Source organism: Pyrus communis, chromosome 10 (assembly GCF_041283825.1).
Source record: "Pyrus communis isolate YQ-2024b chromosome 10, ASM4128382v1, whole genome shotgun sequence".
Taxonomy (NCBI): domain Eukaryota; kingdom Viridiplantae; phylum Streptophyta; class Magnoliopsida; order Rosales; family Rosaceae; genus Pyrus; species Pyrus communis.
The window spans coordinates 28,241,387-28,494,442 of NC_142574.1; the positions used below are offsets into that span (position 1 = coordinate 28,241,387).

The 253,056-nt window shown below is 35.7% G+C and overlaps 22 protein-coding genes, 2 long non-coding RNA genes and 10 pseudogenes across 37 annotated transcripts; 18 read left to right on the plus strand and 16 right to left on the minus strand.

Moving 5' to 3' along the window:
* Positions 1-416: 416 nt before the first annotated feature.
* LOC137729749 (ornithine aminotransferase, mitochondrial) lies at positions 417-4,781 on the minus strand. The gene is made up of 10 exons (XM_068468768.2): positions 4,513-4,781; positions 3,892-4,000; positions 3,237-3,467; positions 2,727-2,886; positions 2,490-2,545; positions 2,167-2,319; positions 1,878-1,975; positions 1,502-1,582; positions 1,174-1,407; positions 417-718 (listed from the first exon to the last, which is right to left on the minus strand). The coding sequence occupies exons 1-10, from the start codon at positions 4,662-4,664 to the stop codon at positions 556-558; spliced, it is 1,437 nt and encodes a 478-aa protein (XP_068324869.2). The 5' UTR covers positions 4,665-4,781; the 3' UTR covers positions 417-555.
* On the minus strand, positions 3,886-12,104 carry LOC137729859 (KH domain-containing protein At4g18375). Of its 4 annotated transcripts, none has more exons than XM_088677741.1 (9): positions 11,847-12,104; positions 10,948-11,563; positions 10,042-10,533; positions 9,302-9,538; positions 8,950-9,216; positions 8,799-8,860; positions 8,616-8,712; positions 8,308-8,468; positions 3,886-4,000 (listed from the first exon to the last, which is right to left on the minus strand). In XM_088677741.1, exons 2-8 carry the CDS (start codon positions 11,536-11,538, stop codon positions 8,337-8,339), a joined length of 1,878 nt encoding a protein of 625 aa, XP_088533867.1. In that variant the 5' UTR covers positions 11,539-11,563; positions 11,847-12,104; the 3' UTR covers positions 3,886-4,000; positions 8,308-8,336. The 4 variants fall into 4 exon arrangements, with proteins under 4 accessions (XP_088533867.1, XP_088533866.1, XP_068325008.1 ...); XM_088677740.1 differs by lacking the exon at positions 3,886-4,000 and adding an exon at positions 6,565-6,661; XM_068468907.2 differs by lacking the exon at positions 3,886-4,000 and adding an exon at positions 7,894-8,216.
* Positions 12,105-13,115: 1,011 nt separating this feature from the next.
* LOC137729840 (uncharacterized) lies at positions 13,116-13,719 on the plus strand. Its single transcript, XM_068468884.2, has one exon. The coding sequence runs from the start codon at positions 13,241-13,243 to the stop codon at positions 13,568-13,570; it is 330 nt and encodes a 109-aa protein (XP_068324985.2). The 5' UTR covers positions 13,116-13,240; the 3' UTR covers positions 13,571-13,719.
* Positions 13,720-13,952: 233 nt separating this feature from the next.
* On the minus strand, positions 13,953-18,266 carry LOC148693831 (uncharacterized). Of its 2 annotated transcripts, XR_015951809.1 has the most exons (3): positions 18,144-18,264; positions 14,324-15,865; positions 13,953-14,185 (listed from the first exon to the last, which is right to left on the minus strand). It is a non-coding gene; the product is annotated as an uncharacterized LOC148693831 (long non-coding RNA). The 2 variants fall into 2 exon arrangements; XR_015951808.1 differs by having other exon boundaries at positions 13,953-15,865; positions 18,144-18,266.
* Positions 18,267-20,818: 2,552 nt separating this feature from the next.
* On the minus strand, positions 20,819-21,786 carry LOC137728502 (uncharacterized). The gene has a single exon (XM_068467272.2). It carries the CDS (start codon positions 21,724-21,726, stop codon positions 20,971-20,973), a length of 756 nt encoding a protein of 251 aa, XP_068323373.2. The 5' UTR covers positions 21,727-21,786; the 3' UTR covers positions 20,819-20,970.
* An 8,020-nt stretch (positions 21,787-29,806) lies between these two features.
* On the plus strand, positions 29,807-31,422 carry LOC148693832 (uncharacterized; annotated as a pseudogene).
* Positions 31,423-34,335: 2,913 nt separating this feature from the next.
* On the plus strand, positions 34,336-38,103 carry LOC137729589 (glycolate oxidase 1). Of its 2 annotated transcripts, none has more exons than XM_068468567.2 (12): positions 34,336-34,605; positions 35,375-35,580; positions 35,776-35,900; positions 36,049-36,095; positions 36,201-36,278; positions 36,486-36,610; positions 36,719-36,785; positions 36,881-36,943; positions 37,026-37,095; positions 37,207-37,307; positions 37,499-37,603; positions 37,796-38,103. In XM_068468567.2, exons 2-12 carry the CDS (start codon positions 35,441-35,443, stop codon positions 37,979-37,981), a joined length of 1,107 nt encoding a protein of 368 aa, XP_068324668.2. In that variant the 5' UTR covers positions 34,336-34,605; positions 35,375-35,440; the 3' UTR covers positions 37,982-38,103. The 2 variants fall into 2 exon arrangements, with proteins under 2 accessions (XP_068324668.2, XP_068324667.2); XM_068468566.2 differs by having other exon boundaries at positions 34,373-34,605; positions 35,407-35,580.
* Positions 38,104-40,919: 2,816 nt separating this feature from the next.
* On the minus strand, positions 40,920-42,040 carry LOC137729590 (protein TIFY 5A). Its single transcript, XM_068468568.2, has 2 exons — positions 41,750-42,040; positions 40,920-41,324 (listed from the first exon to the last, which is right to left on the minus strand). The coding sequence occupies exons 1-2, from the start codon at positions 41,930-41,932 to the stop codon at positions 41,115-41,117; spliced, it is 393 nt and encodes a 130-aa protein (XP_068324669.2). The 5' UTR covers positions 41,933-42,040; the 3' UTR covers positions 40,920-41,114.
* A 5,798-nt stretch (positions 42,041-47,838) lies between these two features.
* LOC148693833 (protein TIFY 5A pseudogene) lies at positions 47,839-49,143 on the minus strand (annotated as a pseudogene).
* Positions 49,144-50,962: 1,819 nt separating this feature from the next.
* Positions 50,963-52,027, minus strand: LOC137729756 (protein TIFY 5A). The gene is made up of 2 exons (XM_068468776.2): positions 51,785-52,027; positions 50,963-51,390 (listed from the first exon to the last, which is right to left on the minus strand). Exons 1-2 carry the CDS (start codon positions 51,917-51,919, stop codon positions 51,181-51,183), a joined length of 345 nt encoding a protein of 114 aa, XP_068324877.1. The 5' UTR covers positions 51,920-52,027; the 3' UTR covers positions 50,963-51,180.
* Positions 52,028-65,924: 13,897 nt separating this feature from the next.
* On the minus strand, positions 65,925-68,821 carry LOC148693834 (uncharacterized; annotated as a pseudogene).
* A 1,233-nt stretch (positions 68,822-70,054) lies between these two features.
* Positions 70,055-72,713, plus strand: LOC137728503 (pyruvate dehydrogenase E1 component subunit beta-3, chloroplastic-like; annotated as a pseudogene).
* A 19,883-nt stretch (positions 72,714-92,596) lies between these two features.
* On the minus strand, positions 92,597-94,936 carry LOC137729092 (9-cis-epoxycarotenoid dioxygenase NCED2, chloroplastic pseudogene; annotated as a pseudogene). The gene has a single exon (XR_015952764.1). The product of XR_015952764.1 is annotated as a 9-cis-epoxycarotenoid dioxygenase NCED2, chloroplastic pseudogene (transcript).
* Positions 94,937-109,478: 14,542 nt separating this feature from the next.
* LOC137730062 (uncharacterized) lies at positions 109,479-111,947 on the plus strand. 2 transcript variants are annotated; one of them, XM_068469129.2, is made up of 2 exons: positions 109,479-109,640; positions 110,351-111,947. In XM_068469129.2, exon 2 carries the CDS (start codon positions 110,355-110,357, stop codon positions 111,771-111,773), a length of 1,419 nt encoding a protein of 472 aa, XP_068325230.2. In that variant the 5' UTR covers positions 109,479-109,640; positions 110,351-110,354; the 3' UTR covers positions 111,774-111,947. The 2 variants fall into 2 exon arrangements, with proteins under 2 accessions (XP_068325230.2, XP_068325232.2); XM_068469131.2 differs by having other exon boundaries at positions 109,509-109,640; positions 110,336-111,947.
* Positions 111,948-112,096: 149 nt separating this feature from the next.
* On the plus strand, positions 112,097-115,109 carry LOC148693835 (uncharacterized). Its single transcript, XM_088678279.1, has 3 exons — positions 112,097-112,323; positions 113,648-114,874; positions 114,909-115,109. Exons 1-2 carry the CDS (start codon positions 112,270-112,272, stop codon positions 114,821-114,823), a joined length of 1,230 nt encoding a protein of 409 aa, XP_088534405.1. The 5' UTR covers positions 112,097-112,269; the 3' UTR covers positions 114,824-114,874; positions 114,909-115,109.
* Positions 115,110-116,053: 944 nt separating this feature from the next.
* LOC148693836 (uncharacterized) lies at positions 116,054-117,451 on the plus strand. Its single transcript, XM_088678119.1, has 4 exons — positions 116,054-116,218; positions 116,323-116,366; positions 116,451-116,521; positions 116,650-117,451. The coding sequence occupies exons 1-4, from the start codon at positions 116,054-116,056 to the stop codon at positions 116,862-116,864; spliced, it is 495 nt and encodes a 164-aa protein (XP_088534245.1). The 3' UTR covers positions 116,865-117,451.
* A 1,218-nt stretch (positions 117,452-118,669) lies between these two features.
* On the plus strand, positions 118,670-120,761 carry LOC137729227 (F-box/kelch-repeat protein At1g30090-like). Its single transcript, XM_068468089.2, has one exon. The coding sequence runs from the start codon at positions 119,385-119,387 to the stop codon at positions 120,600-120,602; it is 1,218 nt and encodes a 405-aa protein (XP_068324190.2). The 5' UTR covers positions 118,670-119,384; the 3' UTR covers positions 120,603-120,761.
* Positions 120,762-122,571: 1,810 nt separating this feature from the next.
* On the plus strand, positions 122,572-123,136 carry LOC148693837 (uncharacterized). The gene has a single exon (XM_088678434.1). The coding sequence runs from the start codon at positions 122,677-122,679 to the stop codon at positions 122,962-122,964; it is 288 nt and encodes a 95-aa protein (XP_088534560.1). The 5' UTR covers positions 122,572-122,676; the 3' UTR covers positions 122,965-123,136.
* Positions 123,137-123,589: 453 nt separating this feature from the next.
* On the minus strand, positions 123,590-131,622 carry LOC137729130 (cullin-4). Its single transcript, XM_068467971.2, has 17 exons — positions 131,068-131,622; positions 129,880-129,995; positions 129,448-129,794; positions 128,617-128,797; positions 128,304-128,426; positions 127,921-128,208; positions 127,445-127,570; positions 127,175-127,276; positions 127,032-127,085; positions 125,724-125,830; positions 125,353-125,413; positions 125,131-125,262; positions 124,875-125,012; positions 124,676-124,756; positions 124,358-124,438; positions 124,169-124,249; positions 123,590-124,028 (listed from the first exon to the last, which is right to left on the minus strand). Exons 1-17 carry the CDS (start codon positions 131,429-131,431, stop codon positions 123,915-123,917), a joined length of 2,496 nt encoding a protein of 831 aa, XP_068324072.2. The 5' UTR covers positions 131,432-131,622; the 3' UTR covers positions 123,590-123,914.
* A 10,235-nt stretch (positions 131,623-141,857) lies between these two features.
* LOC137730142 (glucan endo-1,3-beta-glucosidase 11) lies at positions 141,858-144,442 on the plus strand. Its single transcript, XM_068469208.2, has 3 exons — positions 141,858-142,448; positions 142,553-143,625; positions 144,070-144,442. Exons 1-3 carry the CDS (start codon positions 142,382-142,384, stop codon positions 144,157-144,159), a joined length of 1,230 nt encoding a protein of 409 aa, XP_068325309.2. The 5' UTR covers positions 141,858-142,381; the 3' UTR covers positions 144,160-144,442.
* Positions 144,443-153,774: 9,332 nt separating this feature from the next.
* Positions 153,775-154,796, plus strand: LOC137728505 (uncharacterized). Its single transcript, XM_088677326.1, has 3 exons — positions 153,775-153,892; positions 154,056-154,243; positions 154,718-154,796. Exons 1-3 carry the CDS (start codon positions 153,815-153,817, stop codon positions 154,776-154,778), a joined length of 327 nt encoding a protein of 108 aa, XP_088533452.1. The 5' UTR covers positions 153,775-153,814; the 3' UTR covers positions 154,779-154,796.
* Positions 154,797-156,805: 2,009 nt separating this feature from the next.
* LOC137727488 (uncharacterized) lies at positions 156,806-157,734 on the plus strand (annotated as a pseudogene). The gene is made up of 4 exons (XR_015952498.1): positions 156,806-157,065; positions 157,138-157,377; positions 157,469-157,528; positions 157,623-157,734. The product of XR_015952498.1 is annotated as an uncharacterized LOC137727488 (transcript).
* A 353-nt stretch (positions 157,735-158,087) lies between these two features.
* Positions 158,088-162,204, minus strand: LOC137729229 (uncharacterized). 2 transcript variants are annotated; one of them, XM_068468092.2, is made up of 11 exons: positions 162,009-162,204; positions 161,443-161,622; positions 161,284-161,342; positions 161,143-161,208; positions 160,896-161,003; positions 160,368-160,434; positions 159,931-160,015; positions 159,599-159,759; positions 159,270-159,371; positions 158,607-158,829; positions 158,088-158,479 (listed from the first exon to the last, which is right to left on the minus strand). In XM_068468092.2, exons 1-11 carry the CDS (start codon positions 162,045-162,047, stop codon positions 158,346-158,348), a joined length of 1,224 nt encoding a protein of 407 aa, XP_068324193.1. In that variant the 5' UTR covers positions 162,048-162,204; the 3' UTR covers positions 158,088-158,345. The 2 variants fall into 2 exon arrangements, with proteins under 2 accessions (XP_068324193.1, XP_068324194.1); XM_068468093.2 differs by having other exon boundaries at positions 161,443-161,595; positions 162,009-162,201.
* A 5,237-nt stretch (positions 162,205-167,441) lies between these two features.
* On the plus strand, positions 167,442-169,486 carry LOC148693838 (uncharacterized; annotated as a pseudogene).
* Positions 169,487-174,293: 4,807 nt separating this feature from the next.
* Positions 174,294-177,366, plus strand: LOC137740870 (uncharacterized). 3 transcript variants are annotated; one of them, XR_015951856.1, is made up of 4 exons: positions 174,294-174,977; positions 175,065-175,140; positions 175,763-176,244; positions 177,040-177,366. It is a non-coding gene; the product is annotated as an uncharacterized LOC137740870 (long non-coding RNA). The 3 variants fall into 3 exon arrangements; XR_015951857.1 differs by having other exon boundaries at positions 174,296-174,977; positions 176,167-177,366; XR_015951855.1 differs by having other exon boundaries at positions 174,302-174,977; positions 175,763-177,366.
* A 2,708-nt stretch (positions 177,367-180,074) lies between these two features.
* Positions 180,075-181,939, minus strand: LOC137727329 (gibberellin 2-beta-dioxygenase-like). The gene is made up of 3 exons (XM_068466195.2): positions 181,475-181,939; positions 180,924-181,272; positions 180,075-180,570 (listed from the first exon to the last, which is right to left on the minus strand). The coding sequence occupies exons 1-3, from the start codon at positions 181,879-181,881 to the stop codon at positions 180,298-180,300; spliced, it is 1,029 nt and encodes a 342-aa protein (XP_068322296.2). The 5' UTR covers positions 181,882-181,939; the 3' UTR covers positions 180,075-180,297.
* Positions 181,940-200,735: 18,796 nt separating this feature from the next.
* Positions 200,736-203,263, minus strand: LOC148693839 (uncharacterized; annotated as a pseudogene).
* Positions 203,172-204,561, plus strand: LOC137728506 (uncharacterized). Its single transcript, XM_068467275.2, has 4 exons — positions 203,172-203,646; positions 203,760-203,906; positions 204,004-204,081; positions 204,177-204,561. The coding sequence occupies exons 1-4, from the start codon at positions 203,341-203,343 to the stop codon at positions 204,393-204,395; spliced, it is 750 nt and encodes a 249-aa protein (XP_068323376.2). The 5' UTR covers positions 203,172-203,340; the 3' UTR covers positions 204,396-204,561.
* A 3,261-nt stretch (positions 204,562-207,822) lies between these two features.
* Positions 207,823-211,188, plus strand: LOC137727435 (alkaline ceramidase TOD1-like). Of its 2 annotated transcripts, none has more exons than XM_068466296.2 (4): positions 207,823-208,111; positions 208,212-208,415; positions 208,515-209,075; positions 210,603-211,188. In XM_068466296.2, the coding sequence occupies exons 1-4, from the start codon at positions 207,865-207,867 to the stop codon at positions 210,962-210,964; spliced, it is 1,374 nt and encodes a 457-aa protein (XP_068322397.2). In that variant the 5' UTR covers positions 207,823-207,864; the 3' UTR covers positions 210,965-211,188. The 2 variants fall into 2 exon arrangements, with proteins under 2 accessions (XP_068322397.2, XP_088533521.1); XM_088677395.1 differs by having other exon boundaries at positions 208,004-208,111; positions 208,232-208,415.
* Positions 211,189-214,030: 2,842 nt separating this feature from the next.
* On the plus strand, positions 214,031-216,002 carry LOC137727797 (uncharacterized; annotated as a pseudogene).
* Positions 216,003-216,398: 396 nt separating this feature from the next.
* LOC137727254 (nuclear intron maturase 1, mitochondrial pseudogene) lies at positions 216,399-219,874 on the minus strand (annotated as a pseudogene).
* Positions 219,875-224,509: 4,635 nt separating this feature from the next.
* LOC137729015 (mannosyl-oligosaccharide 1,2-alpha-mannosidase MNS3-like) lies at positions 224,510-228,954 on the plus strand. Its single transcript, XM_068467833.2, has 6 exons — positions 224,510-224,933; positions 225,267-226,216; positions 226,752-227,007; positions 227,590-227,787; positions 227,935-228,083; positions 228,201-228,954. The coding sequence occupies exons 1-6, from the start codon at positions 224,853-224,855 to the stop codon at positions 228,457-228,459; spliced, it is 1,893 nt and encodes a 630-aa protein (XP_068323934.2). The 5' UTR covers positions 224,510-224,852; the 3' UTR covers positions 228,460-228,954.
* LOC137729016 (potassium channel KAT1) lies at positions 228,696-233,850 on the minus strand. Of its 2 annotated transcripts, XM_068467834.2 has the most exons (11): positions 233,191-233,850; positions 232,871-233,086; positions 232,613-232,768; positions 232,453-232,510; positions 232,031-232,348; positions 231,129-231,368; positions 230,544-230,642; positions 230,415-230,447; positions 230,013-230,198; positions 229,231-229,915; positions 228,696-229,053 (listed from the first exon to the last, which is right to left on the minus strand). In XM_068467834.2, exons 1-11 carry the CDS (start codon positions 233,367-233,369, stop codon positions 228,908-228,910), a joined length of 2,316 nt encoding a protein of 771 aa, XP_068323935.2. In that variant the 5' UTR covers positions 233,370-233,850; the 3' UTR covers positions 228,696-228,907. The 2 variants fall into 2 exon arrangements, with proteins under 2 accessions (XP_068323935.2, XP_088533803.1); XM_088677677.1 differs by having other exon boundaries at positions 232,613-233,086; positions 233,191-233,513.
* A 13,819-nt stretch (positions 233,851-247,669) lies between these two features.
* LOC137729347 (prefoldin subunit 6) lies at positions 247,670-250,392 on the minus strand. The gene is made up of 5 exons (XM_068468274.2): positions 250,233-250,392; positions 250,064-250,134; positions 249,726-249,850; positions 248,562-248,622; positions 247,670-247,959 (listed from the first exon to the last, which is right to left on the minus strand). Exons 1-5 carry the CDS (start codon positions 250,309-250,311, stop codon positions 247,903-247,905), a joined length of 393 nt encoding a protein of 130 aa, XP_068324375.1. The 5' UTR covers positions 250,312-250,392; the 3' UTR covers positions 247,670-247,902.
* Positions 250,393-253,056: the final 2,664 nt, after the last annotated feature.

The following is a 253,056-nucleotide window of genomic DNA, read 5'->3' on the forward strand; positions in this document are numbered from 1 at the left end:
ACATAGAAGTTTTCCTCGATCGAGGGGGAGGATTTGCCACACCAGTCCAGAACAGAGTACGTTCCCCTGAAAAGGAGAAGACAAATTTCATCACGGAAGCTGGGTTAAACTTTGAGCAAAGACAAACTTCACAAGGAAATTCCAGCTAATGCTCTTCCAAACAAAAAGTTTGACAATAACTAGTAAGCACAATACCGATACCAACAAAGCTATGTTCATGTCTGCTTCAAAGTACAAAACCAGAAAATTACAGGGAAAAACATCACACTCTAGGAAATGTCCACAGAATAATACGACGCTGAAAGCACGTCGAAAATCTACTATTTCTTATAAGATTCTGTTATTTCTCCCCATCCAAACAGTCATATAACTGTCATGATACCGTGAAAAACTAGGGCCGTAGAAAATAAAACGTAGACCTATGATGTTTCTTTTATATCGAAGTTACATATCATCCACGTGAGGTTAGGTATTTGGACAAATAATACTTTATTGAGAAAGTATATAGTTTGAGAAGGACAAAGATAAATTTTCAGGATTCACAGAACATATGATTCAGTGATCGTTGTGCGTAGAATCATACAAGTTTCGCCCACAACGGTCGCATATGTTAGAAGCAGTCGAAGATGTGTTCTCGGGTTTTTCCTTCTGCATCTTTGGTAGATCATGTTCCAGAACATCTGAAAGTGCTTTTGATCCTTCTTGGACTTCCTCCAAACTGAAAACAGCGCATCGAAGTTATATGATTAGAACATAGAAAATATCCTGAAACCTTTTATTTTAACTGCAGGTAAACATGCTGTCATTTCTGTGGCACAGGAGAGATCTTATACAACATATTGGCTTGTAACATAGAACGTACTAGTCTACCTGATTGAATTGAATCCACGACCACACTTGCCAATGCTAAAACTGTTACAGTAGCGTAGCCTTTAAACTCTATGTAACGAATGACCGGACTTATCTCTTAAACATGCTACTTTGCTTACTCGTTTAAGTATATGCATGTCTGTGTTCATCATGCCTCATCCATAAAAAAAATTACCCTCTCATTAAATCCCTTTTTCCTGATCATAGTGCAGGAAAAAGGTACCACCGGAACATAGTTATGCTTATCAAGTATTTAATTTCAATGAGATTAAAACATGATTGATCATCAACACCTGTATTTACCTTATCGAGAGTGGAGGAGTCAATCGGATAATAGTATCGTGTGTTGGCTTGGCAAGAACTCCTCTCTCCTTCAACTTTAGGCAGATATCGTAAGCAGAAACAGGGGATAAATTCTTGCTATTGAGCTCCACAGCGTTGAACAAACCTCTTCCTCGAACCTCCTTTATGTAGTTTGGGAATTGCTGCTGAATCTTGACTAGCTGATTCCTAAGCTCTTGTCCCATTTCAGCTGATCTATAGGTAGTTGAAAGTCAAGAAACATAATTTCTCCAATGATTTTATAATGAGGCCGTAAAGCGAGGATAGTGAAAGGGTTTGTATTTGATACCTTTCAGCAAGTCTCTCATGTCTGATTACATCTAGTGAGGCAACAGCAACTGCACTAGCCAACGGATTACCCCCAAAGGTGCTGCAGATGACCCCAAATTAATAGTAAGGTTAGCCCTATTATATAAGCCCGAAACCAAGGCAAGCAAGTGAGAGAAAGAATGACAAAATATTAGTAGTTACGGAAACCATTAAACAACTCTCGGAAAATGGCAATCATGTTTCTAAGGCATGGTCATGCAAATTACTCATGAGTCAATCTTATCTGAAAAAGCTACTAAGAATTGTATAAGAACTTTTCCGGTACGAAACATGAATATGGCGACGAGAACACTCAAAGTACTAGAAGAGATCATAGATGGAAGCAGCCAGCAAACCTTCCATGCTCTCCCGGTCGGATACAAAGCATTACGTCTTTGTCTGCAAGCACCGCACTTACAGGTATCACTCCACCACCCAATGCTTTTCCTAGTATCTCAATAAAACCCATAAAGTCTTGGTTAAGCATCCGGTATAATTATAAACAAAACTGCACAGTCTGCACCGCACGAATCATGAAGACAAAACAGCTTCCATATTTTAAGAACAGATTGTCAAAGTTTTAGATTAAGAAGAAACATGGTTCAGAGCTAGGCGAACTTCTTCCCAATACTTAAAGAAACTCACCACTACATCCGGGCGAACTTGTTCCCAATCAACAGCAAGCATTTTTCCTGACCGTGCTAAACCAGATTGTATTTCATCAGCAATCATTAAAACATTATATTTCGAGCATAGATCTCTAACAGTTTTCAAATAACCATCTGGAGGAATTATAACCTGTGATCACAACATACAATTTTTCTCAAAAGAACTGATTGAAGATGGAATTTATTGTTTAAATTTTAGAACACGTGCTAGAATCCTACATTCAACAACTGTATACATGTCGGTCACATTTCTATTGAAGAGTTTAATCAATCAAATATTGAATTGCGAAAAACACATACCCCAGCCTCTCCTTGAATGGGTTCAAAGAGAAATCCAGCTGTGCGGTCTCCATTCTCTGCACTCCATAACAAAAAAAATTTGTCAGTTCAATTTTAATACACAAATCTGGTAAATAAATATTAAAAATGTGCAAGCTATATGATGGTTTAAATGGATGTGATCTTTTAAGTTGATGGGTGGAGTACATATCGAACAAGCTCTACACATTCTTAAACAGACAAAAACTGTTATCAAACCTTTAAAAACTTTTTCAAGGCCAATTGCATCACCAAAATCAACTTTAAGATGTCCAGGCAACAAGGGTCCAAAGCCACGGGTTGCTTCATTGTCACAGCTCATGGAGATGACTGCCAAAGTACGACCATGGAAGCAGCCACAACACGAGACAATAATAGCCTGTGTATGGCTTAGTTGAGTTAGGGACATAACTGAAACAATAACCTTGCCCTTGTCCTACTAATGTTCAAGTCGCCGAACTAGAATGGCACAATTCTAAATGAAACGATTTGACAAGTGTTGGAGAATAATAGGTACATACAAATCAGGCTTCTAAGTCAGAATATCTGTGTTCTAACTTGTTTTGAGGTGTGATCTAATTCCCTAGATTACGTGGTTCTATACACATAAATCATGCATACATATTCAGGTGAGTGCAACAATCAGAAGTACCCCAAGAAAAGGCAAACTAAAACTAATAAGATTAAGTAAAAATAGTAAAATACAAGATACATCTCATTGAATTCTACCTCATCTTTTGGAATTTTTTTCTTCTCATGACCCCATTTCCTTGTCACCTTTAAAGCTGTTTCCACAGCTTCAGCACCAGTGTTCATAGGCAGCACCATGTCATAGCCAAACATGCTTGTTAGATACTCGGCAAATCTTGGAAATCTATCATTATAGAAAGCCCGAGAACTAAGGGTGAGCCTTTCTGCCTGTTCTTGTAATGCCTTGATGATTTTTGGATGGCAATGTCCCTACAGCAGGAAATTCCATTAAATAATGAGAAAAAAATGTTATTCACTATAAATATTCTTCAAGAATTGGTGTTTCTTATGTGAACAAGCTTCTTCACTTGCTTCAAATTTACTCGGATTTAAAGAAACAAGCCAGTGCCACATTAATAATTGATTAAAAAGGAGAACATAATGCATGAAAAAGGAACATCATTGTAGTGGATTTTCCATTTTGTAATTCGAATGGAAAATAAAATTCATGTCATCTGGTGCAGAAAGCAGATAAGGCAGTTTCAATTATAGGCTAGTTACAAATATGTATGCATATTGTATGTGCAAGCGTGTGTGCACGTTCGTGAGGGCGTGCACATTGTATGTGCAAGCGTGTGTGCACGTTCGTGCTGGCGTGCACGAGTGCTGTAACGTATTGACTTACATTTTATACCTGATTAACAGCAGAGTAAGCTGAAAGAAAGTCCAGATATCTGTTTCCCTCTGGATCCTGTATACATGATCCTTTTGCTTGAGAAAACACAATGGGAATTGGGTGGTAACTGAAAAGGAGGAGGAGACTTCAGCATTGTAGTTATTCAAACCGATCAAAAAAGGAGGAGACTTTACAATTGTAATCAATTATTTAACACAGTTAGCTTTTCCGGAGGCTCGTTACAGGCGAAATGCACAGCCAAACACACAGAATTAGTTGAAATTGAATGTGCAGACAATCCCAGTATTCCTCATTTTATACAGTTCATCCATGATTATCACAATTAAAAGTCACACCAGAAAGAAAAAAATGGAAAGTGGGCTCGGATCAATCAACGCAGGCTCAGAAAGTGCAGGAGATCCGAAGAATTTAATCACACTAAACTCGAAACAATAAGAAATTATATACAAAACCCAATTTATATAATTAGAACTGCATTCATAACCCACAGATAAGGAATTAGATGGAAACAAGCAGAGAACCCAGACGGCAGAACATGAAGAAGAATGGAAAAAGCAGCAGAAATGAGAAATTTTGGATGAGACATGAAGATTTTAGAGAGAGAGAGAGAGAGATGACTTGTGGGCGCTGTATTGATATTCAGAGTTGATGAGCTCCTGCGAAGATGAAGGGGAGCTGGCTTGAGGGATAGCAGCGAAGCTCCTCCTAATCACTCTCTTCTTCAAGCTTGATGTGCTCAGAGCACGCTGCAAACATCTCCTGCTCGCCATTGATGGATGACGACGATGATGTTCTTCTCGTCACTCGTTATTTGTTAGCTGCCATAAAAATATCAACTTTCCAAATTGTTTCGGATAAAATTATGGAAGAATGGGAGAACATGTTCACTCGCTTTCTTTTTTTGGGCGTTTTGACATCTTCGATCCGAAAACAGTACTACTCACGTCACATGTTATCGTATCTAATTAAAATGTAAGAGAGAGGATATTTTTAGAATAAAACTAATGAAAATAGTTTTAAGTTTTTTAGTTTTAACGAAAAAAAATAAAATAAAATATAGAGTGAATAGTGCAGAAAGTTTTTCGTTAAAGTTTCTTATTATTAGATCACATGTCGATGATTGAATTTAAAAAAAAAAAAATCAATTGATGACAGTCCACTCTTTTAAAAGTGTGAAGATTCACAAAGGCATTTTACTTATTTGAAGAATAATCAACCGTCATATTATGTGGTTTACAAAATATAATTCAAGTAGATCATCTTTTTAACATTACTCTATATCTAATTTACATTTCGCTCGTTTTGTTGCTTCTATTCTATTAGATAAGTTAGGACTTCCATGGTAGCTTGAAAAAAGTGAGATACCATTGAACTTATATGGCAGTCACACTTGTACATTGAATTGGAACTTTTGAGTGTGATATCATGAGTTCAATATATTAAACCCATGAAATACTTATACCAACTTTTGTATAGCATAACTCAAGTTATTGAACGCACATTGTAGTCGTATTGTACCCTATAAGTATCAAACTCAGTTTGTTTGATTCTTACATATAAATATCACACTCACTCAAACTTATTGCGAGAGACTTATAGTACAAATCAGATGCCAATTTATCTCTTAGGATTGAAATTTACTTAATCGGTAATTTATCATATGTCTTGAATTTGGACAAAATTATAAGTTAATTTCCATTAAATACGTTTAAATTTCAAACTTTGAATAGTAAAATAAATTAAATCACTCATCTGAAAGCAATTATCCAACACCACAAATTTTTAAGATCACTTAAGTGAATAATCAATTCTTTTTCTATTTATTGTTTAGCATTAAACTGAAATTATTTGAAATCTTTGACATGTCATATGAAAATTGATTGGGTTATTTTGATAAGTCATCTAATCATAGGGATTAGTGAGTGGACAGAATAAGTTGAGTACACGTATGAACCCATTGGATAAACGAGCCATCGACCATGCCCCCTTGAATGATGAAATTCTTCTGTGTGACAAAAATACTGCCCGTTACACTTGGTGTTATAATACAAGTGATTGAAGTTTGTTTTCAAATATCTAACCACATGTATTATCACAGTTGATGTACCAAACCAAGTTATTGACACATTGAAAAATCTCTCATTTGAGTGGGATGCAAGTATTGGTCTCAAACTCCATAAGAAAACCATCTAATATGACAGCCACAACACAAATCATATGTTTTAATTTTCCACTCATTTTTCAAGATTTTTTTTCCTAATTTCACCCCCTTTTTGTCATCATAATTTTCCAAATTTCTCTACGCTTTTGATTCCTGAGAGTCAATTGAGTAAATTATTATTAGCACTCCAAAATGTCATCTACACTCCCAAGGGCAAAAAAATGAAGAAAACAAGAGCGGGTGCATGTGCCTTTTCTTCTAGTGTCAATAACAACTCTCCATCTGTATCGTATCATGTAAGTTTTTCGTATAAACTAGCTGCAAAACGAACAAAGCTTCAACTCCACACATAAATTCACAAGCAACAAGCAAACCTCAAACAAAATCTTCATTTACAGACAAATGTAAGTTATACTCAGTGTACATTTGACAACCCCCCTTCCCAAGCTATCAAACCGATCCTCCGCCACCTTCCGGTGGCTTCAATCTCAATCTCGAAGCATCGCATATCAATTTCAGTACACAAGCAACCAATAGCCTGTAAAATGCGGCCACAGCTACGGTATACCACTGATTCAACACAAGCCCCCAGCACCGGTGAAATACCTACTTGAAATATACTTAAAGTTCAAAGAGACAAAAGTAGAATGTGTTCGATAATAAGTATTCGGAAGGGAGTGGCTTGATAAAAATCTAGAGTAGAAACGGAGCTGAAGTAACTAGAGCCTGAAAAGGATCGGGTCGTTAGTACGCACCTAAGAGCTTTTTGATGAGATCAGTATTCAGCAAACACCTACATGAATGTTCCATTGTAATCTATAGGAAGGAAGTCACCTAAATGCTACATTTCTGTGTACCATATCTTCGTCTATATGAAACTAGAAGCTTATGCATTGTAAACGACTGAAGCTAAACCACTACAACAACAATTAGGACATATCAAAATGGCATGGTGGTAATGAGAGCATGCGACTAGAACCACAATGAATAACTAGAACCAGAAGATGATAACTCAATCTGCACCAGAACCAGAAGATGGTATCTCAATAAGCGAGTAGTTTGATCCATGAGGGGATAATATTGGTAAAGAGTCTGCTTACAAGTCTAATATGATCAATGAAGATACCGAAGATTATCTGTTATCGGTGTTTCCTAATACTGAATACCTAGCTTAGTTGAATTTGAGAAAAGAGAGTAAGCGGTGCTAAAAGCACAGTAGCTCACTCATGGATTAGATTAAAACGGGAATTCCAAAATCCTATAGCTGTTCGAAACCATTGCCATCAAGAGGATACAATGAATTCTAAGTGTCAAAAAGAGAGCATGAATTCTAAGTGTCAAAAAGAGAGCCCCATAGTTGTGAATCTTAACTTTTATCCAACGATATCATGAAACTAAACAAGGGTATTAAGGAGTCCCAGGAGGTCAATTTACAAAATGCCTCCCTGAGAGTTTTTTGTGTGGGGCACACGGATTAATATTAGAGAAATGTTGTGAGATTTAGTTTAACTATGGTGGAGGATGGAACCAAAAACGAGCCAAAAGATCAATTAGTATTTAATATATACAGTGATTTCAAAATTTTGATTCTTCGGTGACGTTTCAGATAACCTAGATGAAGACAGAAGATAGAGAATAAAGAAGCAAAAAGATTCCCTGTGGTTTATCTAATTGCAGAAAGTGATTCCTCTCCGTCTGCAAAGTGCATTTCAGTTAAGGAGAACAGCACAAAGAAGAGATCATTACGAATAGCATTTCACTCACACAACTGATTTAGAAGATGCTTCAAGCAAGAAGCTGAGAGCAAGAGTTCAATGACCAGAGAAATAACAAGCATATACTATAAGATTGAAAATTATGGTCATTACTGAATAATCTTCTGGCCAGAACATCAATTTATAAAATATAGAGTGTGACAATACCGAAAATTAGATGAATTCCATACTAGTAAAGATCAGACTAGATGAAGCGACGCGACAGGAAAGAAAGGAATTAATATTGCAGATAAAGAATAGATTCGGCGACAAAGATGGGGCCTACATGCCTAAAGCATAAACCCTGCAGCGAATCCTTTTGGCAGTCTCAATACCAGCTTTAGTGGGAAAATCAGGAAGAGTCGAGTTGAATAAGCCTAGAGAAGAAGCCTTTCCCAGAATCAAACCTAAAGAACTAGGAGAGGAAACATGAGGGAGAGATGTCCAAGATTCTTTGTTGTAAGCACCAGACATATATTAGCTTAAAGGACTATTCACCTTTAAACAGCAAAAATCAGCCTGGAAAGTTAGGGGGCCATTATAAATGCCTGAATCAAGTTCTCTGCCGTGCGCTTCTGTTCAGGTGTGCCAGATATATGTGCAACACGATCACCCCGGGAAGATTTGGACTCAGAGATCTCTACCATTGCTCCCGATATCTGGAAAATACACAAATATGAATGATAATGACATTCAAACACACAAAGCCTACATGATTAGGCAGAAGCTAGCTAGATTTTTCGTGTTGACATCTCTACACAATAACCAACCAGTAGATACAGATCCAAAAGGAAAGGTCATCCCACCTTCCGGATATTGGCTATATTTGCCCCGCCTTTGCCCATCACTTTACCCAATGCATTCGCTGGAACTAGCATCTCAAGTGTTGAAGGGGGTGGCAACCTGCATAATGTTATTGAAAAACAATTTGAGGATGAATAGAAACTGAACTAGACAAGCTTCAAAACAAGGTAGAAGAAACTACATACGCTGACCCTCCATATAGCTTGGATGAATACGAAGACATGGATCCATAGCCATTTTCTCCCATCTCAAAGAAAAGAAAACATATATCAAGTACTAGCAGAGGTTTATTTATGAGTTTATTCAGCTACAAATAACTTAGTTAAATGGACATACCGACACAGATCCATATCCATAGAGGCTACCAGAAGAAAGCAGGCCCAAGCCACTTCCACTTTCAGCCCTCTGATCATAACGCATCGAAGAAACTGGGGGGACAGAAGGCAGGACAGATGGCATTGAGAGAGCAGGGCCACCCGAGTACATGGATTCAGCACCACCAGAGGTGTTAAGACCATCATCTCTATCTTTCAAGACATCGTCTCTGAGTCTTAGAACAATCTGAATAAGCGCATCCCTCAAACTACTGGGATCTCCTGCCACCTATATTAGGAAAAAAGAATTGATAAAGAGGTGATCAACAAGAAAAAATTGAATCGCAAAGGTTGAAGATTTATGTAGAACCAACCTCAACAAGTTCATTAGCATCAGCACCCCTAGGCTTATCAGCTTTTGAAATACGGATGTCAGCTTTTGTTCTTTTTCGGATTTCATTTATAATCGAACCACTTTTTCCAATAATACAACCAATAAATTTAGATGGAACAAGAAGCCGAATTGAAACAGAGTCATCATCTTCATCATTTATCTTCTCTTGCAGCAAAAGAACAGCTTCCACTGCCATGGATTTTAGATCATCAGGTGACTGCCAAAAAAGAAACCCAACATGATCAACATGTCCAAGAAGATGAATGCCAAGCACTGTTGTGAGCCCCATAGAAAAATACCAGTTCAGATTATTCACAATTTAATCACCCAACACAATGTTGACATTTAACTTTTAAAAGTTGAGGAATGTATTATAATGAGTCTTTCTCACAATGAAATCTATATTTTTGACAGTCTAACGGTTAATAAACATGAGCTCATGCTCAGAGAAAGATCCTGGAATTGTTGACGTCTGCACAAAACCAGCAACAACAGCAAAAATTTGATAGAATATTCCAGGTTATTTTGCCCTGCAAAATACTATGCAGACGCATAACAAAACAAAAATAGAAATACTTAACCCTTAGTGTAAAATGCATTTATACCGAGCTCTTCCCAAATTTTGTTCTTTATAAATCTACCAAAACATAAAGAATAAGAATACCATCGCAGTCATACTTCCATTGCAGTAATAATAATAGTAAATTATCATGGTCATACCTCTGTTGCAGTAACACTGATTATACACTCATCACGGTCCTTGGTATCATCAACCTCTATACGAGCACCACTCACCTGCCTTATGCTTTTAATGGTGCCCCCACCCTTGCCAATTACACGACCAATCTTGTCAAAGGGACACAATACTCGCACAATTAACTCCTCAGATCGAGAGGCAACACCGAAACCAGAAACTAAAGGAAGGGCAGATGAATACATGGGCCATGTGTTCCCTTTATCCGTGTAACCCTGAAGATCCTGTAAAGATGTAGCACCTATGATTGGAGGTACAGCTCTAGAAGAGACAATAGGATCTCCACTTTGATATAGTCCACCTGATTGATAAATAGGGACATCTGATGGGATAATTATACTTGGCAGGGCCTCTGGTACCGATGTCTCAAGAGAAATCTCTTCCTTAGGAGCAAACTTGTACATAATTGCAGAAACTGCAAACAATGCTTTTTTAACTGCTTCTGATTCTCCATTTATCTGTTTGCAAAGGGAAATGAACTCTTACAGAAAAATATTACTGGATAAGAAGTTAACTAAACAGAAAAGTGAAACATCTGGAGCAAAATTTGCAAGTGTGTAAACATATTACATTTTATGCACAAAGAAGGTCCATTTAGCACACCAGTTGAGGAACTTCATATTAAAATTTTCTAACACGGTGTAGAAAAGACTATTCACTCCGACTATTGCATGCTACTATGAGAGTGTAGTATACCCAAAATAATTCATAAACACAAGAAATATGAAAACAATTCTAAACCAAGGCAAGGCAGCAAATATGAACTAAAGAGCTACTGTACTGACTGGGCGTCTTTGAAAACAAGAATTAAAATGCCTAATTGCACAAGCAAAACATTGAGGAATTATTCTTATTTAATAACAAATACTAACCATAAGAAAATTGTCAAAGTCCATAGCGCAAGAATGCGTTGGATCAGTGGCATCTTTTGCAACAATCTTAATGTTGGTCCTCGTCTTGCTTCTCAGTTTCTTTATAGTCGACCCCGCCTTGCCAATAATATTTGCAGACTGGCTAGAAGGAACAAGAATTTGGCAGTCTTCCCTACTATCCCTCCGTCTCTTATCCGAATCCCCAACACTAGCCAATGCATTCGAAATTGCAGAATGAACTCTAAGAAGAGCATCCTGGGCAGCACACAAAGGCTCCATATCATTGAACTCATCATCAACCTCAACCTCTTCCTTATCCTTAACATAGCTATAAATAGTTATTACCCTCTCTTTCGCACCCGGAAATGGGTCCACAACCTTGATTTTCGCTCTAGTATCTTGGCGAATCGAGTTGATGACTTTCCCACTCTTGCCAATAACACTCCCAATAACCCCATCAGGGCATAGAATCCTATAAACCACCAAATCATCACTACCCTTTTCGTCTCGGTCATTGAATCGTCTCTTTTGGTTCTTGTTTCCCCCATCATGGTCTCTCTGCGACCGATACCGCTTACCCGTCTCCCCCATTGTTCCTCTGGATTGGTTTTTCCTCCTAAACCACACCAAAATAATAATAAAAATTCAAAAACTGGGCACTCACCTAAATTACAACTGAAAATCAATAAGCAGATAAAAGAAAGAACAAAATTTGATTGAAATTATATTGGATTGCCTTCCCTTTGACAATCTTTGTACCAAAAGAAACAGAAAAAAAAATTGGGTTTTCTTCGATTGACAAAGTAGGGTTTATTTGCAGCGGAAAGGAATAAACTTTGCAGAAAATCAGAGAATCAAAGCTTCTGATCGAATGGGTAAAACCTTCGTCGAAAACTCACCTGTTGAAATACGGGGAGCTTTAGAAACTATCGGAAGCGGTCGTCGAGTTCCTTGGTTTGCAGTCTGATATGTGACGTAGGAAGGAACAGTTAGTTCGTCATCTTTTTATTATTATAATTGCTGCTTTCTGGATCCAATTGGGCCCAAACCCAGGATAAAAATAGGCAGAACAGTTAAGCCCATTGGATCTTTGGATTCCCCATTAAGTTGCTCATAATTTTGAATAATTTTCAAGGAAGGAGGGACTCGAGAGCGATGGAAATATCGAAAAAATTAGAGACAGATATGAAAAGAGAAGTGAAGTGAAGTTTAAATTAGTGGTTGACACTCTCTAAAGTTTCATTTTAAATTTTCATCATTTCCTCAAAAGTTACTGCTATCGATATTTCCACAAACTTCCACATTGATATTTCGATATTTCCACCAAAATTGTTATTTTAAACACCGCTCAAGAAAGAGATGGTAGGACAAGGAAGATGAAGTTGTTTGAAACGGATTGTCGGGTAAAAAAAAAATTCGTGTAAGAGTGATTAATAAAAATAGAACGATTGACTAAATCTAACGACCATAATAAAATGAATCCTCACAGGTCCTTAAAATGAGGACCTTAGGTGAGCATCACTCTTAAAAGGAGAAATTTTTTTGGATACTTTATATTCATCAAATTTTTGGGTGCACTTTTGCTTACTACTATTGAGTGGTAGTAACACTCACTACCTATTTATCAACGTTAAATAAGTTTAAATTTAAGATTTGTGTTTATCTATTATACAGATCTCAAAATTTAAAATTTATCAGCAATAAATTGAGAGTGGTGAGCAAAAATATTCTCTTAAACTTTGTATCAACTAAAACTACTAAACTAACTAAATTAAATGGAACAAAAGTAACCGAATAAAAGCCGATCAAAAAAGTACAAGCCCATATTCCACGTAACACGTCTTGAGTTTAATTCACGGTGTTGGTGAATCACACAATAGTGGTTAAGGAGAGACGGAAATGCTTATGTCAGTCTTTCCGGCCTTTTTAAAGGTGGATTGTCATGACGAAGCCATCAACTGATCCGTTTTGAAAAAAAATTATGTATATATTTCTTCGTTGACAAAGTTAAATTACACTCGCTGTGGTTATGTTGATTTTTGTAACCGACGGTGTATGAAACGTTCTTTTAAAGTTAAAACTAACTTGGTTTGATAACAAATTTGAGGACGAAAATGGACCAATCACTATAATTCAAGGGGCAAATTTAAAATTGCCTCAAACTTTTTTGAGGTTTTATTTTATATTGCATTTGCCCCAAATATCCTTTTTTTCAACTATCATCTTTCTCCTTCTTTTCCCCAGCAGCAGTGGCCGATTCGAATCCGATCTTTCTAAACCCGGAACCCCGAACATGGAACAAGAAGCGGCGGAAACGCTGATTCAGGCGGCGATCTCAGATGGGTCGGAGCCGGCGGCCGTGAACCGCGCCAGGAAGCTTCTGTTCCGGCGAATGCTAGTTGGGATAAGGGACGGCCGGTTTTTCCTGGGGACCTTTCACTGCATCGACAAACAAGGCAACATCATTCTTCAGGATGCGGTGGAGTATCGGAGCACCCGGCGGTCCTCGCCGTCTCCGATGGAGCAGCGCTGCCTCGGTCTCATTCTAATCCCTTGTTCTTGCCGTGCTTCTTGTCACGTTGGTTGCTCTGTTGAAGAACAGTTGTCTCTGCTTTCGTTCTAGAACCATAACAATTTATAAAATAGTGTTTTGTATTGGGATATTTTGCATTCATTGTTTTGACAAGATGATATTCGAAACTACTCTTATTCGAATCTGCAGGGAAGTGTTCGGTTCTATGAATGATGGAAACTGTTTTGTATTCATGTCAATTTGCTTAGAACTTGCATTGTGTGTGTGTGGCTACCCATGAATGAATTCGATTTTCTTTCGAAGATCGATGTTTTCGTTCATCGAAGAGTTTCTTGAACAGATTTGGCACGAAGCTTTCTTTTCACATTTGAGATATCTGATGTGCTAAAGTCTTGTGATTTATCACATGTTCTGTGAAATGTTATGCACATTGTTTCTCATAGACATCTGAATATGATGAATACGTACAACGTCAAAATCTGCCGCGGTATGGTGTTTCATATACAATACGATATGGTACATTTGCGATATGAAGAGAGAGTATACAAGCATTCAAAAGTCTTAACTAAGAACAAGTTCCCGCTTTCGGGCAATGCCACTTTGATTCTAGTTCTCTTCCTAGTTTGATTCTAGTTCTCTTAACGTTGCGAGTGAAAGTTGCCGTGTTAACACCATACAAATCAATCAACGGCCCTCCTGAATTCCCTGCAAAAATTCCACCATAGAAGGCTGTGAACCTGGAATTTACATGTGCAAAACACTAAAAGAGCAAAAGCAACCGAAAATAAAACGGAAACATAAGCTGTCAATGATCATCTATCGTCCATGAACGAAAATAAACACCTTAAGAGCAGCTAGATCGTAGGTTGGATCTACACCAACAACCTTTCCTTCACTGTGAAAACCATTGCCTCTTGCGTCCGCAAGGTAAACCTATCAAGAAGGGCACCAAAGAAACTTTGAAACTCAAACGAAATGACTTGAACTCCGAAATAAACCATTCAATAACATTCAGAACAAGAACGTATGTATAGGACAATGCTTTTAGATCTAATAAAAGGGCAAAACCTTACAACGCTGTAATCCGCTTTGATCTGCAGCCAATTTAGCTGTAACATGGTAATTTGTGACCCGGAGGCACAACGGATTAACTGAGTTTAGGAACACGGTAATGATCTGGGAGAAGATGCAAACCAATAGACATCTCAAACTTACTGTTTACAACAAAATCTGTCTTTACGGCATCGAAATTAAGGCACAGCTGCAGATGTATATAAAAACTGCTACGTCATTGGTGCAATAATCTTAGCAAAACTAAGCCTATACAAGTTTGTAGATTGTGTTTTCTTCCTGAGTACAACTGATGGAGAGGTTTCCTGCAAAAACACTTTACAAATGGTGAAGAATGTGAAAAAAGAAACCATATGTTTGAAATCACCAGTTCATTGAGATGAGGTTACTAAGTTCTCTGAAAATCTTACAACGACAAAATAACAATTCATCGAGGTAACTTTAATAACATATGCACCTAGAAACATAACATAGAGTTTGGTTTACACGGAAGCGGTTTTGAGAAGCAATGACTATAAACCATAAGAGTTTGATTTGTTTGGGAGCAACTCTAAGAAGGAACGGGTTCCCGAAACCATCTGAATTTTATGCACAGGTGGTTCATCAGTGTGAATTTCTAGTTTATCTGGAACTTGATTGTTCTACATTTTGAATAAAGTCTTCTGAGCACAAAACTCATACACAAACAACCACAAGACCCGCCCCAAGCAAATCCCAGAGATCCGGGCAACAAATTCGTAAGGCTTTTGAACTGATTTCAGATACTTAGCCATCAAACACTCCCAATTAATCACATCAGAAGCCACATGGGTCACAAAAAATTAAGGTTGAATGATTGTATTGTTAAAAAGGTGCATTCGAGGTGTAAAAAGTTAGGAATTTTGAGCCGCAGATTGATCAAAAAATTATTAGAAAAGTTTTCCAGTGACCCAGCTCCAGTTTCTGCATAATATCAACAATTCCCTTGAAAAAAGCTGCTCTCACCATCCAAGTTCTTATCTTTTCTCAACTAACCACATAATCAACCAAATGGGTAAGATCAAATTAGCAAAATTAACATAATCTATCTCAATTCTAAGACCTACATTCAATTCAATAGAAAAAAAGTCACACAAAAAATAAAAAATTGTGAATTTAGGGAGAGTGAGAGAGAGTGTAAGACCTGGAAGAGATTGACGGCGCGGTCTTCGTCTTGCAGAAGCTCATCATCTTGTTGCAGAGCAAGTGCAAGGCGAGATGAAGGTGTGGGGAAATGGGGTCATAGAAATGGAGCAAGGAAGCCGCACAAGGCTTGGGGCAAGCACTATGGATCTTCTGTTGGATAGTGGCCAAATTAGGCTAGGAAACAAAACAAAATTGATGAGGGAATATCATGATGAGGATTATGTTTCCTTGTTTTGTGACTTAATTTGCTCCTTGTTTTGTGGCTTTTTCAAAGCCATAATAATTTGGCTAGGATGAAGAAAAGCATAAAAAGAGACGGTGAGAGCATTTGGTAAAACAAGGGGGCACGGGTGAGAAAAAATCTAGAGAGTTAGAGTGAAAAATCTCTTGTGAAAGAACTCTTGGGGTAGAGTGAGGCTCTTGGGAAAATTCTGTGAGAGGGTGTACAAGGGATATGGGATTGGGTTATGTCGATTTAACTCATGTGTAACTTGTACTGTTTTTCTCATAGTGAAGAGCAATATCTCTCCGAGGACGTAGGCAGGTTTTTGCCGAACCTCGTAAATTTCTCGGTGTCTTTATTTCTTGTATTTTAAACTATTCAACTGTGAGTTTGTATGTTGGTGAAGATAATCAGCCAAGGCACAACAATTGGTATCAGAGCTTTGTTGGAAGCTTTGGTTCATTGAAGGTTCAGATTTATTATTCACCATGATGACTACAAACATGTCGTTTTCAGTTGAGAAGTTTAATGGGAATGACAGTTTTACTCTCTGGCAGATGAGAGTAAAGGATGTCTTGACTCAACAAGGCTTGGTTAGAGCTTTGAAGGGAAAAGATGGGAAGCCTAAAGAAATGACAGATGACCAGTGGGAGGAGCTGGAGTCGCGTTGTGTTAGCACGATTCGACACTGCATAGCTGATAACATTATCAACAATGTTATGGATGAAGATTCTGCGCCTGCACTGTGGGAGAAGTTGGAAAAACTCTATATTGCTAAGAGTTTGACCAACAAGTTACATCTGAAGAGGAAGCTGTACAAGCTAAAGATGGATGAAGGCGGGAATCTCATGGACCACATGAATGTGTTCAATGGATACTTGGATCAATTGAGGAAAGTTGATGTTAAGGTTGAGGAAGAAGATAAAGCCCTCTTACTTCTTACCTCACTTCCAGATTCGTATGAGAATCTTGTGACAACCTTATTGCATGGAAAAGATACAGTAAGTTTGGAGCAGGTGCAGGCTTCTTTGGTGTCTTATGATACACAAAAGAGGAAGACCATTGTTGATGGTGGGCATGAGACTGCTTTAGCTGTTCAAGGTTGGAATCATGGAAGAAAATTGGGAGGAGGATTTGAGAGAGACAACAAGTTCAAATCAAGCTCCAAAGGCAAGGGACCACAATGCTATGACTGCAAAGAATTTGGGCATAAAAAGATAAATTGTCCTTTGAGAAAAAGAAAGGATAATCTTGGTCCAGGTAGCAGCAATTTTGTGGCGGAAGACTTCGAGTATGCCCTCTAGGTACTCGAAGCAACACATCTCCTGGTGATGTATAGTCTCAAGTGTTGCAGGGGTTTTGCAGCATGTGGAGCTATGGGATTCACAGGTGATGAGATGGTCCTGAAGAATGAGAAGTGTGAGGAATGTTTGTCTGGCTCGACGGGTGTTGCTGGAAATGGGTGCACTGACAAGTTTTCAAGTTGCAGACAATGAAGAGGAGGAAAACCTGCTGGAGGAGATGAGGATGTGTCGAGATCCTGTCTGAAGCTAAATGTTTTTTTTTTTTGCTTGCAGCAGTTGCACATGCATTAGCAGTGACTGAATCGGAACAGGACCAACGAGGTTGATTCAGAGTGTGCATGCTAGTACGTAAGGCCAATGGACTTTGGTACAATTTGGCCAAGGTGGAGATTGTTGGATAGTGGCCAAATTAGGCTAGGAAACAAAACAAAATTGATGAGGGAACATCATGATGAGGATTATGTTTCCTTGTTTTGTGGCTTATTTTGTGGCTTAATTTGCTCCTTGTTTTGTGGCTTTTTCAAAGCCATAATAATTTGGCTAAGATGAAGAAAAGCATAAAAAGAGATGGTGAAAGCATTTGGCAAAACAAGGGGGCACGGATGAGAAAAAATCTAGAGAGCTAGAGTGAAAAATCTCTTGTGAAAGAACTCTTGGGGTAGAGTGAGGTTCTTGGGAAAATTCTGTGAGAGGGTGTACAAGGGATATGGGATTGGGTTATGTCGATTTAACTCATGTGTAACTTGTACTGTTTTTCTCATAGTGAAGAGCAATATCTCTCCGAGGACGTAGGCAGGTTTTTGCCGAACCTCGTAAATTTCTCGGTGTCTTTATTTATTGTATTTTAAACTATTCAACTGTGAGTTTGTATGTTGGTGAAGATAATCAGCCAAGGCACAACATCTTCTCCTTGTGAGAATTTTGTTCTTCTGTGAATTGTGTGAAGGGTTTGAGGAAGAAGAAGAATGACGGTTGACCGTTCTTCTTTTTCTTTCCCGGGAATTTAACTGAATTTTGAGATTTATTTACCCATAAAATGGAACTTGAATCTGCTTTTGTTTTTCAATGGGCTTTTGTACCATATCCCTTAAACCAAATTTCAATCTACTCAATTTGGGCCTACTCTTGAATAGTTTTTATTTTTTATTTTTTTTGGGTAATTAAAGTTTGAGTGTTATTCAATTAGAATTTTGAAGAATTTTAACGAACTTATGAAATTTAGTCTTGTTCTCCTAAGGTTCTCATCTTCAAGATTTTTGATAACCAAGTGCATATTAACTACAAAATTATATTAGTTTAGATACAAAGTCTTAAAATATTTGACAACTTAATAAAGCAAAACAAGAAAATGGGTTTTCTAATAGTTTATGGATTTTAAGTTGGTTTTGCTTTATTAAGTTGTCAAATATTTTAAGCTTTTGAATCTAAACTAATATAATTTTGTGGCTAATATACATTTGGTCATCATAAGTCCTAAAAATAAGAACCTTAGGAGAACAAGACTGTTTATAAATTTATGGATTTAAATGGAGTTTAATTGGTTTCTAGAGATTTTATGTAAAATTTGGAGTGAATTCCCTCAAATTCTCAGAGGGAGAAGTAGAATTTGTGAATGCTTAAAATACACTATGAAATCTCTCCAATTCTCTCGAATTTCTCAAATTTCTCAAATTTTTAAAATGAATTTGGGTCTTATGGTTTCTCTCTAATACTAATATTTTTAGTAATTAAGTTAAAAAAAAGGTCCAAAAGTGGTGTGCTAAAGTGCATATAAGATTGGGCACTACGTGTTGATTGCTTCCATGGTTGAGTCTATTTTTTTCGCCACACTTTTTGATTTGTGGCTACCTTCACTAGTCCAAATAATTAACTTGAAAATTACAGAAGCTGAAGTGTACATCTAAAAACTTGAACAATATTAAGGTTGTAACTAAAGCTAAATAAAAATTACAACAAGAAAGGGATTCGACTATGAAAAGGAGTACTCCTGAACCAAATGGAGATGGGGACTGACATTTTTGGAGTAATGCAATCTGTCTTTTCTTCTCTTCCGACGTTCGTGCATGGTCGGAAAGATGAGATCTGATTTGCTTTGATGCTTTATGTCATTGTTAAGCTTTGATTGATGCTTTAGTCATTGTCTAGCGACAAACTGATTAGTTAATGATCTTATATATCATGGCAAAACTTCATGAAACGTAAGACTAATCATATCAATTATGAGTTTTTATCGTTTCATGGGTGGTCATGTGTGATGAGATAGATAAAAGTAAAAAGGTACGAAACAATAGATATGATCTTTTTCCCACTATATATACATAGAGCAGATTCTCTCTTATAATTACAAACAAGAGATTTACTGAACTGGCAGATGACGATTTACTGCAGTGACGAAAAGCAATCGTGCTTATGCATCCTAGTGTGGGTTCATTCCTCATCGATTCTCCTCCCCTCTAACAACTAACTATTTAACCAACTAACACCGTAACTCTATTAAAAAAAAATTTATGGAGGACAATGAAATATAAGGATATACAATATGGATGGTGCTATCCACACGCTCATTTTTACCTTTCACACACTCCTTGTTAATTTTTATCCATTGATCATCTTCAATTAATTGAATTTGACGGCCGAAAATTGAGAGATATGTGGAAGAGAAAAAAAAAAGTGTGTGAATAGCATCACCCTAAAAAATATGTAGTATTACAACATATTTCACTATCGGACTTGTAAAATTTCAACTACACAATTCCTCGTCTTCGTAGAATATGCCCCTGAAATTGGTAACAAAGTTGCAAATGAGATACCAATTAAGCAAGTAGCAATACAGGAAGAATCATCTTTGTGGATTGCAAAAAGTTGCAATCATTTGTAGAAGATGGCCAGTTAATTAGCACCTTGTGAAAGCAACAACTCACACGTCCACGTTCATCCACCCTAATAAAATAGATTCAGCTTCTCCGTCGTTATCAACCAAACAAAAAAAACGTTGGTTAGATCTGTTTCTTGGTTTACTCTCTCGAGTTAATTAGCTATGGCCTCCGTCTCTCCCTCCCATTTATGTATCTATTTTTCGAGTGAACTAACCCACCCTAACTTTCTCAGCATTACAAGAAACAATTTTTAATTTTGAAGATAGACACAAGAAAGAATTCAACAACCCTACATCTTATATGGTACGTACAAATAGAGGTGGCAATCAACCTATCGGTTTGTTAACATTTAGTTTGAATTCACCTCATATCATCATTAGCACCACCAATTTCACCCTTATATTATGGTGATACCAAATTAAGTGGGTCTTATCGGATACACATTTAACAACTCAATGTGTTGATTTGTCACCTCTACATATGTACATATATACGTACCCTTCTGGTTTCTTGCTTATGAAGCATTAAAGAAGTGGTCAGATGTTTCTAAAGTGCATTAAAATGACAATATAAGTATGGGACAAATATACTAAGAAGGAATTCAAGGAAAAAGGAAAATTCTTAATTATGAATAGCTAGATACACATTGGTACAACATATATATATATATATATATATATATATATATATATATTCATACTAAACTAAAAGTCCAAAGCATTGACATATTATTGACAGATGAACGAAAAAGAAAAAAAAAGTTGAAGAAAGAAGGCATCAAAATTATGGAAGATCTCTACTTAACTTTCTTTGATATATATATATATATGTATGGAACTATAATTTCTAGATTTAAGGGAAGGTTGTAGCTGTTGATTGAAGCCTAATTTGTCTGTTAAACCTCCGAATAAACTCTTCGGCTCTTTTGTTTAGTTCTTCGTTAGACATGGTCGAAAATTCATTGTCTTCATCAGCAGTTGGTTTGTGCTTCTGATAAGTCGTCTCTGACCTCCTTGGAGTGTTCTTCCTCTCATTGATGATCACTCCTCTTTTCGCTTTCTCAGACTTACTTCGCCGATAAGTTTTTTCCCGAACATTTTCCCTTCCAGTGCTACAACTTTTATTCTGATCATTATCGCCCTTCGACACGTGGACTACCCTCTTTTCTTGGACGATTTCTGTATTTTGAGGTACAAGGAGTATTTCTTCATTCTTTGTTTTCCTATTGTTTCCCGCCTCTAATTGCTTGGGACTGCTTTTGGCAATTTGAGGGTATTGGGAAACAAATGAGGAAGCACTACGAGCTGCTTGGCTATTCATCATGTACTCTTGGTAAAAATGGTCTTGTTGGTCTTTGCAGGCCGAAGAGAATGCGCCACAGTCGACGGCAATAATGACGATGAGGGTGTTGGATATGGCAAACCAGAACTTGGAGTTGCGGAAGACAGTTGAGAGGGAGATGTTGAAGATATAGAAGATGCAAATGTAAATTAGTATAGAGAAGAAAAAAGCCAAGATGGATATCCCTTTAGCTTTGTGAGGATAATATTCTCTGGATTTGTAGGGTTTCTCTAAACCTTGCACTAGATTTTGTTGAAGTTTGGCCATCTTATGTGGGAAAGAGAAGTAGCAGCAGTGCTTGAGATGCTTGTGGGTCGAAATGTGGGTTTTATATTTGGTTGGTAAAAGAAGTTCCAAATGAAGGGGTTTTAATACTGTGAGATTAGGGCACTGCCGGATATTTGATCAATAATTAAGACACTTCAATTGTTAGAGATGTCACCTTGGCTTTTTTAGTGATTTACCAGGTATGCCCCTAGGTTCCAAATTGGGCTTGGCGTAGGAGTATTGGCTGCTTCCATCAATAGCCAAAATAATGGAAAATTTTGCATTTTTATGTACAATTTTTTTTTTGCCGGATAAAAGTGAAAATAACAATTGGATTTGTATTTGTATAACCATTTGGATAAGTGAACCTTTAATTGAGAAGATTGGAACTTGCTACCTAAAAGAACTCTGCTAAATATGGCCCCGTCTACAAGCTGCCACTTGTGCTTTTTTAACACCACAAAAGCCAATCACATAAAGGAATTAAAGTCAAATAGAAAAATCCATGTCAGAAAATGACGTGACGCGTGGCGTTTGATGGCTAAAGATCGATCGTCTTGTATATATGTACAGATATTACAGATTGTGACGTGCATGCATGCATGGCCCGTAGTTCTGTGGATGGCCATGTTGGAAGGTAAGTATTACCATTACAGCAGCGAACCTTTCTAGGTTACGTGGTTTCTTGTGCTTATGAGCAATTGATTAGAAATAGCTCTCTCTCTCTCTCTCTCTCTCTCTCTCTCTCTCTCTCTCTCTCTCTCTCTCTCTCTCTCTCTCTCTCTCTCTCTCTCTCTCTCTCTCTCTCTCTCTCTCTCTCTCTATATATATATATATATGTGTGTGTGTGTGCGTGTTTTTTTTTTAAACTCTACAAGTGTTTCTCTCTCTGTATATGTGTTTTTTAAACTCTACCAGTGTTTCCATTCACGGTAGTTGGATATCGAAACAAAAAACCTGAAGTTTCGGTTACTCATCTTTTACACAAGTTTACAATTTTTTCTTGGCTGTGGGTCAATCCTTGACACCTCAGCTTTTTAATAAATCATGGTTTGAAGACTCATAACCAAATTGTTAAAACTCAAATGCACATAACTATATTGTTAAAACTTAATTATGAGTTTTGAGACTAATTAGGAACCTAATCAAATTGTTAAATTTCAGATGAGTTTTGAGTCTAATTAGGAACCTAATCAAATTGTTAAATTTCAGATGAGTTTTGAGTCTAATGTTTTATTCTCCAATACAAAGATTCAAATCTTAAACTCAAAATGAGTCTTAAGATTTAAGTCTTTCTATCAGAGAACAAAACCAAAAATACATAATCCACCTTTTCGAAATCCAAATATTCTCATAGGTCTAGATTATGTTTTGAACTTATCTAGAAGTCTAATCATGATTAATCATAGAATCATAATGACAATATAGAGTGTATCCCGTGATCAACCTATTGGGAGACATTGGATAACTCGCGTTTCACATTTGACTCATATTTTATTTAGAAATGTATAAAATTGGAAGCTATCATATATACTTTTTTTTATAACAAACAAAAGTATCTATACTAAAGAGGTGGGCGAATGGGTTTTATAATAACTAGCAATAATGTGATTCAAATTTATTTTTAGCGAGAAACGAAGACCTCTTACTTACCGATAAAGAGTAATACTACTAAACCGTATTACCAAGTGAAAGCTATCATATAACTTTATATCTACTAGATTTCATGTGGTGCCTATAAAAATATAATTCCTAAATTAATAAAACTGTAATATTGGATCATTTTATAAAAATAATAAACCGTAACTTTGCTTATCTAGCTTGCTTTCACTTTTCTGGCCACAAAATTTTGGGTGGTGTCTTTGTGACTTGCTTTATTTTAATTAAAAGCCGGGGAACAATCACTCATGGAGATCCTGGCATGTCATTTGCTGATTGGTTACTTCAATATCTCTCTGTTTCACAATCGAATCATGGAAGATATTATTTGCCAAATAGTCATATTTTATGTTTGTAATTAGATTTTGTTGTAACCAAAGGGACACTCCAAGAACACAAAAACAAAAACGAGTTTGGTTTTATTTGGCTAAACTATACACTACTTTCATCTGATTAGAAAATAAATATTTATATACTGCTTCGATCACGGAACGAAGGCAATGATTTAGGGCGGATGCACCTTCTAGAGGTTGATGACTCGTCCTAACTCAATCTTAATCAGTCAATTTATGGTGCTTGCTGATGTTCTCTATCATCGATGAACGATACGAGGAACTCATGATTGTGTTGACATGGACACAGAAAAATTGCTTTAAGTTTCATAATTTTTTCGTCTTAAATTTTGCTTAAAATTGTAAGAAATAAAGGTGTTAAATTGCTACAAAAAATAAACAGAAATTAAATATGTGAATATTTACACAATAGAACAAAAATAGAAACCCTCAAATTGAGCCGAGGCAAGTGGTGAAGCTAGAAATTTACAACGATGGGGTCATAAAACATAAGCTTCCAAAAACTGATCATACTTTTACTTATAATTGCCAATTTATAATTTATTCTGCAAAAAATTCATTCCAAATCAATCAATCAATACAAAAACCCTAAAAATCCCAATGAGCTCAAGGTGAGAAAAATACTAATATGATTGATTCAGAGATACAACCAAGTGAGATGAAAGGTGCCTGACCGAACTTTAACACCAGAGAAACTTTAATTTAGGAGATATGAAGTCTGAGTGGAGAAGGGGTTTGCGTGTTTGAGAAATAGCATGCTAAACTTTTTTATCTTTTTTTTTTATTTTTTTAAGTGAAACAGGATACAAAACAGTTTTGGTTTATGTCAATCTAAAGAATATTGATTAAAGGTCTCCTTATTTCATTTGTCTAGCTAGTATAAGGGTCAAACGAAATTTCAAAGGGGGATTTTATATGCTATTAGGTTCTACAACCAACTCCCCCACATTGGCTCCGCCACTAGAGGCAAGCCTTAGATGTTCTGATCTTAAGACAATTTTCTCCCCACATTGATGCTTATTGTTTGATGACGCTTGTCTCTCAGGCTACCACTACCTCCTTGTAAAGGAAGCACTGCGATTCACAAGGCTCCTTCGAACCTGAATCTGCAGAACTCTTTCAACGAATTATTCTATAATTGTTTATGCCTAAATGATATCTAGTATGTAGAATGCAGTGAATGAATTGAGTGAAAAATCAGGAGTATTCCTGTATTTATAGCACTGAGCCTCTTCAGAAAGAGAGTGTCACAACTCGAAGACTCAACCAATGCATGATTTCGATGAAAGAATTCAATTGATAACTCTTCACATCAATTTGAAAGGGGACGACATTCTTTGGAAAGGAATAGGCATTCCCTTGATATCAGACCCCAAAACAAATTTCTAACGAATATTTAAATCTCTACTAATTAATAAAACACTCATTGTCAACCAAAATCTTATGAAATTACCTGTTTAACCCTATAATTAAAACATAACATGAATAAGAAATATGGGGCAAAAATGTAATTTCACACAATCAAATTTTGCTGTTTTTTTTAAACCTCGTCTACATGTAATCATAACATATATCTAATAAAAAAAATTAAAAATTGAATTAAAAAAAAAGCTTCCCACTCTCACATTCTCTATTACTCTCTTCCTCTCTCCTTCTATTTCAAAAACAAAAATAAAAAAATTTCTCACATATTTTTTGTATGCCTATATGTTAGTAAATAATTAAGAAAATCATATTGGGCTGACTGTAATAAATCCAATGGGCTCCGTATTGGGCTATGTAATTAACCCCACACAAAATATTAATTTTTATTCAATTAAAGAATTTAATGTTAGTGTTAGGATAATAGTAGAGAGGACAAGTTTTTAAACCAAATTGTAAACTAAATGATGTATCATCAGAAACAAGCACGTTAATCAACACTTAAGTAATAATTCAATCATCAACATCCACATCATCTAATTTACAAAATTTAGTCTTCTTAACATTACTTTTTAACATCCAAATAAAAAGAGATAAGACCAAATACACAATTACGCATGGCTTTGAATCTTTGTTTTCTGTCTCTAATTAAGACCAAATAAACCAGTATACATGGCATTGAATCTCTGTTTTTTTTTTTGTCTCTAATCCGCCGTTAACATCTCCTCCTCCTTGGTCAATCTTCGTTATAACCCACCTGCATGAGGTACTTGTCTTCAAGCAGCATTTATAGCATTTTCAAGTTCACATCCACACACCCGGCAATGCTTAGCTTTCCCGTTTCCAGAGAAGCCAAAAATAATGGAATATATGTATAGCTGGTGCTATACATATCCACACACCTATGTTTACTTTCTACACACCCATTCAATTTCAGTTGTTGGGTTGAATGAATTGAAGAAAATCAAAAGACAAAACTTAACAGGGTGTGTGTGGGAGGTAAAAAGAGGTGTGTGGATAGCACCACTTTTTGTACATGCGCGCACACACATCTTCTAGGTTTAACATGCCTAATTAAAATGGGTATCAGTATCGGCCTATTTAGTTGACATAGACACTGGAAGTTTATAATGTCATCAAAATGACTCGTTATTAGGAAAGATTCTTGTGCCAAGGCGCCGAACAAAATATATGGGGTGACTATTTTGCGTGTGCAAACAGACGGCCGTGGTTTCCAAAGAGCAGACCTAAAATTTTCTCCATAACTAAACAATTATCGTTATTGCATTCATATCTCCTTTTATATCTCTCGCATGGTCGCTAAATGTAAGAGGTAGAGATCAAGAAATAAATAAATTAATCACTGATGATACGATAGAATACCACCGAAGTTGAGCTAATTCAGTTGAAAAACAAAGAAATAATATCGATGGTGTGATAGTCGTGCAAAGTGTGACAATCACTTGCCTCGTAATAATTTGGATAATTTCCTAATAGCATCTCTATTTTTTTGAGACATTGATAGTCCGAAAGATTGATGTAAATACAGAGGAATCTTAGTTTAAGTGTCTTATTCAGCAAACATACCCACAAATCTTGGTTTTAATATCTACTATGTCTAACTAGAATCTTTTCCTAAAACAACAACACTTGTACAACACACACAAATCCATGGGATGCCTTGCTGTCTCGCGATAGTTTTGGTGAGGTTTTGGTGCTTGGTATGTCACGTTGTCTATGAGATATTTCAATCTTGAAATTTTTTGTTGTAGTGGTGTGATTTGTGTGATGGCCATATAGGAGTTTAAAATTATTTGTAATTTGTGCTTATTATCTTCAGATCAAAAAATTGATCACTGAAGCATATGTACCCATTTAGCATCTTTGTAAATGGTTGATTACGGTAATGAAATTTTATCCTTTTTTTCAAAAAAAAAAAAAAAAAAAACGGAATTGAGTGCCGTATTGGAAGGTTCCACAACATTTATGGTCCTTTCGGAACTTGAATGTTATATTCCAAACTTCACCGGTATATGATATGTAAAATATGGATTACCTAGATTCGTTCCAATAAGCAGTCTTGACATTGCCCGTCTTTCAAATACAACCACCATGGTTGCATTTAAAAGACCGGCAATACCAACACCATCACATAACTGCACTCCACATAAATAAATTTTCAGGCTTAGCAAAGTGGAATATAAAAAGCAATCGCAAAGTTGCTTCAATCGCTCACATCTCTTCTCATCTGATTAAGGCCCCCATAGCAATCTTTGTAAATGGTTGATTACGGTAATGAAATTTTATCCTTTTTTTCAAAAAAAAAAAAAAAAAAAAAAACGGAATTGAGTGCCGTATTGGAAGGTTCCACAACATTTATGGTCCTTTCGGAACTTGAATGTTATATTCCAAACTTCACCGGTATATGATATGTAAAATATGGATTACCTAGATTCGTTCCAATAAGCAGTCTTGACATTGCCCGTCTTTCAAATACAACCACCATGGTTGCATTTAAAAGACCGGCAATACCAACACCATCACATAACTGCACTCCACATAAATAAATTTTCAGGCTTAGCAAAGTGGAATATAAAAAGCAATCGCAAAGTTGCTTCAATCGCTCACATCTCTTCTCATCTGATTAAGGCCCCCATAGCAATCCACTCGAATGAATCCTTTACTCTTTGATGGCAGAGCTGCAGAAAATGAATGCAATTGTCTGCAGTGATAGTTAATTAAGGGGACTGACTCAGAATATCAAAAAACTATGCAGTAACCTCACCTCAATCCTAATTCTATTCCCATCAATCACAGCCAAATGCAATGGAAGCAAAATAAGTTGGAATGTACCAGTGAGGTGCCCTTGTAGCCACCACTTGCAAGGTCTCCATTCTACCATCCTCCCAACACTCCATATATCCAATTTGCTCCTGCATTCACAAAGTCAATCAGAAACTCATACTTTTCACAGTTTTTCGTCCCACAGTAACCGCAAATCCACACTTCAAACTAATCCTGACTCACATCGTAATTCTCATTTCTCAGATTTTAACAGCAACCCAACTCAGACACCATCAAAAACACCAAACCCCAGAAGAAGAAAAAATCACCCGTTAATCACTCTCTCATCGTAATTCTTTCCCATCTATATAATATGAAAACCCTTCAAGATCTAAACTTTCCTGCTACTTCTTTACCAATAAAACCAGTCGAAAAATTAAAGATAAGAAAAGTAAAAGAATGGTAAGAATAAGTAGTTGCAGAAGAGCTAACGAGCACATACTTGGGTGAATTGAGAAAGAGAGGGGTTCTGTAGAAATGGGGAAGTGGGGGCCGATAAGAGGAGGGTGGCGAGGACGAGAGAGAGAAAGAGTGAGGACTCCTGCAATGAAGATTGGCTTTGAGGATGCAAATTCCGTCTTCTCTTTCTTGGACAAAATTGCACCTACAAAACAAATCATACCTTTGGTCAATGCCAAAAAGCCTCAAAACAAATCACACATTTGGTCAAGGCCAAAAAGCCTCACGAACCCACGATGAATTGGGGGGCTTTGGCCGAAGAACCTCCGATACCAAAGTTAGAATTTTGAGGGAAGAGTGTTTGGAGAATTTTGTTGAGTTTTACAAGAAACTTGGAAGTAGTTTTTTGAGAGAATGGAGAGCTATTTATAGGGATATGGCCGGCCTTATTAGGAGAATAGGGAGCGGCCATTTGTGGTATTTTTTTTGGTGTAATTTGTAGTTAATTAGCAATTAATAGATTAATTAGGTAATAAATCCATTAATTGACTAATTAACATAATTTAAAAGAAATGTTTTGGGGGTTATGGAATAATTACCTTGTGGAGAATATAGGATGAAGGTGGATGAAATAGTTTTGAATTTGTTACCTATTTTGGGCACTTTTGACTTGGTTGAGGGATGATTGCCCGCTGCTCGCGCGTAGGAATTCCGATATGCCTCAAGGGTATTTTTGGCCTTTTCTATCCAAAAATCCACGTGTCGCCTTGTGATTATTTTTGGCTCCACAGGCTTCACTGAAATCGCCACCATCTTATTTCTCAGCTCTGCCGATTCGATTTGGATCTCTTTAATGGCACTCAGCAATACAAGCGGAGAAAAAGAAGAAGCTGGGTTTGGGTTCAGATGGGTTTGCTGGGATTGGGTTGGCCATAGTTAGGTTGCTGGGTTTGTGGTGGAAAAGGGGGCTGCTACAGGAGTGAGGGAGGGTAGAAGAGAGGGAGGCTACGGGAGAGAGAGAGGGGGTAGACAGTGGAATTAATGAAAAAGAATAGGGGTATTGTTCAAAAAAATTATAATTTTGTGTTCCATAAGCTGGAACAAGTCATTCCAAGGAGAAAATGGAACGAAAAAATGGATTTGGATCCTCTTATGAGCTTAGGAGACTGAGGCTCATGAGCAAAGCACATGCGCCGTTAGATTTTGATCTAACGACCCATGTGCTTTGCTCATGAGGCTCAGCCTCCTAAGCTCAGAAGATGATCCAAATCTTGAAAAAATGACTAAAATTCGTTGCACAGTACAACTCGTCTTAGACAATTTGGAGCAGCAAACGTGGGACGGTGTTTTCCGTCTTATCCCATGTACCAAACGGTACCTTTTGCTCTCCACTGAACCCTTTCATGGCTTATTTGCGTATTTTCTTTCTTGGGTTTCTTGTTTTGGGAGGTGGGTTGATTTCAGGGCAGCAAAACTCAAATGGGATGATAGAAAGGGATGAGCATTTTGGACTTTATGAAGTTTTGGGTGCCCTTCTGGGGGACCCCAGCTGGGCCCAGGAGCATTCACAGCCTTGTGATGACCTATGAGACTCCATGGCCGGGTGTTCAATGTGAGATTGGTGATGAAAATCCTCCAATTTTTCATGTCACAAAGATTCACATTGACCCTGATACTCTCACCCTCTTTTCAAATCCTCTGCTTCCTTTTCAAGTTCCCTCCTCAAATTACCTTACTTGAAAAATTGGTAACCACACCAATTGCTCTCTCTCCATCACTATTTGGTGCATTGTCTTCCTTGGAAACCCTAGCCCTTGTTTCCAATCTAGCTCTCCCAAGAGAAATCCCCCCAAACTTGTCAAAAAATAAAAATTTAAGGGTCCTCAGCCTCTCGCATAACAACCTACAAGGAAAATTCCCTAGGGAAATTGGTGGGTTAGTGAGACTAGAGCAGCTTGACCTAAGTTACAACAACCCAAGTGGTGACATACCACAAGCAATTGGAGGGTTGGGGAGTTTGACAATCTTGGATTTGAGCTAGAATGTTCTAGAAGGTCAGGTGCCTAGCTCTGTATGGCAACTTCAGCTCCTCCAAAAGATTGATTTGAGCTCTAATAGGCTCAAAAGAATGATCCTTCGAGATTTAGGGCAGCTAAAGTGGTTGGTGTTGTTTGATCTAAGTCAAAACTTGATCAATGGGTCAATCCCAGACTCCCTTTCAGGTTTGGAGATTTTAGAGTGTTGGGTAGTTGAGAAAAACCCAATAAATTCAGAAATTCCTCAGTTTGTAGGGAATCTCAAATCTCTTAGGGTTTGTTTGGCACTCTACTTGAATCCAACTTTTTAAACTCAAAAACAATTTTCAAGTTTTAGATTTTAAAAACTTGTTTGTTAGAACTATTTTAAAAAACTGAACTCAAGACTAACTCAAAAATATAATTTATTCTCCAAAACATAAAAAGTGAGGTTTTAGATTTTTTTTTTTTAATTAAACTTACTCATTTCTTTTCTCTACCTCCTCCCCTCTCACTCCAAATCTATTAAACTTACTCATTTCTTTTCTCTACCTCCTCCCCTCTCACTCCAAATATATCTCTCTTTTTTTCTTTCTCTCTCCTTTTTTTTAAAACGTTTTTCGTCTCTCCTCTAATCCGCTCTCTTCGTTCTCTCGGTTTTTTTTCTCACTCATTTTCCTCTCTATCTCATCTGAACCAATCTCTTCTTCTTTCTCTTTTCTTCAATCATCTCTTAATTTCTTTCCTCCTCTTTTCTCTTTCTCCCTCTCATGCGACCTCCTCATTTTAGATCTCTTTGTCTAGTTTAAATCGCAAACCAATCAAGTTTTTTAGTCTTAAAGAAAATTGTTTTCAAGAAATGTTCTTAAGAAATATTTTGAGAAACGATAAAAATTTTCAAATAGGATACCAAACAGGCCCGTAACTTTTCAGGATGTGAGTTGATTAGCAAATTACCTAACTCCTTATTTTCCTCGAAAAATCTCAGTGCTCTCTCTCTCTAGATAACAACAGACTCGACAAATCTGATAAGTACCCCTCTTTGCTTGAATGCAAGTGGAGCAACAAATGACACGGCCTTGGCTGGTGAAGAAGAAGAACCAAATGTGTCTGAGAGAATGAAGCCATTTGGTCAATACCCTGTTGAGAATAATAGTTATGGTTTTCTGTGTGTGTCAAATGAAAAGATGAAATTTTTGGTTTTGTTGTATTTTTCCTGTGCCTCTTGTTGTAATGAACACTTATTTTTTAGTTAAATTTTAGGCCAGTTCGATGAACTTGTTTTCATTTGAATTAGCTTTAGCTCATTCATGGGTTCATGAGTCCACTTTGATCTTCCTGGAAAATTGAAGCCATAGGAAACAAGCCAAAGTTCGCATATGTGGGTTAGACTAGTAGAATGTCTGCTTCGGTTTTTTGTCCCCATAAATTAGTGTAATTTAAAATATAATATTGCATTTGAAGAAAAACTAACAAGTTGTTTAGAGCAACTCCACTTCTAAAAAATGAGATGGCCCAAAATCCATTTAATCCACCCAAATGAATAGTAATTGACCTCAAAAAACAGTAATTTGCCAAATACATCTCTACTCCTAAAAAATGAGATGACCCAAAGTCTAGTCCATTCGTATTAAAATATTATTAATTTTTTTATAAAATAATTTTATTTTTAACTTTCAGATAAGATTTTTAGCCAATCTTGTCACGCCACGTGTCATTATCCGAAAGTACTATTTTTGTGGATAGATTTCTGATCAGATTTTGAACCAATCCCGCCGCGGAATTTTAACCAATCTTGTCACGCCACGTGTCATTATCCGAGAATACTATTTTTGTGGATAGATTTCTGATAAGATTTTGAACCAATCCCGTTGCAGATTTTTAACCAATCTTGTCACGTCACGTGTCATTATCCAAAAGTACTATTTCCGATAAGATTTTGAACCAATCTCGTCACGCCACGTGTCACTATCTGTTTGGAATCCTTTAGAATAGATTTTGATAAGATTTCAACCAATCATGTAGTGTCATGTGGTGTAAGGTGGAAAATGATGGTTAGGTATTTATAGAACAATAATAATATATTTTTATTTTATTTTTCTGTATTTTTAAACAATTTTTAATAATTTTTATTAAGTTAATTAATTTGGACCGTTGGATTTGAAAAAGATTGAAATCCAGCTGCTCAAAATTGGACAAGTGGCCAACGGTAAGAATTCTTACATTTTTTTAAATGTTTTTTGGTTGAAAATCCTGAACCGTTGATCTAGGAATCAAACAACCCAGATGTTGCCATGTCACTAGCCGTTGGGTTTGAAATTCAAATTTTTTTTACTATTGGAAATCCAACGATTCAGAAAACATGTCGTTGGAAATCCAACGACCGAGGACGCACCATGTGGCCCATGTCCCGCACCCCTTTAGTGTGCTTACTGCGGCGGGGTCCACCGTCTGTTTGCTATCGAGAAAGCACACTCACGCGCTTGACACAAAAAAAAAAAACATCAGGCCTTTGCTTAGTCCATTTTGGGCCAGCCTACAAACTGGGGTGGACTTTGAGCTGGCCTATTTTCAGGGGTGGAAGGGTTTTTTTTGGTGCCAACCTATTTTTTTAGGTTTTAGACCAGCATTTTAGAGAGGGTTGAAGTTGCTCTTATAGAGAGATGAAAAAAAAAAAAAAAAAAGCCTTCTAAACTCAAGTTCAAAATTTGTCTCACCTAGTCTATATATTTTGCAGGCTTTTGCTGGCAAGATCAAGCATTGAAGAGATGCCTTGAACATTTATAAAATTATGACTTTTACACCAAATACTTGTTATGCAGTTGGGACTGAATCTTATAAGCAATTAAGCATAGAAGAAGAGGAGCAAAGGTGTAGGAATTGCGGTTGCAAGGAAGTTGGGCTGGGCACTTGATAGCATGGTAGAAGAGAAAGGCTTCCCTTTTCTTTTTATAATTTTTTATTGAACATCCAAATTCAAATGCTTGAAAGTTGAAACTGTCCAAAAGCTGCATGTACCCCGTTCCTTATGCAGCTCCTTGTGTCTCTTACATGCATCACATAAATTAACAAGAACAAGGGAAAGCAGCAACAACAACAAATTTTTATCCTACTAAGTGCGATCAGTTATATGAATCTTTAAACGTAAATTATACAACTACGCTCAGTTTTGCGTCAATCTCAAAGTATTTTTGTTTCATTTTTCCACCTGCACCTGGTGTGGGCCTACAAAAGAAAAAGACAATTAGTGGTGATTAAGATGATCATTAATAAAATGATTGTAAAATCCAATTTTGATAGTAATGCTGCACAATCATCACCTCATTAGTAATACTTTCTTTTAATTAGGGTTAATATTTATTAAAATGTTCTATATACATGGGTTGCCGAATGTTTGATTCCACATCTGTTTCTACCCAAATCTTTATTTATAAAAAATAAAAAAATGAAAAAATTTGCACATGTAATTGTGTGGTTCTGTTCTGTTTGCTGGAAATGTCCTATAAGACAACATCATACGATCTCCCAAGGGGTGAACTGCATACCGTGAATAAGTCCCAAATTTCTCTACCCCTTAATTTTGTGAAGTGAAATTCTTATTAGTTACTAATCACACTGTGGCACCAAAAATTCACTCATATTATCTTATGATCAAAGTTTATACCAACAAAAAAATAATAATAGACTACACGACGTGATTTGCTTAAAATGCAATTTTTTTAGCACAACTCGGTCAAAAATAGAGAATGTAATAATCCTCCGTCAAAAACTTAACAAAATAAGTTACACATGTATAAATAGCTCTATTACTAATGACAGTGATATTTTTAAATTCTAATTATTATTTTTTCTAAATATTATTAACCCATAAGATTATTATTTTGCCATAAATGGGATGAGCATGGAGGAGTGAGAGTGATGCTCACATTACCATGAAAACAGATTGGTTTTACCATTGCTCTCACCTTGAAAACCCAAACCCACTCCCCATTCTTATCTGATGCTTACGTCTTTTGTCTTCACCCCTTCTTTATTATTTTCTCCAATCCCTCCAATCACTCTCTTTCTTTTTTTGCAAAAAAATTGTATATCAGTGTCCACGTGGGAATTTGAGTGTTCATTTTCCTCTCCTTTTCTCTTCAGCCACCATTTTCTGCAGTTCCTCTCTGTTTCTACAATCCCACAAGGTGTGTTCTTTTGCTTCACAGTTCATCCAGTTTCATTTTATTTTATTTTTTGCATCTGGGATTGCACTCTTTGATGATTTTGTTTAGATTATTTGATTGAATTTCGACTTGGGTTTTGATTGTTTTGATTAAAATCATGTATGATGTATTACAAATGAAATCTTTTCTTACTGTTGTATCGAAATCAATGTTTTTCTGAAGTGACATAGTAGAGTTCGAGACATGAGTGCAACAAAGTTCGATTATTTAAATCCGATACTGGTGTTTGGATTGTTGGGTTATTGTTAGATTTGTTCAAAGCTTAATCCTGATTTTTTTATTAGTGAGTCTAATCAGAAGTTTAATTAACATAAAAAGCCCCATCAGTCTAGGATGGATCACCAGTCATAGCTTATGAGTTCGATCGTTCATAGCCCCCCTCTGTTATTGTAAATGCTTGGGATACCGTCACCTTAGCTTTCCGGTTGCAAGTAAGTTCTTCGCCAATCTAAGATGGCCCAAGAATGTATTGAAGTTGGCGATCACATCCCCTGAAGTTAAAATCTTGAAAGTCGGAAAATTGGAAGCCAATGGTCTCATGGTTGTACTATCCAAGAGTTCATATCTCAAGGCCTAATTAGGCAGTGGGGTTTTTCTCATTCCCCTTTACTAGGTTGCTTCTGTTGGTTCATAGTTTCTATTACTATGCACCTAAAAATTAGGATAGCTTTTTCGGTGAATTGTTTGATTATCTGAATTCGAAAGAATCTGACATAACGTAATATTCAAGTGATTTTCGTTCACTACTCAAATTTCTTTCAGAATAGCGTGGGGATAGCATAAACAAATTGCAGAGATGGTGGAGATAACCAATGTTTCTGAGTATGAAGCCATTGCTAAGGAGAAATTGCCAAAGATGATTTATGACTACTATGCATCTGGTGCAGAGGACCAGTGGACTCTCAAGGAGAATGAACGCGCATTTTCGCGGATTTTGTAAGCTCTTCTCTTGCTTTTGGACTATCATGTCAAAAGTAGTTTTTCTTTTTTTGTTTTTTGGGGTTTGGTTCTCATTCCCTTGTAAAAAAAATCAATTGAAGTTCTTATAGATGTAAGCAAAATAGACTTCTGTGTTTTGATTTTGGGCATAGATTTTTGTGTTTTGATTTTAATTTTTTTTTTATGGACCAGGTTTCGACCTCGTATCCTTATAGATGTAAGCAAGATAGACTTGAGAACAACTGTTTTGGGCTTCAACATTTCGATGCCGATCATGATTGCTCCAACAGCCATGCAGAAGATGGCTCACCCTGAAGGTATAAGCTCCTTCTATAAGTTGCATTAAGAAATTTAAGTTAACTTAACAGCAGTTGGAATGAAAAAACGCTCTTTGAAGTGTTATCTTTGCAAAGTTTTTCCTATAAAGCAGGGATAGCTAAATTTGATTTGGTAATTCTCAATCAGGTGAGTATGCAACGGCAAGAGCAGCATCCGCAGCCGACACAATTATGGTTTGACTTCTCATCATTGATTTAAATGCATGGCTTGTTCAACTTATATATCAATGATTTGAATGTGTGGCTTATTCATCTTATATATGCAATTTTGGTTGTTAGACACTGTCGTCTTGGGCTACTTCCAGTGTTGAAGAGGTTGCGTCAACAGGACCTGGCGTTCGCTTTCTCCAACTCTATGCAAGTTTTGAATTTTCCCTTTTGTATTTGCTAAATTCACTCTTTTAACATACTGTCTTAAGATCTTTGACCTCCATTTAAGTGGCCTTTGCCGTAATTTGCATTATTAAAGCTAATAAGGGCCTAATACAAGTAGATACTTTCAAGGTTCTCGTTTGTCATGCGTTGTAAACCTAATAGTCAATGATTTCTTTGGTTCTTGTTTAGGTGCACAAAGACAGAAATGTTGTTGCACAGCTTGTAAAAAGAGCTGAGAGGGCCGGTTTCAAGGCAATAGCTCTCACTGTGGACACTCCGAGGCTTGGGCGCAGGGAGGCAGATATCAAGAACAGGTGAGCATTGATTCAAAATGGTATTTATAAAACTAAGAAAGATAGTTACGAGAAACATTTTATGTTGTTTTATTATGCAATAAAATCTCACTTTAAGGTCTTCAACAGATTTGTTTTGCCACCAAACTTAACATTGAAGAACTTTGAGGATTTGGATCTCGGAAAGATGGATAAGGTGGATGACTGACCTATACAACTTTCAGTATCAGACAATAAGTAACTTCATATTAATAGAGACATTTCTTGACCGTTTTGGTGATGAAATTTCAGACCAATGATTCTGGACTAGCATCTTATGTTGCTGGACAAATCGACCGGTCTCTCAGCTGGAAGGTAATGGTTGCTTCAATACATGATAGTTGAAACATTTAATGTGCAGTAAGATTTCAAACGATCTTCTTGGCCACATACGCAGGATATACAATGGCTTCAGACAATCACCAAATTACCAATTCTTGTTAAGGGTGTAATTACTGCGGAGGATGGTAAGCAACCATATCCCTGACTCCACATTCCAAAAGAAAGCCAAGTCCCCTGCTTGGTCTATTATTGATAGTTTACAACAAATTCAATGATGCGTGTGCTGAAAAATGTAGCACGACTAGCTGTACAATATGGAGCTGCAGGAATTATCGTCTCCAACCACGGAGCTCGCCAACTCGATTATGTCCCTGCAACTATTATGGCACTGGAAGAGGTACATTTGCTTCATATTTTCTGCTTTTATCGATTTTAAATGCTTCCGAGGTTCTGAAGTTGTTGAGTATTCTCTTCAACAGTTCATATTCTTGAAACTTTAGTCATTCTAAATTCCAAGTCACTTTCTTTGGTGTATAGAACTGTAAATCGTAATATTCTAAATCATGGTAATGTTGTAATGGCTTATAGGTCGTCAAAGCCGCACAAGGCCAAATTCCTGTGTTTTTGGATGGTGGAGTAAGGCGAGGAACGGATGTTTTTAAAGCTCTGGCCCTTGGCGCATCGGGTGTATTTGTGAGTAGAGCTTATGTTACTTGACACATACAGCAGAAGCAAGATACTGCAGCTATGATTCATTCCTGCCTCTAATATCTGTTATATTAAAACAACAAATTTGAAGCAATGCCTTAATTGCCACAGAACCGTATAATTAATTAATTAGCCTACGAGTTCTAATTTGATACTTAAAACCTCAATTTTGCTCAGATTGGTAGACCGGTGGTGTTCTCGTTAGCAGCAGATGGTGAGGCTGGTGTAAGGAAAGTTCTTCAAATGCTTCGTGACGAGTTTGAGCTAACCATGGCGTTGAGTGGTTGCCGTTCACTGAAGGAGATCACGCGGAACCACATTGTAACTGAATGGGATCGTCCTCGCATTGCACCGAGATTATAAGACGATCACATTTATCTTTTGTGCAATCATTGAACTGTCAATTTTTTTTCTGTCTTGAACTAAATATATTTGAGAACTCAACTTCTGTATTGGGAATAAAATGGCAGTCAATATTGGTTTAAGTTTTGTTTCTGCACCAAACGGTACTTTCTTTCTTGGACTACTACCAGACCAGACCGAAAGCAATGGTTGGCAAAGACCATGTGTTTGATTTTTTAAACTATTAGTTTATCCTCTACTTTCTGGGATTAACTTATGGGTGATGTTATCCACACTTACTTTTTTTACCTTTTACATAGCTGACTAGAAGTTGAGATAAGGAGAAATAGATGAATAACATTAGGAGAGAAAATTTTTAAACTGTATAGAAAACTGATTGTCTTTCTGAAGTTGACTGAAAGTTGAGATGAGAGAGAAATGGATGAATAATAGTATAAGAGAAGGGAAGTGTTATTGGTAGTCCAAAAATCTTATTCTACACTCCTCACAAGTGTATTTTTCTTTCCAAATATAGAAAGTGTGGAGTGTAGAATGAGATTTTTAGAATGCCAATAACAATTCTTTAAGAGAAAATCTTTAAACTGTACAGAAAACTAACTGAGCATGTCTTCTGAAAATTGAGACAAAATTCTTAAACTGAAATTAACATAAATTGTGTAGAAAGTAAATAGAGGTGTGCACCCTAACTTATAAGCAACCGACATGTCAAGGTGATCGTATACCAACTCAATCGTAGATTCATAGTTCTTCATGTGTTCTGTTCTCTTCTTCTACAGGGTTTAAAATGCATCGGTTTGAAATACCCGCGCATTACATACTCCCTTTTTTCCTGAGCAGAGCCAAAATATTGGACCACAAATTTTTTGAAGTTGTTTGAGAGGCGGAGAGAATCCAAATTCCAAGGGGGTGATAAGCATGAGAGGGCTGATCCAGTTCCAAATAAGTCATGTCATGTCACCTCAATTATCCTCACAGCCGTTAATTAAGCGTAAAAATGAAGATTAGTAAAAACATTTAAAACGTTTTTGTCTCTTCAATATTACAGGCAAGACGGAAAAGCAAAAGCTTGATTCGCATAGAAAGTTTGTAACGTTGAAATGAAGGCATGATAAGAAGCTGCAACACTTAACCTTCTTTAATATTTATTTTATCTTTTCCAGTTAGACATTTTAAATCGTTTTAATTATGGTTACTGTTTTTAACATTTTTTATAACATTTTTGTTACCTCACAGTTTTAACATTAATTGCTGTCCAACAATAAAATATTCAGTAAAAAACATAGATGACAAAGAACTTCATTTTTACAGAATTTCATATTTAGAAAGTCTCCTTATACTTCTCATAAAACTATTTCCATCTCTCTTTGCAAAAAAAGAGATACACAACCAATCGGGAATATGTATGAATCCCTTGTATGAATGCTAGTGGTAGCAAGCAAGCTAATCCCCATGCCTTGTAACTTTACAAAACCTTCCAGGAAATTACCATGCAATTTCGTGTGAAAGATACTCGTTTCCATCTTTTCTTTAGCTCCAATACCATTTGACAATATTTTTTTTCATCTAGCTTATATATACTGAGACATTTGTCAATGGTGGGCTGAAATTGGCATGACCTTGTTCAAGATTATAGCTCAAATTACAATTACGTATATGCAACCTCTGTCTTTTATTTGATTTAAAAAAATATCATTTGAATAAGGTATTTTACAGTGATTTAGGTTAGTGTGAAACCTATAGATAGTAATCAAGTATCTTGAGTTTGATTTCTATAACACTATTGTTACACTAGTGTGAGTTCAATATATGTGTATCACTAGGGATGGCAACGGTTCGGCTTGGAGACGTAAAATGCTATATCCAACCCATAACCACAAAAATTAACTATTTTCATAATCGCAAATTATCCATCGGGGATTATCCATAATCATACCCAGGGGTAACAAATTCCCCATCGGTTAACGGTTATATCCATCTTCGTCAATACCAAAAATATATTCATTCAATTGATGCATTATAATATAATATATATTAATTTCGTCATTATAATATAATAGATACATCGATGATGTTGGCTAATCTTTGATCTCTCTCATAAGCACCATTGAATTCTCATTGGTTTTGATTCAAAACTTGTGAACTTTCCCACAAATGCAACTTTTGGTATCAAGGTAAGGGGTGAGGTGAATATACATAATTATTATATATAAATTATATTATATATAATATATAATATTCCGGTCGGATTTGAGGACGGATACGAATCAGGGATCCCTATAACCATATCTGAAACCATAATTGAATAATATTTTCGGTTTTTCCCCATATCTGAAATATAACCAAATTTTCATCCCCAAATCCGTTCCATTCGGTGGTTATCCACGGTTATCGGGTTTGATGGTTTGAATTGCCTTCCCTATACCACACTCATGAGTTTGATATATTGAACTCATGAGTCTAATATATTGAACTAATGAGTTCAATAAATTGGTATCACACTCAAATTTTATAGTTCACTGTAGAAGTGTGATTCCTATATGAGTTTAATATATTGATATCATACTTTTTTTGTTTTCTGACCTACTGTGGAAGGCCTAAGTATTGTTGTACTAGAAGAAGAACAAGAAGAAAGCATTGGCATAAAAACATCTAACAAAATAAAATATAATGTATATTGCATAGTTACACTGATACTTTCGTCAAATTTTTGTTATATAAAAACATCTTAAATATTCTTGTTTTCTTAGTTGGTTAATTATCATCCAATGAAATTAGTGAACCATGTCGAAATTGGTATATTGTTTGAATTTTTGCAATTTTTTAAAACATATTGTATTCTAATGGTTTATTTGTGGAAAAAATGAAAATTATTAGCCATAATGGATGTAATCTTCTCAGTCATATCATCTCCCACCCACATCAACAAAAGAACAACAAATGAAAAATGTTTTGCCATAATCCGATTAACACCATCTAACATTAAAGATCTAAAATCAACCCAAACAATGTATATATGATGTCTCCCACACGATGATTAGAAGTGCTTAGAATTAACTAATTTACAGAAAGCTCTCTTCGATCAGTCGATCTCCATCTAATTTACGTAAATAATAAACTTGACGTGCCTTAGTTCCTAGTGATGGTATGGAGATGTTGCTTGATTCCGATGCTTTCTCTTCTGCAAAAAGCTTTGGAGTGATCTCTTCAGAGACGTGCCAGCAACTGGGCTACCCAGCGGAGACATAAAATTTGGTGAAGGTGGTTCTGATGATCCATTTGGAGTAAATGGACTCTTTACCCTCTCTTCCATTTCTTTGTTTGCAAGAAAAATGATGGATCTGGCCTGCAAAGTACCAACAAATTTTATTAATTATTGGTTTAATTTAATAAGTTATTAGAGGATAACTATTTATTGATATGATTAATATCTGAATAATACTTGTACTTCTACTTCCCCCTTGGGAAGATGAGCTCATTCATCAATTAGTGACTCAAATGTATTAAAATAATCGACCGTATAGATATCAAATAATATATTTATGATGAATCGATCGCTTAATTAAAACGGTTGGATGATTAAGCTATTTTTAATTGGAATGATATATTTTTTTTAGAAGTGATCTACAAATGAAGATTAATAAATTGACGGTTCCAATCGTTGATTTTATTCAATCAAGATATGTTATTTGCAAATGGAAAATATTTGTGACTTAATATCTATTTGGCTTGGTAGATCATCTTAAACTTTAAAGGAAGAACGTGACGTACCTGAAGCTCTGTAACATCACGAACGCACATCATTCTGTTGTAAAAAATTGTCATCTGCTGCTGCTGCTGCTGCTGTTGTTCGTGCTGTTCTTGTTGCTGGGTTTCATTAGGGTTAGGGAAGCTGGAATCAGCAGAAGGATGATGAAGCTGAAGCTGAAGCTCCAGATTGCAGTTTCTCCTCATGGTAATTTAGGGTTTGGAATCAAGGTTACTACCAAACCAAGAGACTGAAGGATGATGATGAAGATTGAAGAGAGAACAAATGAAGATCGATGTGGAGTGGGTTTTAGATCGATGTGGAGTGACTTTATATATAAAACTATCATATTCATGCGGACTGAGAAGGGCCCCACATAAACTTGACTAGAACCCTTCATACACGAAACGCACGCACTTTACACCAATATACTGTTTAGCGGCGAAAAAGCTGCTCTTTTCATTTAATCACGTGTATCATGATTTTTAAACTTGGTTTTTCCTTTAGGTTTCGTCATTTAATTCTATTTGTTTATACAGTAATATTATGTGGGCCTATTTTTGGTGGACTCTATCATTGTGACGGGTATATATTGGGAAACTTATCAATAATTGTGTTAATTTTGTGAATACAACTGCAATTTCTCTAACTTATGAATTTGACTTTCATGGTATGTATCACTTAGTGGACTGAAAAATTAACAGTTAGATTTTGCATAGAAAGAATTAATGCATTTTTCTCCAAGTTAAATATTACATAAAACTAGCTAGTATCAGTGTAGCAAGGCCCCCTAATTTTTTTTTTTGAACAAAAGATAAGGAGAGGGAGGTGGACTTAGCTTCACAACGGACTAGCAACGTGATTTAAATTCTCCTTTGCCTTTGGCGAGAATCAAACATTTGACTTCTCACTTATAAATGAAGAATAATATCACTGTAGTACTAAGTGGGAACCCCTAATTTATATCTAACAAAAATAACTAATTAATGCACTGCTACGATATTTTAATCTTTAGGTTTGGTTTTCACAAATGTTATATTTTATATTTTCAATCCAAATCATTCGATTTTCATAAAATTGCTGCATACTATTAAAGAAAATTTGACTCTCGTCGGATTCTTTTTGTGAGGATCATGGAGATCTTTCAATCACATTCGTTCATCGTATATCGTGCGGTAAAAAATTAGTGTAAATTTTTTTTATTTAAAATTGAATATAAACAATACATGACAAAAACTGATCACATAATTTACGATGAACGAATGTAATTGAAATTTTTTCCAAATTCTCACGAAATAAGAGGATCCAGCGAGATTCTCTCTTATGAATTTCCACCGCTTTCATATTCACTCACGTGTTCTTTCAATAGGTACCATTTTCCACATTGTCAACATCAACTTGCCTTCCCCGCCATATCTCTTTTCATTTAGTTAGTATTTTTCAACGCATGTTGCAAGTAAACAACAAGGATTACCGATCGGGCCAATAGATAGGAAAAAGACAATGATGTAAAATACTGGAATTGGGACTTTGAATTTGGATCTATGCCTGGCTGCTTGTCGGCTTGATTACGCTTATGGAATAATTTCAGTTTATTACTTTAAAATTTTTTGGATTTCAACATTTATTACATGAAGTTTTTTTCATTCCAGAATGATACATAAAGTTATAATTTTAGAACAATTTCATACATCCGTTAAGCTTGCTGATAAATTTACCGTTAACTAATGATATGACATATGTGGACAATGACTAGACGTCACGTAAATATTAAAAATAATAATAATAAAATAATAAAAACTAAAAAATTTATAAAAAAAAAAAAAAAAAAAACTTTGTCTTCCTCCTCCCTCTTCCCCCGCACCTTCCTACTCCCACTCCATTTCCCAAAACCCCACTTCCCTCTGTAAAATCCCCAAAACCCTGTCTAAATCTAAACCCACCTCCAGATCTGTCCTATGCACCCTCACCCTCCCTCTTCCCTGCACCTTCTTACTTCTACTTCATTTCCCAAAGCCGCACTTCCCTATGTAAAATCCTCCAAAACCATGTCCAAACCAAAACCCACATCCAGATTCGTCTGCTTCACCCTCAAACTCCTACTCCATTTCCCAACCCCATCAAATCCTCAGAACCCCAAAACCCCGCCGCAGGCAAAACTGAAGACGGAAAAGCAGCACCGTCAGGAGCGATTCCGGCTTCGACATTAGGAGGAGCAGTGGCAAAGAATGGAAGAGCGAGAACGGGAGGATACGGCGTCGTTGATGGGTCTGCGTGTTAGATCTGGACCTCCGATAGATGCCTCAAAACGTAACTTTTCAGATCCAATGGTGGTGGGTCTAGGTGTTCGATTTGGACCTCCGATTGACGACTCGGAACAGACTCAGTACCAAGTCAGCGTTGTGGGTTCGAACTGGAGCTTCATGGGAGCAGAAATGGCGGAATCTAGGGACAAACCACATAATTTTTTGAGGTAACAGGCTGTAAAAAGTTGTGGGTCGGCGAAATTCGAGACCTGAGAGCATCCTAATGGGGACTTTGGACCACATTTCTAGCCTTTCATCTCTAATGACTCGAAAAATGAGGCTAGATTCATCATCGGGCTAGCAATTTTCTTTCTAGTATAAAATCATATTACATCTAATCTCAAAAAACAGTGAATCCACAAAAAAATGTAGCAACTCATGTAAAAAAAATTATACCACTCTCCATTCATTTGCGAAAACTTTTATTTTATTATTATTTTAATTCTTTTTTCTTACTTATTTTTCTTACAATTTCGTTAATTAATGATTTTTTTTAAATTCCATAAGAATGAAAATTTCAAATTAATTTAAAGTTCATAGGCATTGATGGGTGAAAATTTCAAATATTTTTTTTTTCAAAATTGTATGATACTAATTTACCAATTGATGCTAGGTAAATTGTTATGTTATATGTGAAAATCAAATTATTTTAGAGGGCGAAGTAGAGGTTTGCTTATTTCAACGAATGAGATTGAGATAAGGGAATCTAATCCAACGAACGATTCATAAGTGATGAAATCTAACTTTGTCACAATTTGAAATTTTTAGGTTGAAGGGTTCATAAAAAAATTTAAGATAGCACGTCCAAAAACCAACTTAAGAAAAACAAAAACACAAAAAAAAAAAAAATCATTAGTTAATTAAATTACTACATAAATAAATATATATAGAGTCTCATATAGAACCGGAAAGATATAGCTCCCCATTGGAAGAGATTATTTAATAAAGCTCCAAAAAATTTTCGAAACTCTAAAATGGACTATATCCATCACTTTTTCAACCCCATATAGAGCTCCTCACTAGGAATACTCTGAGTTACTTATGTTTGAGCTAAAAATTGGGATTCTTTTTCTCATTATTTCTTTGTAACATGTATTTCCTGCTAGGCTACTATAATAATTTATGAAGTCCTACTTTAAAAAAGTTCATTATTTAAAATCATTTTTTTTTGCCACAGTAAATTGTGCATGATATAATATTTTTTAAGTGTTATATATTGCATTATTTTTCTAACCAAATTTAAAGTAAAGTTGATTACTGGAGTACTTCTTAACTTTATAAAAAAAAATTGTGCATTATAATTTTTTTGGGTAATATAGTTGTAAATGCAACTTGCAAATAAAGGTAAGCTTAGCTAGAGACCCACGAAAGAAGTGGATGTTTCACAAGTAAATTAATTAGTATTGCGAAAAATATTCTAACTATTTATAAGTCATTGTAAAGTTTAATATGTTACTATGTGGTGGGACTTTAATATGTAACTATTGGTCTTATCACTTAAAAAGACAATCAGGATTAAACAATATTACCTCAAAAATAGAATTTAAGAAGCTACCAGAAGTCAAAAATAGAATTTAAGAAGCAACCAGAAGTCAACTTAAATTATGACATCTAGAAGATGTCAAATTTTTTTCGTTTAAATCATGTTGTCTTTTCACCATGCCATGTACTACTGTACGGATGAGGATTCTCTACTCTCCTAATCTCTCTATCTTTTTATATCCTTTTATTTGAACGGTCACGTTTAAGCCACGTCAACATCTTATTTTGATTTTTTTTTATAAAGATAATAAGACAAAAAGTAATGTGTGAGACGAGGGGATGAAAGGGGATGAGAATAAGAGGGTAGATAATCTTCATTCCTACTGTACTAGAGAGTATTAAAGGTTCCACATCATTAGTTAGACAATTAGATAAATAGTTGTACAAGTTAGTAATATAGTTAGCAAATTTGTTAGTATTTGGTTAGAGTTGTTAAGTTTTTTATTTTATAAAAACAGAATGTGTAATCATCATTGTTTTAAGTTAATATACAAGTCTCATATTTCTCTCTCTAAATTCTTTATAGTTCATTTTTCTCAGTTACTCTTTCTTCTCCATTTTCTCTTCGATTCTCAAATATTTCAATGTAGTTAACAGAGAGAATATATGAATAGTGTTTCCATTTGTATATTTTATGGTGTTTATCTATATGTATAAAAAAAAACATTTTAATTATGTTTGTTTTTGTTAACCCTAAAAACTACTTAGCCTATGTAGTGTACAGATTGAATAACTAATAAGCTAACTACGTTATTTGATTGAATGGGGCGTGCCAACTCCTTGGTTGAGCTCGGCCGGGGAGTGAAATGTATGTTAATGTGGTGTTGGTCGCGCTGATGACTTCTAAATCTTGCGACTGCGGCTGAGGAAGGAACACGTCTCGGCCTTTGGGTTATAGAGCCTGAAGACAAGGCTGCTAGTTCTGTGAAGTTCACGAATCGTCGGGGCCGAGTTCAGCGATTGTAATTATATTTGTGAGAATATAAGTGCGCCGAATTGGTACTAGACTGTTAGGACATAAGTACTCGAAAGAGATGTGTGTCTTAATTGTAAATATGGTTCGACTGTCTGAATGCCGAACTCTGTCGCCTTTCAATGTGCCAAATGATAAGTAACCTAGTGAAATCTCACTTCGCCAAGAAGGCTAATGAGATGACCTTTTCCAACAAGGACTCAGGAAATCCTTGTTGACCGAGACTTGGATAGATAACCAGTCGGTCTTGAAGCGGTGCTGTTTATCCAAACTGAAAGTGCTCATCGGTCGGCTGATTCTATGGCTCTAGTGCTGTTTATCCAAATTGAAGATATGTTGTTGGGAAAAAGGGTAAAATAAAAATCTCAAGATGTTCGAGAGGTCTCGCCTAGAGCAAAAGTTTGCGCATGGCAGATTTGTGTGTTGATTTGGAAGAAGGCTTGAATAACGCACTCCCCTCTCTATTTATAGTAGGAATTCCTTATGGCAGAAGTTGAGTTCCATTCAAACTTCAATTCCTTGATCAAATTCGAAGAGGCTTCAGCTAATCCTGGTCTATATAGGATTATGAATCTGGCTTTATTATCACCTAGATTCAACCCTTGATTCTTGGTATCTCCCCTTATTCGAAGTATAACTGATCTCTGAGGATTCCTTATTACACTAAGATTCGACTGTCTCTCTTATCTGGATGAAACTATTTCCTGATCGGACTTGGCTGAATTCTATTGGGCCAGGCTCTTATTGGGAATATTCTAAGATTCCTAACATCCCATACATGAGCTCGGCCCAAAAATGTTATTTGGGTCCAAACAGATTTTTTTTTTTTCACTCTAGCATTGCTAATTTGCTATCATTAAAAATATACATTGTTGTGAATAATGCTCGTTTTTTTATTGGTCACTGAATGAATTTTTTTTTCCTTCAACAAACGATAGCATTACTGAGTTTAACAGTTAGTTGTTATGGGAAGGAGAATCAGGAAGAATCAAATCCGCACCATGATGCATAGACATAATTATTTTCCACTACTGCGGTAAAGCATCATCTGTAATGGAAATTATTGAATCACGTGACCAAAACAAGCCATGAAGAATTCTGAAGTTCTTATATTTTTTTAATTCTAATAGGTAATTTATTTGTGTAATTTCCAGGATGGATATAATATTATTCATTAATGATAGAATATATAAGAAATAAGCATAGTCAGTCTTATCATCTCCCTCATCTACAAAAGAACAAAAATAAAAAATAACAAAAAATAAAAAAATGAAGTCACGTCGTAATCCGATATCAAAAGAACACTATGTGATAACAAAGATCTAACATCAACTATACAATATTGTATATATGATGTCTCCCACACAATAATTTGAAGCGCTTAGAATTAACTAATATACAAAAAGCTCTCTTTGATAAATCGATCTCCCTCTAACTGAAAACGAAAAATACCAACCATAAATAATAAATTCAAGTGCCTTAATCCCTAGTGATGGTACGGAGATGTTGCTTGAGTCCGACGCTTTCTCTTCTGCAAAAACCTTTGGAGTGATCTCTTCATTGACATACTGGCAACGGGGCTACACAGAGGAGACATCACAGTTGGTGAAGGTGGTTCTGATGATCCACTTGGAGTAAATGGACTCTTCACCCTTTCTTCCATTTCTTTGTTTGCAAGAAAAATGATGGATCTGGCCTGCAAAATCCCAGCAAATCAAATTATTAATTTATTAGTGGATAATTATTCTATTAATATGATTAATAGTTATTGGGGTTGGCAGATTATCTTAAACAATGGAATTATACTCTAAAATGCTTGGAAGTAACAGATGGTAGGAAAACCAAAGTTTCACGGCATAAACAGCTTTGATAACAACATGGTACCACACACAATTCAAAAACACTTCTTTCATCATAAAGACAATAGAGCCATTGTCATTAAAAAAAACAATAGCACAACTGATCACAAAGTTTCTCTTTTATCCCAAACAAGTGATTAGCAGATTGGAAAGAATCGTAATATACCTAGCCAACATATATACCACACATATCTGTCACATTGATAACTCATTTTTACAGCCCACACATGGAGCTTTCCCTGGAAAACATTGGGTCATTGTGCCCATAATCTAACAATTTCACGGATCAGTGTGCCTATTCATACATTCCTCAACATTCTCAATTTCACCGGTATTATACTACTTCTCATCTACTTTCCCAATTTGAACATCCATATCAAGATGCTTTAGAAATTGGTAATGAGTAAAATAAGAGGCATGCACATTAAAAACACAATCTTGAAAAATCATTGCAATCACTTTAAACTCACCAAAGTTGTAGCAAAGAAATTAAAATCATTGGAATCAAACCATGGAGCACTTTTGCTTCACTTCTTTCACATAATCGAAATGGAAAGAAAAAAAACATTTTAAGTAAGCTTGAAATAGTGCTTAAATGCCAAATCAAGTAAAAATGAAAAATGAAAATATTTTTATAGCTAGAACTCCCCTACCTCAACACAATTTCTTGATATTCAACTCCCATGGTGTTCGTCGACTTGTTCAGCAGTCACCTTGTCCTTCTCTTCCTTATCCATCAGTAAGAAAAGTCATCACACACTGCTCATACAAAATACCAAACAACATACCCTAATTCAAGGTTAATTGGGGACTTTAAACAAACACCTGGTGCTCATCTCTAAAACTATAACATGCAATATGATACTTTCATGTTTCCCACTCCCACCCAAACTAATTCATGGGATATGAAACCAACTAACAATTAGATCCCAAAAATAAGAAATAGATATCTCTAATGAAGACAAAGGAAAAAACCTCACTTGTCCTAATCTTACAAGCAAAATAACAGGATATTAACTTCTTCTTTGAGAAATTTGGCAGCCAAAAGAACTAAAAAGGCCTCTCACTCTCGGCTGGAGAGGAGAGCACCCATAAAGAGAGTTTGTAGAACATCATTTCCCCCTTTTTGTCCTTGCCTAGTAACGTAAGTACCCCCCCCTCTTTTTTCTTTTTTCTCTTTTCGATGGGTACACCTCTAAATTTTGAGAATACCAAATCATCTATCCAAACTGACAAACAATGGCACAATCCTTAATAAAATAATTTTATTACTTGGAAAACTAGACGAAATGAAAGTTCTGTTATATATATTATTTTTTTCTTCCAAAGGTTGGTCTCAAAGTAAAAGACCATTTAATGGACCAAAAGCCACTTAATTCAAACCTCAAATAAGACAAATAAATTTTTCTAACAAAGGACACAAGTAATCTACTCTTAATCACCACTTAATATTTTTGGGATATTACATAACCAATCTGTCTTGAAGTAGCGCTGTTTATCCAAACTGAAAGTGCTCCTCAATCGACTGATTCTATGACTCCAATGTTGTTTATCCAAACTGAAGATGTTGCCGATTGCCAACACAGTGTTGTTTATCCAAATTGAAGATATGTTGGCAGGAAAAAGGGTAAAATAAAAATCTCAAGATGTTTGATAGGTCTCACGTAGAGCAAAAGTTTGCGAATGACAGAATTTGGAGGGGGCTTGAATGACGCACTCTCCTCTCTATTTATAGTAGGAATTCCTTGTGGCAGAATTAGAGTTCCATTCAGACTTCAATTCCTTGATCAAATCCGAAGAGGCTTCGGCCAATCCTGCTCTATGTAGGACTATGAATCTGACTTTATTATCACCTAGATTCAACCCTTGATTCTTGGTATCTCCCCTTATTTGAAGCATAACTGATCTTTGATGATTCCTTATTACACTAAGACTTGACCGTCTCTCTTATTCGGATGAAACTATTTCCTGATAGGACTCGGCTGAATTCTATTGGGCCAGGCTTTTATTGAGAATATTCTAAGATTCCTAATGTCCCAAACATTGGGCTGAGGTAGGTTATGAGCTCGGTCCATAATGTTATTCAGGTCCAAACAATTTTTTTTTTTTCATTTTTTTTTTCACTCTAGCATTGCTAATTTGTTATCATTAAAAATATACATTGTTGTGAATAATGCTAGTTTTTTTATTGGTCACTGAATGAAAATTTTTTTTTTTCAACAAACGATAGCATTACTGAGTTTAACAGTTAGTTATTAGGGAAAGGAGAATCGGGAAGAATCAAATCCGCACCATGATGCATAGACACAATTGTTTTTCACTACTGCAGTAAAACATCATCTGTAATGAAGATTATTGAATCATGTGACCAAAACAAGCCATGAAGAATTCTGAAGTTCTTATATTTTTTTAATTCTAATAGGTAATTTATTTGTGTAATTTCCAGTATGGATATAATATTATTCATTAATGATAGAAAATATAAGAAATAAGCATAGTCAGTCTTATCATCTACCTCATCTACAAAAGAACAAAAAATAAAAAATACATAAAAAATAAAAAAATGAAGTCATGTCGTAATCCGATATCAAAAGAACACTATGTGACAACTAAGATCCAACATCAACCACACAATATTGTACATATGATGTCTCCCACACGATCACTTGAAACGCTTAGAATTAACTAATTTACAAAAAGCTCTCTTCGATAAATCGATCTCCCTCTAACTGAAAAATGCCAATCATAAATAATAAATTCAAGTGCCTTAATTCCTAGTGATGGTACGGAGATGTTGCTTGAGTCCGATGCTTTCTCTTCTGCAAAAACCTTTGGAGTGATCTCTTCATAGACATACCGGCAACGGGGCTACACAGCGGAGACATCACAGTTGGTGAAGGTGGTTCTGATGATCCACTTGGAGTAAATGGACTCTTCACCCTTTCTTCCATTTCTTTGTTTGCAAGAAAAATGATGGATCTGGCCTGCAAAATCCCAGCAAATCAATTTATTAATTTATTAGTGGATAATTATTCCATTAATATGATTAATAGTTATTGGGGTTGGCAGATCATCTTAAACATTAAAAGAAGGAGAATGTGAGACAATTCGAATGTTAAATATATTTGGAAATGGAGAGTCAACACTGGCATGAGCCATAGCACAGCCAAAGCTCATTACAGCATTTTTATCTCCGAATTCTAACCTACTTTGCTCTATCTATATTTTATTAACGATATACTCCTAGATTTTCATGAACAACAGTTGTTGAATAACATTGAAACTTAACCGAAGAAATCTAAATGCACGAAACTAGATCGTCTCGCGTTTTTAGGTTACAAATTAAGAAACAAAGAATTAAACAAACTCATGACATACCTGAAGCTCTGTAACATCACCAACGCACGCTACTCCGTTGTAAAATATGGTCATCTGCTGCTGCTGTTCTTGTTGCTGGGTTTCATTAGCACCTGGAAAGCATAACTGAAGCTCCAAATTGCAGTTCCTCCTCATGTTGATTTAGGGTTTAGATTCAAAATTACCAAAAAACCAAGATTCTGAAGAAGGATGAAGATCAAGATTTAAGAGAATTGAAGATGAATTGTGAGTTATGGAAAAGGTTATGAAATATATGGCTTTATATATACAATAAAAAAAAGGCATATAAAAAGGGGCCTACAAAACTACTTCACTAAACACGTAACAAATATTAAGACCAATATAATATGCGTATTTTAAACGTGCTTTGATAAGTTTAACGTGCCTTTTCCTTTTATTTATTTATTTTCCGTGTGCGGTTTTTGGTTTTCTGAAATTTACAGCGCTTTCTTATTCACGCACGTGCTCGGAGTCGGCACCACCTTTCTCCATCAGGGGCAACAACTTGCCACTCTTTTTTTAATTTGTATTATTTTAAACATTTTGTGCAAAATTGCAAAGAAGATGGGGCCAATGTAAAGAAAATAAAAGCTGTAATTCATTCCGAAGTAGGATTGGCGATTGGGAATTTGAATTTGGTTTTCTGTGAATAAAACAGGGGTAGATGAATTGAACATGCATGGTGCTATGGTTATCCACCTATTTTGGAGGTCGAGAAGACTCATATAGGCATTTCAGCCTCCCATTACCACAAATATGGTTTCAAACCTAAGATCTTCAGTTTTTAGTTTGAAGGAGACATCACAATCTGCCCTTTACCAGCTTTAATAAATTGGGTTTAATTTTCCAGTTGTTTCTTTAATTCTTTGTAACCTAGCTAATAACTTATGATCTCATGCAAGTGGCTGTTTACCACAATAGTGGAAAGGTGTTAAGCCCTTACATGATGATGTAGGTTTAAACTCTGTTAGTAGCTAATGTAACACCTAATCTAACAAAACTTATAATTTGACCAAACAATAATAATAATAATAATTAACGACCTCATACTTTAATACTAGAAAATTCATTAATCAAAACCATAAGCGACAATTAAATATAAAATTACAACTAGACGTCTTAAGATATTTGCCCTTCTTCCTTTTAATTAACAAAATAATTTAAAATTAGACGAGTATCTGTGGGGCTGATAAGCCTCGTATCGTAGGTAAAGCCTTTGCTTCTCAGCATATATATTTCTTTTTTGGAGTCTATTAAAAACATTGCAATTCTTTTCATTGCTGAATTTTAAAGTAAAACTGTTGCTTAATTTGGGACATTTTTGGAAGAATACAATTTTTATTCAACACTAGGGTGTTCCTAATGGACTTGGTTAGTAAGATACGGACCTTCTTTCAACAGTGTTGTAAAAAGACCATTAGACTAATGGCTAGTAGGGCTGGACGTGGTGCAGTACGGTTCGGTTGGACTAATAATAACAATATCGAAATTCTTTATCGGTTCGGTTTCGTGGTTTTAAGTTTTGGTATCATGCTAATTCTATAACGTTCGGTTGTGGTATGGTTTTAGTATCGAACGGTGCCAAATTTTTAGCCTATTTAAAATCATTTTAAAGCATACATGTGAATTTTCAAACTAAAATACTTTTATAATTTTTTTCGATCTCCAAAATCATGAACTTCCGTAACGAAGCTACCAACTGATCTCTCTTTATAAAAAGAGAGAGAAGGAAATCACTAGGCTAACTAGAGGAGATGAGAGGGAGAGCAGCAAAGCAATGACACCTACTAGTTCTAATATGTTTAACTTTTATGAGGGATAATTATGTTGTTGCTATGCACAAAGTTTCAAATGATTAACTCAAAGCTTTGTCTGGCACGGTCCTTTCGGTATTCGGGTTCAAATGTAGTATTCCAAATTATCATTATTTTTATACAAATCAAATTATTGTTTTAAAAGTGAACGATAAACCTAAACTCATGTCTAAGAGGACTGGCACGTATAATAGAATAGTGAATAATTATAATGCACGATTAATGCATATACATCATTCCAACAAACAATTAGTAATATATTTATATTATAGGGTTCATAATGTATTGAATTCATTATCTTTTTGTACCTTAATCTATAAATCTTCTTTCTTTTGTAATATTAACCTATAATCTTTTAAGTGACATATGTCATCATGTGATATAATTGACTTGGTAACATGTAACATCATTTGGTGCATTGGATTGCTAGTATAGTTCGAAGTCTATGAAGTAGTTAGTTAGTAGTATGTTTGTATAAATAGCTTATGAGCTATCTATTGTAACTAAGAATCATTCAATCAATATAGAAAAGCAAGTTCATTTTTCTTTATTTTCCTCTTCAATTCTCTCTCTCTTTCTAGTTCTTCATCTTTCTCAATTCTTCAGCATTCTTTGATTTTTCACAATGTAGTTAATATGTTATCATAGCAGGTTATTCCACATGTGAAGCCAACGGTCACAATGTGGTCCATGTCACTCAATATTGTTATTCACTTGATATGCTTGAAAATTCGCCACAATTGAGAGGGCGTGTTGGGAGTATGAATCTCACATCGAGGAAAAAAGAGATCTTGCATGTGGTTGTAACTAATTAGGCTACTTCCCATATTGCGAGTTGATTTTATGGTGGAATCTCAATTTTCTTCATTATATCAAAGCATGTTGTCTCACGTGTGAAGTGCAACAACCACATTTGATCTACGTAATTGGATTACTCTCACATTGCCAATTAGTTTTATGGTAGAATCTCAACTTTCTTTATGGTATCATTGGAGGTTATCCCACATGTAAAATCTAACGACCGCACATGATCCATGTCACCCTTTGTCAACTTGTTAGACTTAAAAATTTACCACCCGTGGGCAATGACGAAATCATAAATTTTTTTTCGAATGGGCTAATATTTTTACTGCATAAATTAACTTCTATAAGGAGACTAATGAATGATCAAACGAGATGTTATTGTTGTCCAATTAATGAGAAAAACAACTATGAAGCAATTTAAAAAGAAAAAGAATAACGGTATTGAACCAACTTACGGAAAAAAAAAAATATAACATTGAACTCATTTGGATCAAGGAAATTTGTTGTATGATCAATGGCATTGAGCTTTTCAATGTGAATATGGGTGGGCTAGAGGTGGCTAAACTGGAAAAAAAAAAATGAAAAATTACATGAGGTAAAATGAATTAGAGCATAAAATTCCCCTAGGTTGGAGCCCAATGTAGCTCTCTACCTAGCTCCGTCGTTACCCATGAGAGAGCATGCTGAGAGTATGAATACCATATTGGAGAAATAAGGAGCCTTAAGTGTGCATAAAAGTAATTTGACTAGTCCGCATTTACCAATTAGTTTTACAATAGCACCTCAACTTTCTTCAATATGTAATAGAATTGTATATCCCTTGACCATAACAATGACTGGTGGCCACGCTTGACATAAAGTGGTGGTGTCTCCAAATCTCTTATATGCAAAATCAAGCTCGTGATTCTAAATAGCGGCACGTTTTTCCTTCATTTTTATTTATTTATTTATTTATTAACAAACGATATTATCTACACTAAAAGGAAAAGGTGGGTTTAGCCTCACAATGGGTTATTAATGATTTGGTTCAAATTCGCCTTTGGCGAGAATCGAACTTTAGACTTCTCACTTACGAGAGAAGAGGAATATCACTGTACCGTAATTTAAGTGGCTCCTTTTCTTGAATACTATATTTTTTATTTGTTAGTTTTAATGTTTTTTTTTTTTGAGATTTTCTAATATGCTATAGTGCAGCTATACACCGTTGGTTTTATCGTTAGATTTTTTTTATTAATTAACAATTCAATTATTAAAATTTAATAATTAAAATCTTATCACATAAAATACATAAGAGTTTATTAAAATAAAACTAATGAAAAAGGGTTTGAAAACTTTGAGTTTTAACGATAAGGACAAAATAAAAGGTAAAGTAAATAGTAACATGATTGACTTTTTAATGTAAAAATATGATTTTTCGTTAAAATAAATAATACCTGAATTTTTTTTGTTAAAGTACCATATTTTTTTTTTTTTATCAATTGTAACTGCAAGATGCGAAAAAGTTAATATAAGTCAAAAGATAAAAATATAAAAAAAATAAAAAAATTATACTCGTAATTATTTTGTTGTGGAAGTAGTTGTTGTGGGAAAAGGATCCTCACCGAATCTTTTTTCTAGGGATTCGGAGGATCACGTGATCATATCCATTCATCGTACAATTAGTTTTTGTTATATACTATTTATATTTAATTTGAAATGATTTCTGACCGTATTATTTATGATAAACGAACATGATCATGGGATCCCTTGGATCCCCAGGAACAAGAGGATCTGTCTATTGTTGTGTTTAGTGAAATGTCATGAACATTGGAAAAGGGAGGATCTTTTTCCTATCCTTTTCCTAGGGATCATGTGATATGGATCGTCCATCGTATATCGTGAGGTTAGAAATCATTTTAAATTTTAAAATTAAATATAAATAGTACCTAATGAAAATTAACAGCACGATGTACAATGAACGATTCAGATCACGAAATCTCTAGAGTCCCTAAGAGAAGGATTCCACGAGAATCCTTATCCGTGAACATTATCCACTTCTGGTCCAGCAATCGAAAAAGCAGTACTACTACTGCTGTAACCGATTATTTGTAACAAATTTTGACACAAGCCAAAAGAATTTGACAACTAAAATGAGGAACATATATATCATGTGTTTCGCATTATGTATGCCACCACCCCGACATCATTATCAATAATTCAACATTGTAACATTGCAGGGAAATTTCATTTTTCTCGAAAGTACGATTTGACATTACATTCTCACAAGAGTCATCATATTGTGAAGGATGGTTTTGCTTTGGTGATCTCTTGTATTTATAATTCGCGTAGCCTTAATTATTCTTTCTATGATCTTGTTTTGAAGTACAGAAATTTGATTATAGAGAATTAGAATTATAATTTGTAGTATGTTCGTAGAGAACGTAATTTTGCAGTTGACGGTTTAACCAAATTGAGTTTAATAATGAGATAAATTTTCAAGAGCTTGCGAAATCTCCTTCCTGTATAGTTCAAGCTCTTTCAAATGATAGCTCCGGAATTACTAGAACTAGACTAGTTCCTTAGTGTTTCTTTTTTCTTCTTCTTTCATGTTCCCAGAAGAAAAGAATCACCACATTAAAAATTGGAAGACAATTTCCAGAAAAAGAAAATTTGCATCTCTAAGCATCAGTTTTGGTAAACCAAGTTATTGTGAAAGGTTTTTAGCATGAAGGGAGCAAATAATGGCCCACTTGGGATAGATGCTCTCACTTAAGTAATTTATTGTCAAGGTGCAGATTACAGATATATATATGCACTTGTAATATTTGAAGAAAGTATAAGTATCAAATATATTAAATATTATGTAAGCAAAAGTGCACTTGTTCCGCATTCAAACAGAAAACTCTTATGTATTATTTTTTTTTTTCTTCACTTAGCCTCTTTCCATTGCTACACTGAAACTTTTGTAAATTGAAATTGTGATATAGCATCATTTGAAATCATCTCCATTGTCATACTGGGTATAAGTCATACCATAATAAGACTTTGTTAGTTGTTTTTCCGGTTGCTTCTATTAGAAGAAATTTCTAGCTAGCAGTGTCCCTGATTTTTAGCGAGCAACATCTATGTCTGTGTATAGCCTGAGAAAAATATAATTTCAACTTCTTATTTTCATGCACGCGATCAAACACCTCAATGAATCAGGTTGTGCTGAGCCGGAGACGGCACTACACATTTCTGCATGAAAAAGTGTGGAAAATATTCATTCAACAATTTTGCATGAATTAAATGGTAGAGAAGATAATATTTTGCGGGCTTCAATTTGCGTGGTTATACATGGTCTGCACTTTTGAAAAACTTTAACCTATGCAGGGACCGATTCAAGATCTTAAAATGGTATAGGTTAAAGCTTACCTTAGATTTTAAAATGGTGGTGTTAGTTCTCTTTTATCCTTTCACTTAAAATAAAAAGGCACTAGAAAAAAGAAAGGCATAGACGGTACTTCACAACAAAAACTATTTCTAGAATAGTTAATAGGCACGGTTTAATACGATAACTAAACTTTTGAGGGATCATTCTTTAAGGTTCCACAAAAGATTTTGGGCTAACACCTCGAGATTATGTGTTGAGGAAGGAGGAAATAGCTGAATAAGTTACATCGATGAAGGTTGTGTGAAGGAAGAAGAAGAAGAATAGTCTAAGTATTATTGGTATAGTGTAACAACTCTTGGTATAGTCTAGCTCTTTTCTAAAATGTTATTCAAATATTGCCACGGTAATATGGTTTTTGGAATTGCACGGTCGTAAAAAGGAACAGTAACCTCAGTTGCTTTCATACTTTTATTTACAAAATATTCGTTTTCGCATTATCCAAAAAATGGCAAAGCTTTAGTTATAATTTGGGTTGGCGGGGGTGCAGGTTTTCTAGAAATTCAGTTGTCGACAGATTTTTCAATGTGACAGGCATACTAGGTGGTACATCACGTGTTATTATATAAATTGTAGGATATATGTGTTAAAATATTAATAACTTAAAAAATAAAAATATTTATCACTTACATAAAAATACAAAATATACCACCTATTTTTCCATCACAATAAAAAATTTCTCCCAACCACGACGGTTCACGTTTTTGTCCACCTAAGAAAAATGCAACTTCAACTTGTTATTTTCATACACGTGATCAATGCCTCGACGAAGCACCGAAAATTGTGGGTTGGGTTCTGTAGACAGAATTTGTGCCAGCCTATAATCTTTCAAAACGTGGCCACTAACGATAACACCCTTTAACTTCATCTTCAATTAAACTAGTGAAAATAAAAAACCTAAAAATAATTAATAAACATAATGCCAAGTGACCCTTTACTACAGTAGTAGAGAGCAGTTTTGCTTTTGCATCACACCTTGAGTTTGAATCCGTTGGCTCTCTAATTAACATCTAATTTAACAAATTTATCGTTTAATAAAAAAAAATGCTAAATAAAGAGTCCAAACTCATGACAGCATCATATTCGTCTTTACAGGTCATCGGCGTGACATCATTGTATTTGTCATTACACATCAAGTTGTTACAAATCGGATTTCCCATGAAATGTTTTTTTTTTTTAAATTTATTAATTTTATTTAACATTCTTCATACTTGAAACAGTGGCAGAGCCAGGATTTCGGGTTAGGAAGGGCCTCTCACAAATATTAAAACAAAAATTAAATTGATAGTAGTTACAAAACTGTTAACCAAAACATCATAGTATATATATGAAAAGTAACTAAAATTCAAAATAACAGAGCATTGATAATATTACATATTCCCAATAATTAAAATAATTGTCCTCGACAAGTTTTCATATTTTGAAATCGTTGCATAGTGTATATATGCTAATTTTACAAACTAAAACAAATTAGGCAATAGTTAAGAGAAATTTCAAGACATCAATTTAATCATAATTTATAAACAAAAATTTGTAAGAGGAATTGAGAGTAAAATACAAACTTTGGGTTGTTGACCAATTAACTAAACTTTAATGTCTTTTCTTTGATGGAATGATGGAATTCTTTAAACTGCAAAAAAAAAAAAAAAAAAAAAATTATTTGTTAAATTAATTTACAATTGTAGATGACAACATATATGAATTAGCAAATTGCAAAAAAATTGAAAATGACAACTTTAGAGATTCGAAGTTCATACCTTTGAGGATCATGGACATGGAAGACTGATCGAAAAACAATCACATATATCAACCCTAACCTAGATTGATAGACTGCAGTCGGCTAGAAACTTGGAAAATAATAAAATACTAATTTTTAGTATTGGGAAAGGGAATAGAAGTGTTGGAAGGGATCATGATCCTTTCTTAAGCAAATGGTGAGGATCCTCCTGACTAGGCACATCGGGCCGTTCAAATTTTATTCAACGACTACAAACAAGGAGTCCATCTGAAATATATAATAATTGGAGTCGTTGAATAAAATTTGAACTGCCCAATGGGCCTAGTCAAGAGGATTCTCATCATTTTCTTAGGAAAGGATCCTGATCCTGTTGGAAGTTGGAATAGGTAGGCTTTAGGGTTAGACTAGAGTACATAAATATCCTTAAAATATTTAAAGAGGGCGGGATCTTTTGCCTAGGAAATTGGAATTGTTTAAGTGAAAAAGTCATGGAAAAGTGATAAAAAAAAAAAAGTAGTACTAATTTTTTTTATAAACAAAAGCAGGGTGGGTCTAGGACTACTGTGATTCTATGGTCCCTCCACCCTTGCTTGAAGACTCAAATAACGTACTTAAATGTTAGTACAAAATATATTATATTGAATTAATATACATAAATGTTAGTATCGAAATGTATTTATTGAAATGTATATATTGAATTAATGTACCTAAATATGTGTACCTAAATGGATATACTAAAATATATGAAATGAATTAATGTATCTAAATGTTTACAACAAAATATATTATGATGAACGAAATGAAAATTATAAGTATAAATGAAATATAATTAATACATTAAAATTAGGAAGAAAAAGAGAAATAATTAAAACATCAAACTATAATTAATAAATGAGGTGATTAATGTATAAAGAGACTAAAATTAGATTTTGATCTTACTTATGGTTTTAGTTTAAAAGTCATATTTGCCAAGAATTAGAATGAAGTTTCCTATATAAAAAATTACAATTACTTTTTGGTACATCAATTTAATTTAATGGTTCGTTGGATGTGTAGGCACATGCGAAAGGATATGATTAAACGAGGATACACAAGCTCAAGTAGGAGTGGCAGTAATTGAAGATAAGATGAGAGAAAATCGGTTAAGATGGTTTGAACACGTGTACTGAAGGTTTACAGATGTTCTGGTTAGAAGATGCAACTATGAGACGAAAGCTCAAAACAAAAAAGGTAGAGGAAGATCTAGGAAGACTTTGAACAATTATAAGAAAATATATGGAGTAATTCAAACTAACGGAAAACTTGGCGCAAAACAGAGCGCAATAGAGTTCTATAATTCATATAGTTGGACCCCTTAATGGTATAAAGTTTTGTTGCTGTTTAATTTAATGAATGACCTATTGCTTAATCTTTAATTAGGAATCTTGGAAAAGCTCGTTAATTTGTTTGTATAGAAGATTAGAACGAGGAGAACGTGTATGGAACTGTTTATAGTCACATTATTCCATTATGCTCTTCAACTTTAATCTAACATGCTTTTTGAGCGTGATTATTGTGGGATCAAGACGTTTGGCCAAATGCCCCAAAAATACTGATGCGCGGTTATCGACTTCATCTTATCTCCAAGAGAGACGTAATAATAGCAGGACTAATAATATTATCATGAATCAACCATATATTATTCACATGATAAACGTTAAATACGTAATAATTTATTAGTATTTAGTGATTGACAAAAGAGAATATTAATAACGACAGATTAATAAAGTAGTGCTTATATTAATTGTAATTTTCTTTGACTTTCATATCTTTTTTATTTTTTATTTTTTTACATGAACTTTGTACAGAAGAAATGTCACATCCCGGTCTCGGCTCCGTCGTAGCATGATATTGTACGCTTTGAGCCCCGGTCATGCTCTCACGGTTTTATTTCTGGGAACTCACACAAGAACTTCTCAGTGGGTCACCCATCCTGGGAATGCTCTTACCTGAACTCGCTTAATTTTGGAGTTCCGATGGAACCCGAAGCCAATGAGTTCTCAAAATGCCTCATGATATATGGAGGTGGGCATGTATATAAAAGGCACATCACCCCTTCTATGTTGGTCGATGTGAGATGTTACAAGAAATAGGCAACATTAACTCTTCGTCAATAATTGTGTGTTAGGTACCAACCCTCCACCAAAGGAGAAAGGATCGTTGCACTTAGAAACCCTGCGCTCATCACTTCTCTATTAGATTTTATTAATAATACGAAAAAAAAAAAGAAAAGTAGAACAAGCGGAATGACTAGGATAATATTTGCTGAAAACAATTGACGAACACGATATATTTTGGTTCATGAATTTTTCAACTTCAGTCACTTAAAAATTATTTGACTTTGATATCTTCATTAGCGAGCTAAGTCTCTAGTTCTTATTTTACTTCTATTATTTCTTCATTTATGTGTTAAGTAAGTCTCTAGTTTTTAAGTGCTAATTAGCACCTTGCACGAAGAAAATAATTTATTAGTAAAAAGCATCTCACCTCAAAAAGCAGAGGCTCCGAATACAATACTTTTTTCCATTAACAATTGATAGACAATTCAAGCACAGAAAAAACCGATAGATATATATTGGGCTGTATTATTCACATATGCTATTTTATTTTTTACACACTTCTTGATAATTTTTGTCATTTGATATTCTTCAATTCATCCGATCCGACAATCGAAAATAAAAAAAGTATGTGAGAAGTAAAATGGAGTGTGTGGATATCACATCCCTATATATATTTTTAAGTTTCCTTAAATAATTATAAGTGCAAACAATGATCATTTTAAGCCAAACTACAAGCTTAATAAAGCAAATAAAAACATGTTTTGAGTGATAACATTTAAATACGTAAAGGGTTTTACTTTTTACCCAAAACAACCAATATTCTTGGCTTTTACTTTTGGATGCACCAACATTCTAGTGGGGACTCTTAAACTAAATATTAAACATAAATGAACATTATAAATAAATAAATAAATATTAAACATAAATGAACATTATAAATAAAAGATGAAGGGTGGGATCATCGTGGCGCTATGAAATTCTTAATTCACGTGTTATTATATAGGCAAATGTGTAAATTTAGGGTTTGTTTGAAAGTGTTTTAAACGACTAAAAACGATTTTGATGAAAATGTTTTTGTAATCCTTAGTAAAAAGTTATGAAAGTGAATTTTAGAAAAACATTTGAAGTACTTCATGAACGAAGCACATAATTTATGCTTTTTTCATGAAGTACTTCGAATGCTTTTGGAACCTAAAAATATTTTCTCTTAATACATTTTCAATCATTTTAAAAGCACTTTCAAAAGAGTTCTTATATTTTATAAAATATTAATGAATAGATACATGTGTTATAATATTAATAAACTTGTAGCACAATATAGCCGTGTGGTAGTGTTTGGACTCAAATTTACACCATCGGTCCGTGCAATCAAGGCCGTTTATTGAGCATAGCTCTCAACCGTCAGATGGAAAAGTGAAGATAATTTTGTTATTATTAAAGGATAATTTTATGGTTTTTATCATCATCATTATTATCTTTTAATGGGTTTCGTCTTGATATTTTCTTACTCAACAAGATAAATGGGATGCAAACAATATCTCCAACTTCGAGACTCCTGCGGCAAAGTATTTAATCAGATGGTTTTGAAGTAGTAAGAACATCTCCAGTGATGGGCTCTATATGGGGCTCGAAAAGTGGTGGATATAGCCCATTTTAGAGCTCTGAGGAATCTTTCGGGCTTTATAAAAGAATCTCTCCCAATGTGGGGTTATATCTTTCGGGCTCTATATGGGGTTATATATATTTATTCATGTTGTAATTTGATTAAGCGATGATTTTTTTTTTTTTTTTTGTGTTAGCTTTTCTTAAGTTGATTTTTGGACATGCTATCTTAAATTTTTTTTGTGAACCCTTCAAGCTAAAAAGTTCAAATTGTGACAAAGTTATATTTCATCACTTATGAATCGTTCGTTGGATTAGATTCCCTTATCTCAATCTCATCCGTTGAAAGAAACAAACCTCCACTTCGCCCTTTGAAATAATTTGATTTTCACGTATAACACAACAATTTATCTAGCACCAACTGATAAATTAGTATCATACAATTTTGAAAAAAATTATTTGAAAATTTTAGTCGTCAATGCCTGTCACATCCCCGCCTGGGACGGATCACTTCCCGGGCCCGCTCCACCACCATAGCACGATATTTTCCTCTTTGGGCCCCGACCACACCCTCATGATTTTGTTTTTGGGAACTCACACGAGAACCTCCCGATGGGGCACCCATCCTGGGAATGCTCTCACGCGCTACTCGCTTAACTTCGAGTTCCAATGGAACCCGAAGCTAGTGAGCTCCCAAAATGCCTCGTGCTAGGTAGATATGAGAATATACATATAAGGATCACTCCCCTGGGCGATGTGGGATGTCACAATGCCCATGAACGTAAAATCAATTTGAAATTTTAATTCTTATGGAATTTAAAACAATCATTAATTAGCCAAATTGCAAGAAAAATAAGTAAGGAAAAAGAATTTAATAAAAGAAAAGTATAAGTGTAATTGCAAGTGGAGGGAGAGTGATAGAATTTTGCTCACATGAGTTGCTATTTTTTTGTGGGACCCACTGTTTTTTGGGGCTAGATGTAACCCGATTTTATGTTACCCAAGAAAGGAAGTTGCTAACCCCAGTGATGGATCTAACCCCATTTTCTGGCTCATTGGGGATGAGATTTCTTTCTTAGGCTAGAAATATGGTAGTCTCATGGAGGATAAAGCCTCCATTGGGGATGATGAAGAGTGTCGTCTGAAGGGAATATTATATTCGTTTACTTTTCTATCTGGTTAAACAACAATTTTCATCTGTCAAATAAGAGAACAAGGGGATATGGATGAGATTGAATAGGTGTTTGACTAATGTCGTGCAAGAGTTGGATTACAGTGACATATTGCAATTCACATTGCATGCGTGGAGAAATTTTTAGGTGTACCCGGTACACCAAAAAAAATTCGTGTACCCTCACTCATAAATGGTGGACCTTCACTTTTTGTACCCTCAATAAATAAATAAAATCAAAACATTATGAGTGAGGGTACACGGATTTTTTTTGGTGTACCCGGTACACCTAAAAATTTCTCGCATGCGTGGTTGCACCTGTACAGATGTCATGGAAAAAGAAAGCTTTATAGTTGCATTGGGAGTCTTAATGGGATAAAGCAAGGCATTGATGGGAGTTCTAATTATGATGTGATAAGCCTAGAAGCCTAGATAGGTTTTTGCTTTGTTTGAAAAGCAGGATAGGCTTCTAACACCGATCAACTTTTGTTCTGTGAGTTTGAGTTACAACTGGACTTTACAATATGAATACTGTAAGATGTGCTGTAATATAAAATCTCTTTTTAATTCAACACACAAACTGCGTAAATTCTCGTTCTACGTGAAAACTCTCAACAAGCTTAAGATTTTTATTTTATTTTCTCACCGACACATCTTCAGTTTGGATAAACAGCACTGTGAAGGCAACCGGTGACATCTTCAGTTTGGATAAACAACACTGTTGCTGTAGAATCAGCCGACTGCGGAGAACCTTCAGTTTGGATAAACAGCACTGCGTCGAGGCCGACTGGTTATCTATCCAAGTCTCGGTCAAGAAGGATTTTCAAGTCCTTATTGGCAGAGGTCATTTCATTAGCCTTGTCGGCGAAGTAAGGTGTTACAGATTACTATATTCGGCACATTAAAAGCTGAATTTGATATTGAACTTCGCAAAACTAGCAGCCTTGTCTTCAGGCTCTAGAACCCAAAGGCCGAGATGTGTTCCTTCCTCGGCAGTAATTGCAAGATTAAGAAGTCAGCAGTGCGCTCAACGCAACATCAACACGTTTTACTCCCCGGCTGAGCTCAGCTGACGAGTTGGCACGCCCCGCACACAACCAAATGACGTAATTAGTTTATTGATTACTCGACCTATGTGCCATGTAAGCTTGATAGTTTTTAGGGTCAACATGTAGATATATTAATTTTTTTTTTTTAATTGGTGAATACTATTTGGCTCCTTTGCACAAGTTATTCCTTGTTACATGTCAACCATAGTCTCGCAATTTCAACAAAAAAAAAAAAAAAAAAAGCAAACTCGATAAAAATACAAAATGTTAAACTCTTAAGTTTATGTACACATATTAAACTGTAATTTGTATAGAAAGACAAATGACTCCGTCCATACAAGCAACCAAACATTTTCCTCACGAGAATAAACTCGTTTCCTCAAATATTTCTTTCACTTGTTTGCTGCTTTGAAAAATTAAGACCCTTGGTTTCCAAGGCATTTTAGGCTGCCCATCAAAAAATATGAAACTACAGACTGATTAAGAGTCATAGTACATGGCATATGAAGTGTGAGTATGAGGCAGCTCATGTTCAGGAGCGAGCTGAACTTATGTGGATGCGTAGGCAGATACAGAAGCACCAAACTTCTTTGCCACACTTTGGGAGTCAAGACCAAGGCCACTTAGCGTCTCTCCATGTACAAAAACGAGCCTCACTTTTCCCGTTAGCTATACATCCTTGACGACTTCCTTTGGGTTGCAGATGCGGTTTATCCAAATCCAACAGCCTGACAGCATTGAAGTTTTTGATCACGTACCAAAACTTCTAATTTCCATTCAATTAATTAATTTGATATAATAAAAATAATATTAAATTTTCCAACAAAATCTTGACTGAGTTCCTAAGTTTTAGCGACCGCATTTAGCAACCGAGCAAGACCAAATAAAGCAGTTAACAAACTATACTTACATGCCAATATATCCACACTGCAACTTTATGCGGCATCCACCAGAAAAACAGTGCGTGATCAGACGCCAAAGATGAGGATACTCTTTTGGCTTTTAGGGTAGCTGTGAGATAATTGCCAAGGTTTGGGTGTTGAACTGAGATTGAAACAAATAGATCATCTGCGGGAGCATTTGCTCTGATACTCCAATTCCCCAACATATCCGGCAAATTAATGTCATAAGCGGTTTCTCAAAAGCGCGAAAATCTTCTTGCTTAATAGATTTTGGAAATCTTCTTGCTCACTAGATTTGGGATTAAGTTAATATCTGCATAGTGAACAAAGCCTAAAAACAATATAAAAAAAAAATGCATGACTTATCAGTAAAACTCAGTTAAAATGGTTGATCACAACAGTTGACAATTCAATTGACCACAGAGTTTTCAGAAACACTTTCTTCCGATTGATGAGAATGGAACGAGTGAAATTCCTACACATTGCCCTAGTACCAACAAGATAACATCTATCAGAAGCCAGGAATTACAACCCCGTTTGTGAGGAATTCCAAAAACCGTTCCCAGCTTCCTTTATATCCAGCTTCAAAATGCACAACGCGCTTTTTGCGCATTTTCCCTCTCCAGTCAGAACATGGAAGGATCCTATTTCAATGCACCCTTCATCCATTGTGTATCTAATCTTCCGAATCAGTACACTGCCATTTCAATCAATCAACGCTACTACTAACGAATGACATAACATTATAACAAGAGCCATGGATAAATTCATCCATTTCAAAACAGAATCAGTTCAAAAATACCAAGAAGTGTCAAACATCAGTAAGGCACATCAAATTACTACAAAAAAACAGTAACATACCATGAAAGGGCTGACATGTAATGGTTTTGCCACTAAGTCAGAATTCGGGTTGAACACAAATGTCACTCTTTCTCCTCATGGTGTGTTGTTGCCTAAATTCAGATACACATCATCATTCAACAGGATCAACATCGAATAAATAAATATACACGCATATCGAACTGTGATTCACAGGTAAGTCTTCAATATCTAATTAAACATAATCGAGCGGCAAAGTAAAAAAGCAAACCTCAGCAATGCACTTTTTCAAAAGCCGGTCACCAACATCATAGCAGTAGTACAAGCTCAGTGGGTTCTGTTCATATCCCACACTTCGCGGAATTGTTAAAGGAGGAGGATTCTCTCCCCTCATAATCTCTTTCCCGTTCTCTCTCCTTCTATTTGAACAGTTACGATTTAGTCACATCAACATATTATATTGATTTTTTTTATAAAAACAATAAGACAAAAAACAAAATGTGAGAAGAGGGGACAAAATCCTCCTTTATTGTCTAAAGCAAACTAATTGTTCACCACACACCAAATTAATCAACTAACACATTAATTTCTAACAGTTTAATTAACCAAAACCCAATGATAGTTAAGCTAATAATTACGTTCAGCCGTCAGTGCCGGCAATGCAGCAAACTTCCTCGGCGGATAGGTGGTTGGGGAGAGGCTGCGGGGTGTGGTCCAGGTCAATGAGCGCGTAGCGGACGACATAGCGAAAAGAGTGGTGAACGGGACGGAGGCTGTAACATCCCACGTTGTCCAGAAGAGTGGATCCTGTAAGCCTTATATGTATATTCTCATCCTTACCTAGCACAAGGCCTTTTGGGAGCTCATTGGCTTCGGGTTCCATCAGAACTCTGAAGTTAAGCGAGTAGTGCGCCATAGCACGATATTGTCCGCTTTGGGCCCCGACCACGCCCTCACGATTTTGTTTCTGGGAACTCACACGAGAACTTCCCAGTGGGTCACCCATCATGGGATTGCTCTCGCACGCAACTCGCTTAACCTCAGAGTTCCGAAGGAACCCGAAGCTAGTAAGCTTCCAAAAGGCCTCGTGCTAGGTAGGGATGAGAATATAGATATAAGGCTTACAAGATCCACTTTCTTGGGCGATGTGGGATGTTACAATCCACCCTCCTTAGGGGCCCGACGTCCTCGTCGACACAAATCCGACCAGGGATTGGTTCATATACCAAATTGTCACATCCCGGCCCGAGATGTGGTGAGGGCCTGGGTCGAGTTGTGACAGAGGCGCTCGTGCCAGACAGTACTTTCGTAGAGGAAGGTGGAAGAGGAAGAGGAAGAAACGGCGCGTGAAGAGAAGCGCCAAATGAGGTTGTCGAAAAGGAGGAGGAGGGAAAGAGTAGAGAGATTTTTTAGTGTGACCGGCACACGAGATGATACACCCCGTAGCACTATACAAATGGTGAGATTTATGTGTTAAAAAAATTAATAACTTAAAAAATAAAATTTCCCACCACTTACATAAAAACACGTGATGTACTATCCGTATTCCCGTCACAATGAAAAATTTCTCGAGAGAGAGGGAAGTGAGCAAGGTGGAGAGGTTTGAGCATAACAGATAGAATAGCTCCATTGTTCACGCGCCCTTTTCCTCTGTTTTTCTTTTATTTCAATTTTAGGGGATTGGTTGGTCTGAAAAAAAAAATTTTATTTTTTAAATTTTTTTTTAGACGAAGGTGATGAGACATATTAACGACCGCATACCCTCTAAACCCCAAAAAGGACAAGGGCAAGTGGTGGGCCAAATATTGCTAGTTCAAAACTCAAGCATCTCAAGTATGACATTGAACTAGCAAGCAAGGTTGATGTTAACGTGATGTCAGTTATGTTCTCATATTTTTCTTTTTCTTTTTGTATTTGACATGTGTATTGCATGCGCAAATGAGAGTGGGAGCCAAGAAATTTCAGGGTAGTAAACTAAGATTAACCTTTTTTTTTTTTTTTCCTCTTGTTGTGTTTGACATGTGAGGTACCAAATTGAGACGAAAAAAACTTGATGTATCAAATGTTGAAAACCAAGAAATTTTATAACAGTAAACTGAGATTAACCCTTTTTTTTTTTTTTTTTTTTGTTCTTGTTGTGTTTGACAAGTGTATTGCAGGCGCAAATGAGAGTGGGAGCCGACAAGAGTTGTAGCAATTGGCCCTGCTACAACATCTGCAATAGAGCATTTCAACGACTCTCCGACGTGACGAATTCTCAACTATGGATTTCCAACGACCTAATAATCACACATTAAAGTGAATTGAATTGGGTGACTGGTTCTACTTTACTTATTGAATTTTCGGTTTAGTGAATCTTGTAAATTTCTACATGTTATTAATGGCCCTGGACTTCCGCTGATTTTATCATGGACAATGTACATTAATAAATACTTAGAGTTATGATTATTGAGAAATGAGAAAAAAAATCAAGAACTGAAATTGAGAATATGAAAACAAATTACAAAGCTTACATATCTCTAGAAAATTCAACGGTTTTATTTGTCAATAGATTTTTTCAAAATGAGACTCTCCATGACTTTTTGTCAACTTACAATTTATCGTTAATTCTTTATCGTGTCAACATTAATTTCATGAAATAATTCTAAATAGCTAAATAAAACCAAATAAACTTGAGTCGTTCAAATCGAAAAGCCCACTACTGAAACGGCGGCGGGCCGGCCCATTTATAACCAAATAAACTTTTGAGCCGTCCGATTCCATCAAGCAACGTATCGCGTGAGCAGCACGTGACATGAACGAGCCATTTGTTCGGTTGCTTAACCAACAGGCAACCGCGAAACGCAAGAGTCTCTCACAGTTAAATCGCCACACCCATTTCTCAATCCCTCCTTCATATAAGCTTCCTCTCTCGCTCCCATTGCACTTCACTGGCTCCAATTTCCCCAATCGAATTGGGATTTCTCGGAATTCAGTGTTGAATTTCGAGAACCAAATTGAGAAATTTCCCGATGGCCACCGTCTCTCAGTGCTTCGGAGCCGCCGCTGCTCTGTCGGTCTCCTCCTCCAATTCCGGGAAGCTCCACCTACGTTCTCGCAGATCCCTCCCGGGTCCGGTACCCCTCTTTTTTGCCCTTCCGTCTCCGGCGCCGTTATTTTTTTTAAATTTTGCCAATTTTTGTTTTTCTTTTTATGTGATTCAGGGAGGAAGGCGAGCTTGTTTGTTGTCAGGTCTGATGCCGGGGTCAGGTCGGGTTCGTATTCGAGAGCTCGCCTGGCTGATCAGCTGATTACCAATGCTGTTGCAGTTAATTAATCATCTTCTTTTCCCTTATAGCTTTTGGATGCAATTCAATGTCAAGTGAAATTAATTTGGTGTGGATATGTAGACCGCTACGAGTATAGCTTACACCTTGGCTGACTACTAATTCTAATGCAGTTTCTGGAATTTTTTTAGTGAAATTGACGATTTTTTTTTTATTAAGTTTGTTTTCCGTACGTGCTCCTTCAAATTTTCTAGAGAATAATTGAAGCGATTGTGAAAACAGTGTGTAAAGCAAGATGAGAATTGCATCTCTATCGTGTGTAGGCAAGGAATTTTGAAATTTTCTTTCGAAACTTGACGTGCATCCTGTGAACTCGAGTTGCTTGATGTGCAAGGAAGCGTTTTTTAAATTTGGAGACTGTCTAATAGTGACTTTTAAATTAGATAAATGGAATGTTACAAGTCGTACTGGATGTTTCCTTTTACGTTAACTTATCTTTTGAAATCATCAAATGTATTAATTTTACTTTCTCTTCCACCCTCTCTACTGCATGTGGTCTTATGCATTACCCCGGTGCATCTTATGAAACCGCAATTGTAGTTTCATTGTATTGATTTGTTGGTTATTTGGTTCATCTGTTACTCGTTGAGGAGGGAATTAACAACATAAACACATTCTTTCCCTTAGGCATGAACTTCTGCTTTTTGAAGCCTTGCGAGAAGGATTGGAAGAAGAAATGGCTAGGGATCCCACTGTTTGTGTAATGGGTGAAGATGTCGGCCACTATGGAGGATCGTACAAGGTGACCAAGGGCCTGGCTGATAAGTATGGGGATCTCAGGATTCCTGATACTCCTATTGTGGATGCAAATTTTTTCATCCTTGATTTTGGACAAAATTGCACCTACAAAACAAATAACACCTTAGGTCAAGGCCAAAAGCCTCACGCGCCCACGATGAATGGGGTGGGGAGCTTTGGCCGAAGAACCTCTAATGCCAAAGTTAGAATTTTGAGGGAAAAGTGTTCGGAAAATTTAGAGAATTTAGCAAGAGAATTGTAATTGAGTTTTGGAGATAATGTGAGGTTTTATATAGGGGTGTGGCCGGCCCCCTTGGGAGAGGACGAACCCACCACATGGATGAATTTGTGGGTTAGGTTCATGATTTATGTTTAATTAGCTAACTAATTGAATAATTAATCAATTAATTGGCTAATTAATATAATAAAAAAAGGAATGATATAGGAGTTACCTTGTGGAGAAGATATGATGAGGGACGGATGAAATAGGTTATAAATAAATACCTATTTGGGCATTTTTGACTTGATTGAGGGATGATTGTCCACTACTCGAGCGCAGGAATTCCGGTGTGCCTCGAGGGTAGTTTTGTCATTTTCACCTAAAAATTCACGTGTCGCCTCTTGATTATTTTTGGCTCCACACCTATTGTTGAGAATGCCCTTACGGGTTTGGGTGTTGGAGCTGCCATGACTGGTCTCAGACCACTTATTGAGGGTATGAACATGGGATTTCTCCTTCTAGCTTTTTAACCATATCTCCAACAACTGTGGCATGCTCCACTACACTTCTGGTGGTCAGTTTAAAATCCCAGTAGTTTATCCGTGGCCCGGGTGGAGTGGGAAGCCAACTTGCGGCTGAGCACTCGCAACGTCTTGAGTCCTATTTTCAATCTATTCCCGGGATCCAAATGGTTGCATGCTCGACCCCTTACAATGCTAAAGGCTTGACGAAAGCTGCCATTCGAAGTGATTCTGTTTGAGCATGTGTTGCTATACAATCTCAAGGATAGAATTCCAGATGAAGAGTATGTGTGCAATCTCGAGGAAGCCGAGATGGTCAGGCCCGGGGACCATGTGTCTATTTTGACATATTCTCGGATGAGGTACCATGTAATGCAGGCTGCCAAAACTTTGGTGAACAAGGGTTACGATCCCGAAGTGATTGATATTAGGTCGTTGAAGTCCTTTGATCTTCACACCATCGGGAACTCAGTGAAGAAAACACACCGCGTGCTGATTGTGGAGGAGTGCATGCGGACGGGTGGAATTGGTGCTAGTTTGACAGCCGCGATCACTGAGAACATCCATGATTATTTAGATGCCCCTATTATATGCTTGTCTTCGCAGGATGTGCCCACTCCATATGCTGCAACATTGGAGGAAGTGACTGTTGTTCAACCTGCCCAGATTGTGAAGGCGGTTGAGCAGCTCTGCCAGTGGGTAATTGCAGCAGCATGAAGTTACCCCTCTTTTTGAGCAGCTTTTCTAGCAATCTCCAGTTAGTTTCAGACTTTGTTAGCAGTTTTGTGTTGTCCGAATTTGAAACTGTTCAAAGTGGTACAAGCTTGGTTTTTTATTAATCATAATCGCATGTATAAGATCGCATTTAACCTGTAGGAAGCTTCGAACTAAGGATTAGCAATTGAAATTTACCCATGTAAGAGATGGGTCAATTGCTAAATTGAGTGTGGGGTTCCAATCTTTTATTTATTTTTTTTTTCTTTTCTTTTTTTTGACAAGCGATATTATTAGATTAAATTATTAAATGTTAAGGTGAGAAGGATTAGTGGGAATCAAACTCGCATCAAAATGCAACTCTGGTGAGTGTTTCATTGCTCCTCTGAAATTAGGAACATTCTACCCCAAACATTTTCACTACACAAGCAAATTCAAGTAGTTTAGTTTCAGTACCGGACATTAATGTTGTAGTTAGATGATTTGAGAAAAAATGAAGGAAAAATTACATGAACATTTTCACCCTTGTTTCCTCATGGTATGTTCTGTTGGGGACATTTTGGATTTGTTTGGAATTTGCTTCTATGGAAAACATTTTCATCATTAGCCCTTCTATTATAAGTATGTTCAAAATTTTACCAAAATTTCAAACACTTGAAAGTGTTTCCTGAAAAAGTAACATTCAGAAACTCCTAGAAGCACTTTTTAATTTTTCTACTCAACTAAACATTCTTTCTCCTTGAGGCTACGATTTTGAAGCAACTTGGGACTAGGCCCGACTCCTTGAGTTTTTGAAGAACTTGATCAGCTTTCTAATTATTTGGATGACCGTATGTTAGATGGGCCAAGCAACAGGCCTACTGTGGCTTGCTTTGTTCAATTTGACTTGCCCATTAGGCCAGCTGAATCCTCAAGTGATCAAAGAAGAGGTATTTGTCAATTTTTTTTTTTTGCAAAGAGTTGCTTATTTTTCTCATGAACTTTGATTTTATTCAGTTGCTCACTTGTACTTTTATAATTAGTCAACTTTTCAATGATGTTATTGTTTTTTCTTCTTCTCTTCTGCTAGTTGACTTCGTACAATTTTTTATTGACAATTTCAAAATGTAATGTGAGAGGGGAAAGTGACTATTTATAAAAGCTTAGAGGGTAGTCGAGTAAAATTAAAGTTTAAGAGGAAAATTGACAACTCTATACAAATTTGGGAGACAAATTGACAAATAGATCAATCAAAGAATGGACAATTCCTCATTCTCGAATTCAATATTAACAATTAACAGTTGAACATATCACATCCAAATATAAATGATCAAAAACTTAGTTTTAACCATAAGAAATACACAAAGTTTTTGAGCGATCATGTTTTTGCAATGCATGTACGTGAATTTGTTTCCTAATTAACATTTCAAATTGACAATTGGGGATCATGTTTTTGCAATGCATGTACGTGAATTTGTTTCCTAATTAACATTTCAAATTGACAATTGGGGATTCTGCTTCTCATGTGGATGTTCATACCCAAAATCAGGGAAATGAATCCTTCAGCAAAATTGTTGTGAATTAATTGTAATTGTATTATAATTTATAAATCCGCAACAAGATCCACCCATGTGAAATGGTTGAAACAAAATCAAACTCGCCTACATTTGTAGTAGAACAATGCCATATTGTACTGCCCTTACCAATAGGGTTACATTAATGGTATTGGTAGCTATTCAATTTGTTTGTTTCTATATTCCAGTTGTCTCAACTAATCTCAACATACTCATATAAAATTGAGAAGAAGAAAAATTATAAAATCTTCGTATGTGAAGATAAAATAGTTATTAGTTTAATTTCCAAACTAATGAAAATCAACTTAAAAATCGTCACTAGCACTAAAATTTAGTGATTTATTCTCCATTTGTAAGTGAGAGACCTCGAGTTCCCCTTATTTGGATAACAAGTTTGATACATAAGATTATTCTTCATTTGTTATTGACATGCCAAAATAATATTCATGCATTCCTTCATTTTTTTTTTTTAAATTATGAAAATTGAAAGATAATTATATTAGCTAGAGTGCTAATAACAATTTCCCAGAACTTAATATATAGTGATAATATATTGGTCGAACCGGGTATGCCCTCAAAGGCAAAGAAGAGTGGAGAGTGCTTGTTTTTCAAACTGAACAATTGACAAACATTTCAGCCCTACTAATATATGATGATTTTGATCCTTATAAAAGCATGCTTAAACATGTTCTTGTGGAACTTGTCACACATGAACATGGGTATGCTGTGTTATCTGCTAACATAAATCCGAGGCCTAGCCACTAGTGTGATTAATCTTTGGATATTAGTTTCCTGCATACCTAGGCAAATCAAGGAAACAAAGGAGCAAAGACCATTAAGTTGAACCATATGCATGCATGAACATATCAGTATACATATATATACACGGTGGGTACAGGGCATGCAATTAGTTGAGCTCAAATTTTTTTCTTTTGTTTTCGAGTACACAATATGGTTGTTCTTTTAGACATGGGCGGCGCGGCCAAAATTTTCATTTAATTACAACTATGTGGAGGAGGAATCGAAGTTGGAATGTGGGGTGAGATGGCATTAGATTTTTTGATATGATATGCTCGTTCTGCCAAATTATTGGCATTAATCAGTATATATTATCATAATTATTGGATATGATTTGTTCGTTCAACTGGCATGGCTTTTGGCATTTTTCCAGTCGTTCATCTCTTAGTAAAACTGTATACGTGTTTCGTTTTCTGCCTTAATTCTGGGATCTGCTTATACATATGCTAGGTTAGAGAACCATATAGTTTTCAGACATCATGCATGCTTTCCACCTTGCAAATGTCCTGCAACCTGCATTATTTTTAGTTCTTTCACTTTGCACTGCTGCCCTTAATAATCAACATAAGCGTACCAATTAGTTTTAACAATAATTGAAACTTGATGATGTGATTTGAACTGAATATACAAGTGAAAATTAATATTCTATTTTCTTTATTAAACCATTATCATTCATACGACCTTACTGATCATAATTTTTTTCAACATAATAAAGACCGTGCGCCACTAGAACAACACACTAATACTTTATCGTCGCATTAGGGGTATATACGAATACGAGGACTTGCAGATAGTCATTTAGTGAATGCTGGATAGATGTGGCTCTACGTGGATGAGTACATGTAGTGCATTACACAGTAAGGCAATGTCACATTGTGGATCTGGGGAACCAATTGGAGCTTGACACCTTAATCCTCCACGAAAAGGACCCTAAATATCCATCGTTGTCCCTCTTTCTGCATGTCGTCTCGCATTATTCTCTTGTAGTTGATATAGTGGTCCCGCAGAAAGCAATCGGGATATAAGTGGTGTCACTGACTGGCCGGAAAGCAATGTGATCCATTTTTCTTTTTTAGTCTCGATTAAATTTTCCTTGGGATTGGACATGGTATTGGATAAACGAGTGGCCCTGGTATGAGACAATTGATATTTATGCTTGTGGATGTGAGAGAAATTGGGACATCAAAATTGGTAATTTGGTAAAATTTCCGGAATATGATTGACGTCCTGCATAACATATATAGCAACTGACTAAGCTTTTTACTGTTTGTTTTCTGGCTCTATTCTGGGTACCACGATGAATGATCATAGGAATGTATTTCAAAAAATATAGTACGAAGTACATCTGTACATGATCATTTTTAACTTGTTCAACATGTCACCCTAAAAAACTATTCATGTAGCCTTGGCTAATAAACACGTCGCCTGATTAGAGTAATGCTAAGTAGACTGAACTTGTACACTAAATTTGCAAACTAAATGATGTGTCACTAATAGAAAATAACCACGTTAACCAACACTTGAGAAATAATCTCATAATCAACTTCCATGTTATTTAGTTTACAAAATTTGGTCTACAAATTTAGTCTCTCTAGCATTACCTATAAGATAGGCAATTGTCAATGTTAGAACATGCATGTTCGAGTGCTTATGCCTATCCTGGCAACAGAGAACCCACCGGTGCACAAGATCTGTTAATTCCTCAGATCATGGTGATGACGGTGCAGGTAAAGTATATATATAACACAAGTTCACGTCGTCATATGCCCATTGAACCCTTTCGAGAAAAAAAAACCCCCCCCTCTTATGCGCTTGAAGGGGCAAACTAGCTATGATTATCATGTTTGCTTGGCTCTCCAAGGTATTAGGAGTCCTCTGAGATTGTTTATATATTTCACTGTCTATATTTATTAGTCCTGTTTTTTTCCTTTTTGTGTGCGTGTCTATATATTCAGACACATGCACAAGTCCGGATGTGTATATAAAGCTTGTGGAAATCCGCATTGCTAGGGTCTACGCTCACTTTTCTAACAAAACATGCATATTTTCTCATATTTGTAACTAATGAAAATGGTGGTGGTGGTGACCATGATTGAAACATTCACCCTAGCTCATGTTTCGAATCGAACAGACTTTCATACTAAATTAAACTATATACCATTAATATATATGCCCTTTCGATGTACTATGGAGCTAAAGTCAAAGTCATCAACGACGTAGATTATATATGACTGTAAAATTTGATTTGACGCATGATTGTTTAAATTTCTTAATTTGTGGGACATTAAATGCATAAATGTATGAGTTAAATCTCTTAAATGATATTAAGGATCTCGATCAAAATATTTAAACAAACAAAATTTCAGTCAAATAATTAGGTTAATTAAAGACCAGAACCAAAATGACCCTAAATTTAAAGACAAATGAGAATGAGATCTTGATAATCAGGTGACAAAGAGAACCAGCTATATATGAAGCATATATATATCTTCAATCTCAATGTATTTAGTCCATTGGTTTGGAGAATAATAGAGGTGAAATGTGTAAATGCAAATATGAATCCACTTGTGGAGAAAACATTCAGCCATGTGTATTTTAACTAAGTCGAAGACGGCTACTGCATGGCCATCCTTTCCAGGTTTCCAGCGTGAGACATAGCAGATTGATCATCACTATGAAAGAAATATATAATGTTGAGTTTTACGTACACATCATTATTTCATCATCAACATATTTGGTATCGGTTCTCTCTTGTAGACCAAATTTCTTCACTAAATAATAATATATAAGATCAAACCAGAAGGTCCAGGAAAATGAAACCCTATGTTACCAAAACCACGGGTTGCAAATTAAAAATGGATAAAAACTAAAAATAAAAATATATGATAAAAAAAATTAGTATGGAATATAGATATATGTAACATTTCTAACACTAAATGAATATATTTAGAAATAAAAAAATAATTTATTATTGCAATAATTAATGACGTTTATTAATACCTAAGGACCTTGATTAAAAATTGAAAATGAATAAGATTTTAAACAATGAAGTAGCAAAAAGAGGGATAAGAACCTAATTTATTTAATGTGCAGGTTTGAGATTAAATATCAAGAACACATCAATTTATTTTCCACCATTTATATATATATATATATATATATATATATATATATATATATATATATATATATATATATATATATATATGTAATCTAATAATGAGTGAGCACACATTTTTCGATGACCTAGCGACTATATAAATCTATACACTCATGACATGAACATTGCTGCAGCTTAGGTGGAAGCAGGTGCGAGTTGAATTAGTTGTATTGTATTGGTCATACAAAATAAATTGTTGTTGCGGACCTGTGGTGGTGAGCGATCGATGGATGATGATGGTGACAATGCTGCTCGCACGTATGCAATTAATCATGCAATATATATGATGCAACTGGATCTTGTGATCTCATCAGAGGCTTAAGTTTGTGGAGGCTAGGAGCCCTATGATAAAAAAAATCAAAGCTGAATACATACTACGTTTCATCATTCATGCCATCTTGGAAAGGAAGCCAATCAAGTTGAATTCTGAGACGTTTTTGTTTTCTGATTGAATGGGAAGTTGGGATAAAAATCAAAGCTGAATGCATACTACGTTTCATGAAATCTTGGAAAGGAACCCAATCAAGTTGAATTCTGAGACGTTTTTGTTTTCTGATTGAATGGGAAGTTGGGATGTGAATCGAATCCTATGGCCTAGACCCAGCCAGACTTGGCTAGGAAAACAAAAGGGAAGATAAACATTTATATGACCGCCGTTTCAATCGATGCTTATATGTAATGTGTATGTACAGCTAGCTAGTGATCATTACACAAGTTTTCTAGTGTATGAGTGTAATTACATTAATATTTGACAGACCACAAGACGGGCACACTTTGTTTAGACTTTTTGGTTTTATAATCGTTTGTTTTTTTTATCAATGGTCACTACCTGAAAAGGATATGAGAGGGTCCATGGAATTAAGGTTTCTTTTCAATCTTTACTTTTGCTTATCCTTTGAAACACATCAGAAAAGTTGGATAATGGAGGTGACGAAGTAGAGAGTAGTGTCCATTTCCCCACTTCTCTCGATCAGGTCCGGTCCCCTGCTCCAGTTATCTTTAAAACGGTAGTACACGATGCTACATGCAACAAAACACTTTATTAAGATTTCAAGTAGAGCCGATATACCAAACGTGAACAACATACATGTATATGTATTGTATCAGATAATCAAAACAATTTCTCAACCAATTCAAATTTGAAGTTTAAATTGACAACGCTACCCGTATTACCGTAACCTCAAAATTTAAATCGACAATGTCTATATAATATTAGTGAAATAATAAACACACACAGAGTTTTTAGCCTTTCATTGTCATGTTTAATAACTATTATTTTTATTTAATTTATTCAATCCGTCAAGAAGAGATGTTTGTGAGAAGCTAATAGAAGTAAACATCACACACAGTGATCACATAGTTGTCATACATAGTCCACACAAACCTTCATACAACTCACGACTAATTTGCTGCTCGTGTTTCTACGTACTCGCTCCCACTTGAATCCTTGATCTTTTGATCTCTCTGTCTACAATTTCTGACGTACATGGGAAAGCAGGGACGTGTACGCCGCAGCTACACACATATACTTGAGAGTTGTGAGTTGAGAGAGAGATAGAGAGATTCCGAGATTTTCGTCCTTTGTCAGGACCAAGCAACACCTGCCTACCAATGGCGGCCATTGTCGGACTCAGACGCGACCACAAGCTTACTGTCTTCTTCTTTATTGATATTTATTTTACTTATTTTTCTGTGAACTTTTTCGAATTTCTTCTTCTTTCTATACTTTTATTTGTTTTCTAAGTTTGACCCATTTTTATTCGTCTTGAGGACTCCTTTTCCTTGGATGTTTGCTCAGTGGTTTTCGGCTTCTAGTCTTTGTTTCACGTGGGTTTCACATGTTCTGCATGTGTGTACAGAGGGAAGAAAACGCTACGAATTTGGTCATATTTCCTTAAATGTAATTTGCGTTGTCGTTTCTATCTTTTCTTATCGGAATTTTATTTGTATTTTCTGTCCGGATGTGGGCCATGTGGCATCAATTTGAAGAATTATTCCGATGTAATATAACAAATTAAAACTTCGTGATCCGTATTAAAAATTAACGAAACTTAAAAAGTGCAAAATATGGCTGATAGCACTATATTCTAATTAAATTATAAACTTCTTTTTAATTAATGAGTTATGAGATTCGAACTTAAAATTTATTTCAGCATTAAAAATACAATTAAGTACCACTATATCAGTAACTAATATGTTACAAACCCTAGTTTTATCACTTCCCTTCACTTTGTTATCAAATTTGAGTTTTGTTACCAAACAAAACAACTTTGATTCCACCTTTCACCTTTTTAAAAGGAAAATATTTTTGTTTTATCTCTTGACTAATTATCTTTAAACTTGTGAGATAATAATTCAGACGTTATCTCTGAACTATAGGAAAATGTCCAAGTAAATGCTAAAATATCTCCATTTGCAAAGTTCCATTTTGAAGAGTATACAATATAAAAAGAAAAGGGAAATCCCCAACGTAATTGCATTTTTTGTGTTCGTTCCTAGTTGTATATATTAAGTAATTTAAGTTCGCTTCCTATTGTTGGAAATGGCACACATATCCACTCCACCATTACAGTTCACCAGTAAAATCACACCGCAAGCAGCTAGCTAGGGTTTTGCAGAGGGTAGTGCAGATGATAAAAGACAGACAAATCATCTTTAAGTTTCAAGTTAGCAAGCTAGCTAGCTTCCATAAGACTACTAGCTAAAGCTTGCAAAAGGATTACACTGCCAGCTGAATTTTTCGTGTCAATAATATTATATGATATAAGTAAGTTCATTTCACTTGGTCTGGTATCATTTGCATGACGTTGCAATATCAACATTGAGTAAATTATAGCAATGATCTTTTAATTTTAACTCAATTCGAGTAATGGTCACTCAACTAAAAATTCATTATCATTGGTCTCTCAACTCATCAAAACGTGCAGTTATAGTCTTTCGAATAAAAATCCATTATCATTGGTCCCTCAACTTTAATCCAACCGGAGAAATGGTTCCTCAACTTTAACCCAATTGGAGCAATGATCTCTCAACTTTAACCCAATTGTAGCAATGGTCCTTCCAACATAACTCATTTTGACAAAATTCTGACGAAGTTGATGAAAATGATCATAGCTACACGTTTTGATGAGTTGAGGGACCCCAATTGTATCAATGGTTATTCCAACATAACTTATTTTGACAAAATTCTAACGAAGTTGATGAAAATGATCATAGCTACACATTATGATGGGTTGAGGGACCAATGGTAATAGATTTTTAGTTGAAAGACTATTGCCCCAATTTGATTAAAGTTGAGGGATCATAACTTATCATGTAAGCTGCTATGCGCAACTAAGGATTCCCAGACAGCCAACATGTGTCTAGCTAACGTGAATCCGGTCATCTTTTTAACGGTTCATGCATAGGACAACAAACAAAGCTAATTTACTGCATGATTAAGATTTTGACATTAGCATGATATCTTGTAGTTTTGCATTTGGGTATATTCACAGCCCATAAATTTGTTCCCAGCTGGTGTAGATTATTATTGCATCAATTACTTTCCCTTGATATACAATCTTCAGACCCTCGCAAAATGAAAGTTTTTGTTGACTTGGGATCACCCTTTATAAACGTTGGTTAATATTTTAATCAACTCATAATACAGATAGTGGGATTGTATTAGAATCAAAGTAGCTAATACATATCTGCCAAGCTTAATTAAGCAGAGGGGTCAATATATGACAAATTTTCCTTTATGTTTAACCATAGCTTTTTGATTTTGCTCCTTGGCCATACATAGCTTTATAGAGAACACAAATTTCTAATTAGAAAACAAAAAATGAATAAATAATAAGAAGAAAAGGAGGAAGAACAATTATATAGTTAATACCACAGCCCCACATCAAAATACAGAAACAAAACATCTTCGATATAAAACGGCCCTAGAGCTGTAGACTACAGAACATAACAATTTAATTATTGCTAGCTAACCCCCGCTGCTCTCATGTCGCCGATCTTTCTTTCTTTCAAGAGTGAGTATGATAAAGTGGCTCGTGTTTTTTATGTGGGGATTATAATCGTCTGCTGCGGTCGGTCAAGATTTCTTCATTAGGTGACAAGTCTTCTCTCTGCAACATCCACTATCTCCATATATATTGCTCTATACTGTAGTATTTTCAGTTAATTGTTAGCATATATAGTGCACAATATATCCCAACATGTTTCACTAGTTGTTCGTGAATACACACCAGAAATCGGAGTAATGCTTTCTTACTTGTTAACACACTTGTTCGAATTTTGCAAGGTCAACCAAATCGATGATTCAATATAACAGTTTAATATAACTGAACGGATTTTGATAAAGAGAATATTAAACAATAACTTTAAAACACAAATAAATTAGAATCCATCAGAAAATATGGGAAAATCTTAAACTTAATGAATTTAAAAAAATATATATGAAGGATAACAAGCTCTAGCACCCTAAAGGTTGTTTATATTCGACAAATAAAACGTTTGTTTATATAATGCCTCTTAGCCCTAGGTTTTAGTTCAAATAAGAAACGAATTAGAGAAAATATATATTATAATATTCCTTAAATTGATTTGGCCTAAGAAAAACCTTATATCACAACAAAGTAGTGAGTTGCACTTGCATATGTGACGATGTCACTTCCAAATAGTGGAGAATTTGCCCATGTGAAACGTTGAAACCTAAATCTACAAAAATTGAACTTCATTGCCTGATTTGATCCTTTCAATTTGATCTTCGATCCACCCGCTATCCGTTCTAATCTACCTTAGTGAAGAAAACATTTCTTTACAACTCAAGTTTAACATAAAACTTAACTTGATTGCCAAAATTCTCATTGTAATTCAAATAAATAATATATAGTAGTGAACATAAATGTGATGAATAATGAAAAATTTCCATATATATTTGGCACTCTAACCCTAGCTAGCCATTGTCTATTGCATTCCCTAACATTACGATATTCACCTCCCCCGCCACCCACTTATAGTATTTGGACGTGGGTGCGCGGATCCTGGTTCATAATTTTGGTTTCCTCAAAAAGTACTATTTAATTTATAAGTGTATATCTTCATCCATTGCTAATAATTAACAGTTCGTTTTCAATCAATTAGAAGAAGAAGAAGCAACCATGCATACATACATACATATATACATACATAGAAAAGTAAACGATGACCTTTCTTAGTCCATTTCCAACTGATATAGTTGGAAGCAAAGCCTGGACCCTTTGGACAAACCTCTCTACGATAAAGTTAGGTGGGACTTTTTGTTTCCCCACCCCTCTTTGCTGTAACTGTCATTGCCCATAAACATCATTTTGCAAAGTTATGGCCACCATTGGTTCGGCGGCAAAATAAGAATAAAATGTTTTAATTTTTTAACAAAAATTGTACACATATATGCAGATTTATTGTATTGAAACTAATTAGGGAATTAGAGCCGCATGTGGGGTTTCACTATCATCATCACTACTCCTCATATGGTAAACAACATATGTGGTAATACAGAAACTATATATTCAATGCGTACCCGTGGGGTGGTCATCATCTTTATAATATAACAATACTACGGATTTTTTTTTTACTTGGTCATGTGACATGTTAGATGGTTTGTTAAATGTATCGTTCTTATATATCGTGTATGTATGCACAGATAAAAGTGTTTAGGGTTTGAATTGTATGTTTATTCTTCTCTCTATGAGGTAAATATATAGTTGTACAATATCTCACGTAACAAGAAATAAGAATCCCAATTATACAAGGAATAGATTATAGGATTACATTCCTAAACTAAATAGTTGACTCACGCCAACACTCCCCCTCAAGTTGGTGCATAGATATCTCCTAAGCCCAACTTGTCAAGTGAGTCTTGAAACACCCTTGCTGAAACTGCATGAGTTAACACATCTGCTAATTGTTCTTTTGACCTCACGTATGGAATATCAATCAGTTTGACATCTAACTTCTCTTTGATGAAGTGTCTATCTACCTCCACATGCTTTGTACGATCATGCTGAACGAGATTATTGGCTATTTATCTCGCAGCTTAATTGTCGCAGTATAATAGCATAGCTCCCTAAGGTTTGAACCCAATCTCAGTGAGAAGAATCCTGAGCCATAACAATTCACAAATTCCATGTGCCATCCCTTTGTACTCTGCCTCGGCCGTGGATCTAGCCACTACATTTTGCTTCTTGCTTCTCCAAGTTACTAGATTTCCTGCTACGAATGTGAAGTAGCCTGATGTGGAGCGATGATCAGTAATGTTTCCTGCCCAATTAGCATTAGTATACCCCTTTACCTCCATATGTCCATTCTTCCTAAAGATCAGTCATTTACCAGGTGCACCTTTCGGATAACTCAGTATACGCATCACTGCTGCCATGTGATCCTTACTTGGAGCATGCATGAACTAACTTACAACACTAATTGCATATGCAATATCCAAACGTGTAAGTGATAGGTAAATCAACCATTCTACTAATCTCTGATATCTTTCTTTATTTGTAGGAACTTGATCCTGGTATATCGCCAAGTGATGATTTTGCACAATGGGAGTTTCAACTGGTATACAAGCCAACATTCCAATTTCAGAGAGAAGATCAAGAACATACTTCCGCTAAGACAAGTAAATACCATCATGAGAACGAGCAACTTCAATACCCAAGAAGTATTTCAAGCCTCCTAGATCTTTCATCTCAAATTCTAATGAAAAATACCCCTGCAGCCTTTTTATCTTTTCTGTGTCATCACCAGTAACTACCATATCATCCACATAGATAATTAACAAAGTAACTTTACCTCCCATGCGTTTGATGAATAGGGTGTGGTCGGCATTTCCCTGTCTATAGCCGTACTTTTTCATTGCTTCAGTGAACCTTCCAAACCATGCTCTGGGTGATTGTTTGAGTTCGTAGTAAGCCTTTCGGAGTCTACATACTTTCCCTGCTTTATTCGGTGTTTTATATCATGGTGGAAGATCCATGTACACTTCTTTTTCTAGATCTTCATGTAAGAAAGCATTCTTCACATCGAACTATTTCAAAGGCCAGTCTAGGTTACTCAAATAATATTCATTTTTGCGACTGGAGCAAATGTTTCTTAATAGTCAACTCCAAATGTCTGTGTGTACCTTTTAGCTACCAATCTTGCCTTGTATCTGTCAATGGATCCATCCGCCTTGTGTTTTATGGTGAACACCCATTTACATCCCATTGGTTTCTTCCCTTATGGTAGTGACATTACATTCCACGTTCCGTTTCGTTGTAAGGCTTCCATTTCTACTCTCATGGCTTCTACCCAACGGGGGTCTCACAAAGCCTCTTCCACTTTTGTTGGAATTTTATTCCTAGCCATTTGATTCACCATGGCTTGGTACTTGGGTAATAGTCGATGAGTGGACACATATTATGCAATTGCATATCTCACTTTTCCTTCCGGAGAAAACCTGTTAAATGGTTTCCCATGGTTTTGCCTAGGAGGTAAAATATAGGAATTTTCAACAATATCTAGAGTATGAGAACGTACCTCTTGGATATCTGCGGGGACATGAGCGTGTACTAGTGGAGGAGAATGAGGGTAATTTCCTATTTGCACAATCTCGGTATCACTTGCGAACCCAATTTACTCCGTTGATTCTTGTGAAGATGCACATAAGCCACACATCCAAATATGCGAGGTGATAATTGAAGAGAAGATGGTAGAGTGACATAATCCGTCAAGACTTCCATGGGAGTTTGAAAGTTGTGAACTTGAGAGGGCATTCGATTAAGAAGATAAACGGAATACGTAACTGCATCTGCCCAATAGGCATGAGGAACATGAACCCCAATTAGAAGAGCCCGTGTAGTTTCCAAGATATGTCTGTTCTTACGTTTTGCCATACCACTTTGTTAAGGAGTTTGTGGACAAGTAATCTCATGAAATATGCCATGCTCTGCGAAAAATTTGTGATAGTTCAGAATTAAGATATTCTCCATCATTATCGGATCTCAGGACTTTGATAGGAAGAGAAAATTGATTTCCAATCATCCGATAAAATTGTTGGAAATTTTTCCCAACGTCACTCTTCTGTTTCATGGTATAGAGCCAAGTCATTTTGGTGCAATCATCTACAAAGGTAACAAACCATCGAATACTGTGGCGCGTCGCTATTGGTGAGGGACCCCATACATCGGAATGAATTAACTCAAAGGGCACTGATCTTTTATTAAGACTCAAGTGGTAAGAAGTACGGTGACTTTTTGCAAGAATGCAATCTTGACACTGAAAATCAGAGTCTGAAACGCCATTAAAAAAAGACGGAAGTAATTTTCTTAAATAACCAAAAAATGCATGTCCTAGTTAACGATGCCATAACCAGATTCTCTTAACCTTGTTGTTGTGACCACTGCTCACTTGGTTGACTCGGCCCGATACCACATCATCCACATAATATAACCCTCTCCTTTTAGTACCACGCCCAATGATCGCCCGTGTTTGGATATCCTGTAGCAGGCAAAAAATGCGAAACATGAGTACAACACAATCTAATTGTTTTGTAACTTGACCAATAGAAAGTGAATGATTCGATAGTGAAGGAACAAGAAGAGTGTTATGTAGAGATAAAGAGGGAGTAAGGGCGATGGAACCCGCTCCTGTAACTGGAGCAATTTCACCATTTGTCGTGATAACATTCTCCTTGGGTGGCACAGTTAAGTGGTGAAACAAGGATTCATCATTTGTCATATGGTCTGTAGCCCTAGAGTCAATTATCCAGCCAGAATCACGGTTAGCGGATGTTGTGAATGCAGTGCCAATTTTACTTGGATCATCAGATTGTTCTTGGGACGAAATCAAATTCAATAATAAAAGCTATTGGCCCATATTGTCTGGGTCCAAACTGTTTTCCAGAGGGTTGTCCCCGGATGGGCTCAGCATGCCCACATGGTTATTCCTGTACGCAACGAATTGCTGCTCGGTTGGACTCACAACGAATTTTCTGCTTCTGTCCATGCTTGATTAATGCACTGTTGGACATTGGGCTCCAAGCTCTGCAAGCCCAGCCCGCTGGAGGTCACTGACGCAAGGAATCATGCGTTGGTGCTTGTTGGCCATGGAAGCAATGGTCTATTTGTGATTTAGATTTTTAGGTTTTTTTTTTCTATTCCTGTAGATGGTTCTCTTGCTTCTAGACCACGCTAGGATTTTTCTGGGTTTTCAGGGATCAGTAACTAGGGTAAAAGGTTAGGGGAAAGAGATAGGCCGAAACCTGCTCTGGTACCAAGATAAAAGTGTTTAGGGTTTGAATTGTATGTTTATTCTTCTCTCTATGAGGTAAATATATAGTTGTACAATATCCCACATAACAGGAAATAAGAATCCCAATTATATAAGGAATAAATTATAGGATTACATTCCTAAACTAAATGGTTGACTTACGCCAACAGCTAAAGATAGTACACGTTATGCGTTACTTTATCAAAGAAGAAGATACATTATTATGGAATGAATATAACATTCATACGGTACCGCTAACATAATTTTCTTGTAAATTGAATCATTATGTATCCATATTAGTTATATCATGGCTCATTTGAAAGTGTTACTCTATAAAGCGCTTTTATTCACCATCGTTTTTATTTGTAGCACTTTTTAGTACAACTTTTACAAATTCATCTTTTATTTGATTTTTAAACTTTTTTTTGTATGACGTAGGTCGCTAGAATGCTTTCATGAAACCCATGTAGTATAAAAGCAATATGAAATTCAAGAAATCGAGAATCTTGACTAGTATAGGACAATTAGCCAAGTATTTAAAGTATTTTAAAATATGACAGATCTATCTTGTTTTCATACCTGATACTTTCAAATTAGAAAGTGAAAAAATGTGCGTATATTGACCAAACATTTACGAGGTGTTCGTGATACATTATTTTTAACTACATTCTTGATTCTTCAATGCAACAATGTTCAATGTTATTAAGTAAAACCGTAAGGTTATGTTTAGTTAAGAAGTCAATATTAGAAAAGTTGTTCAGGAAACATGACGATATTTTTGGATTTTTTTAGTACAAAATGATATTTGACACTAATTTATATATTTAAAAAATATGAGAAAATTTATACCTGAAACACAGTGTGATGAGTTTCTTGGATCCTAAATTCGTCACTCTCTTACTAAAGATAAGGCGTCAATTATGTTGGCTTTGACCGTGGTTAATTGGTCATGGCACATGGCATATAAGAGCAAGTCTACCCCTCCCTTTCAAGAGGCAACCCAAACAAGTTAAGCTAAGTAAAAAGAAGGAGGTTCGATTGCTCACTTTGGCCAGAATTGCCAAACTCAGCGCCTGAAGGAGTGTGACGTCAGAATAACTGGAAAATTGCATCCACAGTCTCCAATCTTTTCGAGTATTATTACTATAGCTAATTGAATTCCAAACTTATAGATTTACGCTATTACTATGAATTTTCCTTTTGACAAGGGACATACTCATACTATTGTGTACAAGTAAATCAATCCATTGATGGATATATTACAATGTTTGTATAAATTATGTTCTTTTTCCCTTGAGGTAATCGAGCCTTTTAATTAGACCTGGCATTCGTGTCGTGTTTCTCGTGTTCGTGTTGTTTCGTGCCATACCCAATAGCTTCATGGGTCGTGTTGTGTAATACCCGTTAAAGTAAACGGGTAATATGACCCGACCCGAAATCAACCCGTTAATATTATCAGGTAATATGACCTAACCCATTACTCGTTAAGAAAAATATATTTTAAATCAATAAAACTAAAAATGAAAAACATAATTTGACCAAAAAAAATGTAAAACATAATGCTAAATTAGTATATACATACTAAATTTCGGAGTTAAGCCCTTCATGAAAGTTGTAAAGCTTTTCATTACGAGTGGTTACATTTTTCACACTTCTACAATAATTATTATTAATTTTACACTCAAATAAAAAATACTGTTCATGAGATTCGGAGGGTTTTAAAAATCTAAACGACCATGTAACCATCGTCTAAGCGTTGAGGATGCAATTATGAACGTTTATTATGCTTTCACATCTTTCAGACTTATACATTAATGATTATGAATTTAGTTTATTTTGAACTCCCTTAAAAATACTATTCATGAAAGTTTGTATGGTTTTAAAAATTCAAACGATCATATACCCATCCTCAAAGCGTAGATGATGCGACTATGAGCGTTTGCATATTTTTTTTCATATTTTTTGCACATGAAAATTAATTATTATAAATTTGTTTAATGCGTTTGGTATTTTTCAATTACTTGATATTTTTATTTTTAATGTGTTTTATGATTTTTAATCTCAATCTTTGCCTATAATATACTATAAAAATAAATAAATAAATAAAACTTAAATTTTAAAATTTATATAGAATAATAATTAATAAAAAAATATATACATATTCATTATATCTATTGTATTTTATAGTAAGTTTTTTTTAGTAGTTTAAAAAATTAAAATCAGCAAAATAACTTTTTTCTTATCATGGCAAAATAGGTTACCTGTGTGTTACTCTCATGTAAACCTGTTAAAGACCCGTTATTAACAGGTTATTATCGTGTGACCCGATAATGACCCGATTAGTTATCGTGTTGACCTAAAACCCGTTATTTTTGTGTTGTTTAGTATCATGTTAACCGATCGTGTAAGAAATTGTCAGGTCTACTTTTAATTCTTGTTAGCGTTGACAAACTAATGAACCATTCTTCGTGGGCGCAAATAAAGCATGCATGTCGCTTTACCTAGTTTGTACCGAAATTTACTTCAGCTCCTTATACCATCTTTAACCCTTGGGTTAAAATCTAAAATTTTTAGCCCAGAAAATTTAGGTTCTAAAAATTTTTGGTTTTAGCCCAGAAACAGCTTTTCTGCTCCAACCCTTCTTGTAACATCCCACATCGACCAACGGAGAGGGGTTGATGTGCCTTATATGTACATGCCCACATCCATATAGCACGAGGCCTTTTGGGGACTCACTGGCTTCGAGTTCCATCAGAACTCTGAAGTTAAGCGAGTTCGGTGAGAGCATTCCCTGGATAGGTGACCCATTGGGAAGTTCTCGTGTGAGTTCCCAGAAACAAAACCGTGAGGGCATGGTCGAGACCCAAGGCTGAAAATATCGTGCTACCGCAGAGTCGAGCCCGAGATGTGACAAAATGGTATCATAGCCATTCTGCCATTCGGTACGGATGTGGCGGCGAAGACGCCAGGTTCCCCTTAATTGGGGTGGATTGTAACATCCTACATCGACCAACGAAGAGGGGGTGATGTGCCTTATATGTACATGCCCACCTTCATATAGCATGATGCCTTTTGGAGACTCACTGGCTTCGGGTTCTTTCGGAACTCCGAAGTTAAGTGAGTTCGGGCGAGAGCATTCCTAGGAGGGGTGACCCACTGGGAAGTTCTTGTGTCAGTTCCCAGAAACAAAACCGTGAGGGTGTGGCTGAGGCCCAAAACGGACAATATCATGCTACGGGGAATTGAGGCTGGGATCTGTTAGAATGGTATCAAAGCCACTTTGCCTTGTGGTGCGAGTGTGCCAACGAGGACGTTGAGCCGTTAAGGGGGTGGATTGTAACATCTTATATCGACCAACGGATAGGGGGTGATGTGCCTTATATGTACATGCCCACTTCCATATAGCACGAGGCATTTTGGGAACTCATTGGCTTCGGATTCCATCGAAACTCCGAAGTTAAGCGAGTTCGGGCGAGAGCATTCCCAGGATGGGTGACCCACTGGGAAGTTCTCGTGTGAGTTCCTAGAAACAAAGCCGTGAAGGCATGGCAGAGGCCCAAAGTGGACAATATCGTGATATGACGGAACCAGGACTTGGATGTGACACTTCTGAACTAAATTTTTTAGCCTGAGATTATTAAAGAATAAATTTAGGCTAATTTTTTCTTTTAAAGTAATTTTTTTAAAAACAAAATTATGTACACTATCATAATTAATTTTATCAACAGTTTAACCTAAAAATATTTAAATTCTAATAAATATTGAAAAATCACTAAATTTGGGTGAATTTTGAATGAAATAATTTTTTTAATTATTTTTGCCATTGGATTTAAATTTGAGCCATTAGATCTTTTTTTTACTGTTAGATTTAATTATATTCGATCTTAGCCGTTGAATGCAATAAATCTTGGGAGACATACCCATGTGGGTGGGGTCCCGCTGGTGGTGCCCACACCATTTTCTGGGCTAAATCCTGAGGGGAATTTGGTTTGGTTTTTGTTTGGTTTTTAGCTTTTAGCCCACACATTTAGCATGGGTTGGGTTGGGGGGGGGGGAATAAAACCTAAAAAATAGTATTTAGCCCAGGATTAGGTTTGGTCTCAGAGATCTTTTACTGAAAAAAGAGTGTTCGGGAGAACTAGAGAAGTTGTTCATCTTCATAGAGAAGTGGTACAATGTGGTCTACCAAAATGTAATCTTCAAACACTTTACTAAACACAGTAGGAACTTTAAATAACATTTTGTATAACAGCAATGAAAAATGAGGAGAATTGGATTCACATGGCTTGTATGTTGTACATTGAATAACAATGACTAATTCTTAAGAGTATAAGCATTCAGAGTATATAAAAAGGACATAATTGTTTCCACATATTAAAGGAAAAATTATTTGAGTGTTACTATTTGGACACGTAAAATTAACATATTTATTATTTATTAACATACTGTCCAACCAAATTCTATTAGATAATGTGTCAACAAAGTGTATGTACATGCTAGTTTATGTTTCTCAATACTCTTTTTGAAATTATTTTAGCTCTTGAATTTTCTTAATTTTTAATGTATGACATTTAAAAAAAAAAATTCACAATTCTTATTTTGAATGTATCACGTTTTTCTTAATTTCCACAATTCTATTTTGAGCTTAAAAAAACACTTAAATAGATTCGAAACTTCCAACATGTTAGTCAACCTAGTTAATTAGTGTTTGAAACATTTTCAGAAACAATAGGAATAAGCACTTTAATTAAACTTAAATAATAATTTAATAATCAACAATCATGTCAGCTGATTTAAAAGTTTAAAATTTTAGTTATCTTAACATTATCCAAACTATACATGTATATTTATCACATCATTTAGAATGAGAGAGAATCCTCGCAGGATCCTCTTTCTGAGGTTCTGAGAATTCTCCAATCACATCCGTTCATCGTACATCGTGTAACCAGTTTTTGTCAGCTACTGTTTATATTCAATTTTAAATAATAAAAAATTACAATGATAACCGAACGATGTACGATGAACATATGTGATTGAAGGATCCCCAGATCCGATCCCGCGAGGATCCTCCTGGATTTAAAACAGAGAGAAGACAGAGATAAAAAATAGAACGATCTTCTGCATTAAAAATATTTCACAGAGCGAAGAAAGATAGAAGAAACATAAACCAGCTGAGCTCGAAAGGCTACCCACACTCCAAAAGCTACAAGCTGATCTCCGATCATCGTCATCATCAAAATCTAATTACAGTACCCAAAAGATGACCACCAAAAAAAAACTTAACCATCTGCTTAACAAATCCAAGAAAGTTGCTAGGGTTTAAAAATATTCCAGGAGAAAATCCGGGGACATTGTCTGCTTCTCTACAAATCCCTCTGATAATTTCTCCCTTCCCTATTTTCACCCATCCCTAACAACAACAGTAGCAACACTGTTACTACTTTGCTTCTTTTTTTCACCGTTCTATCTATGCCTGATTTACCAAGTCCTTCGATTCTATAAACGTCCCATGAAACCCGTAGGGTACCCTTGAAGGTAACTTTACCGTAGCCTCCAACTTCATATTTACCGCGTTAACAATCTGAAGCTCCGACTTCCATTTCTTCTCGTCGTGAACAAACGTCAGAATGTAACCTTCGTCCTCCGACGCGCCCTCGGCCGTGCTCGGCACGAAAAACGGCTCACCACCGTACTTCTTCTCGCCGTAAAAAAACTTTTTCACCTCCCCGGTGAAAAGATCTACTTTGGCAAAACCCGAAACTTTCGGCCACGGTTCGGCAATTGCGAGGTAAGCGAACCGAGTTTTCCTCCCAAGTCGGTTCCGGTTCACCATTCCCGCCTCCAAATTCACGTCGTCAGACAAAATCGCCCGCCGAGTCGACTCGCCGGTTTTCAAATTGAGCCGGATTTCGGACAGCACGCTTTTGAGGTTCTCATCGCACTCGTTGAAGATTGAGTCGGGGGGCGTCATGCAGGATCCAATCACAACGACCTCGTCCGACTCGGGCTCCTCCCACGCGTTCCAGAGGTGGAAGCAGAACGTGTAGGGAGAGTCAACCCAGACGATGTCGTCGGCGTTCTCCGCATTCTTCTTAAGAATTCCGAACCGCGACATCTTGGTCTTGTCGTAGATCACAGGAGACCCACCCGTGATCATCTCTCCGAGCTTGAACACCACCTGCTGGTCCGGGATCACCACGTAGTTCTCGGTGATCGCGAAGTCATGCATCATGGTTGGCCCTGCCAATGGGATCTCCACGTCTGGGGATTTCGCGCCATTGGGGGAGAAGTGGAAGTATTTTAAATACGGCTTCTGAACGACGTCGTAGCTGAGGGCGTGGAGGGAGCCGGACTCCGGGTCGACCTTCGGGTGTGCGATCATTGTTGACCCCAGCTGGCTGTCGAAATTGTAACGACCGACCGTTTCGAGGTCCCCGGATTTAGTGACCCGGACCTGGTACGGCAAGTCGTCTTCCGACATGGCTAAGAGGCGGCCGTTGTGGTAGACAAGGCCGGCGTTTGCGACGCCTGTGCCCTGGTTTTTATCGAGGAGGCCTAAAGCCCCGCGTGCGAAAAATAAGAGGAGGCGAGCGATGCCGGAGTGGCCGTGGAGCTCGCCGATGGCTTTGGGGAAAACTGGTCGCCCCATTTCCCTTTCTTGGACGAGCCTCTGAGTCTCGGTGAACCGGCAGGCGTAGCTGGCAGAACCGGAATCGATGCTGACGGCGTGAACCATGCCGTCGCCGTCGAAAAGGTGGTGCCCGGCCACGGGTTCGTGTAAAGGGTTGGCGCCGTTGCGGAGGTAGACGCCGTTAATGCAGTCGGGTATGGTGCCGGTAACGGGTAAGGAGTGGCGGACGGCTTGCTCCGGCACCGGAGCGTAATTTCCGGCGATTTGGACACGTGGGTCTGAGGTTTTGGGAAGTGGGTTTTGGCGCTCGCGTGAGACTAACGCTCCTTCGACCACGTCGATCGCCATGGCAGCTGCTTTCTGTAGTAGATTCCACTGTGGAAGCTGATGTGTTTTGGGTTTTGCTGGAGTGGCTTCCTTGGTAATTACTGGTGTGTTGTAGGGTTGTTTTGGGAAGTGAAGAACTGAGGGAGATTGAAAAGCACAGTGAATGATACTCGAATTTCTACGGTTTTTGCTGCTCTTCAAGGAGATGGACCTTTTGGGGAAGCACATAGGATCCACTACTGATGAAGAAGAAGAGAAAGAGAGATGCATTTGTGCCCAACTATTAGAGTTGGGTGCTTTTGGAAGAGTTGCCATAGCTTTGTGTATGTTTGCGGAGGTTTTTGTGTTTTTGCTTCCGTTAAAACCTCTGGGTGAAAGCAAAGAGAAGAGAAAGAGGAAGTGAGAGGTTTGGGGAGAAAGGAAGTAGGAAATGTGGAGTATAAATAGAGTTGGGAGGGGAGGTGAAAAGAGAAGTAGTTTATTTATGAAGGAGGTCCAGTCCACCTCAGACATCTTGAGAGAAGACCGCGTATTGTGTTGGATCGGTGGGAAGGGCATTTGGGGATGAGTAATGCTATTCGTATTATGTTTTTGTATCATTTTTTTATATCATTTTTTTGTGGTATTTGATGTAGACAGTCACATAATTTGAATTAATCAGATTTTTTAATTTAGTTTATTATTTATTTAATAAACTAATAATTAAGAAAAACTAGTTATTTAAATGATGATTGTGGTATACGATGAGTCTTTCTCCTTCATTTCCTTGGGTTTTGCAAATTTTTCAAATGATGTGGCTGTCCACATCAGATGCCACTTAAGGTGGTATAGAAATGTAATATAAAAATATGGTATGAATAACATTATTCTTTGGAGATTGACATTTGAATTAAGACTATGAGAGGGTGCAATTCCAAATTTTTCTTCTTTTTCTTCCTCAAACAAAACGAAAATGAAAAAGAATGGGTGATACGACATAATTTTAACCATACATCAAGATCACAAGAGCGAAACTTAAATTATATGAAGCGTTATAGTAGGCGATGCACTATTGTTACAAAAATAAAACTAGAGAAACTAAATTTGTAGATAATTTTTTGTAAACTAAATGATATAGAAGTTGATGATTTGATTATTCTTGAAGTGTTGATAAACGTGCATATTTCCTATTGGTGACACATCATTTGATTTGCAAATTTTGTCTACAAATTTATCTCCATATCATTACTCTTGTTATTAAGTTTAGTCTTTTCTTAAAAAGAGAGTCAAACACAAAATATTAGTGAATGTAGATTTTAACAAAATTCTATTCGTACCATACATTTGTATCATCCTTCTAATATAGATGAGACATGCATGTGCAGGTGAGTCTTACATGTATTACATAAATGATATGATAATATATGTAATAAAGGTGGCATTACTTTGATTCTAATAATGAACTGAACAACAAAAGACTAGATAGGTTTTACTTTGAAACAAAACGAATGAATAATTGGGTGTTATTTTTTATTGGGTCCTAGAATTAGGGACCAATAAAATAAGAGTAAGAGAGAGGGAACACAATGACACATGCATGCCTACAAAAAAAGGAAAGGATGATCAAGGAGAGAGGATGGAGTGTGAAGATTACAGAAATCGTGACCATGTCCGGCACCAGTCTCCACCGCAAGTCCAAGTGATGCCCTTTTTTATGCAACTCCGCGTGCCTCCCTCTTCAGGCCCTCACGGTAAGGTAACCCCACCCCACGTGGCCGTTTTCTACTCTCTTTCCACCACTAAAATCGTGGTCAAATCGTTGCCCCCACACCTCCCTCTCATCCCTCCCACCGACCCACGTCACACGTACATATATTATACCAAAGTAACACATAAGTGATCGCATTTTAGTTACATTAGTTAATCACAATACATGATAAGTGATATATGATGTAGCAGTTGGTTTATATGACACGAGCTTCTTAAAAATGCACTAAAAAGATACTTATATAACTTATAAACGCTTTCGTCATTGAGAAACATTTTAGTCGTTTTAAAAATATTGTCAAATAGAATTTGAGTGCGATAACTTATAGAGTAGTTGAAGATCAAGTGAAAAAAGAACATGTATATGATCTGTTTAACCATTTCCACTATCCATTTGGTTATGAAAATAGTTTCTTTGCAAAGCAAGAGTAAGATTGCGTACGACAGATGCTCAGATTCTCGCAAGCTGAGAACCTTGTTGGTTTGAGATCGCACATATTATTATGAAATGAAACCCTGTCATGGTCTATATTAACATCCATGGCCCCCCTATGTGACTAGCACATTCCCGACCCATTTTTATTGTAAATGTTGTGCCCAATTGATTTAATTCAAAACTTTCTTTTTGTCTAGATATAGTAATTGTTGCGACCATAGTGTTGTCTTTTTTATTGTCATATTTATACCATATAGTTTGTGTTTCTTTGCATTAAAAATCGCAACCAAATTTCTTCATCATATCTCAACCGCTATCATAGAAAAGCAATAAAAATGGATCGATCTTTCTTGACCTCTTATCATGATACACTACTTAATCAAGGTTACAAATATTAATTAAATCATGCATGCACTTTTAAGGTTTAGGACGGTATATACATGTGTATTGTTCACATCATGTATATAGCTTGACAAGATTGAAGAATGAATGGTTATTTATTTTCTGTTTTATTTGCTTTTTTCTTTGTCACTGTATTTATTTGCTGAAAATTATACACAGAAAGAGAGTTGCATCATGCACGAGTTTGCATATATAATTATAAATTTTAAGAGACTTCAAACTCAAGTGGTTAAGATGAATTATCGTTATATATCCGAGGTACTGCGTCCCCAAAATGCGAATGGTTATCTTCTTAGTATTGGGAGGTCCCTAGGGATTTCAGTAATGATGGGATCGAAGGTCGAATTTTGGTGTGTGATTTGTAGTTTGGTGAATATATCCAGGACCCCAAGATGGGCTTCTGGTTGCTGTCCAATATCAAAGCTACCGGAGGCACTTGCCAGGGACACCGGAGGCATTTTCTGTTGGAGTTTGAGACTCTCTTGTCCCACATTGGTCAACAATATTTTTTCACTAGCCTTTATATAGGCTTATTCCTTTTTCTTAGTAATTAGAACTTGGACCATTTGGAAATGGATTGAAGGCTTGAGCTTTATGGTTGTGTGGATTAGGCTTGATGATTATACTATAATATTAATATTAATTAATATTATTTAATCAAGACAAGGGCCTTGGGCCTTGGGGCCAAGGAATTAAAATTAATCTGATCAATTAGTTTTAATTTCGAATTAAGTTTTTAATTAAAAACGTTTTGATTAATAGACACAACTCTTTGGAAAGAGTTGTATAGCTTCAGATACATCCAAAAGGTGTTTGAAGAGGTATGAAAGAGCCTATATAACTGGAGTCCTCAGTTCCATCAAAAATCATCTTTTCTTCCTCCTTATCTTCCGTACAAACTTTCCAAAGAGTAAACACACAAAGCAATTCGCTAGAGTTCTATAATCCAGTGCGGGTTGTAGAATTAGGTAGTTGTATCCTGGTCGAGCAGACGTTGTAGAACCACAAGCACACGAGTGGGACGTAGAATTAGGTAGTTGTATCCTGGTCGAGCAGACGTTGTAGAACCACAAGCACACGAGTGGGACGGAAATACTGTTCGAAGGACATAGCGTTTGCGCTGGCCTCTACCTTCAATTCATTCAAGTTCGTATCATATTAATTTTTTGTAATTATTGTGTTATTGCATTCTGTATTGCAAGTATTTGTGAATAATAAAGTATAAGTATTTTGGTTATGTATTTCTGTTATTTTATTGTTTCTAAATTGTTCTCCAACACTTTCGAGGGCCACTGGACAAAGACGGATGATAAAGATGGCTGATGGTGTATGATCTTCATCTCTCCATTATCCATAACATATCTTCACCTTGTATAAGCAACTGTTCTTGTATTTTGCCTGTTGGAGAAGACTTATAAAAATTCAAACCTAACCTAGGTTAGAGTTGGGACTTCCTTCTTTAATTTTAATTAACAGGATAACCAAACCGAAGTAATGTACTTGATTTTCAAAGTATCTCGAATGCTTCTCCTCCTTTTCGTTGCATGCATAGCAAGAAAAGTCTATTAGTCACAATTAACAGCAGTTTGCAAGAGTCTATATCATCATTTTTCACTGGATTTATCATTTTTGTCAGACAATTGAAAAAATTAAAAAGAATACATGGATGATGCATCCAACAACAAGCAGAGACTCAGAGTCATTTTCATTTTACACACGGTAAAAGCTCAAATGAAACAAAAGAAGGAACCACATGTACTGCTTTATTTACTGGGTTGTTTTAGATCCTATTTCTTAACAATGTTTGTTACCTTAAAAATCAGTTAGAACCCTATCATGGTTAACCAAAACGCTCTAATTAATAGTAGTTTAATTACCTGATTTTCAAGTGAATATTTCAATATAAGTAACCAATAAATGGCATGACACGTGTATTCACCTTTGAAAATTACGTAGTGAATTAATTGCATGCCTTGTTAAAATTGGGATAATGCTAGGGTTTGCCAAATTTGGTCTCCTTAGCATTAACTTTAAGATTGAACTTTGCAATCTACAGGCTTAGTCATTAGGGGGCAATAATATATTTTCCAGAACAAATATTTATAAAATCTCCTTCCTATTATGACCATAGATTTCGGGAAAAAAAAAAAAAAAAAAAAAAGCTCATTTCATTTGCAAGCAAGAACTATAACCATATAATTTTTTTTTTTTCGAGTCGAGTGATAGTGTTAGTAAGTTAAATGTTAGATTAGTCATCGAAGGGGCTCAAACCCATATTGTCATGCAAAGACACAACATTTTTCCACCACTGTGGTAAAAGGGCTTGCAACAATAAACATATAGTTGACTTTAACGTAATCAAACGTACATGATTTCTTCCTTATAGTTTCAAATAGAGCAGTGCAAAATGATTTTTATTTTTTCTTTTAATTATCAAGTGTGTTATCAATGTCGAGGACTTCTCTATCGCATGAGGTACTATGGTAGGAAATACTCACTCCATTTTCAGCCTTACTACCGTGGACCTTGATAGTAATTTTGTCATGGGTCTTCCTCTGTCCTTGTACTGGACTTAGAGAGTTTTGTAATTCATTCTGTTAAGAAGGATAGAGAGGATAAGATTTAGTTTTAGGTTCTGTTAAATTGTTAAGTGTGAAATGAACTCTCTTTCCCTCTCTTCTTTACGAAACCTTTCTCCAAATATTCATCAATGAAAGTCATTTTTTTTCATCTTTTCACTATAGAGTAATGCTAGAGACCAAATCTTTAAACCAAATTTGCAAATTAAATGATGTGTCACCAATAATAAATAAAAACATTAATCAACACTTAAGTAATAATTCGATTATCTTCAACCACATTATTTGGTTAACAACATTTTGTTTAAAAATTTGGATTGTCTAATATTACCCTTTCGCTATATATCTCAACAACATGGAACATGCGATACACGTTTAATTACTACGTACATCGACCGTCCATGACAAATTAAAACATCAAAGTGAGTAGAAAAATTTTAAAGGCGACAAGATCGGGTGGGGTCATCGACACCATGAGTGCTTGGTGAAATGATGAAAATAGGGTAATTGCAAGGCAATCCTAGTAACATCCAACATACAACTTGCAAAAAACTTTAAGGAAAAATGTTGCAGTCTTAAGCTATTTGTGAAAAGCCATGACACTTCACTGTCCTAGCTCATATGATCTGATTGGCTTTGACAAATGACAATGACAAACCACCCAATTACTTGCTTCACAATTCGGGGACAAATGGTACCAAAGCACAGCATTAAACGGATTTGTAGCTCGCATTGTATGCCTTCCATATATAAGAGCCACCGATGAAAATGAAAATTGTGCCAAGTTAGTTAAATGAAAATAATCTCTCATGAAAACCCTAGCACCAACTCCCCGACCAACTTGCAAACTTTGCAGTGCTTAATTTGGTCATTATTTGATAGAATTAAACCCAACATATCGAGAAAAAAAAAACCAACATAAGTTAGATTCTTTATTTTACAAGAATTGTAATTTAATGTATTTTAGATCTCCTACATTTTAAGGAATTTTAATCCTTAAAGTTCAAGGCTTGTGATGTTTATATGAAGGGATTACCCTATGAATAAAATCACCCATTCAATTTAATATTTCTTCATGATATCAATTTAATATTTCTTACTTATAATGCACCATGATTGAGCGTAAAACATATGTAAGTGATTTTTAAGTCCGCTGTCAAATCCCATGACTTGAACATTGCTTCTAAGCAACTTTTTAATTACTTAGGCCAAAAAGTAAAAAAAAAAAATGAACAATGGTTTTAATCGTTCAAACAACCGAGACTAATCAAGGAAAATGTTGCAGTCCACTAGTAAAAAGAAAGACACTTCAATTTTCATTGGCCATGCAAATAGACATAGGCCCTGTCCACATCTCATCTGACTGGCTTTGGCATTGACAAACCACACAAATCGCTTCACAATACGTACGGGGACAGAAAGTACTACTACAGGGAAGCACATATAGTGACAGACACGACTACCTTGGCGGAAATGAATGGTTAGTGCTCGGTTCAAATTTTGCTTCCTGTTTACAGTTATGTTTACATAACATTCGATTTTGGATTCTCCTTTGACATCCTCACACAAAATTTAGGTTTTGCAACATACAGTAACAGTAGTGCGGCTATTATTATTATTATTAGAAACCGTTTGTTTGCAAAGTAAGAATAAATCTGGGTACAGTAGATGTTTTTATATTGATACTCGCAAAACAGAAAGTCTAATTAGCTTAGGACGCCTTTTATTATAATTATTATTGTCCAATTTAGAAACTTGAGTGCCAACTTTTGTGTGTGGAATTTGAACTCATGGCATTTCAAAGTGGGTATTCTTCTTTTGGCCCACTAATTCTGGAATAGTAAATAATCAAAACTCGTTTTGTGTGTCGGTTTTGGTTTCTCCGTGTTAACTTGTATATAACATTTAATTTTTCGCTACATTCTTCCCTTTATTTAGCAGTAGTAGATGTATCAATATATTATTAATCTGAAAAAGCACCACCTGGCTTGGGTAAGGCTTTAAACGCGTATGTTAAAAATTAATTATTTAGTAGAGTGGATTACCCAAAATCATGAAAAACTTAGGATAACTAAGTTAGCGCTCCACGAAGCCGGACAAATCACATGTTAGCACCCAAAAGTTTAATTATTTAAACCATATAAACTAAACCAAATTATTATAATTATAACATGAACCAATAATGAATTAACGGATGGATTAAAGCACAGAAACCTGATTATTTCAAATGGAGAAGTTGGTTATTGTGGTAGTTAGCAGTTGGCACATGAAAACACAAGAAAGCGAAGAACTATAATTTAGAGCAATAATGGTTGATTAGTGATTGAGATTTTAGAAAGTGGTTTCTGATGATGACAAATTATTAACAATATTAATCAAGCTACAATTAATTGGATTCATGGACGGTACCACCAACTCTTGATAGTTGAAACTACGCAAATATGATCAATACAAAGTAAGTAAAAGGAAGTTAAACCATTATTTTAAAAGATAAGAAAAAGGAAAGGTGAGGAACAAATATATATATATATATATATATATATATATATATATATGTGTGTGTGTGTGTGTGTGTGTGTGTGTGTGTGTTTAGATGTGACCAGTTTCAATCGCAGAAGGTATGATGTTCGTTGTGAGGCCTGATAACCAATGAATTTAGTGGTTAAAGATTGGAAAAGATCATATAGGAATTTAATCAAGAACTTGGTTGTAATTGAAGAATCATATATTGGCGATAATAGAGGAACTTAAAACTAATTACTATGATGAACTGTTTGAGATAATAGGGGGTTTATATATATATATATATATATATATATATATATAGGCGATAGTTTGCATTAAGTTAATTTAAATTATGGAAAAAGAGACTTAGAGCTCTTTTGAATGTGCTTTTAAAATGGTTGAAAACGTTTTTGGTGAAAATGTTTTTTGAACCAATCCTTAGTAAAAATGCAAGTAAATTCTAGAAAAGCACTTAAAGTGCTTCCTGAAAGAAGCACATAACTGGTGCTTCTTGCAGAAAGCACTTTTAGTGCTTTTGGAACAAAACACATTTTTTCTAAAAGCGTTTTCAGTCATTTTAAAAGTGCATCTAAACGAACCCTTAAACTTGAGTGTCAGAGAAGAATATATACATTGGGTTAACTAATTTAACTAAGCCTAATTCTACAAGGATTATATAATATGAATTTTGTCATATTGCATATAACCATATATATTAAGAAGGCAAGAGATCAAAACCCCCACGAATCTACGAGGTTACTAGTCAGTGACCTCCAAGGAAGGGCTGGCCGAAAAGCACATCATGTAGTGTTCGGTTCCGTTCTTCCCACGTGCACACACGGTTGCACATGTGCACACGCACACTAGATAAACCCTAGTCTTTGATTTGTTACACTATTTAAGTGTTCAACTTTGTTGATCCATCGTAACTCTAACTCATTATATGACTTCTGGTTAGAGGTTGTAAGAACGTGGGACTCTTTTTACCTTCGCATCTTCTCACACCCTCTTGCGTATAACGAATATGTAGATAATTGAATTGAGTGACGTGAAACATATAGGGTCGTTGAGCTTCATATGTGGGCCAACCACCTCTGATACCATGAAGGAAATTGAGGTTCTACTTTAAAACCAATTAGCAATATGATGAGTAGCCTAACTTACTATAAGCCCTTGCAAGATTTCACCTTTCATTAATGTGTGATACTCTTTAACCTTGTTTAACATCCTCACAACAATAAGAGTATTGATGCATAAGAATGCATGATTACGTTCTTCCTTAGATTAATTAATGTTTGTCATCCTTTTTTTTTTTTTTTTTTTTTTTGTCAAACGATAATTTTGTTAAATTAGATATTATATTAGAGAGCCAATAGGGTTTGAGCTCATGTCGTAGTATAAGGGTAACATTCTTCTCCACCACTGTGGTAGAGAGCCACTTACGTTTGTCATACATTAGTTTTAAGCTTTTTCTATTTTAACCAACGCAATTAAGGAAGACTTATAGGTCCTCTTTTGCTATATCGTTGAATGATATCCCATGTTAATTAGTTATTTTATACAAAAAGTGGGATAATGAAGATTGACTACTTAAAAAAGTTTAAAGTAATATCGCACACCAAGTAAGTTTTATTGGAATCAAGAAAAGTCCCTTGCCTTTTGACCCAACCCCTTTAGTTTCCTAATTTTTTCTTAATATTTTGGTACGTCGAGATTATGCAAATCAATGTTTAGGTACGTGGAGAACAGTACCCCCGCCAAACTCTCCTTTCCGAGCTTTCTAGTTTTTACGCACCAAACCCTGCTCACTGGAGCACAGTGTATGCATATTGGGATGCGAATCATTTGTTCCGCTTTGTCTTTCTTTTTTCTGATAGAATAATTGACTGCATTAACAAAACATATTCCCGCAGCTGATCTGAATAAACTACCAACTGCTAAGACCTGCCAATCTTTACCACACTTTGATTAATTAACTAATACTTGATGCGATAGAACAGAATTAATACTCAAGTTCGTTTTCTCTTCTCTCTCTCTCTCTCTCTCTCTCTCTCTCTCTCTCTCTCTCTAGTAGACTGTTCTATGTCTTGCCCTTTGACCAAGGTCTAACAAGTGGCTTGTGGAATAAGCACTTTAATTGCATACCAAATTGATCTTGGAATCTGTTTTTTCTAGAAGAATTTGACTACCTTTTTACGCAGAACAAATTTACATACTCGAGGGTGAGGATTGAATTTCGAAGCACGTGAGATGTATGACGAAAAGGAATATGAAGGTGAAGTGGTTGGAAATTTTGATATAAAAAAAACCATCTTATGTTTGTGGAAATTGACTCTTTCTTAAGAAAACTCTCATGGTGTGTTTTTCCGGTTGGGACTGATTGCAACACAAAATATTCGAATGATATATGTCAGATTCTTGTTCTGTAGGTGTTTGAGCAATTCACGAATTCAATATACAGGATTTGTTACTTTTCCACCGCCCTTTTTCTACGCCTCTCTTAAAAGTTCTTAGCCTTCTCGATCAGTTTGCTAAATTTCCAATCTAATTAACTTTTCGTTTCTGTTTTTTCTTTTGTGCTTGCTTACTTATGTGTATTTCTATATAATCACTAGGACTTGTCAAGGTGCATGAACCAGACCAATGAGATCTGACTATATATGGGAATAGAAAACGCTAAAGCATCTTAATATTAAAGTTAGGCAGGTGGGGTTAGAAGACATAAATCATGAGTCAAGATATATAGGGCTGACTGCCCCCCTACACTTTATGCAACCTAACCATGCAACTAACTTTACTTTCTTATTAAAATTAACCTAATTAGTGTAAGAGCATCTTCAATGGACATCTCAAATGAATTCTTAGCTAAATTTTAAAGAGAATTTGGAAAAATTCGTCTCCAATCACACTCCTTATTCACCTTCTAAATCTAAGGGACGAGAGAAGAGCTCCTAGCATTAATTGCTAATATTTTAACTAAAAACTCTTTTCTTATTAGTCCACAATCATTATGACTCCCTAAACTAAAGAGTATCATTGGAGCAGAATTTTTTTAGAGAGCTTCTAAAGTAACTTTCTAGTTTTTAGCTAAAATTGAACTAAAAATAAGAGAACATAGAGATGCTCTAAGACACTGTTTATACTTCTTTATATAGTTTCGACATCTTTAAATATATGTATGTATATCATTAATTTATGGGTTGTTTAGATAAGGGCCCATGCAACTCAATATTCCGGATAAAAACCCACCTATGAATCAACCTCCAATAAAAACCCAAAATTTAAATAACTTGCCACATAAGAAAACAAGTAACCTATTAATATAAGTTATTTACAATTTATGCCACAACTTTCTATAACTGTTCTCATACAACCATTATTAGCCAACTATTATGGCTAACGTTTTTAACAATTTCTTTTACCAGTCTAATAATGGATTAATATAATGCATTACAATATCTCTTAACTATATAACTTTAGATAAATTTTTTTGCGAACACATAAACATACATATGATAGTAAAACATAAAATAGAAGATACATTTTTTGAAAAGTTAAATTGTAGGTAAATTATATTCATACGAAAACAAAATTGTAGATACACTATTGTTGTTAAAAAAGGTAAATCTTTTATGTAGTATTGTAGATACATTATTGTCACAGTAGGTAAATTAGTTTCATATAAAATAAAAAAGTAGGTAAATTATATTCATACAAAAATAACATTGTGGATACATTATTGTTAAATAAGAATAGGTAAATTTTTGTCCTAAAATTTGAACAATAGGTACATTATTTTATTGATAAATATTTTAAAAGATAGACTATTTCACTAAAAAATGTATATATTTAAATTGAAAAATGTTGTTAAGATTAAGAAAACTTGCCAAATTAATTCCTATATCAAATTAGAAGCAAATTTTATGGAGTGAGAGAAACATGAATCAACCAAATTAATTACAAAACATGGAAATCTTGAATTCTCAAATAACATGCAATGCATTTAGAAGTACCTTTTTTTTTTTTTTTTTTTTTTGTAAAATCATTAATCCTCCTTAAAATCTACATATGTTTAATTGTGCACATTAAACATGCAAAAAGGGGTATTTTAGGCATTTGAAAAATTTTAAATGTGTAAAGTCAAACATAATTAATGAATTTGCTTATGTGAAGTCTTGTCATTGGGTTTTATTCGAGTAAAAAATTTATGTCGGGTTTTATATGAAAGAAATTGAGTTTGAGGGGTTAAAGTCATATTTTCAGTTAATTTATATACATGTGTGGGTAATATCTCTTGTCGGCAGACTTATATTATCGGATAAATGCGTTATATCGTCAGTATGTGAATTTGAACCACTCAATATTTTTGAACAATAGAATGTGGCATGCATGTTTGTTTTGGATCGTATATATGCAAGTAGTTGGCAGAAAATTTTCACCAGAAGAGTGAGACCATAACTTGCTTGTGTAGCCAAGCTGAATGGACAAGGAGTGTTGGTGATTGTATATATTTCCAATTGGATCCGAGCATTCTGGAGCAACCAAGTTGGGGCGTATAAACGTCAAGGAAATCCCACATCAACATCTTAAGTGGCTGCAGCATATAACTGGCAAAAACAGTGACAAACCACACACCCAACAGGCTGCCTAGCTAGGCCAGGGCAGCCACATTAATGCCACATATATAATCCTATATAAAGACCCATGTCACTTGTCATGCTGTCACCACTCTAGCTGATTAATGAGATTGATAGTCCTCTTTCCACTTGCAAAAGGAAAATGATTTTTGCACCTTTATTTTGTTTTTCTTTTTGACACATTTTGTCTATAATTATCTCTTTATTTCTTTTTTAATTTTATTTGATATAAAGACCATAATTAAACGCGAATGTGCAAAGAGAGATAGAAAATATGTGAAAATTATTTTCCTTGGTCGTGTTGTCACCAGACTCACATCTAGTTGATCATTGAGATCAATAGTCCTCTCTCCACTTGTAGAAACTTCAATTCTTGCAACTACTTTCGACAAAGAAATTCTTTATCCTTTACAAAAATGATGGAAATTTCTTCCCCTTTTTTTTTTTGGAAATTACAGTTACGTACGTACTTTGCCAAATCATTTACTTATTACTATATTTTACAGAAGCACGATTTGATACGATCATGATCATGAATTGCATTATGTAATTGATTCGTTGAAACCCAAAACCCTAAAACAGTGGATAAATTGTGCCAATGGTCTCCATTGCAATGACCCTAGCTAAACCCTAATGCCAAAGTATAGATTGCCAGAGAACTGGATCCCTAGCTAAGAAGGGAATTCGATCTGGTTCTTCTAGGGCTTTGCATGCCGAATATGTTGTATAATCTGCATGCAAGCGGTATATATTATATCTAATTAATATTAGGAGAAGTTGCTGCTAAAAGTGAGTCGTGCATGAATTGCATTTGCCTTGGAATTCAGGGTTAGGACTTGGAGGTATAGGATAGTAGATCGACCGATTCAGGACTCGAAGCAATAAAGGGCAAATCATATAAGGTGAAATTGACTTCCATTTAGCAAGTGACCACTTGGCAGATTTGACAAAATGCGTCAACTTATGAACAATTATTTAGAGGAGATGTTATAGAGTTTAGCATAAAGCTAGTTCAGTTGTACCGAATCCAAATTTAGATATTAATAAAGTGTACATAATTAATAGAACTTGTCTTTATCGTAACGTATATTTGGCGTATTTTTGAGTCGGAAAGAAGGACAAATATGGGGTTGACAAAACCGCGTGCTCGTATTTATCATCACTAGTTTGAAGGGACGTTTTGAATTAGTTGTAAATATGATTTGGTGCAAATATATAAATATCCACAGAGTGTGGTCTCAGATCACTTCTCAAATCATTTCGACCAGATTTTGATGCCTAGACACACAAAAACTTGGTAAATGATTGCCATAATATTAAGTTAATTATGAAGAACCAACACTTAAACTACCTATTAACAAAATCTTCTTCGTCGATTAAAATAGTGTAAAACGATCAAATTAACCCTATCAACAAAATTAAAGAAAAGTTACCATATCAGTTACCCCATTTTCTCCTACACGTTTTACTCCATAATAAAATAAATTTTTAGTGGCGAAATAGTTATTCAAAAATAGTCGCAAAATATATAAATAATCTCTTTAGCACTAAAAATCACTTAAAGGTCGTCATAAAAAAGTTTTAACGGTCATTTATATTTTCTCTCTTTGTAAATTTCATTTTTAAAATTTTCATAAGCACATGTATAACGCGTGTACAATTGCTAATAATTATTAATTAATTATAAAGGTAACACATATGTATCACATTGAATTGATCACGATATTATGAGAGCACTCGACAACGATGGTGGGCTGACAAGACTGAGCTCAAGGAGTGCAATAGCCTCACTTGGGGCCTAGTTTGGTCTTGGAGTAAGTGAAACAAACAAACAAAGAATCAAGTTGTGTTTCCAATGGCCTACCCAATTGGACAAACCTGGAGCCACTCTCAACCACCTAAAACAGCAATTGGTCCTCCACCCAAAATCCTTGTCCTTCAGAGTCCTAAATTCAAGTATTCTTTCAACCCTACACTAACAAAATATGCTAATTATTATTAGACGGCCAACTCTACATTTGGGGTTGTGTTTGTATGGTTCATGTTTTGGTGATTTGACACAAAAGGGGCCATGGTGGAACTATCATTCCTAATAGGCGATTTTTCACCCTCGTTTTCTCTTTCTGCGTGAAAGTCAATCACTTATTTTCTTCAAATCAATCCAACTTTGAGACATCATTTCACAAATAAGAGTACTTTTTCTCAAGTATTTATTTGTACAATCTAAGCCACTAGGATTAGACTATTGGTGAGGAGGGGGAGATTTTTCAATGTACTCGGGACCCAGTCCGATACATCACATTGGAAGAATACTTGAAAATAAAAATTTCTCCAATTATTTTATGATGTGGTGTACCAGGCTGTATTCCAGTAACATAGAAAATACGTCGCGAGGATAAAAATTTCTCCAATTATTTCGGTCCATTGATTTTCCTCAATTCATCTGATCCGACGGTTGAAAATTAAAAGGTGTGTGAGAAGTAAAATGGGGTGTGTGGATATCACACCCCCATAACTAATGGGACAGTACTAGTAAGCTTTCTAGAGAGAGGTGTGTTGGGTAATTCTATAGGCATTTATAAATGGGCCTTCAAAGAATTTGTGGTGTCGATTAATTCTTTAGGCTTTCATAAATGGGCCTTGAAAGAATTTGTGATCCAATTTCATTCATGGCCAGGCCCAAGACCCAAAACAGATACCCACGAGGTTCAATATCCATTTCCAGGTTACTTATCTAAAATCCACCACGCCTTGGCGCCTTGCTCGACGCCCGTCGTACGACAGCCTGCTCCATACCTAAAGCTCTCCAAACGACTCCGTCGGCTCCGCCGCGGGCGCCACCGCCCCATCGTCAGCAACACTCTGTAGCTTTCGCCGTTGGTAAAACTCATATTCTTTATTGATGTTAAATTTTGATTTTGTTGGATTAAATTATGCAATTGATTTAGCGATTTTGCCCCCTTTCTGCACCAAAACAAATGAAACGCTATGCTGTAGATTCAGTTAGGATTTAGGGTTTATGACGTAGAAATCACAAGCTACGTTGTTTCAAAAGCATCATCTTTGTTTGCAAAAGGTAGCCCCTGATGGAAGAACTTACCCAGTTGTAGCCAATGACAATTCTCTCTTTGTTTTTGCACATCTAAGAGCTGGTAGGCCGTTATCGGTAGATTGTTGAACATAAGTTCTCTAATAAGTTGCATTCTTTTGTGCCCTTTTGGATTGATATTGTGTATTTATTTGTGTACAACATTTTAATCCCAGTTAACAACTTATTCATTTACAAACTTATTACTGTATAGACTAAATGAGTTCTGTATTTGTATTTCGATACTCGCATTGTACTGGTTTTGTAAGGCTGCTGACTAGGCTGATCCTGGTTCAGATTGGTACAGAGAGCCTTTTAATCACTTAACTGTCCAATCAAATCATAGAATTGTTGAACTGCTTATGGAGTGTTGTTAGATGCCCCCTTGAGTACCTACTAGAATGTAGAAGCCATCTCGAGCACGTAGTTCTGAAAAATTTGTTTTGAAATTGTTTTGTTAAGTATTACTTTTATATGATTGTTAAAGATTGTTTACTTTCAGGAAAATGACTAATTTGACAATTTTGATCAAGTATGATGGGAAGTGGGTGAATTCCTTATATAAGGGTGGCAAAACTAAGGCATTAGTTGTTTCTGAAAAACTTACTTATGAGGAGCTTCGAGATAGGCTGTATGGTCTCATGAAGGTCGACCCAAATGAATATGGAATTATAATGAAAGCTGTATATAGTGGAAAGTCTCATCCGTATCCTGCAGAAGTAGTAGATGATAACGACGTGGCCGCATTTATTTGTGAGAGTGTTGCACGGGACTGGAAAATTCCATTGTGCATTACTCTTGAACGCAGGGTATTAGCTTCTGGAAGTGGAAGTAATCAACAAGCTCCAATTGGCCTTGCAACTCATACTACAAAATCTCATTCATTAGATCCCCACACTCAACATGAAGAACAAAATTCCTTTGACTTCATTTCCAGTCGAATGCCAATGGACTTCAGTTCAGGGACTCAAGCAAATTCGGATTGTGTTGATGGATTGATCCATGATGATTTCGAAAATGATAAGGAGCATGATAATATAGAAGTTGATGTGGAACAAAACAACCTGCAACTTTCTGAGGTGCCTCAGCCAAACTTGCAATTTGATGATTTGCCTCATGACAGCGGACGATTTGATAATATGTATCATGAAAATATGCAATTTTGTGATCATCATCTCAATCCTCCTAAATCTCTACCTCGAGCACGGTCTTGGCGTAAACTCACAGAAGAAATGGTTAATAGGATGCTGAATTCGGGGTTGAAAGCAGGGGGAGATATGGAACTAGGTTCAGTGTACAAGAGCAAAAAGGATTTACAGAAGATGTTAGCCCTTGCTGCAATTAAAAGAAGTTTTGAGTTCAAAGTTAAGAGGTCCACGAGAAAGAGATTTGCTGTTGAATGTGTGAACGACAACTGCACATGGAAAGTCCATGCAACCAAGGCGCCAAACTCTGATTATTTCATGATAACAAAATATGATAGTCGCCACTCTTGTTCATCAGATGCTAAAAATCTCAGTTCATTAGATGCAAAAAATGGCAGTCACCGACAAGCAAGCAGCTTGCTCATTGGTGAGTTTGTAAAGTCGAAATACAAGGGTGTTTTGTGCCAATGCAAACCGAAAAATATCATTGAGGATGTGCAGAAAGATCTTGGAGTGAATATAAGTTATTCGACAGCTAAGAGGGTTTTGGATTGTGCATTGAAAGATATTGGGGTATCATCACCAGAACTTTCTTCTAAACAGAGGTCAAGTGAAAGGTGCAAGAAGGAAAGAACTCCGTCTCAACCCAAAAAAATGTCTCGTGGAGAAGAGCAGTCTACACGGAATTGTGGAAAATGTGGCTCAACTGGTCATTACCGTAAAACTTGCAAGAACCCTACTACTCTTCATCTTAATTCCGAAAGTGAGTTTGCTGCCTAGAACTGGGGCGTGGATAGCCCTAAACTGTAGTAAATTATTATCTAGAGACAATGCATTTTCATCTTTTCTAATGTTGTAAACTTTTCATGTTTTCATTGACACTTTTTATTAAGCTTTGAAACTAGCTTGACATAACTTCAAGTAATGTAGCTGAAACAAAAAGTTTTGAAGTAATTTACTTGAAGCCTTCTGAGCCTGCTGGAAAAGATTTCAAGTATATTACATGAAACCATTTGAAAATTCGAATGGTTATGAAAAGACTACTGAAAACAAGTTGAGTCTAACCCAAAATGGTTCAAGCTTAGCATTTTGAATGATGTTGAAGAGAACTACATAAAACCCAACTGCTTGGGCTTGTTATGGTTTGGAGTAAGTTTGACATCCTTTGTATGTCGTATATTCTTACCCTCTAAAGGAGCAGTGCAGAAAAGGGGTATGATGCTTACCATTCATGTGAAAATGATGTTATTTTGGCTTAATACTCCAGCAGTGAAGAATGGCGTGTAAAAAGGGGCTTTATGGCTTCTCTAGATCAACTGGTGAAGCAAAGGTATGTGTAGTTTTTAATTTTAATTTACGGGTTTTTAAATTTTTTTTACAAGAGTATGGTCTTTATTGCGACCTACAGATTTTAAGGATTTGTCATTTTCAGTTATTTGGCTTAATTGGAAAGCTGCTATCAGTTAGCTTTATGAGTTTCCATAGCAGGGGGGTTGCAATTTGCAGTTGTCTTGCTAATTTTTTTTTTAGTTTTCTTTATGAACATCTGCATGAAGAAGAGTCATTAATGCTTAAGAAAAATAAATTGATTTGTTCAAAAAAAAATAAAAATAAAAAAAATAAAAAATTACATGAGCAGCAAACATGTCGCAGAATAACTGTCATAGAGCTGCAATTATTACCCTATGTATAACAAGGTCTATGACATTTGTTCTGCACCGAGTTCACTACTCATGTAATTTTATTTTCCTTATGCATTAGAGCGGATGATTTATCATCTTGGATCTATCTTGCAAAAGAATAAAGAATTAGATAGAGATCTTAACCATAGAATACAAGTTGGATGGATGAAGTGGAAGAGTGCATCGAGTTTGTTGTGTGATCGTCATATGCTGCTAAAGCTCTAGGAAAATTTTTACAGGACGGTAATAAGGCCAGCAATGCTTTATGACATGGAGTGTTGGGCGGTCTAAAATCAATACATGCAAAAAGGTAAGTGTAGTGCAGATGAGAATGCATATGGATGTGTAGGCACGCAAGAAACATAGGATTAAGAACGATGATATCTGAGGTAAAGTAGGAGTGACCGCAATTGAAGATAAGATGAGAGAAAATCGGTGGTTTGGACACTTGAACCGAAGACCTATAGATGCTTTGGTTAGAAGATGCGACTATGAGACGGAAGCTCAGGGTAAAAGAGGTGGTAAGACCTAGGAAGACTTGGAAATAGACTTTAAGAAATGATATGGAATACTTGGAGCTAAGGGAAGCCATGGTGCAAAATCGAGCGCAATAACATTCTCGAATTGATACAGCTAACACTACTTAGTGGGATTACGCTTGGTTGTTGGTTTGTTGGGTATTAATGGCTCTCCTTTATATACATTCATGCCGATAGGATTGATTTAATGTTTCCAATGCATGAGCTGTACGTGGCAACTTTTTTATATCTTATTTGTGGAACGTGTCTTCTATTCTTAAATGAGTTTTATGAGGATTTGTCATTTTCCAAATATCTCCTTTATCAATAGGTTTTGTAGCATCCCCACACACTGATATAACAGAGAAAAGAAGCAAGGCTTCTTCCTCACCGCTTCATTGTTTTTGCTTATACTTCTATCTTCTTCTTCTTCTTCTTCTTCTTCTTCTCAAAGGCCCTGTTAAGGGTTGCCGTTTTCACTTCAACAATGAATTTCCGTTTAACCCCTAAGAAAGAAAAGGCAGAGAAACATGTGGGCGTCCACTGCTTCTATTGCAAAAGGGTGTTACAAAATCGCCAGGCTCTAGGGGGTCATCTTAAGGTTCATAAGGAAGAGATCAACGCAAAGAGGAGCCAGAGGTATGCTAGCCATTTCAGCAACTCAGAAATTACGACTCACAATGCTCATCCTTTCAGCATGCTCCATCCTGAAATTTTTTCTGGAGTTGCTGAGAGCAATCCAAGTAATCTCATTGGTAAGTTAACCTCTCCTTTGAATTTCTCCAAGAGATTCTACTCCAATCAAAATAGCCAGGTGAATGTGAGGTTTGTGAGCAAGTCCTATGAGAACAATACGAGCGCCATGCCTCCAAAATTTTCATCTAGCAGTGGTCATGCCAAAATCCCAGATTCTAAACCTTTATCCTTTATGGCTGCATCCTGTTGTACCGCATTACCAACTGGTATCCCTTCCGGCCCATCATTCTCTTTTGTCATAAATGGTGTTTGTGAGCTTAATAATGATCAATTTCAATCTTTTATGGATGGTATGCCATACCTTCAGGCTCACATTGATGGTATAATTTCATATCATGTGAAAGCTGTAACTGATCTTGATTCAGATCTCCGCTCAAATCAGTCAGCTGGCTTCAAGGAACCTAGTACTGGTGGTTCCTTGCCTCCACATCCCAGTCAATCTTCTGGCCAAGGCGAAATCGGTCAGTGTAAGACAGAGACTGTCTTAACCTCTAAGAAAAGGAAGCGGTGCTCCTTACATGAAGCCAGAGGAAGTGCTGAGATGATGCATGCACTAAAAGGGCCTAAGATCAACTCTGAGCTGTCAATGGAAACAGATAAGCCTCCACATCTCAGTCAATCTTCACGCCAAGGTGAAATTGGCCTGTACAAGACACAAACTGCATTAAACTCTATAGGAGGTAAAAGACACTGCTTTGGTGAAGGAGGTGGAAATGCTGAGATCATGAATGCACCGTCAATGGAAAGCGATAAGCCTCCAAAGAGAGAGCTTCTTCTTTTTAAAGATTCAGAGAACTGCTTTTCAGGATCAGGAATAGCTTCGAATGTGAAGGAGGAAAACCAAACAAATCTTGATCTCTCTCTACATCTGTAGCTTTGTATCAGCTATATTACAAAACTCTGAGCTAGCATGGACCAGATAAGCCTTCAAAGAGCTTTCTAGCATGGACCAGATAAGCCTTCAAAGAGCTTTCTAGAGATGAAACTCCTTTTTATGGGTCACAAATAACTTTTATGCGAAAGAGGAGGGCCAAATAAGTCTAGACCGGTCTCTAATTTGTAGCTTTATCTATGCAATGTGTTTGTAAGCAGTGAATATTATAAATAGATATGGGTTTGATAAAGGGACATTAGCTCTCTCTCTCTCTCTCTCTCTCTCTCTCTCTCTCTCTCTCTCTCTCTCTCTCTCTCTAAAAATGAAAAGAAATCTTTTTTTTATTTTTATTTTTTCATTTATGACTTCATACTTTTCTGATTCTATATCTGCACATCTGGTTGTCTTTCTGTTTCTTTTTCATCCTAGAAGTAAATGTATTGCGTTAGGAAAATAGACTGATATGGTTATTGTGGTGTGCCTCTTTACTTTACTACTATTTATATATAGTCTGCACCTTCAGTTTGGTGGAGTTACCAATTCACTTAAACTTGTTTACGTCTTAAGAGCATCTTGGATTATTGTTGTCTTATACATTATTATCCTGAATATGATAAGGTTTTCAAGTCTTGGTGTCCCTCTTTCTGTTCTATCTTTACAATGCATATAATTGTCTGATTTACCTTACATGATTAGTAAGCAACAAAGTTGTCGCAACAAATTTATTTCTGTTATTCAATAGGGATGCACAGTAGAGAAAAGTACCTTGTCGGTAACTGACATATGGTCCTTGCACTCTCAGAACTACTTGTTATTTTTTATTCTTAAACATTTTGCAGTTGTATGCGCAGAGAAATTGGTGCGATTATTACCTGTGATCCTGGTGGTGTAATTGGATCAGTCAGTAATACACATCTATGGGGGACACGCTTGAAATGTTCACTTTAGTGTCTGCATATGGCCTCTTCTTTGAAGGCGGCAAACGGCCTGGCTCTTGCTGGAGCTTTTGTTGGAAAATTGCTGTATGCCAATTACGGCATTGACGCGTTGAATCTATATTTCATATATTGAGAGAGATTGCAGCAGAGCTCAAAGCATTTGGGAGACATCAGAGTGCCAAACCAGCTCGTTACTCCCTTTATCGGATTATATGGCCTGAATGCTGGCTAATCCTTAAAGAAAAACACCTGTAATGTGATAATCTTGAAAGGAGTAGCCTGTTGATTTCACATGTTGGTATCTGTGGGAGGTTGGCTGGACGCCAGTTCCCCTATTCTCGAAAACCGACTGGAAGTACAGGTCTTTCTTGCTTGGGAGCCTCCTGAAATGGAATGGCAGAATATGAATGTTGATGGGCCGAGGAGAATGGCATCTGGCGGAATTAGAGCAGGGAAAGTTATTTAAACCAATCTTGGCAGGGGATATTGAAGTAGAAATCTGGGGATTACAGTTTAGCTTGCAGTTTGCAATTTAGAAGAAAGCACTAAAGATGTATTCAGATTTCAGACGGACTTCGCTATTATTGTAAAATTGATGAAACAAGGTAATGTTATCCACCGTCGCCCCTTTTGAAGTGCAGATTTTTTATGCAGCAATTTGAACACTGTACATTACTGCATGTCTATAGAGAGAAGAATGCAGTGGCAGATGGGATGGCAAATGGAGCTACAACACTGATTTGGGAGTCTAAAGTGACCACGCTAAGCATCTTAGGGCTGTTTTTTATTTCCCCTTAGAGAATCGTGTTTAGACCTTCGTTGCATTATTTTTATGGAGTCATTGCAGGAAACTTACTGCTGCTTTCTTTTTCTTTCTTGGTCGATTGGACGTTGTTCTGTTTATGTGCAGATTGCAGATCATGATCAAGGATGTTAATGAGCAGTTGCAGTCATCTGTCAAGAGAAGCTATAGCTTCTTATTGGAAATTTATCCTATCCGGCTGAGTACGGTGAGAATTGGTAAATTATGCTCTCTATATCTATCTTCGCATGACATGTTAGGTGATGAGAGAGACATAAAACGTGAGTGTTTGAACCTATGAAGCCAAGTTTTTTCTCGCTAATAAGACCGGTTGCTATGATAGTTAATTGTTCTTTTCTGACCAAAACCAGATTATTAACAATGTGGTTTGGTTTGGTGACGGTCTCTATCTTTCACTGTTATCTTCCTAAATTCAGCAGACAAACCCAATTTGTATTTTTCTTTGAAATTGTCTGCAAACTTGGTATAAAGGGATTTTTGAGTAAAATGACACAGTTTTCCCTAATAAAAATTAAAATTGCAGTTTTGGGGTGGTAGGTGGTAGGTGGTAGGTGTTGTGAGCAAGCACGATTTGTGTGGATTCGGTTTCATTCCCACTTGTATTTCTTTCGTTATCAGTATCATCTCTAAAAGAGTAAAGAAAAAACGTATCTCTAAGTTTATTCCTCACCAACATATTTGATATTTGTAGCCTTTTATTTATGGGGTTAGGACTTGAGAACACACGCTTTTGATATGCGTTTTTGTAGGGTTCATTTCGTAATGTATTTTAATGATCCAAACAATCTCTTTCATGTTTCTTTGTAGAATCATATTCATCTTTTTTTTTTTTTCATTATAAATGAATGTCCAGTGATTTTGGATTTATCTAATTTTTTTCGTAAGTATGATCTATGCAAGATATACTAAAATATAAACAGTTCAGATCGTTGTAATGCATGACGAAGTAGAACCTTATCATAGCAAATGGATGTAAACACCACTTTTCTGTCTCTTTCTTTTTTGGTTAATGAGACATCCTCTTTCTTCCCTTTTTGTTAAAGGAGGATAATGGTATCTTTCTCCTTTAGCATTGTGGTACCTCCAACTCCAAGGTTTAATCACACCAAAATTCTTTTCTTCTTAGAAAAGGAGAATATCATATGGGAATTTACATGATAGAGAGTTGAGAACTTATTCTATTTTTGCATGAAATAATAACTTTGATTCTGATCTTTATTCGAAAATTTGTGTTAACGTGCAAGAGGTAACGATATTTATATCTTATACAAAAAATCGAAAATGAAATATTCAAGCTTTTAAGACTGTACGATCAGTAATGCGTTAAGATTATGTTACGTCAAATGTTTGAATAAAAGTAAATAATGAGATAACTACGAAAATAAGTAGAGTTCAAATAAGAGTGGTGCTAACTACACATCTCTTTTTACTTTTTATATTTTTATTAATTTTTGGCCGTTCAATCAAATAAATTGAGAGAGACCGAATGACAAAATTAACAAAAAAAATGTGTGAAGAATAAAAATGAATATTTCGGTAAACCACCCAGCTGCTAGAATTGAACTTAAATTATCAATTAAAAACAACACTAGGAGCTATGGAGCTAAAACAAACGTAGATTAGGATTCTCTCATCTCTAAATCTCCTCCTTTAAACTTCTATCTCACTTTCTTCTTTGTTTCTCTTATAAAGACGTCAATGAAAAATGTTGATTTGGTTTAATTGTAATCGTTTAAATAAAAATGGATCTAAAAAAACATAGCGGAGAGAATCGTACTCCAATAAACGCATCAGCAAAGGGTTATCATTTATCTTTTTTTTTTTTGGGTAACAGGTTAGTATTTATCTTATTCTATAGTCAAATCTCCTTTTCAATATTTCTGTGTAAGAGTGTACAACCTCTTCCACTTTCATCAAGGAGCGTGCAATTCACTCTCCAACTTCTACCAAAACATTTCCCCCGTCTTTTCTCCCATGTGTATTTTTACTCGGTCATTGGGCGCGTGGTTATTCCTTAATCTAGCGTCAAAGAACCATGTTTGCCACATAATAAATAATCTTAGTTTATGGAGGAAGAGTGGGCTGATGGGTCACCACCTGCTCTTCCTATTTGGATGCAAATGCAAAAAGCAGACCTCTCTAAATCTCATCAAGTCACCATCTTTATATAACAATCTTTCAACCCTTTTCTGGTTGCAAGTTATTGTTCTTCTTGCCACTTTCTCTCTCTTCGTTCTTTATCTCTCCTACGCTGCTTCTGTTCATAAGTTGTACAGCTTGTTTGTGTTCTTCTGGGTTTAGTGTTTGATGGATGTTGAAGCTGAAAAGGTAACAAAAAGTTCGATTCTTTGTGATTTTTCCGAACTGGTTTTTTTCGGCGGTTGGATTTTTTGTGCTAAAGGACAAAAGATTGGATTTTGAGCTGCTTTTTGAGGTATTTTTGGTTTATCAGGTAGTGTGAATTTTGGGTGTTTTCTGTTTTTTCATCTTGGGATCAAATTTCATAGCTTTTGGTTTTGAATTTGGTGTTTTAATTGGAGATAGTGGTGATTGTGTGTATAGAAAGAACAAAGTTATGATTTGTTCATATATGTGAGTTAACTTTGGATGTTTAGATTATGATCATGTAAAATAATTTGCTGCTGTAATTTTGTGTAAATTTGGATAGTGGGATTGCTTTATTTGCACAAAATCTGTGAAAGATAAGTACTTTTCTTAGTAAGATTATCGGAGACGAAATATAGGAACTAAGTTGCATGTAAAGTAAGGGTTTTGGTATATTTTGCTCAAACGGGGAAATATGCAACGGGTTAGATTGTCCTCCCAACAGGCGCCGGTACACAAGCTAGGGGATTCTCAAATTGCATTATCCCCGAAGTTTAGGTTAGCGGTTATCCAGTCTTCGTTGTTGAATCCTTCCCCGGAATTAGAGTTATCTCTTGAGGAAAACCCCCTCATTCCTGGCCTTCCTGATGATGTTGCACTTAACTGTCTCCTTCGGGTTCCAGTCGAAAGCCACACAGCAAGCAAAGCTGTCTGCAAGCGTTGGCATCTATTGTTTGGTAGTAAAGAGCGGTTTTTCACTCGAAGAAAAGAATTAGGCTTCAAAGACCCTTGGCTTTTTGTCTTTGCCTTTCACAAGTGCACTGGAAGGATTCAGTGGCAGGTTCTTGATCTCACTAATTTCTCTTGGCACACTATCCCTCCCATGCCCTGCAGAGACAAGGTTTTTCCCCATGGTTTCAGATGTGTTTCGATGCCCCGTGAAGGAACTCTCTTTATTTGCGGTGGTATGGTCTCTGATGTGGACTGTCCGCTTGACTTGGTCCTGAAATACGAAGTTCAGAGGAATCGGTGGACTGTAATAAATCAGATGATAAGTGCTAGGTCTTTTTTTGCAAGTGGAGTTATTGATGGGAAGATTTATGTGGCTGGAGGAAACAGTTCAGATCTTTTTGAGCTTGACTCAGCTGAGGTTTTGGATCCTGTTAAAGGGAGTTGGCATCCCATAGCTAGCATGGGAGCAAATATGGCCTCTTATGATGCAGCAGTTCTCAATGGAAAGCTTCTTGTTACAGAAGGCTGGTTGTGGCCTTTCTTTGTCTCTCCCAGGGGTCAGGTTTATGACCCGAGAGCCAATAATTGGGAAAGCATGGCTGTTGGTCTGAGAGAAGGCTGGACAGGTTCAAGTGTGGTGATTTATGGCCATTTGTTTGTGGTCTCGGAGCTTGAAAGGATGAAGCTTAAGGTTTATGATGCGGATGCTGATTCTTGGGAACCAATAGAAGGACCCCCTTTGCCAGAGCAGATCTGTAAACCCTTTGCTGTTAATGCATGTGATTGCATGATATATGTTGTGGGTAGGAACCTTCATGTTGCTGTGGGTCAAATCTCAAGGGTTAGCCATAAAGGAACTTGCGAGAAGAAGTGGAGCTTTGGTGTTCGATGGAATGTGGTTGATGCGCCGCATTGTTTCTCTGACTTAACGCCCTCAAGTTCACAGGTCCTGTTTGCTTAGCTTGTCAATCTCTTTCATCATGTTCTGCCACTTTGTATGTCCTTGAATAAGTTCTGGTTATATAAAATACCTAAGCTGTAAAAAGCGAATGGATGTGTGTAAAATGGCTTTTGTGTTATTGGAATGTATTCAAGTATATGGTTGTTTTTCCTCTGTTTATATGCTTGTTAATCTTTTGTTTTCTCTTCCTTTCTTACCTTGATTTCTCATTGTTTGTTGCGTATACTGTTGTACTCTTGCTTGGATACCCCAGATATTTTCCCCATGTTTTCGGATGAACTTTATATTTGGCACTATTTTTTTCAGACATATATTTGGCACTGTTGAATACTATATATCTTTGCAACAGAGAAACTAGTTTATTCAGTACCGAAACCAGTAGTTACTCTTGTATCAACTTCCTCTATTAACTGGTTCGTGCTGTATTCCGTAACCTTGTTTTCAGTAAGTGCCTATTTAGTGACAGTTTGATATTTCGATTTTGAGAATTCTAATCAAAACCAAGGCAATGAACTTCAAGCATCGTAAGAATGAGGTCGGCAATGCATCAAGTGGGTAAGTGTGAACCATTGTTCTTTTACAAAGTGTTAGCTTAGTATTGATGTATCTTACCCTCCTGCATAATATCTCTATTTTCCTTAGTAGTTTTTCCTCTGATGTATGCCTAAGATCTTATTCTCGAGGCTTTTCTCTATTCGGCCACTATGTGACATATGATTCAGTCGAGCTAGCTACCTTTGCTCCTTATTGGGTGTCGTTTGAACAAATGACTGCATAATCATATTCCAAATGGAGTAGATGCTAGGTTTACGTAATCCTCCAAGATTTTCTTTGGTTTACAATGTGCATAGTGTTTTCGTTCGTGATTTTAGTAAACCCTTGGACAAGTTGCTTTCGTGATAGGGCGCTGCATCAGATTTTTCAGCGCTTTGCAGTTATGGAGATCGACATCTGGATTGATCACAAAGTTGTGTGAGCTTCAAAGAAAAGGGTGAAGGTAGGTATAGCTGTCCTGGAAGGCTGGAACCAAACTGTTGGAGGGCCATGGCCTTAATTGAGTTCCAGGATTGTTCAATAATTGGGAGTTATGGAGCATTTGTGGTATTTGTGGTTGAGAAGAGCTGGATTTGGGGTTGAAAAGGACACCACAACAGAGAGGATGAGGCAACAGCTGGTGCTACCAGTTTACATACAGCTTGGAGTTGAAGAGTCTTGTGAGGGGAGAAACTCCCATATCCCTTGTTTCATACCGCTCTCATTCTCTCTCATCACATGACTACCCATGTGATGAGAGAGAGCGGGGGGGGGGGGGGTATGAAACGAGGGATATGTGAGTTTTGTGAATGTGAGCTATTTACCAAAAAGCATAAAAGCAGAAGAAGCTTGACTCCTACTGTACATCAATGTTTAGTATATATTGCGTTATAAGTGACTTTGCTTCACCAGTTAAATTCTCTAAAGAAATTTAGTGCACACCCGATCGTTAAATTAAGCAGACATACATTGACGTACTTTAGAATCTCAGAAAACTGGATGCATTATGTGGGGTTATGTGAAACAAAGTGCCTATGATTGTTACTGAAAGCGAAGTGTCAATGGTACCTCAACGTTCTCGAAATTAGTAAACTGTAAATGGTTGCTTGCTTTCCTAAATTTTTACCGTGTACGGTGTACTGGCATGTATTGGGCTTCTTAGTTGTTCATTGTAGTTTACTATTTTTTTAGCTAAAATGATTTCTGAGATTGTCATAACTTTTCGTTTGGTTCTTGAGATTTGAAATCGATAAGAGTTGTACCTGATTTTGTTTACTATCAATCATTTTGATCATTCCGTAAAAAATTATGTTAAATAAGAATCAAAATGATAAAAATATCTTTTGTTTAATAAACAATGGGCCAATAAGTGGGCTTTGATGAGGGTTGGGTGGTGGTGAATATAGCCCAATCAGATGGCATTATCAAGTGCACTCTTCGTTGGCGCAAGGTTTAAGAAAACCACACCGTTGTCAGTTGAGCATCGAGAGTGAAGAGAATCGACGAAGCAGAACCGCAGAGAGGAAAGGAGAAGAAGAAAATGGGGGCAATAACGGCCTCAGTGATTGCGATAGTGGGTGTGGTTCTCGGTTGGATCGCCATCGAGATTGCCTGCAAACCTTGCCTCGAACAGGGCCGCCAAGCCATCGATCGCAGCCTCAATCCCGACTACGATCCCGACGACGACGGCAGCGTTTCCGCCGACATCAGCGCTCCTCTCAACCCTCCCGCCCTCAACAACACGGCCGCGGATCTCGAGGCGGAGGATCCCAAAAGCGCCGCTGCCATCGCAGCTTCTTCTCATTCCGATGCCATCAGGGCCGTCTGATCGGCTTCCTTTTCCTTTTCCCATCATACAATTACATTGTTGCTTTCAATTTTTCTTTTGTATTTTATTATTATTTATTATTTTGGTTAAAATTAAAATAGAGGAAAATCGATGTAATTGTCTAATTTTGTATGAAATGTAATTACAATGAGAAATGTGCTTTTATGCCCTCCGTCGGTGGGACTGGTCTTCAAGCAAAGATCAATTCTCAAGGCTAAATTAGTACAATAACTCCGGGGATCGCGGTTATTTATCGACAACAATCATGCTTTATTTCACTAAGTAAAATCGGTTGTATGAATCGTGATTGTTTAAGGGAATGTGCAAATCCGAGTAAAGGATTCGCCGTCGATATCGATGGTGAGTAACTATCCTTGTCACATTGTTGTATAAACCGATACAACCGGAAGCAGATTTTCGTCGCCTTGACATTCAAGGCACGAGTTTTTGGGAAGCTTATGGTGCAGCGAAAATTCTACAAAAGATTTTTGGTTGAAAATTGAAATTCACAAAACCGAGTAAAAACGGAGTGAAAAATGCGATTGTTGGAAAGGAAACATGTGCCAAAAGACGCGTTTGTCACACATACAACACTCGAACAGAGAAGAAACGAAACTACCAGGAGTGTCAAGATATTCTTCTTTTTTTTTTCCTTTGTTACATATTACCCTATTTCATAAGAACAAAGAAAAAATCCGCAATTCATTCACGCAGTCGACTCTTTTCGCAGGAATACAGATCCGAAAACGAAGATTAAATATTCTTTACAATCAAGTATCGACCGCCAACAAAAATTTAAGAGAAAGATAAGAACTACAAGTCGCTGTACATGAATCAGACGGGACTGGACTGGACTGTACCATCCTGTGTCTTCCCTCCCGAAGATGGAAGAAGTCTTTCCCGTGTCATTTACAGAGGAGAAAGCTTCAAAATCTGCAGGGTTTCCTTTATTATGCTAGGTAGTTGTAAATTTGAGGGTTGTTCTTGTCCCGTTCTAGATACTCCCGGTCAATCAGGCTTTCAATCCTTTTCTTCAAATCCGCCGGCTTTATCGGAAATTTAAGCTGCTCACCAGAACAAACACCAACACCACACAATTTCCCTCAATATTTTTCCTTACTCATTCCTTATTTCCAGGCCCGTAAATGCTGATTTATATAACTGAATGGATTTGAATGAAAAAATCAAATGAATTTTTACTTACCTGTTGGAACAGTTCTGTTATCAGAAGAGTGTGACTCAGCACCTTCCTAGTTTTCATTATCCGAACAATAGCAGCATCAACCTGCAATGCACCGGGTTACACAAAATTTTCAATCTAAAAGATAACAATCATTGGGATGTGACCAGCACGCAAAATAGGGAAAAATCTGGAACCCAAAGAAAGGTTGACCTGATATTGGCGGTCTTGGAATACTCTTTCAGTGGTGCTCGTGTTCTCCTCCACTGTTTCCTTCATTTGGATCGCATTCACCTGCATCCATCAAAATAATGTAAGCAACATCATGGGAGTGGTCCAAAATAAGGTCACCCTGCAGTGAACCTGAGTGGTTTTTAAAGCACAGGAGAAAACTGAGAGGACAATATTTTCATATAAACAAATTCACTTTTCTAACTTCTCAGATTTAGACGTGTTTTCTGCATATGCAGCTTGAGACCTTTTTGATAACCATTGTTCATTTGGGCTAATGGACATACAAATCAAATTTACCTTTATGCGGTAGAGAGGAGCAATGAAAGTGTCATTGAATGTAAATGTATCACCATCATCCACGTCTCTCCCTTTGGGAAACTATAGCACAAATTAGAAAAAGGAAAAAGACAAAAAGTAAGGATAAGACCCAACATTTCCAATTATGTTACAGATAGAAATTTTGCATATGAATCTGGAAATTCATCCAAGCACCCACCTTTTGTAGGACACGAACTTTTCCACATGCAAGGGACTGCAGAGTTCTTCTGAGTTCCTTATCCTCAATGCCAGTTGAATCCTTAATGTCTTCAAGGCTTAGCTTCTCAGCGTCATTAAACAGCATCAAGACAACAGTCTGGCAAACCAAATGAATATAGTTCAATCACTTACACAAGTAGAATTTAAAGAATTCTACTCGATAACAAAGAATTAAAGCTGGAAAACATAAGCATAATGGCCTAGAAGTGACCAACCTGAAACAGAGAAACTGCAAGCTCCTTTTTGCCTTTAGGAAAATCTGCTTTCAAGACACAGTGACCTAATGAATTTTGCCACATTAAACGCCTACCACTGTACTTGCTTAGGTAAAACTCCTTGAAGATATCCTGTTGGACAATGAAAAATGAGTCAGAAGATTTACTAAGTACAATAACCTTGCCAGTAACGAAAGCATCTGTTGAGTAGCATTTACTTACCTGGTATACATTCAATTCATGAGGAAGTCTAACATCCATGGGAGGATAAGTTGGCCAGTACCTGCACCAAAGCACCACTTAGAACTCCTAGAAGATATGGAGAAAATTGTAAGAAAAATAAAAGTCAGGTTATAAGTTAAGTTCTTCGCAATAGGTTCCATATGTTCTCTCACTAAAATGTATATTCTTAATAATAAGGTCTATGCACAAACTAATACGTTTAAATAAATATAGTATATATCTTGTTTGACAGAATGCAATGAGGAAGAATTAGTTGGATATGACATATAAATCAAATTCACCAAACTTTATAAACAGTTTTAAAGTAGATCCAACTATTATAGGAAATAACAAAATAATTTGAAGCATACCCAGTTGTAAGGACATGAACACTCATCTCAATCCCTGATGGGAGTTTTGTCCTGGCCTGGGATGATTGTCTGAAGGACTCGTTTATCTCTTTTGAGAGTTCAATATCCTGAAAAGATGTACATGCAATGAAAGAATTTAATACCCTTACATATATCTCTGGCCACATGTGAATCACAAATCCATCCCTATATAAAGTAAATATGATTTTGAGAAGAACTGAAGAAAGTAGATGATACATAAAGTGCTTATGAATCCCAAACTAACTACAAGAGCTCATATACAAATGGACTTTGTTGACCTTAGCCCAGTGCTATAATATTTACTTTTCCCCTGTTGCCCACCAATGAAAAGAAAAAAACCTACAACCCATAACATCAATAAATATGGTTTTTTTTTTTTTTTTTTTTTTGAACAAACGATATTATTTACACTAAGAGGAGGGGAGGGGAGGGTTGGGGGGTGGGGGTGGGCTTAGCCTCACAATGGGCTAGCAATAATGTGATTCAAGAATCGAACCCAAGAAAAACAGAAAACAAATAAAGTAAAACATTCACAATGAGAATCCAATTGTTCCTTCATTTCGATTACCCTTTCCTCCTATGATGCATACCAAACAACACGAGAGAAGAAAACACTCCTCTCCATCCTTCCTACTTTTCATTCCTTTTGCAACATACCCTAATCCATCCTCCCTAGTTTCCTTCCCAAGTACTAATCATAGTGTTACATGAGCAAAATGGTTCACTTAGACCCCCTGATGTGGTAACGCAGATTGTGATCAATTAATGGCCATCACATTTCTTCAAGATACATGTTTCATGTATCCAAATAATGCTTTGCACAGCTAATCAAATCTATAATATTTAACAATATCCAGCAAGAGTACTCGCCAAAAGATAACAGCGAAAAAGTAAAGCCTAGAAAATATGTTAATCATGCTGTCAATTACACCAACTTCCAGAATCCAGCATGTAACATGGAGTTGCCTAAATTAATACAAGAATTCATTAAACTTAGCAGTTAAACAAGCCTGTTTGAAATCCTTTTCCATATTTTACATCCTACAGAGATAAGCAACGTTGGGCCTGGAATAAGTTTAAGAACTAATCAACCCAGACAATCTTGACCTCACTTTTTTATGCCTTAAAAATTGCACTCTATAAAAGTTAATCTGATGCATCTCGTCAATCCAAAGAAAAGTAGATCAGCAAGGACAAATTCTGCCACCCCCAATTTTGGCATGAAATACTGGAGGCAATAATAATTAATCACTGCGATTAAACATATGACTTAGAAAATATACATACCTTAAACATTCCTTCGAGTTTGTTTGTAAACTGACTGCCACACTCGGTCTTCAGCTGTACAGAGATGAAATTTGGTCAGTACAATCAAGTGACAGAGATCTCATTTAAATATAAGTCATAGAAAATCAAAATCCATTATATACCTTGGAAATCATAGACTTCTCTGCGTCAATAGAAGCACTCTTTCCCAAAAGAAGCCTTTTTGCAAGATCTTTCTTATAAAATGCTTCAAACACATCCTTACCCTGGATTAAAAAAAAAAAAAAAAAAAACCTTAAATCAGTATCTAGACAGACATGAGCAACTAAGTAACAAGGGTTTCCAAGCATGGATAAGAGAAAACATGTTTACAAGAAATGCTAGTTAACTCAGGAATCAACTCATTAATTTGGACAATTACACTTCAATCTTACCTGTATAAACCTGAATAAAACCAAGACTTTGTCAAGCATTCCCTCCAATTCCTCTTCAGATGTACCCTTATTCCCAGCACGAAGCTTCTCGTCCAAAAACTTTGCTATCAGCTCAGCAGGTCGGTTCTACAATAGGAGAAAAAAAAAACTCTTGATCAAACATGTCCATTTAGATCTGTAATGAGCAGTGCATTAAACTTGAATTCAAAACACACTGGAAAAAGTGGGGAAGGGGGGAATGTAAATGGAATTAAACTGGCTACATTCAACTGAAAGACAATAAATCTATAGATGGTTATTAAATGTTATAACAAAAACTTATCCAAACTCTTATCATGTATCTAGTATCATTTCTTTGCTAAATTCTGCCTTTCCTATGTCGCATCACTTGAAACCACGTCGAAGATTTCCCGTTGTAATATGAAGGAAAAGAAACACAAGCAAACATGGGAAAAGTCAATTAGATAAAAGACTACCTGTCGGAGATTAATTAAATGCTCGAAGGCATCCTTTATGGTGTTGCAGAATACTTCATTCTTGAAAAAGCTTTCTTCCCATATAGTGTCAAGAGAAGCCTTAAATTCCAAAAGAGAAGCAACCATTTCTTTATCTTTCTCTTCATCCATGATAATGCCCTGCCCTGTCCTCCGGATGTATGAGCTAAGCGCTTGCCTTAGTGATTCAAGGGCATTGACTCTGGAAAAAAGAGTGTGCATCCTTTGAAGGTCCTCAATGCGATTCCCATCCATCAGCAATGTGAAACCCTACAAGGGAAACCATAAGTACCTAAATTCAATACATAGGGGTAGAATTCAAAAACTTAAGGATAGAATAATAAAGTTCATAGCAAGATAAAAACCTTGTCGAGAATGGCTGGTATATGGCGATCTAAAAGCTGTTTTTCCGCTGTTGCAACTAAAGGCTTTCGTGTACTTGCATCCAGGTAGATTAAACATCTTTCATGTTCTTCATGCAACCTTGTCTGCAACATATTATCCAAAAATCTCCAATGGTAGGCATAAGTCATCATAGTGACAAAGAGACAAGCTAGATAGGTGCAAGCAAAGTAATTGGAACAAGTCATTATGTTCAAAAAATTGAGATGAAAAGAAAAAATTGCTGAAGTAAATAGGCCTCATGAGGACTTGAGAGATGGAGAAAGAAATATGCACCTCCACATGCTTCAAGTAATCCGGAACATCTGCTTGCTGCATATATTTCATGCCTTCAGCAGCATAAAATTCAGAAGTACACTCAAGAAATGGCTTCTCAAAGCTTTCTGAGTAGATTCCTAAAGCTGTAAACATCTTCAAAAGATGGTTAAGCAGAGTCCTAGCCACTGCTTCACCTAATCTGGAAAACCAAGACCACAACATTGTAGATTTACTAGTTGCAAAACCAAACCCAACAAATTAATAAAGATCCTTGTACTATGTTAATCAATCAACATTCAAGTCTTAGGTTTTAATTAACACCTGGCACTGAGCTTTTTACTTTAAGGTGCAAGTGCTCTATGGCACACCACATATCCTATTATTACTCATCGCCTACCCATAAATAAGACAAAAATTTGGTGCTGCAAATGTCTACCCTCACAGACCCAACATCACGGAAGAAAAGGTTATTGAAAATATCATATTATTGTACAGAAAGTCAGTTTCTAGGTAAGATGATGAAAGGCACAATCTTGGCTATATATAATGAACTTCAATATGAGAAGTTTCCTTTTGAAACAAGAAGATCCAAATGCCCACAACATATGCCTACGAACATTCATCCATCAAAACCTCACTTAATTGACCCCCAATCCAACCATACAGCCTAAAACCCTCCCTCATCTTCTAGAAATAGGAGAAATCTGGGAAGTAAGGACTTAAAATTTATGGTCTTGAAAGTTTACGATCATTTTTTGGACCTGCTTTTTTACAAACCAACCCACCACGAAAGTTATATAATCTGTCCTACAACCTACCATTAATTGAGATTGGTGGAACATAACTTACCTTTCTTTCTCGATCATTCTTAAAAGGCCAGTGACAGTTTTGTGCTCAACTTCTGGAGACAGAGAAAGGTGTTTGCGGAAAAGCTGCAACCCCATGTCCCACAACGAACGAACATTTGGAGTTTGTTTCACGTATGTCCTATCAAGATATAAGGCTATACCGCGAATCATTAACATCTGGTCACAAAGGTCCTGCCAGCATCTCTCAACAAGTGATAAAAAAACCACTAAATCTGGGCTTTGGCCAACCAAAGATTGCAGCGCTGCAGCTATGTGTCTTTCACACTCCTTCTCAATTCGTTGATAAAGACTTCCTCCCATCTTGTGCAGGCAGAGATCATTAACAGCCTGAGGAGAACATGTTTTGCTTTCTGTTAACCCTAGTGCATGGAAAATTCATACTGTAGAACAAAGAGAAATGTGGTTGTTCTACCTGATAAAGCTTCTCCAAGTCACAAGAATCAGGTTTCTTTAAGAATATAGCAGAAATAGCTGATTTCAGCTTTGCCCATGTTTCCTCTTCAAAATTCGTGGGTAACGTGGGTTTAGCTTCATTGAGACATGAAAAAAATGAACATGTAACTAGTCAGTAACCTTTTTCAAAATGTAGTCAACTTACAAAGCAAAATGAGCATGTATTGGTGAGTAACTCTCTATCTTCATGTTTGAGTGTAAGCATGTCTGTGAGTTTGTGTGTGCAGAAACCAGCACAAGAACTTGCTGCAATGAAACCAGAAAACCAGCCCAAACACCAGCAGTCCAGAACTGATATCATATCAAGTAGAAACACTGTACATTTGCGAAATTAACAAGTATTGTGTACTGCTACATCCACTCTTAACTAGAATTGCAGAAAAAGCATAAACTCTAGTCCAAACCCAATCATGCTAGGAAGAACATTACCTATGTTTGAATGGGGGATGTCAAAAGTACCAAGGAACTTTAAACTCAATTGTGAATAATATACTACAAGGACACTACAATGATTCCATGAAATACTTAAGCTATAGGTCATGCAAAACCCTCACTTTGTTCATGCACCAAATACTTCCTACACAGAGCAACTAGGAAAGCAATGACGAAACCTAATTATGACTACTATAAACAGAACTGGAACTTCCATAGTTCAATGACTGACCAGAAAGTGGACAAGGGAGTACTTGCCATCAAAGTCAGCTAGCGAATCACAGTAACCGCAGACGAAACAATTTCATCATAAGCATGCAAATTGCATGGGACACACAAGAGATTCGAGCACCAATGTCAAACTAAATTTGCAGAAGTACTAGCATGGAAAGAAAATTAAGGGCAAATACACATTCAAAAACATAAAAGAGTTTCTTGATTCGCGCCTTGCAAATGATACAGGTTGAAATTTTGCATAAAACCCACATGAAACTGAAGTATCCAAGTTAAACCCCACCTCTCAATTCCAACTAATTTAACAAATTGCATACCACCAAACCCAAAACCTAATTTGGCAAATTGCCCTAGTCCTCAAACTCCAAAGCAAAATCAATGATCCTATCCAATACTACAAAACCTAGAAATGACTATCTGAACCCAGTTTATCAAAATTAGCCCCAAAATACGACATCGTATTAGGATCGAGAAGGCGTACCTTTGACGAGCTTGATGACAAGCTTCTTGGTAGAGGGCTGAGGGGGCTGCGCCTTTTTGCGGGATAAATTGGCGGCGATGCCTCGGGGAGAGGGGTCGTCGGGCTTGAGATCTTCGTCGAGGGACATGGAAGAGGGGTCGAATACGGCGTCGTTATCGGGGTCCTGGGACGGGTGAGTGTGAGGGTGGTGGTGGTGATGGTGGTGGAGGCCATTTTTGCTGGGATCGAGGGAACAGGCCACCGCCTGCGACTTGGCCTTTTTCATGGGTGGGCCGGCGGAAGAAGGGTTCAGAGAGGAGGAGGAGGAGGTGCCGCTGTGGTTGATCGCTGAGGAGCGTTTGTTGGGGTGAGACATCAAACTCATCAACAGCGCATTGTAAGTGAAAGAGATAGAGAGAGAAACTGAGGAGAGAGAAAGCGAGACGAAGATTTGAGAAGGCAGCTGCTGAGATAGATTAGAGCCCGATACGAGACAGAGATAGAGAGAGAAAGAGAAGAGAGAGAGAGAGAGTGTGTGTTAATTCATTTTTATTTTTTTTCTTTTTTCTTACGACCAAATATCTTTTCGAAAATAATGACTCAAGATTTCTTTTTTATGAGGTTTTATAAGTTTTTTTTATTTTTTGATAAACGATAACATTAATGATTTAATTTTTTTAACAAATGATATTATCTATATTTAGAGGAGGAAACATTAGTGGGTTAATTGTTAATTATTAAACGGGAGGGTGATTGTGAGGATTGAATTCACACCAAAGTGCATATGCATGATTATTTTTCAATACAATAAAGCGTCATCTGCTAATTTGGTTCTTTTTTTTTATCCATAACATTTTGTATGGTTTATATTTTGTTAAAATTGTTGTTTAGATTGTTAATGTTGTTATTAAATTTAATCTTTTAGTTGTAACTATCTAGAATCATAAATTCTGATAAGAAAACGTATATGATTATTACGAGCGCGATCAAGTGTTTGTTGATGTTCTAAAATTATTCCCGCATCTTTAAATGTGTTATTAAATCAAGGGAAGATATCACCTCCAGATCTCTCCCTCCAAATCTCACCAATTAATTAATCCGGGATTTTAAAATTTGATCCAACGGCTACAAACATGGCTATTTAAAAGTTATAATAAATTTAGTTATTTGATCAAATTTTAAAAGTCCGAATTAATTGATTAGTAGGTTTTGGTGGGAGATATCCGTGGATCTCTTCGCTTAAATCAAGACTTCAATTTAGAGCCCTTCCGTACTCTCCTCACAATGCCCATTTGACTTGAGCTTCATTGTTGACTGGTGAGGGTGAGGGTGAGGGTGAGGATGAGGGTGAAAGTGTCGGGTGAGACCAAGAGATAAAATTACATTATGTTTAAAGGTCTTGATTTCTTTTAATGTGGCAGGAAAAATGTTGAACGTGATAAAGGATCAAATTTGTCCAATTCAACTGTTAGATTTGTTATGTATAAGAAATTGTAGCAATGGTTTCTCAAATTTAACTCAATTGTAGCAATAGTCATTCCAACATAACTCATTTTGACTGAATTCTGACGGAGTTAACGAAAATGATCAAAGCTGCACGTTTTTTATGAGTTAAAATCATAATCATTGGTCCCTTAACTTCTTAAAACATGCAGCTATAGTCATTTTCTTCAATTCTATTAGAACTTTTGTCAAAATGAGTCATGTTCTATGCGCATGAGCTGATCGAGGGGCAAATATGGAAACCAAATGAGAAAAATTGTAGTAGTGGTCTCTCAACTTTAACCTAACTGGAGAAATGATCCCTCAACTTTAACTCAATTGGAGCAATAGTCTCTCAACTTTAACCCAATTGTAGCAGTGGTCATTCCAACATAACTCGTTTTGACGGAATTTTGACGGAGTTAATGAAAAGGATCAAACCTGTATGTTTTTTATGAGTTAAGAGACAAATGGTCATTGATTTTCAGTTGAGAGATCATTACTCTAATAAGGTTAAAATTAAGAAACTATTACTATAATTTTCTCAAAGTGAGATGGTCCAATTTAATTGAGTTTTCATGAAAGGGTCTTGGCCATTGGGCCACAGATTGCAGCCTACAGAATTCCAGCCGTAAGCAAAGATAAGGGCAAGGCCCCAAGGGCAGCCCTACAGCGAGGTACTGTTCACTTCGAATGGTAATTACCCTTATGCAACTTCATCCATTAGGCCAGGACAATGACGGTACTATTCACAAATATATATTTTTAGTTTTTGGAGAATAGTTAAGTTATTTGATAATTCGCGGATATGTTAATTTTTTGATGCAGGATGAATAAGGGATGATTAGGTATTTATTGGAAAAAAAATGTATAATCTTGTTTGTATTTTCATAAAATATAACTTTAAAATTTTTCAGATTTTTAAAGCTCTTTTTCGTATTTTGTTCCTTTTGTTTTAATTTTGAACTTCGGAAATTATTAGACCGGTGGAGATTGGACGACAACCATTTACCCATGTATCCAGACGTATGAGATGTTGCTTTTGTACAGATGCAATCCACAAGACAATAGATGTTGTTGGCACTCTCATCCCTTGCGCGTGTAATACACAAGCCAAACACGAAAAAAAAAAAAACAAACAAACAAACGTGGCTGACGTCAATCATGCTTGTTGACAGAATATCGAGCCTTAAATTAACGGACATTTGGACGGGCATAGCTTGACCCACCCCTTGCCCTCCTTTTTCGGCCCGCTGTTGGGCAATTGCTTTGCCCTTGCCCAAAGGCAAAGGGTGGAAACACTCCAAGGATCCAGCCAATTAAGACGGAGGGCAGCCCACTTTAGTTCATTTGTAAACCCTGATGAGCTACCACCAAAGGCCAAAACGTGCTCGATAAGTTTAGCATGAATGACAAAGTACATTTTTGCTCTTTTTCTTTGTTTATCTTTGATTGGGAAAAATGAGCTAGTCATGATACTAGGGTTTAAATTCCTTTTTTTTTGTGAAAATCGAACATAAACCCTTCATTTACAAGTGAAGTGAAGAAAAACCTTATCAGACCGTAATACTAAGTGACTGCTTAAAAACAATTAGAAAAAAAGTTGAGCTGTTACACATTTTCATAATTTCCATATTTGAAAATTTTCAAAACAACCAGTTTAGTTTATTTGGTATTTGGTATATATGTTGTCATATTTACTAATTGATGATATTCGAATTCATTTTGATACAGATTATTGGAAGTTTTGATTGAAGTTGAAAGGATTTTTGTTAGGAGTTTATTAGACGCAAATTAAATTGTTAGGAGTTTATCAGTGGATTGATATTTAACACCGTCGATGTCCTGAGGATTGTATCGATCAGGGACAAGATTCTTATGTCCCCCCGTTTCCCCGTTGATCGGGAAGTTTCCGTGGAGGAGGATGAATGACCTTATGAGTGAAATTTTTGTTCTACTTTATCTGCTATCATTCTTATAGTGTAATGTTGCATTCTGATCGAAATTATCTACTTTCTAGTTTACTTTGTGAAAAATCGACAAAAAGTAAAAATCTTTTAGTCGTTCAGATAACGTTGCAAAAATTTAAATGTTCAACAAAATGACACGATTAAGTTAGATTTAACAAGCAACTGTTATTTTGCTAGTTTAACGTATATGATTTGTAGTCTATTGGAAGTAGACTGTTGTGATTTTTACGTTAAAATAGCCAAACAAACTGGGATAGCTAGCTTGTTGGAGATGCTCTAATGCATGAATTTAGCACTTGTTCATAAAAATGAGCACTTTCACTTAGGAAATATAAAATATATCACCGGTTAATGGACTTTGTTGTATCATGTTATACAATCCCATAACATTACTAATTACTTATGTGTTATAATATAGTGGATGACGAGTTTATAATTTATACTTAGAAATTGTGTAAAACTATATAAAACGCAAGTTATGCATTGGTGGATTTGCATGTTAAGAATTTCTCACTCTATGGAAAGCCATATAACACCAAACAAAAAGAATCAAAAGGATGATGAGGCTTTTTCTTCTTTAACCAAGTCTAATTGCAGCGCCGACTTGCATGATGACCGGTGACCACCAAAATATGCGACCATGCTAGATGCGTACCATCTGCCTAGCTAAGCTAAAAAAGCAAAAGCTATACACTTGAAAGGTTGTGTTACCCTTATCAAGAAATTCTCAACAATATATAACTATAACCCAATAACCATTCTTGCTTTTCAACCTTTTGTGACCAATTCATTTAGCTTATCTTATCATGATAACGTGCTCTTTTTTTGCAAAATTGCTGTTGTTTTTCAACATATTTGCATCGCTTTAACAAAAGAAGGATATATATATATATATATATAATTTGCATGCATGGCTCTAGGGCTAGGTGACCCCTAAATGCAAGTGGTTTAGAAACGAAAAGATAAACTTAATACGTTATACGTCTACAAGCAAGTACTAGGATTCCAAGTCTTTAAATTTAAACTTCGCATTTATCGGATTTCACTACAAACTAGAGTTCTTAGTCATGTACCAAACAAAAATGTTTTGCACTACCAGAAATTAGGGCTTGCCCTACAAGATTTTATAACCCCAAAGAATTTTCCGTTGGTAGGGCAAAGTTAATCAACATTTAGGATTTACTCAAAATCTTTACACAACGGAAGACGCTCGTAGGGCAAGGTTGAATTCGTCGAGCAACATTTTAACTTTTCCCAACGGCCCAGTTCATCAGCCATAGATTTCCTCTCTCGTTGGGCAAAGGCCCACAATGATGTGTAAAATTAACAAATTAAAATGCACGTATGGATATTATATACTATCAAATTGTTATATTTTCCAAACCATGCATCCACCCAGGTCTCGAGAATGATATATAGAGGATTGATCGATCCTTTAAAAGAAGCATGTCTTGAGTAAACATACACATGTGCAGCAGTGAGTATTCGTTCGTTCATGCATCACATCTGCACCGCTCTAACTTTTAAGCGCCTTTATTTTTTCTTCTTCCATTATGTTTCCCTCTTTAACAAAAGCATGCATGTTCTTCACGTATACAGATCCTTTTGGATCCATGACGAAAGAAAGGGAAAAAGATAGCATTGATCAACTAATAATTAATTAACTATGGACATGAACATAATCGTCTACGACCATGCATGTATCTTATTTTGATTGACTGAATATTCAAGTTATTTATTTATGGGTTCTTTAGATATAGACCCTTGAAACTCCTATTTTCCAAATAAAAACCCATCTAAATTTAAACATTCAAATAAAACCCAAATTTCAAATAGCCTACCATGTAGACAAATATATGACCAACTATTACAATACAATTACAACTTATGCCATGGAATCTTAATTTGGTCAATAAATGTTATTACCCATCCTAATTATGATGAGCAATTAAATCCATATGGATATTTTACCTTTCTTGTATCATAAATATTAGCAACATATATAAATTAATTTACCAAATTTAAAAGAGAAAAACAATCTTGTACGGAAAAAATAATATTGTTTGAATTATGTAATTACTTACATACAAATTAATTTACCTACTTATAAAATATTATACTAATAAACCTGCATTTTGAATCATGTAATTACCTACATATAAATATTATACTAATTTACCAACATTTAAATTAATTTACCTACTTATAAAATATTATACTAATTTACCTACATTTAAATTAATTTACCTACTTATTAATATTATACTAATTTACGTACTTATTAATATTATACTAATTTACCTACATTTAAATTAATTTACATATTCCAAAAAAAAAAAAAATTAGTGATATTAGATAATGTTCGAATGTTGTGGGTTTGTGCTTGTAGGCAATTAAATAAACTTTTAATCTAATGCACATAAATCATGTAGGTAAATTAGACCATTTTGAAAGTAAACTAGACCCTTTAAATTTTGGTTTGATGTAATAGGTAAATTAGACTATTTTGTAGGTAAGAATTGTGCGGAACATATAGCTTTTGTTTTGTGTATTAGGGATTGGAATATTAGCCGAAGCTGTTTTAGGTTTATTGTTGTGTTGGTAGGTAAATTAACTTATATATGTAATGCACAAAATTATGAAATTAGTATTATTATTTTTCAATTAGCATGTTATAACAATTTGAAAGTTAATACATTGAATATACAATGAATGACATGAATTATTTTGTAAAATATATAAAATTAATTAAATGGATATAACAAGTAACTGATCCAAAAACCCCATCCAAGTATTAATAGGGGTAGTTTAGGCATTCGAAAAATACACAATTTGAAAAGTCAAACTTAATTAAAGAATTTGTTTAATTGAAGGTTAGTCAATGGGCTTTATTCAAGAAAACAAAAGAAGATGGGTTTTAGTAGAGGAAAATATAGTTTCAAGCGGTAATATCAAATTTTCAGTTTAGTTTATTTTAGTTTTCTTAGTTTAGTCCTGGTCTTCCAGGAAAATTGCTCTCTAGGGTTCCTAATTCTTCTTAGGTTTCACTAGGAGAGAGTTTGCACGATGTTCGTATACGGCGATTGGCGTTGAGTTACCTTGATCTTGTGTTCGTAGTTCTACGAGCATAGGTAAGTGGTTGTTTGGTCCAACTAATCCACTTTGTTGGAGACATTTTCAGCTGATGGTTCAGGCTGGTTTCGCAGCATGTGGAAGTCATGGTTGCATGCTTTGTCGCACGGTTGACACTCACTGCACATCAATGGTTGAATGCTAACAAGTTTGTGGGCGGAAGATCCCCCTAATTTACTTAGGGATATTTTGTAATTTGCTTATGTATTGACATTTGAGGATAGGTCCTTTCGTCGTGCGAGACACTCTTCTTCCTTCGACCGAGTTGAAAGCTTCGACAAGGTTTTATTGAGGCCCACTATGCACACTATCCTCAGTTTGTTCTTAAATTGTACTTGTTCTATGTTGTTTGAAATGAATATCGTCTTTCTCTCAGAAAAAGAAAAAAAAAAAAAAAAAGCCATTGAATATGTTTTTAATTTTTTTTTTCTTTCTTTAGACTTTATGGTCTGGCCTTAGCAGTATTTTTCTGGTGACTGGTTCCAAAATGCATGGTGCCTTTCAATTTACAGTTCAAGGCAAGTCCAGTTTGGATGTTAGACTACAACTTTCTTTTATTTGTTGGGGAATTATAACTTTAGATTTTTTACATAATTTGGAATTAAAAAAATCACTAAACTGACAGTTAATTGCTTATTTTAACAACAAGGGGCTAACCAATTTTAGACATCTAAAGTCGCACCAAAAATCTTAACAAGAATCCAAAGAAGAATATCCATAAAAGTTCACTCGAATGTAGCAATAGGGACAAGTGCCTACTTTGTGGGGGAGCAATAGAAGTCATTGCACAGGGTCTCCAACTGATCAGGTCCCCAATGTTTTTGCACCTCAGATATATATTATATACTATATAACTTCTTCAATGACAAACAATTAAAACATAGCCTAATAGGAAAAAGAATAATAGATTTTTTTTTCTCTCTCATCACTCCATAATTCATAATATTGCTCTCAAGTAATTCCCAAATAAATGAGATCATTCAATTACTTGGACTGAATTGCTAATAATTCGATTCATGTGAGGCATTTGACATGTATCATAAATATGAATTGAATTGGCATATATAGTAAATTTAGGTGTTTTATGTTTTTCCTGCCGTTGAATGTGACTTAAGTGTTTTTTAATTGATCATGCTTTTAGTTTTAAAGTTTTTGATAATTTTAATAATTGATTTGTTTATTGGTAAGTGAATTTCACACATAATTTTTAGTTTTTCAGACACCTTTTCTTATTTTAGTCATCAAATTAAATAAATCAAACAAAACTAACGGACAAGATTAAACATAGATGTCTGAGAGGCTAAAAATGGCACGTTATCATTGCCCTTGTACAATGTCTAAAATAAAAATTAGCATTTATTTTCAAAATATATTAGTATTTTCATAAAAAATTATATTAAGGAGGATCCTATTTAAAATTTTCGCACAGGACTCCTAAATACTCAAAGACGATCACGGGGACAATGTTCGTGATTTTTGAAATAAAATTTGTCATATTAATAATGCGCAAACGTCGGTGGACAAATCAGAGTAGTAGTAGAAAGAAGAAAGCAAGAAGATAAAATGGTGCATGCATGCCTTAATTCTTACTAGCTGTTTTCAAAGGTTTGATGACGATTACAAGCGGTAGCTTTTGAATCAAATTAAAGGGCCTTTCACCTTTGAAACGTAAGCCCTTTCTTTTTATCTCTTTTAGCAGTGAGAGACCACATGCTTGGCTGGGGATTCCCAGCCACACTTTGTTTACAAAATAACTTCACCGATCAACTTGTCTCTCTTGCAGATCAGATTATACAAAAGTTCATAAAGTAGACACACACACACACACACACACACACACACACACTATTGGACTTCATTACCTAGCTTAGGTATATATCTCTTCAAAGCTGCTTGTCAACTTCAACTTGGAAACTCCCAATTCCATCACCACCGTATGGATGGTATCTTGTTCGTTAGGTCGGTTATTAGTGTAAGTACAGCAAATTTAATGTCTCGATCATTTATTCATTTACTTTTTTTGTTCAATAGATGATTACTTTAATAGCCAATTAAGCAAACATAGTACGAGTAATGGTTCTTCTTGTACAGTGACAAAATCAGAATTTTGTGTGAGAGGGCCAGGCCACCTGCAATTGATGAATAGCTCCGCCCCTGGTCATGTAGTATTTACAAAGAAATTGCTCACTTGAAGGATTTACAAAGAAATAAATAGTACCGCAAAATAACAATTGCTCACCCCTAAAGTTGTACCACATTCAAACATTTAAAATCCCTAAATAATAAACAAATCTAAACCTTGAAACATTCAACATCAGAGTATTGTAATTTTGGTTGCTCGACTCTGTTGATAGGTTGATTTGGTGGTAATTTCGAGTTGGTTTTTTAGTCAAAAAATGGTCTCTGAGATTTTCATAACACATAACTTTGGTTCTTGAGATTTAAAATCAATAGAAGTGGTCCTTGAGAATGTCCACCATCCATTATTTTGGTCATTCCATTAAAAAACTCCATTAAGTGGTCCTTGAGCTTTTTAACGGAATGAACAAAATGATGAATGATGGACAATCTCAGGGACCAAAGTTATGTATTATGCAAATCTCAGGAACCAAAATTATGTGTTATGCAAATCTTAGGAACCATTGACTAAAAAGCCGTTTTAAACACAAGAAAAATGTGAAACAAATGTATAAGCAAAGGATTGTATCAATATTAAGCTTGTGAAGGACATATTATTTGATATCTCATGCTATATCAAATACCTTACCAACCAATACATTAATCTCTGCCGTTGGCAAGGCTCTGATTCTTTCCTACCGTGTAATTTTCTTAATTAACTTGATCAAATTAAGTTTCGTGATTGCTTTCCTAACAAGAACCCTAATCATAATTTAATCATTAACTTAAATAGAATGGAACAAATTACACATAAATATATGATCGATGGTTCTTTCTCCTTTCTTATCTTCATGGCTAAACTTAATTAGCTTCTATTTCTGCACGTGTATATTTGACGGTCTAAATTGGCGTATTTGGATTTAGGAGTGAGTCGATCAGATGACAAGAACTTTACATGAATTTGACGGAAAGGCCACCTGGTAACGTAAGCGAGAAAAGAGAACGAAGAAAAACATAACTACGTAGGACGACACTCATTTGGTCTCCATCAAACCCACGTATTATGATTCAACCCTTATCCAATTAACTAATTTTTGGCTGACCACTATGTTTAACCTAATCACGTAAATTTTGCTTTTGATTTTCCTTATTAAATATAAGAGCAAATAATATTACACCTTGCTTGTCTTCTTCTCGAACGTAATTAATTTTAGGGTTCCTTTGTATATCCTACTCGACCAACAATTCCACCCATGCATGCATGGTTAATGTGTTTTCCGTTTAGGGCCAGATTTTACTTTTACCTTTTCGTTACAATTTATTAGGAGGATTAGCTGTGGTAAAAAAGGGGACACACGAGGTTCGAAAGACAAGAAATTGTCCAAAGTAAGTAAAACACAATTCTTCGTGAATATTTTTAAAAAGTTACGTTTCTCTTTCTCTTTCTTTTTCTTCTCTCTTTTTACCCCTAATATGCTTAAGAAGAAGAAGAGAAGAAAAAAGGTACGTAATTATGATCCATAAGCCAACAGATCTAGTGTTTGCCAAAGTGTAGAAGGTGGACTCACTTGGGTCGTTTTGATCCACTAGCTTTAACTATGAGCCAGTAATTAGCTAGTATCTGCACAAGTGTGCGTGGAAAAAAAGAAGATAATTTTGACTCTAAGCAAATAGCTAGCTTTGACTACACTCTTCGCACGTTTGGTTAATTCATAAGCATATCAGATGATCTTGTCCCTACATTTTCTTCTATGGGCAAGACGTCAATAAGTAGCAAAATATGTCGATATGTTATCGATACAAATATCAATATTATCTGGACGCTCATGCAAATTGCATTGATAATTTATGCGTACTTTTATTGGCTAAAGTTATTCAAATTGTGCATCAAAACAGGTACAAGTCATGAATCTCAACATTGTTGCAAACAAAAAAAGAATGCAAAAAGGAGATTCAATCTACTATATGAAAAAAGAATTTTCGTTTAGGTGCGTCAAAATTGCGTTTATAGACTTTAAGAAAGTTTTCCGATCTTTGTTACTTTTAGGTTTTACTTTTCTAGTTTGGTGGTGGCTATATAAACCTCAGTTTGGCTTTGATATTATTCTCATTGTGGTAGATTCCAATTCTTGAGGCTCTTCTCTCTTGGAACAAATTTCAATTGTTGCTCTCATATTCTCACTGTTCGATCGGATCACCAAGTTGGTGATCTAATTGCATATATATTTAAGTTTAACCGACTTAGTGCGATTTTCCCCTTGCCTTTATTGCAAGAAAGTGTGCGGGGTATTGTGGTCATAGGGAAATATTCAGGGCACTTGGCGGGGTTTGGAAAAGAAACAAGTCTGCCAGACCAAAAGAAACCCATCGAGTCAGAAAATAATAGAATCATCCCACAAGTCATTTAAAAACCAGTCGAGAGGGTAAAGGGCCAAACCAAAGACAACATTGCCAAGGCAAGCTATAACCAGAAAACCCCAAAATTTCAGCCAAGAAAAGAAAGGAATTCTCTCCTTCTCCCTACACAAAAAATAACAGCTCTATATCTCCTCTCTCTCTCTCTCTCTCTCTCCTCTCTCCTCCCTTACCAGTTCTTCATTCTCTCTCTCTCACACACACATATTTCTCTCTAGATGGCAGCATTTTCCAGCAGAATTTCCATTTTCAAGATTTTTCTTGCATTTACTCTATGTTTCTCAGGTACCCTTTTTATTTTTCTTCATATTTTTCTTGTTTTTATGTGTTTATTTTTTCAAGTTGTTCATGTTTGATCACAAATTCTAATGATTTTTTTTTCCTCACAGATATTGGTTTTCTACAGGGAGCTACATCACTTGGCATCAACTATGGCCAACTTGGCGACAATTTACTTCCGCCAGAGAAAGTCCTGGACCTCTTGAGCTCCCTCAAGATCACGAAAGCGCGAATCTACGACACGAATCCTCAAGTCCTCACGGCATTTGCCAATTCTGGCGTCGAGCTAATGGTGACGATCGAAAACGCAATGTTAGGCCAGTTGATGAACCCTCAAGCAGCCTTCCAATGGGTTAGCTCCCACATCAAGCCTTATTTCCCAGCCACCAACATCACCAGCATTGCCGTAGGCAACGAGGTCTTCACAGATGATGACACAACAGTACTCTTATCCAATCTTGTCCCGGCCATGGTCAGCATCAAGACGGCACTAGCTCAGCTAGGCCTTGATTCCTACATTAAAATCTCCACCCCTTGTTCTCTGGCGGTCCTCAAAGAATCCTACCCGCCTTCAGCAGGGAGTTTCAAACCCGAGGTGGCTCAGGTCATGACACAACTGTTACAGTTCTTGCAAAGCACAAAGGCACCTTTTTGGATCAATGCCTATCCATATTTTGCATACAAGGGTGATCCAAACAGAGTCTCTTTGGACTATGTACTATTTAACGCCAACCAAGGGATGGTCGACCCTTTCACCAAGCTACACTATGACAACATGTTGTATGCACAAGTAGATGCAGCCATTTATGCCATGGCTAGGTTAGGGTTCAATGGTATTGAGGTCAAGGTTTCGGAAACGGGCTGGCCATCCAGGGGGGACTCGAACGAAATCGGTGCATCGCTACAGAATGCTGCCACTTACAACAGGAATCTGTTGAGAAGGCAGCTCCAGAATGAAGGCACTCCTCTGAGGCCTAAATTCAGGCTGGAGGTCTACGTGTTTGCTTTGTTCAATGAGGATATGAAGCCCGGACCAACGTCAGAAAGGAACTACGGACTATTTCAGCCGGATGGGACTATGGCTTACAATGTTGGACTGTCTGCCATATCAACTAGTAGAACACCAACTTCATCATCAACAACATCAGCTTCCATTTCTGATGTCTTTTCCTCTGCTACAAAGGTAAAAAAACCACAGGCTCTTTCTCACTTTCCTCAGAATGATTATTTTTTTCCTTAACATATGATTCATCATGGTAGAGAAATGTGTAAAGTATATAGGCCAGGCCAAAAGGCAAAAGGTGTAATAGAAATTTGCGTATACATAACGCATATATCAATGCAATAAGTGCAATTTCTACATATAAGCACATTAAACATATATTCTCTGTGCATGTGATCTCTTTATTAAAGAACAGATACACATCCATATTGTATACATATTTTGAGCATGTATCGGTAACATATCTGTACAATTTTTTTTTTGTGCCAGTCAGTTTGTCCTTCAGATGTCCACCGCACTAGTAAATTAAAATGCTAAATTTGGAGATATGTGACCTGCTTCTTTTGTTTTATTCCTTTATATAATTTGTCTTCCTAATAATTAATGGAATTTATTTTGAAACAGGCAGCAACCATGGAATATCGTCAAAGCTGGGTGGGCTGGATTACTGTTTGCGTGGTGACCTTCCATGTTTTTATGGGAAGGCCATTTTAAGCAAATGGGGGAGCTTATGTAAATATCACATTTTGGGGTGAGAAAAAAAAAGAAGATTAAATTCAAAAGCTCCTATTCTTCAAAAACAAGACTACTTCATCAGGCCATGACCTTCATCAACATTGAGTTGTCATGCAGCAGCTTAGTTAATTAGTATTCTGTTAGAGGAGACACAAAGCCATTATTTGACTTTAGTAACTGTGACAAAGTCCTCAAGATCATCATATTGTAAAAACCATTATCCCTCAATTTAATTTCAATGTCATTGCTATTTTTACAAAAATATTCTGTGGTTGCTAGAGAAAAAAAAAAAAAAAAGAATATATACAATGGCTTGTCGTTCAAGTAGTTTAGAGCATTTATGGTTTTTGAACTTGAAAAACTAATATATTGACTCATGCACTCGAAGTCAGAAATCCTAAAACTTAAAACATTTGCTCATGTACTCGAAGTCCTCCGTTCTGGTCTATTCGTCTCTCAGTATTCAAAAAAGAAAGAAAAAGAATAATAACGAGAGTATTATGTCTCTTCCGATTGGTTGCAAGGAAAAGTTCCTTCCTTTGGAACGTGGAATCCATAACTGTCGCTGCATATATCTATAAATATTCCTCAATTTGCTTTAATTTTCTCTATGACTATAATCTCTTTTTCTCCACCTCAAAAATAAAAAATGACACATAAAGTTCACGTAGAAAAATGGGATAATTGAAATCGTAAAGTGTAAAAAGGGAAAGGCGACGTTAATTAATTTGGTTCTTTTTATTATCATGAAGAAGCAGACAATGGACGGCCAAAGCTAGCTTTATTCTGCCATGGCCTATTAAAACCGTCAGCATTGGTCATTTCCATGCCGATTCCTTTTCGCAAAGGAGCTTTTGTTTAGCTTTTGCTTGTCTGTTATAAGAGCTGAGAGGGGGAGAGAATGTAAGCTCAGCCTTAGTTCAACTTCAACCTGATGAGGATAGTCTTCCTCTTGACATCAGCCAACATGCTGCACATGCATTCCAACAAATTCTCACACCTCCACTAAGATTTCCAGATTTTAATTTTTAAAATTAAATCATAAAGAAAAAGGCAATTTTGTTAAGTTTTTTTTACCCTTTTAACTGCAAATTAATTAATTAATTATCGAATAGTCTAGACTTCTGCAGAAAATTGTTGAGTATAGCTCGGCGTTTTGTTGGCCTTTTTGGCTTAAGACAAATTAAACCAGCCTATATTTTATAAATAAATCAGTATATCCTTGTTTTTGTGACTAGACAGAGGAATTTGTAAGTGTTATATGTACTTTCAATCTACAACAAGCCAGTAATACACACACACACACACACAGAGACGTCAAAGGTATATAGTACTACTATAAGTTCAATATATATGTATATATAATTTACCAATATGTATATAGTACTACTATACGTTCAAATATATATGCACAATACTAAGATACATGTTAAAAAAATATATATGTAATTAATTTACCTATATGTAAATTTACAATTAGCAAATAATATATATTTTGTAGGTAAATTAATAATGAATCAAATAACACTCTTTTATTTTGTAACGCTCTTTTATTTTGTAGGTAACTTATTTTCATATATTTGACACATTTTATTATTATAAGATATATGTACAAATAATAGGTAAATTTACTTTGAATCAAATAACATTGCTTTATTTTGTAAGTAAATTAATTTTGAATCAAATAGTATTCTTTTGTTATGTAGGTATTTTATTTTGTATGTATCAATATCATATATATATTTGGCACATTTTATTATTATATGTATATATAATAGGTGTCACATCCCGACCCGGGCATGACCACTTCCCGACCCCGACTCCACCGTAGCACAATATTGTCCGCTTTAGACCCCCAGCACACCCTCACGGTTTTGTTTCTGGGAATTCACATGAGAACTTCCTGATGGGTCACCCATCATGGGAGTGCTCTCGCGCGCTACTCGCTTAACTTCGGAGTTCCGATGGAACCCGAAACCAGTGAGCTCCCAAAAGGCCTCGTGCTAGGTAGAGATGAGAATATACATATAAGGATCACTTCTCTGAGCGATGTGGGATGTCACAATCCACCCTCCTTAGGGGCCCGACGTCCTCATCGGCACACACACGACCAGGGTTAGGCTCTGATACCAAATTGTCACATCCCGGCCTGGGGCGGATCACTTCCCGGGCCCGCTCCACTACCGTAGCATGATGTTGTTCGCTTTGGGTGACCCATCATGGGATTGCTCTAGCCCTCTTCTCGCTTAACTTCGGAGTTCCTACGGAATCCGAAACCAGTGAGCTCCCAAAAGGCCTCGCGCTAGGTAGAGATGAGAATATACATATAAGGATCACTCCCCTGGGCGATGTGGGATGTCACAATAGGTAAATTAGTATTAAATAAAACAAATATTGTTTTATTATGTAGGTAAATAATTTTGCTTGTATTTTGCATGTATTGGGTTTGTTATTATGTAGGTAAATTATTTTTCATGTATTTTACATATATTGGGTAAATTATTATTATTTTTTAAAATTAGTATTAAATAAAACAAATATTGTTTTATTATTTAGGTAAATTATTTTGCTTGTATTTTGCATGTATTGGGTTTGTTATTATGTAGGTAAATTATTTTTCATGTATTTTACATATATTGGGTAAATTATTATTATTTTTAAATAATCTAACATTTTAAAATTTTAATAGTAGGTGCACTATTTGAATCAAATTTTTTTTTTTGTGGGTAAATTATTTTGCATGAATTTTACATATATCAGGCATATATATATATATATATATGTATGTATGTATGTATGTATGTATATATATATGTGTGTGTGTGTGAAGATATAATTTTATTGACTTAATTAAGTGACACACCTCAACCCGGAATGTCCACTAGGACCTCGAGTTGAGCCGTGTTGGCCGACACTTGGAAGGTGACGAAGCCATAAGTTCGATAATGTATAAAATGTGAATAAATTAAAATCTAAAAGTGGTTAAGTACACGAGTGCGCGGTGAGCGGGTCTAGACGCATTTCACACGTGATATAGAGCATAAGTATAGTACAATAAGGTAAAATAATATTTATACCATCATAAGACAACATCTGTACTGAAAAGTGTCACGAATCCTCGTCGATACAGAACTCCGCTGCTAGAACCTGGAGGGGTACAAAAATAGAAAAATGTGAGTGAGTGAAACAAAAATTTTCAAACCAATTTCAATTACCAAAGGCAGTAGCCCCTCGCCGTAACACCTGTATATTTCATAGAAAATAGAATACATATCTATCTCAATCCCATACACGGCATAACAAAGTCCACATGAATATCATGCCATAGATCTCAATAAACATATATATCTCATCAACATGTTAGTCGGAATCACCTCACGTGGCCTGTACAGTTGAATCATCATCAATCAATGCTAGCATATAAGTCGGAGTCACCTATAGTGAACTGTACGACTTAATTCATATCTCATCAATCATTGCTAGCATATAAGTCGGAGTCACCTATAGTGGCCTGTACGACTTAATTCATATCTCATCAATCATTGCTAGCATATAAGTCGGAGTCCTAGTAGATATTCTGGGTCGGGGTGTGTCATTAAGTATGTATAATAATATATATTAGACATGTTTTATGTTATTATATATTAGGCATTGAATTTATAACATTTTTTTTTTTTTTTTGTAAAATCATTAATTCTTCCTTACAATCTGCACAACATTAATTATGTACATCAAACATCCAAATAGGGTTTATCAAAAAAATCAAATCAAATCAAATAGGGGTATTTTAGGCATTCAATTTTTTTTTAATGTGTGAAGTCAAACATAATTAATGAATTTGAGGATGTGAAATCTAGTCAATGAGTTTTATTCAAGTAAAAAACTTATGTTGGGTTTTATGTAGAGAAAATTATGTTTTAGGGGCTAAAGTTATATTATATATATGGTTTTGTTTAATGATAGAAAGATAATATATGTTTCCCAGATATAACTCTAGATGATCACACGATTAAAGATATAATAACATGAGAATACGAGGATTTGCACCTGATGACATGCAAAAGTTACGGTCACGTGATGAGTGACATACTCACATAGATAAGAATATATAGGAGATGTACATCTGCCGGTGACATGCAACATGTTCCCCTTGTTTAATTGGGACTCAAACATGCGAGGCATCTGTTTTGATGCCTTAATTCCTAGATAGTTTCATATGATTTGATATGTTGATGTCATATATGTGTCTTTGTCCAATTTCTTTGACATGCTTAGGTTTATGTCCGATGTGTTTGACAGCAGACATGCTTATCTGTTAAACACTTAGTTTTGTGTCATTTCGTGCCATTTTCTTAATTGTGTTCTTCTTCTTAATACCCTTAACCTTTTAGGTTTGGAAGGCACATAATAAATCCAATAACCAGAGCTATATATATAAGGGAGGATGAAACTTCTTGATTGAAAATGCAGGGTCATTGATTCTGATCCCACTTCAATATATACACACACATACATATATAGATGGATATGTGACACCATAAAAAAAATACAAGTTTGACACAACTCGTAAACCACTAAATCTATATATATACTTTGAGTGGTTGAGATGCAATATGATTACATTATTATTATATTATTATTATTATTAAATAATTATGTTTAGGAAAAAAAAACTATAAACCTTGTCATTAAGATTCTTTATTCCCTCTCCAATCTGGTTATTGTTTTTCATTAGAACTCTCTCTTTCCCATTTAACTCTTTCTTCTCCCTTCCTTTTCCTCGCTGTTCATCTTTCCCAGCCATCTTGTTTTCTATGGCATCCCTTGGAATGTGCTGAAAACATATAGAATCTCACCCATATAAGAAGTTGCACAACCTAGTTAGGTAGCGCGAATTCTCTCCCGCTTAATCAAAATCATGGTTAGATCAATTCACACACCTCATTTTACTTCCCATATACCTTTGTTAATATCTATTCATTAATCTTCTTCTATTCATTCGATCGAACAGCCGAAAATTAAGAAGATTGTGTGAATAGCACCACTCGAAATTATCTATAACCTAAAGGTAGTTAAACTCAATCTAAAATATTTGTTCCTGGACTATAATTAATTGAAAAAAAAAATGAAATTGTCACGCATCCCATGAATACCAAACTTATTTGATCGCAGAACACTAACTTAATTAATGTCTAAAATAGCCAATATACTTGTACTTAATTAGCCCTGATTCACAACGTGGGATATGATTGAAGCCTACTAAAATACAAATTCAATTAAAATGATGCAAGGCCAGTTTTTTAAGTTCATTAAGCAATATCTATATATTAAGCTTGATGTTTTGCTGATGAAGATAAGTTGTTGCCCTTATAGTTAGTGCAATTGAGTGATAGAAAGGAAAAAAGCGGTAGAGAAAAGAAAATATCAGAAGATCACAAATGGAGAAGAAGGAGCAGTCTAGGATATCATAGAGAACGGAAGGAAACAAGGAGAAGAAAAAGATTGAGAGAGAATTACTTAAGTATTAAAAATAAATTTGACTAATCAGATTACATCTCAACCATTCTATAGATTTAATAATCAAAAAATTGTGTCAAAACTTGTGTCGATCTTTTTATCGTGTCACGAATCCGCGGTGTGTATATATATATATATATTGCATGGCTTGGAAAGGACACGTTGTAGGTGGCTTTTAGGTTATGTATGGGCATCTAAAATGAGATTTGATATCATAAATTATTAGCAAGCCAAAAGAGCAGGATGCATGCTGCGGCTATGGACCACCATAATTCTTAGAAATGATCTGTCGACACAATGATCTGACATAGAATATGTGGTATTCCTTTTGTATATATTATATATGATCTTTGGCGGAGAATTAGTTTAATCATTTGTTGCCACATTAGCATGATGAGAATTATCATGATCGTAATATTCCAAAATGATTGAAACAAAATAATTCATGGTAGAAGTATATCCCACAAAACTTATTTTGTGTGGAGGTTTACCTTTGAACAATGGCGAATTTAGGATTTGAACTTTGTAGGTCTTAATTTAAATGTTTAAGTGTTTTAGATAGAAATAGAGTGCGAAGCACGAAAAAAAAAGTAGTTTATTCACTGAGGAATTGTCATACACTTGGTAAGCTTGTTGTCGTTAATCGAACCATGTTGCACACATTCAATAGATATTGATAATTTGATAAGTGCTGTCGAAAGCTATTGTCGAGTGTTATCAACACAAACTAACGAGATATGTCTGCCATACATTACATCAAGCCTTTTGTGGGCACAAATGAGACTCGTGCCAAACATTAAGAGGATCCCCAGAGAACCCTCACCATGCATGTTTTCTAGTCTTCGAATGATCTTGGGACCATCTTAATCCCAATATTTATCCTCTCTTGCCCATGAATAATTGTTAGTCGTTAATACATGTAAGATTCATTTACAACGTTCTCTATCATTTACAACATTCCCTAACTTGACATATACACGAAATTCCATGTCTTTTACCTCTTATAAAAAGCTAATGGATGATAAAATGGAGTTTATAATTTACATATGCAAAGTAATACAGTGCTACAACCCCAGCTTTTGTTGCCAAAGGTCAAAGGCAATTGTCCGATATGATTGTGGTAGGTTTTAATAAGTGCACAATGATAGGTTGATTAGCTTCACATTCCATGTTTAGGGGGATCTATATTAGGCCTTAATTACTTGTTTAATGATAACTTTAATTGGTACATAATTTTGGAAGATGCTTTTATAAAGTGGCTTCAATTCCTCATATATTTTAGGCCATCAAAGGCATCCTCTTTCACGTGGAAGTTTTCAGTTTTCGGCAGTTTGCTTAGTCGGATCTAATTAACATCAATAGTAAACAATATGTAGAAGAAAACTATTTACAATTAAGTCACAACAAAGGTGAACTATGTGTCTTTACATGGTATATACAGAAACTCTTTCCAGTTTTAAGTGATCATGTGGAAGGAAAAGTGCATAAAAATTAAAGATTCAATACCAACACACCAACATTTTAGATCTTAGAAGTTAATTTAGTTATTTTTCTTAAAATGGTAATGAACATTCTATGTAAAAGACACTTTTAGAAGAGGGAATCCTAATCCTCTGTCTATTTGAAAGACTCAACGCTCATTTGGAAGCGCTTTTAAAAGGATTAAAAGCACTTTTAGTACTTTTTGAATTCACTTAAAGTGCTTTAAAATTTAATGTTGGTTCTGAAAGTACTTTAAATGATTTCAAAAATGTTTTCATGAAAAACATTTTCACCAAAAACATTTTTCGTTATTTTAAAGACACTTCCAAATGAGCCCTCATTCTACATTGTATTTCAACAATTCGAACCGTCTATTTTTTCGTCACAATTCATATAACCGGTTGCATGCGTACAATGTAGAGCTCAAAAACTAGGAATCCCTCCTCTGAAACTGCCAATGTATATATCTAACAATGCAAGTCAATAGTCTTAAATAATTCTCAAATCCTTTCTCACTAAGAAAGCTCTCCAAGATCTGCAAATAGTTCTTCATGTGCAGTAGGATCTTCCTTTGAAAGCTGTATGAAATTTTATAAGTAAGATCATAACCGTGTCAGCATTTGGAAAGAAAGTGAGGAGAGCCTTGAGGAATAACAGTTTTAAATTCAAAGTAATATTTTCTTTTGACAATTAGATTCAAAGGGCTGTTTGTCCTCGTTGTTACCTCAATATATTAATAAACGTCGGTTAGTAAATAGCAAGGTCTTAAAAAATGAGTTTTAACGAAAAGCTCACGGTACTGTTCACTTTAACGAAAAACCACATTTTTACACTAAAAAGTCAATCATGATACTATTCACTTTACCCTTTATTTTGTCCTTATCATTAAAACTCAAAGTTTTCAAGTCATTTTCATTAGTTTTCTTTTCTAAAAATCGCTAGGCATTAGTTGGGTGGTGGGTAGGGGCTTAGCACCTAGTCTGCTAGGCTGGGCCTAGACGGATTTATGTAAATTTATTATATATCTTGTAAATAAGTGTCTATTTACATCTATAAAATAAAACTATACTTGTATGGATAATAAAATAATGATAAAATGCAAAAATAGGAGTAGAAGAAAACACAAATTATATACATCCAAAAAGTTCAATATTTAAAAAATAATAAGCATATAATCATAATGAGGAGGATTTGGATGATAGACTAAATTCTTATTGTTCATGAATCATGATCCTTGTATTGGATTATATATGGACTAAATTATTTAACCTTGTTGTATCTTATTTATTTCTTTTCTTTGTATGTATCCCCTAAAAAATGCTCCAATTCGTTTCACTATTGGACGAACTTGTAGTAAATCCATTATTTGCAAATTAGGCACACCATTTCCATAAGTATACCACCATGAAACCAAAAAAGAAAAAAGCACACAATTAATTAAAAAAAAAGAAATATATATATATATATATATAAACCGCCTAGGACAGCCTAGGCCCCGCCTAGCTCTCCGCCTAGGCCCGCCTAGCCCTCCTAGACACCACCTAACTTCTAGCCGATTTTTCCAAATGCCTTGCCCAAAATCGGGATGGGGCTCCACCGCCTAGGCCGATTTTTAGAACAGTGGTAAATAGTAAGCTGAGCACAACAAAATTGAGGGTAACACACTCCCTGTAGAAAGGAATTGAGACCTCTGGATATTCGTGTCGTGGCCGACGGAATCGGAGATCTCATAGTGTTTATTTTAAATTATGTGGTCCTTATTAGCCTATTTTACTGGCGCACCTTAATCAAGAATTTGGATCTCTCTTTCTCTCTTGTCAACAACCTGAATCTTCGAATCTTTAGAGTTCGAATACAAAGATTCAGAGAGAATCTCCACTCCTGTAAAAGTACTAGTAATTCTGTTGAAATTAACTAGCTGGCTTCCACCTTGATTAGTACATGGTGCATTTTAATTATCACTGTTTTTTCAGGTGCTAAATTTTCATATTTTAGAGAAACTAATGGTGCACTTCACTAATTCTCTAATTTGAAGATGTTTGCACTTTGCGTTGTTTCTATAGATTAAACTTAATTCTTTAGAAAAATCTACTCAACTAAATACTTGGTTCATCATGAAATTATCAATGATTAAGAAAAGCGTTGATTTATTCTATCGGTGTATTTTTGTTCACCACCCTCGAGTGGTTATAATATTCACCACTTTTATTATCAACACTGAAGGAGTTTAAATTTCAATATTTGTGTCTATCCAACACACAAATTTTGAAATTTAAATTCGTTAAAATGATAAATAAAGTGGTGAGCATCATCGTCACTTGAAAGTGGTGAGCAAAAATATTCCTTTTTATCCTATACAAATGATTGAACAAGCACCAATTTGAATGATTTTTTTTTCAAAAAATAATCTTTCAATAATAATTATGAAAATAAACAATTTTGATTATAACACAATGTTTTTATACATTAGCAAACAATTTAGGTACAAAAGAGCTAATTGGATGCCACACACTTCGCAACCAATTGCATTAACGTATTCGAAGCTGCCACTATATATTCCCCAAAGTTCAAAATTTTCGTTGACCTTCGGAAACAAAATCACAATTCTTCGCGCCTTCTCCCTCTGCAAATCGCGATGGCGCTTTCCGCCGCGTTCCGGGAACGACTCGAACACATGGAACGTACCCGAAACCAGCGCCTCTCTCTTCTCCAGGTCACATCACAAGCCCTAATTTCCTTAAATCGTGTTCGGTTGCAGATAAAAAAAGAGCATATCGAAAGATTTAAAATTTCTTAATTTCGTCAAAATTTTCCCTGGTTTCTCAGCTGCCAAACAGATAGCAGCGAAATGTTATTGATTCTTGCTTCGTTTGCAGGCGGAGAAAGAAGCGCAAGCGAACAAATCTCAGGTGTTTGTGATGAAGCTCGCAAGCATGTGGGCCACCAAGCAGAGGTGCTTGGAGCACGACCAAAAGATCGCATCGCAAGGCTTCAAGATCTGGGCGCTCAGGTCTGAGATCGATGGCCTCGACGAGAAATATCAATCCGATTCACATCAGTTGAGGTATTACTTAAGTTTCTCAATTGATCAAGTTTTCGGTTGCTTGATTCATTAATTAGGTTGAACTGGAGCAAATTAGATTGGGAATTGAAATTGAAATTGAATTGGGAATAATTTTAGGGTTTTGAATAGTGAGGTGGAGGAGCTTGAGGAGTTGGAGAAGGAGAAGAAGAGGTTTTATGAGTTGAAGGGATTTGAGATGGAGTTCAAGCAAAATGTCTTTAGCAGCAAAACACTTATTTCCACACGTACTGACGAGAATTTACTTACAAGCTCATATATTTAATGGTAAAACACTTATTTCTACACATGACTGATGATAATTTTCATTTTTTAAGTTCATATCTGTGGTAGTAGAACACTCATTTCCACTCGTAAGGACGAGAATTCTCTCGTATAAACTTTGGCAATGCGATTTCATCCGTTAGATTATGAAGAGTTCTTAATTTAAGATGGGTTGTTTGATCTTTGTTTCAGATCCAATCAAGCTTTGTCAAATTCCAAGGGAGTGACAGATGCACGAGTAATGGTGAGATAGCTGCAACTGAGAGGAGAAAGAAAAGATATAAATTTTTCTTTCCTTCTCTTTTTTTAAAGTTGGAAGAGGTAAAATTTGAATCACCTTGTCCTCGATTAATCGAGAAAGCACATCCAGTCCTGGAGGATAATATCAACCACTTGACGTCCATCCGATGCATCCGTTATGGTGATTTCATATTCCCTTTTTTGCTTACTATTCCTGTTGCTGTAGCATTATCAAAGTCATAGTCGTCACTATCATCAACAAGAAAACTCTGGATGGTCGTATTATGATTTGCCCCCAATAAACTTTCAATTTGGGTTTGTCAGTTTTTCAACAAATTGAGGGTGAGCCATCACATCAGCCTTAATTTATATTCGGATTCATTTATAATCAGATTATCAAATATGAATCATATGTATATTATCAGTTTTAACCTATAAATTCATATTCCGCAAACATTAGAGTGGTAATCATTAATGTGGTTGATAGAAAATGTGAGAAATTTGATGGTATGGGTAACGCTTAACATGATTTAAACAATTATAGAAACTCATAACTAAATTAAAAGTCGAGAGGACAATCAGAGAAAATTTCAAGTTGACATTGCTAAATTTCCCTTGTAGAGGTGTAGGAATTTTGGGCCATGGGCTCAGACAATCACTATTGGGTCAATTTTGTTCATTATGCAGCTCATTAACCAAAGCCCAAATAACAAGCCCTAACAATCATCCACGTGTAAAACCCTCACATCACTAACAAATCGAACGTCGAGTCCTGAACCTTCTCCCCGAAGCTTTTACCTTTTCTTGCAACTCCCAAAATATGGAAAGGGATCATTTTCATTAAATTCATCCAATCATTTAATCTGAATTTTTAAAATTTAATATAACGATTAAATTTATTATAACTTTTAAAGGAACCTCCTATTTGTAGCTGTTGAATCAAATTTTAAAGGCTTGATTGATATGGTGAATTTGGTGAAATGAATCCGGAGAGGATCCCCTTCTTCAAAATATAAAGGAAATCTTAATGAAACACTTTTGGTACCATTCACTTTTAACGTTAAGGATTTGGGGTGTGATATCCACACATCCCATTTTACTTCTCACACACCCTTCTAATTTTCGGCCGTCGGATCGGATGAATTAAAGAATATCAACAAACAGAAATTAACAAGGAATGTGTGAGAAGTAATTTGGAGTGTGTGGATAGCATACCCCTAAGGACATTTTTGATTTAAAAAAGTCATTCCTGATACTATTCACTTACACATTTATTTTGTCATTTTGATTAAAACTAAAGTTTTTCGGTATTTTTTTTTGTTTGTTTTCCTAAATATAAAAATCCATTGAAAAAAAAGAAAACTAATGAAAATGGAAATAAAGTGAATAATATCAGAATTGATTCTTAGTATAAAAATATAATTTTTCGTTAAAATGAATAGTACTGTGAGATTTTCGTGAAAACTCTCGCAAAACAAAAAACCATTTCTTTGGAGAACGAATTAGCAAATGGCAGAGGAAGTGGCGCTGGACGTGGAGGAGCTCCGCCACCTTCGGAGCATTGCGAAACGATCCCGTGTCATCAACCTCATTTCCACTGAGATTCGCACTCTGGAGAAAAAGTTCCCATTTTGTTTTTGTATCTCAGCATTTGCTATTCAATATTTACATTTTTGACATGCCTCTAACATGTAGTGAAATTTTTGCCACAATGTGATTGTTTTGGTAATGTCCCCGCATTTTTTGTGTGAAATTTGGTTTATATTTGACCCAGAAAAAAAAAATTATGGAAACTTGTATTTGATTTTAGAATTTTGTGTGAAGTGAGCTTATGAGCTCAGTATTATCAATGTCTGTGGATTCTTTCACATGTGTTGTTGAAGTATGATTTGGCACGGATCATGAACCCAAGGTTGAATCTCTCTTTCCGTAGATTAGACTAGTTTAGAATATCGTCTTGTCAAATTTTCGATTTCAAACCAACTTCATAATTTTGTCTTTGCTTTAGCATTTTGAAATGTTGTAATGCTTGATAGAGTATGAGATTTTTATGGTATCTAGTGACGGATAAGCGCTTGTTAAGATCGTATGAACCCGCCATTTCAAGGCCAGATATGGAATCTTGCTATGTTCACGTATGGGAAATAATGTGGTTTTTGATCATTGCAGATGTCACAAGAGGCTGCTGCTTCACCTGCACTGCAAATCCCAACTCCAATTTCAACTGATACTGCCACCCCAACTCTGCATACACTACGCTTTCGTCGTTCAGCTGGGATCAGGATAACGACAAAGTGAAGGTGCGAACATATTCACCATGTGTTTTTGCATTAGGTTTCGGTTTGATCACCTTCACTTTTTTTTCCTTGCAGATATACATATTTCTGGAGGGAGTTGATCAGGAGAAGATAGAGACCGACTTCAAGCCTATGTCATTTGACATCAAATTCCATGATGTGGAAGGAAAGAATTACAGGTTCGGTTTGCCTAAGCTGAACAAGGAGATCGATCCAGAGAAGTGTAAGGTGCTGGTTCAGCCTACAAGGGTTGTTATCAATTTGGCTAAAACTTCAAAGGATTACTGGTTGGACTTGAAATTTAAGGAGGACAAGGTATGTCTCATCGTATCTTTGAACTCTCCCATCTTATGCTTCGGAAAACGGAGAAATGTAACTGAATGCATTCGTTATTTTGATCTTGCAGCTGAAGCCGAGTCTGGATAAAGAGAAAGATCCCATGGCAGGAATCACGGACTTGATGAAGGTGAGGTTACCAAATACTTACATTGCCATATATGAAAATGTGTACTGTGTTTCTTCTCTGCTTTGTTAATTACCGTATGCAACGGATTTTGTAGAATATGTAGGATGAAGGGGATCCGGACATGAAACGAATAATTGCCAAAGCGTGGGCCGATGCAAAGTTTGGACAAACCGGCTGATCTATCGAAGGGGTTTCAACTAAACATGGAGCTGACATTGTTTTTGAGTAGTTTTTTCGTTTATATGATCTTAATGCTCAGCGAGTTCTTTCATGGTAGGATGGTTCTTCTGTGTTGTTATGAAACTCTCTTGCATGTAGCTTTTCTAAAGTTCTATATGAAAGATTGGAAGAAATGAACTTTGCACAAATGAAACTCAAATCATAACATGACGGAAAACACGAACGAAGTAACATAAGTTACAAAGAACGAAGTCTTATCCTGCTAAGTAGCGTAGATTTATAAATCGTTAGGTGTAGAACAGAGTAACGTGAGTTCAAAGTTTTAAAATCATTTCACCAGCGAAAGAACTTAACTTTGCTGCACTGTGGGAGCACAAACTTGAATTCAAAAGATTAATGCCTATCCATGCTAATCTGTTCTTACATGTTACATCGAATCAGAATCACAAAACCAGAATCTTAGAAATACAAAACAAGTAACCTATTTTTTTTGTCAAGGAAGCCAAGTTCTTATTCGGTTTTACGTGAATCACACTTCTCAGAACCCTATAAATGCGAGTGGGCAATGATAATCTAGTGATCTTCAAAACTACGAAAAGTACATCTAACGATACAAGACAAGAGAGATTGTGCGCCGTCATTGGAGTATTTGACTACCATAATCAGCATTGAACTTCTCGTAACGATGAACTTGGAGATGAGCAGACGGCCTTGTGTTCTTCAAAGCCGTCTCAATATCTTCGTGTTTGATCGGTCCAACCTTGGGCAGTTCTGCAACCAAAAACATCATGCATAAGCTTTTACCGAACGCGTCTAAACAAAAACCCGTTGCCCAAGTTCGTATTTACACTAAGCTCATATGCATCCAATTTTGGTTAATACTTTTAGAGTCACATACCATCCTCAGGAACCGTGTCCTCTTTGTCTTCAAGGAATGTCATTACGCGTCTCAGAGGCTGCATAGCAGCCTCCTTGCACACCAATCGAATATCTGAACCTGAATATCCTTCAGTTTTATCCACCAACAAATCGTAAGGAAGCTTCTCCTCATCAGGCTGTACTGGCAGGAGCTCCTCGAACATGGCTCTTCTTGCTTCTGGTTCAGGCAGAGGCACAAGAATCTAAATTTTTCATGGTTAATGGAGAAGCCGAATAAAATGGCTGGATACGGAATATGCTTGATCATGTAAAAAACTGCCTCGTATTTTGATACCTAGCTAGAAAAGAACGCAAACAACGGACAATGGATGTGATACAGCAGGTGAACCTTCCCGTGTTCTATACCATAATCAACCCCAAAATGATCCCGCATCTATTGATTCCATTTAGACATCTCGAATATCCTGGCACGTAATGCATATTCATATACACCCAAATATAGTTACCAGCACTCATATAGCTCGTGCTCCGTTAATGCTTGTGAAACTATGATTTTCATTCACACCTATGAGTTTGTAACAAAGTGTATAACATGATATGCTAATAATTATAACTTCCGTCGTTTCCATATAGTTGACTTGGCACATATCACTGAGCATAATTTAATTTTTCAAAAGGATACTCGCTTCTCAAGACGCCGGAGCATGGCTGCATCCAGTTCCCAGGGAAGATTTGTAGCAGCCAAAACAAAAACAAGTTCACTTGTCTTCGTCAAACCATCCATCTGCATTCTAATACAAGCTAATCAATTTTTGAACAAGCATAATTGACATGTGGAATATCCTGATGCTCGGAACCAAGACAATTAAAAGTTCTAAGCACAGTGTTAACATAGTTTCTCAAATGTTATAAACTGATACGGTGCAGAAAACAAGATTCTGTGATCAACACAAGTAACATATGATGGGAGAGAACACTAAGAAAGCAGCACCCTTTAAAAACAAACATCACCTGTACGAGTAGCTCCGTCTTCAGACGCCTACTTGCTTCATGCTCACTTCGTCCTTCACCACGTTGACTAATAATTGCGTCAATTTCATCAATAAATATAGTTGATGGTGCATGGTGCCTAGCAAGCTCAAACAACACCTTCACTAACTTCTCTGAGTCGCCTGAAAAATTATGCAAACATCAAGATTGAAGGAAATATTAAAGAACGGATAGGAAGCTCAAATAACAAGCTGGAAAATTTAGACCCTAATAAATTCTTCCCCATCCATTTTTATGACAAATAAGCAAACAAACAAGCATGATCTTCAGAAAATAGTTCAACCCTGACATACCACGCCATTTGCTGACAACAGACGATGCTGAAATGTTGAAAAATGTGGTCTTGCACTCTGTTGCAACAGCCTTGGCAAGCATTGTCTGCACCATCAGATGTTAAAATTAATTTTTGTCCAAAGTATCATTGTAAAAGATTAACTAGGTTGTGCATCAACAGGACTTTGAAATTCATCTTCATTTCAGAGGAAGTTTTTCACAAGAACTCATTGCATGGGGAGCAATTTTCGATCAAAGTATTAATTTTAAAAACCCATCTCCCAATCCCCCACCCCCACCCCCACCCAAATAGCATGATCACTTCAGCAAGGAAAGGTACAAACGCAATACAGTCAACAACTTTTCTTGGGTAAGCAAATAGAAGAGCAAATACTGCATAACCAAAGCGCAGAAAAAGAAACAGAAACAATCAACAGGATTGGAAAGAATTACAAACCTTTCCTGTCCCTGGAGGGCCAAAAAGGAGAATACCTTTCCACGGTGTTAAAAGTCCAGTAAAGTACCTGCGGAAAATAGAAAGATCAGTATGATATTTGAATGATCTTGCATCGTGCCATCATTTCAAAAGTATTGCCAGTTAATTCAATCTGGTTGTTTCAAAGTTTTATCCCAATTTCCAGACAAGTGGCCGACCGTATCAAAATATTCTAGCACATATTAATTAATTTAGCTTAACATAAAGAAAAACATTTGGTACTCCACGAATTTAAAAGAAATACTAAAAGCAATTAGCATGAACCATGATTAAATTAAGTTAATATTGGTTTCAATGTCACAGAAAAAGGAATGTAAACTGAGACAATGCTTCACAAGTAAACAACTAGCAATTCAGCAATCTGATTCTCTTGAACTTTACGAACAAAAAAAATATAGGAGTACATAAGAATGCAAGAACAAACACGTTAAATCGTTAATTGTTTATTAAATAAATTTGGTACATGAGGTGCTCATTGACCAGACGTACTTGGGATATTTAATTGGCATGACCACTGCTTCTTTGAGCAAACGCTTGGCATTCTCTAATCCCTTGATGCTTTCCCACTTAACATCTGGACTACCCCGAATTATATCCCTGCACAAGACACAATGCATGGTAAATAAATGACGAAACTTTCAGGGTGCAACTGTAATCATCCTTGGCCACCGGGAAAAAAAAAATGTAATAGCAGTAACTTGTATTCCATCATGTGAAGTAATTCATCTAAAATCACCTGCATAAACTCTCTCCTAAAGAACGCATTTCTGCCGATTCAAAAGCAGGTAAAAGGGACTTCTGCCTGTGGAGTTCACAAAAAAATGTCAGTATGTTCTTAAAGAAGCATTCTTCAATGAAAAGTTGCCAGAAAACATACGGTATTTCATCATGCTGATCAGATAAGACTCCATTTGAGTGAAGCACGGAGCCCCTACCCTGAAAAACAGATGAAACCGAAGAACAAATGAATGCAACTGTACAAGTTCATGCAATATGTCAAATCCAATTCACCACATGATAAGATCAAATCCACTACCTGGTTTTGAAATTGCTCATAGATGGCCAAGTCAGCTGTCCTCTTCACGAGACCATTCCCATTCGCGGTCACTCCGGAACTACTTCCATTACTCACTGCTCCATTAGTGGACTGCCCGTTTTGCTGCGGCTCCGGCGCTTTCTTTCTACCAAACTTGGCATCATAAAACAATTTAAAATCCTAGAAATGCACATAATTTTAGCTGAGATAAATCCACGAATTCTTGATTCAATCCTATACATCAGATCAAGATTCGCAACTACATAATCTCAACAACCACAATTTAATCCAAATATACTCAACTCTAAGCATATAATTAACCCCAAAACAAAAATTATATTAATCGAGATCACTGAGCTAGTGAGCTCATATTTGTCAGCATAGAAAACAGAAGCAAGCAAAACAAACAAAAGTAGAAATTGGGTTGCTTCAGTTTCTAACTCAAACCCAGAAAAAGCTAACAGCCACTCTACTCATAGTTTCGGTCAAGTGCCAAACTTTTCAATTCGACCAGCATTTTCTCGGGAAACAAACAGAAAATAATAAGCGAATTGGTGAGTAAGTACCTGAAAGGACCAGCGACTGGGAGCAGGCTCGTCGGACATTGCTCAAACAAATCTGGAGCGGAGAAAAATGAGAAGAGAAGAGAAAAGGAGAGATTTGTAGAGATCTCTCTCTCTCTCTCTCTCTAAGCGGTCTCTGTCGCCACTCACTCTGGTGAGTTGTTATACAGCTCGGAAACACGTAGAACAAAACACATGTGTGATCTCTGAATTTTCATTTATATTAAATTGAGAAAGGTTCGCCAAATTATTAATTATTTAATAACCAAAATGCTCACTCTACATGGCTGTCTTAAACATGTTTTTTTTTCTTTTTAGTGAAAAATTATTTTATAAAAATATGACTCATTGTATTGATTTGTGTAAAGTATTATAATATATCTGATAGTATCTATTCCTATTTAGATATGAATTTTACACTAGTTAAATTAAAATTTATATTCCTATAATACAAACAATAATTACGGAAAAATTTGAATTAATTAAAATTTAATTGAACACCCCCACAAATTGGACGAGCCTAATCGGACAAGTTTGAAACAGAATACACCATGCCGAGGATGATGAAGAGCCTTGGTAAAGAGGTTAGCAATCTGATCAGTGAAAAAAATATAATAAACTCGATAACTGTTACGAGCCACCTTTCACAAACAAAATAGTAATCAAGTTGAATATGACGTGAGAAAGATGGTAAGTGGCACTAAGATTATTACAGTGCAAGAGAACATGAAAATATAAACGAACACCAAGCTTGTGCAAGAGAAAACAAATCAAGGTGGTTTTGACACATGCATGAGCAAGGGCATGGTATACCAATTCGGTACTGAAACAAATACGGTCAGCTGCTTTTTTTAGCACCAAGATATGTGATTAGAACCAAGATAAACAACGTAACTAGTGGTGGAACGACAAGTGTCCGGATAGCCAGGCCAATCAGCACCATGGTAGGTGGATAAGGTAGCGGAAACAAGCTAAGGAGTAAATGTGATGCCAAAATCCATTGTACATTTGATATAACGGAAAATTCGTTTAGTGGTAATCATATGAGTAGGGCGAGGCGAGCTCATAAACAAAGCAACAATATTGACAGCAAAAGAAATATCAGAGCGAGTGATAGTGAGATAGCCAACAATATCCATATGTAAACCTAAGAAATAACAGAGGGGACCTAAACCTAAGAAAGAAACCCCAGGACATTGAGGAAAAAAACCTAGACGAATGATAGTATATAGAAATATGACTTCTTCATTTGTGTAAAGTATTACAATATAAAGAAGAAGAAGAAAGAAACCCCAGGACATTGAGGAAAAAAACCTAGACGAATGATAGTATATAGAAATATGACTCATTCATTTGTGTAAAGTATTACAATATAATAGGGTTATATCATTGCCTATTTAGATTGGAGTCCTACCCTAGTTACATTTGAAAATTACATTCCTATCATACAACAATAATTATATAAAGAGAACTTTAAAGAAAAGCTTCCGGTACTATTCATTTTAACAAAAAAATTATATTTTTACACTAAAAAAATCAATCATGGTGCTATTAACTTTATCTTTTATTTTGTCCTTATCGTTAAAACTCAAAGTTTTCAAGTCATTTTCATTAGTTTTCCTTTATATAAAAGATTATGAATTAATTAACTTTGATTTAACAAGTTTCTTAATGGAACACCTATTTATTTCTCGGTACACTCCTGTTTATTTATGTTCTTTGTTTCTTTTTTTTTCCGGTTTATTCAACAAAAAACAAAAAACAAAAATCAAACAAGGTGTATAAAAGAAAAAAAAAATGTGCGCTAAAATCACTTTCCTTTTTCAATCCAGCCATATGTTTTCAGTTATAGGTTTTTTGTTTTTTGTTTTCTCTCGTACTTAATTCTTGTTTGGTTTTTATTCCATTACCATCATGATTCTGCTCCATTCCAATGTGTACTGCAAATTTTAACAACGCACTAATTATAGTAATTTCTGATTACACAAAATAAATAGGAATTGAATGAACAACAAGGTAAACACTAATTTATTTTTTTTGGTAGAAAAAAGTGGCAAAATCGTGAGTTGAAAATAATGATGGGCTTGTAACCGAATAAAAGGAAAATAATGATGGGCTAGAGTGGAATCCAGAATGAGTTATGGGCTTGGTCTCAAACCTAACGAGCCCAACCCAACCCAAGACAGGGTACTTGGATTCAGTCCAACTGGTTCACCTTTGATGTAGGGTGTTGTTATTCCTTTTTGTGTAAACCTCACCCGGTAATACATCGACCAAAAACACTGTCCCAATAACACTAAATTTTTTTATCAATATGAGTTGGTTTTATTTTAAGAAAATCTAAAATTTAGGTTTTAAACTAACTCAATCATTTTTTATTGACTTGATTTAAAATTAGGTTCGAGTTAAAACCTAAAATTTGGGCAAATTTGATTCAGAATTCTGGTCAGGGTTAAAAGGCTGGCCCACCTTAGGGGTGTGGACGCACCTAGAAAAGTGAAGGCCGCAACAAGGTGACGTGCCCCAGGTGCGAGATGCGCAAGAGCTGACATGAAGTATGGACCTCCAAAAACGGGCCCAACAACTCTTTTTCCGATCTAACGATTTTAATTATTGGACCTTTGGTTAATCCAATGGTTCAGATTCTATTAAATACATTGAATCCAATAGCTGAGATCGAATATGTCAAATTTAATGGTAAAAAAAAATCTAACGGCCCAAAATTAAATCCAATGGGTAAAAAAATTAAAGATTTTATTTAAATCAAAGTAACCCAAAAACTCTAAAAATACATGTCTCATGGAGTTGATTTAGTGAAAAAAAATTTCAACTCTTATCGGAATCTAAATATTTTTAGGTTAAAATGTAAAAATAAATTTTGATAATCTACATAAATTTTGTTCTAAAAAATTACTGAAAAAAAAAAATTCAACCTAAATTCATTCTTAATAATCTCGTGCTAAAATTTTACCCATAACCTTTGGAGCATAAAAATTGTTTCTGGGTTAAAATCTAAATTTTCTACGTTAAAAATTTTGGTTTTAACCCCAATCATTGAAGTCGGTCTAAAGGAAAATATTTTTTCTCACCACGTTTAAATGATGGTAATGTTCACCATCGTATTTATCATTGTTAGATGAGTGCATTTATTTCACAACTCTCAAAATTTAAACTCACCCAGCAATATTGAATATGGTGGTGAGGCATTACCACCACTAAAGGTGGTGAGCAAAAATGCAGTCTTTATTAGAACTTTACAATTTACAGTTAACCACTTGAACTTCATTGTTTGTGACAAGTTGGCACGTTCCTATACATTTTTTTTTAATTTACTATTATTAAGGGGAGAGAGAGAGTTCGAAACTATTACTTAATTTAGGGAAAAGGAAGTTTCGAACCCGGGGTGAATGGATAAAAACCTAACACCATATCCATTAAGATATTGGGTCACATACACGTTCCTATACTTCCATCAACCTTTTGTCAAATAATGACTACGTACTTTTTGTGCTCAAGGTTCCCTATATCAATAAGATAGGAAGTCTTTTGCCTGTTGGAGATAGTAGACCGAGATTCCTACATATATATGACATAGCTCATGAAATAGACAATCGGATGAAAGAAAGTGAAACACTAAACAGAAATATCATTCACAAAATCCAAGAAATCTTGAATCAATATAACCAATTTGTGCAAATATTTCACAACCTAGCGCAACGTCAAGATTTGCAAAATTGCAGATTGATTATCAAGGTTCAGCTTGCAAATCAACAACAATATTATTTACCGTCTACATCTCAGATTGCTGCAATCATATTAGGTGGTGAAGGATCAGAAAACATTAGAGGTCGGGATATCATTGTGCAAACTATAGATGGTCAACTTAAGAGTATCAAAGATCATGTCGGCTACTATGACCCTTTACAATATCCATTGTTGTTACCTTATGGAACATATGGATGGGATGTGAATATTCGAAATAACAACCGCATAAAAGTGACATTGTGACTATTATTCTTATGTTCTTCAGGTAACCGAAGACCTTCATCTCTGTACACATAATATTAATTTTTTAAATTATATTATGTTGAGTGAATTTTTTTTTATCATTTTAGATCTGTCAACACAACGAATCGTTTCTACTTCATGGTGGTCGCCTATTGCAGCAATATGTAGTTGATAACTACGTAAAGATTGAATCACAAAAGCTTAGATGGATGTGTGATAATCAACACACAATTCGATCTGAATTTTACCAAGGACTACAATACTCATTAATTGTAGGACAAAATAATGCAAGTATAAAACTTATCCATTTATACAATAACACTTGTGCTTCATTTTCATGTTCTATCATATCAAATGAGACTTATTAGTGAGTTATAACAAAACAAATATAATCAGACTTATTAATGATTTATAACAAAACAAATACAGGAAACATCGGTCATCATAGGACTATATTACCGTCACCTTTTGTTGGTGGTCCCCATGACATGTATCGAAGGTATCAAGATGCAATATCTTTGGCTCAAAAGTATGGAAGACTAGATATTTTCGTAACAATGACATGTAATCCAACTTGGGAAGAAATAAGTGATGAGCTATTACCTGGCCAAACACTACAAGATCGACCAGATTTGCTTACAAAGGTTTTTCATGCAAAATTCGAAGAGTTGAAGAATGATGTTATAAAAAAAAGGTGTTTTGGGTAGAGTTCTTACATATGTATATGTCATTGAGTTTCAAAAGCGTGGTCTCCCTCATGTCCACATGATTCTCAAGTTAGAAGAAAATGATATGCTTAATAGTCCCCATGATTATGACCAAATGATGTGGGCTGAAATACCAAATCCAAATGAAGAGCTTGAACTGTATAATGCTGTGTTAAGGCATATGATACATTGTCCATGTGGAAGGCACAATTCACAATCACCCTGTATGAAATGTGGGAGTTGTAAACGAAATTATCCCAAGCCATTTGCACCAACTACAGTTCAAGGAAATGATTCTTATCCAGTCTATCGTAGAAGAGATAATCATGATCCTATTCCATTAAATCATAATGCACGTATAATGGTGGACAATCAGTGAGTCATTCTGTATAACTCATGGCTACCCCTCAGATATGATTGTCATATTACTTGTATAAATATGCTTACAAAGGTCCTAACAGAGTAGCTTTTGAAGTTTATCCGGAACCTATTCAAAATGAAATAAAGCAGTTTGTTGATGCAAGATGGGTTTGTGCACCTAAAGCTTTATGGAGAATATTCAAATTTGTAACTAATTGACTTTATCCATCGGTCGAACGACTACAGATTCATCTTCTCGAAGGACAAACTGTTCACTTTTACCCTTACCAAAGAGTATCATATATTTTGGCAGATGACACAAACTCGATGACTATGTTGATAGAGTTTTTTTTTACCAAGAATGCCACTTGCACGAAAGCACGACAATACTTATACCGAGAGTTCCTTAAACAGTTCAGATGGAGTCAAAAAGATAAAATTTGGAGTAAGGGGAACAATAACCAGAAAGTTATTGGCCGAATATATGCAGTCTTTCCAAATGAGGGTGACAAAATTCTACTTGGGTCTCCTTCTTAATCGTCTTAAAGGACTAACATCATTTGAGAATTTAAGAACAGTCAATGACATCGTTCAACTAACGTTTAAGAAAACAGTGCAACAACGAGGTTTGCTAGAAGATGATATAACATCAGACAGTGTCTTCGTGATGCCTCTAACATTCGGATGCCGTCAACTTTACGAAGGTTGTTTGTTACCATCTTAGTTTACTGTGAGTTGCATAGAGTAAGAAGATTGTGGGATGAATTTAATTCATTTATGGTAGAAGATTATTCTGTTTCAAATACCACAAGTAATAGTTCTATCTTGAACAAGCTTTTGCAAGACTTAAACGAGCTATTAGTGCAACATAATAAGTCTGTGTCTTATTACAATCTACCACAAATAACACAAGATTGTGTTAGAGACAACACGCTTCCAAGAATAATATAAGATGAAGTATGAAGTTTCACTTGACATCTCTGACAAGACCTCAATGCGGTGCATAATCTAAATGAAGATCAAATGGCGACATATGACTTGATTGTATCTGCAATTCAACGTCGAGACCATGCCATATATTTTGTGGATGGCCTTGAAGGGACGGGAAAGACATACCTGTATCGTGCATTGTTAGCAACCTTAAGGAGAAATAGTCATATTATATTGGCAACAACATCATCTGGAATTGCAGCAACAATATTGCCAGGAGGAAGGACAACACACTCAAGATTTAAAATACCTCTCAGTCCAGATGCACCTTCCACATGCTCTACTAGCATCTAGTTAGATTTGGCATAATTGATAAGAAGAACATCAGATGTTATTTGGGATGAAGCAACAATGACACACCAATTTGCATTTGAGGCTCTTGATCGAACATTCAAATATATAATAAGAGTTGATTTGCCAGATGGAGGAAATGTTATGATTTTTGGAGGAGATTTTTGACAAATTCTTCATGTTGTTCCGAAAGGTACGAGGTTTGAATTGATGCAAGCAAGTATTATTAATGCTTCATTTTAGGGACAAGTGGAAATCCTTCGCCTTAGGCAAAACATGAGATCCATCAACGATCAAGATTTTTTAGAATTCTTACTTCGTGTTGGTAATGGGGACCAAGAAATAGCGATTGACAACATGATGCAATTACCATCATCTATAGTCATACCATGGAATGGCGAAGAATCCATTGTCCAATTTGTTAATCAAGTTTTTCCTGATTTGGAATGTCATGTAAATGATGCAAGATACTTGGTGGAAAGAGCGGTTATAACTCCAAAAAAATTAGGATGCTAACAAACTCAATCAAATGATCATTGATAATTTTTTGGGGTTTGAACGCATCTTATACTCTTTCGATTTAGTTGGGGACAATGTGAGAAATTTGTATCAACAAGAATTCTTGAATTCAATTTCACTTGGTGGCATACCCCCTCATCAATTAACTTGAAAAAAAGGTGCCCCCATAATGCTTTTAAGAAATATCGATCCGAAGATGGGGTTGTGCAATGGCACAAGACTAGCTTGCCATGGAGCTTATAATAATCTAATTGATGCTGAAATCTTATTTGGTCTATTTGCTGGAACTAGAGTAGTTTTACCGAGAATCTCTTTAAAGACCACAGAAAGTGACGGACTCCCATTTGAACTGATGAGAAAACAGTTCCTATGAAATTGAGTTTTGCACTAACTATAAATAAATCACAAGGGCAGACATTACCAAATGTGGGTATTTATCTACCAGACCAAGTATTCAGTCATGAACAATTGTATGTGGCTTTATCAAGGGGAGTATCGTCGTCTTCAACAAAAATCTTGGTGAAGAAAGGAGAATTACACGGTCACGAAGGAGTTTTCACAAGAAATGTTGTGTACAAAGATATTTTGCTTCCATCAAATATATGATAAAGTTACATTCATTCTTTTGATGTTTAATTCACTTTTCAAATCCACGTAGATAAATACATCTAAATTGTATAAGTCGTGCGTAGAATGCTGTAATTATAAAAGGGCCTTCCGCACGTGCGTAAGCGCGTGGGAGGCTAGTATATATAATACTCATATATTTAACAGCATTACCCTTCAAGGATGAAAAAGCACATATATAATCTAAAGGTTTGTGTAATTTTGGCAAAATATAATTTTTCTATTTTTGAAAAAAGAACAGCATCATGCATTGCACTCAATGTGGAAAATTTTTTGCATAGGACAGTCCTGACTGCATAATTGTTCATGCGTGGATAAAGCACAATAATTTAAAGGTTTGTCTAATTTTGGCAAATATAATTTTTCTACTTTTAGAAAAAGGACAGCATCATGCGTAGTACTTGATGTCCTCTTGAAGTAGAAAAATTATTGCATAGGACAATAGTGACTGCATAATTGTTCATACGTGGATTTCCTAGATTCACACATATGCAGAAGAATATCTCAAACTTTTTCTTGAGTTGTCAATTCATATCAATATAACTTTTCAGATCTTTGTATTCACCAAAGTCGAGCTCAAAGAAGAAAATCGACTCAAACGACGTTGCCCAACGATAAAAATTAGAGAAACTTAATATAAGTTGATTAAGAGTTTCTATTGGAAATAGTCCAATTTTTACTCCCTTGTAGACTAGAAACATCCGGCTGCAAAAGGCATGCATACCAAGAGGTCTTGTTTTTCCTGGTCACCTATCATCTACACAGACTTGTTTCCGTCTCAGATTGCCTTTAACCGCCGATGCACAGCACCGGCCGCCAAATAAAGATTTCTAATTTCTTGGGTACTTGAAATGTTCCACTTTTGTTGTTTTTATTCCACCCATGTAGGTAGACAGCAACAAATCAGTTGTAAAAACTCACTTCACAAACCATAGAAAAACCTTGATAATCTTCCACACAATCAGGTACCACAGGTAATTTATTTTCATTCAACCTTGTAGGTAGACCCAACAGGATCCTCTCTGGATTATTTTGGTGAGAATCCTGAGGATCCATGAATCACGTCTGTTTATTGTACATCGTACGATCAGTTTTTCTCAAGTATTGTTTATGTTTATTTTAAAAATAAAAATATTTAAAATAATTTCTGACCGCACGATGTACGATGAACATATATGATTTACGGATCTCCAAAATCCTCACAAAGAGAACCGCCGAAGATTCGGACTCTAGGTAGACAGAACAACTAGGAATCAACTAATAATGCTATTTCGTACCTGTCCTAACACCCAACCCAATTCCCCCCAGCAAACCCAATCGACCCATTTAGCATAAACTACATGTTAACGAACACAAATTCAATTTGAAACACAAATTACTTGGTGTACAGAAACCAGCGACCGCATTCACCCTTACTCAAATTATGAAGGCTAAAAACTCAATTGACTGGTTCAAACAAATATGCAATCGCAATTTTCATACAAAAAATCCATCTCACACATGCAGGTAGACAACTAAAGCAATTTTCGTCGTCATATCTGTTCTCCAAGTATCAATAAACCACAAAACCTAAACGAGCTGTTCGTTCATTAAGTTTTCATCATATGCAGGGATCACAAAGATTTGCTATTCAAATCTTAGGAAATCGATGGCAACTGATGTAATTTGTTTTAAAGTCATGGACACTTTAATTGTTGACGTGGATGTTTGCTTTACTTACTGGACCAACATATGAGGGTATAATACCAGTGGATTCCATTTTTCTTTCTGATATTTGTCTAAATTACCTAATTTTTATGTTGAGGAATAAGCTTTAGACTTTAGTTAATTTGAGTCCTTTCCTGTTGCTTCATAAGGTACCAAGCTTCTTCATAGTGCCTGCTGCCTTACACTAACCTGGTAGAAATCAAATATTGAAGGAAAATGGTGAGAGCTAATCCATGGATACAAAACCATCTGTGTTTGTGACAATTGAACACATTTAAATTTTGCTTGGTCTAGCTAGTCAAAAGTGACTCAATTAATCCATTGAGAGTCAAATTAAGCGTCATAGGTTTTGCTTCTTGACATCAACACATTGTCTAAAAATGTAAATTATTAAAAACTACTTTGAGAATGATACCTTTATAATTTGGAATACAATTCTCTTCCCTCCTATTTTCATCCCATTCTTTGCCCTCCTCTTACATATTTTTTTTTTTATCTTATTGTCTCTAAAAAAAATTAATATAAGATATTGACATGGTTAAACCGTAATAGTTCAAATAGAAGAAGAGAGAAAGAAAAAGAGATTAGGAGGAGAAAAAATCATCCTCTTTATAATTTTCATGTATGGTCTTCAAAATCTTCTCATACAGGCTGTCCAAAATCTAAAAGATAGCCATAAGGACGAAATTCCAACGTAGCCATAATGATGAAATGGCTATCTCATAGGAAAAGGGTGGGATAGTGGGACAAAGATTCTATCCGGATCATTTTTATGGGGATTTGAAGATAATTAATCGTGCTTGTTCATTGTACATCGTACAGTCAATTTTTATTACATACTATTTATATTTAATTTTAAATTTTAAATTTAAAATAATTTTTAATCGTACGATATATAATAAACGAACATAATCAATTGAGCTTTTAAATTTCTACAAAGAGGGTACGAAGAGAATCCTATTCCAGGATAGTGATATGCAATGAGATGCGCAGAGCTTGGAATGTATTTTCAAATATGGACTCTAGGGCCTGGGACATTTGGCAGGTGGCAGCTGCTGAGAGTGAGAGTGATGAGAGGGACTGGGCTCCGTAGTATTTTACTGTGCACACTTCCCCCACCCTCACGTATTTCTTGTTTGTGTGGGGAAGTGGGGACTCCAAAGCCCATGAATTTCATGCTGAAATCATTGATGTCCTTTTCTGCCCTCTCTCTTTTTCCCATATATGGTAACAAAAAAAAGCATTGGTCCTTTTATTACTTTTTTTATGTTAAAAGAAAAAGCTTAGTCTGAGTCTGACTCCCACTGTCAAACTGTAGGGTTGACGACAAATAAGTTGAATGGGGCTTCTCTTTGTGAGGATCTCAGAAATATTTCAATCATATTCGTTTATCATATATCGTACGGTTAATTTTTATCAGGTACTGTTTATATTTAATTTTAAATAAAAAAATTTATAATAATTTCTGGTCATACGATATATAATGAACGCATGTAATTGAAAGATCCTCATTCTAATCAGTTAAGCTCATGTGTGTACTTTGTAGAATTATTCACTCAAAAGAGATTTACATGTTCGAGTATTTATCAAATATTAATATTCGTCCAAAATAAAAACCCACTCGATGAATGAATTTCGGTTGAAATTTTAGCTGTAAGGTTTATAGCTTCAGTGTAAAAAACCTACAGGCAATTGAACAAGGTTTTTTTTTCCTATATTTCTTGGAATTTGATTTCAACCCAACTTTATTCACCGAAACTCAAAAGTCTGTACTTTGCTTTTTGAAACTCAATTTTGATCCCACTTTACCTCTTGAAACTCAAAAGTCGTCAATTTACTCCTCGAAACTTAATATTCATTCCATTTTGGCTTGTATTTATGTATTTGGTTAAATAACCGTTTACATGGTCTAATTAGGATGTACTTATGACTGATGTGGCACAAATATAAAGTTCATGTATCAAATCAAATGGTGCAACATAGATTGAAAAAAAATATATATTTTTTAAACATTGTATAATATATTAAAGAAAAGAAAAGGTAACAAAAATACAAAAAACAATTCCTCAGTTTCATCTATCCAACCCATCTCTCTCTAATGGTTGCCCATACATTCATCCCTTCTCCTTCCATCTCTAGCCACCTTATCCATTAGTTTTATTGATCTCGTTATTTCTTATGTTCTTAATGGAGGTGGCTGGTGAAGAGAGAACATAGTTCTTTTTGTTCTTTTTTACTATCCATTTATTTCAGAGAGAAATTTGACATGTTACCAATTATAAAATTTGAATGGATGAACTTAATTTAAAAAATAAAAACAAGGCAATGTAAAATAAATTTTGAATTTCAAAGAGTAGAGTGGCGAGTTTAGAGTTATAGAGAACAAAGTGGGATTAAAATCAAGTTTAAGTAAGTAAAACAGCGACTTTGGAGTTTTTAAGGGGTAAAGTGGTATCAAAATCGAGTTTCAGATAGTAAAGTGACGACTTTTGAGTTTCAGGAGAACAAAGTGAGATTGAAATCAAATTTCAAGAGCGTAGTTGAAATTAAGCCATTGAATAGTTTACTTCAAACTTTCTAAAGTCAGTTTTGAATATAAAAGTAAGCTCAATTATATGGGTTCTAAAGGCCAGATCGATGTCGATCTCCCTGTAACTACTTTTTTTTTCTTTTCAATCAACTATCAATCCCTTTACTTGTTCAGTTTTACCCCAAATGCTGGAAGAAGTGGATCTTTCAACATGTTGATGTTATCCACTGTTTTGGCTGACTACGAAGAGCATCGAACTTTCAAAAAGTGTCCCAAACATGTTATGTGTTTAAGTTTTGGAGTTTCCCTCAAATGTATAGTAGCGAGCTATGAACTTTTTAAGGTCAGTCACTCTTAAGTGTATGAATAACATGATAGCCCACTTACACTGGTCACTTTTGTTCATAGTTAAGGTAATCCCATGCACGAGTTTTTTAAAATATTGATCTCGCGCGCGATAGCTACCGACGTTAACAAAATCCCTAGCTCGATATATTTGCTTTGAAATGGGATATGATATGAATTGTACCATGTCACTACAAGAAAAATGAGCTATGGGTACAAAATAAAGGACACAATTGAGAATTTTGTGCCTGTTTGACCATCAAAAGACTGAAACAGTTCCTATTTCATAGAGGGCACCATTGATTGTGCCTATTGTAAAAGAAAATAGGCACAAATACATTATCTGACAGCTTTATTGAAAAAAATGGCTCTAATATATTATTTGTGCCCATAGTTTGCTTCTAAAGACACAATTCTTTGTTCTTTATTATTTTTTTTCAAAAACTTGTGGCCCACATCCATCCAACACTCTCTTTTCCGCTTAACTCACCCACTTCTATCCAACTCTCTCTCTCCCCCCTTAACCTACTGACACCCTTCGTAATTATCCCCACTATCACTCCCCCTTAGCCCACCCTCATCCATCCAACTCTATCTCTCTCTTCCCCTAACCCACCACACCCTTCGTAGATCATACTCCCCTCAACCCACCCACATCCATCCGACTCTCTCTCTCTCTCTCTCTCTCTCTCTCTCTCTCCCTCTCCCCTTAACCCACACACATCCTTCATATTTATCTCTTTCATATTTCCTTATTTTTAGTTCTGGCTCTTCCCTCTCTGTTCTCTCTAAAACGACCAAGCCGGACTCGCCGGACAAGTTTCGGCCAAAACTAGATCTCGACCCAATAGAGAAAACTGATCCTCTCATAGTGAGCTTCCTATCTATGTAAGTGGGTTTCTTCAATTTTAACTTTTAGATATGAAAAATTCTTGAGATTCAGGACTAATTCGGTTTTAACTTGGCATGTTGAAGATTTGGTTAGTGGTTTTGTTTGGGAGATTGAATTCAAGCTGAACTGTAAGAAAGTGGTTCAAATTCTTGGATTTAGGTAAGAACCCGAGAAACCCTAACCCTAAACGTAGCCTTCTTTCGATTTCTAAGAGCTTGGCTTGTTTTTGTGTGTTTTTATGTGAATTATTTGAAGGGTGGTGATTTTATATATGAAAATCTGAACTTTTTGCCTGGAATTTAAGTAGGTACAATTGTATGGAGGAATTGGTTAGAAGAGATTGTATGTGTACCAGATCTGGGTTTTTTTCAAGCCGCACCAGATCTGAATTAGTGTTCTTTTTGCGGCTTGAGTTTATATATTTTCAGATATGAGTTATTTATTATTGTTTATTTTCTGTATGCACGTCACAGTTTACTCACTTGGAGACTCGCTCCTATCGTACACAATTTTCATGTACCTCCCTGTCTCTCTTGTTCTATCAATTTTTGTAGTTCTACATTTGTGTGTTCTGTTTGTTGATCAAATTTAATGAATTAGATCGATGGTTTTAATTTTTTAATACTAGTCATGACTTTGGCAATGAGAGGTCCAAATGCTGCATATATCATCTAGATTAGTTCGTCTGTGGAGCAAATGGAAAGATAATGTCATAACAATGTTGTATTGTTTTCTTGGATGGAGAGTTGATTGCCCTGTTTTTATGTGTTTGGTAATGCAGATACGAGAATGTAACTGTGGTTGATTGCCCTTATCTTTCAGCAGATAAGGGCAGTTTTTGGTTTTGGCATTTAAGATATTTAAGTAGGGTTTCTCTTGCAATTGTAGAATTTTTTAATTTTGGAAGCATGAATTAAATGTTTGGGATTAACTTACAATGCTTCCTATCAAAACCAATTAAAACCATTTTCTGAATCTAATGTTACAATCTTGTGCACTCTCATTGATAAGCAGATTTTCATTATGATGAATTTTCAGTCTTCCTCAAAATCTTCATAACTAAAATTCATGTGGCATTCGGTGTGAATTTTGTCGAATTTGTCTCATTGCATTGTATTGATTTCTTGTATTGTTACCATGCCCGTCAATTTTTCCTTTTTATTCCTAACTGTTTTCACTTTCAAGGAAAAGAGGTTTCTTGTTTGATGCCTTGCAGGAGAGCTGTGGTTTTGACAATTGGGGCAAATAAACGTCACTTATGAAGTATGTTTGTTACTTGTTTCATTATTAGCAAATGAACATAAATTTAATTTGTTATCTTCATTTAACTTCTTGATGATCACATTATGTTGATAATAAAAGGTGAAGATCGGATTTGAGTTTTCACTCCCTAAAACACTACGATGTCTAATAAGGAGTACGTTTCTTACTGGATGATTTTATTGTTAGAAATGAACATATGCTATTGTTATGTTGTAGCTTCTTAACTGTTTATACACAACTAATAGTGGGGAAGGATTTTAGAGGGATGGACTATATATTACATTGGTACAGCCTACAAGTACCCACTTGAGGGCTTTGTTGCAAGTTTTTAGTTGTAGTTAAGTGTTTAGGTTGCTCTTAGGAGAGACTGAACAGTGAGGAAACGTGCAGTCTTAAGAAACTAAACAGCTCCATGAATCTTATCTTTCCGTATGGAAACATGGAAGCCTTCACTAAAGCTAAAAATTAGATTTGAAAATACTTATTTATTAGCTTGTGCGTTGTAGAGCCTATAAGGTTCTTAGTAGTTTCTATCTTTCTTAGAAATTTATGTCATAACAATGATTGTCCAAACTTTTATTGTTTTGTACATCTTGTTTGCTGGTAATGATGGTTTTGCTGCTTAATTTAGTTGCATATTTTGTTCACTGTAATTTGGTATAACAAAGTAGCAATGCATCACTGCTATTGAGTTCTTAATGCCGATTGAAAGTTTTGGTCCTTGAACATGACTGGAAATAGGTCCTTTCTTTTTTTATTTTTTTAATTTCATTTTCACTTTCATTTGGATTTCAGGAGGATGATTGCACCATCCACCAAGTTGGAAAAAGAGGTGAATCTTTGATATGGCAGATCTGGAACTTTTATGTATTGATTTTAACCAACTCCTTTTTAGGTGTAATTTTGGACTTATTTTGTTTTGAAGTCGACTATATTTGTTTTGGCTTCTGATGAGGTGCAAGGCTTGCTGGGGAAGATGCATTTGTCCAAAAATGTCTGCTTTCAAGTTCTTTTTGCATTAGAGATGAAATATGTAACATTACAATATATGTTTCTGAGATTGAGAATGTGTTGTAGGCTTTCTACATTTTATGAAAATTTAAAAAAAAAAAAATACCTCAATTCAGTTTCAGTTTTTTCAATTTTGATTTTTTTTAATATTTAATTCTTGTTGGCACAATTATAATATAAGTGTCAATATGGCTGGAAAAGGTCTTCTGATAAAACAGGCACAAATAATGGTCCATTTGTGCCTACCTCTTTGAGCACTAAACAGTGTATTGTGCCCTTTTAGCAATGGTGACGCCCATAGAGGGCACAGATACAAACTTAGTAGCTGCACTGTTGCTATTGGTCTATGGGCACATGTCTTGGTGCTCTTTGGCCTCAAAGGGCACATATAATTTATTGTGCGCAGTGCCCATATTTTTTGTAGTGTGTCTGTCATAAGAAAATGTGAGAGAAATTAAATAATTCTAGTACCAAAACGTTTTATACTTCTGAATTTTTTAAGACCATTGTATTTCTATAGTTTAATGACACAAAATTGAGGTTTCATCATAAAATTAATTGGCTTCTACAAAAAAAAAAAAAAAAAAAAGATTGTAAAATTAATTGGCAATATAGATAGTAGCCTAATTTCTTATAAGTGCATGCAAGGTCTATCCTCCCATCAATGTGAGATTTATTCTCAACACATCCCCTCACGTGTGCGGTGGATTTTCAAGCGGACAACATAAATGGGTGACGTGGAGCACGTATAGCCGTTGGTCTTCATACGTGGTACAACCTACTCTGATATCATAAAAAAGTTAAGGTTCTACCATCAAATTAATTGACAACATGAAAAATAGCCTAATTCTTAATAAGCTCATGCAAGAGTCTTTCTTCTATCAACGTGAAATTCATTATCAACAATTAAGCTGAGAAAATAATGTGGTGACCTCTCAAGCAGACCAAGGAACGGATCAGAATACTGGCATAGACTATGGACAAATGAGAAGTCTAAGTTATAGCAGGAAACCATTACTTTTTGAGTCCAAATGACTAGATCTGAGTCACATCATGAATATATAGTTGTGAATGGATCTTGAAATTAAGTAATTGCTTATCTATCTCATAAACTACTATATATAAATACTATAATTTTTAATGGCGAAAATTGATTTATTCGACAAAATATTTTCGGAAAATGACACTGTCCCGTTGAAGGTTCCTCTCTATATTTAAGTTGACAAAACTAAACAATATGATTCTAAAAAAGTATTTGAAGGCTCAAAATATATTGCACACACGTGCATTTCTTTTGATCAAAACTAAAAACTAATATATCTAAGTTGGCACACCATCTGTGTTTGGAACATAGGATAGTATGCTATGTTTGTAATACAAGTGAAAAGACACTAAAATTATATTCACTCTTCACTCATATTATGTCATGTGGTGTACAAACTTGTACTCCAGGTGCATAGAAAAATCTATCAGCTCATTAAACTTGAAACTCATAAAGAATAGAAAAAGAAATTATTATTAGTATTTTGTGACAATTATTGTGTAATCTTCAAAATACAATTTCTCACGTATTATTTCACAATATATATATATATATATATATATATATATATATTATGCTTTTTTAAGTGTTTTGAGAATATAGCCACGACAAGTTGCTTAGTAGAAAAGTGCGAAAATCAACTATTTAAAGGAAAAAAAAAAAAGAGGTTTTGGGTTCGATACTTTATAAATTGTGAATTTACTTGATCGTAATTACAACTAGAGTGTAATTCCCAATTGGCCACCTCCGGATTTGGAAGAGTTAGATTGTCCCCCTTAAAAGAAAAGAAAAAAGAAATATAGTGGCATTGAAATGAACATAATATAATTAAAAAGGGTATTTTATAAGTTGTAGGCCATATAAGAAGAATCCGGAAGCATAAACAGGACGGCGACATAATTTTATGTTTAGGGGGCCAAAACTAAAACACAATAAGGTGATGGAATTGTAGAATATTTCTCCCTTAGATGGCCACTTCTCGTCTGCGAGTAGTTTTGCCTCAGAATCATTCAATGTTTATGTGGTTTATTAAAATAAATGATTTATGCACGTAACATTATTTTATCAAAATAAAAAATAATTCCACTAAAACCAATAGTTAATTGGAAAAGATGACAATCATAAACACTTTCTTTTTCAGTTTATATATCTAAAAAAACTTAGGTAACACGATGACGACAAGCATTGAATAATAATTGAAGGTACTCTATTTTCTTTTTGTTGTTTGAAAAATAAAGCAGTTTTTTTTCTTTCTAAAATGGAGAAAGATTAGGTGATATTATTTCTTCGGCAATAGTCGCGTGCGAGATACTTACCATCCCTTAAATGGATGAGGTTCATTACACCCATAATTTGGAACGTAGACTACTAATAATAAGCATAACTATCTGCGCCAACTGAAGCTAAAGCATCTGCAATTGATTTCGAAAAAAAGCAGTTTATAACAACTATTAGCATTTCATTTTTAGCACGTTTTTGTACATTTAGTTTGATTGGTTTGACTCACATGAATTAGATACCTAATTGTGAATTGTGAAACCGCTGAGTGGACTATGTAAATAACTTTTGTAAATATCATACTGTTCGTCGATTTTTTTTTTTGTTGATTATTGAAAATACGTTTCTTCTTATCCAGAAAAATAATAATTCAAATTCAGAATATGTTCAACAAAATAGGGACAAATATTTATAGCTAACCGGTAAGTACGACACATGCAACACAACTATTTTAAGTTTATACATGGAAACCCAACGGACAGTTCTGAACAAGAAGACATGAAGATGATAAACTCGCATTAATGTAGAAGCTTGGTGGTTGTTACATCCAAACAAAGAACCAAAGGCACAAAAAAAAAAAAAAAAAAAAAAAAGAAGTTAAAAAGGAAAGGAAACAGAAGAAAAAATAAAATAAAAGAAGTGAAAAAACACGAGCAAATTGGAGTCAACTTTTTCACACCTATTCTGAGCTTTGACAAAAGCCCTAGTATATATTGGTTTTGCTAAAATTGGGAATTGGACAGCATCACAGCAGCAGACTTCTCAAATAGTCCTAGCCTATTATCGGCCAGCCTTGACCTGTACGCAGACTTTTTGTATTCACTCCACGTGAACTCCTTGTACAAGCTTTCTTCTCCTTCTGCCATTAGAGACGGCAGAGGTGCTATCTTCTCACTCAAAGGTGGCCCTCCAAAGTAGATCATTGAAACCCTTGAACTTTGTGTGTCAGCCAAAACCCTATGTTTCACGCTCTTAAACCGCCCATTAGTCATCACCTGCATCAAAATCCCACTCCCAAGTTAGCAAAAACAGTAAGTTTATTTTACTTTTACTGCAAACACATCTTAAGATTTTTTATCACCCTCAAAAAAACAAGACGAGGTGGAAGTTAAGTTTTTAAGGTTAATCACCATTGCTTTATCACCTCCAAGACAAAGGAGGAAGTGATTGTTATGGGATGTTGTGAGAGTGTGTTATGGAAGAAAAATGAAGAAGCAATGCAAGTTGCCTGCTAAAAGACTAGAAGTCAGGTGTTGACCTAATATTCCAAAGCAATTGATTGATTGACTGATAAAAAAAAGTGACAAAAAATCATAAAATAGGCAAGTATCATAAAAAAATTGGGTACCTGCAAGCAATCACCAACATTGATGAAAAAGGCAGTCTGATCAGGTGGGACTGTAACCCAAGTCCCATCTTTGAGACTGATCTGCAGGCCTGATGTGTTGTTGGATTTCAGGACAGAAATGATCTGTGGGTCTGTGTGCTCCCCAAACCCTATCAAACTTCGTCCACTCAATGCGCGAAGCTCTGGGCATGGCGGATAATAGTTTAGCCTGAAACATGAGTCACTCTTCTCACCTTTCAAAAGCTTGCTCAGCACATTCCTTTGATCAATCCCCAGCCCATCAGCCACCATTTCCAGCACTTCAAAAGTCATGTTCTTCACTGCTGTAATATAATCCTCCACTGCGTCACTGAGAAAGAACAAGTAAATTAGTTAATTTAGAATAACGAATTTGAAACGAGCGCAGGAGACCAAAAGATGAGCGTTACTATACTGGGTTTATGTTTTTGTTTCTTCGTAAAGCAGACGATTTCCAGTATCGCTTGTAAAAAAAATGAAAATAAATAAAAACAGAGAAGAACAGAGCTCTCTGTTTTTTGCAAAATTTTTACCGGAAAATTTCAGGATTTTCCTTGAAAATGGGGAGGGATTTATGAGAGATGTCATCAAGATTGGTGCTGAGGAGGATGTATTCGATCCAACCCACGTCGCCGTTTGGACCGATTCTCTTGCTTCTGTAGCCGAAAGGGTCGGCGGGGGCTGCCTTGTCCTTCTCCGACTGGGGCAGGTTGAAAAATTTGAGAGCTTGGGCTTCCAGTGTGGTCATGAAGTCCAATGGGACTCCATGGTTGATCACCTTAAACATGCCGTGCTCCTCACAAGCCCTGACTATGCGGTGCTTTGCGTCGGCGCTTGAGAGGTCGACGACTGGGATGCCGGTGAACAAGCTGGTGTGCTTGCATGTTTTGATTAGGTCAGAAAAATGGTCTAATGTAGCTGGTCGTGACAGAACCACCATAGCTAATAGATATGTATTTTTAGACAGACAGAGAGAGAGAGAGAGAGAGAGAGGGGGGGGGGGGAGGTAGAAATGGTTTGCAAGCTTTCAGAGGAGTTTGCGTTGGGTGAGAATGTGGACGAGGAGGAGGAGGAGGGTGATGGGGGTTTAAATGGGGGAAAGGAAGGTGTGAGGGTTTGCTTATGCATGAGTCAGGGGTACAGAGGCGTTAGCAACTATAAACAGGAGCCATCTGGCTATGTGTGTCTGCTTGGTGTGGTGTTTATGGAAAAGGGATCCGGAGCCTACTGATTATACAATCCAGGTCCTTCAAAATTGATCAAACGGCTAAAGTTATTATAACTTTTAATTGGGCTTCCTGTTTTAAACGTTGGATCAAATTTCAAGAGTTCAGATTGTGTGATCAGTAGGCTCGGATGGAAAGGAATCTGGAGAGGATCCCTTTCCGTGTTTATGCTATCCAGGAAGAGAAAAACTACTTTTCCACTTGGGTGGACATCAACTTTTTAAATTAAATTTGATAAATTATATGACGTGATTATTGAGACTTAAGTATTGGTTAAAATATTTATTTTCTATTGGTAACACATCATATGTTTTGTAAATTTTGTCTATTTATTTCCGTGTTTAATATCACTCTTTCGGATTTTCATACCAATAATTCTATTTATATACACAAAATTAATACGTTTGTTCACGTATTTTTAACAAAGATAAGATTTACACACAAGCCTCACCTATATTAGAAAATGCAAAATTGTTATGAAGTTTTGAATTGTTAGATTCTTAATATAAGGAAAAAAAAACATAATAACCAAAATTTAACGTTTAAAAGCTCTAATATAAACACTCCGGAGTTCTCTCAAATATTATATTACTATGCTACATAGAAGAGGACCACTGTATTCACTGTTATAATCATATTTTAATAATATAGGTTTTTATACTATATAAATATGTTTTTCTTACTCAGCACTTTCGAAATGATATATGTATTGCATGTATTGTTGTTTAAATAACGAAGCAGACTTTTTTACTTCCAGTTGCATGCTGAGTTACATTTTTACCAGTGGTACAAAACATTTACTTACTTCTTCCTTACCGATAGAGGAATGAAACCCTTCAGAATTCACCCTATAGGATAAGATAAAAATTAAGATTCATCGACTTTAATGGGTTGATCCAGTGAAACGATTCCTAACCCGAGTCGAACTCTCACAAATGAATTTCTTGAGTCACTGGCTTTACTTTGAAGTCCGTTTGATCCAAGGGCAAAAATACGCTACGATCGTGTGATACTTGTGATGCATGAAGAGTAGAATTAGTCTGCTATTAATGTGTGGTGGGATATCTCTTATATTCTAAAAAAGGAAAAAGAAAATCTAAGAGTTGTAAAATAAAGGAAGGTGATTTGGAGCAGCGGTTACACGATGAATTCTGATTCCCTCCCTTTAAGAGAAAACCACAAGTGTTGTCAATCAAACTACTCTCACGAAACTTTTATTTCAGAGGTGTTTTGTCAAAAATGCTACTCTTACCACATTTGTATCATATCTCTAATAGAAATGAGACCCACATGTATTAGGCCCTACCTCTATTAAAAAGGTGATATAAATGTATTATGAAAAACGTGGTATGTGTATCATTGCTCGTGTTCTAAAATGATACTTAAATGGTGTTCCTAATTTTGGTTCAACAAATGGAATGCTCTCTCGATGTATGTTATTTAAGGAATACGATCAACACCAAACGAGTTTTGGCTACACAATATGTGGTTATGGACTGTCATGTCGCGCGTGTTATTAATTATTTACAGTATAATGTGAGTAGATGTTACATACACATGAGTAAGCGGCAGTGATACATGCATATTAGGTTTATCTAATATTCTTTTCGAATTTTTATGTTATGTTTTCAACCTATAGTCCTTGAGATCCCATTTCAGTAATAACTATGAGTATTGCTAATTAAGGACACAAAAGTTTTCACGAACTCATCATAAAATCTGATTGTTGAATCTAATTCTTTAATACATATGATATATCTACACTAAGAAGTGAAGGAGAAGTCTAAACCTTACAATGAGTTAGCAATAATAATTTGTTCTAATTCGCCTTTGGCAAAAATATAATTTAAGATCTGTCAATTATAAATGAAGAAAAATACTAATAAACCATAATACTAAGTAGTTAAATCTATTTTAATTACTATGATGTTTATGTACATCATTTACAAAACATATTTGACTAGTAAATTGGGTGACTGCCACTATTATGCTTGCGTATTGAGGTGTGGGAAACTATTGAAAATTTGAAAGAGAATCTGTAAAAATTCTACCAAAAAGATAAAAGGTCTACTTTCTCCTCTTCTACCTATCTGATTCTATGAGGGTGTCATCAGTCATCATTCAAGTTAGGAGACTGGTTAGGGCAAAAGATCAAGAGCTTAAATAAACCGAAGTGTTTGTTGTTTTACACCTAAATATGATGCGGACTTCCATGTGTAAAAGTTCCAATTAATACACTATATTAGTATTTAGATGAGGAAGGCTAAAAGATGAAAGGAAAATATTTGACTGCTTAAATGTCGGTATCTTAAAAGAGAAAAGGAGATCGATATGAGCCCAAACCCTGTGCCTCCAACAAAGATTCCAAATTATTATTGTTAAGTACTAATTAACTATAACTATAAAATCAAATCCCTTTTATGTTAATTAACATTAAAATGTTAGAGAATATGATCTCACATTGGACATATAACAGATTGAAACACAATTAATATATAAGATTTTTCATCCATAAATCATCGATTTCTTTTGTGATAGAAGTCAACATTTAAAAAATAAATGATTAAATTGAAACAATTAATTTGGATGATATTATTGATGGATCATGTTGAGCCTCGGAAGTTTAACATAAAATAGTTAGTAGTGTGCGGTGGGGGCTGAGGTTTTTCTCACTGATAATAATAGGACACTGTCTTGTACCCAAAGGTCCCAAAACTACCCCTAATCACATCACTTGCATCAAATAGTGTTTTTATTAAATAATACAAATTATTATGTATGCATGAAAGTGATACTTTCTTTTCGTATTGGGATGAAAGGGATATAGTTGACTTTAATTAATTGTTTGAACAAAGAAAATATCTATAATTTATTTACGTAAAAACTAATCAGTTGTCTTCTTTATTGTGGTGCTATGTGTTTTGGTTTGGCGTTGCGAGTTTGCTTCTCAGCTGCAGAATAAGAGTGAAGTATATACCCATAGTAGTTTAGAGGGCACTACTTCGCTTCCCTAAATTCATTTAATCTTCTTATAATCTTACTTTAATATATGTGGCATGTATTCTAGAAAATAAAATATCTCAAACGTTAGACATGTAATGGGTCCGGTTTGGATTTGATATATTTCATCAAGATATGGTCAGATTTTAAATAATTACTGACTTTATTCAATATATAGTGAACTTCTTTTAGATATTATTGTTTTACTTTATTGTTTTTTGCTTTAGTTTTACTTATTTTAAATATTATTGTTTCTTATTAGAATATGTCACATCCTGGTCCGGGGTGGATCACTTTCCGGGCCCGCTCCACCACCGTAGCACGATATTGTCCGCTTTGGGCTTACCATTCCCTCACAGTTTTGTTTTTGGGAACTCAGGAGCAACTTCCCAATGGGTCACCCATCATGGGATTGCTTTAGCCCCCTTCTCGCTTAACTTCTGAGTTCCTATGGAACCCGAAGCCAGTGAGCTCCCAAAAGGCCTCGTGTTAGGTAGGGATGGGAATATAAATTTAAGGATCACTCCCCTGGGCGATGTGGGATGTCACAATCCACCCCCCTTAGGGGCCCGACGTCCTCGTCGGCACACCACGGCCAGGGTTAGGCTCTGATACCAAATTGTCACATCCCGGCCCGGGCGGGACCACTTCCCGGGCCCGACTCCACTACCGTAGCACGATATTGTCCGCTTTGGGCTTACCATTCCCTCACGATTTTGTTTTTGGGAATTCAGGAGCAACTTCCCAGTGGGTCACCCATCATGGGATTGCTCTAGCCCCCTTCTCGCTTAACTTCGGAGTTCCTACGGAACCCGAAGCCAGTGAGTTCCCAAAAAGCCTCGTGCTAGGTAGGGATGAGAATATACATTTAAGGATCACTCCCCTGGGCGATGTGGGATGTCACAATCCACCCCCGTTAGGGGCCCGACGTCCTCGTCGGCACACCACGGCCAGGGTTAGGCTCTGATACCAATTTTCACATCCGGCCCGGGGCGGATCACTTCCTGGGCCCGCTCCACTACCGTAGCACGATATTGTCCGCTTTGGGCTTACCATTCCCTCACGGTTTTGTTTTTGGGAACTCAGGAGCAACTTCCCAGTGGGTCACCCATCATGAGATTGCTCTAGCCCCCTTCTCGCTTAACTTCGGAGTTCCTACGGAACCCGAAGCCAGTGAGCTCCCAAAAGGCCTCGTGTTAAGTAGGGATGAGAATATACATTTAAGGATCACTCCCCTGGGCGATGTGGGATGTCACAGAATATACCTTAAAAAATAATGAACTTACTAACCACCTTACATGGTTTTTTTAAATCCTAATAAGATAAGGGCATTTTAGATACTGTAAAAATTTCATCCTTTTTACCTTCTCCCTCTATATAGATAAATATTAGATGAAAGTAGTTAACTTAGTTCTATAAATGACAAATAATTGTGTTCTTCTTTAGTTTCCTTTATTCAAGGAAAAAGTAGTGGTTAATTAGGGATAATAATTGTGTTCTTCTTTTGTTTCTTTTATTCAAGGAAAAAGTAATGGTTAATTAGGGATAATATTTAGGTACTTACTGGTGAATACTTATATACTCACTTTTATTTTGGCCCATTTATATTTTAACACATATTTCATTGTTTTTGGATATTTAAAAAAAAATGGAAAACTAATGTAAAGGGCTTGAAAACTTTGAGTGTTAACGATAAGGACAAAATAAAGGGTAAAATGAATAGTACCAGTATTGACTTTTTAGTGTAAAATTTGGTTTTTCGTTAAAATGAACAATACCATGAGTTTTTTGTTAAAGTTCCTTAAAAAATAAGGACACATGACATCTTTTAGTTGTGTCAAATCAGAACGTGAGTAAATGAGACCCTAACTAGTAAATACTTAAGTATTATCCATTAGTTAGAGTTGATCGTTGGGTACAAATAACAAGTTTTTTGTTTTCCATTGCAAATAAATAAAACATGGCGCACGTGAAGTAAGCAAAGTAAAATGCAAACATGAATTTTGTTAAGTTGGCTAAAACACTCAAGTTTGAATTTTTTTTGGTGTTTTTTATTTGGGATTTTGAGCAATTTTAATTCTTTTAATAAGTTTAGCCATATTTAATCAATATTTTAAGTGATCATCTAAAATTGAAAGTGTATTCAATCAGGATTTTAAGTTAGTTTATCAAATCCTATTGAATACAGCTGTATTCAATTAGAATTTCATGTATATATATTCAATTAGGAAATGATTTTAAAGAATTTTAAAAGTTGATGAACTCAAGGGAATTGGAGAGATTTCGTAGTGTATTTTAAGCATTCACAAATTTCAACTTTCCCCCCAAGATTCGAGAGAATTGAATCAAATTTTTTTCTTAAAATTTCTATAAATCAGTTAGACTCTATCAAAATCTATAAATTTATTCCTATAATATAAATAGGTCTAGTGTATTATCATCTCGTTTGTCAAAAACAAAAGTAACAAAATATGATGGACAATTTACATTTTGCACTCTTACCGTTTGGGGCACGTATCAGTTTGATCGACATATTTAATATTTTGACATTTTACTATCCCAAAGTGACATAGTTCTACACTATTGTCCTTTTTAGTTTTCAAACTATCAAATTAACTGTTATCTTTTTACTCGACACTTGATATGCCTACTTTTTAATACATACACGTCATATGAATGTCACGTATGTCATGATTAATCTCCATCTATATCTAGAAACTTCAGGTTTTCTTAAAAACAGAAGTTCTTATTTTTCGTCCAACATTTGTTAATCTATCTGTCATCAATATGATCAATTGCAAGGAAAAAGACGGGACAACTTCAGTCTATGTTGTAAAAATAAAGTTAACTTGACAATTAGGCTAACAGAGGGGCCAATAATATAAGGATTTGTGACTAAAAGTAATTATATATAATATTGACGTTCTCATTAAGGAACAAAACTCGGAAAGAATGGTCCAGGTAAAATGTCACGTAGTATAAACTATCAACAAAAACAAAGAAAGGTCAAAATGATTGCTACGTTCCGAAATTCTCAAGACAAAGATTTTCACTTATCCACTAGCATAGTTGAACAAGAAATTTCAATTACTGGCTGGCTCCAATGAAACTAAGCTGTTAACTTCATTATAGTTGAGTACTAAAAGTAATGGAATTGAATTATTGTTAATATCACCCTTGCGTATGGTAATTAAGGATTTGTACATATATTTCACTCTCCTTTCTACTTTTTCACTCGGTGTAGGATTCTTTTCTCTTTAAATTCTCTTTCCTTTCAGTCTCTTCCTATTTAGACGGTCAAAATTAAGTGATGTCAACATTTGATGTTGGTTTTTTATGAAAGGAGAAAGAAAAAGAGGAAAGTGAAAAAGGAAGAGACTGAAAGGGTAGGAATTTGGAAGGGAAAAATCCCACTCCCTTTCACTCTATAATTTTCTCGTCAATATTAATTATTTTTGGTTAATTGGCCGGGTGATTAATCCATTTGGGAGACATGAAAAATGCTTATAACAAAATAAAAAGGATAATGCTAGGAAAATCAATCAATAGGAAATAAACACGTTAATAAATACTTAATTAAGTAATAATTCAATCAACATTCAAATTATTTGGTTTAAAAATTTTAATTTAAAAATTTAGTCTCCATAGTATTACTCAATTAAAATTCTTTAATTTTATGAACTGCCAAAGAAATGCACATGCATTTGGTCAAAGGACACAAGAGACCACTTTGAATCGAAGATTCTTTATATGGTACTCCATATATGATATTTATTTTTGGAAAATGAAATAACCGTATAGGTCACACTATTATTTTGTTTCCTAATCGTTCAAAGGTGCTGATTAAAGCACTGATACGTTGCTTGCTTGTGTAGGAAAAGAATAATGGCGTGTGGAACAACTTCTTTTACCAAGTCATGGTCAAACTCCCCACGGGGTCAAATCTTATCAAAATAACATAATTATTATATGTGACAACCTGAAGCCAAACCCCAAAGATAATTTCAATAACAAGTTTCGAATCGTTTTGTTTACAGGTGTGCAATTTGTGAAGGTTTCGGGTACTTCCTTTGCATTTCAACTGCAACTAGTTAAAGCAAACGACCGTTCCATATGGAGGCCTGATAATGGACCTTTTCGTTGACGGTAAGAATCATTAAATAATGGGAATATATTTTTGAAATAATATGACTACTTCGCTATTTATAGATGAAGTGAGACTTTAAGCAAATGCTGGATTGTCTTATTGGTTTGTAGTTATTATGTTCTTCAATCATTGCATTTCGCGTTCAAGTTCTCCCTCATTCTCTTTAGAGTAGTAGTATCGTTTGTAAAAAACTTTTAAGACACATTCCATTACTTGTTCAATGCTTGTGATATATTTATTTCCATTTTAAGAATGCGTTAGAACACCTCTTACTATCACCACACATGTATGCATATTCAACTTACTGTCAGATAGTGGACAATACAAAATTTTCGTATTATCAAATCATAAATCTAAACAACTCATTAATTCCATGCTTGGATGAGAGATGTGCAAGAACTAAGAGATTCAAGCTAAATAGAGTTACAAATGAACTACAAAATTAGATGAAAGAAAATGACTACTTGAAAGAAGTCATTTGTAATATTTATAACTAGTAGTATATTTCAAGTCTCTCCTTCTAAACTTTTATAGTCAATTTCTAACTATATATTTAACCAGAATCTTTTGCTACTTACAAAGCTATCACCAAACATATATTCGTGTTTTAAATGTTTTATTCGGATTAACTAGAGAAAAACCTTATTACATGTATACATGTATATATTCTCAGACTAAAAAAGTATATATGTTTGTATCGACATAGGCTCCCATCACTGTGGAATCTTATTTTTCCGAAACAATAATGCAAGAAATGATGTGTCATGAAGAAGGTGGAGACATCATGAGAGACATGCAGATACAGATTAAACTGCCTGCATTATATGCGTGGTTTATACAGACTTTTTGAAAGACTGACTCTGCTGAAATTGACCTCTCTCTCTGGTCTCAGAGACTTTTTATCTGCGCAGGAGAGAGTGGATAGTGTAGTGGAACTGTCGAGGACCCTCAATGGGGCGTTAGACGTTAACACTTGGAGAATACACAAAAATAATGTCGATCGATGCAGTTAACCTGATCACTGTCAATGCTCTAAGATGCAGTTAACCTGACCATCTATATCCAACTAGCTCTCAGACCTAGCCACCCAAAATAATGAGAAGTCAAAAGAGATTTTGGTTACAGTGGTCCACATGGAAATTAAGTGATCACTACTAATGTGCATGCAATCCTTATATGTTGTGTTGACTATATGCCTCCACAAGTTTGGAGAGTACTATTCTTTCACCAATTATAGTGTCAGACCGTGGATTCATATTGTTACAAATCGTTAAAACTTAACAATTAATCATCATGATTTGAAATAAGTATGTTTTAGTGCGAGTTAAGTTTAGGAATAGAACTGAATGAATTCTAAGTTTAGGAATAGAACTGAATGAATTCTACCATGATCTAATGATTACGTATTATGGTATATAGAATACTCAGAAATATACTAAAAATTCTTAAGAAAACTAATGAAAATAGTTTGAAAACTTTGAGTTTTAACGATAAGGATAAAATAAAGGGTAAAGTGAATGGTACTAGAATTAATTTTTTAATGCAAAAATATGATTTTTCGTTAAAGTGAATAGTAATAAAAAATTTTCAATAAAGTTTCAATAAAATTCTTTTGAATAATATAACATTGATATAGATATGAATGCATGACAACTGACATGGACAAGCCATTTGAAATGTATGGTACGAGCTCTTTTTTCTGGAATGCGATTTCCTTTTGATTTATGGACCCGGCTTCTCTGCTCTCCCACTTCTGCACACTCTCATCCTCTCATATTTTATGCGATCATAGTTAAATCATGTCAACATTTTATATTAATTTTTATTTATAAAGATAATAAGATAAAAGATAATAATAATATAAAATATTAACATGGCTTAACTGTGACCGTATAAATAAAAAAGAATAAGAATGTATGAAAAGTGAGAGGGCAGAGAAGTCCTTGATTTATTTGGTGGATATTGAACTGCATTCTTATGGGTTGCGTTTGAGCATGACTGGATGATATTGACAAGCCGTTGCTGTTTCCAGTTGCCTGGCCCCTACTAGATTCCCTCTTTAATTGGTTAAAACCATAAACCCATATCATTCCTTTTCTATGACTCCTTTTCCAAGCTCCTCTTGCCCTAGTACTTACTAGCTAGGGCATGTATACCAACACACGTGCTACTATTTCAGAGCCTTGTGACGACCATACTCGGTCCCGTGCTGACACGTGGAGGACCAGGTTACAATTACGACTTTGATTGCAAGGTCTTTTCTTAAGTTACGTGGTTAACCCTCGTTTAGTTCTCTTGTAGCAGTAAGACCATTTCTAACCGAATGTGTGTCAGAGGATTAAAACCCTTTAATCTTTTAAGAAATTAATATTTTAATAAACAATACAGGATCATATTTTTTATCATCTTTAACCGAGGGCCAAAATGTCAAAGGGCCAAACATAATTTATTATTTAAATTTAAAAAATACATCAACTTATATTTAAAAACTACAACTTAAATTTAAAGTCCATAATCAACATCATCTTCATCATCTGCCATTGTAAGAGTATAGTCAGAGGTAAACAACTATTGTCAGGCCATAATTTCCCTCATTTTCCTATCAAAATAGGCCTTACTCATTAGAGTGTAATCCGAAGTGTTCCTTTCATATTCCTATCATCCATCTCTCTTTGTATTTGTTTGGCCCATTTTTCATGCCTACGGTTCATTTCTTCCGCAACAAAGGCATTTCTTCCGCCACTTCCTGTTGAGCAGCATAATCATCCTTTGCCTTGCTATTTTCCTTCAACCTTCGGACCTTGTTTCGTCCCATAACCCTACGTATGAAACCTCCACCCGAAGACGGATTTTCTACCCTTGTTTCTTGAATAGTAGGAGATTCATCTTCATCCCCATCTACAACTGAGGATGCAGTTTCGAACACCTGGGTAGGACCTACTCTATGTTGAGGGGGATCTTCAAATAACACCCATCCTTTGCAAATTTCCCAACAACCGTGAAACTGAAAGGGTTTCGAGCTATTCTCCATATACAATTCATCCACTTGGCGTACCTAGAAAATATAATTACAAAAATGAAAGGAAATTAATTTATGAAATTAAATGTAATTTAATTTAATTTAATTACAAAAATTAAAGGAAATTAATTTATGAAATTAATTGTAATATAATTAAATATTTAAAATAAATTGTGAAACCACTTACTTCGTCGTAGTAATTGGCGCCACTTTCATGTCTACTTGCGACTACTAACAGTGCTTGATGCCATTTATTCAAACTTGGATGAAAAGGGTTCTTCCATCTTAAAGAACTACTATCGTGGTTTCGTATATTTGGTGGATTGGTGTTTTCATAGAACTTATAGTATTTTTTGGACACACAAGTCCAAACACCTTCACTTGGTTGAGAAGTCCCCCTCACACTATCTTCTGAGACCCATCTATAAGCCCTGCAAAGAACTTCATCTTCTTTTCAGGTCCAAGCCCTACCTTTCATTGTAGATGAGGCCATTTGAAAATTATTGAAAAAATTGAAGAAAAGATTATTGGAAAAGGTAAGAAAATATGAGAAATGAAATGGTGTAGGAATGGTGAAAATTATGTGACAAATGGTGTAGGAATGGTTTAGGTATTTATAGGAAAAAATTTGGTCGGAAAAAAAAAAAAAAATTCAAATCCAATGGTAACTAACGTCAGCATGCGGTTGTGTTTGAAATTGTGGCACGGCCCGGGGCTAGCTGGGTTGGGCCAGCCAGTTGGCCACTTTGCCCTTTTTTGTCCCATGAGGCCCACAAGCCCTTTAGCCTAACCCTCGGTTGGAGACGATTTTCGGGAAAATTTTGGCCATCTGGCCCTCTACACTCTTCAGTTGGAGATGACCTAATGGTTCTCAACTTTAGCTCTCTCATCACATCTATATTTAGAGCCATTTACCGTCTCCCTGTGAAATCCCGTTCCTGGATTTCACTGTTATAATCTACGTATTTGTATTATTGAGATTTTATATTATTTTTTGAGAATTTATATTAGTTTATTTGAAATTAGATTTCAATTAAACTAGTTACGAAGGGTGAAGTTTGGAAAATTATTATTTACTTGTTGACCTTTTGAGGTCACAAGTAACATTTTCAAATAGGTCTCGAAGCCACGAGTGCATAGGCGAAAGCCGTTTGCGATTCCAGGTTATAATGGTATAGTTACGGACGTTTGAAGTTGTGAAACTTTAGGTTGTGAAAATTAGTAAATTTCCACTAGGGGTAAAAGGCCCAAATATTTAATTGGGTTAAGGGAACTGGTTAGGGGATTAGAAAGAACCAATGAGGAGGAGGAAAAAAGAAAAAAGGGGGAAAAGAAAAGAAAAATGGAGGGAAGAAACCTTCCCTCCAGTCTGTGCACCGTGCCCCCCCTGAGCAAATTTCAGCGATTTTCGCCATCTTTTCCGTTGAACCATCACCATACAACACTAGCAACTTCTTCTACAACATCCCTTCTACCATTTCCACCCAAGATTATGGGTTTTTAGGTCAAAATCGTGAATAACAGTGCGGGGAAACCGGAAGGTTTTCACGATGATTCCGTCGTTTCGACGAGTTTCACCACTCACCACCACCCTTAATCAACTCCCCTTAGACCCAGGAACAAGACCCATCAGGTTGTAGGGGCGTTGGAACACCGAGGAAGTCGAATTGAAGAACACCCACCTTAGGGTTCCGGTAGTTCGTGGCCAATTTGGGGTGTTTTCCAGCCAAATTGGCCTTGGCCGCAAGTATAAAGTTTACTCTACTTGTTGAGATCTTCATTCTTGTGAAATTTGAGAATTTTTGGAAAAAGTCGAGTTTTCCGATATGTAGCATTTGATTTATGAAATGCTTCTTTCGTTACTAAGCATCTAAACCTAGAAGGGAATTCTAGTTGAAATAACATCCTTGTTAATTTTGTGCTTATTTGAGTGTGTTTGGTTGTGGTTTAAGAGTTTAGATTGTTTACGAGTATCTATATTCAAATCAATGGTAAACAAACCAATTTCTCTTATATTTATATATATATATATATATATATATATATTTGCTGCTTATACGCCAAAAAGAGGTAGTGGCAAGAGTGAAGAGATAGTGTTTTGAATTAACTTTAGGTTGGTTTATTAAAGGATAGAGAAAGAAGGTTTTGAAGCATAGGCATAGAACCTTACGATGTTGATTGCATAATTGAGAAATAATATGCATGTTTACTAGTATGAAAATGTGAGTTGGTTTTATAATGTGATTTCTATTGAAATGTGAATTTTATATATTTAGTCATAAACCTATGCTAATTAACTATGATTTGGCTTGTGTATTGATGATGTTTGTGATATATATGGATTTGATTATCTTTTTAATAATGTGAACGACAATTATGATGAATGTTATGACGATTATGAGAGCTAATTATTGTTTGATAATTATTTGGATATGCTTGTCAACTGGATGCCTATTTGAACTTGGCACTATTACCTAGCATGAGATGGAAGTCATGAGATGGAAGTCATGAGATGGAAGTCAGGAGATGAGTTAGGTACTTTATTGAATTTTAGTAGAAATAGTAATTAAGGGAATTCCTGGTGTTGTGCTCCATCTGACTTGATGCTGGTTGATATGTGGAATCGATAGCATGTATGCGTATAATTTTGTTTAATGTGTGATGATGAGATTGCACCACGTAGTGATGGTACATGGATGGTCCTGCTTGTTATATCCGCAATGGCGGACCATACGCATTCTAGAGGTGATGATGACTAATTGTACATGGTACATGTTTTGGCAATCATATTTGGTTTGGTTTCGTTGAGTGGTCCGGAACCCGAGGTTGTTGAACTTCATAGGGCGGCCGAAAATCCCATTGTTTGGAGAAGTAGGCTTGGCCTAACTGTGTCACTCTAGCCTTAGTTATATATATATATATATATATATATATATATATATATATATATTTGTGTCAATGGTTTCGAGAGTCTTGTGAATTGAGTTAGAAAAGATGTTGGACGTCTAAGTGACTCATTCAGGATTTTCTATGATTCGATTATGATTTCATAAGGTATGAATTTAGAAGATATGAGAATGATTGTTTTACTTTGATCAAATTAATTAATTATTTAATGCAGCTAGAGGATGGTTTTGTGTTAGTTGGCTCTTAAATATGATGTGTGTTGTGATTTACGATATCATGATGAGACTTAATGATTTTTATGTTGGATGGGACAGAAATCATGTTTTCAAGGGGATTGATTATGTAGACTGAGTCCAGGAACTACATGTTGTCATGTTATAATAAATGATTGAGGAATGCTATGCTTTTCTACTTGAACTTAGTGGAATAAACGTATGATGTTGTGTAAGTGAACTACGAATGGCTTGATCCATATAGAGGGTACGTAGGCAATCTAACGAGGAGGTTAGATGCAGCCATAAGGTAAACGAAAGATTTCTTTGCAATTTGATTCTCGAATTGTGATTGCAATATTCTTGAGACAGGGTATGTGAGTTATACAAGTATTTGGGTGACGTCACGTGTCGATCCTGGACGTATGTCGGGATCGAGGCGTGACACTCCCTCTAAGTTGTAGCTAAATATGTATATATGGGATCTTTAAGGGAAATGATTTCTATTTTTTTTTTTTTTTTTTATAAAAAAATGAGATTAGTTATGGAGTTCACACTACATCAAACCTTAACGATTTAAACCGTGTATTTTTCAAGTTACGTCTCATAGATCATTCTTGCAAAATATTAGTCAAATCAGAAATGTTTAAGACATCTAAGTGGGTTCAAAGAAGTTAATAAATACCTTGTTATATAAGAAACAATGAAATTTTATCTTGATAATTAAATAGGCAAATGGTTTCGAATTGAATTGAATTGAATTTTATCTTGATAATTATATGTCTTGATTGTTACTGGTTTATGAATTTTTTTTTTTTTTTAGATATAAGCTACTGAATTATTAAACTTTGTGACAAATTTTTTTGGGATTTATTATAGGGAAAACTAATGGAAACATCCTAGAAAACTTTCATTTAACCTTAAGGACAAATAATTTCAAAAATGGCAATGTTGCCCTTGAAAACCTTCTGACAGAAAAAACCAAAAGTATCTCAATCTCCAACATCCATCAGAGGTCACATGCTCTTCATCAAAGCAAATATAAAAATTCTAGGAGAAAAAACTATGCAGTAGGTTCACATGCAAAGCAAAAGACAAGCAAGTTCACATGCAAAGCAAAAGAAGACAAGCAAATTCACATGCATTTATCAAACAAAGCAAGAGTTAGACACGTTTCAGAAACAGTGTTGATATTTTCAGCAACAATAGAAGTAAAGTGACAAGTACCAATGAGATGTCCACTCCATCCATTTGTAAATTTTTATACCGTTGTATCCTCATTCAGTATATATAAATGGAGTTCCATTCATTGAAAAAAAATACCTCAACACACCTCTCAACCTCACAACCTCAACACAAACATCTCAACACCTTAACACCTTACTCTCACCATATACTCACACCATCTTCATCTGTAGCCTTCATAACACTTTCTTGTAAACACTTTCTTTGTAAACATTTCTCTTTGTAAACATTCAATATATCAATAAAATTTCAAGTGTACATATTCAAGCAATCTCCAAATCTTGAGCAAGTTTTCTTTTCTTTCTTTAGTGTGTTTGTTTAAATAGATTTCTAATCCAAAACAGGGAAACATTATTGTAGTTATATTATTAACCTGTTGAACTGACGATCATACTTTGTTCGAGCACTTTGTTATAGTTGAATGTTTGCCATAGAAATAACTGGACATTAAGCAAGGTATCTCTGAGTTTAGCCACTAAGGCCTTATACTTGTACTGTGAGTGGCTGTTATGCTGAAACATGTCGAGTTCCATGTGCAAGGTTTTATGTCTAGTTGTTATAATGATCATCCGACTATTTAACTGGGCTTGCTGCAAGAATCTGGTACCATAGCCAAGTTTAGCATTTTAATAGTATAATTATAATAGTAAAGTACCTTGAGGACGGAAGTCATTAACACAAATGATATCACACTTGTTTATTTTGTATGAACAACATATATTATTGTCCTTGTAGACTTTGTCAACCACAACTACCAGGAATTTATTGGGTGTCTAGGGACCCAATTATAAATAGCATAAAAAGAAGATAATCCAACTATAATTAGCATAAAGAGAAGATTAGCATACATATCCAAAAGAATTAGCAGGACTTTGAAGAAGCAAAAGTTTTATCTTGGTTATCTTGAACATCCTTCATTTTTTTCGTAAATATAATAACACAAAAGTGCAACATAAAGTTTTAGAAGCAAAAAGAATAACAGATCAAACTTTAGAGACCTTGAGAGAAAAAAGTGGGTTTTTAAGAAGCTAGTTAGCCGTAACTTTAGAGAAAGGTAGACTGTAGCTTATAATAGATTACCTTAATTTAGAAATTAGTGAACCTCAAAAAAGAAAAATAACCTTAGACCAAAATAGTTTAGTTTGTTATTTTCCATTGAGAAAGCATAATCATATTTTGCATAGCGAAGAAAATCCACAAGCCAATATTGTTGTAGATCTTATTATTTGTCAAGCAGGAAATATAAAATTAGAAAATAATAAGCGTAATCATTTGTTAAACCCGCTGTTAGAACACTTTCAGAAAAAATTCCATAAAAACAATTAGGCAAAATTTAGACTATATTACATCTCAGTTAGAAGATAATAATAAAAATATTCAAAGGTTTCATAACAAAAGAGAGATAAAAGAGCTTATTGACCTCATAGATAGTAAGCCTAAACAAGTAGAACTTAGATCATTAGAAATAGTTGAGCAGTTAAAATTAGAAGTTTAAAAAATTCAATTAGTGCAAAAAGAGTTGAGTGAACAAGTAGATAAGTTGCATAATAAAATAGATAAATTATTAGTTTAATGACCGATATTAAAACTAGCAGAAAATATATCCAAACTTTGAAAGAAATTAGTAAATTAGATAAAGAACCAATAGGTTTAACAGATTTTTCAACACAAGTAGCCAGTAGTAATATTCCCATTGGGCAAAATAATTTAATTATTCAATTAGTTTTAAGTTTGGCTGAAAAATTAGATCAAGTTGAAGAACAAAAAACAGAAATAAATCAAGTTTTACATAAAGCATCTCCATCACTTCCACCATCTTTGTTAGAAAAATTAGAAAATTTAACTTTAAGTACAAATAATAATATTAGAAGACCTAAAATAAATCCTTTTGATAACAGAAAATGGAACTCTTTAAGAGAAAAAGAAGAAGTAGTTAGAACTGAAGATATTTATCCAAATAAAGAAGAAGCAAAAGAATTTATTAGAAGATGTTTTGAAAGAACATAGAAAATAAATATAATTTGTATTAATTAGGTTTATTTGAATATAGAAGTAGAATTGTAAGTAGCATCAATCAACATGAAGTTAGCTGTGTTAATAAAGAAGTTACACTTAATTTAATTAGTAAAGAAGCAGTTACTCATTTGAGAAAATCATATTTCAGTCAGATTCACATATGAACAATATTAATTGGGATAGCAGGATTAACCAGAGCACAAGTAGGCACAAAAGCTTGTGTGTGTGTGTGTGTGATAGATGAGATAATCACCAACAAGCAACAGCTAAAGTGGACTTAAGTTCAAATTTAGCAGTCATGTGATGTATTCCAAATTATGTTATGACAATTAATGAATTTAGTAAATATATTAAAGTAAGTATAAGAACAAAAAAAATATAATATGAAAAGAGAGTATAAAAATTTGTGTATTAACTTAATGTATATTAGTAAAGTGTCTGATAGATATAATCATAAGTTTAATTTAGAATTTCAAAACTTAGTTCAAATATTTGGTAGTAAACATGTAAATATGATAGAAGCAAAACCCGTACATAATAGCTTTTTAGAAGGAACTCAATGGACATTACCTAATTTACAAGTAGCAAGAAATACACAACAAGATAAAGTACAAATATATGAAACTAGTACAGGTCAAACAACAATTAAGTTTAGTAATTACAAGCAACTAGAAAAAATAGAAGATGATGGAAGTGATATAAAAAATGAGAGTATTCATATGACTTTTGATAATTTAGATATTAATTTAGTTGAGCAAAATTTTGATTATATTGTAGATAAGCTTATAGAAGATATTGATCATTTAGATGAAAAACAATATTTAGGAAAAATATAAGACATATGCTTTAGGATTACACAAAATTTAAGATGAAGATATGAAAATTTTAATTTTAGAAATAGGAGTAGAACATATTTTAGGATCAAGAATATAATACTTTATTAGAATTAACAGTAGAATGTAATCTAGCAGAATAAAGTAGTACATCAGGAGTAGAAAATCCAGGATACACAGGTAGAACTGACCAACAGTTTTTTAGACCAACAAATGAACAATATAATGAAACAGAAAAAGTAGACTACATAGAAGAAAATATGATAAAACCATCTAGAAAAAATAGGATACCATATTTGAGAGGGTTAGAACAAATTAATATAGCAGGAAATATATTAAACTTAGATAACGTAGATCCATAAGATTGGAAAAAAACAATTGAAAGATGGGGAAAATGTTGCATACGTGTAGCATTAATATTAGATTTTAGTAATTCACAAAATATGTTAAATTATTTTGAGCATACGTTAGATGGTTTAGTTTTTTTATTATTTTTAGTCATGGAAAGTTCAAAATCCAAAACAGCATCAAGTAGTTAAAACACATTTTAATATTGATGGTTTTGTTACTTTGATTGAGGAACCATTACTACAATTTACTCAAGAATAAATCAAACCCCCAATAAGTGAAGAGTAGGGGATGACAAATCTGACCTCAAACCGCTTCCTTGTCATCCGTATTAATTTGTACGAATAAGTGAAGAGGATTTTCTACTAATTCTATTTGTTTAATTATGTATTCTTTATACTTATGAGGTCCTATTCATTTTTCTATTAGTATATAGAGTGTGATTGGAAATGGATTTTTTCAACTCTATCTCTAAATTTTAGTTATTTAGGAGCTCATTTAGAAAGCCTATTAAACATGCTCTAAGTAGAATAAAAGTGTAGAACTAACGATAAGATATCTGCGAACAAAATACATATTAAACTCAAAAGTTTAAATGTTAATTGAAGTTATTACTTCCATTTTATCCAACTCACAATTTCATCTAGTTAAGCCTCCCCACCTAAATTAACTTTCATTCATTGCTCTTACAAAAAATATACTTGATTAATTGAAGCATCAGGCTCTCAGCCTCACCATCAGAAAAAAAAAAAAAAAAAACAATATACTTTGATTATCTCTCCGTAAATGGTACCACATTAGACCGTCTAATTAAAGGTGGTGCCATTGCAAATCATGGTTGTCAAAAGATTCGAAACAATGGCATATCCTCATTCTCAAGAGAGCCGATGAGCGTTTCCCAGCACTCTGCTTATTTATTTTCATCCAACGTAGTGTGTATAATAGCCTGAATTTTTAAGTAACAATAGTGAGATTCTTTTCTGTTTTTCTCTTCAATCATGTAGGTATAATAGCTTGCAAAACTGAAATTTAAGAGGTAAATAGACTATAAGTAACAATAAAAGAAAATGGATCAATGAGGTCATGTGAATAGTTAACCCTAGTAAAAATAATCATTGAAAGAGGTCATGCGTGATCTAGGCGCGTTTATTCAATGCATTAAAGTTTTAAACTGAGTGAACACCGACAAAGTTGTTGCCAGTCTGCACGTTCAATGCTTTAAATTATAGAATAGAGAGAAACGGACAAAATTTCAATTTAGATACGCATGAAATCGGCCAAGTTTTTATTAAAAAAAAAAAAAAAAAAGAATAGTTAGAGTTAGTTGTTCGAGAGTAATCTATTCTAAGCCCTCTTTTTGCTCATCCCACCTCTTTAAGTATTTTTGCGACAAGATTGCCCTTGTGTGGAATTACTTGAAAGACAAAAAATACTATAAAAATATAAAGAAGGATATAACAAAATATGTTGCTTCATTACCTTGTAGAGATGAACCCATCCAATGGGATATAGAGCGTACTCTTTTTTGAGCAGCTTCTTGGTACTTACCCTGCATAATAACAAGTAGACATGCATTTGTTCATATGAATATGATAACACGAAAGGTGAAAATTGAAGAAGAAAAAGTGTTGTTGATGTTATATTTCACATATTGAATTGGGATACATGTGGGGTGCTCGAACCCTTTTGATCTCTCGAGTAGTGCTCGAACCCTCGTTGAATATGCTCAAGCTCCCCGTTACCTCGAGTGGGTAAATTTTATTAAGTTTTAAAAACCGGGTTAAAAGTTTTAACATGTCCAAAATTTGACTGCTTTTCAAAATTTTCCGTAATTACGCTTTGACAAACCTGGAAAATGAGAATTGCGACTAATGCCATCTGCACGTTGTATGCATACTCCCACTTTCTTCCTTTCACCATGGTATTGCATGTATCTTGCAACTGTCTTTCTGCTTCATCAGAAATTCCAGCTTTGATGAATTAAGTACACACTAAATTAAGAATTAAAGACTTAAAGTTATCAAGGATTAAAGATTTAAAGTTACCGATACATTTTGCTGCTTAAGTAAATGCGAAATGGAAATTGATTAGTGTGCCCTATAGATTGAAGAGAACCTTAAGATCTTCACAATCTTCATCAAGGGCTCGGGAGGCGGCTTAGCTACTTTGTGAAAATCTTCCGTTTAGATGAGGCTACATGCTTATTAACCATCAACAATGACTGTAACATATCCTTATCCACTTTCGGGTACAATATTTCTTGCTTTGGAAAGAATGACCTATACGATGACTGTCCCTGGTAGCTGCAGTGGCTATAGGAATGAACTTACAGTTGCAAGTGATAATTCCAAGGACACAGGCCAAAACCACAGACGTACCCCCATGCCTCTGACAATTTTTTTTTCATTTAATTTTCTTCACATTTGTTTATGGCATTGAGCGCTTGCTAAGCGCATAAATCACAAGTGAAGAAAGTTGAGGTTCCACCATAAAACCAATTGGCAATATGAGAAGTAACCCAACCTCTTATAAGCACATGCAAGGTCCCTTCTCACATCAATGTGGGATTCATATCTCAACAACAGGAATGAAGGCATGCTTTAGTGCAGCGTGGCGTGTGGGCAAATCGGAAGAATGTGAGAGAGAAGGGTTGAAAGAAGAATGAAGCCTGGCCACACTCATGGTGGAAGGCACACGTGTAATTATAGAAGGTGGAGCACCACAGTGTTGTCAAAACACAAAATCCATGAAACAATTTGTGCTTTTTGAGGATACTATTACTAAGTATGCATTTATTGGTCATCGTCTGAATGGCAAGGGTTGAATATGAAGAGCACTTCGGGAGTGAAGGCATCACTTAATTAGTTAACTAAGGAAAATGAATCACCCTCACGTCGTTTTGTGATACAGAATTTACTTTTTCAGCGAAATGGGACTGCTGCGTATGTCTGCTCGAAAAACCAAAATGTTTTACATAGTCATGAGGTGCAAGGAAGAATTTTGCAGAAAGAAACAGCACTAACAGTAGTCTAGAAGCTGCATTACATAGTCTCCCTAACGTCCTTTATAGATATAGGCCAGGGCCAGGGCATTTAGACCTTTTCCTTTTTCTAATCAATAACTAGAACTTGAAAATTCTTTTCTTGGAAAATAAGAAATCACAATAAAACATTAAAGGATGCGGTTCTCGCTTCTTATCTAGGAGAAGAATTAATTCTCTGACAGCTTGAAAAACACCCGGAAGCATCAAACGGTTTCGATCACCCACATTGCAAGACTGAAATCAGAATGATTTGACATCTTTTCCCTAGTATCAATTGCAGCCTTCCATTTCCACCTTTTCAATATAGCTTGCCATTCATATGGCATATCCTTTCTACTCCTACGTTTCACAAATTTAGGGTAACATTTACGTAAACGAAAAATCCTCATCAGTGGAAAAAAACATGGTGAACTTTTCCAAAAATTTCAGGGTGAGAACTATGTATGGAGCAATGGCAACCACAGTCTTTGCCAGCGTTTATCTTGCGGGGGCTTATATATTTCGTGCATGCGCTATAAGAAAAGAAGAGGCAGAAGGCCATAGACTTACGAGGTCCATGTCCATCGCAGTCCTCCAAGGAGGGCAGCTTGCCTTGCAGAGATTGCTTGAATATCATGAAGTTCGAGCAGACAAATCAGCAGTGGAGGTAGCTGAATGTGAGTTGAGGACTTTCCTTGTGGAGCAATACCCTGATTACAAGAAGCTGCAGGTTAGGCACCTCCACTTAGAAATATGTAGTCCTTACTAGCTTGATCGATATATTTTTTTTTTTTCATTCAAATGGTAATTTCTCTTAATCTTTTCCGTCTTTGTGCACGAAAGTCAGTTGTTGCGAAGCTTGAAATGAGTGGAAAAGAATCCAAGGCAATTGAAATATTGGCAAAAGCGATAGCAAAGGCACATAACGAAGGAAAAAAACATGAAGCATATGAAAATGAGATGCTATTAGTGGAAATGCTTATATACAAGGTTTTTGCTAGTACTTTCACTTCGAAATTTATAAAATTCCAATTTAGAGGAAAACCATGAAGCATATAAAGCATATGATGATCGATGTGCCTCGTAGGGTGATTTTGTGGAGGCGCTACGCCGTGAATGCTTGTGGCACGTAGAGATTTCAGATGCAAGGCGTCCCCTGTACAAGGTCGGAAAACCTTTGCTGAAATTATTATCTTGGCAACCATTCAACCCCACCCATATGGATTAACGTGATTAAGATTTTGTGTTTAATATTGACAGGCTATTATTTACATCATGTTAAAGTGCGACAAGGATCAAATTATAGAATGCTGGAAAGAATTTAATGTTCTGAAAGAATTCCAATCTTTGCCTAGTAACAACGAAAGCTTGGAAGAAAGTCACATTTATAATCTCAGTACAAATTACGACGAGTTCGAGAAGGTCGTCAACATACTAAGAAATGACATAGAGGGGAAAGCATGGAAGAAAAAGAAATAAGAGATGAACTTTTCACTAGTAAATTCCCTTTTCTCTCAGAAAACAAAGGGAAAAAAGAAAGCAATCACACATGGAAGTGATAAGTTCAAGAGTGGCATATTTCATTCATTTTGTACTCTTTCTAAAGTTCATTACAAATTTCCAATTAACGAAGCATTACCTTTTACTTTTGGGTCAATAAATCAGAATATTATGGAAGCCCAAATTCTGGTCATTAACAGTTTGACAAATTTAATTTCGTTAACCACACTTTGGCGACAAATTTAAGTTCATCAAGAAATTGGAATGATTGTTTTTACCATGCTTTGGTGTTATAAGATAATGTTCTCTTGCCAAATTTAATTTCAGTCATATATTCAAACGAAAATTAACTTAATCAATGACTTGCTAAACTGTTTGAGAAAATAATGTTTTTAATGTATGTAAAGAAAATTTGGCTTACTTGGATTCCTTAAAACTTCCATGTAGGATCACTCCTACTACTACCCATTTTGCAATCACTTATATATATATATATATATATATATATATATATATATATATTTATATTCAACACAAAATGTACAATGTTAGTAATGTGAAATATTTGCACTTGTGGGTCTGGCCAGTTAACAAAGATAATGTGTCCGCCTCATCCTTCTTGCACCCAAGTTCATATCCTCCTCCATGTAAATCAGAGCATTTCAAAATATTTTTGTCAAAAAACAAAAGTGGAAAGCATTTATTTTGGTGTTGAAAGTGTTCTACCACAACAACTAAGCTAGGATCCAACTTACATTGCAGAAGTTCATGTTGTCACCAAATGGAATGATGGAGTTGATCGAACAAAAGTTTCTCTCTGATAAACACCTTTGTTTCTCTTCATACACATTTATATTTACTTTTGTTGATTATTCTTGCTTGATTTATTCAATTCAAAAGACAAAAGCTAAAAAAAATGCGTAAGAGACTGAAAATATAAAAATCACCTCCCTTTTCTATTTTATCATCTGCTTTTGATAGTGTGATAATTAGTGTCCAAATCAGACCTGCCATTAGTGGTTGATATGGATAAATATGAATCAGATAAAATCAAAGGACCTTGCAGTTTGCAGGTCGTCGGCAAACTTGATTAGTATTTATCTTAAAGCAAAAGCCACTTCCATATCTTGAGATATGATGCTTATCCTTCATCCTCCTCCTCCTCGTAAAGTTCCAAATGTCCGATCCAATGATGCAGCATTGTAAATGCTATCCACTTAATTAGGAATGCAATCCATTGCAAATTACGCATAATCTTTTGAGCTTTGAAGTCAGGTCACTTAATCATTTTCTCCTCCGAGCAAAATTAATAGGGTGTTGAAGTTAGGCCGCTTTATTCCTTGTACGTGCAATGATATACTGATACTCTTTAATTCAAAGTTTAAATACCTATGTGAGTTTTTTTGGCTTCTGAAATGGTAGATTACTAGATTGACATGATAAAACCACCAGCTGATCCCTTTTTTTTAAGGAAAAAAAAATTCAAGTGTTATCATTTGAACTCATTCATCAGTTATGCAAACAGAGAAAATAGAAAACAGAAAATGTGTGAGTTATATTAATGAATTAGCCAAGGTTGGGCTTTGGTGGCCTAACTAGCTCTACCCAACCTAGGTGTAGTTATGCTAGATCTATGTTTTACTCCAAAGTAAAAGCAAGTAATGCCTATACATTTGGCCTCGTTACATACAATCTTTCTTTATCAGATAAAATTTTTTTTAAGGAGATATTAGGTTCTCATCTATCTTTTTTCAACTCCATTGATTAAAATCTTATTCATTTTCAAATTTTGATCAAGGTTCCTTGATTTTAATAAACATCATTAATTATTTCCATAATAAAATATTTTACATGTCAAAATAATTAAATTTTATTTCTAAATATATTCATTTAGTGTTAGAAACGTTACATTTGATATATATATATACACACACACACACACACACATACATACATATATATATATATATATAATAATGGCTAAATTTTGTGTCATATATTTTTATGTTTAGTTTGTACCCATTTTAATTTGCAGCCCTTTTTTAAATTGTACCAATTTTCTTTTCAGTTTTAGTTTGTACCCATATATTAATTTCTTTTTGTATCCATATTTTTCAAACTTTGATTTTTACACATTTTTTAACCTTTTTTTTGTACCAATAATTTATTGACAATGTACCCATTTGTCTTTAAAAATGTTCTACTTTGTTATATGTAAAATATACCAATTTTGTTTTTGTAAGTACTCTTTTTTTATGTAAAATGTACTCATTTTTTAATGTAAGATTTTTTTATTTTTTTTAATCTAAAGTGTACCCATTATTTTGTATAATATGTACCAATTTTTTCATCTAAAACGTACCACCTTTTTTTATAAAATGTACCAACTTTTTATATGTAAATTGTATCATATAAAAATTACCAATTTTTTGTATTTAAAATGTCATTAATATAAGGAATGACAAATAATGAGTTTTATTTAAATATACTTTATCTTAATGATAAATCATGTCATTAAGATAAATTATACTTTTTATATGAGTATAATTTATTTTGTAATATTTTCAACCTAACAAATCATGGATTTTATTTAAAATCTCATTAATATAAGTAATTACAAATATCAAATTTAATGTAAAATTATAATAACCTACATGGAAATGTATTATTGTATTAATTTCAGGGACCCCAATTAAAAACTGAAAAACTAACAAGATTTCAATAAAAAAATGTTAATAAATATGGACCGCATCCAAAGTCACCCAATTTTAAATTCAAACCTCATAAGTAACAGCAGTTGAATTGAAAAGAAAAAGAAAAGCAAATTACACATTGTTATGGTTGAGTAAAGAATGTACATCTACCTCAACACCTTTCCTGACATGGTCTTCAAGTCCAATTACTGTTTGTGGTGGAGTCACCGCAGACATCGACGGCAACTCTCCCATCCCATGGAATGGATTCACCACTTCAAAAATCTCCAACACCATAAAGGTAAGAAAGACTGCAAACAAGAAGGCCCACTAGCTTTCCTCTTCTTCTCACACGTGAATAGTTAATCTACATCTTTTAATATGTTATTGTAACATTTTAAACTTATTACTTATCATTGTGTATTTTAATTTTCTTATATGATATTGCATGATTAGTTTGAAATACTAATATCTTGACACTTCTATTTCATGTAAATCATTATTGTATTTCAGGGGTAATTTGAAGAACTAACTAATTAACATGGGGTTCTCTAAAGTTTCTTTTTTTTTTTTAATTGAATACAATAAAAAAGAAGCAGCCACAAACAAAACAAAACAAAACAAAACAAAACAAAAAACAAAAACAAAAACAAAACAAAAACAAAAACAAAAACAAAAAAAACAAAAAAAAAACCAATAGAATAATAGATAATCAAGGGAAAATAAATCAAGGCGAGGAAACTTATGGGAATTTTATGGGGAAAGCAACGTCAACTCCTCTCTTCTTTCAATCAAAGTTGGTATGTTTCTCTCTGCTCTACCTCTTCACCTCTCTGTTTCTGGCTCTCTACACCTCTCTCTCCCATACCAAATGCCTCTTCAGATCTTCCCCCTTCGACCCGATTCAGGCCCCTCTCTTCTCCTACCCTTCCACCTACGGCGAGCACAAGTATGCAATCCCAACCCACCGCACCTCTTGCTCTTCCCCCGTCTATTTTTCAGGTAACACTCCATTTTTTTAGCTCAATTTTTCTTTACCTTTTTTGCCTTTTGGTGATTTTAATTTTGGATTCCGGCAATTGGGTTTTGTTTTTGTGATCAGATTATTGGTTGGTCTTGAAGGAGATCCAGAATTTTTGTAAGAATTCTTCGTGGTCTCCGTCGGCTTTGAGGTATTTGCAGGGGAAGGCTGAGACGTTTGCAGGAAATTTAAGTACCCAAGAGAGGATTCCCTATTTTGTTCATTACAATGAGAGCATTGAAATCCCTTGTGGATTCTTGAAGAAGTTTCCGATTAGTGATTCTGGTTAGTTTGGCATCCACGCAAAGTTGTATAAAGTCCAATTTTTATTTCATTTACCTACATTTGTGAATAACATGTTTTTTTTTTTGGTATGTAATTAAGATCGAAGGGCTATGGAAAACTGTAAAGGAGTCGTAGTGGTTTCGGCGATCTTCAACGACCATGATAAAATCCGACAACCCCGAGGCCTCGGATCAAAAACCCTAGACAATGTATGTTTTTTTCTGTTCATAGATGATGTAACCCTAAAAGGACTTGACTACCATAGATTGATTCCTAGAAAATCTAAAAACTTTAAGATCGGTGTGTGGCGAATAGTGAAAGTTTTGAGCAAGGAATTGTATGAGAATCCTGCAATGAACGGTGTGATACCAAAATATTTAGTCCATAGGCTTTTCCCAAACTCAAAATTCAGCATTTGGATCGACGCAAAGCTGCAGCTAGTGGTCGATCCGTTGCTGTTGATTCATTCACTTCTTGTGTCTGAGAACGCAGACATGGCAATTTCGAAACATCCGTACTATGTACATACTATGGAGGAGGCAATGGCGACAGCAAGGTGGCAGAAATGGAGGGATGTTGATGGGTTGAAGAGGCAGATGGAGGCTTATTGCGAGAATGGATTGCTTCCTTGGACCCCCAGCAAGCTGCCTTATCCCTCAGGTAACCAAAGCACTTGCACACAATTAGTGCATTTCAAATCATGTCATCTTTCAACGTTTTTGGTGTTGTTTTTTAGTTGAAAGCTTCCATATGATATCATTTAATGATGCTGCTTTATTTTTCAACTGTAGAAAACGCTTTAGAAGCTAGAACCTGTGATCTATGTACAATAAGTAACTTGGCATGTTGATGAATTTTCTAAGGGTAGTAACTTTCACGCTCTTAGTTTAGTTTGTAGCACTCTCGTGAGTGTAAAAATATAATATTTAATTTGTAGTGCTAGAAATTAAGCTGGGAATGCCAAAGTCACTAATCTTTCTTGAATCAATCCACTTTTACTAAATAGTCTTCGGATACTAATTAATCTTTTAAGTACACTTCCTTCATGTTATGTTTGAGAGTAGGCTTTTGGCTGAAGAGAAGTTTAGAAGTTCAAGCCGTGGGATGGTAATTAACTGTACATGTTCTGGGGTTTTTAAGATTAAAAAAAAAAAAAAGACTAATGAAAATGGCTTGAAAATTTTGAGTTTTAACAAAAATGACAAAATAAAGGGTAAAGTGAATAGTATCATGATTGACTTTTTAGTATAAAAATGTGGTTTTTAGTTAAAATAAACAGTACCGGAAGTTTTTCGTTAAAGTTCTCATTTAAAAATTGTACCACTTGGGTGTATAAATACAAGTGTCAAGGTTTTTTAAGATTATCAAATTGAACTACTTGGTCTGGCCAAAAGAAGGAAAGGAAAAGGTTAATGGGATGAATTGGTGTTTACGTAGACCTTGCATTTTTTAAGTCACATCAAGGGACTGAGTTTACAAACTCCCGAATTTCTTAATTGGATCTTTTGAAAACCTGTGATGCTAACAGCTAATAAGGTGCTTTCTTATGACAAATAGGAATACTTTATTTCTTGCGAGAAGAAGGTTGAAGTTTCTTGATCTTCTTCCCTTTCACTCCCTGTTATAACTTATTTCCAATGTCTTTTTGTAAAAACGAAAAATACTTTTTGAGTATGTGGTCCAGAAATAGAAAGAAACTGTGTGATCCAATGTGGTCCTAGCAAGCAACTTGCAGTTTATTGCAGGTTAGAAGAAAAACATAGGTGTAACTGAGGATGTATCCCCATCTTTTTATTTCACTCGTCACTTGATGAGTGAGACAAAAAGATAGAGAATATAACTTTATATTACATTAATTCTTTGCATACAACAATATAATTTTACATATCACTTAAACACATTAATTTGTCAGTTGCGAGTTGCACATGCAAACAAGAGTTTTTGCTTGTTTTCTTCCCTTGTGCTTACATAAATTTTGCAGGCTGTTCATGCCAATGTGATTATCTCTTTCCTATTCTATTGTACAAGAGAAACTTCCTTATCCTTTGCTGTATATCACTCTCGTCTGGTTATCTCTCTATGACTACTCATATGACGAGGGAGGTCGTAAAGGACGGACATACAACAAGGGTTAAATCACTTTTCCGCAGTACGAAAACTAACAACTCAGTTATTGGTGTTTGACAGATGTACCGGACAGCGCTCTAATCCTGAGGAAGCATGGATTGAGGAGCAACCTATTCTCCTGCCTGTTGTTCAATGAGTTGGATGCATTTAACCCTAGAGACCAGTTGGCTTTTGCATACGTGAGAGACCTCATGAGCCCAAGGCTGAAGCTCAACATGTTTGAGGTCGAAGTGTTTGAGCAAATTGTCGTGGAATACAGGCACAACATCAAGCGTGAAGGTGGGGCCACTGAGAGCCTTGTGGGGTCCAAAGCCCCCAAAACCACAAATACCAAAAGGGCAAGCCCTGATTTGTTGTATGTCAATGGCAGCTGCTGCAGTAAGTGCCAGAAGTATCTTTTGGAGATGTGGGGCGAATCATAGAGCTGATTTTTGTCTCTAGCTATAGGGAGTGCATGTTACGCACGCGGGGGAGCAGGGCAAAAGAGACAAAGTAAGGGAAAAGAACAGAAAATAAAACAAAGCTAGACAACAACCTTGGAGGCTTTAACTTGATGAAGGCCGACAAATAATGACAGGTTTTCCAGGGCCTTTTACTTTTCAAAATTTGATTATTCTTCTGGTGCGTATTGACAGGTCATGCAATATTCTAGAGAAAGCATGCAAGGGGACCCTTCAGGAAAAGAAAAAAAAAAAGTAATGTTATTCATACTATATTTTTGTATTATATTTTCATACTATTTAAGTAGCATTTGATATAGACATCCATATCATTTGAATTAATCAGATTTTTACATTTAATTTATTATTTAATAAACTAATAATAAAAAAAACTAATTAATTAAATAATGATTGTAGTATACGAGGAGTCTTTCTCCTTTCTTTCCTTGGGTTTTGCAAATTTTTCAAATGATGTGGCTATCAACATTAGATGCCACCTAAGGTGGTATAAAAATATAATATAAAAACATGGTATGAATAACATTACTCAAAAAAAAAAAATTGTTTTTATACAGTGGTTGATCATAGTGGAATTGTGACATCCCACATCGCCCATGGGAGTGATCCTTATATGTATATTCTCATCCCTACTTAGCACGAGGCATTTTGGGAGCTCACTGGCTTCGGGTTCTGTTGGAACTCCGAAGTTAAGCGAGAAAGGGGCTAGAGCAATCCCATGATGGGTGACCCACTGGGAAGTTGCTTGTGAGTTCCCAAAAACAAAACCGTGAGGGAACGGTAAGCCCAAAGCGGACAATATCGTGCTACGGTGATGGAGCGGGCCCGGAATGTGATCCGCACCGGGCCGGGATGTGACAAATTGGTATCAGAGCCAATCCCTGGCCGGAAATGTGCCGACGAGGACGTCGGGCCCCTAAGGGGGGTAGATTGTGACATCCCACATCGCCCAGGGGAGTGATCCTTATATGTATATTCTCATCCCTACTTAGCACGAGGCCTTTTGGGAGCTCACTGGTTTCTGGTTCCGTTGGAATTCCGAAGTTAAGCGAGAAAGGGGCTAGAGTAATCCCATGATGGGTGACCCACTGGGAAGTTGCTCGTGAGTTCCCAAAAATAAAACCGTGAGGGAATGGTAAGCCCAAAACGGACAATATCGTGTTACGGTGGTGGAGCGGGCCCGAGATATGATCCGCACCGGGCCGAGATGTGATAGGAATTCTGTAATGCTACCGGTTGTATATATTAATGTATTTTATGAAAATCATAACGTTTATCCAAACACATGGATTTATGCATCTGATGGCAAACTGCCGGATCTTTAAATTAAATATGTTCATCGTATATTATGCAGTCAGAAATTATTGTAAATTTTTTTATTTAAAATTGAATATAAACAGTACTTTACGAAAACTAACCGCACGATATACAATGAACGGATGTGATTGAATGATCCCCGGAATCCTCACAAAGAGGATCTAGCAGGGGTCCTCACTCATGACACACAACATTATATCTGAAAACTTGTACGGATCCATAATTCTTTAAAGGGAGTTTTAACAAAACACTCTCGGTATTGTTCACTTTTAACGAAAAATCACATTTTTACCTTTCCTGATACTATTCACTTACATTTTTATTTGTCATTTTTCATAAAAAATAAGGTTTTTATGAACTTTTCGTTAGTTTTCCTTTCTTTAAAAGTACCAACGCAGACAACAGTTCAAAAGCATGCAAATTTTGGTTCCGCTTTAGTGCCACATGCAAATTTGCAGTGAGTAGGAGGAAGAGGAGCATTACAAGTATGTTGAAATCATGTTACTTTTGCATATCAACACCTGCCTTCATTATTTAATTTGTGGATTCTCAAATCTGGTTAAATCTGGTTTAAGGATTGGAGGGAAAAGTAAAGTTAATATTTGGCGAATGTATTCTATTTTTTCTACTCTGTTTTGTAAGAGAAATATATATATATATATATATATATATATATAATATTTATGTCCAAGGTTATAGTTGATTTCTTTCTTTACCGATTTCTATAGTGGCCAATTCTTTGTACATATACATATCTCAACTAAATGGGTATCATATATACGAATTATAGTTCTAATCACCATCTTCTGGAAATGGGAATTTGTAACATCCCACATCGTCCAGGGGAGTAGATCATGTAAGCCTTATATGTATATTCTCATCTCTACCTAACACGAGATCTTTTAGGAGCTCATTGGTTTCGGATTCCATGGGAACTCTCATCTCTACCTAACACGAGACCTTTTAGGAGCTCATTGGTTTCGGATTCCATGGGAACTCCGAAGTTAAGCGAGTAGTGCGCTAGAGCAATCCCATGATTGGTATTGGTGACCCACTAGGAAGTTTTCGTGTGAGTTCCCAAAAACAAAACCGTGAGGGCGTGGTCGGAGCCCAAAACGGACAATATCGTGCTACGGCGGAGTCGCGCCAGGAATGTGGTGGGGGCCCAGACCTAGATGTGACAGAATTCATGTTCGGATATATCGAAAGGGAGAGGGATGAGAGATTAATTAATCTTAAGAAAATTTTCATATACAATATATCTATAAACTATCTTTAAATAAAATTTTCATACAATATATTCACTTTCATATCTCAAGTACTATTTTATTTCAATATAATATATCAGTTACATTTTCCATCCATTGTTCCGTTAAGAGCTGACATGGCTGCCACATTTGTGCCGTGGTAAAAAAAAAATTTTTAATGCATTTAAAAATAATTAATTAAAGAAAAGAAAAAAAAAAATATATATATATATATAATCCTAGAAACCCATCCCTTCCCCTTCCCCGCAACCCCCCACCCCACCTAGATTATCCAGATTTGTTCTTAAAGATTACCCAGCTTTTCCATCGATTTTTCCTCGTTTTCTCGGCAACCAAACAGTAAATAACTCCAAAAATTCAATGGATTCCAACCCCAATTTTCCAGAATTCAAACCCAAGAACAAAAATGCAGAAAATTTATTAAAACTTAAAAAATCTAGACCCAATGCCAAACAACTCCCAGTCAATTACCCCACCCTCCCTCTCTCCACCTTCTCCTCCACATCGAACTCCGTATTCTCCTCCACGATTGCGGGGCCTCTCTCACTCCTGGCTCAACGGCCACGACGGTGGCTGAAGCGAGGGCAGCAGCAGAGACGTTGAGCTTGTCCAGGAGGTAGTCGACGAGGATGTGGGCTTCCTCGAGGGTGAGGCTGGAGATGTCAGTGCTGAGCTTGTCGATCTTTTTTGGGGCTTCGACGGCAGTGAGGGGGTGGATGTGGGTGGTGCGGTGGGTGAAGGTAGGGGTTTGGGGGTTGAAGGGGAATTGGAGACTTGGTTTGGTGGAGTGGGAGGGAAAGGAGGAGGCGGCGGGTGTGGCGGGGAGGAGAAGAGGGAGGAGTGGGAGAGAAAAGGGAGGGGAGGTGAAGAGAGTGGAGGAGAAGTACGTCGGGGAAGATGGGTTTTAGGGTCTTTTTCTTATAACTTTTCTTTAATTAATTATTTTTAAATTCATAATAAAATTAAATTAAAAAAAAAAATTGCCACGTGGTACAAATGTGATAGCCATGTCAGCTCTTAATGGAACAATGGATGAAAAATTTAACAAATATATTATATTGAAATAAAATAGTACTTGATGTATGAAAGTAAAATATGAAATTGTGATAAACTTCAAATCTGAGGTGGTACAGTGTAATTTACCCATATATCTATAAACTATCTTTCATGATATTTAAATTCAGTACCTCGTTAAACAAATCAGTAGAGCTTGAGTGTTATTAAACTTATGTGACATTACCTCAAAACAAAGTACTATATATCACATTACCATAATGCAGTACTCACAATAAAAAAAAATTAGTTACATTTTTGTTATGTAATTTGTATGAAATCGCATAAATAAATAAATATATATATAAGCGATCAGAGAGAAGATAAAAAATATGGTAGAAATAGAGGATAAATGTAGTACTTTTCATATTTCTATCGTTTCGCCTAAAAAATCACTTTTTTTTTTTAATACATCGATATTTTTACACTAAAAAGAGGGGAAATCCAGCTAAGCCACACAATGAGCAGCCTAATTTAGATCTTTTACTGAAAAAAAATATATCAGACCATAGTACTGAGTGACGCCTAAAAAAATCACTTACATACGAAAGAAAACTGTAGCCAACCCTACTATGACCCTCCATCCCATGCATGCAAATTCTTATTAGCCAGAAACATCAATCCATCTGAGTTTCCATTCTCTCTCTCTCTCTCTCTCTCTCTCTCTCTCTCTCTCTCTCTCTCTCTCTAAATACACAAATTTCAGCCCAACAAATCGCGAGCCACAGAGAGGACGCCGAGATCTACCACGGCGAGGCCCTGTGCAGGCAGAAGTCCCGCGGGTTTTCAACAAAATGTGCCTACCACGTGGCCTCCTTCCCTTGGACGACGTCGTCGAGTTTGGCTACAACCACACCTCCGGCTTCGTCTGGCTCAAGCAGAAGAAGAGAAGAGCACCGGTTCCGCGCCATTTCCAAAACGGTGTCGTATGACACGGAGGTGATGGGGTTCGTGGAGGAGCACCGGATGCGGCGGCTCTCCGGGGTCAAAAGCAAAGAGCTTCTGATTTGGGTCTCCATTTCGGATATTTACGTCGACCCTAATTCGGATCTGGATAAGATCACGTTCACTAACGGCACCGGATTGTCTAGGTCGTTCCCCGCCACGGCGTTTGGGCTTGAAGGAGAAGAGTAAAACGGCGACGGTGACGGGAGAAAATTAAAGCTTAATTAAAGCTTTTAATTACGAGATTGAATAAATTTTCTTTTTATTAGTTTCATCTCATTTGTGTATGTATGATTTTTGTATAGGGCCAACTAGGATAACCAACCACAACATGATTATCAAATTAAATTATGTTTCTCTTACATGTTTTGTTTGGTATTAGTTGATCAAATGAATTTGTTTAAGGATGCGTTCGATGATTCTTTGTGCAAGATGTCATGCCAACGCTTTAAAAAAATTTATGCTTCTGAAATTCAAAACCCTCCACCCACTTTGAAGTTTGAGCTGATTTCACTTGATTGAGTCTTAATATCGTATATATAGTCATAATTAGATAAGATTTTCTTAACATCTACTTAGTTTTCTTCAACTTTCGATTTTAGGGTATAGAATGGTCATCATTTAGGAGAGATTTTTTAGTGTGTCGAGAACACGAGCTGGTACACCAAGTGTCATAGTACAATTGGTTGGAGATTTTTTTTTTTCCAGTTTCTAACTACTTGTATTATGTCACTTAGTGTACCAAATCGTTTTCCCATCACATTGAAAAATTTCTTGTCATTCAGAGCATTGATTTTAAGTTTAAAATAACAAAATCATAGTAATAACCACTTTTCAAGAAAGTGGCAAGCTACATTTAGAGTTAGGTTTCTGTTACTTCAGTGGCAAGCAATTTGCAGCCACAGCTTTGCATAAATTATAAATCCAATCCTGCACTCAATTTCCTCCCACCACCAGCTCTTGATCCTTCCCAAACAATTCCATTCTTCGACACTAATCGAAAGTGATCGAAACAACGTTGAGATTTACCATGGTGAATCTCTGTGCAAGCAAAAGCTCCATGAGCCGCTGGAGGAACTCGCTTTGCCCAAAGACCTCTTTAGAGCAGACATCAATGAGATGAGCTACCACCGGCCCTCAGGCTTTGTGTGGCTGAAGCAGAGGAAGAAAGAGTGAGCACAAATTGAAGGCCACCGGCAAGACCATCTTTTACAATGCTGAGCTCACAATGCTGGTTGAGAAAGGTGGGATTAAGCAGCTCAAGGGTTGGACCGCTAAGGAAACCAATGGCCTGAGCAGGACATGCCCAGCTTCGGCTTTTAAGGACAAAGATGATAACTAAGGGTGATCCGAAACACAAGCACTGAAGTCTTTGCTTTTACTACTCAGGTCTTCAGGAAAGTCTTAAGTTTTAACGTACATATAATAAAGTCTGGTGTTATCAGCTTGTACTGGATTATATATTGCTCCTCACCCAATAAGTTCGTCTTTGATGAATCAATTCCTTATACTTTGTGAAGGACGAAAGAATAAAACCCTGGTGTCGGCTCTTACAAGAAAAATAGCATCAATTTACAATGCATATCAGATGTACGCAGACTTCTGGCAGGAACAGTTGATAAATCCTCCTTTCTCGATCCATTTGTTCAACTGTAAATCTTACTTCAACATTAAATTCAACAACGAATCCGCAGAAGCATCTCAATAAACTTCACTCGAGTCCTCAATTACTGGTGGCTTGAATCAGAGAACTAAATTTTATTGTGGAAATGATTTCTTGCTAAGCAAACCACACTAAGGAAAATCATTGAAGGAAACTTGGTCCATAATCCATATCATCACTTCTGACATTTGTGCTGAAATCTGGTCCTTTCCTGCTTTTTTCACCTTCAATCGTGTATAGTCCTTCGGTCCAGCAACAATTAAAAGCAGCTTGACTCAGAAAGAAGTATAATATCGGAAAGTTCACATCCTTTCATGAAACGGACACTATAAGCATTCCAAGCAGTCCAGCAACAATTTAAAAGCAGCTTGACTCAGAAAGAATTGGAAAGTTGACATCCATTCATGAAACGGACACTATAAGCATTCCAAGCAGGTGCCCTACCCCGTTCAACTCTCGATCAAGTTTCATTTTCCATTCTCTAATAGAATGAATCATGAGGCACAATCTTTTCTTGTCTCTTCCTTCCCTAAGCTTATAGTTCCGAACCCCAAGGGTTTTGAAATCCCACAGAATTTCAGATATCTCATCTTAAGGCAAAATTAAACCATCTCGTTTAATTGATCTATGCAAGGCACAAAAGAATTTTGGGTCTTCAAGTCTGATGTAGTCACGTAAGAGCTGCTCATGAGCGGGTACCCATTTTCTAGGAAAAGGGGAGTAATCACAAGATGGAATCAGAGACATGTGAGGGAACCGAACACCTTTGATTGGATCAACAAGTCCCATCCTCAATAGATCAGAATACTCGGGTGCAGAATTGTTGCTGCTCTCCCTCAGTGGACGACTGAGATTGCATGAAGCTATTCCATTCACCTTGGCCCGTGATTTTAGTCTATACCTTGCAGCGTACAGTTTAGCCAAAGAGTTACGTATAACATAGGCACAAAACCCAACAACTTTCTTGCGATTATCAGCATACTTGTACCAATCAGCCATGGTCTCTAACAACTTATTCATCTGGGAATTGGTATGAGCTTGACCAGAGTAAAGCATTGGAGTGCAGGGCAGTGGCTCAGGATCTTTATCGCCCTTAACAAACTCTAGCCGCCTGAATTGACGAATACATTGTTGTAAGCTAGCAGTAACCGAAAGCAGAGTCGCTACACCTTTTTGGCTCACAACATTGCCTCCAGTGGCCGTGTACCTAAGCGTGGGGTGTATAACCCTGCGGGAAATTATATGGTCTAAGAACTGAATTCCCCTAGTTATGTGCTCAATCTCCACCTTGGAGTTATCCAACCTTATCCCAAATCTTCTCTCACAAAACTCGATTATTTGCTTACGAATATCCATTGCATCCTCTCTGGGCCCTCGAATACCAATCAAGAAATATCCCCCGTATCAAATACAATCCATTTTTCTAGTTTTCTCATTCCCACAAGAAAGAACAAACTTGGGCCAAGAAGGGTTATGACAACCATCGTTTATCAAAGTTTTCCAAATAGAATCGAGACTATATGGCCTAAAAAACTCAACTATCTTATCTTCTATAACCTGATCGAATTCATTAAGACAAACATTCGCAAGTAAAGGACTCAAAATTTCACAATGTCCATAAGAAGGTACCTTAGCAGCCTCTTCAGGTGCAAAATTGAAAAACGCTCTCAGCCAATACGGGTCCGGCTTCGGCTCCTTGTCGTTCAAAATCGTCTTCTTCTTCTTAGCCGCTTTCTTCTTCTTTCTGTTCTTCCGCCATTCCTCATCACCATCACTCCTTTTTCAATTCGGTGCTCCGACAGGCGATTGGATCAAACCCAATATTTTTCGGTCCCTCACGGCCTGCTCTAAGCACCCCCATTACGCAATTCCTATCCACATTGTCAAAAATCTCACTGATATCTCCTTTCAGAACCCACAAGTACCCGGCGAAGTTGCTCCGGATGGTCCGAATAACTGTGTGGGCATTCCTTCCCGGTCGAAAAGCGTGGGACTTTGGTGAAAACCGGGCCTCGAAAACAGGCTCCAATATCATCAAAAGGACCTCCTGAACGACCCGGTCTTGGAAGCAGGGCTCGTCGTCCTCGAGCATAGCCTGGAGTTTACGCTTAGATACCATCTCTTTGCTGGGTTTGTCATTGGGGCTTCGAATGTACTGCTGGGTCTTCTTGTTCCAGGAGAAACTCCCCCGAACAATGGCGTTTCGGAGGGAGAGGAGGTCATGGAGGACGTGGGAGTGGATGGCGCTGCGGGGCGGGAACGTGCAGGTCACGTGGGCGCAGGAGCGCTGGTAGGCCAATACCCAGAGGTCAAATTTGGAGAGGAAGCCGGTGAGGTTGGGGAAGGCGACGGTGGGCGGGGAAGAGAATGCCTTGACCCACAGAGAAGAACGGATTTCGATTGGGTCTTGCTTGGAGCAAGTACGGGTCTTGCTGGTCTAGCCTTGATGGCGGTGGCTTGGGCGACGGGGCGGGGTGGAGAGCGACCATGAGAGAGAGCGAGTGAGGGCTTTGAGGACTGGGGACTGGTGGCACTGCAGGTGTTTGATGGAAGTTCTCACTGACATTTTTTTGGTTGGGTTGAAGATGAATTGAGGGGTTGTCTGAAGACCCTCCTTCCCTTCACTTTTGGCTGGTTTTGGACCGTTGGTACTTTGGTAGTTACACTATTTGAGATTGGAGTGGATTTTTGCTCACCAACACCATTTATGTGGTATATGCTCATCATCATATTTATTACCATTATATAAGTTTGAATTTTAAGATTTGTGTTTATCCACTATACGAATCTCAAAATTCAAACTCATCTAACGATGATAAATAGGGTGATGAGCAGACATCACACTAAATGGTGGTGAGCAAAAATGATCTCCTGAGAATGGAGGGACTTGGTCTAGGCTTTTGTTGGGCCTTGAGCTTGACTTATTATTGGATTGGATCATATTTTTGAGCCAGGTTAGGCCGTCAGACTAGGTGACCCAAACGTAAGCTCACCTTATCGGGAGATCGGAAAGATTCACAGAAGCATTTAACTTTTCCCTAACCATCATTGTGTGATTCACATGCTTTTGATTTCATATGAGTTAATACATGAGTCATAATAATTTCAATATCCATGTGTATAGTAAGCGCATTGAAAGCCTGTGATTGAATACTTTTAATACTCATTCCAGATAAGTAAACATGTGATAGGTGAATAATTATTCATTTTGCGAGGGTTATAAGGGATTAGAAGACGAATGAAACTTATCTGTTTCAATCCTGTTATTTTGTGGAGACTAAGAGGGATAAATTTAGCACAACCGATAAAATCCCATGTAAATTAAGTAAACCTTCAGTCTACTTCCTAACTCTAAAACTATTTTCAATTCAAGCACACAAAAAAGTAGAAGGAGACAAGGCCAACACGTGAACCAAAAAATAAGGGAATTTTGTATCCTATATACGTATAGATTTGCACGCATGAACATTGACATATTGCAAAAGAAAGAGAGCCCGTACCATTCCATGCATGGAGTACACGTTACGAAAACTTCAACAACCCTTTTTTGAATGGGGACAAATGCGCCCCCTCATAGGCTCATACGATGCAAATTCACATGCCCTCTTCCTATTTTCCGGCGGCTTAAATTCTCACACTCACTCACAAAGCACCAGCACCGCATGGACTTGCTGTATAATCTAGGAGAAATCAAACATGCCCACATCTGTATATATATCTCAAAAGGTAACAGACATCTCAGCTACCTTATGTCTCAAGATGCACAACACAATTAATTATTAATTATTAAGGGGAGAAAGTTGAGTACAGTATGGATTCCTTTTTTGGGAAAAAGTTCTGAAGTTTCAATACACAACAAGAAAATTGGTAGAACTTGCCAATTAACTTAATTTGTTAACGCACCTAACTACAGAAATTGAAATTGAGAAATTTGGAATCAAAGCGATGAAAATTGTTTTCCACCCTAACTCTAATTACCAAATGTGTGTTTTACCCTCGAAATGACATAAACACGTATTTTCTGATAATTTTCTTGACATATATCAATATATATATATATATATATCAATGCTGTAACTTCTGTTATTATATATGGTTTATTACACGGCTAACAAAAAAGTGTTTACAATTGATCATGCGCCACCAGAATCTGCAAACCCTAGCACTTCAAGCAAAAAGGCGGGTGAAAGATCCGAAACAAAATTCACCAGAAATTCATATAAAAGTAGAAAACTAACAGAAGATGAAAGAAAGAGTACGTAGTAGTTAGTACGCCGCTCCATCGATCTCCGTCATTTGTTTCATCATCACCTGGCACGTACGTGCGCGGAACAAACTGAAACAGCGCGCGGGTAGTTTAGGGTTTTGCAGAAGTGGGAGCGAGGTCGCAGAAGAAAGCGACGGAGTTGGGGTACGCATTCTGGCAAGGCGACGAACCGGAAGGCGGAATGAAACCCTTGGGCAGCATCACCGAGAACGGCCGCGTTTTGAAGTCTTTCTTGGTCGTCGTCTTCTTTCTCTTCTTATTCCTGTTCTTCTTGTGCCGCATCCTTCTGTGCTTCTTGATCTGTTCTTGCTTGTCCAGTTCAAACGGCGGCGTGTTCTTGATGTAGAACACTCGGTATTGGGGGGTGGGGGCGGTGGGAACGGCGGCTGGTGGGGACTGAAGTTGGATTTCGTGGGGTTTTGGTGAGGTGGAGGTAGAGGTGAAGGAGGAGAGAGCGGAAAAGGAGGGGGTGCGGAGGAGGAGGAGGAGAAGGAAGAGGAAGGTGCAGATCATGCAGTTGAAGGTGATTTGACTGTTACAAAAACCCATGCGAGAGTTGAGAAGAATTGGGGTTTTGTGCACTTATGGTGAAGAAAAATGAAATTTGGAATTTGATATTGCGGTTGAGAATTTGAGAGGTGTGTAAATCCCAAGAAAGCTTACACTATATGTAACCAACACCTGCGTTCTAATAAATAAAAGGATCGATCATCAAACCAAGTAATGGGATATATAAAAGACATTTTAAGATTTTTTTTCGTTTTTTGTTTAGGGTTATATCGGGTGTGGGTAATTAGATTCTTAAACCCATTTACAAAGAACCGGATTCCCTCCGGATCCTTGTAAACTGAGTCTCCTGACTAAGGGATCCGAGTCGTTAAAATTTGATCAAACGGCTACAATTATTATAAATTTTAGAGGGGCCCCTGTTTGTAGCCGTTTAATCAAATTTCAATACCCTGGATCCATTGGTCAGGAAGCTCAGTTTCAAAGGGTCCGAAGGGGATCTGGTTCCCATTTACAAAACTCAATTTTTTGAATTCATTAGCGAGCTTTAGTTGGTTTGCGTTTTAGGAAAGATTGGTTACTTTCATAATCAGAGGCAAAGTATACACACAATTTCAAATCCAAAGGACTTACGCGTGACACCAAATTGTCAATTGCTACTTATATGGATTTAAGAACACAAATCGTGCATCAACGAACCGCTTGCACAACTTGAACTTTAGTGGGGTGACTTACAAGACATAAACCTTACCAATTGACCCAACCCTCGTTGGCAATTCATTAGCTGTTTTTGGCTTTGACAAAACAACAATATAAACTACCAAGAAGATAATTCGAGTTCGGGTGTAAGAGATGAGAAGTTTTTTAGTAAGTGAGAAACATGGGCTGGTGCACTAAGTGGTATAATACAATGGTTGGAAACTTAAAAAAAAAAATATTCCAACTAATTGTATTATTACACTTGGTGTACCAGGCCACATTCCTTACACACTGAAACATCTCTTTGACAAGTAGACATACTATTTTTTTTTTTTTTTTATAATACTAGGGAAACCATATATTTAAATTATATTTTATAAATCACATTACGTAATTGGTGATGGTTGAATTGTTGATTAACATACTTATTTTCGATTGATAAAACATCACATATTTTACAAATTTATTCTAAAAAAATTGATTTTCCCAACTATCATTTTAAAAAGGGAAAACTAATGAAAATAGCTTGAAAACTTTGAGTTTTAACGATAAGGACAAAATAAAGAGTAAAGTAAATAGTACCATTATTGACTTTTTAGTGTAAAAATATGATTTTTTGTTAAAATGAACAGTATTAGGAGTTTTTCGTTAAAGTTTCCTTTTTAAAATACAACAAACACATTATATAGATTAATGGAATAGACATAACGCACATCATATGACCAAATAATACATGAATAAAAAAAGGGAAAACTAATGAAAAAGGCTTGAAAACTTTGAGTTTTAATGATAAGAACAAAATAAAGGGTAAAGTGAATAGTACCAGGATTGATTTTTTAGTGTAAAAATGTGATTTTTCGTTAAAATGAAGAGTACTGGGAACTTTTCATTAAAGTTAGGGGTAGTTCGTTATGGGATACCGAACCGAAACCTTAGTCCCAATTCCCAAACCGAAATTTTCGGGATTTCCATTTTAAAACCGATCCCAAACCGAATTTTTGGGAATCCCAAAATATTTTTGGGCTTTTTGGCTTTATCAAAATTTAGATGTGGTTGTGCAATGGAAAATCATGTATATATTGCAAATCTGCACAGCATATCTTGGCTGTGCAGTGGAAAATCATGTATATATATTGCAAATCTGCACTGCACATCAGGAAAGACAGCAACCTTGTTAATCTATATTTCAAGCATCATTAAGAACATTCAATTTTGATAATTAAGGGGAAGAAGGCCCTTTCAATTTCATTATGCAATATCATCAAAGTGTGAAATTCATTGGTTCAACCCAATCAATTGTGCTTAAGCTACTAAAATGATGTTAAGTGGAAAACGTTTAGAAATAGAGAAGAGGAAAGTCTACTCAACATACTCCTGCATTATCTAATGTTTTCATGTTCAGCATAAATTGGCAGGCATTCATCGCTTCTCAATGGAACAAAGTTCCAAGAATATGAAGGAATCAATAGAAATTCTATGTTTGATTTATATTCAACAGTTGAGATTAAATCTCAATAGAATCCGACAGCTATTAAAATTCTAAATATATATTTAAAAATTAAATAATATATATATTTTTCGGTTCAATTCGGGATTACCGAAATCTCAAAAACTTGAGACCGATTCCTGTATTGAAATTTCGAGATCGGTTCGGTATTGGATACCGAAATTTTTGAGACTTTCGGTTTAGGATTTTTTCAGTTCAATTTTTGGAATTTTTCTGTTCGGTTTGGGATTTTTGGTATTTTTTTTTCCAGCCCTATTTAAAGTTCCCATAAAAAAACCCAAATACATTTCATTCTCATTGACCCAAATTGACTGACCAAAATTAACTCTCTCTCTCTCTCTCTCTAAGCACACTGGTGAGCAAAAAACTGGAGAGAGGAGGAGCTTTCACACCTGAACGAACGCTAATCGGCAGTCTAACATTCCCGCGAATCCAATTCCGCGCCGCCAATTGTCACAAAACCCAAAAACCGAAATCCAACGTTCTCCCTCATTTTCTCGCGAAATCAGGTTCCCGCGGGATTTCGATCCAATCCGCCGCACGGCGCTTCTCAGCCCCCGATTAGAGGCGGAGCTGAGGACTGAGAACGGAACCTTAAGGCGGCGGCGACGACGATCGGATCGATCATGTCGTCCAAGTCTCTACCTTACTCCAAGAAAGATGTCCACTACGACAACGCCAAGTTCCGCCATCGCTCCTTCTTCAAGGTCTTCCATTCCTCAGCTCTCTTCCATTTTCTCCAACTCCGATTCATGATTGATCGCGATTAGTTCTGCAAATTGATTGAATTTATTGTCTTTTCATAGACCTGAAATTTCAATTTTCTTACATTCTGGAGATTAATACATTTATGATGCTCCCTGTTTTCAAATTTCATTTTTCAACTTTCAATTTGCTTATGGACGAATTTAATAGTTAAATTTATGAACATAATCACATTTAAACCATTATTTTCTCAAATTTTCATATCTCTGTTGTAAATTCTTTTGCTTTCTAATTATCCTGTTAAACCAATTAAGTTTCTGTTTCTTGTTTCCCAGGTGATAACTCAAAACTTGCACACCAGTAACGTAAAGAATCATTGTATGAGTTGTAGTACGGGAAAGTTTCTACTTTTACTAATGATATTCGGTGTAGCGTATCTTATGCTCACACATACAAGTCCCACCACTGATGGATTAGTGAAAGGTAGTAAGAATGGTACGTATGAGCACATTACGAGTGGCGGCATTAGGTTTGGAAATATTTTCCGAAAGCCTCCAAGGCTTCCTCCTCAGTTGCCGCCTGACGTAAAAGGTAGTCGTGGTAACACTGGTCTTGATCATAGGAAGTTAAATTCTGACTTGAAATGGATAGCTAGGCAACAAAATGTGAAGAAGGCATTTATTCATGCGTGGTCAGGATATAAAAAGTATGCAATGGGTTATGATGAGTTGATGCCAGTAAGCAAGCGGGGTGTTGATGGGTTAGGTGGTCTAGGTGCAACTATTGTGGATGGCCTTGATACTGCGATGATAATGGGTGCTGACAAAGTTGTTTCTGAAGCTGGTTTCTGGATTGAAACACACCTTTCAAATAAGATTAATCAGACTAGCCAAGTCAATTTATTTGAAACTACAATACGTGTTTTGGGTGGTCTTTTGAGTGCATATCATCTGAGTTCTGTGGAAAATGGGATGGACTCGACACATAAAGGACCTAAGCCAGTTGTTTATCTAGAAACTGCTAAGAACTTGGCTGACCGTCTACTAGCTGGTTTTACTTCCAGTCCAACTGCTATTCCCTTTGGTGATGTTGTTCTTCGAGATCCCTCAGCGCATCCAGCTCCTGATGGTCGTAGTAGTACTTCAGAAGTGTCTAGTTTGCAGCTTGAGTTCAATTATTTAAGTTCAGTTTCTGGTGATCCAAAGTACACTGTGGAATCTATGAGGGTCTTGGAACACATAAAGACTCTACCTAAGCTGGAGGGACTGGTACCCATATTTATAAGGTATGAGTCTGAAATATTATTCTAATACTTGAATCATTATTCTTTTCAATTTCTTAATTCTTGTTTATAAGTCTAGCGTCATGTTGACATTTTCCTTGTACTGAGGAGAGCTTTTCTGTGTCATTAACGCTGCAGAAAATGATTAATACTTTTCTCGAATGATGATAATCTTTTGCATATGTAGGTTGATTGAAACATTTATATAGTTGGGTCATGGAAATATAAATGTAGAGCTGGGAATATGAAAAGGATCCCCTATTTCTTATCTAAGAGCGAAACATATGTAAGAGTGTACTTCTTTGTTCTTTATGAGAATTGCTCAACTAGTTGATTTCATGTAGCCTACATATAACTGCAACATCAAATGGAGTTTTGGATGTTTGACATAGACGTAATAGCTTCAGCAGTAAAATTATCTCTTCGTCTTCTGTTTCTGGACAATGTGTAGTCAGCGTCTCCCATGTCTTATTGATTTTCTCTTTGTTTATTAATTTACCATCTATTTAATTGTTGATGTTGTCTATACTGTCTGCAGCCCTAGAACTGGTGAGTTTAGTGGAGAAAATATAAGACTGGGATCTCGTGGTGACAGCTACTATGAATACCTACTGAAAGTTTGGCTTCAGAAAAATCGGGAAAGTAATTTTACGTATCTCCATGATATGTACGAGGAAGCAATGAAGGGTGTCAGACACCTTCTTGTTCGGAAATCAATCCCGAATGGATTGGTTTTTGTTGGGGAATTGCCTTTCGGAGCTGATAGTTCTTTTAGTCCCAAAATGGATCACCTGGTATGTTATACTTCACAAATCTTTGGCATTTAGATAGCTTATAAGTTAACTAGCCTTCATTAATTTTTGCTATAAGTTCTAAGTCAGAGAAGGAAAAGTTTGACTAGTTGGACATCATGTTGCCCCACATAGGACGGTGACGTGTAGGTGGCATTGAATATACTTAATCATGGTTTTGACATCTAGCTTTATGAATTGATTTGCTTATTGTGTTTAAGGATTCGTGTTGGGATTATATACGAGAAAGCAATTCAATAACAATCTCTTTGTTTTCTATATTAGGAAACAAGAAGTGATAAATTAATTACCCATTATTATCAGGAAACAGTCCACTAAAAATTGTGATGGTGAATTCTGTCGTCATCCTGTTTTGTGAAACCTTCTAACTTAATTTAAACTGACTGTCAATATTTAACTTTATATTCTTTCTAGTTGTAAGTATTTTGCACAACCACAACATACATGTATGTTTAGCTTTTTGTGTATCCTGGAAAAGCACTTACCTGTCACTAGAATGATGATCATCATCCTTGCTCTTTCGGAAATGGGCCTTAATATGACATTTCGGACTGCCTTTTGCAGGTATGTTTCTTGCCTGGCACTCTTGCACTCGGTGCCACGAAAGGCCTTACCAAGGAAAAAGCAATGAGAAATAATATGCTTAACTTTGAGGACCTGGAAAATTTGAAACTCGCAGAAGATCTGGCTAAAACATGCTTTGAAATGTATTCTGTAACCTCTACTGGTCTTGCTCCAGAAATTGCTTACTTCCATACAGAGGTTAGTTTTGGATCTACTTGAGCTATTGAGATACGTCAGTTTTTTTTTTTTTTTTTTTTTTTTTTTTTGGGGTGTTTTTTAGCCTTTTCAACTTTCTACTCTCTATGTTCAATGGAGGGACTTAGACAATTTCTCTTATTGAAGCAGGAATTTTCTGAAGGAGGTCTTGACGGTGGTAACAAGAGTTCTCAATATATGAATGACATAATCATCAAACCTGCTGATCGTCATAATCTCTTGCGTCCTGAAACTGTGGAATCATTGTTTGTATTGTACCGGATCACGGAAGATCCAAAGTATGCTTTTACTTTCTTTCTTATGTATCCATGAGTTTTATTCCCCCTTAAATAACACACGCATAGGTTGATATCCCCTCTTGGAGCACTTTTCACTTATATACTTGAACATTGCAGATATCGTGAATGGGGTTGGCAGATTTTCGAAGCATTTGAGAAATATACAAGGGTTGACACTGGTGGATACAGTTCTTTGGATGATGTAACTTCAGTTCCTCCTCATAAAAGAGACAAGATGGAGACGTTCTTTTTGGGCGAGACTCTGAAGTACTTGTACTTGCTGTTTGGAGATAGTTCTGTTATTCCATTGGATAAATTTGTTTTTAACACAGAAGCTCATCCTATTCCAATTGAAGGCACTGCCAAAAGGGGATAAAACTTTGTTGCATTAAAGCATCGATTCAAAGGAAGGAAAGTATGTATGGACAAATTATACGGTAGCAGGCGCAAATGTGCTTTTTCAGACTCACTGGTGTTTCATGCGTGTTTATAGAGTATATCTGATTCCGGAAGACAGTAAATACCCTGGTTGAAGTTTTAGAGGCGGCTTAGTTCGTTTCTTTTCTTGTGCAACTCATCGGTGATTCTTCTACGTGATAAAGATACAAGAGCTGGAGAAGAATGAGAAGATTGAAATATGTAGTTCGTGCTATTTTACAATTTTGATTAATTACCTGATGGGGTTTACCCATCGAAAGTATCAAGGGCCATATTCTGTAGTGCACTTTCTTACTTCTCCAGTAGCATTACTGGCTTCGGGGAACTAAAATGTTCAACTGGTGTAGTCACATCAAAATTTATGTTCCTATCTTATTATACATTGCCTAAAAGGTACAAGTTATATTCATATTATTATAGTCGTTGTGAAGAAGATACAGGTGATCACCATCTCGGACAACACTTACGTCATCTATTTCTGCATTTTCTTCATTAACGACTTTTGTAGGTTTGTATCCTTCGAACTTCTCACCTGCAATGTCATAAAGAGGGAGACCAACTATGCTGTTACGATACGTTTGATTCTGCTCAAGGTATGTTTTTAACATTCAATTTTGGCTTTAATCTGATGAATGTTGTCTAACCTATAAGAACTTTAAATTTAGATTTGTCTAAATGCGCTTTTTTAGGTAAGAAAAAGAAAGCTTACCAGCAACTCTGAGAAGCTCTTCCATCGAATCAGGTAGGATTATTAACTTCGCAAGCTGCCTCTCCAACGCACTTCCATTTTGAAAATGCATGTGGATAGTTACTCTCTTGTTGATTGATCTCATCCATTCTTTATCAGGGATAGAATTGCTCGGGTAGGACTTAATGGGTACTTTTCTCTGGTGAGAGTGGGAAAATTGGGCCCCCTCGTGTCTTTTGGAATTTCCTTTACAATTCCTGGTTATTTCAGATGTTTCCTGTTCAATAAACTCTATTCTATGTTCATCTGTTCTCCTATTCTCATATCTTCGTAAAAGGTCAGTTATGCTCTTGTTTCCTTGCTGTTGTGCTAGATCTTTCGGCGTCCATCCTCTAGCATCTGGTTTGTTTACATTTGCTCCTCCTTCGACCAAAATTTTGACCATTTCCAGATGTCCCCGATGAACAGCAGTGTGAAGAGCTGTTTGGCCATCCTCAGCCATCATGCAGACATCCATTGCACATCTCGTTGAATTATCAGCTCTGCCTATTTCGCTCTTTTTTGTAGCCTCTGAACCTGTAAACAAGTCATTCCTTGCTTCCTCCATTGATGGATCTTGACGTGAGTTGTCTTTACATCCAGCGCAAGAACAGCATCCTTCGGTATGTGGATATTCACAGCCCAACCCTTCTTGTTCCTTCAGTTTCTGTAAAGTAGAGTACGGAAAATATAAGTCTTTGGAAGAGAAGGGTGGTGTGCATGACTGCATGTACATTTTTTCGAAAACAATTTTGTTTCAGTACCAGAAAAATGTTGTTCATGATAATTTGCTCGTCGTCCTTATTTGCTTCTATGGTGGTCATGAGTGAACTTTTGCGGAGTCGTAATATCTGGGAAAGTTCGGTTGTCCGAACGGTGAAAGGCTGTGGCCTATGACATAATACTCCGATTTCTCCCAAAGTATCCCCCGCAGTTGCCTTTCGTATGAACTGTTTAGAGTATGTCAAGTCAGATATTAACTCCTACATGTACTCCGATTTCACAGAGCACATTGAAATGTTTAATAGTAAGAATCAGGTTCGCATTTGCGGGATGTCAGAGCCAGTCGACCCGAGAGTGTATTTCCGGTCAACGGGCCTCTCACATCCCGCAAAATGGGATCCCGTTTTTGGAAGGGTCTGTTTACATATGTATGCGTGACTTACTTGATCTTGCCCATCAACACTGGACACCAGATCCTGCAACCATGAATTTTTCCGATTGAACTCCATGTCAGAAAGCATTTTTAAGAATGTTACGAGATTATGTAAGAGGTAAGAGTTAAGCCGGCTCACCGCTGCACCGGAAACCAGTATATAAAGATCGGTCGGAGCCTCGTTTTGCAGAATTACATCTTCCTTGGGTGGAAAATACTCTGCATCTATTTCTGAAACCTTAATAAGAGAATACATGGTTTTAGCATCTTGAGATAAACAAGGCTTTTTATCAAAATTTGTCCATGAAAAATCTGGTAATATTCTTGTGACAATTATTCTTGTTAAATTGTCACGAAAACGACCTCATGACCATTTTTCAAGGGTATTTTTATCAAACCAACCCCTTCACTTAATAAGGATATTGACAGATTTTTCACGTAATGAAATTAATGTACAGTGGACAAACTCAGAAACCACTTCTATCGATTTTCAATTTCAAGGATCAAAGCAAGTAGTTATATCAAATCTCAATAACCATTGTAACTAAAAAGCCGATAAACAATAAAATGTTTAGACACACTATTGTCGACAAAGTATCTAATACAGGTGAGCCCTATCATCGAGACCCACTTCTATATGTGAGAGTGTCAGCAATATGGTCCGTTTTGTATCTGAATAACGTTACTCGGTGAGAATAATTATAAGTCAATGTGATGATTTTACCAATTGAAAGAGGAAATCATGAGAAACTCCTTGAAAGAGGTAGATGTTTTGAACGACGGGGAAGAAGAGATGTTGGGCAATGCTGGAACGAAGGGCTTTCGGGAGACCATTTAAGGTCTCTTGCTGTTTCAGTCCTTCTGTCTTAAACTTGAGGCATATGTGTGACAACATCTGGTCTTGAATCGTTGGGGGCAAGTCGTTTCTTGCTGCAAATTCTGATGCAGCTCTCACTGTGTCCCTCTATCAACACCAAAACCAAAGAAAACACAATTAATATAGGTGTATTATGGGTAGAAACTTGTAGCGTTTTGTCTCGGTGCGGAAACATTTTGCCTTATCGGTGAGGTTATACGCTCATGCAAGTATCTCACATTCCTTAACAGCTCACCATTGATCCACCAGCCGTCTGGGTTCCACCCGACCGCAGTGGAGAAGTTTCAGGGAGTTAGGTCACTCAATGAATAGATAACCGATGAGTGGGAAAAGAATTAGATCCCCCTCAAAAGAATAGAGATAGTGAGACACTCACATGGGTGTATATCACCGGTGACACCCAAGATTTTTTCTTTCGCTTTGAGTAATATATGAAAACTAGAGGTGTATATTTGTCCCATGGAGATTGGGGACATATAACTACTAATAATTAATATTTTTTATGAGTTAGGTTAGGGTTTGAAGAAACACTTTCAAAACGTGGGGTAGCAAGAGAGGATACAAAGGAAACATTTCCAAGTCTTTCTGCAGGCAATATATGGCCATGGGGACCTTTTTCTAAAACTTTGATTGCGACTGGGGGTTTATTTTGGTCCATTCAGAAGTAGAAACCTCCCCCGGAAGCTACTGATCTATTTATTTGCTGTATTAAAAACCCAAGAGCCGAAAGGAGGAGGATTAAAACTTACAAAGATTCTGGTTCTGCTGGTCCAGTGAACTACAAGATTTGTCATGTTTCCAATGAGGTAAGATGTCAATCCCAAGTTGAAGAGCATGTAGAAAATATCAAACAGCATCTCTCTAGGGTTCTCAGCATGCAGATCTCCATAGCCAGTGGTGGTTAGCGTTGTGATTGACCAGTACATTGAAGTAACATATCTATTCCAGAGACTATCTTGTTTGAAATCCGGGTACACAGCGCCGATCCATGTTCTTTTCGGGTCAGGATACCGATCTGCGATCAGATAGTTGAAACATCCTGCGCAGTGCACTGCGAAAAGGGTAACCTGAAATTTGACAGGACACAAGTTTTGATGCCACCCAAGTTCGAATTGGTGAAGAGAAAAATGACAAGAATTGTGATGCGCTTATGGGGTTTTTCGGGACTTACAGAAATGAGCTTCGTGCAGCGAATCCAGAAGTAGTTGAATCGGATGTCCTTCTCCAGTCTGAAGTCAGCACAAATCGGTTTGTAAGTTTGTGTGTGTATTCTGATAGTTTTATGACAATTGGAAAGTTTGGACAAAAAACAAAGGTGAAGGAAGATGGACCTTGCAAAGAGGGAGCTGACTCGTCGGAGGCGCCAGAGGCGGAGCATATTGAGTACTTTAAACTCAAGTTCGCTGCTGTGATTTGTCAAGAGGAGGCTAATAGACTGAAATGGTGCAGTGGAACACACGTCGAAAAGAAACCAGGTTGATAAGTACCTGTTTGGTTGTATTGTGCGAAAAAAAAAAGGGTTATTTCTTGCACAGAAATCAAAACATATATGTTGGATGTTTTGAACAAGAATGAAGCCTTTTACGCACCTCATTGCGATTTGCTTTGGATTGTCAACAAGAAGGTAAGAGCGGCTGTCGAGATAGGCAACAAAGAAAGTGAGGATGATGTCAATGCCAAAGAAGCCGTTGACAATGTTGTCAATGACGAAAAGAGCATCCCGCTTGTAAGGCAGAAATGCAAACTCAAATGGGCAAATCCACGCTGAGTAGATGACTAGAAGAACAAGTAGCATCCCCCAAGCCCTGAAAAATGAGGATCACATAAGGGGCATGAATTGATGAGTTGTAGAAGTTTTACTAACAGTTAACCTTGGAATAGCAGTGTGGCAAGGCAAGATGATCATCACCTGTAACGAGGATTATACGGCGATATAATGTATTTCCTGAGCTTAGTAGACTGGTTGATTCTGGCTCCAAGGGAAGGCAGAAGATCAGTAGAGAGGAAGCTGCTCTGATCAACAGTGTCCATTTGGTATTCATCAATACAGAACCTCCGGAAGAAGTTTTTCGTGCACGAAAACGTCATTTTTTTCTGTGTTCGAGAAAAGGGTTTTCGCTAACTAGATAGCTACAAGATTTTTGAGGTTGGTAAAAATCTTGTGAGAAAAGAGTTATTAATAATAGTAAGGACACTTGGCACTGCAGCTTCCCTTGTTGCTTTCCGGGTAGTTTCGCCGTTTCGCTTGTGACATATCTGCTTTTAAACGAATATGCTGGAAGCTTAAGTTGTGCGGGTGGTTACGGATGGAAAAGGGAGTAGGGAACAAGAGGAGAGGTAAAGGATGGAAGAGAGAAACGTGAACACAAAACGAACAAGTTGAGAGGGGGCTGACGAAGTGGCAGACATGAGCAGCTTAATTTGTGTAATGCTGCTGCAGCTGCAGATATGTTCTGGAGTGAGTGAGAGAAGCAGAGAAGATGGTAATGGTGGTTCTTGTTGTATAAAGGTGGGGTTGGTGGGAGCTCCATCATTGATACATGTGAAGTTGTGCTCCAAGAGGATGCTCAGCAAGGACCGATTTCAATTGGGTTTTAAGCGTGTTATGACATTGGTGCATTTTTGGTTTTCGGTTTTCATTTCAAACTGTTAGAAATGTGAGAAAAGTTTGGTGAGACTGTTCCTGCCACATGACAATATAAAGTTGTAAAAAAAGTCTAGTTAAAAGATAACATATGTTTAAGTTTTGTGATATATATTCACTCTATACTGTTACTAAAGAATAGTCCCACATAAGTTTTCTCGGAAATGTTTTAACTCAATTCATATATTCCACATGGACTAATAGGAGATTTTTTAAAGAGGTGGTTAAACAATCCAAGAAACAAAAACTCAAATTTTCTTTTTAATTAACTAGATCATGATTATTCAGCTCCTTTCATATTCAATAGTAAGAGGCTAAGAGTGAGATTGTTTGTATATGGAACTCAATCAGAACCATAAAAGTGAAATGGATTGGTGCCATATATCCATATTCCTCTATATCTCTCTCTCTTTCTTTCTTCCTTTCTTTCTAGTCTCTACTTTGATTTTGACCCGTTTGTAGTTGCATGGCCCAAATTTTTTTCAGCACTACACGATTTTACCGCCTAATTGATTCATGGTTTTCTTTAAAAAGAAAAATTGTTTAATGTTTGTGGTCTGCATGTTGATCATTATACATACAGATGATCATGGCTTAATTAATTAATTAATTGAAAAGGGTTTTATTGGATGGTCAGGATTAGTTAATCTAGAATAATGCTAATTTCCCATATGGAAACCTCCAATCATGCAATGCAGATCTGCTGGCTCCATGAGATCTTAGTGCATGAAATTTGTGCCCCAGCTGATGCACAATGTGGCATATGGGATGTTGGTTCCCTTTTTATAGAAAAATATATTTTAATCCCTAAATAAGATGAAATTTAGAAAAATGTCTTATACAAAATTAAAAATTGATTTTAGTCCCTAGACTTTATTTAATGCCACCATATGTATTCAATGTCTATTTTTTTTATTTATAATTTTATGAATTTAAATTTTATGAAAATATTATAAATTTTAATTCTCATTATGGTATAAGAAAATATTTTCGTTGAGATTTTTCAGTACACTGGGTTAGTATAATATGTTTAGGTACGGATATTTCGGTATACTAGTTTAGTATAATGTATTTAGGTACCGACATTTCGGTACACTAGTTTAGTATCATATAGTTATGTACGGGATTTTCGGAACACTTATGTTTTTACATATTTTCTTATGTGTCACTAGTTCACTACAATATATTTAGGTACGCGCATTTCGGTACACTAATTTAGTAAAATATATTATGATAAGACGTTTAGAGAAAGTTAAATAAAATTAATGAATTAAAATGTGTATAATAATAAATTTAAATTTTAAAGTAATAACATTAAATAAGTTATCTATTAAATATAAAAATAAAAATATAATATGAATTTGAATTTGAATTAAGTACAAATTAAGGACTAAAATCAATATTTAATCTAGCACCAGATTTTTATTAAATTTTAGTCTTCTTGAATGATTAAAGTTCAAAAACCCCTTGTTTTTATCCTGGAAAGCATGACTGACTGTCAACAACAAAGTTGAAGAGGCAACATATTTTTCAATCAAAATTATTCCACGCAACTTACTTGGCTGCAATTATTAATAAACTACTACTGCTAATATGCTTAATTAGCCTTATCTTTTCTCCAAAAAGCTTAGTTACAGAATCAATCGACAAAAAGAAAGTCTGCACGTATAGTAAAATAACAGTCTGGTGCAACAACAATCAGTATACATGGGTTATTTTTCTTTAAAATGGGGATTTAACTGTTTTAGGTGTATGTAGGATTCCGGTCCTTTCAAGGAGTATGTGTGAAGAACCCTAATTTTTTGGATCAAAATAACTATAGAACTAAATATGAAAGATGAGGATGTTTGTGAAGAACCCTAATTTTTTGGATCAAAATAACTATAGAACTGAATATGAAAGATGAAGATGTTTCTCATTTTCAATGAGTTTTGTCATCAGCTTTAGCAGATAAGTAAGCGATAATTAGACGAATACAAAACGAATATAATCCGTGTCATTGGTTTAGTGATGATGTGATTAATAATTTAATAGGCATGAAAGCCCACCTGGTGTGTTTGCAGTACTAAGCCAACCTTGTAGTTGAAGGGGCAACATCAACATTAAGGCACGTGCACCACGTGCGTCTTTGGGTATGATTAGGAAGAAACCCTACCACTCTTCCATTGTTAGTGACTATGTCGAGCAATTTACTTATATATGCAATTATAGGACTCTCTTTATTGGACATCCTTATTTCTTGGGAAAGCCTCCATGAAAAGGACTGTGTGTGTTTGTATGTGTGAGTGAGTGTGTGTGTGTGTGTGTGTGTGTGTGTATGCTTCTTTCCTCATTGAACCTCCTTAATGATTAGGTGCACTGTGCCAAAAATTTCAAAATACCATGTGAGGTATGATGGAGTTAAGGAAGACAATCCTTAACAACCAAATATCATTATATATTAGATTAAGCTCTAGGGTTAGCTCAAATGAGGGTCGTCAGAAGAAAATAAGTTAAGATCTGGCTAGATTAAGGGTTCGTTTTCTTTCATTGTTGAAGATTTCCACCATATATGAGTGGTTGTATATGTATGTGAAATGAAAAGCTAAAAAGTGTCATGTGACCATATCGCATAACAAGTTTGAACTTTTTTGGTACCACTCATGCGCTTCATGGACCATGAAGCACAAATCTAAGATTTGAAAAAAAACTGGAGGAAATAAATAAAAAGAAAGCAAAAGGAGAGAAAGAAGTTGGTTCTTCCCGTGATGGTTAGGAGGCCACGGGCAATGGCCAAAATGGAGGGCAAATTTAGGTGGTCCAATGCATATGTAAAAAGGATGGGTCATCTTAAGATTGCTAATACTTCTCCATCATGTGGTCCTTGAAAAAGTAGTGTTATGGGACTTTCCAGCATTATACCCGATTAAGTGCCTAATATACTAGCTAATGGTGTTGAATGTTGATTATGATGTTTACACATACATATATGTTGTTTTGCAAGAGTACTGTCTTACAATCTACACATTTTATGTCTTAAGATTTCAGAGAGACGCGTGGCCAGTGCACAATAGTTAAATTCCACATCAGTTATTTAAGTAGCACATGAATACCACGAATTGAAAAACTAAATCGACCCAGTAATTAGGGTCCATGTAAGCAACTCGTTATGACATCATTTTCATATTTTAGAAAGGGACCATCGGCCCACTACTATTCACATCAGTGTTTCATGTTCACATTTCTTTTTGTCAAACATGTTCATATTTTATTATTCAACATTATTTTGTCACACTCTGATTTTTAATCATTAAATAGGTTACAATTTATGTTATTAGGCTGTCAATTTTAATCATTCAACTAGTTAACTCTAAATCCATTAAAATCTTAAACCCTAAATCGTAAACTCGAGATTATTTTAATTTTATGATCTCCCCGGAGTTGAAGTTGTTGTGTTTGGATCGTCCAAATTATTAGGGTAAATTACATTTTACCCTCTCAGGTTTGGGGGCGATTTCAATTCCTTACAATATCTTTAAAACATTTCAATTTCATACATCTGTTAGAAAATCCGTTAAGTAAACAATTAAGTGTTGATGTGGCTGCCAAATTTGTGCCATGTGGCAAAAAAATAATTAATTATGCATTTAAAATATTATAATAATTTATCTTATTAAAAATAATAATAAAAAAAAAAACCATCTTCTTCCCCCACCCTACCCCACCTGCAACCCCCTTCCCCCCCCCCACCTCCCCTACAATGCACCCCTTCCTTTTCAGATATCTGGTACCCGAGGTTGGGTTTTGGGTTGCAGGTGGATTTTGGGTGGGGTGGGGTGGGGGGTTGTTGGGGAGGTGGGGGTGGGGGTGGGGTTACAGGTGGGGTGGGGTGGGGTGGGATGGGTGTGCTCGAGGAAGAAGATGGGTTTCTTTTTATTTTTATATTTTTTTAATAGGATAAATTATTATAATATTTTAAATGCATAAAAATTATAATTTTTGCCACATGGTACAAATTTGGTAGCTACGTCATCACCACGTCATCACTTAACGGATTTTCTAATGGATGTATGAAATTGAAATAAAATGATAAGTAAATGTATGAAATTGAAATGTTTTAAAGATGTTATAAAGAATTGAAATCGACCCCAACCTAAGGAGGTAAAATGTAATTTACCCAAATCATCAATTAGGAGCTAGCCATCATCATCATCTACATTAATAGAGAACCTAAGTCTTCAATTTCTGTAGATTGTGGATCTGATGATTGCAGTCTTGGAAATGGTCACGCATGTTGACTAGAACACCAATGTTGATTAAATCAAATACCTAAATGTTTGGAACTTATGAAAGATTCTTTGAAAGGAATATTTGTTGGTTTAGTTTGCATGCATAGAGTTGAAATCGTAAAGTTGGCCAGATTAAATTAATTAATTAGGTTAAGATGCCTACGGAATGGATCAAGTTCCTTTCCTAATTAGACACTTTAAACAAAAGATCATTCAGATCAAAAAAAAAAAAAAAACAAAAGATCATAGCTAGCTTTTTGCTTTAGTTTAGAGAATAAGAGAGAGATCCTAAAACATAACTTGCTTAATTCGCAGAGCACACGAGTTTCCAAATGTGGGTCAAATATCATGCACTCCCTATCAGAAGTTGATAATACCTGTCCCATCCCCAATTTAGTAATTTTCTGGTGTACCAAACCTTAGTCATTAGACTCGTTGTAGTATCCACCTTCCCCAACGAGACCAAAGGTTAAACCATATTTCTCCTCTTTCAACCTAATTAACTCGTGATCTTTCCATCTTAATATTATAAACACACACACACACACACAAACACACATATACATATATATATATATATATATATGTCCTCCATTATTATTTTTTAGGCTTATATACAGAGATGAATTCAACTACAAATTTAAAAGAGTTTACAAATTCACATGTATTCAATTAAGATTTTAAATGAATCCATGAAAGACCAAGGTATTCAATCAAGATTTTAAAAATCAATATTTTAAAAGAGTCTATAAAACTTTATGGAAATCTGAGTGTATTCATTCTGAGTTTTAAAGTAATTCATAAAACTTCATATGTATTCAATTACGATTGGATTTTGAAGTATTTAAAAGATGAAGGATTTTAATGGATTTAGAAGGATTTGATAGTGTTTTTTAGGCCTTAAGAAATCAAGCCTCAGCCCTTAATATTTCTAATGATTTCACCCAAAATTTATACGAAGTGTATGGAACTCCATTAAACTCCATAAATTTATGAATCTTCTACAATCTCATTTGAATACAAATTATTCAACCCCCTAAATTTATGACTTTCATTTTTTTAATTCCAAACATGTGTTTTTTTTATAAGACTCTTGATATTAAGGACTAGTAATTCAATTTCAAGCAGTTAACAACATTTAATTCTGCACTTGAAATTTTGTGTTAAATTCCACTCTTTCCATTATTCGCTTGACAACTTCATTGAATTCACCGCATTGATCACATTAGCTTTATCGCGCAGTCACCTAACTTGGTGGTGGGATAAAGTTGTACATAGATGATTGCTATATCCCAAAAGATTAGTTGCAATATTATATATATGTAGGTGATTCATTATGTATGTAGGTGTAAGATTAAGCCAAACAATGAGCATAAGAATACGAACATTCACATACATTTGTATAATCATGTTTATGTCTGCGCATGCGCACATACACACCATATTTATAATATTGTATGAATGTATGCATGCATGCATAAGTTAAGAGTTGTAGAGTTTGTTGGCAGCTACTTGCATCTTGTAGATGTAGTGAAAATGATATAGAAATGTTCCTCACCACTTAAAGTGATTGGCCAGCGTATCCCATTAACTAGTTTATTATCAGGACGTACGCTATTGGGGACCAAACAGAAGCAAACTGATCACACTGCCGTGAAGCAGCAGAGCAGAGCAGAGCATGCATGATGGATTCTTCAACTTCTAAAAGTTTATGCAAACTCATCGATCACGGACAGCTCTTTTAAGTGTGGTTCTTTGTCACTCAACTAGATTGATCTCCCCTGTGAGAACCTATCATTTCATGGTCCACATTTTGGTTATTAATGGTTGAGATTTCGTACTTATCTACTTATCCATTTACTAGGAGTAGGATATGTTTCGTCAGTGTATATAAATGGACTATTTACAGTGGATTTTATATATATATATATTCGATTCCCAGAACCCTAATGGAATATGGAATGTACATGATTAGGAAGCTCAATAGATGTTTAGAAGGGAAGAGAATGGAATGTTTGAGGTTGATATGTGTATTAAAAGGGAATGTTTTTGGTAGCATGGAGAGATTGGAATGGCAATTTTGAGTTTGAGCTGTTGAAATTGGGTTTTTTTGACTTTGGAAACCATGCATGTATATATATGCATGCTTTTGTTAACTAATGAATTGAAGTTGACATATTATATACAGAATAGATGCTTTGGCGCAGTTGTTGTCTAGTTGAGTAAGCCAGTTTGCCAGCATGTGTGTGTACACAAAACAAAGCCATCAACTATTTGGCATCTCAATATCTTCACTAAATTGCTATCTTTGATTAAGATGGATTGGGGAAAGCTGAGTGGTCTCACTCACCGAGCAAAAGCAATTTATCATTGGAAGTGGTCCTTTTAATTAATCACATCATTTCAGTTCATTATGTACACACCTTTAAGATTATGCATGGGTGGGACCTATTTATTCTTGATCGACTAATAGGATTTGGATTTCATCTTAATTCTTTTTGTGAGGATCCTAGGGATTCTCACATCTCATCCATTCTTCGTACATCATGTGACCATAAATCATGTTGATTTTTTATTTAAAATTAAACATAAACGTTACCTAATGATTTTTTACCGCACGATGTACGATAAACGGATAGAATGTGAGGATCCCTAAAATCCTCACAAGAATTCTCACAAAGAGAATCCGAAGAGGATCCTCACTAATTATTCTTTTTGTAATAGTCAGTATCATAATGAAGCTTAACAATATGGCATCTTCTGTGCAGTACTACTAAATGGCCACGGGTTTAACCATTTAGTATCTATACTCAGTAAGTGGCGCTGCTGCTATAAGCCTATATATTATATTACCATTTGTTCCTGTGTTCGTTTGCAGAGAATAATGCATGCGCGCGTTGATGATGTGTTAAAATTACACTAGAGAACTGGCTTGAAACTGAATATATACATTAAGGTGCTTCTTGATCATAATTACATAAAATTAATTAATTAACCAAAAAACTTAATCAGTGAGTTGAGTTTGAGTTCATGCTCATGTGTGGGCTGAGAGAGAGAGAGCGCGCGCGCACTATTCTCCTTCACACACACACACACACACACACACATATATATATATATATATATATATATCATGGACCTAATTAAGAGGGGATAACACAATAGATGACCGTTTGTATGAAAAAAAATAAGAAGCTGAGAGAGATAAAGCGCGCGCGCACTATTCCCCTACACACACACACACACACACATACATATATATATATATATATATATATATATATATATATCATGGACCTAATTAAGAGGGGATAACACAATAGATGACCGTTTGTATAAAAAAAAATAAGAACGACCATTTTGTCTAGTAGAATCGAGTCTCTAATTAGTTGAATTATGCCCTAAATTCAAATCTCATGTGACTGCTGTTAATGGAAAAAAAAAATATAAAGGGGGACAAATACTAGATTGAAAATGTTAGAGAGACAATGTTTTTAGACCACACGATGTGGTCTAGAAAATATGGATATTGGTTGGTCTCTCTAGCATCACCAATAGTATATATATACACACAAAGATAACTCATTACATTTCGTGGTCATATAAAGGTACGAATTGAGTAATACTAGGAAAACTAAATGTGTAGACTAAATTTTGTAAACTAAATGATTTGGAAGTTGATGATTGAATTATTACTAAAATTTTGATTAATGTGCTTATTTTTTTATTATTCACTCATAAATTAGTTTGCAAATTTAGTCTTCTTTGCATTACTCAGTATAAATTAATCAAAGAAGAAATCATAAACCTTTTGCATGTTTCCACTAAGGTCAAGTAACAGCAATCTTACTAATTTTGACGATGCACAGAAAAGAATAATACGGAATTGTTTCTGCACCTGCTCCAGATACATACATATATGCTGTACGTGTGTGTGTGTGTATAAGTAATAAGTACATGTGCACTAATCCATCGAATTGGTTGAGAGCAAACTAGCACCTTTGTTAGTGCCCGAAGGATTGATCCAATATCTGTCATATCAGTACGTACGGATTTCACCCTAGCGGCTGCTTGCTTTGTTTCAATTTCATCATGCATCTAACAGTCATCAGTCATATTCCTAACCCTAAACCTTATTTACCAAACAAGGAGAAAAATCCTAAACCCTAGTTGGAAGGTGGCTACATCCACATGTGCTTCATCAGCTTTAGTGGGTTTCCATCGTGTCTAAGCGTCATGAAAAAAAAACGCAGTCTCTTGTCACTTATGCGAAGCATGCGTGCCGTAGGTGATGGAGGTCGAGCATACTCGAGTCGATGCAAAATCCTTTTTTTTTCTTTTTTTTTTTTTCTGTCAGAAATTAACAATATTGCCAATGACAACATCGATGACGTACTTGAAGATAATGGAATTAATCACGTGCAACGTATTTTATGTTTCCTGCATATTCTTCGACATAAATGCTAAGGAAATCAAAATTTTAAACTATATTTTGTATATGACATGATGTTCCAACTATTAACCGTTAAATCATGTAGTTTACAAAAAAATGGTTTAAAATTTGGATAATACTAGGGAGACTAAATTTGTAGACAAAATTTTAGAAACTAAATTATATAAAAGTTGATGATTGATTTATTACTTAAGCGTTGATAATGAGCTCATTTTTATTGGTAACACATCATTTAATTTGTAAATTTAGTCTCCAAATTTAATTTTCCTAGCATTACCCTTAAAATTTTGATCTCTCCAGAATCACCCTTCTTCAACACTACTACTCACTATATTTAATGTCACTAAGTCGCATGCATCTTTTCGCACTCTGCGAACTTGCAACGAACAAATAAAATGGATATTAAACCCAAAGCTCTGATATCATGTTGAATATATACCGATTTAAAACATTGAATTGCCTGGAAATATGTTTACAATGTATTTTAGGTGATTTACAGATGTTTCTCGACGAGCATCGATAACAAAAAAGACTGAAATGCTTGAGGCTTGAGCACCGATCTTGAAAATGTTGCAAAGATTTGCAGAGCACGTCCAAAGTGAATGTGCGCGTGCGAGAGAGAGAGAGAGAGAGAGAGAGAATTTTTGTAATATTTTAAGTAACCCTATTCACATAAAAAACATTAGGGTTCACTATTTGAATGGTGGAAGTGTGGATCCAATATCTGAAATAGGGATGTACAAATTTAAGTTCAATGTTGGGTATGATGAACTGTCATCATACTAATTTGTTTGGGTTCTGGACTATGTGCATGAATGAACATGGAGGTTGGGGGAGGTCCAGACGTACCCTTTAGATTGACATTAAACTTGAGCATGATAGAAGATGGCCAATTCTGGTATCTTGAATGTGATCATTGTGGCATGGAAACTATATACATTGCCTCCATTCTTGTTTGTTTTTCTATTTGGTTATTGAAACTTCTAAAAAGTCATAATGCACTCTTGCATTATCCGAGTCTACCATCTAATGACTTGTTTTCTAATTAACCTTCACGCACAGCTAGCGCCGACACATTTTTCAAAGATCTAGAAATGCTATACACAATTAAAGGTATAAATTCTGAAATTGTGCATCGGTTAATATAATTTGAATAAAAGAATTTAAAACAACAGAATGACTTTTGAGGTGAAGAAGTCTGTCGTCATTAAAAAGAAATAAGTGGTTCTCAAAAACTTATTTTAACAAGTCCCCCATGGCATTTCCTTTTTCCTCTTTGCTCTTAAGTAACTAATCCTTCGCCTTTGCAACTAGGTTTGAGATGATTTCTATAAAAAATAAAAAAAATAAAAAAAACCTTCAATGCGCTCCTTCTCAACATGCTTTTATGACAAGACTCCAATCCCATGAAAATGTTAAAAAGCTAGAACCCATCATTAAATTGGAAGTATGATTCTCCCCTCCAGTCCTCTCTTCTCTCACTTTCTTTTTTTAATCTCTCTTGATAAAGAAGTCAACATCAGATGTTGATATGATTTAATCGTAACCGTTTAAATATAAGGTTTTTTTTTTTCTTTATAAAGAAATCAACACTAAATATTGACGTAACTTAATCGTGATCCTTCAAATAGGAAGTGACTGAAAATGAGAGAATCCTACTCCATTACATAAAGTTTGAGCACTAGATAGATAGATTTGTTTTTTGGTCGAAGATAGATCGGTAGTGTCTCTTGTCCCTCTTGAATTAGATATGGCTAGTCTTGTCTTCTTGAATCAATTAAGGTAATAGAAGTGACTGGCCCTAGTCTTATTTCATTTGATTGAGACTTCTTCTGCGGGATAAAATACATCAATCAGTGGCAATCAGCTGCTCCTCCGCTAGTGCTTCTATGATGAAACCCTATTTCAAAGCAAGATTTTCCACCCCAAGAATCTCTCCAAAAGCTAAATTGATGACGATATATATGAAATAATTGACGTCTAATTTACAAACAAGTGTAAACGCCGTTGGATAATAATTTTGTTTTTAATTTTCAGTTTTAATTTTATTTTTTGTACTTTTTGAAAACTGAAAATTAAAAATGGTTACCAAATAATTTTTCAATTAATAAATTCTTATTTCAATGTGTAGTTTCGATCCATGATCTACCAAAATCCTAAACTGACACATCCTGACCAAAATCAAGGCGTGTTAACGAAATATGCTAACGGCGTCAGATAAAATTAACGGTATATGTTGTTATTTAACGAAATATTCCTTAACGCCGTTAGGGAATCCGTCAGTGTGCCAGGCACGTGCCTTGGCTGGTGCGTGAGGGGGCGTGGGAACTTAGAAAATTATTCTAAAAATATAGGGATGTTCATGGGGTTGAGTAGGCCACGATGGTATATTCAAATACCCCAATTGAGCAACGTATGAGAAGTTATTACCTAGTTTTGGTTATGTGCTTAAAATAATGTTAAAATAGTTGTTTCACATAGGTGAGACGTTTCCAGAGGACGAGTGCAGTCAGGCTAGGCTCAAGGGTTACGACCTTGCCACATATCAGTGAGTGGGTTTTTGGTTTTCAGTATATATATATATATATATATATATATATATATATATATATATATGTATGCTTAGTATTTTTCCCTAAAACTCATTTAAATGGACTTATGTTTTGAAATGACATGCCAAATATTTTATACTTAGAATATGCATTTAGTAGTTGCACATATTTATTTTTGACGCTGCAGAAGCTCAGGTAAGTGTCAGGTGAGTTTATAGATTGTGGATGTGAGTTACATGATTATGTTGAGATGTATTATAGCTCATAAACCTGCACCTCGGTGTTAGTGCTCCCGCCCGTGGTAAGGGCACAGTCCTTCACGTGATGTTCACCTCCCGCACCATACGCTCACCTTGGATCCAAGTTAGATGCACAGTCCTGTCGTACAGACCACTATAAGTGGTTCCAACTCGTAGATGACCCGCGATCATTCACACAGTCTTCACGTGATCATAGCACGTGAGCGTATTTATTTACACCCAATCCTGTCGTACAGACCACTTTAGGTGGTTCCGACTCGTGTGCAGGCATATTTCTTGAGCTATTGGTTGAGCCATACAGGTCATATTAGGTGACTCCGGCTAGATGGATGAGCTATAGTTTCAACCGTACATGTCATATTAAGTGACTCCGGCTAAGATATCATTTGCATTGATTTATAACATTTGGCTTACATATTTTATGCTAAGATATTTGACATGGCATATATGTGGATTTTGTTATTCTGAGCATGGTTTTGATATACGTATGTATTCTATTTTCTGGGAAATTATACAAGTTTTACAGCTAGGGGTTATTACCTTTGATAAGTGAATGGTTTTGAAAAGTTTTGTTTTTGCCCACTCACACTTTTTGTTTTGCGCCCCTCCAGGTTTTAGGTAGGAGTGCTTATTGGTGGCTTACGAGGAAATTGACGGCGATTCTGACAAATTAAAATTATCACTAATGTAGGACCACCTCTGGTATTGTATAATTAGTACTTGTCCTGCTAGACTACACTTTGGCTACCTATGCTCTGATTATTGTGTAACCACACTAAAATATCGGGATTGCACTTTTATTTGCTTAGTGTAAATTAGTTAGCTTGGTTCTTAGTTATTCACATTTCTTTATATCATTATCATTTCCGCACTGCGCACATTGCTACGTCACCTTCACGTGACGGCCAACACGCCTTGATTTTGGTCGCGCGCGCGCGCGCGGGGGGGGGGGGGGGGTGGGGGGTGGATTGTTACATCCCACATCACCCAAGGAAGTAGATCATGTAAGCCTTATATGTATATTCTCATCTCTACCTAGCACGAGGCTTTTTGGGAGCTTACTGGCTTCGGGTTCTATTGGAACTCCGAAGTTAAGCAAGATTGGGCTGGAGCAATTCCAGGATGGGTGACCCCCCTGTGAAGTTGCTCGTGAGTTCCTAGAAACAAAACTATGAGGGCGTGGTCGGGGCCCAAAGTAGACAATATCTTGCTACGGCGGAGTCGAGCCCGGGATGTGGAGGGGCCCGGGGCGAGATGTGACATAAAAGCTAAGCCAAGATCCTAGCGATGACCTCATCTTGTTAGGCTTGTTTTATGAAGGCATTAATCATATTATGATGATGCAGCAGCATAATTCATTTTTGATATAACTGAAATATAACGTTTATAAGCCGACTTCATCCTTAAATTGCACTGTTGTAAAATTGATCTTGTTGTTGCAGTTTGTATTACTGCAAGTAATGGCCATCATGATTAGTATAAATAAAGTCACAAAGCCGAGGCAACATTAATCAAGCTACAACGGTTGAGCCCCTTTTCTCTATCTCTCTCTGTCGTCCCAATCTCTCTCCTATCTCTCAAATATTATTTACAACAACACTTCTTAATCAGAAATTGTTGTATTTTTCATTCCTTCATACGTTTACAATCATACCAAATGAAAAACAAAAAGGCCCAGGGTACATCCATACAGTGGTGGATGGACTAAGAGGAGGGTCAGCTAACCTTGAACTTCCATGAATGTTCACAGATAACTTGGGTGCTGCCATTTTGATGATTGGAATTTACTTTATACATGGTCTCCAATTGTTTGATAAAATGCTTGAAAGAAGAGTTTCTCTTATTATTAATTTTTTTTAAAATATTAAATGACCAAAACTACGTCATTTTAGGCCAAGTTAGTTTAATACAAATAAAAAAAAACACCAACAGCCAAAAAAGTAAAATAATTATGTGTATTTGATAATTACATTGCTTTAGTTTTACCGGTTGCTACAGCTTCAATGGAGAGAGTCATTACTGCTATGAATATTGTGAAGAGTCCATTGCATAACTAAATGCAAGATCAATAATTAAGTAATAGCATGGTGGTTTATATTGAAAGCACTGTTTTTTCTTCCGTTGATAATGAAGCTACGATGGAGAGTTTTCAAAATATGAAAACACGTTGTTACTATTGTTATTTGTTATTTAAGTTATGAATAATGAAACTATGATTTAATTTTTATGGTTATTATGTGTCTAAGAAATGTTTGTGGACTTTTACATGTGACCCCTGGATCCACCACTGCATCCATACATGTGTATGACACAGGTAAACCAATTGAGAACAAACAAGAACGAAAAAGCGTTTATGATTGGCACTGTATCTTTGAACAAACAAGAACGAAACATTAACAGAAACTCATAGAATACATCTGACGAACGAAACCCAACTACGACGATTATGCCTTCGCTTTTCCAGCCTGGAGTGCTTGAGCCCTCTGCTGTAATTTTAAAATCTGCAAGATAGAAGGTATTATGGAAGCAATTAATGTTGAATTACGGATAGGATACAGTGATACAATACGGCACGATGATACAACATAAAAATATATTCTTTCAAACATATTTAACACAGAAATATATAAATTCAAGTTCATTTAATTTGTTGGAGAAGAAAAGTTGGAAATCTAATCCTCTTTTCATACAAAGAAGAAGCGTGAGAGTTATATTCATTGTTCAATTAGAAGCACTCTTTGTATTCATCAAATTTTAACGAAGGCTTTGTTTCCTATTCATTTTCTCATCTTAATTTATCATGTGAAAGTGTAAAGGTATTCTAAAAGCCGGATACTTGTATTCCAAATGTGGGATATGCCTATCCATTAAGTCAAAGCCGTATCAGTTGACCATGATAGGTATCCAAGAGTATCCGACAAGTATCGGATACGGGATACACGACCAAACTAAAGTATTTGTGCTTCATAGGCGTATAGCTCTAATAAATTCCTCAAATGCTATAGATATATTATCACGACTGAATCAAAGCCAGAGACCATATGAACAACTCTGGCACTATAAAAGAGCAGTTAAGGTGCAGAGAAAAAGGAAAAATACAAACCGTTTCTTTCTTGCTATTTTGCTTCTCTTCCAAATCTTGAAGAGTAGTATCCAGCCGCTTCCTGTTGCGCAGAATAAATATAGTTATGCCAGAAGTTAAACACGAGTCCGATCAGTATAAAAACAATGGTAGGAAGAAAAGGGATAAACTAGACATAATTGTCATACAAGCACCCAAATGTAAAAGTTGGGAAACCATCTATCCAACCCACATATATATCGCTACAAGGTCAATCCCAAACCGGAAAATGTAGTGGACAACTGGTGTAAGATTCATTTAATAGCTCCCACGAAAAAGGTTTCTCATGATAAGCCTAGGCACATAATGCACAGCATCAGAGAACATTATTCATTCCTCTCCCCTTTTTTGGGTTCCCAAAAACTCACGTTCCTTCAGTTACAACTTAGGCGTAGAGTTACTCGTATGAAGGCAATCAGCATGAAGCTCGTATGAAGGCAATCAGCATGAAGACATTGAACAACATTCCCTCATTAAATAATGCACATCCTTCCCAAGAATTTGGATATCACTTGTCCCAATGGACACATACTTCATTTTGTAAAAACTAGGCGTCCTGTTTTATAGTGAGCCTTTCGGCATCCAGGAAACCGATTTTTTTAACTGAACCCCAGGTCCTTCCCCATCTAGTGGGGAGAAAATTACCCTTTAAGAAATTTGTCTGTTGATGGTTTGGAATTTAGACTAACAATCATAAACTGCATATAACCAAACATGGGAAACTCAGAAACATATTCATTTTCCTAACAGAAAAAGGCTTAGGTTTGGTTCATTAGCTTCCATTTTAAAATACCGCTTTCCAGCATTGCGATCAATGATCAAGACCTATCATTCGAAATATAATAGTTGGAATTTTAAATCTACCAAAACAGAACCAATTCGTTTGACCAAATTCTAACATTCATCCCAAACTCTCCCCTTTATCATAAAATTCTGAAATCGTTCACAAAACCTAGGTTAAATCACATTTTGTGCAATTGATCTTACAAGTTTTCTCGAAATGATTGATTTTGAGGATTATCTTAAAAAACCTAACACGAACTTTAAAATCCGAAGTGATATCCTAAACTGCGAAAAAAATTGCGATAGTAGAGCACAAACTATAATACAAATACATAAATAAATGAAAAAGATCGAGAAGCATACAGTTCCGCTGAGATGTATTCGATTCTCTTTCGCACATTGGCCCTAGCCTCTGCCAAATCCTGCTTCACAAGAACCGGACCTATCAACTTGAAGACATTGGCGTCTTCGCTGAGGAGATCCAATTCCTACAAGCACAAGCAATCACATTACCAACACAACAAAAACTCAATCGTTAACCGATAACCGTGAGCTTAGGAAAACCACAACAAAGCCCATTTGCTTCCAACTAAGCGAAAGTTAACATTTTTCAGATATCGGTAGTCAACAGCGTTAGCTGAACTCGTTTTCCCGGTAACCAAACACAAAATAGAGAAAACGCAATCGAGAAAGAAGAAGACCTTGAGGACGAGCTCGTTCTCGCCGAGCTGTATAGTGTACTTCTTCCTCACTTGGTGGTTCTTTGAAATATCTGAAGGAGCAAAAATGCCACGCTAGGGTTTTACAGGTTCAAGTGAACTGTATATACATATACATAAATATATATATATATATAAGTACACGACTTGCCTTTTTGGATTTTGCTGAGATCGTTAGCTTTGGCCTCCAATTCGCCCTGAAGCTCCCGAAGAGCTGACGACGACGCCATTGATTTTGTTGCTATGGCTTTCTTCTTTTTCTTCTTCTTCAGCGTCCGAGCTTTTGTCTCTCGCTTTTCCTTCCGGTTTTTTTGTTTTAGATCCGGTTCAGTGTGATATGGGCCTGTGAATTATATTTGGGCCATATTTCAATATGTTTGGTAACAAACGTTGGGCCTTTTTGGGTCAATAAATGAACTTTGAGCTTGGGCTATTTACCATGGCCGGATACAATAGGCCCAATTGGGAGCATGGTAGCTGAACTAGATAGGAGGAGGGAGAGTTCGGTTAAGCTACACAATGAGCAGCCTAATTTGGTATTGAATTCTCCATCCACGAGATTCGAACCTAAGATCTCTCACTCCTAAGCGAAGAGGAATACCACCAGACCGCAGAGAGGCTGAGCTTAAAGTTTTAGGAATGCTTGATATGGTTCGGCACGATCTTGATAGGATCCACCAACACATGTGAGTCTTATTTACATTAAAGAGATGGTACAATATGTGGTAATAGTAGTTTTTTTTTTCTTTGAACAAACGATATTATCTACACTAAAGGGGAGGGGGTTAGCTTAGTCACACAATGGGTTAGCAATAATGTGGTTCAAATTCGCATTTGGAGAAAATTGAACCTAAGACCTGTCATTTACAAGTGAAGAGAAATGTCACTAGACCATAGTACTAAATTTATATTTGTAGTGCAAAGCATGACATGAAGCACGATTGGGTTGGTCTTTGATGTATTAGGCGGACCATTGTTGATCCATTTTACATTTTTAGTGTAAATATGAGAGTATTGTTATTGACACTCAACAAACGTCATTCTACACATTTTATCAATTTTTATTTGCGATTTTATAAATTTAGAATATAAAATGATACTTTTGGAGTGTGAAAGCTTATTTCAAAATTGTTTTCGGATTTTCATACTTTTTTTTTTCTTTTCTGCACACCGATTATTTCAGCTATAGAAATGTGTTTTAATTTATTCCATATATTTTAGAATTGAAGATAAAAATCACTTTATCGCCTGGTCATAGATAATAGGATTAAAGTCAATGTTAGTAAAAGAAGAAATAAAACTTCGTACGATGTGTGTGTACATACTGAATAGTTCATATCAGTTTTAAATTTTGCGTTGGGAGGACAAACGAATAAATAAAATCACGAGTGCTTTGAGCACTGTCAAAACATGAAACGGCGCAAGTTCTCGGGGGCCCGCCGCAAAAACCACGTTTCTCAAAACACGGCATTATGTTTAAAAAGTTGATGTGTGTTTTTTTATTTTTTTTTATTTTAAATAAATGATATTATCTAAATTAATGAAGAGACGATGCGCTTAACCTTACAATGAGCTAGTAATAATGTGATTTTCAAATTCAAATTTTGCGAGAATCGAATCTAAGACCTTTCACTTACAAGCAAGGTCCGCACAGCGGGCAGGGCAACCGTCCGTGGCCCAGAAAAATTGGGGGCACCAAAATTATTAGGATGATATATTTATGTATGTTTTTTTAAGAGTAGAAATTTATAAAATTTGCTTTACTGACAAAGAAATTTAACTAGAATTTGTGGTTTTGTTGTTTAAAATTAATGAGGAGGTCTTAGATTCAAACATCATATTTGCTACATTTCAATTTTTACAAATTTCTTTTCATAATAGTATAACTTTATAAAATTTGGCTAAATGATCAAGAAGTTTAATTAGAAGCAATAGTTTTTGTTGTTTAAAATTAACGAGAGGTTCTAAGTTTGACATGCTATGTGCATGTTTTTTTTTTCTTTCAATTTTTACAAATTTTGTTTGGCTGTTAATTTATTTACTAGCTAGTAGCTATTTGGGTTATTATTTTTAAACATCTGTTCCAATTCAAGTCTAATCTTCAACAAATAATAACGTGTAGACTAATTTTTTAGACCAAATTTGCAAATAATATTATGTGTTGTCAAAATGTTTAATTTAGTGTTCATTCATTACTTATACATATCCTTAAAGGCTCAAAACCATATTTGTTTTTTGGGAAGTTTAACGAAAATCTCTCATTATTGTTCACTTTAACGAAAAACCAGATTTGTACACTAAAAAGTCAATCCTGGTACTATTCACTTTACCCTTTATTTTGTCATTATAGTTAAAAATAAAAGTTTTCAAGTCATTTTCATTAATTTTCCTTTGTTTTTTTAGTCTTATATTAATGAGGTTAGTAAATAAAAAAAAATACCTCACGATTTATACAAAAACACTTTAAAAGTTTAGATGGAAAACAAAACTTATATCTACTTGTAAGCCCGAAGTTTTTTTTGTTTCCTTATCTCGATACAAAATAAATTAGTTATTCTATGTTTCTAAATTATTGAGTGTGAAGTGTTTCACTAAGTATAATTTTATCGATGTCTTACTTGTGAAAACAAATAATATTTTTTATATGAAGTGAGGGCACATTTTTTTGGCACATCCCTAGGCTTCAAAAATCTCTGGACCGACCCTGCTTACAAATGAGGAGAAATATCACTATGTGACAAAAGTTGATGTTATTTGCACCTTAATTTTGAATTCATTTGAAAGTATTTTTACAATGACTGAAAAAAATCAAGTAAATGCTTCCTATTTTAAGTGTTTTTTGGGATCCACTTGAATTTTTATTAAGAATTGATTTTCAATTTTTTTTTTACCAAAAACGCTTTCAATCATTTTAATAGCACTTTTAAACGAGCGCCTTAACGTTTGACACTCTTCTATATTTTTTTATCGTCAAA

What these genes read in the sequence shown, in the direction of transcription:
- LOC137729589 (XM_068468567.2), top strand. Translation starts at nt 35,441, where the DNA reads ATGGTGGAGATAACCAATGTTTCTGAGTATGAAGCCATTGCTAAGGAG. An exon ending in TGTAATTACTGCGGAGGATG is followed by an intron (nt 37,096 to 37,206) that starts GTAAGCAACCAT and finishes TGAAAAATGTAG; the next exon opens with CACGACTAGCTGTACAATAT. An exon ending in TTGGCGCATCGGGTGTATTT is followed by an intron (nt 37,604 to 37,795) that starts GTGAGTAGAGCT and finishes AATTTTGCTCAG; the next exon opens with ATTGGTAGACCGGTGGTGTT.
- LOC137729227 (XM_068468089.2), top strand. Translation starts at nt 119,385, where the DNA reads ATGCAACGGGTTAGATTGTCCTCCCAACAGGCGCCGGTACACAAGCTA.
- LOC137729749 (XM_068468768.2), bottom strand. Translation starts at nt 4,664, where the DNA reads ATGGCGAGCAGGAGATGTTTGCAGCGTGCTCTGAGCACATCAAGCTTG. An exon ending in TATCAATACAGCGCCCACAA is followed by an intron (nt 4,001 to 4,512) that starts GTCATCTCTCTC and finishes CCTCCTTTTCAG; the next exon opens with TTACCACCCAATTCCCATTG. An exon ending in CTTACTCTGCTGTTAATCAG is followed by an intron (nt 3,468 to 3,891) that starts GTATAAAATGTA and finishes TTCCTGCTGTAG; the next exon opens with GGACATTGCCATCCAAAAAT.
- LOC148693837 (XM_088678434.1), top strand. Translation starts at nt 122,677, where the DNA reads ATGGGGGCAATAACGGCCTCAGTGATTGCGATAGTGGGTGTGGTTCTC.
- LOC137729756 (XM_068468776.2), bottom strand. Translation starts at nt 51,919, where the DNA reads ATGAGGAGGAACTGCAATTTGGAGCTTCAGTTATGCTTTCCAGGTGCT. An exon ending in GTGATGTTACAGAGCTTCAG is followed by an intron (nt 51,391 to 51,784) that starts GTATGTCATGAG and finishes GGGATTTTGCAG; the next exon opens with GCCAGATCCATCATTTTTCT.
- LOC137729840 (XM_068468884.2), top strand. Translation starts at nt 13,241, where the DNA reads ATGGAACAAGAAGCGGCGGAAACGCTGATTCAGGCGGCGATCTCAGAT.
- LOC137729347 (XM_068468274.2), bottom strand. Translation starts at nt 250,311, where the DNA reads ATGGCGTCGTCGTCAGCTCTTCGGGAGCTTCAGGGCGAATTGGAGGCC. An exon ending in TCTCAGCAAAATCCAAAAAG is followed by an intron (nt 250,135 to 250,232) that starts GCAAGTCGTGTA and finishes TTGCTCCTTCAG; the next exon opens with ATATTTCAAAGAACCACCAA. An exon ending in AAAATAGCAAGAAAGAAACG is followed by an intron (nt 247,960 to 248,561) that starts GTTTGTATTTTT and finishes TCTATCTTGCAG; the next exon opens with ATTTTAAAATTACAGCAGAG.
- LOC148693835 (XM_088678279.1), top strand. Translation starts at nt 112,270, where the DNA reads ATGGCGTGTAAAAAGGGGCTTTATGGCTTCTCTAGATCAACTGGTGAA. An exon ending in GATCAACTGGTGAAGCAAAG is followed by an intron (nt 112,324 to 113,647) that starts GTATGTGTAGTT and finishes TTCTTCTCAAAG; the next exon opens with GCCCTGTTAAGGGTTGCCGT.
- LOC137728505 (XM_088677326.1), top strand. Translation starts at nt 153,815, where the DNA reads ATGGCGCTTTCCGCCGCGTTCCGGGAACGACTCGAACACATGGAACGT. An exon ending in AGCGCCTCTCTCTTCTCCAG is followed by an intron (nt 153,893 to 154,055) that starts GTCACATCACAA and finishes CTTCGTTTGCAG; the next exon opens with GCGGAGAAAGAAGCGCAAGC. An exon ending in TCCGATTCACATCAGTTGAG is followed by an intron (nt 154,244 to 154,717) that starts GTATTACTTAAG and finishes TCTTTGTTTCAG; the next exon opens with ATCCAATCAAGCTTTGTCAA.
- LOC137728502 (XM_068467272.2), bottom strand. Translation starts at nt 21,726, where the DNA reads ATGGCCAAACTTCAACAAAATCTAGTGCAAGGTTTAGAGAAACCCTAC.
- LOC137729229 (XM_068468092.2), bottom strand. Translation starts at nt 162,047, where the DNA reads ATGTCCGACGAGCCTGCTCCCAGTCGCTGGTCCTTTCAG. An exon ending in TTAGGAGAGAGTTTATGCAG is followed by an intron (nt 161,004 to 161,142) that starts GTGATTTTAGAT and finishes TGTCTTGTGCAG; the next exon opens with GGATATAATTCGGGGTAGTC. An exon ending in TCCGGCGTCTTGAGAAGCGA is followed by an intron (nt 158,830 to 159,269) that starts GTATCCTTTTGA and finishes TGAAAAATTTAG; the next exon opens with ATTCTTGTGCCTCTGCCTGA.
- LOC137728506 (XM_068467275.2), top strand. Translation starts at nt 203,341, where the DNA reads ATGGTGAACTTTTCCAAAAATTTCAGGGTGAGAACTATGTATGGAGCA. An exon ending in CTGATTACAAGAAGCTGCAG is followed by an intron (nt 203,647 to 203,759) that starts GTTAGGCACCTC and finishes TGTGCACGAAAG; the next exon opens with TCAGTTGTTGCGAAGCTTGA. An exon ending in TGGAAATGCTTATATACAAG is followed by an intron (nt 203,907 to 204,003) that starts GTTTTTGCTAGT and finishes TGTGCCTCGTAG; the next exon opens with GGTGATTTTGTGGAGGCGCT.
- LOC137727435 (XM_068466296.2), top strand. Translation starts at nt 207,865, where the DNA reads ATGGGGAAAGCAACGTCAACTCCTCTCTTCTTTCAATCAAAGTTGGTA. An exon ending in GTTTCCGATTAGTGATTCTG is followed by an intron (nt 208,416 to 208,514) that starts GTTAGTTTGGCA and finishes TATGTAATTAAG; the next exon opens with ATCGAAGGGCTATGGAAAAC. An exon ending in CAAGCTGCCTTATCCCTCAG is followed by an intron (nt 209,076 to 210,602) that starts GTAACCAAAGCA and finishes GGTGTTTGACAG; the next exon opens with ATGTACCGGACAGCGCTCTA.
- LOC137729590 (XM_068468568.2), bottom strand. Translation starts at nt 41,932, where the DNA reads ATGAGGAGAAACTGCAATCTGGAGCTTCAGCTTCAGCTTCATCATCCT. An exon ending in GTGATGTTACAGAGCTTCAG is followed by an intron (nt 41,325 to 41,749) that starts GTACGTCACGTT and finishes GGTACTTTGCAG; the next exon opens with GCCAGATCCATCATTTTTCT.
- LOC137729016 (XM_088677677.1), bottom strand. Translation starts at nt 233,369, where the DNA reads ATGACGTTTTCGTGCACGAAAAACTTCTTCCGGAGGTTCTGTATTGAT. An exon ending in CCAGCAGAACCAGAATCTTT is followed by an intron (nt 231,369 to 232,030) that starts GTAAGTTTTAAT and finishes TGGTGTTGATAG; the next exon opens with AGGGACACAGTGAGAGCTGC. An exon ending in AGAGCTTCTCAGAGTTGCTG is followed by an intron (nt 229,054 to 229,230) that starts GTAAGCTTTCTT and finishes ATGACATTGCAG; the next exon opens with GTGAGAAGTTCGAAGGATAC.
- LOC137730062 (XM_068469129.2), top strand. Translation starts at nt 110,355, where the DNA reads ATGACTAATTTGACAATTTTGATCAAGTATGATGGGAAGTGGGTGAAT.
- LOC148693836 (XM_088678119.1), top strand. Translation starts at nt 116,054, where the DNA reads ATGTTGGTATCTGTGGGAGGTTGGCTGGACGCCAGTTCCCCTATTCTC. An exon ending in GCGGAATTAGAGCAGGGAAA is followed by an intron (nt 116,219 to 116,322) that starts GTTATTTAAACC and finishes AGATGTATTCAG; the next exon opens with ATTTCAGACGGACTTCGCTA. An exon ending in TTGGGAGTCTAAAGTGACCA is followed by an intron (nt 116,522 to 116,649) that starts CGCTAAGCATCT and finishes TTGGTCGATTGG; the next exon opens with ACGTTGTTCTGTTTATGTGC.
- LOC137729015 (XM_068467833.2), top strand. Translation starts at nt 224,853, where the DNA reads ATGTCGTCCAAGTCTCTACCTTACTCCAAGAAAGATGTCCACTACGAC. An exon ending in CTGGTACCCATATTTATAAG is followed by an intron (nt 226,217 to 226,751) that starts GTATGAGTCTGA and finishes TACTGTCTGCAG; the next exon opens with CCCTAGAACTGGTGAGTTTA. An exon ending in GTCCCAAAATGGATCACCTG is followed by an intron (nt 227,008 to 227,589) that starts GTATGTTATACT and finishes TGCCTTTTGCAG; the next exon opens with GTATGTTTCTTGCCTGGCAC.
- LOC137729859 (XM_088677741.1), bottom strand. Translation starts at nt 11,538, where the DNA reads ATGGGGGAGACGGGTAAGCGGTATCGGTCGCAGAGAGACCATGATGGG. An exon ending in ACTTTGACAATTTTCTTATG is followed by an intron (nt 10,534 to 10,947) that starts GTTAGTATTTGT and finishes CTTTGCAAACAG; the next exon opens with ATAAATGGAGAATCAGAAGC. An exon ending in ATGGATATGGATCTGTGTCG is followed by an intron (nt 8,861 to 8,949) that starts GTATGTCCATTT and finishes CTTTTCTTTGAG; the next exon opens with ATGGGAGAAAATGGCTATGG.
- LOC137730142 (XM_068469208.2), top strand. Translation starts at nt 142,382, where the DNA reads ATGGCAGCATTTTCCAGCAGAATTTCCATTTTCAAGATTTTTCTTGCA. An exon ending in ATTTACTCTATGTTTCTCAG is followed by an intron (nt 142,449 to 142,552) that starts GTACCCTTTTTA and finishes TTTTCCTCACAG; the next exon opens with ATATTGGTTTTCTACAGGGA. An exon ending in TCTTTTCCTCTGCTACAAAG is followed by an intron (nt 143,626 to 144,069) that starts GTAAAAAAACCA and finishes ATTTTGAAACAG; the next exon opens with GCAGCAACCATGGAATATCG.
- LOC137727329 (XM_068466195.2), bottom strand. Translation starts at nt 181,881, where the DNA reads ATGGTGGTTCTGTCACGACCAGCTACATTAGACCATTTTTCTGACCTA. An exon ending in GAAAATCCTGAAATTTTCCG is followed by an intron (nt 181,273 to 181,474) that starts GTAAAAATTTTG and finishes GTTCTTTCTCAG; the next exon opens with TGACGCAGTGGAGGATTATA. An exon ending in ATGTTGGTGATTGCTTGCAG is followed by an intron (nt 180,571 to 180,923) that starts GTACCCAATTTT and finishes ATTTTGATGCAG; the next exon opens with GTGATGACTAATGGGCGGTT.
- LOC137729130 (XM_068467971.2), bottom strand. Translation starts at nt 131,431, where the DNA reads ATGAGTTTGATGTCTCACCCCAACAAACGCTCCTCAGCGATCAACCAC. An exon ending in AACTCGAAGGAATGTTTAAG is followed by an intron (nt 125,831 to 127,031) that starts GTATGTATATTT and finishes ACATCTTTTCAG; the next exon opens with GATATTGAACTCTCAAAAGA. An exon ending in TAACAGAACTGTTCCAACAG is followed by an intron (nt 124,029 to 124,168) that starts GTAAGTAAAAAT and finishes TCTGGTGAGCAG; the next exon opens with CTTAAATTTCCGATAAAGCC.